Source organism: Lagopus muta, chromosome 1 (assembly GCF_023343835.1).
Source record: "Lagopus muta isolate bLagMut1 chromosome 1, bLagMut1 primary, whole genome shotgun sequence".
Classification (NCBI taxonomy): Eukaryota; Metazoa; Chordata; class Aves; order Galliformes; family Phasianidae; genus Lagopus; species Lagopus muta.
In genome coordinates this window covers 87,383,498-87,671,855 of record NC_064433.1, presented here as the reverse complement: position 1 = coordinate 87,671,855, position 288,358 = coordinate 87,383,498, and the positions used below count along the sequence as shown (strand labels likewise).

The 288,358-nt window shown below is 38.5% G+C and overlaps 4 protein-coding genes across 9 annotated transcripts; 2 read left to right on the top strand and 2 right to left on the bottom strand.

The window, feature by feature from the left end:
• The first annotated feature begins 87,016 nt into the window (after window positions 1-87,016).
• On the top strand, window positions 87,017-212,468 carry GUCA1C (guanylate cyclase activator 1C). 5 transcript variants are annotated; one of them, XR_007373283.1, is made up of 11 exons: window positions 87,017-87,128; window positions 139,293-139,411; window positions 139,600-141,088; window positions 142,957-143,039; window positions 145,532-146,335; window positions 147,806-147,880; window positions 151,172-151,221; window positions 153,035-153,146; window positions 154,591-154,752; window positions 156,786-156,854; window positions 156,954-158,736. XR_007373283.1 is itself a non-coding variant. In XM_048926436.1 (8 exons), exons 5-8 carry the CDS (start codon window positions 164,229-164,231, stop codon window positions 210,471-210,473), a joined length of 450 nt encoding a protein of 149 aa, XP_048782393.1. In that variant the 5' UTR covers window positions 156,653-156,854; window positions 156,954-158,519; window positions 159,328-159,611; window positions 161,011-161,139; window positions 164,206-164,228; the 3' UTR covers window positions 210,474-212,468. The 5 variants fall into 5 exon arrangements, 4 of the variants coding, with proteins under 4 accessions (XP_048782405.1, XP_048782393.1, XP_048782403.1 ...); XM_048926436.1 differs by lacking the exons at window positions 87,017-87,128; window positions 139,293-139,411; window positions 139,600-141,088; ... (4 more) ...; window positions 153,035-153,146; window positions 154,591-154,752 and adding exons at window positions 159,328-159,611; window positions 161,011-161,139; window positions 164,206-164,309; ... (1 more) ...; window positions 207,905-207,992; window positions 210,343-212,468 and having other exon boundaries at window positions 156,653-156,854; window positions 156,954-158,519; XM_048926446.1 differs by lacking the exons at window positions 87,017-87,128; window positions 139,293-139,411; window positions 139,600-141,088; ... (6 more) ...; window positions 156,786-156,854; window positions 156,954-158,736 and adding exons at window positions 159,232-159,611; window positions 161,011-161,139; window positions 164,206-164,309; ... (1 more) ...; window positions 207,905-207,992; window positions 210,343-212,468.
• On the bottom strand, window positions 99,306-108,575 carry C1H3orf85 (chromosome 1 C3orf85 homolog). The gene is made up of 4 exons (XM_048926455.1): window positions 108,445-108,575; window positions 101,820-101,968; window positions 101,514-101,599; window positions 99,306-99,702 (listed from the first exon to the last, which is right to left on the bottom strand). Exons 1-4 carry the CDS (start codon window positions 108,491-108,493, stop codon window positions 99,624-99,626), a joined length of 363 nt encoding a protein of 120 aa, XP_048782412.1. The 5' UTR covers window positions 108,494-108,575; the 3' UTR covers window positions 99,306-99,623.
• A 16,649-nt stretch (window positions 212,469-229,117) lies between the features above and the next one.
• Window positions 229,118-285,428, top strand: LOC125702534 (Holliday junction recognition protein). Its single transcript, XM_048965949.1, has 13 exons — window positions 229,118-229,249; window positions 230,702-230,768; window positions 232,002-232,054; window positions 232,953-232,980; window positions 237,698-237,771; window positions 238,817-238,915; window positions 239,638-239,686; window positions 240,359-241,953; window positions 242,485-242,548; window positions 243,736-243,823; window positions 245,272-246,148; window positions 284,422-284,515; window positions 284,846-285,428. The coding sequence occupies exons 1-11, from the start codon at window positions 229,172-229,174 to the stop codon at window positions 245,393-245,395; spliced, it is 2,319 nt and encodes a 772-aa protein (XP_048821906.1). The 5' UTR covers window positions 229,118-229,171; the 3' UTR covers window positions 245,396-246,148; window positions 284,422-284,515; window positions 284,846-285,428.
• Window positions 248,259-260,824, bottom strand: LOC125702738 (T-cell receptor-associated transmembrane adapter 1). Of its 2 annotated transcripts, XM_048966417.1 has the most exons (7): window positions 260,068-260,824; window positions 256,193-256,377; window positions 254,857-254,970; window positions 253,167-253,203; window positions 251,992-252,053; window positions 250,951-251,012; window positions 248,259-249,854 (listed from the first exon to the last, which is right to left on the bottom strand). In XM_048966417.1, exons 3-7 carry the CDS (start codon window positions 254,960-254,962, stop codon window positions 249,591-249,593), a joined length of 531 nt encoding a protein of 176 aa, XP_048822374.1. In that variant the 5' UTR covers window positions 254,963-254,970; window positions 256,193-256,377; window positions 260,068-260,824; the 3' UTR covers window positions 248,259-249,590. The 2 variants fall into 2 exon arrangements, with proteins under 2 accessions (XP_048822374.1, XP_048822365.1); XM_048966408.1 differs by lacking the exon at window positions 256,193-256,377 and having other exon boundaries at window positions 248,266-249,854; window positions 260,068-260,808.
• Window positions 285,429-288,358: the final 2,930 nt, after the last annotated feature.

The following is a 288,358-nucleotide window of genomic DNA, read 5'->3' as shown; positions in this document are numbered from 1 at the left end:
CCGAGGACATATATGTTTGTGAATTTGTTTCTGTGACATACAGTTTTAGGGTTTGCCTAGTTTGGGATTGTTGTGCAGGATGAGAAGTCAGAACTTAGTCTTGCCCTACTTACACATACATAGTAATGATGATAGTTATCCATTTATAAATACTTTAACTGATCACTTGGCACTTGATAATGCTGAGAATTAACGTCTTGTGTAGTATGATAAAACCCCTATATATTTATGCAAGCCTCAAGAGGTTTTAGTTAATTACTTAGGGGGAAAAAAAAAGTAAATTTAAACTTGGGAGTAATTAAATTCTCATCCACTGTGGTGAATTATCTTAGTCACTCTGTATAGAATGTAATCTCAGTTTATCTGCTTTTCATTGGAAAGCAGCATTGAAAAAGCACAATATAATCTTCTAATAAGACTTTTTCCATTGTCAATAAAAATAATTCATTGAAAATTATTTTAAAAGTGATTTACTGTAACGAGATCGTGAGAATAATTCCGAATTACAAATAATCACAACTGACAAAGCAAAAAATGATAGCAGTGCTAAAGAAGCATTTGTGGTCATTTCTTGCCCCTTCAGTATAGCTCTAAAGGAAAAAATGTGAAGGTTTGTTATCACTGGCAAACTTAAAACTAATTAACAAACTGATTGATTGTGTACCGTATTTAGTTGGAGCACTAAAGAAACATAATGCCTTGAAGACATGATTTTGTAATGCCTTTTAAAAGTCCTAAGCAAGCTTGCCACTTTAAAGACACAAATCAGTTAAAATTTTGTCAGAGCATGTTTTGTCCAGTTAAACTTTTCCTATCAGGAAACAAACATACAAAAGTACACTGATAAAACTTGCTTGCTGGATCCTTGTGCAAATGTTCTCCTTCTGCTGTTGAAGATTTTTAAAATACTTTTTCCTCTCATGAAAATAATGGATATAGAAGAAACATTCCGTATTGGAAATACACAGTTGTTAGTGTTCCTTTTGTCTTGGCATTCCAGTACAAATCTCTTGTCTACGGGGACCTGAGCTTGTTGTGAGTCCAGGGGCCAGCAGAGGAAGTTCCCTCTGAATTCTTGAAATTTAGGTGGTGCATAAATCATTTTCAGTGTCTTTAGGGGAAAGGCTGTTAACTTCTTTGAAAACTCTTCATCCTGTGTTATTATACTAAAGCTGTCAACGTTTTAAGTGTATGTGGGCTTTTTCTACACATGGAACAATGTCTTTCAGACAAATCTGGCTTTTTCACGTCTTTGAATTCCAAAAGCAAAGCTTTTGTAAAAACAAAAACAAAAAATATTGCTAGGAAAACACAGTTCTCTCTTGGTAGATAGGGAAAATATCAGAATATGTAGTAACATTTGTTCTGTGATAATATTTTACTGATAAAAGATGAATTTATTTGCTTTTTCAGAAGTGAGTACAAGAGTTGTTGATAGGTGTTGGTGACATTTGACCAGAAAAGGTCTAAAAAGATTTTTGTTTTAAATTTATATTTCTGCAGGTTTTTTTCTTTTTTGTTTTTTTTTTTTAAATTTTTATTTTAAAATTAGTACTTTGCTCTAATATCTGAGAATAGTCTAACGTTGAAGAACCAATATTCATGATAGGGAAATAGTATCATTTTGACTGAAAAAGGGCAACCCGCAGATGGAAATTTAAAAGCCTCATCGAGCTTAATATTAATTGTGAGGGATTGCTGGTCTAAGTACAAATGTTTATAGATTGTGTAAAACTCTGGTATCTACTAGGATTTGGAAGAACTTTTTCGTAAGTGTTTATCTATGTACACAGAAAACTGGTATGGGAATTGGAAGTAGCTGTGGTCAGGTGTGGAGAATTATGTATTTGTTATGAATGATTTCATGTGCGATAGTTTTCATTGAGAAATCATTTAGACTTATTAGCCTTTTAATGTAGTTTTACTTACTGGTATTAATATAGCAATACATTAATACGTTGAAATAGTGTGAGAATTGGGACTGGCTGTTACATCTGGAATGAACTGCCCAGGGAGGTGGTTGAGTCACCGAGCCTGGGGTTGTTCAAGGAAAGGCTGGATGTTGTGTTGAGGGACATGGTTTAGTGGGAGCTATTGGGAATAGGTGAACGGTTGGACTGGGTGATCTTTTAGGTCTTTTCCAACCTTGGTGATTCTGTGATTCTGTGATCTACAGCAAAAAACAGTTATTTCCTTGTTCCTAAGTTAATTTATTTGTGTAATAGCATTCTTACTGATTTGCTTGGTGTCTGTGAGCAAATCATGTACTATGAAAAGGTAACATTTCTCACTTAAAATTTTCAGTGTAATATCCATATAAAGATGGCAAGCAATGAGTATTCTCAGAGATGAACTCCGGTCTGCGTCATAGGACTGAACTCATCCTAAACCTTCCCTTCTTCTGATTTAGTGACTTTCCTTCATGAGCAGCTTTCCTCATAAAAATGCAGTAGTAACTTTTTTAAACAAATCCTTACCTCTCTCTCCAAAACAAAAACTTCATGAAAGTTACAAATACAGTTCTTCCTCTGGGATGAGATGAAAAATTTGACAAGGTATGTATGATAGATGATCTTCTAGCACACTGCTGATGGGTAACAGAAAGTCTTATAAAGAATTGGATTTTCTTCCAAAAAATCCCCAAACTGGCACCACTCCATTAACCTTGATGATAAAGTGGTATTTAAGCCTTTCCTTTCCCCCTCATCCCATCCATCAAAGTAACTTCTTTTAAAGTTCAAGTTCATAGTTTTACAGTACAGTATTAAAAGAATTTTTATCTTACCGTTATATGTGTATGGCTAAAAATGTTTGCCCATTCTTTTGTTAAAATTCAGAACCCAAGCAGGTAAATAAAGATCCATGTTAAAGGAGATTATTTACTTTTCTTTTAGCTCTTATTCATGTTTCACCTGCAGGTACTCTAGCAAATCCATTTGAGTAATTAGCATAAAATTATGCCAGTACTCACAAGGAAAGAACCATCTTTTTCTTTTGTTTGGCACAGTGCTTAGCTATGTGTTTGGTAGAGGTTAAAAATGAGCAGTTACAGATTCTCATTTTGTCCTCGCTGTTTCACAATAAAGTCTGTTGGATAGGATGCCACAATGAAAACTGGTGCTGACCTGATGAACATATTTAACCTTTCAAAAGTGTCCTCATGCTAAATCTGAAGTCAGAACTTGGGTACTGTCACCTAATCCTTTAGGCCATTGGCTACCTAGGGATAGCATGCACTGCCCCATAATTCCTAACTGTTTTCTTCCTTTGTTGTAATGCAAAATTCCAACTGAAAATATCATACATTTTTTTGTACTAAAGTTTAATTTAAAAGCATCCAGTGGCAAGTTTCGATCAAATGATGCTTATTTTCTGAAAAAGATAGTATTAATTCAAGTTTTTTCTCCCACAGAAGCTGACCAAGCTTTGTTTTCATCCTGAACAATTAGAATCTAGCGTGTGGCTTTTCATTTTTCATGTTTAAGTCAGTGCAATTCTTAATATGTCCAAGATTGTAGTCTTGAACTGGTTACAGAATGATTTGCTCATACGGAGGTGTCCATGGAGGCTAACTAGTCTAACTGTGAACAGATACAGTAATATGTTATATCAGTGATAGACTGGTGACCAGGGAGTTTCCCTTCTACACTGAATAATTAATTAAGCAAGAGGATGGAGACAGGCTAATCTTTTAATAATAGCCCTCTTAGGTTCTGTTACAGACAAATTCTATTAAGAGAGAGACGCTTCTGATAAGCATGAGCATAATCTAATCAGAAACTGAAGTTGCTCTCCTGTGTGGATCCTTGGATGACTCTTAACTACCACACAGCAAGGAGCTAACACATCTCCAAGATGTGCTAGGGGCGGTCCTGAGAATATGATGTTGAAACAGTGACTGCATTTTCTAAGTAGTATATTTCCTTATGATTACAGACTCACCAATTATGTCTTATTTTAATGTGTTTCTCTCACTTTATTCTTCCACTGCTTTTTCAGATCAGATCCCCAGCTTAACTGAATTCGATATAGCTTCACTTAAACCAGGGGAAATATGTCAATATACATTACATAAAGATACTGTCTTACATATTACCCCAAATAATATATGCCTTGCATGGTAATGTCAGATACCAATGTGAGACAGAATTTTAAATCGATGAGTATTCTTCTTGCTTGAACCACAGCTTAATTAGTGCTACTGGCAGTACCAATAGTTTACTGGGGTTTGGTCTCAGGTTCTAAGGAGAAAGACATAAAATTCTCACTTTTTCAAAGATATATCTTTGGAATTCACAGAAGTCCTCTTTCTTTTTATCCATGTTTTTCTCAATCATTTGCTATCTAAGTTTTCTTCTCTTAGTTATGGCCCTGGAAAATCATTTCCATATTTGTTGCACATTTGTAAATTCTTGCACGCTTCCAGATGCTGCTTAGAGTGTGTTTGAAATATACCTATTCACAGATCCCAGACAATTCACCTATGACACAGTATTGGCATCCAGCTGAATGTCCTGGCCCACCTACTGCTCTGAAGAAGGGCTCTGGAAGCATGGCAGAGCAGATGAACTCTTCTGCCCTGTGCACTGGCAGCGTAAGTGGGAGCAGCAGAGGACACAGGCAAACAGGCAGCTCAGTACCAACAAGAAGCAACGCTGAGAGAAAAGTAACAGGAGAGCTGCCAGCAGCACAGACTTGAAAGCAGAATACATTATGTTTCTACATGCCTTGCCTACTTCTGTCTCCTGCCTTCCCTTTTGCTGTCCTTCCACGCTGAAATTACAGTAACCGGTTTTCAGGGCAGACATTCACTGGCTAGACATTCCAGAAGAGCTGTGTTGTATGAATATAAAGCAAAAGCTTTCAAAACTTTTTCTTTTTTTCCAGTTCTTCCTCCTCCAACCTCCCAACTCCTTTTCTAAAGCTTGGCATACTGTTAATCCCTAAAATTATAACACCTTTTCCCCAGCCATGTCATGCTCCCTTTCTTGCATCTCTCATTTCTTCTGTGGTGCTACACTTAGCATGCAAATAAGTAGTTTTTTCTGTTTAAGACACTACATTATCTCCACTAGTTTATTAGGTCATCGCTTCTATAACAGCAGCTTTCGCTATTCACAGATGTTCAGTTCTAAGAAGGAAATATATTGATAGTATAAAGCGATTACTGTGTTTTTAAATCTTTTTTTATGGCAAGCAGTGTAATCTTGTGCATTATGTGCCTCTCTACCTACTTATGGATCAAATCTCCACTTCAGTCACTTCCATTCTTGTTTGTATTTCAGAAGCCTTAGCAATGTCCCAGGATCCCAGTACAGTATGTATACTGAGAGCACAAAGGTATCACTTTGAGGAAACAAACACAAGCATAGTAGAATTCCGAAAGCTTTATACTTTTGAATATTTTGCTATTTCTACTGTGGACTAACGGGAAGAATGCCAACCATTGGAAGCATTTATTAGAGTGTTTCATCTCTCAAGACTTCTATGGTTTTTTTTAATCCTAATATTGATGGAATGTGCTTCTTCATTATGTAGACTGGAATACTCTTTTTCCTTGACTGGAGATTTGTTGATGTTGTCCCTGCTGTACAGTGGTCTACAGCAAAATGTGTGCAGAAATTTGCAATACATCAATTGTTGCAATTACTCTTTCAGTTCAAGCACTGCAGTGCAAAAGTGCTGTTGAAGACAACTTATTATTTAAAAAATTCTGCCCCATATAAACATGTATATGTATATACATTGTAGTGCACATTTAGAAATGTATGTGTAAAAATAGTGTAAAAACAAGTCACTGGAATTTTCCTAGTGTACTTAGAATGAGACTCTGCATATAAATCAACTTGAACTTATGGGTAGCATCTAAAATAGTCCACCAGATTCAGTAGATGAGGAGTAAGAGTGCAGTAAACTGTAAATGGTCTTGAGAAATTTTAAGGAAATCAGACATAACTGCCCTGAAATGTAGAAAACTTTTTTCCTTGGAGGGCAAGCATAACTCATCGGGCAGTGCTAACAGTTTTATAGCATACTAAAAAGGAGATATCTCAGTGGCACAACATCAGACGTAGATGAGCACAATATCTTTGCTCTCTACCAGAATAAATCAATGAGAAATAAATAAATGTTGGGGGGGGGGGGGAAAAAAAAAAGGAAAAAAAAAAAAAAAGGACAGGAAATTTGCTTCCTGTGATGCAGATGCGTCTTTTTCACAGTAAAAGGGAAGAATTGGGACAAGAAATATAAGTGGAACATCCTATTGCCAAGCACATGTCTTTAATGTTTGTTGCATACAATTTTAAATCATTCATAGAGATGTCTGTGTTGTAGGACTAGAATGTTGGAAGGAATATTTCAGATGGAGCACTTTCTCTCTCCAGATGCATACCTAAGAGGGATTTTTATGAATTATGTGAGTTTATTTATTTTTGTTTTTAAATCTAATCTAAAGCAGCTATATTGCCTTATTGAAAGGGGACTGAGGTTTACCCTTAAGGCCAAAACAAAACACAAACAAGCCAAACCAAGCAAAACAATCAAATTTTCAGAAAATGCAGAGTTAACTTAAGGACTTCATCTGCTGTTTGCTAGAAGACAGGCTGAAGAAAACATCAAGTACTCAGTGTTTAATCAAAACTGTTTTAGATGTAGGACCTTAAGTTGGCACAGCTGTTTTGGAATTACACTATACACAGTCATCTATCTTTTTGTTTATCCTTTGTTGATTTCTAGGCATCTCCATCTGAATTTCTAATCAAACTCATGTAGATAATGAATATGTAACAGTCGGATGTCTTGTAGCAGTGATAATGGCTTGAAGATGTGACAGTAGCTACTACACTATCTGGAAAAACAAACAAACAAACCACACACATATAAATATACACAAAATCACCAGTTTGGGGACTGATCACATCACAGAAAAGCAGTAAAATTAAAACAGATGAAGAGCACCTGTGCCTCACCTCTGTTTTGCTGGAAATTTATGCCTCCCAGATCTGCTGGATAATTTTTGAGCCTTAACACATGCCTATTTCTTTTATCTGGTCCCATCCACACTTACTATCTCTGGCTTACAAGTCTGCCTCTTGCTATAAATATTTAAAGGGTAAAGACATTTTCTCTGACATTTTATTAATAATCACATAACCCTTATATATTGTCTTCAAGATACCAGAAAAAAACATGAATCCTCTTAGCTGTCAGCAGTGGTTGCATTTAAAGGAGGAAAATGCAGACAGAAAGGAAAAGGTGCGCTATCACTGGCCCAATGAATTGAATATCATTGATTCTTGGTTCACGCCTGTCCTTGGTTTGTTGCACACAGCTCAACTCAGTGACAGTGAAGAACTAGTTTTCTAAAAATAACCGGGTAGCCCGAAATATCAACACATAAAATGTGTTTGGGCTACATCCTTGCAGAGTGTAAAAGAGTTTGTTCTATTTATAGAATGAGATCTTGATCCTCTTCCAATTCTGTGTATAGGAAATTTAGATTGAATAAAAGCAGTTCTCCACAAACTTACGTTATAGTAAGCAACCCTCAAATCAGAAATGGTAAACCTGAAGCAGAAGAAAAGTTAAATCTAATATCTGTATTTAGTTCATTACAGTGCTTTTCTGACACCACTTTTTTCAATTTTTCAAGTATTTCTAATTTCAATGAAATTCTGAAGGTTGCAAAGAATGTTAGCAGTTCTTTAGTCTATCTTGTTGCTTTACTGACTACTGTTTTTTACAGAAAAGTATCTATTACTTTCTCTGCCTATCATCAAATGTTTGTAGAGCAAATTATAATTAAAATGTTTCCTGATTTCTTAAGAAGAGCAAATTGTTTAATATAAATGTAAGATTGAGGTTTATATTACCCAAGCTTTTACCTTATGCCTTGATGAGACTACAAGGTCTTTGAATATGTCTTTTTTTTTCTTTTTTCTTTTTTTTCCTTCTCAGAACAATACTTGCCTTACAACATAAAAATTTATATTTATTTGATTATGTTCAATTTGGCACAGCAGTTATCAGGGTATTTGTTTATGGCCATTCGTTGTATTTTTTTTTAATCTTCCTCTGCATCAACCTCAGTAATAGCTTGTTTGCCCAGCATAAAAATAACACTAAACTAACGATTTGTGGTGATGTCTAGTCTGAATGTAGGGCTAAATAATGCAGCCCTGTAACTGGTACTTTTGATTAATGCTTTTCTTGGCACTTGATTCTGCTGCAGTGAAAAGCACTGCAAGTAAGTGAGCACCATTCTGTTATCAGTGTATTTGAATGTCCAAGCATGGGATCTAGCATGCCTGGTTTCTTATAAAGAACTATGGAGTCTGGAAAGAAGAAACTGAACTTCAGCGAGACAGCATTTTGAGGAAGCCGGTGCTATTTTTCCTGTAGTGAAAGTTCCTGTTTAATCTGAAGACCAGTCAAGCGCAAGTAGCTACCAAAAACAAAAACAGCATCCATTCTATTTCAGTGAGTCATCCTCATGCAAAATGAAAGTACAATAAGCCCAGTTGCTTCTGACAGATTAAACAGCACAACTCAGTAGAAAATTCTTTACAGGCTTTGATCACTGACTGTATGGGAACTATTGAGTCACAGCCTGAACCACTGATTGATCACCCAAGGCAAGCACTGAGTCAGCCCTGGGAGCACAGGTGAAGGCAATTCAGCTGGGTGACCCAAAGGCTGGAGCCTGGCTGCACTTCTAGACCCCCATTTAAGGGCTGACTGCCACTGGGGAAGGATCTCTTTCTGGAGATTGCTCCCTCTGAAGTTTTTCTGCAAGTCTAGGACACGGATAAGCATTTTCATTTATTTTCAATTATCCGTGTCCACCGTGATAATCCCTCTAGTTATACAACCTGTAATATACCAGCCTAACCACGCCATTCTGCTAATTGTATATTTGTTTGTACAATCACCAACTAGCCAAAGCCCTGGAAACACATCTCTTCTTGGACATCACAGTACAATAGCACTCTTGTCAGACAGCATGTCCGATGTAAAAATAGGGAAAAAAATAAGCCTACAGAGAAGTTGTGAATACTTCTCGAATCTATTTCATTGCTCAGTCATCTGAAAAAGGTGACAATAAAGAAATGAACAATCTCACTAACACAGAAAGTCTCTGCGGATCCAATAACCTGAACACAGCACAGAGGTGAGGTGGGCACTCTATAATTTGTAACAGTGCACGTCCTAAACGTTTTGTTAAACTTGCAGATAGATAGCTATCCTAAAACCACAGCTTTTGACCATCTTCATGTGAATTATTCGTCACTGTGGTTATTTTCTGTTTATAACAAACGTGCACTCAGTAAAGTTACATGGCCATTTTTTTCATCATTTTTTTTCTTCATAAAAATGATATTGGTTAAGAGCAGCTAGATAACAGCAAATCAGCAGTCTCTCTGTCATTTTTTCTGATCAAGTTTGATGAAGTAGGAAAATGTTCAGAATGAAGATGAGGAAAACAATGCTAGCTACTGCAAGACATACAATTAGATGAAAATCCCCTTGGAATGGAATAATTATTTTCCTAAAACGTATGATGTTTCTCACTTTATGCAGAAAAACTTGCATTGCCAAGATGTGTAAATAATTGAACAAGCACTTATTGTTTGTTATGGAAAAAAAAAATACAATAACATCAAGGACCACAATTGCCATGCTACTGAATAGTTAATATCTCAGAGAGCAGTGCAACTTCTATATACTATGCTTTTGGCTGCACAGATACATTTGCTTTTCACAAAATTTTCCTTTCCCTTAAATTGCCTGGATTCAGTGTCTCACTACCATCACTTCAAAATATTTGTCTTCGTCTACTCAAATGCTTTCCTGTCTTCCTCAAAACAACAACAACAAAAAACACAAAAACCCATATTGTAGAAACTGTGTTCTTTTTATGAGAAGCCCTCTTGCCAAAAGCTGATGATGAGAAATAGTATAAGCACTTTTTTTTTTGTAGTGATGTAGGTGTGTGATTAATAGTCCCTCTTAATTCTGTCCAGATATCTTAAATTTCACATTGTGAAACAGATTGAAAAGTGTTATTTTTGCTGTTGGTGCATGAAGTTTGTTTTGTTTTTAGTTGATTTTACATATTAGATGTCACAAATAATCCTTTAGTTCCAATATATTCTTTTTTACATTAATTTGTGTTTAATGCTTCTGAGAAACACAGTAAATCTGCAGTGTTTTTGAGAGACTTGGAAATACTTTGAGGGAACAGACAATAGTCTACAACCATCACCCAGCTTCCCAAAACATCAGTTGTGATGGCTCTTGCCTTTGTAGGAGTAACATGTATTAACGCTGCTCAAGGTAGTTGGGCACCTTATGAATCCACAATAAATTGGATGAAAGAGACCAAATGTAAACTGATCTTTAGTGGATGCAGGTAAAAATCCTTTGTTTCAAATGCTTACTGAATAGGAACTGAGTCTTAGTCAGCATACAAGCTTGCAGCTAGTTTTTGCAGTTTGTTCTTATTTGTAAGTGCTTCCAAATGCTGCAGATCCATAATAACTTTCTCTGGTTTTACAAAGAATGGCATATACTTATTTTCTTTTGTGAATACTTTTTAAATGAGATTAATACGAGCTGTACAAAAAAATTTGCCACCTCCAATAGGGGTGCATGTGAATTAAGGGCTAAGAGAGTATTTTGTGTCTCCTGTGGAGCGTATTAACCCATCAAACTTCAATCAGACATTTCTTGAATTTAGAGGGATTTGAATCTCAAGAGTTTGATACGCAGTAATGTTGACAGATGCTATAATTACTTGCAATTTATTTTTCAATATTAATGTATTACAAATAACATTCATTCTGGAATGACCAGGCCAAGGGGCAACACTGTTACAGGAAAATCCACAATTAAATCATATGTTTTTTTACTGCCTATTGTTGCTTAATGAAACTTTCCATATAAAAGGCTAAATAAATACGATAAAATCTTAATCTAGTAGCTTTTAGGTTACAGTACTCCAGTAGTGAAGACTAAGAAAGAAAGGCTACCAGTACCTTTGTTGTAACAGTTCAATTAACAGGAGGTCTCAACTCTAGGGCTGATAACCCAAGATGCTTTAGAAAGTTATATGAGTTCCTTTACTTTAGATTGGCTTTGTTTTTGTATGACACTGTTTCTTCGAATCAGTGAAAGTTTCAGTGATAATGCTTATATGCTGTACTGAAAACTAACGCCAGTCTTAGTATTGATTTTCATTAAATGTGTAGCTGGGAGGTAGGTTAGCAATATGCTTTTGGAGAGATTTAAAATGCTCTAACTGTATCACCAGCTACACAAACAAAACTCTCAGAGATATTTGACCTCAGATAAAAATTTACAGTGTGTATTTATAGCTAGCAACAGAGTTAAATGGGCTTCAAAATGGATTCGTGTAGTCACGATAGCCTGCTTCTGAGCTTATCAATGCTGCAGGTGAGTTTGGTTGCTTGTTCCCAGATGTGAGCAATAGTTATGAACTTGTTAACTACAGAGCCAATCCACTCCTGCTCATAAACCAAGATGGTGAAGCTCAGGAGGCTCAGCAGATATCAGGTTCTCTGTTCATTTCTTTGTGCTAAGCAGATGTGTTTCTTAAGAGTCATACATGAAAATGAGGATCAGAAAATCAGAGCTTCTTGATACATTTTCCAATTATTGGCCCAGACTGCCTTTTAGAGATAAAGCAAAATTACTGCTTGTGTAAGGCTGAAACATTTTCTTCCTTATGTGTGAAATATGACTGGATTCATGATGAAGAAAAGATTTCAAGCTGAAAATGCAATTGCTTTTTTGCTGTTTCAGGATCACACCCAGAGCTTGAATCCATCTCATCTGAGGTACATCTGCTGAGGTTGCATTCTGCTTTCCTGTGCTTCCTGCCAGTTACCCTGAGTCAGCCAACAAACCTATGGTGGCATTCCACTGCCTGATTCTTCTATGTTTTTTTAGCCAGCCTAGAAACGCAAACACTTCTTTCCCAATTGAAGATCCCAGGAAGACAGCATACCCCAACATACAGAATACGTCTAGAACTACCACATGTATGCAAGTTGCTAGAAGTAGTAAGTCTGAAGTTTTGTTGAAAAGTAAGCTTTCTACTCATTTATTCAAGGTTTTTCTCAAGAGATTATAAGTTTTACTAAAGCAGAAGGAATATTGTGCCTCTGGGCTTGATCTTCATTTGTGCATGGCACAGAATCATAGAATGGCTTGGATTGAAAGAGGATGTTAAGGGTCACCTATTTATAGATCCCCTGCTGTAAGCAGGATTGTTAACAAATAATTAATCAGATACTTGATCAGGCTGCCCAACTAGCCTGGCCTTGAATGCCTTCAGGGATGGGAAATACACAACTTCCATGGGCAACCTGTGTCAATGCCTATTGCACTCTCAGTGAAAAATTTCACCTCCAAGTCTAATCTAAATCATCCTTATTTTAGTTTAAAACCATTCTTATTTGTCCTATCACTACCCACGTAAGCAGTTGATTTCCCTCCTGTTTATAAGCTCCCTCTAAATGTTGGAAGATACCTGGAGCCTTCTCCAGTCTGAACAAACAAAACTCCCTCAGCCTGTCTTCATAGGAGAGCTCCTGCAGCCCTCTGATCATCTTTGTGCCCATCCTCTGGACACTCTCCAAAAGCTCCACATTTTTCCTTTGTTGGAGGCCCCAGATGTGGATGCAATACTTCAGATGGGGCCTCATAAGAGCAGAGTAGAAGGGGACAATCACCTTGGTTGTCCTGCTGGTGTGGATTTCTTTCACAGTCCTCCTTATTAACTTGATGGTTGTTCTTCCCCATTTTTTTAATCCATAAAACCTGTAACACATCTCTTGGTCATTTATCACAGAATCACAGAATCACAGAATCACAGAATCACAGAATCACCCGGGTTGGAAGGGACCCCAAGGATCATGTAGTTCCAACCCCCCTGCCTAGCAGGGCCACCAACATACATATTCAGATCAGGTTGCCCAGGACCCCGTCCAACCTGGCCTTAAACACGTCCAAGGACGGGGCATCCACAACCTCCCTGGGCAGCCCGTTCCAGGGCCTAACCACTCTCCTAGTAAAGAACTTCCCCCTAACATCTAACCTAAATCTTCCCTCCTTCAACTTAAAACCATTTCCCCTAGTCCTGCTGTTGTCAGCCCTTTTGAAGAGTTTACTCCCCTCCTGGGTGTAGGTTCCCTTCAGGTATTGATAGGCTGCAATGAGGTCACCCCGCAGCCTTCTCTTCTCCAGGCTGAACAAGCCCAACTCCCTCAGCCTGTCCTCATAGGGGAGGTGCTCCAGCCCCTTGATCATCTTAGTCGCCCTCCTCTGGACCCTTTCCAAAATCTCCATGTCTTTCTTGTACTGAGGGCTCCACACCTGGACACAGTACTCCAGATGGGGCCTCACAAGAGCCGTGTAGAGAGGGACAATCACCTCCCTGTCCCTGCTGGCCACCCCTCTCCTGATGGAGCCCAGGATCCCATTTGCCTTTTGAGCTGCCAGAGCGCACTGCTGGCTCATATTCAGTCTCTCGTCCATCAGGACCCCCAGGTCCTTCTCTGCCGAGCTGCTCTCAAGGACCACTCCTCCCAGCCTGTACAGGTGCCTGGGGTTCTTCCGGCCCAAATGCAAAACCTTGCACTTTGCCGTGTTGAACCTCATCAGGTTCACCCGAGCCCAGCCCTCCAGCCTGTCGAGGTCCCTCTGAATGGCATCCCTTCCTTCCACCGTATCAACCGCACCACTCAGCTTGGTGTCGTCAGCAAACTTGCTGAGGGTGCACTCAATTCCCTCATCGATGTCATTAATAAAGATGTTAAAGAGCACCGGTCCCAAGACAGACCCTTGGGGGACACCACTTGTTACCAGCCTCCACCTGGACATAGAGCCATTGACCACCACCCTCTGTCTGCGGCCTTTCAACCAATTGCTTATCCATCGGGTCGTCCACCCATCAAATCCACTTCCCTCCAATTTGGAGATGAGGATGTGGTGGGGGACCATGTCAAAGGCCTTGCTCAGGTCCAGGTAAATGACATCGGTCGCCTTCCCTTCGTCCACCAATGCCGTCACTCCATCATAGAAGGCCACAAGATTAGTTAGGCATGACCTTCCTTTGGTGAAGCCGTGCTGGCTGTCTCGGATCACATGCTCATTCTTTATGTGACCGAGCATGTTGTCCAGGAGGATCTGTTCCATGATCTTCCCAGGCACGGAGGTGAGACTCACCGGCCTGTAGTTCCCCGGGTCCTCCCTGCTCCCCTTCTTGTATATGGGAGTGACGTGACCCTTCCTCCAGTCGTCCGGGACCTCACCTGACAGCCACGACTTCTCAAATATGATGGAGAGCGGCTCGGCAACCACCTCGGCCAGCTCCTTCAGGACCCTGGGATGCACGCCATCCGGCCCCATAGACTTGTATTCATTCAGTCTAAGGAGGCACTCTCGGACTTGCTCTGCCTTTACAGTGGGGAGGGATTTATCTCCTCGGTCCCCACATAGAGGTTTGGGGATGCAGGGTTCAGGGACGTGAAAAAGACTAGAATCCTGGCCACCAGTGAAGACCGAGGTGAAGAACTCATTCAGCACCTCGGCTTTCTCTTCATCTGTTGAAGCCAGTTCTCCTTTTAAATTTACCAAAGTAGGTACGCCCGTTTTGGCCTGTCTCTTCTGGGCAATGTACCTGTAGAAGGTTTTCTTATTGTTTTTCACGTCCCTTGCCAAGTTCAGTTCTGCCTGCGCCTTGGCTTCCCTGATCCCACGTCTGCAAGTTCGGACGGCATTCCTGTACTCTTCCCAGGTGACACAGCCTTGTTTCCAGAGCTTGTACACCCCTTTCTTCGCCCTCAGTTCTCTCAGCAGGTCCTTGCTGAGCCATGCCGGTTTCCTACCTCGCCTGCCCACTTTCTTATTCAGCGGAATGGAGACCTCTTGTGCTTCCAGGAGGGCCTCTTTGAAGAGCCGCCAGCTCTCCTCAACATCCATGTCTTTGAGGGCAGCGCGCCAGGGGATCTTGGCCAGCAATCCATTGAGTAGCTTGAAGTCTGCTCTTCTGAAGTTCAGTGTCCTGGTCCTGCTCTTTGCCAGGCCCACATCGCTTGAGATCACAAACTCAACCAGGGCGTGGTCGCTGGAGCCCAGGCAGCCTCCAACCTTGACGCCTTTGATGATCTCCTCAGCGTTGGTGAGCAGCAGGTCCAGCAACGCTTCGCCTCTGGTCGGTCTGTCCAATACCTGAACCAGAAAGCTATCATCAATGGATTCCAAGAGCCTTCTGGAGCTCTTGCAGCTCGCCGTGTGGTTTTCCCAGCAGATGTCCGGATGGTTGAAGTCCCCCACCAGGACAAGAGCCCGTGAGCCAGACATCTCACGCATCTGGAGCAAAAAAGCCTCGTCGACAGCCTCCCCTTGATCAGGTGGTCTGTAGTATACCCCTAACACCGGCTGACCTATATTTGTCCCATCTCTAATCCTAACCCACAGGCTCTCAACCTGTTCATGACTGCTTCTCGTAGGGAGCTCCTCACAGTTTATCCAATCTCTGACATAGAGAGCAACTCCCCCACCCCTCCTACCTCGCCTATCTCTCCTAAAGAGTCTATAGCCGTCGATGGCAGTATCCCAATTGTGGGAGTCATCCCACCATGTTTCTGTGATAGCAACAAGGTCATAACTTCCCGAGTGCATCACAGTTTCCAGTTCCTCCTGCTTGTTACTCAGGCTGCGTGCGTTGGTATAAAGGCACTTCAGCCGGGCTATCCGTCTCGCCACTTTTCCCTTTATAAGGGATCTAGGATCCCCTAGAACAGCAGCATCCCCAGCATCCCCCTGCCCTAGTCCTTCCCTATGCACTCTGCCGTCATTGCCCATGGAGTTTGGTATAAGCCCTCGAATGACCCGTTCAATTCCAGTAGCCCTTATTGTGTCCCCTTCCCCCTTCATTCCTAGTTTAAAGACCTGTCAATGAGTCCCGCTAATTCTTCAGCTAAGATCCTCTTACCCCTCAGGGACAGGCTGCATGCATCAGCAGCCATCATGCCAGGTGCAGTGTAAATTGCCCCATGGTCAAAAAAGCCGAAATTCTTGCGCCTGCACCAGCTCTTAAGCCATCTATTGAAGAGTTGGGTATTTTGGATCCTCCCTGTACCTTTCCCTGACACCACGGGCATAGAGGAAAAGACCACCTGCACCCCAGCTCCTTCAAGTATTCGCCCCATTCCCCTGAAGTCTTTCTTGATAGACCTCAGGCTTTCCTTATCAACTTCCTCGCCGCCAGCCTGAATTATTAAGAGTGGGTAATAATCTGAAGGCCGAATCAACCTAGGAATTTTCTTTGAAATGTCCCTGACCCGTGCTCCAGGAAGGCAGCACACCTCTCTGCGGGTAGGGTCGGGCCGGCATATATTTATTTACCCTTATCGTTGAGCACATGCTGCCATCATGGAGTCTGTGATGTAAACACAAGTATAACGCTCCCACCCCCCCTCTGAAAAAAACACAAAAAACAAAAAAAGAGTTCTGGATGGCTGGATGGGAACACATGAGGAAAAACAGTGCTGATGAGAGATGACTGCAGTGAAATGCTGACACAAGATACATTGATATTACAAGCCCTGGCATGTCCATTGTGCTTTGCAAACTGTGATATGCTGACCTAAGGGTCATGCACACAAAAAGCTAAACTGCTCATTTCAATCAAAGTAATGGAAATAGGCAAGCTACAGAAACATGGATACTGTCAAGCTGTCTTTCTAGCACAATCTGCATGTCAATAGACCAGGTTTACTTCCCATGGAAGTGCGACCTTCAGAAGTTATTACTATGTATATTTTGCAAATAATTCTTCATAGTACCAGGAGTTGTTTGGACTTGTCAGAAGATGAGAATTACATTTGTGCTTCCTGAGATTTGTTTACCTGACTGCACTCTGTAATGGGATAGAATAATTCTTGACTATTTTTTCCTACAAAAAAGTGTGAAGACAGCCTAAAAGTGGGAATTGTTTCATGGTTAAGACTTTCTTCTTGGAGGTATGAGAAAAAGACTCATACTTACGAATTATGCAAATAAATACCTGGAGATGGGGAAACTGATTCAACTGACTCCCCTAATTATTGGCTCTTCTTTTCAGCCCCTCCCATCTTTCTTTTTCTCTCTGGCCTTCCAAATGTAACTACAGTCTCTAAAATCATAACAGTCTGATTGAAACTGATACAGTCATGACTGAAAGTTTGGGAAAATAGGGTTATTTTCTTTCTCTCATTGTCTGAAATAAATTCTGGCCATGTCTATCAATTGCACACACATATGAAAGCTGATCTTATGTTGAGCATTTTCTTCTGCATCCCTAAAAAGATACAGGACATGCTATATGAAAATAGAATAAAACATGTTAAATCAGCCACAGTCCAGATTCATGGCCCTCATTTTAAATTGTGATAGGAAAATATGCCTTGTTTTGTCTAATGTCTTTCAGTAAATGAGCAAAATGTTACTAAGTAACAAAATCTAAATTCACAGATTACTAAGCTTGCTACTGCATGTCATCATAGAAATGTTTTGTGCATCTGACATGCTGGAGGGCTTTGTGTTGCTATAAGATATTTGATACAAGCATATCTACAGAAGCTACTCATTATTTTTAAGAAAAAGCTTAGGTTTATTAGTCAGCAATTGCAATTAAAATGTGTTCTTTGATAATGCCTTAATGTAATATTAAATAATTCATCCACAGAGAAGAAAAAGGAGAAGCTTTTGTTATAGCTACTTATTTAATGATTTGAACCACTTCTACTGGAGAGAATGTTATTGCAAAAAATATTTCATTTATAATATAACATCAATTTTTTGAGCATTATTGTGTTTGGCTGCTTTGAAGAATGAACTGATATATAGTTTATCTGGAACACATGAAAGAATGGCATCTCACAAGAGGAGCACTGTTAACAGGGACCAGATTCTTCTTTCTAGCAGTGAAGTGCTCAAAATTTTAATATACAGTTATGAAATTGGGAAAATATTATGCATATGTACTACATTGCCTGACGCATTTTGTCTTTGGCATCTCTTATTTGGGGCTTCTATATATTAATTATACGTATACTGCCAGCAAAATATATTAAAAAAAAAAACTTCATCTGTGCTGTGAAGGAGGAATCTGTGAGGGAATCTGATAACAGCAGTAATTTAAGAAACCAGATTGCTGTCCAAATTAGCAAACTAGATACATGAATCAGTTATAACAATATTGAATTGAGGATTTTCTCTGCTGCCCAGCAGATAATTCTAATTCTAAGGTCACCCTCTTGTTTATGAAAGTCTTTGTACTCTCTGATTATAGTGAAATATAAATTACAAGTTATTACGCATGTATGTAAATCTACCATGAAAGATTTTCCAATACTTGGTGTTAACATTACCCACCTTCTGATCTCCTTGCATGACCTAGCTGGCATTTCCAGGCAAACTAAGCCATACTAGGTGGGAAGCCACAGATATTCAATGTACTCTTCCTGAGCTGTGTGAGACACTTCTATGGATAAAGACTTTAGGGATCAGGAATTTCCTAAATGGGTATGATTGGACTGAATCAGTGCTATGAGTAATCCAGATTCAGAGTGGAATACAGCATTTTTGGTTGTTATTAATTCAAACCTCAGCAGGCCTCTGGATCAGACATAGTGTTTAATGCATGTTTTACAGCAACCACTTCTGTTAAGCTATTAATTGAACTATTTGTAGAATCTATGCAGAATAAAACTTGAGACCGATGATGAATGGTCTCATTGTACTAGGTTATTACGATCCTAAGTAATTTTGTTGGTTAGTACTTTTAATTTTACACCTGAAATCAAATAAAAGTGATGAATTGCAGAGAAATGAAAGAATTGGCACAATAGGTTATTATACTCCATGATTGGAGATAATGAATTGCAGCAGGAATTAAAGACAAATGTATATGAGTTAAACTAAATTTAATCTGCCTAAGTAGTGAAATAGATATTTCTGTCAGTCCTTAATGTTCTCAGGTTACCCAAAGGTAACACCAAATCTACAGTCCATGCATCTTTTAGCCAACAGCAAACAAGTGGCTTAATCCCATATATTTGATTCATAGCAAGTAAGTTGTCGTCATTGTGGGAAAGAGAAAAATCAAAACCACACCAAAATCTGCCAAACCTACTACAAGCAACCTTTTGTAAACCAGCATTTATATATTGCCTGCCTTCAAATACTCCTCAGACATAGTAAGTCCTCTTCAGAATGCAGAAATATCCTGAAGACCAACAGTTAGCATTTTTTAGGTCATTCAGAGCTTTGAAAGTAGGAGTTAATAAGCTAGCAGATATTTGACGTGGACGTTGTTCAGCCTAAACTGGATGTCACAATAAAAGGGATGTGTGTCCCCTTCCTGCCCTTTGCCTCTTCTTTTTGTCAGCAATGCATTAAGGTTTAAACCCGTGCTGTGAAAAATTCTTGATAAAGCTCAAATATCGATGGAACAGGACCAATCACAGAATTGCAAGGGTTGGAAGGGACTTCAAGAAATCTTTGAGTCCAACCCCCCTGCTAAAGCAGGTCCCTAAAATAGATCACACAGATAGGTGTTCAAGCAGGTCTTGAACATGGCTGTAAAAAGAGACTCCTCAAACACTCTGCGCAAGCTCTTATAGTGCTCCACCATCGGTGATACAGCAGTATCTGAAAAGATTGCACTGCATCTTTGCAATGTTTTATCACATTCTTGTCAGCAGCCATTTATAAGGAAAAAAAAAAAAAAAAGTAAGGAATTCTAGAAGCAGATAATTATTCGAAAAATTAGTTTCAAAAAGAATTTATTTTTATTTTATGCCAAGGGGGTTAATTTTGCTTCATGAAATAATAGCCGACACTTGTTGAATGGGAAATTTCCTTTCCTAAGCATGTAGGATGCCTCATTAATACTGGCCACCAACACTTTTCCCTGCATTCTGAAAAAGATGTAATAGTGAACTTATCTGTTGAAAATTCATGTTTTCTTATTCTCTAAACAGGCTTTGGAAGTAGAGCCATGTAATTGTTAGTGAGGAGTGAGGAGCCTGTTAGCTAGCTTTTCTTCAAACTGTTAGCACTTTACTTTGCAATTTCTTTTAACTATTAAAAATGGATTAAAAAACAAGCAAACAAACTCATACTGAATGAAATCATTCTAGGAGCTGTAAAAGTTTGAATTCTCAGTACAAAAGGGGATGTTGCTCATGCAGAGATTGTTGAATGTTAATAAGCTTGGCATGTCAGCTTGCTGCAGCTCTTTACAAGCCCAGTAATTCAGATAGTTCACCTTGAAGTTTGCATATAATTTTGCCATTCATTGTGTATGTACCTTCTCTTTTTAATGCTTGCATTCTATTAAAAACAGGAATGAGACTATCAAATTCAAACAGTAGCCTCATCAATACATGAACTCCTATTGGCAATAACTTTTTGGCCTTAGGTCACCGTTTGGCCTAAATTCAGTTACCAGATAAAATCTTATTTTCTTTTCTTTCTCCTACAACTCCCACTGTTGCCAACAGGCATTTCTTTTCCAGTAAACACTACTCACTATGCTTAGTGTATTTCAGCCTAGTTTTGGACTCTTCTTTCCTTCACAGCTCTTACAATAATACAGATGTATTGTTTCTTTTTTAATCTATTTCAACATGCAGACTGCTTTGTGCATCATTTTTCTCCCTCAGCTGAGCTTCTATGCACCTTGCCCATTTTTCGGGTGTTTTCTTGTTCTAACCTGGTGCCTCTATTTCTAACGAACAATTACCTCCTAATTTCTTGTGCTAGTATCCTGAAAAGTTTAGATCAATTACTGTGAAGTTGAGCCAAATGTTTAAGTAATCTTTGGGATTTTCTGTTGAGAGTAAAAAATGAATAAAAGGAAACTACACAGTATAAAGGATTGGTCACCCCTTCCTTCCCCTTATGGGCAGGATGTGACACACAGGAAATGCAGCAAAGGGCTACACTTAAACAGTAAAATGGTGTTGTACCCTCTTTCATTATTTTTCTCTACTGGATAAGGAATATGTATAGTATTTGGGAAAACAATTGGAAAATTGGAAAAGTAAGGGTCTCCTTATGAATATAAATTGAACTCCTGTAGGTGATATTTCTAGGGGCCCCAAATGAATAGCTTTCAAATTTCTTTCATCCCTTCTCATGCATTTTAATTCTGTGTATGAAGAAGCATAAAATACAAAACACTAGCAAACAACAAAATCAAGTGTTCAGACAATTAAATATTAATTTAATTGGTACTTAAAAACATCTCATGGGACTAAAATGTGTATATCTTAGTCTCAGGCTGGGATATGAGCATACATCTAAATAAGGTATAATATGTTTGAAATAGTGTTTCAAGAGTGCTAAAAGAAAAGATTGGAAAGCCAACACAAGGCAATTTTATCTTGTGCTGATATACCTAAACTCTTCTCTTTCTCCTTGTCCATGTCAAGCTGCCTTGCATGTAAATAGAAAAAATTTCACATGACACTTAAATAACAGCCTTAAATTTTGAAAAATGTGTTTATCTTGCTTCAAACCAGGTCTGAGGTATAAGCATATAAAAAGAATTTGAAGCAAATTAGTTCACCTAGCTAACTTCTGTCTTGAAAGTGTTTCGTCTCTATTTGCTCCTACTCAGAAGATTGCTGAGTGCAGAAGTGAAGATAAACGCCCTTTTCTTTACTTCTCAACAGAACACCTCAACCATGTCCAAGAGGGATTGCCTTTGGGAATGAAAGATGTGGCACAAAATGTCTATTCCATCTTTGTCTTTCCTACAGTCACCACTTAGTACAAATTTATAGTATGAAGACAGCTTTTCAGGTGAGAGTTGGATTGAAATCAATTTGCTTTACACAGCAACGTTGGACAGGCATCTGTCTAATGGTAACAATATTAGGTTTCTGTTTTGAACTTGTATTGATGTTGAACAATGTAATCTAACATTTTGTAACTCTACACCCACAGCCATGAAATTTAAGAACTGTAATGTGGTAAAGCCATATTGTGTTTCAAATTACTATCTGAGTGCATGTTCTTAACCAGCATCAGCCCAAGATCTATCAGAGGCTATTTAGCAGCCCTATCTTCAGTAGTTCTTCCGCTTTGGATGCTGAATTGGTATAGACTTTATCATCTCATCAGAACTAAGTTTTATATCCTGACTGCTATAGAACACACAGAAAGTAGCTAATCTGTGGCCACAGAAATATTGTGTGCATCAGGCAAAGTACTTCCAAAGACTTACGGATGCATTGATACCATTCTTTATGGCTGTGGAGAAGGCTACATTTGAGAAGGTCTTCTGTAATCATAAGTGAGCTATAAAATGAAAGAGAAGAAGAGATGACTTGGAAGGAGTCTTTATCTTCCAGAAGAGGCTTAAATTACTTAGCTAATCACTTGATTTAGAAGGAAGGGGGGGAGGGAATGAAAGAGAAGAGTGAAACCAGTGAGGTGGGTGAAAAAACTGTGTGCAACAAGATGGATTTTTCAGTAATTCTGGAAACATTTGGACTGCCGAGCAAATTATGATGTAAGGTTTGCATACATTTTTCAATGGCTGTGGGGAATTAAAAAGATTAAAATCCATTTAAAATGAAATATGATAAATTTAGGAGCAGGATTGTATGACATCCTTGTTTACAGTAGCAGGAGTCCAGATTTACTGACCTGGAAGTCTTATATCAGTTTCATGTTTCTAAACTAAACATCGTTAATACAGTCATCAAAAATAGAAGCCACATTTAACTACTTCCATCCAAACTGCTAGGAAAAATAAAAAGTATATACTATTTTGGTAGTGTGCCCAGAAACACGTGTATTAGGAGAGTGTGTTTGATCACAAAGTATTAGAGTATTATGCTACAATAGATACATAGCACTGAGCAGTCAGAAGAGCAGCTTACTTGCTAGAGTGGTGTATCTGATGCTACTCAGATACAAATGCCCTGATTGCCGTTGGAATAAAAGCTTTCAGGAAGCACAGATATGCACTCTTGTTTTCCAGAAGACAGAGGGAAATAATGTGCACATATTTGACATAATGGGAACAACAAATCCGTTTTGTTTTTGTTGTTGTTGTTTTGATAACTGCACATTTTTAGAGCTGAAGCAACTGGAAGGAAACCAGAGGAAAAAGTATGGTGTGATGCAGGTGCCAGACAGGAGAACTCAGTCCTGCGAGAAAGCTTCTTAGCTCAGGCTGTCTGTTATAAGCTCAGAGTTCCTAAAGTCCAATTCCTACACTAATACTTATTTTTTGAAGAGATACTTTCAGTAGCTTTGTGGGATGGACAGTGGATTTTTGGTCTGTTGTTCAACTCTTTACAAGAGTAGATAATGGCAGGACAAGGGGAAACGGTTTTTTAAGTTGAGGGAGGGATGATTTAGGTTGGATATCAGGGGCAAGTTCTTTACCAAGAGAGTGGTGAGGTGCTGGAACAGGCTGCTCAGAGAGGCTGTGGATGCCCCATCCCTAGAGGTGTTCAAGGCCAGGTTGGATGGGGCCCTGAGCAACCTGATCTAGTATTAAATGTGGAGGTTAGTTGCCCTGCTTGTGGCAGGGAGGTTGGAGATTCATGATCCTTGGGTCCCTTCCATCCTGGGTCATTCTATGATTCTGTGATTCTATCTTGTCTGGTGATGATATGCCTAACTACTAGCAGGTCACATTACTTGTTCTGCTGGCCACATCTGTAATTCATCACCACCTTGGCTATTGAAAGATTTTAAGAAGAGCACCACATTAAAAAAGAATTTAAATATTGCATATTGCATTGCGGTATGTTTTTGCACTTTCAGATTCAATAGCATATAAAAAAGTGACATGAGTAAATTCTGCTGACGTTTGTGTTAACAGAGTGATACATAACGAGGTCTTAGATGTATAATCTGATGAAGTAAAGCAATATGAAATCGTAAGGAAGGCTGAAAGGGATTTGTACTTTAATTGCTGAAAATCATAAATACTGATTTGTTCTTCAGATAAATATACCATTTATTCTACTTAAATAGGAAGAAGATACTCAGTGTCACATCACCTGATGAAATTAAGCTTTCATTCCCTGCCTAAATCTTCTGTCTGGTAAGAAAGCAAGTATATTATCATAGTAAATATATTATTTCTGAAAGGTCTCTGACATCGCTCCATAGGAACTCTCTGTCAGATAAAGTTCAAATTTGGATAATTTAGATAAGTAAATCTTTCGGGCAGAATAAAAAGGCATGATATTCTTTATTACACAAATAATACTTAACAATTTCTGCAATAATTTCAAGGCTTTGAATGCTTCAAAATATGGTTTGGGTTGCTTTAGATAAAGCTGATTGGACTACCACATTGTAATCATGGAATCACAGAATCATAGACTAGGAGTTGAAAGGGACCTCTGAAGATCGTTGAGCCCAACCTACTGCTCCAAGCAGGTTTCCTGCTGTAGGTTGAGCAGGAAAGCCTCCAGGAAGGTCTTGAATATCATCAGCATGAAGTGTCACTGAAAGCTAGTCACTGCTGGTATCACTCAGGATATGTGGATTCTGTGAATGTCCACAAGACTTGATTTACTCAGTAAGAACCCCCGGGCCCTCCACCTGCAATGCTATTTTGCACCTGGCCTACAGCACCTTTTCAGCTGAGTCAATCACCCAGTTCATGACTTCATGCTGGTGCATGGTCCCAGATATCTGCACTGCTTACATCCTTCCACCTTAACTTCATCACTACACTTCCCAAATTGACCCTCACCTGGACTCAATAACTTGCCTTGTCCAATGTTTACTAGGCTACCAAAGCACCCTGTCAGTGCCAACAGACTGATCCTGGTCAGAGATGGTGGTGTTGTGTCCTGCCCACATATATCTCCAAAGAGCCTGTGTTGGTCTTAACTTACTGTAATAATATTGTTTTAGCAGACTACTGATCTTCTCCATTGGCTTCACCCAGCTGTTTTATGAATTACTAACCAATTGGACATCTACAGCTAGTTACATTATCCTTAGACTTCCTTTTTAAAATAAATTCTAAAAAAAAACAAACAACCATTGCATATTTTCAGTTATCTCAATGAACAGATAACCATGCCTGAAAGGCATGAAATCTTTATTGTGCATTTTAATGTCTAAGGTGAACAGTTGTCTTTAAGAAGGCAAAAGAACGACACATAAGTATGTATTCATTGATCCCATCTAGTTTTCATAAAAAGTTTAATTAAAAAAAAAAAAAAAAGGGAGGAAAGTTAAAATGGTCATCCATATAGACACACATATATCTGTGCATGTTCACACACCAGAATGAATTGTTTAAAAAATGCTTCAATATATGGAAGCAGGATAATGGAAAGTTCATAATATTACTGGAGGAATTTGCATTTAATGTTCAGCTAGGCTGTGTGCTAGTATGTGTTAGTCAGCTTTCGAGAGTCAGGTGCTACAGTATATTTTGTAAGTGCTATTTATCTTCTGTTGCCTAACAACTGTATGGAGATCATTTGCACCAATTCAATAAAATCACAGAATCACAGAACCACAGAGCTCTCACATTCGTATTTAAAGGCTTTCTAAAGTCCTTAGTAAGTATAACTGATAGGTATGTTACCTGAATGTAAGCTGATATATGTGTCCTTCAGCGACTTTTAAGTTTTGCTTTACTCCATACAGAACACAGAAGTGACAAATATTTCAGAGTTTAAAAGTTGTAGCTGTATATTTTCAAGTCCTACAATACCTGAAGTATGTTAAGCTCAGAGACAGGGGCTCTATGTATGATGCAAAAGCTATGACTCAGAGATGAAAGATACAAATTTTAGTTCATTTACTAGAAAGAAGATCATGTTATTCAGTACTTTAAAATCTTTCTTTAAAATATAAGAAGAGTCTTTTTTGAAGTTCTTGTTTATAGCACAGCTGTTAATTCTCATTTATCTGTTGTGCTTCAATTTGTGTATCTGTCTTTCTCGTCATGTTGTGATTACTGAAGAATATTTTTTCTTTATTTTTCAAAGTTCTACAGGGCTGGCATTTATCAAGGGAAGACTTAACATAAATAATGGCACTAGGCCAAGTACAGCTGAGGTGTTTGCCAGCACAACTCCATTGAAGTCAAAGGGATTGCATCATGACTGAGTTTGGCCATTGACTCAGGTATGTAGGATGATATTTTGCAATTCGGCATCAGTTTTTTAAGGTAGTCAAGTCCAGTTTGCTTTTTTTTTTGGCTGAATATTTATTTGATGTATTTCAAATAAAGGAGATGAACTTCTGCTCAACAGAGCGAATGGGCTTTTTATTAGTGGAGTACTTTTGCACTTTCTATTTACTAAACTTGCTATGAGTGCTAAATAGCTCAGTTGCATGAAATGGTAAGTCAGTAGCACTGAGGCCCAGTGAACTGCTGCAAAGAAGCACTGCACTGAATATTTTACAGGCTTTGTGTTCTGATCTCGTCTTTAATATATTGCATTTTAAGGGATAAGTATGTGCCTGTTGCCTGCATTCAAACATTCTTTTGTACTATCCTTAGAAATCTACAAATGCATCTTTTTTCATTGTGCCTCCTTTGGTTCAACTCATTTGTCGTCGCAAGATTTATCAGAAGCAGTTAAATGAGATTTGGATATTAAATATGGGGAATACAAAAAAATGTTACTCTCATCCAGAACTGAGATTCTTATTGTGAAATACTTCTGAAATTCGTTAGAATGTCAAGGAAAGTGTAGTTCAGCCCTCGTTTTAACTGTTCATTGCTAGCTCATGATTTTCTCTCACATTTTTCAATAATAGTTATGTTCCTTAGTTAGGTATCAGAGTCACTAGTGAGATGAGAAACTCTCACCTGTGTTTAAAGGAAGTTGCCATACAGGTATGTCTCTGGATTTGATAAACGAATTGCTTGCAGAAACTGAAAACTAGTGAGCAAATGAGAAAGATCCCAGTGGCGGGTTTTTTTAAAAAGAATCCAATTTTATACCAGTGTTTAAGGCTTATTGGGAGGAGTGGAACAGCAGACAGTACTCAATTATGAAGCTGAGTTATGGTAGTCCGGTTTACCTTATTTCAGTCTCAAGTTATTGGAGAGCAACACTTAACTCTAAAAGAAGTGGTCCTGATTATACCACTGGAGAATTTGAAGGAAAAGTTTGAAAAAAAAATTTACCTCCTTCACATAAACAACAAAAAAATCCATAAGTATGCTTTTTAAAAGAGATGTCTTTAAATAAGAAATACTTGTATTCATTCTTTTAATAGTAAAACTCACTCAAATCTGTTCGATGAATATGATGGATATTGATTTTGACGGAAGAAAAACAAAAACAACAGCAAACAAACTATAGCATGCTGGGTTTTTTTGTTCTTTTTTTTAACTAAAGAGGAGTAGAAAAGTCATAAAATAAATGTGTCATCCCAAGCAGAGGCATAAGGCAAGCATTAAAGATTAGTCCTGGGGAACTTGTATTGCTGTACCTGTTCATGAATCAAGCAGCCTTCTTGCCATATATTTCCATGTTAAGAAAATATCCATGTATCAGCCCCCCGTGTTATTCTGTTTTGTAGACTGTATATCATACTAACATAAGCTCATAAAATCTCATACTGGTACCTGTCAATATTCTTTTTTTTTTTTCTAACCTATAGGCCTGGAGCTATGTACAATTTATTTCATTAACTACTGCTAGCCAAACAAATCAGATTATTGGAGAAATGCGAAGACATATTTAATTATGTCCTCCTTAGTGGCATGTTTCTCTGCAGACAGTCAGCGTGTAATATGTTCTTTATACTTGGCTGCCAGATCCTTAAAGATTATGTCCTAGTGACAGTAGAGACACCTTTTAACCATGATGATCACAGTCTTGGTGCTCTCAGGGGTGAAAAAATAGTACTAGAAAGATGACTCAGTAGTATGTTCTGCAGTGACAATTTTTTATTAAGCTTACCAAGTTAATTTCCAAGTAATATAAACATTTAAATGGAAAATTACCCTGTCTTTTTTAAAGGCAAGTTGAGGAAAATGAAATTTTATCAACTGTATATAAGATAAGTTATATAATTTATGGGAGTAAGCTTTCCAAACAGGATATACATCCCAGAGAGACAAGGTGGGTTTTTTTTTGTTTGTTTTTTTAACTAAAGCTGCTATTGCCAATCTACAAAACTAAATACATATTTTGCAGCCTATTGCCTCTTGAATACATTCAACTGAATTCTTGTCTGCCAAGTGTTTACTCAGAATACAGTGAGCATTTTTTTTTTTTTTTTTTGCCAAATTGGGCTCTGTCAAGCCTTCCTCCTACATTTAGCCAGCTACAAATCTGTTCCTTTCTAGTGAACCACTGTACCATCATATTTTCTTTGACTTATTAGAGCACTTCTTTCATTGCTTTGTAATGCGAATACTCAGTTCAACTGTTTTCCAAGGGGGACAAGAAGGCTATCACTGCTTTTGGTAGACAGAAAACTTGGAGAAGATGCGCAGGCTAATATTTTGCTTGCCTTCTGTTGCCCCTGTTCGTGTTAAATGGTTCATGAAAACATGTTCTTAAAATCTTTCTGGAGAAGAGGAAAGATTCATTCTGTTCTTCTTGTATGTGCTACCTTAGAGCAGCTTCCTGTTGGGCTGGCCAGCAACCTGTGTCTGTCATCTCCCTGGACAGTGAGGAATTATACTTGCAAATGGAATTCTCTTCTTTTGTAAAGATTTGAACACAGTGACATGCATGCTAATTCTCTCGTTGCTTCTCAGCCTTAGGCAAGATTAATTTCCTTGAATTATTTCAAAGGAACATTCCATACAGGGCATAACATTGAATTTGGTCACTCAGTGTCAAAATACTGAACACCTTTATTCAAAATTCCCTAGAGTGAGATTATAGGGTGCAACAGAAAACACATTCGGAGTGTCCTAGTATAAATGAGAAGACAATGTAGCACAGATAAATGCTGGAAAACAAAGCCCTCAACTAGATCAGAGCCCTACAACATGGTTTCATTGCAAGTGTGGATCAAGCATATATTTTGGAAGCATGAAGCAATCTGAAGTCCTGTGGTCATCCTTGCCTGTATTTGTAAGGTCCCTTCTTATCTAAGTGCCTAGCTACAAAACCAAAATGGTGAGAGTCTGGCCTTCAAGTCATGATCAGTTCCCAAGTCATTTTAAAAAAAAAAAAAAAAAAAAGTCTCGATCTACATTCCCAATATCTGCAGTGTGGCAACTATTTGCAAGAAATCTCAGAGTTTCTCTCAGCTCGGAGCATTTCAGTTTCATTTTTCCTGTTGAATGGTGGAACCTGGGGCCAAGACCTTCCCCAGCACATAGCTCCATTGCAGAAGTAGTCGGGCAACAGAGGTTTGGTTCTGTGATGCAGAATTTTCACCTAGAAAAATGAAAACCACTACCCTGGACACAGATTTACTGTGCTTGGGAAGGCTGCTGAATGCAAAAGTGTGAACTCTGGAAGGCCCAAGAGGAATCTGGCCATGCACTTTTACAATGCCACTGAGTTCAGACGGCTTTCTGAAGAGATGGTCTCATTCTCACTTCTACCAGTCACTCCCATTTCTTCCCATGTGCCAGCAGTAACAGTGGTCTGTTAGTAGTTCAAGGAGTTGAAGTAGCAAAAAAATTCACCCTACTAGAATTAAATGAAATTATTTTCTGCTTAATGTGGAGAAATTGTATGGGCAAAGTAAAATATCCTGTCTCAGTCAGAGGCACCAGAGGTTGAACCTCCTCAGCTGTATCATGAACCTGTCTGTTCAGTAATTTGATGTATGCTTTTTACGGAGGTCGTGGCTACCAGGTTCAGATATATTGGGTTCTCATTCTATATTCATTTTAAAGAATCCATTAAAAGAGGTAAGCTATGCATTTCTGTGGCTACTAGCAGTCAGTCTGGGTGTGGCAAGCAAGACAAGATTTTCTCAGCAATTTATAGATGAGTGCCTATACAAAAACTGGTTGTCATGTCTCTGCATCTTCCTCTCTCCTTATTTCTATTTCCTGTCTTTTCCTTAGTTTTTGCCCTTTGTCCTTGTGGGAAAGGTCAAACTCTGGAAAACGAGAAAGTAAAACTCTGAAAAACTCCCCATGATACTTCCAAGCAAGAAATCTACGTCTTGATGGATTAGTACTTCTGTTATAGGTTAGGCATGGTTTAATGGGAAAGCTATAATGAATGAGATTACAGATCGTTGATGTGCCTGCAACCATATGGAGTAATGGAATGCATTAGTTTCTGATGTTTAAAAGAAGAGTAATATATTGAGAATATCAAGATCCAAGTTTGTCTGGTTTCCCCCACTGTATCAGTTGGACTAATAGGATTTTTGCATATCCAACTAGACTCTCTGCGGTTTTGCACGCAGCTGCATCATAACTTTTTCAAGAGCTTCTAAAGGGAGACCTTGTTTATTGGGAAGCAGACAAATTTATGGATATGTGTATTTAGAGATATATTGTTCTGCTTCAAAGAACTTCTTTTATCTTTTAACTTTGAATCAAGAAAACACTTTTCACAAATAAACAATCCAATACTTGATTTCACAGTAATTCCAATTTAGCCTATTCTGGGAAAATACAGCCAGAGACATTCAGTTAAAACGAGGAAGGAAATATTACACACTCACATATCTAACTTTGTTTATACAGTAGGTGGGAGTCATCTCTGGCAGCTGAACTGTCTGAACGGCTGCAGCCTTCTGTGAAAATCAGAACTGATTTCTATCCCAAAACAGAAGAGAAGTTAATCAGTTTGTTGTTTTTTTTTTAATCACTTTTTCTTTTTAAGCAAAGCATTCCAAAAGGATGGGTTTTTTTGTTTGTTTGTTTTTGTTTGTTTGTTTGTTTTTAATCCTTTAGAAAAGGCTCAACAAGTTAATTAGAGAACACCGGAAAGGAAAATCATGTGCAAGATGCTTACTGCTGTTTGTCTGAAACAATGAAATCTCTTAAGCCACTGAAAGCCTAATCAGAGAATTACAAAGACCTTAAGGCCTTTCCCATGGTGGGAATATGGCTGTAGCGTCTCAGGCTGTGGCAGAACAATGCAGTCACCGGCTCAACTCCATTGGCTGCCCCAACCACCACATATGGAGATTTTGGCTGAGCTGTTTTGCAGATGCGGTCTGAAACACTGACACAGGTTTCAGCTACAGGTTTGTGAGCCTTGTGTCACACTAGTGGTATCAACAGCATACTGGTTTCCTTGTCTGTAACAATTTTTATCCCCTGGTCTCTGTACACTGCAAGACCATCTTTCCATTCATACATGAAATCAACACTGTGGGAGAGCTTTTTCCACTTCAATTTTATGCTTACGTGATGTATTGACATATGAATGTATGCAAGCAGTGACATATACTTAGAAAACACATACAAAAGTTGCTAGCAGATACGAAAGGCTGGTTTCGTTTTTTTTTCAGCATATAAACTGTAAGTTACATGGGAAATTACATCACTGTAGTATTTATTGCCAGAACACTTTACATCAGCTTTTGCTTGGAAACTGTTGTCCCCTAATATTTTTGGTTGGAAATTGTAGTCCCCTAATATTTTGGTTTTACTTTACAATTCCATCTCCCACAATTAAATGGTTCCAAGAAACTCCAATTCTGCAATTCAACTTTATTTAAGAACAGATACCCATCAGATATCAGATTTTCTTGGTGCCCTTACTTGTTCCTCACAGTGAGATGTCTACTGGCTGCTTAATGAGGTTTTGAATGACAATGAACAGCTTTGCTTCCAGAAGTAATGCCTGTAAGTATTTGCACTATTTGAATCAATATTAAGTAAATCAGGAAGTAACTTGGGCAGTGGGAATAGTCTCTGCACCTCTGTCCACCTCCCATCCCTCCAAACACACACACACTCTTCATTTTATCTGGGGACCTAGAGCAGGTAATAGAGGCTGCCTTGTTGTGACCTTGCCATGTGTAAGTCAGTCGGGGTGACCTCTGAACATGGGAAATGCAATTGTGGCTTTTACTCTGAGAGATAGTTACAGGTAATAGAAAAACAAAACAAAACAAAAATCAGTATTTTATTCTTAGCTTGAGCCAATAATAAGCTTGTGCCAAAAATTAAGCTTAATTTTTTCCCTTCCTGCTCCTTTGTTTCATTTCTTTTCATCTTCCCCCAGTGAATTTGTTCAAGATGAGGAATAGAACCTTAACAATGGATTTCACATCAGTTACTGAACACAGGCCAGTGTTGATGCCTTGCTTTGTGTTTTGCTTGCAACAGTTTTCAATGTTAAAACTGGAAACAAGTTTCTATGGATTATATTAACTCTGTAACTCCAGCAGCATCAAGAAAATGGGAGCAAACAAGAAACCCAACCATATTTATTCACTCAGAGATTCCCAGTTCACAGCCAGGTATTGTAAACTTGATTGAAACCCAAATATTTTGCCAAGGTTCTTAGTTCAGCCATGACCAACATTCCATATTTCTTGTCAGAGGTAAGAGGAACACATAAGATTTTCACATATTTATGAATAATTGAATAAGCTGAATAATTGCTTTCTTTCCTAGCCCAAGGAAGTGATTTCTCCAGTGTGCCTATGCCTGAGCTCTGCAGATGGAACATAGAGAAGGGTCAGCCAGGTCAGTGTTTTCTCGGTGAAAAAGCTGATATTCACTAAAATCTCAGATTATTTGGACCTGCATTGCTAGAAGGTTAAGATGGGTCTTCAGGGAAACATTCTTCCCACTGTGTTATAACCTGGGCAGTCAGAAATCAGTGCTGTGTGGTTATTTTGACTTGATAACTGTGGTCTGGGTTTTCAGAAAATCTGAAGACTGATGTGAAGTGTTTAAATGATGTTTTTGTTTTGAATGAGGGATAAAGACTTTGATTACAAGAAAATTTAATAGGAGCAAAAAAAAGAAACAGCATGACTACAGATTCAACCTGAGTAAGAGGTACTTAAAAAGTTATCAAGAAAAGTAGAAATAGACAAAAAGCATCTTTCTTTCCCCGACTATGCTAGTTGGTCTGGAGCCCTTTTGCTCATTTTGCTGGTCTTGTGAGGACTGTCTAGAGCAGTATAGGTGTAAACCTTTAGCAGCTGACTTAGAAAACAAATTTATGAGAGTCAGGAGAGAGTGAAAAAAGACGCTTCCTTATGCTTGGAAGACATTTGATTTACCAATGGACGAGCACATTACCCTTCTGAATGAATACCATTTTTGTTTTCCTGAAAGCGTGGAACAGAAGAAAATAAACCTTTTGTGTACTTCCCAGGATCAAACATCCCTCTGCATGAATGCCTACATATGCTTTGAAATGGTGTTTTTGTTTGATGGGGTGTAAATATACTCAGTTGAGTTGTGAATATGACATTGCTTTATAATGTGTTTTAAGTGCCTCTCACTATGAGTGCATGTTTTGTATCTGTATATATACCTACAAGTATCAAAATCCAGTTCTCCTGCTGTTGCAGTCAGTATCAGCTGGAGTTCTGTCATCTGCTTCAAAGGAAGAGAAGGCAAATTATTATATATTATGGGTTAGTGTTACTTCATGTGAGGTAAGATCTATGCAACAGTAGGCCCTCCTATGAAGGAAGATGTCTTTCCTAAATCACACATAATTAAAGGAATTTGAAAGAAACACTTTCTATGGTTATGGTCTTTTATACCCACAGCAGATCTTGATGTTTTTATTTTTGCTCTAATGTCATATTACAAAGGGACATGTAGGAAATAGCAGGTCACATTGGAAGAAATTTGCTGTGTAAATCTGAAAAGAGCCTTCAGCTATAACGGGGTTAACACTTCAGGATATAAGATGGAATATTTTTATAACATAGAATAGGTTTTACTATTTCTCTGTAATACAAACCAGAATAAAACCAAAACCAAAATATGTAAGGGAGGAGGAAGAGGGGGAGAAGTCAAATAAGTATGAGGTGAAAAAAAGAAGCATCAGGGAAGCAACAGTGAATGTAGAGGAAAAGTAACGTTTTGTATAGAAAAAAATAAATAAAATTCAGTAATAAATAGAATAAAGAGAGTAAAAATCAGCTCACCTTTAATGAGAATGCCTGATGTACATGTTAAATCAGAATGGAATGTGCAGAGAAGATCCAAGGACTGACTCAAAAGGTTAATACACATTCTTAAGATTTTTATTATTTTTCTTGTTGGTGTGGCATTGTCAGAATTTTGATCTGACTAGGCTTATTTTCTCTACTGTCTGTCTGAAAGAGTTGTATCACTGGTAGGAGGTTTTTATAGTCTGATTTTTGTTTTAGTGCTGACTTGATATCATTATCCTTGTAACGCCATTAAGAGCATGTCTGGTTTTTGGGAGCATCATATGACTCTGTGGAACAATGCAGTAAAGGCTACAGGAAGTTTAATACCAAGCAATGCAATCAATGGGAGTGAAGGAAATAGTCCTGTGGACTTTAATGCCTTGCTATAGGTCTACCAGAGCCAGGCAGGCAAGCTTGAGGGTTTCTTTGACCCTTTTCTGTGCCTCACTTTCTGTTAAATATTTCCCTTAAAACTAAAATTACTTCTAAATCCTTAGGTAGCAATGTAAGCTATTCTAAACGTAATTGAAGGCCACAGTCATCAGTAGTATAGAAAACACCCCTTGATGAGCGTTTGAAAAAACCCATAGCCTTTGTCTCTAGATTCACTCCAGTAAGGAGCTGTTAGAGTGGCGTCTGTTCTATCTGTTAACAGCCAGAGGCTGAGTGGTTCTTGAAAGACGCTTCTTGTAACCACTTAATATTAGGGGTAAGGTACTCAAAAATGTGTAGCAGATGGCTCGTAGCAGTGAAGTCAAGGAATCTATCCTCTAAGAGACAACTTTTTTATTCCTGTTCTTTTGCTGGTGATTTTTGTCATACTGAGCAAGACAGCAAATGCTAAGGCAGAATGAAATATGATGTCTTTCCCATTAACATTTCAAAATACACTTGAAAAGGTTTTTTTGTTTTGAAAATGAATTATTCAAGTTTATATTGTAAAAGGAAGGGGGATTTCCTCATTTGGATTAGGCATGGCAAGCATTAATGTTATTTTTTTATTTTTTCAATGCTGACTTTTTTGGAACCAGGAAGCAGTTGTGGCATTCCTAGAACCCACTGAATTATAATATAACATATATACTCACACTTGTATAAATGCATCTACCTGTAAGAAAAAAGGGGTATGAATATATGTAGAGGTACGAATTTGCTTGGGGAAAAAAAAAAAAAAGAAAAAACAAGTGTGATCTTCCTCAAGTCACGCTTCTCTTGTTTGGGAGATTGTGAAGACTTAGAGAGATCCTGAATTTACCAGGTGTGATAATCTTGCCTTGCTGCATATAAGTTCTGCTTGTGTCTGTGTCTCCTCTGACCTTTGATTAAAATGTTACTGGTGTTCAGATGGGAATAAAAGATGTGAAAAGTCAAGTGGATAAATTGGAGAGAGCTCCTGCACACCATAGCACATTAATACTGTCTCACTCAAATATCAAAAGCCAGTAACTATAAAGGCAGAACTGTGCAAACAGCTTTTCTGGTGGTATGATTCCAGTTCAGCTTAAAATTTCAGCTGAGAGTAACAGTTTTTTGTTCTGAGCTCTCTGGTGACGAAGAACAATTGCTCTGTGTGGAGACTGAACTTTCCACCTCATCTTAAAAGCTGTTGGTTCTTTAATGGATTGTGCCAAAAAATTCTGTCTTTCTAACAGACTTCTTGTAAATTCCAGAGTGCAAATAACGTTACTGTTTGCACAATTTTATGACTGATTATTAATATTAAGAAAACATTTTCATGCCTTCTCGTCTTTGTTAGTTTCCATATGAATGCCCAAGCGATTCCTTCAGTCTTCCTTCTGAAACTGAAGCCACAGTCCCCTCACTGTAGATGCAGTTTTAAATATCAGTCCTTGAGGTATCTAGAAAATGGACTACATCAAATAAAATGGCTGTTGTTGAAAAGCTGTGTCTTGGGCAATTCATCTACCACTACAGTGAAACTCATGTTAGCGGAGCTGTGCTGTAGTAATGATGCTGGCCCTTACGTTGTCTTGGAACATACCCAAACTGAGGTACTATTCAGGGGTGCTATCCTACTCTTGATGCAATGCTGTACGGAGCTAGGAGAAACTGATTCAGACATTTGTTGACATCTGCATCTTCCTAAATCAGAAACAAACTGAACAAAATTTAGCTAACTAGGCAATTCCATGGAGGATTCTGCAAAATAAAAGGCAAAGAAGAGGTAAATGTCATTTTACAATGACTTATTAAACTGCAATATATGACTTCACAGTGAAACAGAAAACCCAAGTGAGCCTTAAACAAGAACACAAAAACGTTAAGTTTAGGTCTGAAAGGCAGTACAAGTAAAATCCATATGGAATTAACATTGTTCTTTTACATTAATGCCAAAATGATTAAAACAAATGGGAACTTCATCACTCAAAGGAATTTGAAAACTGATCTCTCAGTGGAAAAAAACAAGCAAAAAAACTCCTTGATTTTTTTAGCAAAAATAGCATACAGGAACATAAGAAAGCTGTGTACCCTTCAAATGCACAGTCAGCATAGTAAAGGTAAATGGGTTAAGAGTGGCAAATGGATTTAAAAAGTGAAAAGCAAGCCAGATTTCAAACAGCCATTAACAGCTGTTGCACCACTGTCACAGTCAGCTCATCCATATGAATTTGCACACTATGACCAAGGAAACTGTGTACAGAGCTGAATATTGGCTTCAATACATTTGAAACAGTGGTAGCAACATTAAAATATTACAGGTTATGCACAAAGTGGATCCCAAAAATGTTCACAAAGAAACAGAACACCATATGCAAGTTTGTCCAAATCTATTGAACCAATAGGAGACTGAAGCTGGTAGTTGTTTGGGTAGTATCATTACTACACGTGCCATTGCCACTATGAGCCCAAGTCAAAACAGCAGCCCACGAAGTGATGATGTGAATTCCCCATCAAAGGAGAAGTTCAAGACACAGTCCTTAGTGGATAAAGTATATGCACTGTCTTTTGGGTTAGGAAAGGGGTGATCCTTCTGGATTTCTTGGAACCCAGACAAATCATCAACTCTGCTACATAGCAGTGCTAACCAAAATGAAGGCTCAAACTTCAGACTCAGGTCAGAGAAGGAGACAGTCTTTCTCTTGCAACATGATAACACCAGGCTCCAGATCAGTTGGAAGACTATGGAGCACATTGTTCCTCTTGGCTGGACTGTCCTACCACACTCATCCTGTAGTTTGGATTTGGCAACTTCTGACTTCACCTCTGTTCAGGCCAATGAAAGACGGACTGTGTGGACAACATTTTCTGAGTAATGATGCCGTTATTGTAGCTCTAAAACAGAGTGTGAAGGACAGCCAGCAGAGAGGGCTAGGAAGGAGTGGAATTGCTGGAGGGCAGCTCACCTGCAGGGCCAGGAGCACCTGGAGCTGTGCTTTGCTGTCTCTCAAATCCTGCCAGTCACCAGGGAGGAGGGCAGCATGCTGCCACTTTGGGAGAAGACAGGAAACTTCCTCCTACCTCAGCACTGGCTTAATCAGGAACAGAAAGACCATGAAATAGTTTTAAGAATTAGGTACTATTACTTGTTTATATGCATTGCTTGAATCTTACTGATTTGAAAAATTCCTGTTCTTGCATAACATTAATTGACACCTGAATAGGGGAGGAGAAATCTGATTAAGCAGCATATTTGCTAGGTGAAAATTTCACCTGCTTCCAAACGAGGCTGGTCTTATATATTGGGCATTTTCATTCATATTTAGCCCTTAATTTGTTAGTGAATTTCTGGCAGAATAGTGTCACTGGAGTCCTAAAAATACTTGGCAAGTTTAAGCTGATATAGCAAGCTAACAGGAGTGCTGGGCCCTGTGGCTCTGTACTATTACACTTACTTGAGTTACTTAGAAATTTAACAGGTTATAGTTGAGACATCTCATTGAGCCTTTGCCAAAGACTCTGCAGACTTCCTGCAGTGACCCTCACTGAGTGTATAAGGATTGGAACTTGTATCATGTCTTAGTTTAAACTGCTTTTTAGTTTTCTTCTGGCAATCACGTTTGTCCTGCTGGGTAAACTGAGGCATAAATCTAGGTAAACCTTTTATGGAAGAGGTGATTTTCTCCCTGTTAGAAAAGATTAGTTGAGAGTATGTGATGTTCTCCCAGCAAGTGTTGTTAAAGAATGATATCTGTACTTCACAGGAGGTGAAAAACACAGTTTCAGTTCACAGCTACCTGAATGCTTAAACTAAGTAAAGGGAAAATTACTCCAAGGCACCTTGGCACCTTTTTAGATGCTGCATTGGCACTTGCTGCAAAGTAAAGAGCAGCCCTGTCTTGCAGAGATGATGTTTTAGAGGAATGTATTTTTGTGTTCTGTTTTTGGTTTTGTTTGTTTGTGGGTTGTTTTGTTTTGTTTTGTTTTTTTTTAATGGTCAGAAAATATCATTTTCTGCCCTGGTTTTGGATTTTCTACCTACCCACCAACAGCCATCCTGCCATCCATCCTGGCTGTTTCATGTAGAAAGTTCACATTTTCAAAAATGTTTGGTTATCTAGCTTGAAGTATCTTTCCAAGTGGCCTACATTTTAGGGCACTTTTGGAAACACAGACCTTTTCAGACTGGCACACCCCATTTGACTACAAGATGCCAGTGCTAACTGATGTGGAACTGTTTACTAATTCTGCTCCATCCCTGTCCCTCTAGACACTGGCACCCTTTTCAGTTTTAGAGGGCCCTCCTATTTCTGTGTTGCACCAACCAAGGTAGTGAATTGAAGCATTCTGCAGTACAGGTTGTATAAAAGTTCTAGAATCATCTAGGTTCTCCAACCATTGACCTTGATCTGTCAAGTCCCATCACTAAACCATGCCCCTTCGCACCACATCTACATGTCAATACTGTCAGTGATGGGGACTCACCACTTCCCTGAGCAACCCATTTCTGTGCTTGGCCACTTGAAGAAATTCTTCCTATGTCCAGTCTAAACCTCCCTGGTTGCAATCTGAAACTGTTAAGTGAAATTCTGTTCTGCTTCAAAAGTAAGAGCAGCTTGAGAGCAAAAATAACTTTGGAAGAAAAAGAAACAGGTAAGACCACAGTAGATGTGTGTCCTGTCTGCCCCGGTGGTCAATGCTACTGTTACCTCTGCTTCCCTGTCTTACCTTCTGCCTGCCATTAATGCCTGCTCTGCAAAAAGATCTAAGAAAATGTATAAAGTTAATGAGTATATATATATTTTTTCTTTTGCTAACCCAACAACAAACAAAGGTACTGAATTCACTACCGTTTGTTAGCTGGCACTGAGTGGGTTTGGACTTGTGGCCCTACATCTTCATCTGCACACTTGAAAGCATGTTTCAGAAGCAACTGGCATTGAAATGTAAGAGAAAGAAGCTGCAGAACAAACAGCAAGGTAAGTTTAATTATCTCACATAGTACTTCTGCAGTGCTAATACATTAATGTGTGGTGTTAGTATCTTAAATTCACCAGCAGATGAAAATTCAGGTTTTGCTCCTTTCATTTATTCTATGTTTTTATATTTGTTATGTTTGCTTTTAATTCATTGTTTCACAATGAGAAATACTGCAATGATTATGGGACTGTATATTTAATAAATAAGCATCATAAATATTAAATGAAAAGATATAGCCTCCTATGAGATTTTATTTTTTGTTCTTTATTAGTAATGCTAGCTGAAGTGTAGCCATTAAGATATATATACAGGTACATAGGTTGCTCTGAAAGTAATGCCTCCTATTTATTTCCATGGAAACTAGAACAGATACAAAGAGCACAATAACACTATTTGACAGAGCAAATTCTCAGCTACAAAATATTATTTTTCATCATAGTCACTACCATTAGCTATGTATTTATGCCAGCAATGAACAGGTGTCTGCATGCTTTGCTATTAGAAACCTGCAGGAGGGAAGGTGACCAACTGTCACTGTCACACTGCTCAAACACTCCACCATGCTCACATCCACTGTTTGGTCTTCAGAAACATTCAGAAAGTACTGATACATGTCAGTGAGTGCCATTTTTTTTTGTATGGAGGGATTCACTGACATACTTTTGCTTCATAAGCAGTTCTATGTCAGATGCCATTTTGTCAGACTGCCCCTCTGCTGCCATCTATTGCATGGTAGCAAAATGTAAAGGGATATTGGTGGGAAGTTTCAGCCTCTACTGCTATACCACCAACATCCTCTTCTGACACTGTGGGCCAACATGATAAAACTGGAGGCATTACTTTTGGAGTTGCCCTCATATCTAATGCATATGTTGAGTAGGAAACAGGTGTGTCTGACAGAACTCTGAAAAGCACTTGGCATTTGACTAATTGCTTGCATTACTGTGGATGGCAAAGATTTTACTTTCATGGGAGCAGATTTTAGCTGCTGTTAGGTGCTAATTTAATCATTTAATACAGAACGGAACCAATTTCACTGTGGCTGTTCCCAAATGCATCAAAATGGCTTGCCTTTAGGACATTTCCAGTCCCTGATCTCCTTGCTAAGAGCACCAATTTCTGCCAGAACGTTGCATGACTGACTGTTCATTTGAAACTGCTTTGAATTCACACATGTTGATTCACTACTTTAAAGAGCCTTACTCATGTAAGCACTGTACTGTACATAAACATAGAGCTCTTATTCTGAAGAGCTCCCAGGCTGAGCAGATGCGATAGTAGCAAATGGAGATGACAGAGTGAAATGCTGGAGTTATGTGACAAAGAAGAGAAGTGGGGTGGCAGTGATTTATGAAGACAACCAATGAAAATGTACACCTGTCAAATTACTTTTTATGTATCATGAAAAACCTATGGTTGCGTACCTGATTGATGTCCCTTGTGGACTGTTTTTTCAGAAGATTAATGGCAAAGGAGTTGTGTCAGTAAGGAAAAACTAAGGGGGGACAGATAAGGAAAGGTAAATGCATGGGGGTTTGCATGGCAGATAAGTTGAACACCATCAACTGAGGGGAGAAAAATCAGGGGCAGTGCATCAAAGCAAGAAAAGGAACAGTCACACAAAACTCCTGAATGAAGGGAATGGCACTGTAATACCTGATGCACTGAATATGGTCAGAATGATTGTTACTCAGTTATCTTTCTATGCAGCCTTCTCTTAAGATATTTCATAGAATCATTGAATCAGAATCACAGAATGTCTTGTATTCTTGAGGGACCTCAAGGATCATCAAGCTCCAGTCCCCCTGCAGTGGGCAGGGTTGCCACCAACTAGGATCAGGCTGCCCAGGGACCCATCCAACTGGCCTTGGTTGCCTCCAGGAATGGGGCATCCACAGCTTCTCTGGGCAGCCTGTGCCAGCACCTCACAGCCCTCTGGTAAAGAATTTTTTCCTAATATCTGATCTAAATCTCCCCTTTTTTATTTTAAAGTCATTTCCCCTTGTTTTTTCACTATCAGTCCACGTAAAAAGTTAGTCCCCCTCCTGCTTATCAGCTCCCCTCAAGTATTGGAAGGTCTTCTCCAGGCTGAACAAACCTAGCTCCCTCAACCATTCTTCATAGGAGAGGTGTTCCAGCCCTCTGATCATATTTGTGGGTCCTTCTTTGGACCCACTCCAGCAGCACCGCATCCTTACTGTGCTGGGGACCCCAGGCCTGGACACAGTACTCCAGATGGGGATTCATAGAGGCAGAGGAGAGAGGGTCATTACCTTCTCTCTCCCTGCTGGCCATCCCTCTTTTGATACACCCCGGGTACTGTTGCCCTTCTGGGCTGCAAACGCACACTGCTGGATCATGTCCAGCTTTTTATCCCCCAGGACCCCCAAGTTCTTCTCTGCAAAGCTGCTCTCAATGAGTTGTTCTCCCAGTTTGTATACATACTTGGGATTGCTCTGACCCAAGTCCCACACTTTGCACTTGGCTTTGTTGAATCTCATTAGGTTCCCATGCGCTCACTTTTTGAGTCTGTCCTGGTCCCTCTTCTGTTGTGTCAACTGCATCATTCAGCTTGGTCTTATCAGCAAACATGCTGAGGGTACACTCAAGCCAATGGTTTATGTTGTTGATAAAGATGTTGAAGAGCACTGGCAGCAAGATGGACCCCTGGGGGAAATCATTTATGACCAGCTTCTACTAAGACATAAAGGCTGATTTCTAGTTTCTACTAGGATAAAATTTATTCTCTGGTTATATGATTCTCTAAAGTGGCTGGATGGATAATACAGCTGAAATTGTGAAAATGTTCCTAAAAAGTTCTGCTTGTGATTGTTTTTGCCGCAGAAAATGAGCAGTTCCTGAAATTCCTTTGCTAATATCTAGGTAAAGAAGTGAACCAGTGTTGTCTGACAGCCCTTTGCTCTCTGTGATTATGTTACTGATACCACTGACACACACAAATGATGCCCCATCCAAGCACAGTGACTAAGGAGCCAAACATGAGCAGGCACCCATCAAACAAGAAACTTCTACCTCTAGCCTTAGGAAATGATGTATTAGGAAATGAAAATGTGCTGTATGGCTCATGGCTCCCAGACCTTGCCTGGATATTAAGAGCTAGTCATTTAGAGAGTTTCAGATTTGCCTGCTCTTTGTTTTGCTGATATAATCTTTTCTCCTTGAGTACCTTTACATTTCTTGCTTTAACTTTCGTATTCCCAAGACCCCTTCCTTAAGCAAAAAAAATGACTTGTTACCATTAGACAAATGGGAAATTAAGGCATAAAAAGACCTCAGACTTTGCTCAGACTCATACAGGAAATCTGCACCTGAGTATTGCATTGAAAATACATCTCTGTAAGTGCAGTGACCTGATACAGAATGCAGTTTAATTTAAGGACTTCAGTATAGAGTAGTTTCTTGGAATTAAATCTACAAATTGCTACTGGACTCTTCACAAGTACTGTAAAGCTAGTTTTTTGGACTCGGGTAGGCCAGAATAGTAGAAGTAATAATTCTGTGCATTTGGGTTAGCTTAGACAATAGTTTCAGTTCATCTTTGCTTTTACTACGCATTACTATACTGATGGCCATGGGAAATGAGATTTAAAGTTTTTAATGCATTCCTTCCAAGCACTGTATGCAATGTTCTGCCTTAAATGCTGCTTTCACATCACAATTTCTAAGTAAAGTCTCATTCTATTTTGAGGAGTTTTTTCTATCTTCTTTCTAGTTCTAAACCATATCTATTGCAGTGTTTTAAACACTGGTCATGACTGACATGATAGTGCAAGCTGGTAGATAACAAATAGTGGAGTCCCCAGGTGTAACACTGAGACTGAGTTATTTTTGTCCTTTCAGTGCTCTTCTTCAAAACAAAAACTGATCTATTTCATTAAAGAAACATTTTAAAGGCACAGAGTCTCCTGCAGTGGATATATATTCACCCTCACTTGATGGATGAGGAAAACAAACTGAGATCTTAGAAACTGTTCTTAAACAGAGCATGCTGTTATGCATTTTGAAGGGAGAGAAGAGTTTGGTATGATTAACTAAAACTTATGTTTCACTAATTTTTAATCTCTTCAATTTCTACAGCTTATACTTTCTTTTCTCTTTTGTAATGACAATGTCTAAGCTTTAGAAATGGAAAATAAGATATATATGATTTGAAGGGGAAAAAAAAACACAACAAAAAGCCCCACAACCAAACAAAAAAGTTATTTTATGTAGTTATTAGAAATATGGTCCCTTTACTATGAGAGTTTCATTTTGATGAAGTCTATTTATCAAAAACTTCCTGATCAGCTCTCCTTTCTCTTCCTTCCAGTATGCATTTAGTTAGACCTGAACTTATTTCTCAGACCACAAATTTTCCTTGCTACTTCTTTAATTTAATACAGTCTTTCAGCAAAATAAACTCCCACAGAGGGGAAGAAACTGTTGAAACTGTAGTGTGAGATTGGAAATTCTCACAGTTTATCAGATGAGATACTAGTGTATCTCTCTGACTCAGGGGAGCATTTTGTGGAAGTGACTTTGAATCTGTTCGTTTTTTTCTGAATTTAATAAAACACTTAGCCAAGGATTACACACTGCAAAAAACAGTCCCAATACGACCAGACTAACCATCCTGAATGTGAAAGAAGAGACTGAGGTGGACCTGAATGTACAGCAGCCAATATCCAGATTCATTGAAAGTAGAAACTTCTCCCATCACTGCAGCACTAGTCCTTGGGAAGAGCCATTACTCTACTGAAAACCCATCAATACTGCGCAAAATCACTCTGAAAAAAAAATCAGAACAAAGCCTGCTATTACAAATTAAATTTTAATAGGTCCTTCAATTTTTCAAGCAAACCAGACCAAGCTTTTGCCCTTTTATAATAGCAGCAACTCCAATTATCAGCACTGTAATTAAAGGCATTTCAGAGGCCCAAACTGCGCTCACACAGTAGATTACCTCAACCCTTTACTTAATGGACTTGGAGTAAAATGACTTCCTAAGGTACTTCTCCCTCCCAACATGAATGAACTCTGCTCTCTATCAAAGTGGTATTTACAGTGTTTATTAATGGTTTATTATCAGGTATGCCCACATATGTTGGAGTTACAAGGTTAATATCCATTTTCAGGTGAGGAGAGGGAAAAAAGGTAAGCTGTATCTATGCCTTTCTTAACAGCTGATTACAGATAACGCAAAAGTTTGTCACAGTGAAAGTTGTTCACTGAGACACATCTCATTAGAGAAATGGAGACCCTCATAACTGCCTGCAGAGGTTAGACTGTATGTTCTTGGTAGTATGACTGGAAAAAAACTGGCATAGGGTAGAAAGATTAGATTATTTCACTGCTGGGAAAAGAGTTGTACATAATGGAGGAAGAGCTTCTATTTCCCACTTGTGTTTGTAGATTTCTTGGGAATATTTTTTAAAAAAAATCTTGACTCATTCCTTTGGATTCTCTACTCTGTGTCAAAATTAGCTTTGATTAAGAAAAGTGGTTCTAGCAAGCAACAGGATTTCCTATTGTATTGTTTTCCCTCAAATGTCATATTTAAATACTGCCGTATGATTATTCAGATCATATTTTCAGGAATAACAAGTTGTCTTGTGTCATCTTCTGCTTTCTTATCCAGTTCTCTCCCAAAATCCTACCGTCATCTCATGTGTTCTCTTCTTACAAAAAGCTGTCATGCTTCTAGCTTTACCAGTATCTCAGCAAACAGTGCTAACAACCCGGTTGGTGATGGGCTTGATACAAACATTTCTGGATTACCAAATCTGGAAGAGATTTTTCAGTGTTAAAGCAGTAGCAGTCAGAGAATTTCAGGAAAAGCTTGAGTAATGCTGTTTAAGATTCACTTCTGTACTGATTTAGGAGGTTATTTTATTTTCTTTGTACTGGCAGTCAAAGAGAAATCTTTACTATAGAAAAAAAAAACCACTCATCTGACAGGTCTAGAGTATGCAACACAAGAAGAGGAAGACCTGGAATCCCTCTGATAAAGATGTCTCACAGATGCGTGTGTCGGTGTAGTTAGCTTGACAGATTCACTTAGCAGCCAATACTGTTTAAAGAGGAATCTTTATCTGATTCAAAGCAGTGCTTAAAAGCAGTAAGAAGCATCTTCCAGCTATTTAGGAGAATGGCTACAGTACAGTTAATGGGAAAGTTTGGCATTTTAAGAACATACAAGGAGTCAAGAGAGAAATGGTTTTAATTCTTCCCAAGTCATATTGATTCTTACATCGTGTTTTGTTTGGATTGATCTGTTTGGAATGAAGGTTTGGCACTAAAAACAATTTATAATGTCAAAGAGTTGCTGAAAAAAAAGAGAGAGAAAATGCACATAGAGAAAACTGTCATCAGTACTGAAAAACATTGTATTTCTTCTTTATATTTGCTAGAGTTTGTTTGCTTCCTTTTGTTTTTATAGATTGGTTATCTGTATCTGTTTGGAAAAGCGTGTAGCATTTGCCTGCTGGAAGTACTGAGAAGCAATGGGGAAAGATGCCCAGTTGCCATCACCAAGTGAGGATTTTGTGGCAGCTGCTGAAAGATCACTTTAATCCAGATGCAGAGAAAGTGACTTATTCCTTTTATTAGAGAAATAAACCCTCCATCTGTTTCACTCGTGACCTACAGCAATCTGACAGGGCTGGTATGGTGAACTCTGCTACAGAGAGCTACAGTGGTTTCTTCTGAAAGGTTGTCTCTTTGGCAACACTGGATTTATACTGCCAAGTTACTGGGGTTTGAAGGCTGTGGTGGTTGCCTTGATATTTCTCTCTGAACCACCAGGGCAAAGAGATTAGATTTAGTCCTTTGCAAAGGATTTTCTTCTCTCTCTTTCTTTCTCAACACACAAACCCTTGCAATGTGTGATGCTTTTTTAATGTGTCTACGTAAATAGAGCTCATTGCTGTTAACCTTCTGACATTTCTGAAACGGTCATTAAATCTTTGTGTATATCTGCTTGCAAGTGTGACTAAGCGTGGCCTTGGCCTTTCTCCTGAGACCTGTCTTCTGGCTTTGAATTGAGCAAGGTACACACCACAGAAGGATTACGAGAGAAATTCCTTCATGCAGCTGTGCCTGAAGAACTGTGCAAGTGAAACAGATAGCAAAAGTAAATTACCTGTCAGGAATGCAACAGGACAATCAAGGGCAGAAACTGGAACATGGGAAGTTCCTTATGAAAGTGAGGAAAAATTATTTACTGTCAGAGTGATGTAGCACTGGCACAGGCTGCCCAGAGAGGTGGTGAAGTCTCCTCCCATGGAGATATTCAAGACCCGTATGGATGCTTTCTTGTGCAACCTACTGTAGAGAAGTGCTTTAGCAGGAGTCAGACTAGATGATCTCCGGAGGTGCCTTCCAACCCCTGTGATTTTGTGATTCTGTGATTGATTCTGCAGTACCACCAGCAGGCTGTAGATAGGCCTGTAGATAGGACACTTGCAGCCTTGTTGCACGACTATTTGAAAAGCAATAATCTGTGGCTCACTGAATTAGCTGTTCCACAGCTCAGCCTTTTCTTTCCTTGACTTCAATTTGAGCGTGCAAGCAGACCTTTCCAGAAGAGCTGCTGCTGCCCAGCAGACCCTAGTGATTGTATTTAATCACTTGGCTATGCCATTGTTTGCACCAGAATCTGTCTGCAGTGTCAGATTAGGAAAATAAACTGATGAAAGGTGGGAAAACAAATCTTCATTTCACAGGCTGTCAAGATCCCCTAATTTCTCTTTATTACTCAGACCATATGGTAACTAGATTATTTTATTATCCCAGGGCAACCGTCAAAAATGGTAAGGAGTAAAAAACTAACTTTGGTTTTGTTATTTTTTTTTGGAAAGGGAGATGAGATTTATTCATTAATAAGTTCATGTTTTTATTGGTATTGTATGCTTCCCATCAGAATGATCAGACTTGCTTGTAAAACCAGCTTTCTTAAAAGGAAAACTCTCCCCAGAAAATTGCAATGGTCTATTCATTACGATTTATTATTCTCATTCAGCTTTCAATAGTTGGGGAGAGTTGAAAATCCGTCAATCTCCTTCAGCAGAGTGCAGAGATAGCGATCGGAGGCAGTGGTGTGTGTGCTCCCTCTAGTGAGCTCTGCCCAAGGAGATGCGCTTTCACTTTGGCTGCTGTCCTTGGGGAGTTCCCAGTGATTCATTCATTGTGCTTTCTTTCCACAGGTAGAACTCAGGCTCTTTGTCCTGCAGAGTGGAGAGTTAGGTACACACTGACCTCTCAGAAATGGGGGCCCTGACGGATGAAAAACATAACATGAGCCAGCAATGTGCTCTTGCAGTTCGGAAAGCAAATGGTATCCAGGGCTCCATCAGAAGAGGGGTGGCAGCAGGGACAGTGATGTGATTGTCCCTCTCTAGTTTGCTCTTGTGAGGCACCATCCGGAGTACTGCGTCCAAGTGTGGAGCCCCCAGTACAAAAAAGACAGAGAGCTGTTGGAGAGGGTCCAGAGGAGAGCCACAAAGACGATGAAGGGGCTGGAGCACCTCCCCTACAAAGCCAGGCTAACGGAGCTGGGCTTCTTCAGCCTGGAGAAAAGAAGGCTGTGGGGTGACCTCAGTGCAGCTTTTCATTACCTAAAGGGAGCCTACAAAAAGGAGGGGAAGCAACTCTTTACAAGGGTAGATAATGGCAGGACAAGGGGAAATGGTTTTAAGTTGAAGGAGAGAAGATTTAGGTTGGATGTCAGGGGGAAGTTCTTTACTGTGAGAGTGGTGAGGTGCTGGAACAGGCTGCCCAGAGAGATTGTGGGTGCCCTGTCCCTGGAGGTGCTCAAGGCCAGGTTGCATAAGACCCTGGGCAGCCTGGTCTAGTATTAAATGCAGAGGTTGGTGGCTCTGTCTATGGCAGGGAGGTTGGAGATTCGTGATCCTTGAGGTCCCTTTCAACCCTGGCCATTCTGTGATTCTGTGATGATGTCAGATTCTCTTCTGGTTCTGCCACTTTGCTGTTCAGATCAGTTGGGCTCTAACTTTGTATACACTGTTTCTGAAAATCCCTTTCAATTTACTTATGCAACTCTTTCAATCTTCCTTCAATAAAGAGCAAGTTTAAGACCAGGAGGAGCAATCCAACATTCGATCTAATGTGCTGTGAAGCACTTAAGGATGTTCAAGCAGAAGGATCTTAGGTAGAAAATAGCATCCTGCATGTAACCAGATGCTGGTGGAGCTCACTGCACTGTCAGCACAGCCATAAACTGCGATGGCAGATTGTTCACATGTAACCTGTGGCCTTCTTTGATCATTTGGATCATATTGACTCTACAGTAATATTTGCTTTATATATTAATTAATACTGATGGGAGAGAAAATGGAGAAGAGCATATAAAATCAAACTTCTACTCCGCATTTCCTTTTTTTTTTTTGGTATTGTAATGATTAACATATCCTCTCATGGAGAGCCTTACACATACAGTGTAAGAGTTCAAATGAAAGCAATAAAACCAGCATGGAACTCTCTCATTGCGATGAGTGAGAAGAGTGAAAAATGAAAAGGAAAAACACACGTTAGTTTTGTCCTAACTTATTCTCCAGCCTTAAAAACATGAGAAACAAAAGCAGAGGTTCAGACTATTTAAAAGCAATGTGTGATTATCTGCAATGCTAACAGAGTTTGCATTTGCAATGGAAGTGCAAGGATTCTGCAGAAATTATTTCTCAGGTAGACAAAAAAATGCCCTCTGGTTGTTCTCATAGCAAATGTCACTCTTGTATAGGATAACACTAGAAATGCAGGCATAAGAGGAAAAGGAGTGAAATGTTTGCTTGGAATGTTTTATGAGCGCCTCTGGGGAAATCTGGATTTGGATAATTACATTATGAGTTAAGTCAGGGACCCAGAACACAACTTTTATTTAAAACATATTAGTGATGAAGCTGTTTCATAATGCACACAAACCCTCAATGCATCTTGAGCTGTGAGCTGGAGGCAAATCAATAGATTGCACTGCCTTCCCTTTTGGCTTCTGTAAAGGGCAAAAAACATGTTGCCTACAGGGGAGAAAAATAGTCTTGCCAGCTCAGCATCAGCCTATTCAGCTTCTCTTCCAACTGTGGTGAATGGAAAAGAGTTGACCTCTAGGCACAAATTACCCATTCACCATGGCACAATAGCAATATGCAAAGATGTGCTAATATGCCATTTTTAGCAATTTACAAAAAAAGAAGAAAAAAAGATTTTTTATGCAGAACATAACACATTCCTTTTAACATGGAAGTTTTATACTAGATTCCTCTTAATATATATAATAGGTTTTACAAAGCCTATATACAGTCCTGTTTAGAAGCTATTGAGTAGTTTTGTTATGGGTGTATTTTCATATTTTTTGCTGGAGACCAGACAGAACCTTTAATTGTTACTGAGATGTCACAAGTTATTTGATGTTAAGAGAAAAACATATGTCAAGTTTTATTAGTAAACAACACTCATTGTTTCTTTACATAAATTCTGCTGCTATATATGACTTAATATAGAATCAACCATTCAGTAAACCTTCAAGTCTTCTGTGTTATCTGTTATCTTAATCAGAAATCATTTTCAAATAAGGAGAATGTAAAAAGTAAACTAAAACTCAGCAGGCAAAACTTTTTCTGATTTCAGTAGACATTTCATTTATTTATTATATAATTGACTCTAAGAAAAGGAATTTTTTTACCATATTCACTGGCAGAAAGTTTCACAAAACAAAGTTTTGTGTTCCTCTTCCAGAAATCTTTACTAAAAGGCAAAAGATATATATGAATGGAATTCAAGTAGAGTATAAAGATATCATGATTCATCCAGCTGACAGTACTGTGGCAGAAAAAAACTAGGCTTATCCATGGATACCAAATGTTCTCCAGAAGAACTCCCTCCTTCCCCACCCCCTTTTGGCCATACAAGAACTAATTGTGGTGTCAGCTGCCACAGGAATGCAAGGCATGTATCTGGTCTATCAAAAGAATAGTAACTGCTGTCAGCAGCATTCCTGCTCTCCAGCCACAATTGATGGCACAGTGAGCAGTTTACACAATCTTTATTCTCATTACAACAGGGGGAAGAAGCTATTTAATTTGTTTCTAAAAGCATATGTAAAATATATATGCAACTAAATTTACTTCTTGGAAGAAATACAGTATTAGTGTTTGCCCACTGCTGGCCACATTCTCTAGGCATCCTAGAAACTAAAGATAATTTGGGTCGCAACTCCTTTTTACTAAGGGTATCTAGAATTTTCTTCTGAGAAATGGAAATTCTGACCTACTAAGTGGAAGATGATTACTGTGTTTGGAGTAGCTGTATTTTCTCTGCTCCCCATCTGAAATGCCCCTCTGGGAAGTGTAGTAAGCCAAGCTTACATTGCTACTGTATTATATCTCAATTCTCATATCAACACTTGCATTAACTTGTAAGAGATATGTGTGCATGGAGGGCTACCAAAACTGGGCCCTAAAGTTTCAGTTGAGCTGCAAATCATCAGAGTGATAAAAAATTCACTTCTAGAGTTCAGGTGCTCTATTTGGCTCTATTTAAAAGAAAATGTATGCCATTGTGGAATAGAGTTCCTGTTTCTGCCTTTCTGTTTCATGCAAGTTGACAATGTCTGTACTAATGGAAATAAGACAGTTATAACACAAAGTCTGTTAGGCATGAAGAAATCAGTCCGTGCTATTCTATGTGGTTATTCTTGACATGCTGTTATTTAAAAATAAAATGAAATATGTAATTCTTCTTGTTCAGGAAGGCCACAGAGCTGAATTGTAGCGTCTTGTGCAGTTGGCTTAAAATGCAAGAACATCCTTGTTACCTTCTCAACTTGCTAAATCTGGTTCAAGGAGGCAGCAGAGGTAACCAAAAATTTAATTTTTATGAAGGACAGCAGATTTTTTTTCGAACTGCCAGGTCTTATTTAACTATAATGTACAAGTAAATGTACTCAGACCTATAGATGAGACAATTGAGTGCAAATATAGCTCCTCACAGAATAGCTTGCAAGAACATATCTTTTTATTTTTCTTTCCCCTTCACTGACTTAGATCACTGAAGATATCTGTATGTAACTCAAGAGCTACAGAAATGCTTCATATAGTTGAACTGCCAGGAATTTAAATTTTAGAAAGTAGTTTAGGCTTTCATTTTGCTTAAATTTTTATGCTTTGTGTAATTTAAAAACACGACAGACTTCATTCTGTGAATGTAGTTCAGAGGCAGACAAGACTACAGAAATCCTTTCTTACCTCTGCTAGAGCTTGTTTTCTTCAGTCGCCTATATTTTTTTGTTTCAGGGCGAAAAAGATTTGGGTGGTGACAAGGTAATAATTTTTACTCCAATGTATTTTGACAACAAATATCATAAAACACTGAGGTCATGGACAGAATTTACTTGGCCAATTTTAAAATGGCAGCCCTGAGATTAAGCGTCTTGAAGTTCAAAGAGTGACCATTGAGTTGCATGGGAATGGAACTGATGTTCAGATAAATTGGTGTATATGTCTTCTACCCAATTACTTTGTCAGTATTTGCTCAAATCTCACAGTGGCATGAACTTAGTGGAATAGCACTCTTTCTGATCTACTTTTTCATAAGTTGCTTTGTGAAGGCACACACGTATACATGTATATCATATGAAGATAGCAGTCTTACTGTAAAAAAGAGAGAGGGAATAAGAAAGAAAATGAAAGGAAAAAAAATTAAAAAAAAAAGAAGAAACCAAGAGATAATATAAAACAACAACAAAGCAACAAAACCATGAACTCTGTTCCATTGAAAACATTCTGTAATTTTATTGCTTAGATGACAGGTGCAGGTTACACGCATAACAGTCAAGAAACAAAGCTGGTAAATAAACACATTCTGGCTGTTAAGCATTATGTAGCTGTTGGCACCATCCTGGGGACACTTAACAAAATGTAAAGTAGTAACAGTTGACTCATTTTGTCACTTTAGTGAGAAAAAGCATCAGCAGACAAGGTTTAGTGAAAATCTTGAACATAAAATCAGGTACATTTTAAGGATTGCTTCTATTCCACGTCAGTTACAGTTTTTTTAGCACAAGTTTCAATTTATGATAAAAAAAAGACAGAGTCTTTATAGCATAACCATGTCCCTGAACAGGCATTTTAGATAGGGTTATTGAGACTAAAAAGCATTATATTTCCTTGTATATTACATTACTTAAGGTGTGTTTTATGAATTGTTTTATTTTGCAATAACATTATTTGTAGAGAGATTTTCATTGTTCTTCATTTCAGACCATGTTGCCTCCTAATGCAGTATGAGGTAAAACATTCTTGAGTTTTGATTTTCCTAGGTTTGTGTCAAAATATTAAGCAATAACTCAAAATATGTTATTGTTTTTTAAAAACTTATTTGTGTGGATAGAGTTAAAACTAAAAGTAAGTTAACTTCTAAAATGGGTGTTACCATCCTGGGCAACTGTGAAATAATGTCTGAAATGCTGAGTGCGATCCAAGCCCAGGGATGCTGAACTGTGAGTAGAACAGAGTTTCTGAAAATGTTCAGACAAAACTTCTTCCCTTTGAAAGAAAAAACTGAAAAGTTAGACTTGTTAATTTAGCAAAATGATGGCTGCAAGAAGATAAAATATTGATGGTAATACTTGAAGGTGAGAGGAAGAAGAACCATCTAGCCCAAAAAGCAGTGTAGCTATGAGAATAAATTGGAATAAATTGTCCATGAATATATTTGGGATAAAATTAAGCAAATTTCTAACAAGTTGCAGAGCAGTGGGGTCATAAGTCTTTGACCTTTACTTGATCAGTGCAGCAGGGGATTTTGATGAGGCTACATAAAATTGCAAGAGCTGGGGATTGCTTTACTCCTATGCTCCTGTAAACAAGATTAAGACCATCTGTGGATTTATTTCAAATTCAAGAATTTTTAATTTGATTTGCATTCACTGCTTTAAATTGGGTTAAGATCTGAAAGAAACTCGGTAAGGAGGAGTGTTAGAGCAGTAAAGATAAGCCACATCACACTCGATGATTCTGTTGCTGGACAGACTGAGTTATCTTACGTCAGCAGAGCTAGGTGCTGTCTACCGGGACTGGTGAGTCTGACTTGTCACATCCAGGCTGTTGCCCCAGCACTGGTGTCATGATGATGTCCCATTATAATAATTCTTTCTCTTTTTTAGTTGAGAATACTTTAAGCTTAATCTCAAAGTAAATTAGCTGGACTTTAATTTTTTGTTTTGTTATTATTTGAATGCACACAGCTTGTTCTATGGCATGCTATCCCTGACTGAGCTCTCAGTTGCTTCAACATAAGTATATGAATGCTTTGTTCTCTTGTTCCCAGTGAAAAGCTACAAGTGTGAGTTCTTGGTAAAGGCAGTAATGTCAATTCAAATATTCTCTGACCTATTCTTTTTTATACTTGGAAGAACTTTTTCAAATTTCTGTTTCTATCCCTCCTAGCCTGTCTACCTCCTTTTCTTTAGTGGAGATGAAGAGACTGTGATGAAAAAGGCTTTTCTGTTTTGTTTTTTACCCTGGTAGCTTAAGTAGTTGTGCTCATGTACAACACATCAGATAGTCTGGCTGGGACAGTGAAGAAGAGCTAGAACTAGAACTGGACAAAGCAAGGGGGATCTTCTCGATACAGATTTCATTTAGAGAACTGTTTGTGTAACTATATTAGCTATGTGGTGTTTATGCCCATGTTATATAAGACTTCTTAGTACCTGACAGATAGTCAGGTACTGCCTATGTGCTGCCTAAAAGGTTAGAAATCGGGCTTGTTTCCCAAATTCACAGATAGGATTGTATTATAAGCTGGCTTAGCAAAAAGGATCAGTATATTAGTTTAAGGACCAATATATTCACTTAGCAAAATGAATCAATGAGTGCTAGTTCTAAAATTTTTCAGTTAAGCTTTGCTTGATGTGTGAACAGCTCTGTTTTTTCTCAACAATCCTGCTTCACAGGAGCACAGGAGTCACAATAGGCTACTTTTATCTTTGCGTCCACCAGGTGCAAAGACTTTTCCTGCAATTTCACATATATTGTTTTGGGATATAGTATACTAATACAGAAAGTTGCTCATTATGGCATAACAAGCAATGGAAATTTGCCAAACTGGGGAAAAACAGCTAAAGTTCAGCCAAAAGTCACTGTGATGAAGCTGATGATGGAGAAATGAGGACAAAGTAAGTGATCTAAGACCACCATAGGCTCCTACCATGCATACCCAGAAGGACATTAACATATATTAATGAGTTCTTGGAAAAGAATGAATGTGAATGCCAATGTATTGCATATGTATGTCTTAACTGTTTAAATGTAGAACTTCAACTCTGAATGCGCGTGCTTGATTTGTCAAGCTGCCCAGTACAAAGTGCCACTTTACAACACCACATTGGATTTAGAGAGCTTTCTTCCTGGATTTTGTATGACAGCTGTATCAGGAACTTGTTAGAAACACAGAAACTACATCTAATGAGAATATACATTTAATAAAAATGACCTGGGAGCAGGAGACTTCTGGCATGCAAGGCATTTTCTCTCGGACCTGGCATTTTTCATGTGCTAGGAATGGGCTGCATGGTGTCACACAGATTTCCCTCTGAAAACTAAGGAAAGTCTTTCAACTTGTTTGTGTTGATGTCTTTGGAAGATTCCAGAAGAAAATAGACCTGATCCCCATTTTGAGACAACATTTTCATTGCTTTTCAGCAGCACTTCTAGGTGACTGGATACAGTAGGCCTTGAGCACAGTGTCTGTACAAACCAGACATTTGGGCAGTTTCATTTGTGCTGGCCAATTACCTCCTGTACGAGGACAGGATAAGAGAACTGGGGCTGTTCAGACTGAAGAGAAGACTCCCAGAAGACTTGATAGTGGCCTTTTAGTATCTAAAGTGGGGGGCTGTAAGAAAGAAGGGAACAAATTCTTTATCTGGATCTGCTGTGATAGGACAAGGGAAAATGACTTCAAAATAAAGGGGGAGAATTTAGCTTAGACATAAGAAAGAAATTTTTTACAATGAAGGTGGTGAGGCACTGGAACAGGTTGTCCAGAGATGTTGGATGCCCTGTACCTGGAGACATTCAAGGTCAGGCTGGATGGAGCTCTGAGTAACCTAGCTGAGCTGTGGATGTCCCTGTTCATTGCCAGGCAGTTGGAATAGATGACCTTCAAAGGTCCCCTTCAACTCAAAAGATTCTATGATTCTATGATTCAGTGTGATTGGTATCCTCATCGCCCTGCTTTGTGAACTTTGCCACAGTGCTTGCTGAGGTAGAGCCAGAGTTTCAGCTAAGACAGAATTGTTTTCTTCAGAGTCTCTGGTATGATGCTATGTTCTGGAGGAAAACAATGTTGACAGCACACCGAGTCTGGTTTGATTTGGTGTTTGTCTGCTAGTCTGAAGATCTGTTCACTTTTTAGGTCTAAAAAATGTATCACAGAATCGTAGGGGTTGGAAGGGTCCTCCAGAGATCATCGAGTCCAATTCCCTGCCAAAGCAGGTTCCCTACACCAGGTCGCACAAGTAGGTGTCCAGGTGGGTCTTGAATATCTCCAGAGAAGGAGACTCCACAACCTCCCTGGGCAGCCTGTTCCAGTGCTTAGTCTTTTTGTAAAGCTACTCAAGATGCAGTACATGTTTCCCTTTGGTTTTTGTAATCAAATTTTAATAAATCTGTAAGTGTGCAGTGCGTGGTAAGTTTGTGTTCCAGCTGTTGTAAGGGTTAAATAATCATCAGACCCTTGTTTTGGTATGGAGTTAATCAAGGAGACAGTTTACCAGCCTATAAGAGGCACATCATGTTAGGATAAACCTTGTCTGGATCTTTCTGAATTGTAGCGGCTCAGTTCATCTCAGAAAGAAGGTGGGAGGGGAAGCAGGAAGGACAGGCTTGTGAGTGATGCTGCATGATGGCCACAAGTGAAAGACAGAGGCCACAGTGCCATAACTCCGACTCCCATGGTGCTTCTGGTCTTGTAAAAAGCAAAATAAATTTATATCCAATTCTCTGTATCCTTCCCTGTAAGTGGTTAAGTTAAACAAAGCACATTCAGTGCTGCTGTTTCAGGAGAACAAGCTCCCGAAACTTTCTTGGACTCACATGAGGATTAATTAGTTAATAGTTACAGAAAGAAAATAAATAAATAAATAAATAAAGCTTTGAGTATGAAAAGAACTAAAAGTATTGTTTATGAAAGGAGCTTAACCGAGCTCCTGCTGGTTGAGTTAAGAGAGGGAAGGGGAGAAGAAAAGAAAAAGTGTTTGAGTGATGTAGAGATTTAGCTGTGCAGGGACCATGGGGCTCCATGCTGGCTGGAGTGGGTGCTGCACTGTGACAGGTGCTACAAGGATGCTGGCTGTCAGGCCAAGCCTACTCCAGCTCGTGGACAGCAGGCACAGGGCAGCCTGAGCTTGTTTAAAATAAAATCCTGTTTTATCTCAGCTAGGCCTTGTCTACAGTGTGCTTGCTTGTCACATAATTTTAATGTTTTCTTTGCTCTCTTCAGGTTGTACTTTTAAACAAAAAAAACTAAACACTAATTTGAAGTGGAGGGAGATGAATATTTCTGTAGTAATTGCCATCAGACACAGTGTTGAATTCTGTTTTTCTTTGCTCCTGGAAGGAAGAAGGATGAGCAGGAGTGAGCAGTAGTCTGTTCAGATGACTCACCTCCCATGGAGAGATGATGTACCAAGGAACCTCAGGCCAGGCTGTTTGTCAGTATTATACTGCAAGGTAAGACTTGATTTTCCAATGTATTGCTCTGAAGATTTTAGTGGAAGCGTAAATACAGAGAGTCCATTGCAGGCAGTAATCTTTTTTCTGTGCACGGCAAAATAAGGGACAATACATTAGAGAAGTACTGTGCTATCACTGACATGGAAGAATGCAGGAAGAGATGGTGGAGGCACATTTGTCAAAAGGGATAGGATGACAGAAATGGAGGAAGACGAGGCCTCCTTGCAGTCTCTTTTCCTCATACTACTGAGAAATGAAGTATGGAAAATTATCAGGAGTTTGTATCCAGGCATGTGACAGAGTGAAGTCCAGTCCCACCCTCATCCTGTAGAAAAAGGCACTGGGTATGGCTAACACACACAGCAGACGTTCCTTCACTAACGAGCTAGGATGGGGCAAATTTGTGCTTTTGGTCCATGAATAGTTTCTGTACCCCAAATCACTATGTCTGTGTTTTCTTCCACTTAAAGAAACACTGAAGTTATTAACAATTACTCTGAGTACCTGGGAGTGCATACCAAAGTGACAAGAAGATAACAGAAACATTTCATGAAGAGCCTCCGTAAGATGTCTGAGAAATTAATAGTTTGATTAAAACAGGATGAGGACCAATGATCAGGATCTAATTACATTCAGTCTGGGTGAGGGAAAAAGATGCTAACAGCACTACAAATTCTCAGTGCTACCAAGGCAATCTTGCATGCACCGCAGGAAAAAATGTGAACAGAAATCATGTAAAGGAAGATATCAGAAAGAAATCATAAATAAAAATATTACTTATTTTAGAGGAAGGGTCCAAAAATGTGAGTATTCTACCTTGAAGAAATAAAGCTGCTTTGCTGAAAACCTTGCCTTGGTTTGGTAATACAATGGAGGTGAGAATTAAGAATTTAAGAACAGTACATAAAAATATAGAAAAGGAAATAAGTAGCAATAAGTAGTTATTGATCTGAAGTTATGAAACAAAGAAGTGATAAAAAAATTTTTGCAAGGCTGAGATAAGTATGATTTTTTTTTGTTGGATATTTAAATACATTAGGAATCATAGTAGTTGTACATGTCTATCTCACAGAGGGAAATAATAAAAATAATTGTGCTGAAAAAGCAGATGGATTTAATAAATATTTCTATTCTCTGATAGACTTGTATTGCTTAAGGGTGAAAGTGTGTTTTCTAAGTCATTAGTAACTTTGAATACTACTTAATACTCTGCAGGCTCTCAGAGTTTGCTGCCAGGTACCCTAAAGGCATTGGCTGAGAAGTTCTCTCCCCTTTTGGATCTAATTTATGTTTAAAATTTGGATTATTGAGATCTCCAGAAGGGTTGTTATAAAGCTCTTAAAGTTTTCAGAAAGAGTTAGAGATAAAAATCCTGGGAGGGTGTAACACAGTCAGTAAAAGCCAGAGCACAATTATGTCTGACAGCCAGTATGGCCACATTGTCTTCTCAGATATCTCCACTTTTTCACTCTTCAACCATAAAAAGACAGTAAATATATAGAATTAAACACGATTTAGAGGAGCCTACCTTAAACAAAAGGACTGATTGAGGCCACTCAGACCATGGAGCTTTGTCCCCATAATTGGAGGCAGATGGAGTTCTGATGCTTGGTGAGGTGTCACAAGCCTGTCCAAAGCATGTCAGGCAAGACATGCAAGCCTCAGCCATATCTCACTTCAGCACATCATGAGAAATTTCATTAGGTGAAAATGCCTAGATGTTTCCTGGTAAATGCATCATGCACTTCACAACAGAGAAAGGCAAAAGCTATCCTAGAAATGTATCTGTTAGCCTCACACCTGGAGCAGTAGTCCTTTGTATTTTCAGTGGAGAGGAGGCCATATTAGATAGGTAAATATTTGACAACTTTTGAAACATATAGTACAGTGAGGATTAATCACTGAAGGAAGATACTCTTAAGGGGAGACTATGCAGAAGTCAACACTGAATTCATTACCATTTAATATTTTCAGCAATGAATGTTAAATTCCTGCTCCATATACAGGCATAGTGGAGATGTGTTCTGCCAAAGACTGAAGAAGAGGCAGTCCTTCAGAGAGACAAGGAATACTAAGCAGCAGTCTAATGAAAGGCATTTTAATGTAAGAAGAAAAAAAAATGATTTTTCTAGAAACTTAATGTAAACAGAATAGGGGAAAAGAAAAAACTCTGAAGAAGAGAATAGAGGTGGCATTTGATCAGTGTCAAGGCCTATATAATGGAAGAAAGGTTAATCTGCATCCTGGATATACAGGAGATAAGAATGTGTGGAATCAAAAAGGTAATTTTCTGTGTAAGTACTGCGCAGTCAGAATTTCAAAATTGTATTCATTTAATATTTTTTTGAAAGAGTATTTAAAACTATAGAGCCTGAGAAAGAAAGCAATGCTAATTACTCAAGGGGAAGAGAAAAAGCTGTATGAGACAATTGCAGATCAAGTATTGCTTTATACTATTGCTTTATACTACAGCAGTCTGAGAACAGACTTCATTACTGTATAAATACTCTAAATAAGGAAAAAAATGGATAAAAAAGAGAAGAGAAAGACACAACAAGTACTAATAGCTGGAAACTCAATGAGATAAGCTCAAAATAAATATTAGGGAGGCATTTTTTATTATTATATTTGTTTAGCTGTTACTGACCACAGGGAAAGGGAATACACATCAAAGGCAAGGATAACACTTCTTCAAGTTGAGAGCCACTGTATACTAGGGTGAAAGTCTCAGAGAGAGGGGGAGGTGCAATTTTTTTTTTTGTATCAAATGAGAAAATAAATCCAGACTCATTCCTCAGGATCTGAGAGGCAGAATTACAAGTACTGCCTAGCATTTCTGTTTCTAAAAACTAACCTAAATGTCAGTACTTCTATGTGAAAGTCTTAGAGGACTGCAGAGTTGATTATTGCAGTGTAATTCTCCAACTTTCATGCTCAGAGGCAAAATTATCTGGTAGTGGATAGGAGGAGTTGCATCCAGTCCTAGAATGGCCCCTGTGGTTGCTTTTTGCTTTCCTCTGCTTCTAGATGTAGTTCAGATACTTATATCTGCAGTGGTTAAACATCCTGTGACTTGTCTTCAGCTGTCACATTTCAGATCCTTCCAAAAGACACACATCATGTGCTACTTATAATTTTTGTTCAGCTTGTTAGTTGTTTAAGTGTAGCTTAATGGTTTGCCAGATGCTCTTCACTCAGAGAAATGCTTTGCTTGCACTCCTCCATCTGTGTCTCTCTCCTTTTGAATCTGCTTTCTACAGCAGACTTCCTCAGACAGATCAAATTGCTTAGTGGTCTTGATGCGACCTTCTTTGTCCACTTTACACAGTTTAATTGCTGTTTCAACATGTTGTAGGGTGAGGAATGTGATCCCTAGTGGAGTCACCTCAGCACTGGTTGCTGCATGGATAACCTTGTAGGCTCTTAGCAGCTTTGAGAATATGGATGAAATACAACCACAGCCTACCCTTTGAAGGAGGAGTCTTTTAGCTTTCAAGTATGTGGACAGTATCAGCTGTCAGAGGTATTGATTTCGTTTAACTTTTTTTTCCTTATGACAGTATTGTGATATGCTAAACATGCCATTTGCAAAGCATTTCTTTTCCTTCAGCCTTTAATCATTTTAATGGTTTTCTCCATACACTTTCCTAACCAGAGAGAAAAATCTTGTCTTCATGGATTGTGCTCCTTAAGGAAAAGCAGTGCTGCTTCTTGCTTATAAAGGTTCAGATCTCTTCTAGAATTGCTTAAGTTCATCTCCTCTGTGTGAATTTCTTGGGGAGTGAATAAGGAATGGGAGACAGAAAGGATGTTTTAGGCAGCTGTTCAGCAACCTATGAAATAATCTGAGGTCTTAGCCCCACAGGTGTTCATGTCAGGAACTATTCATCACTATTTGTAACCTTTCTGGCTTTACAAGCAAAGAGGATAGGAGGTGACAGTGCAGAGAGAGGAAGCCATCTATTATCCTTTGCTTGGTTTCTCCAGTTCATGCCCAAACATATTGGGAAAGAATATTGTGAAATTTGTGTGTAAGTAGGGAGCTAGCGCTCTCTTGCCTCACGCTGCCCTTTGAAGGGGACTTTCAGATCAGTTACTGCAGATCCTTTCATAGGAGCTGTAGATTTCATTTCCAAAAATTCTCCGTTTCAAAATTCTTCATAGGAACTTTTTCATCATAGATGACAATAAAACAAATATAAAAAGAGCTCATACGTTGGATTTTGCATTAAAATTTAATGCTAGCTCAATACTAGACTATGTATTAAAGTAATCTCATTAATTTGACTTGGTAGATGATTTCAGCAGATACAGCTTTTATATCTGCATCAAGCTTAGTGAACTTAAACTTAAGTAGTAAATTTGCAAAGTAGTATTTGTTAAACTATATAAAAAAAAAAAAAATCAAGTGTCAGTTGTAATATCCAGTACAAGTCTGCTTACTGTGGGCAGGTGAGTATGGTAGTCATTTCCCACCAACTGACTCTTCAGGCTGAACAGTTGGTTGTGTTTTGTTCACATGGAAACTCGATCCCTTTTTCAAAGCTTTGCCAATGTGTTCAGCTACATAAAGAATGAATCGCTGTCAGAAAACATCACCACCTATGTGACTGGAATCAGGAAGCATGTGTATAGATATATATATATAGATATATCAGTACTTAGTGTATATGGTTTTACAAGAGCTATTTTCTGTGTATACTGGCTGCAGTTGGACACCGTGAGTTTGCTGCCCCATCTTGCTGCAGGTCCTGTTAGGGACTTTCATTCTTTGTCTTCTGTTTCAAAAGGAGGATGTTATGCCTGAAGACAACATGGACCTCAGTAAGTCCAGACTCACAGTATCTTTGAAAGACGGAAGAGATCGGCTTGTCAGGGTATAAACACAGAGGATGCTGCTCTTGAAGGACAAATATGGGTTAAGTTCTGGAAGAAGTCCAGATAATTTCTGAGTGGCAGTGTGCCAGGACTGGCAGCAGTCCTAATCCAAGGCTGTTACGTTTTATGATAAACAAGAAAGCTCAGAAAGGAAGGTAGGATTAAAATGCGATAATCTCTAATAAAAAGACTTTAAGCCCTCCTCTCATTCCATTCTCAGATGGAAGTATGAGCATCAAGGAGAACTGATGGTGAGTTTTGAATGATTTTACATTAAATTTTACTTTCCTGTTTCTCACAACTTACTCCTAGTTACTTAAATGCTCTACAGAAAAATGCATTCTGGGAACCAGCCATATTAGTTAAATTTGACAGTTTGCAACTCAAATCTTAAGTAAAAATGGTACTTGCTCCAAATTAACTCACATGAAAAAAAAGACTAGGTAATTTTCCATGTAAAAAAGTCGCCCTGTTCAAGAGAAGTGAAATTCTTTTATTTTGTTCTCATAAGCTGACTTAATCTTTCTTGAAGAAAATTTGACTGTACCCTAGTGATTGAGAGTGTTGCTGTAATCTTTCATGATGGTGACATTTGTGGTTCTTGCCCAGCATACAACACTACAGGTTGCCATGGTGTTACTCTAACAGGTATTTTACTGGACTGGCTAAAGTCTATGGAGCTTGGGGGGAAGAGAAGGAATTGGTCTATTCTGTTTCTCAGAAGGTGAAATTAGGATAATCTCCTTCCTTCTTATGTCCTTCAAGTATGGGTGCTGGTTCTCCAGTGCAGCAGCTGTTCAGTGCCAGCGCAAACCCAACATATTTTACTGGTAGGCGCTTTGATAAAGAGGTGGAAAGGAAAAGTGAGAGGAACTCAGTGTATCTCTAGCACTTCCTTCTCCAGCCTCTTGAAATAGAAGAGCCATGCGTTGGAGTTTTTCATTAAAAAATTGTGTTTTTTCCCCTCAGTTTGTCTTCCACTTGTTTTCTTTAGTTAAGAGGAGTCAAGTCAGGATAGGAATTAAAAAATTTCTGATCACTGCATTAATTTCTGGCTGCAGGTAAGTGAAAGTTGAGCCTTGTAAAAAGGCCAATCTGTGAAAATAATCAATTGCTTTTCCACAGTTAATATGATTTCCTATGGCCTTGCAAAATCAAGGATTTACTTCTGAACATAATTTCTGACCTGATAGACCTTTCATTTTATGCATCAGTGTGCAATGATCATTTGGTCATAACAATTAAGCTGGGGATCATCTCCATCAATCTTCATAATAATCTTCTATTATATTTCAACAAATTAAATGAGAAATAGAACAGGCTTAGTCTTGAACTAGAACTGGGCAAGTGCCTTTTAGAATTTTAAATTTCACAGTATGTCCTAATAACTGTTAACTGCCTATAAATACATGTTTAAAATGAGTGTTTAAAAGCAGAATGCACTTGTTTCAGCTGGAAAAAAAAAAAAAAAAGAAATAAATAGCGAGGGAAAAAGTCCATATAATGGTGCCAAGAAAAAATTGAAGTGTTGAAATTTTTCTATCAAAGAATTAGAAAAGACAATTTAATTTAATACTCTGTAGAGGTCTGAGTCTTTACCTACCCTGTTATAAATTTTATCATGGGTGTGAGAAATGATGACAACCCAGGCAATACAGATATAGCACAAACATGAAGAGACAGTCTTTCTCTGAGGATTGATAACATTACAGCTACAATCACATTTTCTATAACTTCAGTCAAACTGCCTCAAGACTACATGGAATCAGTAAAACATTCCTAAGTTAAGCAAAAGGCTCATCTGTATTACTTAACAAAATTAACCAAAACTGAACTTCCATGTTCTACTGTTCTTAATTAAGGTTCTTCTTTGTCTATTAGGAATTTCTTAGATAGCTTGTGATGTTCACTGTGGAATGACTAAGAGATTTTACATGTGCTGGTAAGAGATTTTCTCCTAGTATTATCAAGGATCGTTAGAAGTTTTTAGGCCCTGAAATATGAAACCTACTGAAGCTCCCGTGAACGTGGATATCCTGTCCTTAGCAGTGGAGTAATTATATTCAAAATGCCACATCAGGCATTGAAGCTATTAAAATTCAGAACAGTGTTTTTGGTATAAACACATATTTATAAGTAAGAAATTGCCTTTTGAAAAGAAATGCCCATAAAATTCAGGAAAGTTGTTCATTAATCTGTGTTCTACAAGAAAGCAATTGATAAATATTTTCAGCTTCACTTCCCATTGCATCACTTAATGTACTTACACTTGGTTGCTCACCATTAAGTTTTGTAGGAGTGTGACACTTGATTAGGCTCTTGTTTTGCTCACATGGTTACAAGGAGGTAGCAAACACTGAGACTTGTGGAGGGTTAAAGTGTCTGCTTGTCACTTTTAATTTCTCATATTTTGTGTCAAGAAGTTGGTATCTTTGCACCTTGTCATGCAACAGTGGAGATAAGAACCAACTAAAATTGATTCCTCTTCACACTGAACAAATAACTTGGCTCTATTAGGGGCAGTAAAATTAACTTTTAGAGAGGTTTAAGGACTGTGGGTTTCTAAGCTGGAATCAGAGCTAAGTTGGAACCTTCCTTCCCCCTTCCCTATTAAATCTTGGATGGAAGTTCCATAAAGATGATATTCAGGTTATTAACTAGAGCTATTATGACCTTTGGCATCAAACTTGGGCTGTTGGGTAGACGTGGTGCAGCCCATAGCTCTTGGACTATGGCTTCCAGAGCACATTGTGAGTGAGGGTTTTGTGTCTCTCTGGTTTTGGTGAAGGCTGACAACAGGAAAATAGAGAGAAAGGAAGTAATCGAGGTAGAATGACTCTGGGATACTGATCGTCACTATACTTGGTATACTTGGTATACTTGGTATAGAGTAAAGAAAGGTCTAAGATTAGACTATTGTACTGGGTTTAGCTCCAGACTATGTGTCTCTTTACCCTGAGACTTAGTGAGTGGCATGTATCTTGCCACTGGCTCCTGGAAATGGCAGAGTCTTAAGTTGAAGCCACTGGTGGAAGCAAATTAAACCATGACAGTGAGCTCTGGTCTTCTATGAATGAAAAGTAGACACTGCTCCAGACTGATGAGGCAGGAACAGGCTCAGTTACTACTGTAGCTGATTCCAGAAGAATTCATCTGGAAAAGACTTGAGTGTTAAATCATTGTCAGCATAGCGGCATTTTAGTAACAAGACAATAAAAACGTTCCTTAATAGTTTTCCTGTTTCATTTCCTGAAAGAGTTCTGTAGTGATTCATATGCATATACTTTCAGAAGATTTTCTCCATTTAACAACCGTGTTCCACTTCACTCAAAGATTTATAGCAACAGAAATATTAATTGCAAATTTATAGCCTTTTGCTATAAATTTGGTGGGGAGAGTAACTTCTCAAAAACATTATCACCAGATGAAATGCCATGTTCAAGGTCTCAGATTTGAAGCTGTGCTTCAAAATTTTAATTAGTTTCCACATTTTCCATTTGTTCTGAGAGAGATCACAAGAATCTGCAAGCATTTATTTAAACCCCATGGACCAAAACCTGCTTTCATCCTCTCGGTGGCTGTGGTTATATTTTGCTTGCAGCATGACTGCATCTTTTTGTCCATAGGTGCAATAGGCTTTTAAAAACACCAGGGGCATTTTCCATCCACCACCTTGCCTAAGGTCTTGACTGCAGATTCCCAGCCTAAGGAGCTGAGGGAAAATTAGAAAGGAAGGAATTTGTTGTAAAAGCAAACAGCCATCTAGAAAAGATCACGCTGAGAGTGTCCATCAGCCTATATAGTTAGCTATTACAGTGCTCATCTTAGAAATTGCTCTAGAATAAAAATCTGCTTAATAGCTGAACGTATTTGCACAGTGATCAATATTTTTTGAGTTGATCTTCAACAAATTGAGATGAGATGAGTTTTTGAAGCTGCAAAGTGCAAAGTTTTCTTTTCCAGCCTTAGGAATTTTCTTTCTCCCGGCAGTACTCCCAGGTGTTGGAATTGTTATAGTTGTTTGTGAATACAACAATAATTTATAAGAAAAAATAATAACAAAAATAATTTATAAAAGCTGAAGAGTTGAAGAATCCTTCAACTAAATAATTCTGTGAGAGGTTAATTTTGCCAGACTAGTTGATTATTTATGCCCGTCTTTAATCTTGGTGGATGTGGTTTTTTTAAAAACATTTTTCCCCATTTTTTCTTTTATATAGAAGAGATGCATTCTCTTTGGATATTTCTCATAAAATGTAAATATTTACCAAATCTTCAAACTTTTCCCCAGTATTATTTATGATTTTTTCTTTATCTTGAAATGTATTTAATCCATGATCAGGCACCTCTTGCTGTTATTAAAATTATACCTTACTGTTCTCAATGATTTTTCCTGTTGTGACTCCACTGAGTTTTTAAATTGTTGTACATGTTTCTCCTACCTTTTAATCTCTTCCTCAGTGTTTCCTTTCTTTAATTTTCTCTCTATCTCTGTAACTAAGTCTCCTCTTCAGTAGGATGCTTTATATTGTTGACACTTTTTTTTTTTTCCTCACATATACAATGGTGTTTTTGGAGATTCCTGGTAATAAATGAATATTTCCAAGTTCAGAGCTCTTGAAATTTTCCAATAGTTCTGCTATCTAAGTTCAGATATAAATGGCTTCCTAAAGTTTTCCCTAACATATATATTATAGTTGATTGTGTATTCTGAGTACAGAATGTTGGTATATGCTCATTGTGATTTTTATCATGACCAATTTTAGTTACTGCTTGAACCTTTTTTTGTCCACTAAGTTGAAATTCAATTTTAAATCATCTTACGTTAAACAATGTAGAAATTTCTGTTCTTTTTGTTCTTTCTCTGTTTTTAAAGCCTAAAGCATAAAGTTCTAGCTTTATGAGACGTGTTACCAAAATCCTGTTTCTACAAGTTTCAATTGGAAGTTCCAGGATTAATTTTCTTAGTTCCCTACTGTGATATTTGTACCTGGGATAAAACCCTCTCATCTCTTAACTTTATTTTAATCAGCTACAATTTTAATCTTTGGGAATCTTAAATGTATTAATCTGATTCAAATTAAACTGGTAACTCTTAAGTATTGTGCATCCCAGCAAGCAAAGTCCTATTGGAAAAATGGAGATACCGCATGCCAACTTTGTAATATGTATTGTTAGTTTGTTTTTATGTGTGTGGTCTCTGTGGAAACACATCGTCTTAATGATAACCATTTCTCTGCATGATGTACAAATTTTAAGCAAGCTATGGTAAATGCAGTAATGAAAGTTGTGATGCCAGGTACATAGATTGCCAGGCAAATTCCAATTCAATTATCTCTCCACTGTAGCATGAGAAGTCAGAACGTCAAGCCTTTGTATTGCACCTAGAAGAGCCTGACAAATACTGATTTTTTTTCTAATTTTTTATTTTTTTTCAAAAGAGAGTCTTCACAACTTTTATTACATTCCACTGGAGTTAAATAACGGAGAGACAACGTACTTGAAAATTAATATATGTGTGTTGATACTGTTTGCACTTGGGAATATCTGGAGAAAAGTTCCTTTCACTCTGAAGCCTATCTGACAAGCAGGTGAGTATCTCATAGATGGGTGTGTGGCCTCAGCTTTCAGCATGACACAGAACTCTAAGGTAGTTCTGGCCCTCTTATTAAAAAAAAAAAACAAAAAAAAACAAAAAACGTATTTCCAGCTTAACTCCTTTGCTGTGTTAAGATTAATTTGCTTTGCATTTCTGAGAATGAAGCCTAATAGGGACAAGGGCCCCCTGTTTTCTTCAAAACAATAGATTCAAGTAAATTAGAGCTGCAAACAAGCACATCAGGGCATCAGCAATCCCAGATGAATATGGGCAACCCAGAGGCTGGAATCTATTTCCTTGACATGTTTCAGCAACCAGCAGAAGGCTTATGGGGTGACATGCCAAAGGGCAGCAGAGGGAATGTTGCATAGTAGGAGGGCTACTCTGAGAGTGGAGCCTCCTATTTTGCTATGTTGGCCCATGACATCAGAAGCGGTGGTGGTGGTATTGTAGAGATTGAACCTTTCCATTAATATTCCCTTACACGTTGTTGCCCTATGACTGATGGCAGCAGAGGGGCAGTCTGACAGAATGGTGTCTGGCACGGAAGTGCGTATAAAGCAAAGGTGTGCCACTGAATTTCTCCATGTGGAAAAAATTGCACTCGTTGACTTTCATTGATGTTAGCTGAATATTTCCGGAATCCAGACAGTGGATGTGAGCACAGTGAAGCTGTGGGTGGTGCATTTCACCGGCAGCGACAGTGATGTGAATGACAGCCACATTCCAGATGGCCACACAGATTTTTATGGGCATGGCATGCAGGCTCTTGTTCATCATTGGCAAAACTGCATAGCTAATGGCAGTGCCTATGCTGAAAACAGTGTTTTATAGCTGAGAATTTGCTCTATCCAATAGTTGTCTTTAGTATAGTGTTCTTCGTATCTGTTCTGGTTTGCATGGAAATAAATTGGAAACATTACTTTCAGAGCAACCTTCATATATGTGGATATATATGCATATATACATAAACACATACACTACAAAGGCATGTTTCTTTGTGCTTAAAATTGCTGCATATAGTATGTTATGGTTGTAACATACATTTTCTTGTGAGTGGATTGCTTCTTTCCTGTCTTCACTTTTTCCTTGCCTGGATGAGGTTTTGAAGGTTGCTTCCCGGGCTAGACAGCCCTCTGCCCTTTGTACTACCCAAACTAGACAAGGCTGCATATCACTTTTGCCCTCGACTTATGTTAATTGTCCCTAGGTATTAAATGAATGCTTAGAAACAATTTTTCTTGGTTTCTTCTCACAGCAGTCAGATCCTCACATCCTTCAGAGGTGGCTGGGTGCATGAAAGGTCACTGTGCATTACAGAATGCCAGCTAAATTAAGGTATTTTCATTTGTGTTTTAATGAAGGGCATCAGCATATATCCATGTTATTTACACAACTGTTTTTACACAATTGTCTTTGCCCTCCGTCAAAGACAAGGTTGAAATAAAAGCAGTGTATAGCTTTGGCTTGTTTGTTCTCCCAGCGCTAGAAAAGCTCTCAGAGAGTGAGGGCAGCTTTAAAAGAGAGCACAAGGATGTTTGCCTTTGAGACACATAGTGACCAGTGTCTGTAAGCTTTCTGCTCCTAGATGATGAGCACAGCCCTTCGTATTCTTGTTGGATGCAAAACTTTAGAAGTCTATAGAACAAGCTGAGAAGGAGTATGAAATTAACTTGATGAAGAAGTAAATTCTATTTTGCAGACTAAAACAAAATTTACGGAATTATTCTCTTATTTGCTATTTTTCTTTTATTTGTAAGTGTTCACTGATTTTGAAGGAGCAAAAATATTGTAAAGTGTCAAGAGAGGTGTGACAACTGAAACTACCAAGATTATTAGCCAAGCTTTATGGAGTAATTTTTATGATTGATTAGTTGCAATATTATAAAAAGTAAGAATCAATGTTCTGAAACAAATATGTGGACTTTACAAGCTATCTGGCTATTTTTGCACTTAATTTGTTCCATATTTTTTATCCATTTTCATCAATCTTGCTTCTATTTCTCCTGGCCTAACAAACTAGTCCTACTTATGGACAAAGTACTTGAGACTACAGATCCCATTCACCACCACGGGCTGACTATGGCACCCAAATGGGATGGTATTCTCAGTTTGTGGCCCATATGTATCCTCCATATCTTCGGCACTTTGTTCTCAGCTAGCACTGACCTAGGATATTTCAGACAGATCTTGGCTTTTTTGCTGAGTCTAGCCAAGGAGGAGCCTGAATGAATTCTTGTTCATCCTTGGTTTCCAAGATGAGATTCAATTTTATTAACACCAAATGCTACTTAGACTGTCTTAAGACATCTAAGTAAAGAGCAACGCATTTACTGATGTGAGCAGAACTTAAAGAAGACCCACGTTCATATGAATAAGCAGCTGGAACTTCCATAAGGTATGCTATGTCTAGACAATAGCTCAGCTTTCAGTCTAAGGGCAGTCTGTTGGAGAGTGCTCTCTAATATGACAAAGCTATCGTTCTTTTACTCTAATATGAAGCTGCTCAGAGACAACAAATTAATATGACACTCTTCTTATGCCTTTTCGGATAAAGAGACGTTCAGACACAAACAAAGGTAAGTATTTTTCATATTGATTCATTATTTAGGACTTCACTTCTACATGTAGATCCACTTTGCTATTCAGTTTAACAGGGTCTCATCATGCCTCATACTTTATTTAATTTGGTATGCTTTGTTTATTATGTTTTCTTAGCCTGCTAACTTCAGAAATGTTTAAAAAACAGACATGGTTGTGTTGATTGAGCTACAACCATCTAAAGATAAACCAAGAACAGATGTGTACATTGAGATATCATCTATTATTTAATTGGATAGTATAACTGGAAACAGTAGCCGAATTTTCAAGCATGTTAGCCTCCCTCAGATTTGAAACCGAATTAGAAGACCTCAGAGTTAAAAACAAAATGAAAGCAATAAAGCAATTATTCAGATATGTATTAGCAAAACTATCTCTGAAAGAGAAGGTAGCTCATATATGTGGAATAAAGAAAGGTGATAAGGCAGTTAGCTCCCAAGGGGACAGGAAGAAAAAAAAAATAGCCTCTGGAACATGCAAAGGTCAGTGAAGGAAAAAGAAAATTACATTGTTCCATGAAATCAATACCTCTGTTGACTAACCTGTTTTTAGTGATCAGCAGAGTTTAAAGTGTTAGCTCCAATCTCGTTTTTGGAATAGATTTTGGAGATTTTTAAAGATCAAGACTGAAAGATCAGAGGAGGCATGATCTGATACAAAATATGCTTTGTATAGGATGGGAATTCTATGTTCGTATTAAGAATCTATATAAGAAATTAATCTCTTGATGGGTATGATTCAGAGTTTCTATTCCTCTGGGGTTCCATGCTGAGTCTCATAGGATGAACTTTTGAGATTGGAAAGGATTGGTCAGATGTATGTTTGCGTTAATGTGCGCTATGATACATAGTGTAATGTATCTTGTTGAACAGGATTTCCTCTTGCTGTGTTTATTGACAGCTCCTTCTCATCTGTGAGAAAGCTGTACCTCAGTGCTATTGCTAGTGTGTTGAAGTCTATGCTTAGCTTTTATTGGCTCTTGTCTGAAATTCCCATGTGTTTTTCTGAAAAGCTGAGATGATCTACTATATTGTGGCAGTATATTACAAGTGGGCAGGAGTGTCCCTGAGCACATACTGCTGCTCCAGACATAAAACACGTTGGCTTGCTCTCCCTGCTCTGGAAGTAACCTTTTAGTAAGAATAGGAACTATCTGACCTCCTGAAATCATTTCACAGCAACTGTATGCAACAAACCTCGTGGTTTTTTGCTCTTCTAGATTTCCTGCTCACCTTGTGTCCATTTTTGTTGCCTCACAGTAATCTTGACTCTTAGAGCCTGGAGAAATTTTTAATAACTGGTACCTTCTTGTTGCTTAGGTGTGTCCTGGGATCCTCTCCCGTCTAGAAGCCCCATCTTATGGTGGCAGCCCTGTTGCCAGCCCACTATTTCTGGCTCCGAATATGAAATGAACAATGGGAGAAACAGAGACATAGCACAAGCTGATGATATTGTGTTTGGATGCTGGCCAGTGGAAGATCTGGATACCTTTTCCTCACCAGCACTCATTTAGGATTGAGATGTCATGAAAGTGCTCACCCTAAGTTACTATCTTCCCTTGAAGAACATCCAGCACTGGGTGTTTCAGAGAGTTGTGTAAAACACTGAGGGTCAATATTTCCGTGTGATTCAGCTACTGCTGTGCAGGACAGGTATTATACAGAAACAGCAGTCAAGGAGTAGTGGTAGGGTATTTACCCAAGCATTGGTGAAATGAGGCTACTTAAGTAAATAAAAGGTTGTTTTACTACTACAGCAACCTTTGGAGCATCTATTGCAATTTTCACATCAAATAGGGTACAGTTAGGCCTGACATTATCCTTCCTTTAAAGATTCTACCTGAGCTGATGATTGGGAACTGTTGGAGACAATTTTATTAAACCTTCTCAAAAGTGTTACGTTGCTTTGGATGTTTTGATTTTACTCCTATTTTCATTTATTGCAAATGAATACTATTCTTGGTCTATTCTTGTGCCACAGATATAATTATTTAGTCAATTTGTATTCATACGTAAAAGACTGTGATATTTTAATTTAACACTATTACTGTGTATTGTCAGTCATAACTGAGGCTGTTACAGATATACTACAACATTACAAACATTTTCAGTGAGGCTCTTACAGTTCTGTTCTTTGGGAATCTGACCTTACAATAGGAATGCCACACATGGAACATTTCTTGTTCTTTGAGGTTGGATTTTTGTGATCATACCCAATTATTCTTCCATTACTGCATAACCACTATTATTAGTTAGATTGAAACCACAAAATTATTTTTTGAAATATTTTCTACAATTTTGAAACTATGGAGAAGTTAGTAATGAGCTAATCACTTTGGCACACATATGCAGGTTAATAATTCAACAGTTCATTAGTTATGCCCACATTAATAGAATTTCTTTTCTTTCATGCAACAAAAAATGCATGCTGTGGCCAACTTAATACCATTATATTCATTCTTGTCCTTCTATTTGTACGTTTATTCTTTGAGTGACTTGAAATTGAATCTTTGTGCTACTTTAATAAAACTCAAGTACATCTTTTTCTATTTTGTAAATTAAGAAATAAAAAATCAGTCAGTTCCCAAACATGGGTTCATGCCAGATCTACTCTCTGAAGGAATTCTTCCCTTTTCAGGTTACTGAATGTGCATGGGTTATCTCTGTACCTCAGTTTTGGAGAAAACACCTACAAGCAATCTCCTTAATTCTTCTTACAGAGTTTTCCCAGGAACTGTTGAAAGTCTGCAGTTTCCTCTGTCTTTCTTCACTCAGACTTGGAACTACAGAGGAAGTGTGATATTAAGCTCAGTTTGTTTTGCTTTGGTTTTCTTAAATCACTGAATTTCACAACTAAATTTGTTTTGCAAGCTAAGCATAAAAAAGTGTGGCTGAACTATTAAAACAAGTCCAAACTTAATGTTCAACCAGAAGCAAAATGTTTCATTCTGCATTAAGGTTTTAAGATTTGTATTTATGTTGTTATCAAAATACATACACATTTGCCTCAACAACAAAATTGAAAAATATTATTTCTAAATGCGAAGTTATAAACCGTAGCACTTCATTCAAAATATCAACATTTTAATTTTTTTTTTTCCGCAGTTATAATTTCCAGAAGACGTGCTTTGAACTTCAGTTATAGTCATGAAATGTTCTAATCTGTTCCCAACTGCATAATATGGAATAACTTATTTAACAAAACTATTTTGCTCAGCTCAAATGACATGAGCCTGGAGAATCTTTTTCTTTGGCTCAATCTGAACCCAGAAAGGGAATTCCTTTGCTTCTTTTGATACCAGTGATGAAAAAATGCAATGGTCATAATGTATACCTCTGTGTTGGAAGGACAATGGCCAATTTCTTCAGGCATGTAGACATATCATAGTAACTTCCTAAAACCAGGTGCTACTATCAACTTATTTATTATATTCTGGCCTTGAATTTTTTTTGTTTTAATTTTCTGAAATTGACAGGTTCTCAGCTCCAGAATGGAGTAAGTATTTAAAGAAGAGACTGTAGCTCAGGCTTAAATTTTCTGTGCTTTCCTACCTCTGTCTTCATTCTGATTTTCTGCTTCAAAGGTAAGCCACTTTCACAATTCCTTCACAAAGTATTCTGTATGTGCCTTATTCTCCAGCATTCTTAGGAATTTTCCAGCATTTTCAGGAACTTACTAACTAACTTACTTGCCATTTATGTAACTTTTAGGTGAACACTTGGTAGCAATTAAGAATCCTGGTGAACAAAGCAAAGAAATTCAAATCTGCAGTGTTTTTGAGACAGTGAGACGTCTGCAGGCAAGACAACTTGCTATTATTCAGACTGATTACTAAGCTGTCCTTGCTCACCAAACATAGATAGGGAACTGAACTAAAAAATAATTATTTAGGCATTTCATGTGTAAATTTAATTTGGTCAGCTCAGTGTCTAGCATCAATGCTAGAACTAAATTAATCTTTTCACATAGGCAGCTCCATTGAGATAAATTGAAATTGTATTAGTCAGGGGCAAGATCATAAAATCCTGGTCTACCTCGTTGCTTAATTGGTTTTATAAATACTTATTTCTACAAAATGAAGACAGTGTCATCAGAGATCTTAGTCCTTTTTTGCTGTTATGAAGTAGTAATCCAGGCTTATTTCTCAGAACAACTCTTTTTTTTCCACCTCCCTTCTCATGCACCCTTACTTTTTCAACTCAGGGCTCTCAAGTGGATCATTATAAATGAGTATGGACTTTAAAAGAAGAAATGTATGTGGGTGTAATTGTTTCTCAGAAGCTGAGAGCGTGCTGGTTAGTAACAACATTTGTGTCATTTCTACTCGGTACACATCTACATCTGTGACAAATTTTCTGCCAAGCTTATGTTATTTTTATTTTAATGTTGCACATATCATCCATCATTTCAGTATTCCTTGCCTGACCAAAGTTTTCAGTAGTAGAGCTGAAAGAGTTAACCTGCTAGGTTTCAGGCCTGAATTTACTAAAGGCAAAAATGGGTTAAGGATTAAAATTGTTTCCTGGACATTCCTTCTTATAGTCATTGCACGAGATCCATTAATTATAATATTTGGTAGAGCACTACTAGAATACTTGTTGTTTGTACTTCTCTCTATTCACAGCAAGACAATGGTCAGATATGTGCATATGAATAGAAACAAATGAATTTATAAAGGGGGAAATATTTCCTGACAAAACTGGAAGCCTTATATGGTAGGTGGGTAAAGGGGACTACTAGATATCATTTGGCTTTTAATGGATGCTGTTGAATCCTGAGTTTAGCAAGGCTTTTGATACTGCCTCCTGTTATATCCTGATAAAAAAGCTGATAAAGTGCAGACTAGATTAATGGCTAGTGAGGTGGACCAAAAACTTCCTGAGTTGCTGAAAGGTCTGAAGGGGCAGTAGCACAAAGTCTGATTGGTGGCCAGTCACTGCTGGTGTATCACAGGATCAACAGTGGATCCAATATTGTTTAATATCTTCGCTAATAACCTGAATGATGAATTAATGTGTCAGAGCATCTGTTATATGAAGACAGGCTGAGAGAGCTGGGACTGTTCAGTCTGGAAAAGAAAAAGCTCAGAGGATCGCATCAGTGTGTACAAACTCTTGATATTATGAAGATACAGCTAAAGAAAACCATAACAGAGGATTCCATGTAGAAAAAACAGTGCTGTCAAAAGACAACTATTGAGAAAACTTTGATGATCTTAAATTTCTTTGTATCCCCTTCATTAAAACAATGGTCAGCAGAGAAAATTGGAGCATCACAACAACCTTGTCAGATTTACACAGGTGTAGAGAGTATGCATGCAATGTCACGTTCAGCAGCTAAGGTAGAAACGCGTGCAACTTCAAGGCCATCTTCAGGTCACAAAAGTGGAATCATGGTGATTTACAAAAATAAATAAATAAACAAAAGTTCTAGCAAAAGTTCTTGAACTCAACAAAACAAAACACCAGACTCATCTTCATGCTAAACTCAGAAAGATTTCAAGGCTCACCTCCATGTGAATTGAAATCTCAGTTATAGCTGACTCTCTGGCTTGTGTCTGTTTTGTAGAAAAATGCCTCTAGCAGAAGACAATTTTGCTGTACTCCTAAATCAAAACAAACTAGGAAACACATTTCTTTTTGTATCAGTGTCTAACAAAACACGACATGAGTGAGTGCATGACATTATTTTGCAAGCTGGTACTTGCAGTCAGTCAGACTACGGAACAATCACCTTTGTGATAAAACTGTGCTTTCTCTTTCTCTTACAGTTTTTTCAGTTTTAATGAAGATTAAGTGTGACAAAGCTACATGGAGTAATGGAAGTACCAGAAAGAAATTGCTTTTTGAAAATGAAAAGCTTTTTAAAAAGTCACAATTGGACTGAGAGAGCCATGAGTGCATTTTCTACTGTAACGCTTTGGCATTACTCTATGGTGCCTTCTGCTATCAGCAGGGAAAGAAGAATTGCAGTTGACATCTACACCTGGCATTTGTCTCCATTAATGCTTAGTGCAGGGACTGTGTTCACTTAGCTTCGTCTCCACCTGTCAGATACTTTGCTCTCTAGGAGGAAAGAGAACAGAGAGAAACCAAGCAGATTTCAGATTTCCTAATGTGAATCAGTTTTCTTATGAAAGCTGTAGGCAAGGGTCACCCAAAAAAACCCCACAACATTATGGCCTTGTTTGTCACATCTTGTTCAGGTCTGCTCTTCATCCATTCATCTGTCTCCTGCACAAAATTCTTCTGCCTGGCTTTTTATTTCAGGAGCTAGGAAACAATTTTCAAATTTGGTGGATCCTTTTTTTAGGTTTAAAGAGAACATGGAAATCCTGTGGCATACATGTGCTTTGAAATGGAGAACATATCCCCATGTCACTGGTGCAGAAAGTAAAACATGGCTGAAAGCCACAGTATTAGTTACCAGAAAAATCACTCCTTGGAGGAGACATAATGAAGCCATAAAGCTGAAAGGTGGCCCCTTATGAGTGTTGTTTCACACTCACAGGAACAGTCCTGTGGACTGCTGGCAGTGAACCTCCTGTCAACATGGTTGGACACAACATTTCCTTCTAACCCAGAGTATCCTTAGGGACCATCCATGGTTTGATTATGCTCAGGATCTGTGTTCTGAAATCTGGTGTCTTTTTTCTTTCACTGAAATGGGTGTAACTCAAGAACGAAAAGCAAGGCTATTACCCCAGCTAGCCTTTAAAGTTGTTCACGTGAGAGGTTATTCATATCATTCTCTTGTTAAGTGCACAGACTGTATGTCTATTTACATTAGTTCCCAGGAGTACTTCTCAGCTTCTTTGTGTGGATGCACACTATGCAGAAACCAATTTCAGTAGTTTTGGGACAGTCATCCCCACAATTCGACAGAAACCTGGGCCCAGTCCTTCAAAGGGCATGATCTGGTCCCCATGTGTGGCTGAAACATGATTGTCCAATGAAAGATGATAGTTCACTTTTACAGAAGGGCCAGTTAAAATATCTTTGAAATAAAAGGCAGAATGCAGTGAAAGAAATAATAAGACTCAAGTCTGTCCCAACACTGTTACTAAGTAGGAAGGCAAGAGAGTTGTTATAGCAACAAACGGAGGTATTTTATAACAAGTGCAAGCACCTGAACCTTGGAAAGCTAATGTAACTGTAACTGAGAAGGACTAAATGGTACCTTTCAGGCTTTTGTCTGCCTGCTGTGCTTACATTTCAAGCTGACCAAAGCTGAGTGCTGTATTACTATAGTTATGGTCCCAACTTTGTTGAGGAGCAAGCATCTATCAGCCCAGCCCGGGACTGCTTTAATCAGGCCACATGGCTCTTGGAGTTTTTCACACAACGTTTGGATCACACGTGGACCAAGCCTGCATCTGCCTAAAAGACACAGTGCAGGTGTACTGCGACTGAGTTTTCTTTTGGGAAATAGTTCCCTGTAGTCTTGCTGTCAGTAGCAGAGCTCTGAAGATCAGACTGATCTGAAGCAGAGTGGCAGCTGTTATTTGTCTCCATGCCATCTCTCTCCCCTGGCTCAGGGCAAGCCTAACCCGCTTGTTAATAAATAAATATGAGCACCCCCCAAGCCCAGATTTGTGTTAGCTTTCCTGCCCCTAGCACAACTAAAATAGTAGTTATACAAGGGTAGGAGTTTTTCTATCAGCCAGGGGAAAGGATTAGAATCAGTCACAAATAAGGCTTAGATGAATACACGTACCGCTAGAAGCCAATCAGCTTTTTGACCTCAGGTTCATATTTCTGTAAACATGTATCTTGGCAACACATCATTCAGTTTTCAATACGATGCAATGCAAGCCCTTTCTCATTTATCTCAGCTGTCTTGTTGTATTATGTTACAAATGATTGCTGTTAATTCTGTGCTTAATTGCGCTTAGCATAATTTATTCGCCATCCAGTGATTTTAACTGTTGGACATAACAAAATATGGTTCTTTTCTCTTCTGCTTTCTTCTGCTTCTCATCTGTGGATGCTAAAAGCAGCTGGACCTGTTCCACGCGAATGGAAATAATTATGGGCATGTACACCAAATTCATTAATCTCAAGAAGGCATCTTGCATAGAGCTATTCCTGGAGTATTCTTCATGATTTGTCTTCCTCTCTCCCGCCCCTTGAAAATTGTTTCTTTCTCATTTTCTTTCACAGTCATGCTTTCTGTGAGCCTACCTCCGTCCTCTTATTAATAGGAATTGGAAGCAGAATGCATTTCAACTAAAATTGGTGACAATGACATGTTCCTTAAACCGAAGCGCCTGTCCCAGATGTTCTGGAGGAAAGCAAGTCCTTCAGGCACAGTGGGAGCACTGGGACTTCTTACCAGAATGGCATCTGAAAAGAGAGTAATTTTGTTCTGCATCAGTGCCCTTTACTTTTTTAATTCATTTATCCTAGGTTTCAGATAGTCAGGAACTGTACATTTTGTTTTTGAAGTTTATACTCTAAAAATCTAAAAAATGTTTCTTCTGCTATACTTTTTATTTTGTTCATTTTATTTTTGTTCATTTTATTTTGTATTTATTTTTAGCTTTTTAGCCCTCGTGAACAATTTGTCTGTCCTTTAAACAGCCTATCTATAAAGTCTTGCCCTTAGAGTCACTGTCTCCTGAAAGAGTGTCATAGAATCATAGAATTGCTCAGGTTGGAATAGACTCTCAAGATCATCAAGTCCAATCACAACCTAACCATACTACCCTAACTCTAACAACCCTCTGCTAAATTGTGTCCCTGTGCACTACATTCAAGCGGTTTTTTAAACACATCCAGGGATGGTGACTCAACCACTTCCCTGGGGAGCCTGTTCCTCTGCTTAATAACCTTGGTGTAAAGACATTTTTTCCTGATATCCAACCTAAACTTAACCTGTTGCAACTTGAGGCCATTTCCCCTCGTCCTGTCACCTGTCACCAGTGAGAAGGGACTAACCCCGCTGTTGCTGTAAGCACATTTCAGGTATTGGAAGAGAGCAATAAGATCTCCCCTCATCCTCCTTTTCCCCAGACTGAACAGCCCCAGTTCCTTCAATCTCTCCTCATAGGGCATATTCTCCAAGCCCTTCACCAGCCTTGTTACCCTTCTTTGGACCTGCATCTGTTCAGATCTGAATCTCCAAAGTTCCTAGATTCCTTCAGGAGGAGCCTATATGTAAAGCTAAGCACAGAATAGCATGCTGGAAAAAGGCAGTAACTATGAAGTGTGCCACACTGTTTTCAAAGAGGACAGCAGCTATGCAGCTGGAATGTCAACAGATCTCTCCTTGTACATATTTCAGCGGGCTGGTGCTCCACTGTTTCAAGTCTGAGCACAGGGACTTGTGTGCATAACCCTGTGGTATGATTAATGAATTTCCCAAGCTCCACAGATAAAAATTGTTCCTCCATCTCAAAATCAAAGCCAATAAGACCTGTATCATTTCCTTTTAAATACAACCTAGTTTGATCATATCTGAGATTATTTCTGGCTAATCCATATTCAGTATGTGTTACTTCTATTTCTTATTTATCACAAATACACTATTCCATGTGAAAAATGAGGCCAGCATTTGATCAGCGTTAATGGAAGCCTTTGAGGATCTCTCAGCTATTGTTCATCGTTATCCGCTAGAAGAATAATGATGTAGTAAAAAGTGCATGCATTGTATCTAATGTGATTAGTCTCTTAATGCTGGGGATGCAGGAAGAATGCAGCAGGTAAAATAAAGCTGTGGGTAAATACATTAAGAGTCTAGAGTGCAAGTCTAGACTGAAATACAAAATAAACAAAAAAAAAAAACAACTATATATATATAAATATATATAATTATATATATAAAATCAGCACTTTCTCAGTTGTAGATTGGGGATTTTATGTATATATGGTACTAATTTTCCTTAGTGAAAAATGCAGTGAGACTGCACAATGGAGATGAAGTTTCAGAAGAAGGAATATGAGATAGTTGGGTATTATAGATTAGTTACAATTGAATTATTGGGGGGAAAATTAACTCCATCCCAGCTAGACCCGATATAATACATCAGTTATGTTTTGTAAAGGAACACTCCATGCAGCAATCTGAATTATAAAAGCTAAAGGGTGGTAGAAAATCAAGAATGTATTTATTTCATCATGCACTGTAGGCCCATCTGCACCACCAAAAAACACAGCCAAGTAAGAAGAAGTCAGCTAAGAGCTGAGTTATATCTGATACTCAGCATCTAAGTGAGATTTCTTGCTTAATCTGAATTCTGAGTTCTTGCCATTTTTCTGTGAAAGGTTTGATGGAAGAATATAGAGCCTTCTGTTCACCGCTGTGAATGGGCTTCAGAGCTACCAGCTGAACCTCATTACGTTGTCAGTGCTTTCATATGTGTTCCCAAGGACAGGATTTCATGATCTAGGAGGTTTATTTTGGGTCCTTATCAATCACAAAAAGACTTTGATCTACTACCTGCATATGCAGATTCACATCTTCTGTTTCCCAGAGGAGAATTCTTGTATTTGCAAATCATCACTCCAGCGGGGACTGACTGGAAAATTCTCAACTACTTTTAGTCATTATAAATTGCTGCTAAGAGTTGTTTACTGAGTCTTGTTGATTTTATTTTCCTGGAATTGTTCCAGTATTAGCACTCTTGATAAAGAATTATCAGTCCATAAAAGAATGTTCAGTTAAAAAAGAGCTAGGCACAATAGCAGACATAGCCTGGGAAATCAGGAAGCTTTAGGTTTGGTAGACAGGGACTTCTCTCTCTATTCTATACAAACTGCTGAAGATTGACCCAGATATCTGAATATAGTCTATTCTGAGGTGCAGATACATGTAATGCTCAACCCTGTTACACCACGCATCAAACGAAAAGCTGTGAAAAGTTAGAAACTCTCTACAACTCAAAAAATATTTGAGAATGAAAATTCAGCTGCTCTAAAATCCTACCACTGATTGCAGCTTGTTACTGCAATATTCTTTTAATTTGAAAAACTTGTTTATGAATTGAGCAGTTTTAGAGAGTTCTGGCCCTTACAGTACAATGCTGGGACCAGCTTACACTCCGCCTTTAAAAAAAAAAAAAAAACAACAACAAAAAATCCCTACAAAATTTAGGAGTTTTGTTTTCAATGTTATATGTTATTCTGGTATTTCTGATGATTATGTTTAGAGCTCATTGCAAAACGATAAATAACTTTCATACTAACATTTGAGTTCTTCATTCAGTGTTCTGTATTTTCACTATAATCTGAAGAGTAGGTCTGACCCATGAAAGAGTTGCGTTGGCGTTAGTTTCTAAATCACACCTGAGAGTGGCAAGTTGGACGTGCACATAGGCTCACACCAGGAATTTGGGCAACAGTCTATCTTCTGAATTATGCCTGGAAAAAGTAATTTTCTTGTAAAATATCCATTCTCCCCTTATCTGTGATGCCTCTGGTTATATCGTAATTGAGAAAAAAAATCAGCTACTGAAGTAGAAAGACACATTAATTTAATTGCTGTTCTTACAGATTTCCATATCAGCTAAGTGTAATCTGAATTATTTTTATAGCACTGTATTTTTTTTCAAATATCCTTTCTGGTTCACTAGATTTTTCCAAGGTGAAAATGTGAGCAGTTTTCTGTTATAGTCCCCCACCTAGGAGGAAGATTTAAGATCAAATGCATCGGCAGTTTGTTCTTGCTGTCATTGAGATTATATTTTCTTCCCCCTTCCTGAGTATCTTAATGCCTCTTTCTGTTCCCTACTACAAATCTGCTCATGAACCACCCTAACAAAATTAAAGCTTCCAGGCTTTCTAGCAACAGGAGTCTTCTAAACAAGGAAGACTGTGCCTCAAACTGGTCCTGTGTTATCAGCAAAAAGCTTCCTATCTGATAAGAGAGACTTTTGCACAATTCGGGTTATTTATAGAACTATTCAGGTTATATAGAATTTTGCACTAAATCCCAAACAGAATGGTGAAGCCATTTTGCGTGTTAACAAAGGCAAGTAGCTGTCCATGTGAAGAGAACATATTTTACATTGGTTCTTTAGTGACTTTAGACTTCACAGCTTGATAGTATAGAACTTTTTACCATCCTAATTAAGATTCTAAGGGGAAAACATGTAGATCTTTATTTAGTATTCTGAAGAAATGGTAACTCCTAAAAGGTATCAGCTAGATGCATGAACCTCTCTAGGGAAGAAGGAGAGCTAAGGAAGCATGACGATAAATTAATGTGTACAAACGCTGGACTAGAATAGTTAAATCTAATGAAAGTGTTGTTGATATGATAGACACTGTTTTAATTTGGCTCCGGTTGCAGATGATATTTCCAGTATTTGAGCTCTTTGTGGTTGTCTTCTGTGGAGTTTTAAATGTATAATTAATGTAGCACAGAAATATGCACTAGCCATATTATTAAAATTTATCATGGCATTAACTTTTGAAAATGAATAACAAGTTGATGCTAAAGCTGTAAAATTGAGTTTTCTTTGAGGAGATGCACCATATAAAGCATTGAAATTTATCTTGATATTATTTTACTAGAGCTTTTTAATTATTATGGCAGATAAGCAGAACTGGACATTATCTTAACAAAACATTTGTATTGGTAATGTCATACAATTTGCAAAGATAGCTACAGAATATTCCGTCCCTAATAAGAGTTTAGTTTAAGCTTATATGCAAAAGCCAGTCTTAAGTAGTGCAAAAGGTTCCCTATTCTCTTCCAGTGAGCTCCCAAGTCATTTTTATCAACTGAATTGTAGTTTATTTCCTTAGAAATATGGTCAAAGGAAACGTATCAAATCCCTCCAAGTACACCAGTAATAACAAGTTCTGAATGCTTGCGTGATAGCTGCAAAATTCACCATCTTTTTTCCTTTAATATAGTCTTGCTGTTTACAGAATGAAAGACAATATCATTTTGTAATCCAAAACTTGGCTTTCAATTATTTATTAGATTTTTATTTTGGTCTAGATACATAATATGAAAGCCAGCAATTTATTTTGAAGTGAAACATTGATACTTTGCTTCTTAGTAGGATGTTTGTGGCTGTAACAAAAAGTGAAAAAGGTAGAAAGAAATTACACATCATACATTCTAGCTTACCCATCTTCTTCAACAAACTAGAATGTCAGGTACTAACACTGTATTTTAGTTAAAAGTAGTGACAAGATCCTTGTAATGCTACAGAACTCACTGGAGCCCTGCGTGCACTGTTCCTGGTTTGGAACTTCAAATTTCAATTGGAACTTCAGTTTGGAACTTCAAATAAAATGAAGACTTCAAATTTCAGGCAGGAGTGATTTTTCAGTGAAGAAACTGACCAAATAATTATATTTTTTAATATCTTATATTCTGTAAACTTCTGCAGTTTATCTGCAGGAGACCCAACTCTGTATTCAGAACACACATAAAAAAGACAATGAAGAAATTCAGGGATTGTAGCAACGCCACAAAAATAGCCCATTCAGTTTGTAATGAGATTTTTAAAGAACTGCTGAAAAGATTTCAAATATCTATATTGGCCACAAACAAGTTTTTGTCCTTGAATTATCTAGACTTCATTCAATTCAGGTCAGTTCAATGTTTGCATTATAATCTCATAGCATTCAGAATCCGAAACAGAAAAGGATCTTCAAGATCTATTGTAGTCCCTCTTCTTTGCTGGTTAAGGCAATGCTGTTCCTGAAATTATATTTTGCTATTGTTTGCCTGGCCCCGCACTACCCAGCTGGTGTTGAAAACAGAGCAGCTACAAGAAGTGAACCACACACAAGAGCAGAAGGATGCTTGAGATATTGGAAGCTGATAGTCATACCAAAATACAATGGAAGAGTCTTAAAGGACATAAGGGTGACTCCAACCATTAAGTGCAGAATTGTCAGTAAGGATGAGCGCTTGTGCCTTCCATGCATAAAAATATTGGCACCTGATGTGACAGCCATGTTTCTAACTTGAAGATGCTGCAGTTGGGTGGCATGAGGAATAAATGATTCTTTTCTTGATGCCAATACAAAAGTGAAAGGATTTAGACAATTTTTTTTTTTTTTTTTCTTTTAGGATTTGGAACTATTAGTATTAGACTCTATCCAGACAGAATATGCTTTTAAACAGAAACTTTTACATTTTTCTTTTTATGTTCTGAATAAAGAGTAGCACTTCATCAGAAACAGAAGTTAGGAATTATATCACCACCAACAGAATAATGGAAAAAATGGATTTATGCAACTGAAGATGCCATTATTCACTATTGTGATGCAATTATTAACAATTTAATATATGTGAGGATAATTTTGCATGTTTTAGAGAAAACTAACAAGATATGTGGCTTTTTCAAACATTTATTTTAAAAAGCCATTTGTACATCTCTTTCCAGTCTTCCTTGTAGGTTCTGTGTAAGTGTAGTGGGCACAGAAACAATGTGAATACCAATGTGAAAACAGAACATTTAAGGGGGAAATACATATTTTAAAAAATGGAAGACACAGTTTTTGGTGTTATTAGATTTTTCCATGAGGTATGACCGAAACAGGTAGGTTAGTTTCTGGTGAGAATGTCTTTAGCTGGAAATCACTTTTTTTCAGTTTGTTTTTAATATTATTATTCTATAGTAGTTGGTTTTCAAGTATTAGAAGCACCTCCCAGATTGTCCTCCAAACTTTTAAAATCACAATTCCTTCAATGGAACATTGAGTATTGGCATCACCCTCAAGCAAGCATGCTTCTTTACAGCACTAACCTGTCTTTAAAGTCTTTCTCTCTTTGATTTATACATCCTTTATCATCCTTTCTGCTGTTAATCAAGTGCCACTGGTAAATCTTTTAGTCCTTCAATAAGCGCTAGAAGAGGGAAAAGCATTGAAACACTATCTAAAGCAGTATTGAGGACATGTGAGGCAGCACCTCTTGAATTGAGCAGGGCAGTCGATGGTTGAGAGCTACTGTCTCTCATTAAAGCCTTAGGAAAAGCTCTCCTGAGCTGAAAGCCTTGTTTGCAACCAGAGCCATTACTGACTGCAAACTGCACGTAGTGGTTTATCGTGCTTCAAGTTGCTCTGTGCCAATCCTGCTGAAGTAATTGCCCTTGTGCTTACGCACAGCATATGTGAGGCACTGCCGCTTCTTTTGAGCTTTTATTATCTGGAGACTCTTGGGTGCACGTTTGCTGAGTTTCTTTGTTTTGCTTTTCTTGACAGAGAACAAATAGGAGAGGATTAATACCAGCCTGTTCACTCTCTGTGCAACTCCACATGGCTGAATTTCTCACTGTTTATGAAAAGTTGCCAGAGATGAACTGGTGCTGTCATCCATCTCCTCTAGTATGCCATGGAGAAGAGAAAGAAGCCTGTACACAGGCAGGACAGCCATGGCATACACCTCCATGATGTTGTCCTTCTGGAAAAGGGGATGGGGCAGTATGTGCCTAGTATGTTGCAAGGTATGTGCCTACACCCTAGAAAAATGACCATAACACAGAGGTGTTGCTACAGACTCGACACACAGTATTATGAAAGGGCCACTATGAAGATGCCAACCATAACTTGTATGCAGAGCAACGATGTTTGTTAATGTGGAAAAGAAACAAATAGCCTGTTCTCCTGCCACAACACCAAGCCCTTCTGCAACTAGCGTTAGAAAATTTGCTGGGAGATTCTCAAGCCAAGCTGGTGGATTTCTCTGCTGTGTGTGGCTGGATGTTTTCTGCAAGCCAAATTCTGCCCTAATTGATGCCTCCTGTACAAACACACATGGCAGTGGGATTCGGGTGGGACTGATTTCCTCTTCGTGTTTCCTTAGGGCAATGGGTGGGCAAGCAGCAACAGCCCCCTTCCCACTGCAATGTGGCCTCAGTTAACTGGCAATCTGGATAAAAAAGTAAGGGAGGAATTTCTTGTCATGGCAGTTTGCTACCATGATGGTTAACAGGGAGCAGATCTACACAGTAAAAATAACAAAATTAAAGCAGCTCTTCAGTAATTTGAATCATTTTTTTTTTTTTTTCTCTTTATCTTACTCCAAAGAATGCCTCATGGGGGAAAGCGTAAAAGTACTAAGTGTATGTAAGTTTTTGAGCTGGAATTCTCTGGTTGCAGTTAGATGTATAAGCCAAACCTGAAAAGAAGCCATTTAAAAAATAAATTTTCTAGGAAATACTAAACAAATGTAGAGTGGCCTTAGTCAGAGCAACAGTTTAGATGTTATTCATATCCTCAAACACCTGATGCTTCCTGGAGTTTTCTTGTGTTTCAGTCAGGCCTGTTCTCCAGCAAATTTTAGTGTGAGGGACCAAAACAATGAGCTACCTATAATGAGCACCCCTGGCTTTGTATGAAAGCATGCTTCATGGTTTGTCTCCTCCAGCATCTGAAAAGTGGCACAGACTCGTTAGCATTCTGGAGCTCTTCATTCAGTATTAATTACTAAGTTTTTTGTGTGTTCCAATGTGTTCTTTGCAGGGGATTACAAATCAAGATCAGGTGATGGTTCATCCCTGTTTTCCTTTTTCTGCTTTTGAATAACATGCTCAACAGTTATTCAGCTGTGTCAAAACATCTTCCTAACTTGTTCAAAGCCAGCAGTACCTTGCACCAAGTGTGGCTTTACTTTCTTTACCTGTAGCTTCATTACAAAGATATGCCTAAAGGCATGTTGCTGAAGCCATATCCCTGCAAGTCGTGGTTCAGGGAAATTCATCTTCCTGACTGTGGGGGGTTTGCAGCTATTCCTGCAAAGAGCTCCAAGAGCTGGGGAGCTGAGCTGAGGACTGGATAGGAGCTTGGGGGTGAAATGACCTTCCAGAAGAAACAAAGCACTGTGAAGTTAAGTCTGGAATGACCTGACTGAATTGAGTGAGTAATCTGAGTTCTCTGTGTCTTCTTCCACTGTTGTTTGAGGCTATCATTCTGTGAAGCGCTATGAGGAGGACTTGCTGTTTCTCTGGCATATAAATGGGATTTGTTGGGGGAATTATGTATCAAGTTTCTTCTTGTGGCAGTGAAGTGGGGGGAAGGAGTTTGTGGGATTTTTCTCTTTGATTGATTGAGCCCTTCAAAACATAGCATGGGCTGATTTATTTCTCTGAGCAGATTTCACTGGTATTCTATTTATCTGCAGAAAAACTGCAGCTGAAGCTACCATACATATAAGAAAAGCTTTTCTATTTTAAGCACCTGCCTATCAGGTGTCTTATCATAAACTCATTTAATGTAGGGAGATCACTAAATGACACTTCTTCATCACAATCAAATGGGATTTGGACAAAGGATATTGACATAAGACTCATTGTGTCTGCCTTTATCCCTAAATTGTAGTGGATACTACCTCTTTCTAGATGTGAGTTAAGGAAATGCAGTCTTGCCCTCAAATATGAAATGGTTTCTAGAAGGAATACCTTAAAGCTTAGATAACAGCCACTCTTTCTTTTGTATGCCATAAATTTGCATATCAACAGAAGGAAGCTGTTAAAACGACTCTTTCCAAATAGAGATACAGATCTATGTTGCTTTTATCCCTTTAAAAAAAATAAAAAAGGGTTGGTAAGACCAATTAGGTTATCAACTAAATGTAGTAAAGAACGCCTTCTCCACCGGAGGCATTTGCTTTTGATAATCTGATAGCTGTATACAAATAGCACTTAAATTGTAGAAGAAATATCATAATTTTCTATACAGGATGGGGAATGTAAACTGCAGTCTTAGGTAATGAGCCAATATTTGTTAATTGAATTTTACCTGTGCACGATATATTCAAACTGTTTTGTGCATGTGTTAGGTAAAAGACTAGATGTGGGTGAGTTGCTGAGAATTCACGTAAGAAACAGAACCAATACAGTGTTGCTCTCTTCTTCAAACTCAGTTAAAAGCAGCTACCATCCTTTAGAAACTTTTTAAAAGCAGAGAATGGCAAGATTTCAGTTTGCATGTTCTTACACATTTCCTTCTCTTGGCTTGCAAATGAGTTGCCAGTCATCATAGAATATGCTTTGGCAGCACCCTTCTGACACTTCTGTGTGGGAGGTGTAAAAAGAAACGAGGAGTTTGCTCTCTGCCGTAGCCACTCTCTCAAGAAGCGATTTTGAGGTGGAGCTGCCTTCTGTGAACTAAGTGTTGGAGCTTGTCAGGTTTCTGAAGGAGGATATTGCTGAAGTTATCAAACAGTACAACCCTAGGGTAGCAGCAGAGCCTTAGGGTGGCTTTTCACTCTCCTCTCCTCTCCTCTCCTCTCCTCTCCTCTCCGGTTGCAGGGCACAGGGAGACTGCAAACACACTGCCACTACTTTAGAAAACAAACACCTTGATCATCCTAAGCTTGCACAATGTCTTTTCCCATTCCATTCTGGGGTAGCAAGAAAGAAAAAACCCATAACTCTGCCTGAGTTCCATCGGCAGATGGAGCCTCAGTGCAGAATGACACCACTTTCTCTTTGCTTCCTTCCTACCAAGAAAGCAGCACCCATGGTCAAGTGCATAACCCCCAGAGCACAACCTAAGCCCTTTTTGGATAAAGTTGGGAGTCTCCTTTGTGATCTCTTTTCAGCAGACTTGCTTCCTTCCATTAATCCCACTGAGGGTAGAGAGCAGCACAGTGATGCCCTGTAATCATTGCCAGTGTAATTGTAAGCACACTGCTGGATGACCGAATTGCTTAGCTTTTCCTGTGTTCACCTTGAGTGGGAAAAAAAGAAAAAACAAACCACCAAAATGACCTAAAATAAAAATCCACAAACACAAAACAAACAAAAATCCCAGAAACTAATGTGAGTCATAAGAGGCAGGAGGAAAGAAGGCTTTCAGAGGGGCAGTGTGCAAGCCAATTACCAGTTTCCTGGAAAACAGTGCCCTGCGTGTGAGAACTTTAAACTGTGAAGGCTTTAAAGGGCACGGGCACAGCCCTGCTGTCAAAGAGCTGTTGAACTGTGGCGGACTTCCGCCAGGCTGCAGTCAAAAGAAACTCCTAGTCTTGCTCTGAGCTGGTGTGAAATTAAAAGCCAAAGGCCACAGCTGTTTCACTAGCTTAAAAAAGAATGAGTGAAGGGGAATTCAAATGCAAGAGGGCTTGATATTGATGTCCCTGTCAGGATGAAAAAGGCATTACTCCAAAATCTAGCCATTTTAGAGGAGGCAGATTTTTCCAAGCCTTTTAATTTGGTCGTTTCTCCTTTTTTTTTTTTTTTTTCTTTTAGTTTTGTCATAGTCAAATAGACTTACTAGAAGATTACCAGCACAACAATAGACATATTATTTAAGGCAGTTTTTTGGAGCATTTTGTAAGTGTGGTATGTTTTGTTTTTATTTTTACTTTGGAAACAACACAAGCTAGCCATTGCTTTAAGGAAATTGAAGCAATTTTAACTTGGATCTGTCTTCCATTTTACTGTGGAATCAAAGGTGAGAGTTTGAAGAACAACATGTGTCTTCAGGCTCCTGAGCTTCAGCTGAATCAACAAGTAGAAAAGGCTTACCTTTGGCAATCTGCCACCTTCCCGCAATGGTAAAGTAATACATGTTTGTTTCATTTATTCCATAGCGCTATCCCAGATGGTCACACATAAGGACTAAGATGTTCTCCTGCTTTGCTAATATGATAACACCTGAAACTCATTCTTCTCATAGTTCAACAACAACTGCTGTTTATCTAGTTTTATTGAGATGAAATTTTGGTCAAGTAAAAACAAGCAGGTGTATGTAGTAACATGGAAGACAAGGAAGCAAGAAATAGTTCATTCTTCTCAGCCTTGAGCCCATATGCTAGAGAAGTTATCAAACTTTTACTCTGCTGGTAGATGAAACTCCTTTTATAGCATTACTTCTACCTGAACAACACCTTCTGTGATCACCTGAGCTTTCTAGCTTTAACATCTCAGAGCCATTTTTTTGACTTAGCTATCTTTTTTCTTTTCTTTTCTTTTTTAAGGCTCTTCTCATCTGACCATTTGATCTCCTCCCTCTTTGCTCTCAAGGGGTTTCTGAACTTTCCCTAGCTGTGGGTACTCCTTCCAGAGATGCCTGTCCCGAGGCTGTAAGATCTTCCCCTCTACAGTGTCCTATTTTCTTCCTTCCAATTCCCAGAAGAAAGGAATTTCCTATGATGCAGGTCCTCTTCTACCTCCCCCTTTGCACCCCACCCTTCCCCTGGATTCCTTCCCACCTTTGTATTTCTCTTTCAGTGAGAAATGTCTTGGATTTCACCTGCTAGCTAGCAATAATTTTCTGTGCAAACCAAACCAAAGTGACCTCTAAACAAAAGGACTTGGTTACAAAATCCAAAATAGTAAACACAAGGACAGATCTGAGAAAATACAGTTCTGAGAAAAGGAAAATGTTGCAAATCTACTGACAGTTCCTTGAGTTACCAAAAAGTAATGCCTCCAACTCAGGAGAGCTGTCTTCCCAGACACATCAGCATTAATCTTTCAATATGAAATGTCACTATATGCTGATTTTTCTGCTGATTATTGGTTCAATAAGTCACAAGGGCACTTGTCCAGACCTCTAAACTGAAAAGGTACATGAAGCTCATTACAAACTCTTGACATTGGGCACAATGGTAATTTAGGCTTCTGAGAGGATTAACTTGGGCTGTAGGAAAGGTATTAGAATTGAGACTGAGGTTTTAGTGGATGAAATGCAGTTGAATATCTTTCCAAACTGATGTTGTTTAATAAGAAATAACTCCTGAGTCTTACAGCATAGTTTTTAAAACTCATGGCTCCTTTGGGTAGGAACCCTGTATCTCTCAGTTACACACTACACAGAGTAAGAAGTCGGTTGTGTAGTTAATGCAAATGGAGCTTCATAGAGAAAAACAAAACTGTCCAGAAGCCATTGTAGGCTTGAGAATCACTGGTGGTAGCAGGCTATTTTACAAGGACATTTTACTGAGTCATTTTGCAAATTTAATTTTAGTTTGTTTTGCTGGAACCAGATGTTCACCAAAGAGAATAGAGCATTGTTTAGATATTTGCAGAGATTTAATCTGTACAGAGCTAGGCTTGCTGAGTACACTGGTGTTTGCTGGAATAGTCTCTGTGGGAAGATACTGCTGTGGCCCTGCTCTCATGTGCGCAGAAATCGCCTCCCACACTTCCTACCTGCTCTTTAAATTTAGATAAGAGATACAGAGGCTCTAGAAATAATGTCAGTTTCAAACCACTCTCTTGGTCTTTGGAATGATCGTTTTGCACTATTAATACAACTTCATGGTCTTTTGAATAATGTTATGTGCTTTGAAAAGTGTTCAAAGAAAGTATTTCCATATAAGTGGGCTAAGGGTGGCTGCTGAGGACTTCTGCTGAAAAGTGGCTCTAACGGAACACTGCGGGTAATTTGAGTGGTCATATATGCTTGTGTAAGTTTAAATTCAAGTAGTCTGCTTTCATTCTCACTTTCAGTGAACTTTTAGTTCAAAAGGCATGAGTACGCAAGAATGAATGCTTGTAAACTGCAAATTTTAATTGTTTTTTAGCTGCTTGATGCAGTGAATAGGAGTTGTGCTCAGCTGGAGTTGTGTTCATTCCACTTAGAAGTAAAGACAGTGCTATACGATAGGCAGTAAAATTCACAGCTAAACACTTGATGGTAAAATATGATTCCATATTTTCTAAAAGTTTATATAATAAATGTGTGTGTGTATGTGTGTATATGTAAGCCACACTAAATTATCTTAAATTTGATTTCTCTGAAGTTTTTCAAATCTTATTCATTGACATTGGGCCCAGGACAAGAGATGAAAGTGAAAAGATGAAAATCTCAGGCTGTGAGTACACTGCCAGCCTATCTTTCTATTATAATGATATTTTTGTTCTGTTTTTGCAGTCCTTGCGTGGATTAATCTCTCTCTGTTGCTTCTACTGATGAAGTATCCATGTAACTGCTGTTAATCACCTCTGGAGGAACTGATTAGGCTTGCATATCAGTTTTGTGGGCATCCATACATACTGAATAATACTTGGATCTCATTGCTATCTTGTAATTCCATGACAATTTCCAACCTATTTTTGGAAAATCATGTGAACTACTATGCTGTCTTAACAAGAAACTTTCGTGCTGCTGAGAAACTTCCATAATGTGTGTTATCTATTGTTTAGTAATCACTGAATGATCACTTCCATCTAACGTGCTTCGTATGTGATTTTAAGCAACAAAAAGAAAAAAAAAAAATGGGTGTAGGGCTGTTCTGAAAGCAATGCCTGCAGTTTTACCATGTTGGCCCATGACTTCAGAGGTGGATGTTGGTGCTATGGCAGTAGAGGTAGACCCTTCCCAACAGTATTCCCTTACGTTTAGTTGTCATGCAACAGGTGGCAGCAGAGGGGCAGTGTGACAGAATGCTATCTGACATGGAAGTGTGTATGAAGCAAAGACGTGTCAGTGAATTCTTCCATGCAGAAAAAATAGCATCCATAGATATTCATCAATGCTTGCTGAGCATTTCTGAAGGCCGAACAGTGGATGTGAGCACAGTGAGGTAGTGGATGGTGTATTTCAGCAGCGGTGACAGTGGGTCACCTCCACTGGTACAGATTTTGATATTCATCATGGGCAAAAGTACGTGACTAAGGGTGGTGCCTATGTTTGAAAACAGTATTTTGTAGCTGAGAATTTGCTGTATTAAATAGTATTATTGTGATCTTTGTATCAGATGTGATTTCCACGGAAATAGGAGACATTACTTTTGGAGCACGTTTTGTTATATATAGCCTCTTCTCAAGGATTCTTTCAACTGCAGTGTTGTGCAGTCACAAGTTAATAACAGTTCTGTCACAAGATAATGAGACAGGAATGGTTATAATCAGCTATTTTCATTGGATCTGATGATTGGTAGTGTTGTTATGCAGAGTATGATCTTGTACTAGAAATATATGGAATTCATGTCTGTACTCTTCAGTGCCATCCTGATGCTGCAAGTCTTGCAAAAGATGACGTATCACTCATATCAGGGTCAAAGTACAAGTTTAATCCTTTGCCAGACAACTTATTGGCATAGATGAGCTGCTTTCAGTCACTTCTCAGAACCAAAACTGACAATTTCAAAGTGTTTCTCCCAGAGATCCCCTTCCAGGCTAATAGTGGCAGCAGCTTTAAGCTGACAGATTTCAGAGTAGATCATTTCAACTTGAAAAAGACTCAGATAAAACTTGGCTGGCCCAAGCTATTGCAATGAGTTTCAGAGACAAATGTAGTTATCTGTTCCTGGTTCTCCTGAGAGTCATCATTTCTTCTAATCAACCAGCTGCAAGGCAGATGAAGCAGCATTTTTGAGTTTAATCTCTGCTTACTCATTAGGTCTTATTCAAGAAGCTGGTCTTAAGAGGGTGTGCTGGCTTCTTCATGATGCGTACTGGATGACCCTTCACTTCTAGGCATGCAATGATAAGTGTGAATTTAGACCTCAAATGTAAGGCTCTGCCCATCTCAAAAATTCTATTTTCCTTCCTCGCTATGTTACTGTTGGTCCCATCAGCAATGTAGATTCAAATCATTCACTGCAGGAAAGAGGGAGAAGGCAGACTAGGGATACTCTGAATATCTTCCTTTCCTTGTTTCAAAGCAGCGGATCCTAATAACAAAGTCCATTCTTTCAAGGAAAGGAACTTTTTCATGATTTTCTTAGTAATTGATGCTGTATATGCAGTTCTTGACACAGCTGACCTTGACAGATCAAGGCAGCCTGAACGTTTTAGAGAGGCACAGAGTAACCTGTGGTTGCTAAAAACAGTACCTGTGGATGTATCTTGGCAAGATCTAATCCTGTGGCAATTACTGAGGGAATGAAAATAGACCTTAGCCTGGGGCAGAGGGAATGAGAAAGAGTAAGGAACTGTGTAACCATTAATAATGAAAAGAGAGATTATTATCTTACTTGTAGAAAAGTGATTTCTGTAGTCCACAAAGCCTAGTGGTTCTGGTTGAATTGTCTCTGTGCTTTGAAGAAGATAATTGTCCCAAGTGACGTGTGAGTAAAAGTATGTTTCCTTTTTTTATTTTCCCCCTTAGTTTAACTGTGATAAATGTTTACAAAGATTTTTCCTCCTTTCTTGTAATCACTATTAAAAGTCAAAAGCACAAGTCTGTACATATAGCTTTGTTATAATGCATGTTTTCTATTGCGAAAACCATCCTGCTTCCATTCTGTGGGGTAGCGTGGGGGGAGGTATCAGGATCAAACTATCAGAAAGCTCATGATAGATCTGTCAGCACACAGATTCCTATCTGAACTCCTCATCCAAGGTAATGCTACAAAATAGTGGAGCAAAAACAGTAAGAATTAGTGGCGCTTCATAGTGTTCTGTGCAAGGTTCATCCAATTCATAATTGATATTGTTGCCTGAAAGGCAGATTCACTGTGCAATGTACAGTAAAACCATCTCACACTCAAGATGTTGATTTATTGCAAAGTTTGGGTTATAGGTAGCCTACAAAGCTAGCAAACCCCTGAATTTTCATGGTACTGTATTATACATATTTTTATCACTTGACCACTACCCCAACCTACCTCCAGCCTACAACTGATCAGTTAAAGATAGGGCTCATCCCCTTACTTGCAGGCTAGCTAGACATGCTAATCAGTTGCTTAGCAGTTTAGAAAACTGCCTGTTTTCTAAAGATACTAGTTTCTTCCAAGACAAGTTACGTTGTTGCATTGTGATTAAGAATTCTTCTACTGAATCGCATTAGCAGTTTCAGTGATGACCACCCAGATCTAGATAAAAATACGCATATGCTATATCTAAAGATACATATACAAAAGCTTGTACAAAGGTTAGATCTTATCTAACAACAATTTCACATGGAAAATTTATTTAAAATTCATTCTTCTAATAACTGTTTCATCACTTATTTTGCAGTGGTGAGCAGCCACCACCAAGCACCTCAGTTGTTTTGTTGTTTTTTTTAGCTTATGGATATTTTCTTGTCCTTGAACAGCTCTACCTGCATTTTGAGAATTCCAGGCAGTCTGCTTTCTCATGGTACAGTTAGGATTTGGATTTATGGTAATAGTATTGACAGCAATTGTAGAGGTTTTTTTTAAGCCTTCCCTGAACTAGCTCCCTGCTGCACAGTAGCTTTCAGTCACAACCAGGACATAGTTGAGTTACTCTGACAGGATCTCACATGCTTATTCAGTCCTATAAGGAGACAGTGACTGGCATGAAATCACTTCAGCAGTGGTCATGTAGCTGGGAGAAAGTGGCTGAACAAGAAGTGTCACTCCAAGCTGACTAGCCAACAATGCCAGGTAGGTTAAAAAGGCTGAAGTGCTGGCTCTTGTCCTTCCTGCCTTCCTGTGCCTGGCCTGACAATGACTTTAGGAAAGTTTGCTCCCCATGGCAGATGAGGGGTAACTTCACATTACTGTGATCAGTGAGTGCTTGTTTCACCTCTAAGGTAGCCAGCCACAGCTGGCTGCTGAGTCTGTCTGTTGCTGTTATAGAGCAGGGAAAGTAGACTCCACAGGTATAATAACCATATGGTGTGTTTGAACAGCTGTAAGGACAGAAAGGTAATTGCTGATGCTTGTGGCTTTTTTAAGGTGATAATCACAGGCAGAGAATGCTTACCTCTTTTCCTGACTGAACTTATCAATGGATAATTTTCAGTATTTATGTTCTAGCTACTCATCTCATTGCTTCCTACAAATGACTCAAAACAGTAATAACTTCTTTTCCACTCTATAGAGTGGTTATGCACCTGCCTCGGGTGGGTGGTTTGTATATTCAGTCAGCCAACATAAAATCACTTTGAACACCACTCACTTTTGCTGGCACTGAAAATTACAGCAGCAGGTATAGATTAGGTAAATACTTTGCCTCAGCTGTTTTGGTTTAAATTAAGACAACAGATCAAGTGCAAAGTGAGTACATAAAAGCAGCATGATACAAGCTCAAAAGTCCTTTGCATTAGAACTGTTTGAGGCCAGGTTCAATCATAAGAATTACCATAGCAATGAAGTAGCGTGTAGAACAGCCACTGAAAACCAGACCCCGCTCCTTCTGTTTGTAGAAACCATTTCTACTCCTAAAACCAACAATTTTCTCATTACCTCTATATACTGTTACTTGTTTGTTCTGCTGAGCTTAAAGAAAACAGTGTTTTTCTGTACTTATCACTCCTTCAGCATTTGTAAGTTAGGCTACAGACAGGTTGCTTGGGTTGTGCAACTCACCCTGTTTGCTTTAAATGGTCTTCTGGTTGAAATGTCTTGAATCTTTTAAAGAAAGGCCAGGTAGTATTAATCTTTTATTATTATTACTGGAGAGAATTTCCGTCACGTCATGCAATGTCATGTCATACAATCTTAATTCTTCCACCTGGTTCTCCAACGAAGCAAGGCTCCTGCAGTCATGTTGTCTTGTTATTGCATGTGTTTATGTCCCATATCTAACCACAATAACTTCTCAACCTGTGTGCTGCTTTTATTTCAACTTGACAGACTGGCAGAGATCACAAAGGTAGTTTGTTATGGCTAGGGTAGGTAGAATTAGGGATCCGAGTACCTGAGAGAGTAGGTATGTACTCTGAGAAAGGGGCTACAGCATAGCTCTTACCTGACATGGCTCTTCAGTACCTCTACAGGACAGATACCCATAAGCACCTCAGGTGGGCAAAACCTTCTGCTGGAGGTAGTATTCAAGCATGAGGCACCCAGTCATCCTGATTTCTGTACTTCCACTGATCATAGAAAAATATCACGCTGGCATCCCTCAGAAATGAATCAAGCTCAAAAAGCTCAAGACCACCTGGCAGAAATTATCCTGCATCCATCCAACTAATGTCTATACAAAGACAGGTCCGAATGCAGTTTTTTCACAGGCAGATCCTGTGCCCTAAGGCTTGTATTTCCACGCCCATAGTCAGCAGAGCTGCACTTGAAATTCTCTTTTAGGAACGTCGTTTGGATTTGCCATCAATAAGAAATTGTATGTGTATCTGTGCTGTGTGGAAATAGCAAAGAGAGAAAAACTGTAGGTGGCAACATGAAGATGTGGCAAGAGGTAGTTAAGAAGGGTTTGAATTTGCATATGCTGAAAAACTACATGAAGCTAATAGAAAGGAAGCAAACTCAGACAATACTTTTTTTTCCCTAATTCTTAATAAAAAGCAGAAGGATTTTCATATCCAGTGTCTATGAAAACCATTTGCTCATTGTCATGAGTGGCATGTATTTTGATAACACAAAATAAGCACCTCATATTCCACTGCTACTCATGCGTGCACAATTCTTCCCATTTAATTCAGCAAGACTAATTATCTGAATTAGTGACATTAGCTTGAAGCTACAGCTTTGCAGATTGCAGCTCTGGCTTTCAGAACAACTTCTTTAAAGGAATTAGTCATGTCTAAGTACAACAGAAACGTCAGATTGCATCCCCTGGCTTTGTTTGACATTTCGGTCAGAAAGCCAGCCTTATGCAAGACTGTCTTCGTGGCACTAGACTTAAGGCAGTGGATAGTCTAATTTTATTGCTCTGACAACCATAAAATGGCTCATAAAGATCAGGCAGTTAACTCACCATCTGACAGTGAATGAGGAAAGATGCACTGTGTTTTACCTTCCGTCTCACTGGTGGACTTTGTTGCCCGCGCTCCGGGGATGTCTGTTGCCCATTTCAAAATCACCTCCTGAGCTAACCTTGATTTTGGTTTAACTCACCGTGTAAGGCATGAATACAATTCTCAAGCACATCCCAAACCTCTGCCTTGGCAGCAACAACGATTAGAAAGGCAGAGCTGAAAACAACAACTCTTTGGTTTGCTGCACAAGTGGCTTGAAGTGGTACACAATGGCTGCCTGTGAGACCAGCAAAGTATGCAGCCAGAGGGGGCAGATCCTGTTGGTTGGGTGGGTTTTTTTGTTTGTTTTTACTGATTTTGGGTTTTTTGCTTTTTTTTTTTTAACCTTGTATTTTTGCTACAAACTGAAAAGCTTCAGACTCTCACAGAAATGCTGAGGAAAACAATAGGACGTTGAGGATGTGCAACACTGACCCAAGGTCAGTGGAGGACAGGAAGCAGAAGGGCATGGCTATGGATCCGCATATAACTAGTGCAGTCTCCCAGTCTGTGCATCATTTGTTGCCTCTTATCTTCAAATGAACACTTCATAATTAAGTGGCATGACTGAAGATGAGAAATTCTACATGGCATATACTGAACTTGCCCCCTCATTTATCTCTTTCAAGTGTTTAATGAATTTTCCATTTCAGCTAATGAATACTGGCAATTTCAGGCCCATTGTCCTATGCAGGGAAATTAATAATGGCTTAAGGATAGTTTTGTACCTAGTAATGTGATAGAGAATGCTGGAAAGTCAGAATACGCGTTCCTTTTTAGAATATTCAGCATTATCTTCACATTCATTCCAATCAGCATTTAGTCATTCTAGCAAAGAATCTCAGATCCACAATACACAGAACATGCTCTCTATGGGGAAAATTGCCTGCATTCCTACTCTGCCCTTCAGGTTGCTATGCATCCCTAGAAGTTCCTCACTTTCTGTGCAGAAATTTGGACCACAGTTGAAAGGTTCTGATATATTAATAACATCAAAAGAAATGTGGCTGCCCAATCCTTTCTCCAAATATATTCTAAAATAAGTTGGCTTAATGGACACGAATGGGGAAACTTAAGCACACAAAGCGTTTTTTTGTCATCACTCTTTTTATTAAGAAAAGAGCTGTGAATAAACATTTTCACCATATTCTACTCCCACAAGGCATGGAAAAGCAGCTTATGCTGGCAGGTTTAGTTTCAGTCATTTTTGGCATTCAAGTACAGAACTTAAAGTGCAAGAAGAAAAGTATACACAAGAGAAATGCATACTAAAACTTCTATTTGACCACAGTACTTGAAGAACTGGAAATACACTTGAATTGTAGGAAGTATATTCTTCCTCTTAGCCAAACCTGGAGCAAATATATTCAACTCCCTATCCAGCCTCAGTGACTGATTTCCATTTTTTTAATTTCCTTTCAGAAATGCAGTTAAAGTGAAATATTGAGAAATAAAGATGTGGTTTTCTATTACAAAATATATATATATAGTTTAACAAAAAAAAAAAACAAAACCTTTACATGAAAACAACCTTCTTAGTTTTTTTTTCTTCTTGATTTTGTTTGTTTTAACCTAATTGGTAAAACCTAATAGCTGCTAAGTCTTCATGTCTCTATTCAATTTACCTGACTTACATCCCATTACTACTACTTCTCCACACAAAATATGTGGCACTAAGAAAGACTGTGTGTGTGATTTGTGGTGCTTAGACTGTGGTATGAGAGAAAGTAATTTGTGGCAAATAGATAACACTCCAAATCCTAATATTGCCAGACACGAGATGTGTAGGATTTAATTGTTTGTCCTACTCTGTTGTTGGAGGTGCGTCCCAGATTGCTGTAGCATTTCCATGTAAGATCTGATGTTGTCACTAGAAAAGATGGAATAAAATGGCTTTAGTAAACAAGTCTGCAGAATTATTTCAAGATCCTGTCAGCAGCTCTGGTCTTCAGATTTGCAACATTTGTTTTGGAAGTGTGGCCCCTGAAACAGATTTCTGCATATGGTTTATAGGCTTGCTTTTTTGGTTACCTCAGAAATGCAAATAATCATAAGCAATGAGGTCAGAAATCATTGTTTTGCTATCCAAAAATATTTTTTGAAACTTCTGGCTATGTTTTTTTTCTACAGTATGCCTTCATAAAAGTTCCGGATGTTAATTTCTGCCACGCTAGCATTGTGAACTTGATTTCAGTCCAGGACTTATCCAATCTCCCTCTGAAATCATAAATGTGCTTCAGTAGGAGTGTCTACAAATGTGTTTCTGTAAACTAGTTATAATCTTGTCATATGGCAATCATGAGGATTATCACTCTGGAGGAATAATTCATCTTGCAGCATGCCTGACAGCTGTCAGGATCACAGCCTTCAGACACATGGATTGGGCAACTTATAATTAGAGATAGTTAGATATTTTCTGTCTGAATAATTTTTCCTCATGGAAAAGACAGGTTTGGGCATTTTGTTTTGTTTTGTTTTCCCAAGAAGACTAAGTAAAGTGACTTCAGGTAATTCCACACATCATGAGACAAATGCACTGCCATCCCAGCACATTGCTACCCATATCATTTTTGGAAGTTGTGAGAGAATATCCTGATGCTTCTTCTCATTTGCCCAAGTATGTCAGCTGAATGCTTGACAAGGAAAGTGTGACTTGTAGCTGTTTTTTCCACTTTGCATCTTCTCCAGCCTTCAGGTGGAACAGTCTTATAAAGGTCAATCAGAGACTCTCCAAATCAAGTTTTGTCTTATAAAAAGTGCTTTTCAGAAAAACCCTTCTTTTAAAATGAACATTTTCACCCATTTTCAAAATGAAAGCTAATTTTAAAACAAATCATATTCAATTTAAAGTACATTAAGTTTACCTGTTTTCCTATTGGTGGGTACAGGTAGACTAATTAAATGGCTATTTTTTATCTACTATTTTAAGCACTGAAACTTGAAGTTGCATGTGATGACTTCTACCCACTCCTGTCCTTTCCTAAGGAAGGAACTATCTTGGTATGAAAAATTTGTAATGGGAATAATGTGTGTGCTCTGCAATGTGCTTATTAAATGTAGTCATCTGGGATTTTGATCCTAAATTGGACAAAATGATGTCCCAAAAAATGTGTATGTTCTAGCACAGTCATAAATAATTCCTCAATGATGATCTAAGTCACTTTATTTCATGTAGTTGTAAGCTGATGTATAAATGCTGCTTTTGCCAACTGCTATGTCTCATTCTTTGTTTAGTTCAGCCAAGCTTTTATTTTGCATTGAATACAGTTTTGTTACTGAAATAAATGCATTGTTGTTGTTTTTTAATCCTTTTTCTTTTCAGGAATTGCTTTCCATCTTCTTTGTAAATCAACTATGAAGGCTACATTGCTGCAATTTAGATTTTGTGGACTTTTTGAAAAAGAGACATTTTTCCTCATGACTTCACTAAATTCCTTCAAAGTGTTCCTAAGCAGGAGCTTACCACAGTAAAATGACTTCATTTAAATAACCATAGAACTGAGACAGTGAAGACAAATCTTTAATTTTCCAGGATGCCTCTTATAAACACAAACAAATGGTATTATAATTATGCCACTAAGATACAACTGCTAGCATTCTTGTATCTGACAGTTTCACTTACTCAGGTACACACATGCATTGTGAGTCTGTGAAATACTCTGTTGAGAAGCCCCATCATACCTGGCAATTGAAGAATCAAAGGAATAAGATCCCAAATCCATGTAGTACTGTGCTGTGTCTCTCAGAGCTATCCATGATTCACTAATCTGTAGTAGATCAAACAGAAAAAGAGCATTCAGAGCTTTGATACTGAATGAATACCACATGTGACTATGGAGAAACCTTGCTTGCTCTGATAACAAGATAAGTTTCCTCTCTTGCCCCCAGAGGGTTCCTGTTTTCTGCCAGTCCCAGACCTACACTTCAGGATTTGCTTGCTTTTTTTTTTTTTTCTTTTTCAGTAGGTGAAGAAGGTGGAAGAAATACCTGCTCAGCCACCAAGTATCCCCACGTATTCTGGCTGCTGCTTGGGTCCCAGTAGCTGTGAGAATATGGTATTTGTCGTTTAAGTCGTATAAACTGATTTGCTGATTCTTCTGTCAGAAAAGGAATTCCAAGAGCACCTGAAATGGTAACTGAGCAATATGTGTAACATTAGAAAAATATTTTTAGAATGTGCACTTTAAAAACAAACAAACAAACCAACCCACATATTTTGTACTCCATAAAAATTTATTTGGAAAGATGAAAAGAAGCCCAAGATAGTCTTACTATAGAGCTTCAGAAAGTTTTCTTTGGTTTGGTATGTTTTTTAAGCCTGAAATTAATACAACACCTTCTATAAATTATTGTCTTTTGTCAAATCCAAGTAGATACATTTGCAATCAAACTACAGTACTACTTTATCTTTAATAGAAGACTTCTTGACAGGAAAAAAAAAAAAAAAAGATTGGTGTTGCATAGGTCTCAGGCGTACTAAGAAACCTAAGGTTCAAGAAAATGCACCTAAACTTACCTATGAATTTAACTATGTTCCTGGTTTAATTGTATTTATTCTCATTTGCAGTGGTATAGAAATTACATGCATAGAAATGATTTTGTAAGGAAAGGATACTGTACATCTAATTACCATACTTCTTTACACTGCTTTTAAGGTCATCCCTGATGCAGAATTTGTTGTAGGTTTTTTTAAAATGACAATTTTGCCAAAGGAAAAAGGGCTGAAATCCTCATTAATTTCATATGAAAGGCCTTGGTACAGGAAATGACTTTTCTGAGAGTCTCCAGTTTCTGAGACTGAAATTCATTTGGGGTTAAACTGCTCTGAAATAGCACTTCAGTCTGAAACTTATAATTTTTAATGAGCTGCTAATTAAGTTTAAACACTGATAAGTCAGCTGAACTGAGGCCGGAATCTGTAAACAACTGAGCTGCAACTTGGCTGAATGGGTTTAAGTGGACCCCTGAGGATGCCCTGCACACAGTCAGTACAGATGGGCCAGGAACTTGAACTCACGTATGTAGCATCTTACAGCAGGGGTTCTGCAGGGCAAACTGCTGCCTCGCTGACCACTCTTCAGAGTCCTTATTCATGATTTCCTAGGAGGAAATCTGAAAACATCAAACATTTGCTTTCATGCACTACGCTCAGTAGAATCAGATCCTTCGCTATTACTGCCAGCTTTGCTGGCCACCACGAAATATGGTCATTCTTCAGCTTTTCAAATAGAAAATGCTTATAGGAAACAGCATTGTAAGGCATGATGTTTGCTATTTCTTTTCATAGCCAAAAACATGCTTGTTAAAAAAAAAGCTTGGCCTCGGAAAGAAAAATTATTTTTCTTTCATTTGTCCATTAAGCTTCTACAGGACTGTTCCAGAGCTGTGCAAGATAAAACTATTCTCATGCCAAATTTCTTTAGTTCTCTGGCAACTTACTATTATCCAGTAGAAAATCTATGAGTTGTTAACTTTCCTTTAGTGAATTTGGGAGTTCTTTTAGTATTAAATATTTGGTAAAGTCATGATTATGTTTCTGGACTGAGATAACTGAACTGGGATTGACGATTGGCTCTGTAGCAGGCTGCACTTTTGTTTAAATATATATATAGTTAGTAAGGGCCATTAAACATTCAATTTTATCACCACTCTGAGCTTTGGCCTTCTGGCTTCGTGGTGAGCTACAAAAAATGATCATTCAGCAACTCAGGGTTTTTGTGTTTCCTTTCCCCACTGCCACCATCTTCACCATGAGTGAGCTTGTAGCTGCACTGGTGGGACAGTGAGGTATTGCCTTGGCTCCTCAGGTGTGGAGTGCTGTGTTTTAAGGGTATTAACTTTCCATTCTTGACACACTGTCTCCTGTGATGGCACCTGTATCCAGTGAGGAATGTTTGTGTTCTGGCAGAGCTGTGAGAGCAAGGTCTGAACGATCGCATGCATAGGGACATCTGCTCTGATGCCGCCAGATCTACAAGTAGCTCCTCTGAATGAAGTATATAGACTTCAGCAAATAACATCTGCCTTGCCTCAGTTTAAGTTTCTTAAACTGGGTGTAATTTTTTGCCACCTTTTGAATGCCTTATTAAATGTTTGTAAATGAATTTGGTGTTCGAGTTTAATAAAAGAGTATTCCTGAAGGACTTTAGATTGCCACACATGCAACACATCTTGCAGAAGAGTAGCTCGGAAACCAGGTGAACATTGCTGCAGAGCACTTGGCATGAAGCTAGAGGGAGTTAGGAGCAGGTGGGTAAGAGTTAATGAAATTGCTCACATGGCATAAAATTGAGCTGAAAAACAGGAAAAAATTCAAATTGTAGAGAGACAAAGTTAACCTACTGCTAAGAACTGTGAGACACATTGTACATTAATGTTTTCATTCAGTACTCTTATCCCTCTTTTTTCTTATAAAAATGTTATTTGAAAAGCATTTTTAAGGATTAATGGTCCAAAGGGAAAACAGAAGGAATGCGTGCAGAAGTGAACTGTTGCAAGGACTGTATCAGCTGATAGCAGCTAGAGTAGCTCCTTTCATCATCTCTGGAGATTCACTCAACATTCTTATATGAAACACAAATAATAATAGAAAAAAAAATGGGCTGTTTTTTGCAAGCAGATGCTTAACTTGTGTAATTACTGCCTTCAGCAGATAGTTTTGTCTGTCCCTACACCTCAAAAGACTGTCCAGTGGGAACAACGACTAGCAGCCATTACTGCTATGATGTTTTCTGAAAATCTCTTTTTGGATTAGGGTGAACTGGTATAATGCCAAACCTGAGACAGCAGAAATAGTGGTAAACTTTTGTCATGCCTGTCGAAACAGCAAACACAAATTGGAATGTCAACAGCACTGTATGGAAATGGTATATCAAATAGCTATGAATGCCAAGATAATAACATTGAAAAATATTGCAGTATAGCAAGAAAATTATACGTAAAATATAAAATCAACCTGAATGTATCATAAATTATTCTGAATTAAAATCTCTTAACACCAGGCTTAAACAGAAATTGAACTCTACTGTGCAAGAAGACACTTTTTGAAAGGAAGATACTCAGCTAGATGCAACTGCAGAATCTTCCTAGAACAATGCTATCTTTGACCAGGTGAATGCATCATGATCCACGTCACCACACAGAGAAAATCTGAGTATGGGATTAAATTTTGGCACCTTTGCCTATTTAGGTACCCATTTAATTGATTTTTATTTCTCTTTTTGAAAGCTGAGAAGTAGGAGCCATTGTGTGCTTAGCAGTCTTTGGAGAGAGAAGGCAAGCCATCATTTACATGATGATAGAGCTGAATGATAAAATGACACACCTGTACACTTGTTTCAGGATAGGATATTCTTCCCCTTACCCAGGCACTCTTTAATCAAATCAGCAGTGCTGTGTAAGGGGTGAGAAGCGATGCCATGGCTTGGGACCATGATCTGTTACTGGTGTACATCTACCACAGGGAAAAGTGGTCTGTATCTGGTTTGCTGTGATATGTACAAAAAAAGACAATTCCTTAGCAACACTCCAATCATTCTCTGCAGACATTTTCATATAAACTGGAGCTATTTGTTTCTCTCTCATTTCTGAAGAGTATTTCAAGTTTCTGACAACTTGAAAACCTGTTGCTGAAGTTATTTATATCAACGGAACTTAAATGTTGAATGTCAGTAACTGCTCTGACTCCCTTACTTTTAGCTTAGTAATTCTTATTATCAGCTTTGGTGATTGTCTGGTCAAAATGTCAGCTCACAGGATAAGGCTGATGGTGTTATCAGCACTTAAAGCCAACACCTGAGCAGAACTAAGCATCAGCCTTGGATACTTCAACCTTGCTGACGTTGTTGATGCTGACGTGTTGGGAACTTTGAAAAGGTAAATCTAACACTGCAACTCAGGTGCATGTCTTAAAGTTAGGAATGGGCCAGAATGGACCCTCATGCTTCAGCTGTCTAAATTCAGAACTGACTCACAAAGTCATACTCCAGGACTTGGCCTTGGGCTGTTCAGTTCTGTTTGAGCTTTTTGGTCTTTCTTAGATAACCTTCCAATCATATGTAAAGCATCTTTAAATCTTAAAAGATTCTTATTTACTCTTTCTGAGATATTTTACATTTTTTATCAATTTATTTGCAACACCTAAGGACTCAGCATACCACAGCGCAACAGTATAAGCACTAAAAGTAAAGCATGGAAGCGGCAGGTTTGTTTCCACATAAGTACTTCTTTAGGTTGTGTGATGCTGTGGAAATTGAAGTGTTGTTGTCTGTCAGTACTTCACATGAATGGATGGCTGCAGGAGTAGCTTTTTGGATTCTGCAGGCCATCTTCGTTGCCTTTTCCAGTCAAAAAGCACAGCTAAGCTCAAATCTACTGTTTGAATATTGCTTTTACAAATGGTGAAAAAAATGTGTGCATGCACATGGGCTATGTATCCTGAAGTGTTTGGAAAGGAGCGGTCCTTTAAATTAGATTTTCTAATACTTGTCAACTAAACAGAATAAAGTCACCAATTGTTAAATGCTTTGACACTGTGCACATCCTTGTAGGCTGTAAAATTTTGGTCTCTATTTTTAAAGTACTGTAGTGTTTATTCTTTGACAGTTCTTAATTTTACAGCACAGAACTTGAACTGGAAGGGAGAGCTCAGTCATGAAGAATCATTAGAGATACCTCATTCCCTCATCAGCAAAGGCAGTCAAGATACAGACACAATGCAGAATTATGTGTTGAACGTACTGTCGGTATGACGCCAACAGGTTCACACTGGGATCAGGAATGTTTTTAGGTATGGTAAAATAGGTGAATTTGGCAAAATTACTGGATAATTCTAGGGAAGGAATTATTAGCCCTGCAACAAAGGGTTGAAAAATAGAGGTCCTGCTCAGCAGATCTTGGTGGAAAGTCCTTCCTAAATCCACACGTGGCTATCAGTTCAACTTTGAGTGAATGAACAGGACATGCCAGTCAGGTATCTGAGACCATTTGGCAATGATCCCGGTGCCAGCACATCACTTCCCATGCTCCATCCATTGCTGCTGCATTATGCAGAGATTAGAGAAAGAGGGCCAGCAAACAGCACTGCAAGCCTGTTCCCAGAGGTGTGGAGGTGGTCTAATATTGAGTGATTTACAGTGGCTGAGCTGAGGGTGTGATGAAATGTCAGTTTGTCATCAGTGAGCTTTGCAGATTCTGTTTTAATTCACCACCACCTTTTCCACTGCTGAAAGGATTCACATTTAATGAAAAGCTGAACTGTTTGTTGCCAGTGATCAATAAAAACTTTTAAGAGCTCGTTAGAAATCAGCAGTAAGTAGTTCTCACTTTTTAAAAAAAGAACCCAGGAAGGAGAGCAAGCAAGGCTGTTGTGAAAGACGGACACAAAAGGGAGCAAAGATAAGAGTCTTCCACATGAAGGGTAGCAGGGTGCTGTCCTCCCTATTTAATTCCAAGTGGAACTTCCATGGGAAGGAGGTCAGGTTCGAGCAGATAGACAAGTACTCAGGAGTAGTCCAAGCTCAGATGCACAGCACGTCAGGAAGTGCAGATAAGGGGAGAGGAAGGTATCTGATTTGCACTCTAACATGCAGTAGAAAGACGCAGGCTTCTTCTACCTCCCTTCCCTTTCTGCAAAGCCTCTTTGCAGTGTAATCTTAGAGAAGGAAGAGAGTTTGGCTCCAATTCACAGAACATACTTGTATTTGTGGTTAAATATTTGTCAATACTTTGCCTTTTTTGCCTTAGTTCTTAAGGTTCTTCAAGTATGCAGATCAGGCTTTTAATGCATGCATGGATGGAGCATCTTTCCATGATGCAGGCAATCACACAAGAAGTCTATAGTCACTTAATGCCTGCCTACTTTGTTCTAATTTAGTGAGGAATAAGTAAGTGGGCATGGATTGTAGGGACTGTTGCAGTGTGTGCTTGTTTGAGAAAAGCATTCTTTCAGCCTTGCTGGTGCTGCAGCCTTGCTCCATCCATTTTCATACTGTTTCAAATTTTACAGAGTGATTCTTGATTTTAGGTGTTGTAAAGGCCCAGTAATCAGAAAACATGAGAGCTTAAAATAAATAAATAAATAGATAGATAGATAGATAAATAAATAAAAGGCAGATCCCCTTAAGCAATTTTGAATCAGACATCCCAAGACATCATGAAATCACTTATGAAACAGATGTGTGCTAACTGTGTTTTCTTGTGAGCAATAAATGATAATGATGAGAGCAGAACGATATTTAGGAAAGATTCCAGGAGAGAAAGGGAAAAAAAACAAAACAAAACCAAAACTCTCTTAAAAATTTTAGCAGATCAGAAAACATCCTGCAAGATTCTCTCTCAGTTGGGAAAGCGTCCTCAACTCGTAACATCTGAAAGGCTCAGTGGCAAGAGATTCTGAAGTAATCATAAAGAGCAGAATCAAGACTATATTTCACAAACTTTGCTATGCAGTCTTATGATCACCCACTCTCCCATATGTCCCTGCTGCTGTGATTTCCCATTAATTATCTCCCATCAGGACTGTTCTGGTGATATCATGGTTGTTTTTTTTTTGCCAGCTGTATATTTAACAAGCCAGAAAGGACTGATATGAGACAGGGTGCCGTGCACTTACCTGTAAGCAGCACAGCAGACACCAAAATTTGAAACATTTTCAGAGACATCGCAGATCATCCAGAAAGTGCTTGCTTCATAAAGCAGAGGTAGTTTTACAGTTTTATACTTTGTTATCTTTGAGTTTATAAATCATTTACCAGATACCTGTGAACCACTGGTGCAGGCAGAGGGCAGGGTACAGTGCTTAGTTCAGATTTGTCTTATGTGCCTCTGTTTGTACACTTTGGACTTTGCAAACTGAGCCTCTAATGAGACATAATGACTCATTATTGTGTGGATACATTAACTTCTGCATAGGCTTTATAATGCAAAATAGCACATCGGGCTCGTTCTGTGCAGTGAACACAGCAGGTGTCTTAAGAGTCAGTCTTCTGCATGATTGTTTTCCCCTTACTGCAGTAATGGACATGAGCATTTCATTGTCAGATGTGAATATGAATGGTGGGAAATGGTGTTTGAATCTACCTGTTCTGAGAACGCTGCCTAATTATGCAGTATATTTAAGCTGTATAATATTTGCATTGAGAATAAAAACATGAGAAAACTGTCTGAGAAAGGACTAAAATAAGAAAAGGATAGAGGGACCTGCTGCCCTGAACTGGGCTAAATCATACAGTCTCCTGTTGTCCTCTTCTAACGCTGGGAAACTATAGAGCATGGAACACTGAGTTCATGATGTCTTACTTTTCTCACCACTCCAGTTTAATTTTGCTTTTTTGTATGCAACTATCAATAACAGTTGTTTTATTGCAGAGCACTTTATCTTAATGAGCTCACCAATGCCAGTGACAACAGACAAGAGAAAAACTGAGCTCTATCGCATATTTGGATGTGATGATCTGCAGTTCAGCAATGCAGACATGAAGACCTTTGTGCACATCAGAGAGTTGGACCTTGCTGACGTTACAGGTCAGGGACCAGATTCCACAGTGATGGACAACAGTATTTTGTCCTTACACTTGCAGTAGAGCCATTCATTCCAGACTCCAATAGGAGCAAAAGTTTGCTGGGAAGCAAAATGTTATTTGGATATGTACATATGTACTTTACCCTGAAAGTAATGCCTTCTACTTACTTCCATGGAAACTAGAACAGATACCAATACTACAATACTACTTCTTAATTGTGCAAGTTCTCAGCTACAAAAAAGTGTCTTTCGACATTGGCACCACCATTTGTCGATTCACACAGATGAGCTGATTGAGATGTTCTTCATTTCATGTTGTGTGACTGATATGAATAATGAATATAGTGAATAATGCTGTTGCCACTGTTGAAACATGCCACCTTTCACTTCACTGTGCTCAGACCCTCTGTTTGGTCTCCAGAAACATTCAGTGTCAGTGAATGTCAGTGGATGCCATTTTTCCGCATGGAGGAATTCATTGACACACCTTTAGTCCATCTGTACTTCCATGTCAGATGCTGTTTTGTCAGACTGCCGCTATGCTGCCATCTGTTGCACTGCAGCAATATGTAAGGAGATGTTATTCAATCTCCATACCATCACCACCTTCCTTTGATGTCGTGGGTCAAAATAATAAAATAGGAGGCATTACTTTCAGAGCAGTCCTCATATTTACAGACTCTCATTGGTTTTGTTATTACACAAGAGTGGGCTGAATGAACGGCTGGCTATTGAACAGCAAGCCTAACAGTGGAAATACTAACTTTGCACTAAACCAATTCTCACAGCTATAGTGAAGCTGTTCTTAAACAAACAACCAAAAAAGTCAATTTTGCATAAAGGCAGGTGTTCTGCACCCTGGAGTCTTGTTAACAGCAACAAACATTCATTATCCAAATTTATGATGTTGAGATCAGCCTTCTGCACCTTCCTCACGCTTGAACTACTAAACTAAGTGCTAAAAGAGATTTTCTTTCTTTTTCTCCTCTTCCTTCCTTCCTTCCTTCCTTCCTTCCTTCCTTCCTTCCTTCCTTCCTTCCTTCCTTCCTTCCTTCCTTCCTTCCTTCCTTCCTTCCTTCCTTCCTTCCTTCCTTCCTTCCTTCCTTCCTTCCTTCCTTCCTTCCTTCCTTCCTTCCTTCCTTCCTTCCTCCCCTCCCCTCCCCTCCCCTCCCCTCCCCTCCCCTCCCCTCCCCTCCCCTCCCCTCCCCTCCCCTCCCCTTCTTTCTCTCTCTCTCTCTCTCTCTCTCTCTTTCTTTCTCCTTCTTCTGTCTTTTTCCTTCTTTCTTTTGTTCTTTCTCTATTGTGGTCATCATTAGAAGTGTAAGAATGAGAATGAGTTTGTCAATGGTTGAAATGGGTGTCTCTGACAGAGGGACTCTCAGCAACTATAGATCCACAAGAAATATGATTCAAAGAAGCCTGCTATAGCTATCCTTTTAACTTGCATCATCTTTTCCAATCTGTCCCACAACTCTGTTTTACACAGACCTGCATTTCTGTTACAGTTTGCCTCCCACAGGTTTTTTTTCCCCTTCATTATACATATTCTAGTATAATATATGAAAGAAAATGTTGGCCTGTGATTTCATATTCATTGCTGTTCCCTGTTCCTTAATATACAATCTCCTACTAGAGGGGGAAAATGCCAGTGATACAGCCTAGATCCAAGGAGATGACAGCAGCCACTAAGACTTCATGCTACGCGAGTACAGTTCAGAGAGTGATATGGACTGGTCACATAGACACAAGGTATCTTCTGCTCTAATTATTTTTGGATGCAAGAGGATGAGATGAGAGGTGGTTTGCTTGTTTTCTAAGAGCAGGAGGAGTTCTTAAAAAAAAATGATAAAATAGACAGAGACCGTGGATCACAAATGGTCCTGAGTGTTGTAAGTCCAGGCTCTCATTCTTGTTTCATTCTTGTGCTTGCAGTTTCCACCATAAGATCTGTAATGTGTGCTGGAGAATCCTAATTGCCCATATCTTTTATGGATAAAACTCTGACTCTTACAGGGAAAGACTTCCTGAAAGGCACAGGAAGTCCTCCAGTGAGATCATGTGTTAGGGGTAATACCACACCAAAACACAACATTTATGCTGCTACAGACCAGGCCAGTTGCCTGCTAGTCTAGGAGATGATAGAAGATTTGGGAAGTAGCAAGTCTCCTCAGTTGTATAAATCCATGACACAAAATACCCTTTCTACTTTTCACTCTTTCATCCCCTATCCTTGTACCCTCTCTTCCATGACTGATTTTGTCCTTGCTCTTGTCCTACACTTTATTTTTTCCAGCCTGCCTAACTCTGTCTTCTTTCCTCAGGATTGGTCTTCTCTCTTGTCGCTTGCTCTGCTGTTTTGTATCGAATGATACTATGGCCATAAAACTTAACTTCTTTAGACTGAATAATTTATTAGTGTTTCACACGAAGAGTGATTTCCCAGTTTTACTTAACTTTTTTCCTCCCTTATGTATCCTCCTTCTCGTATCCACGAGGCGTGAAGCTGTCAGGATCACCACATCCCAGCCTCTTCCCACAGTCCTGCTGTTGTCCAGTCTCACCAGCTCTCAGAACAGTCAGTGTTCTTCATGAAACCCTGCAATACCAAACAAACAAACAAAAAGTCCACGTACTATATTTTACCCAAGAGCTAGGGGTTGCATATGCCCAGCTGGCTCACGTTCAAAAACTTTTAGAAGACAGATGTTCTTTGAGAACGTTATATAGGCAATCTGGTTATCACTTAAGGGAAGAAAAAAAAAAAAAAGAAAAAAGAAGAAAAAAAAAAAAAGAAAAATGTGTTCATTGAATGTAGAATTTTAGTTGTTAATCACTAACAGATATGCAGGCTGTAATTTTTTTTTTGAAGATTTATAACTTGGCCCAATGGCTAAAATTTTCATATGGAAGAATGAATCATCGTACCATTTTCATATGATGCCCTCCCTCTCTTGTCAAATTTCTGCTCCCTACTTAAAAGCATGAAGAGCTTTAAAGGAGTTGTCATCTGAATATTCAGTGCAAGTCTAACTTTCTCCCTACACATCCTTGTCTCATTTGCAGAAATAGCTAGATATTGGTTGAAATGCATCCAAAAAATTCAGCCTGAGACAGACACCTGACATGTTTAAAATAAGATCAAACCAAATGGTAAAAGTTTTATTGAGCTACAGGGAATTGAAAGTAGGATTATGTAAACTGACATGTTAGGCTATCAAAATTGAACCAGCCTTATCAATAAGTTGTAAGGTAGGCTTCAAACAGCAGAACTCAAAGTTAGGAAAAAAATCAGAGCATTCTTCCTTTTATATTGTATAATCTTACATAAATTTTAGGAGAAGGATGTGCCATGATTTTTTTTTCTTCCAATGAAAAGTTAAAAAAATTTTAAAAAAAGACAACTGAAGCATAGATTACTTTATGTGGATAATTTCAGGAGAAAAAAGGAAAAATATGAAATTATGCTGGGTCTGTTTTAAAAAGTAAATAGACAAGATTGTTGGCCACTGGCTGTATAGTGTTGCACGTATGTTCTTAGACCAATAGAGGATCTGTAAAATGGCTAACTTTCAAGAATATCAGAAACATAGAGTTGAATATCTTAAAACAAATGAGAAGTAAGCAGGTAGAAAACTAGTCTATAAAGATTGGGTTAGGGAATGAAAAGAAGGATATAGGAAAATCACACGTGCTTTTTCTTTTATGGCACTTACTTCACATTTGTACTTTTGTCTTAGAACAAGTAGCTTAATTCTTCTGGCCTAATTTTGCCATCTAAATATGATGCTTATCTCTCAGACTTTGTTAACTGCTGTGTAATTGCTGAAAAAATTTGTCATCTTGTGGTGGATTTAATACTAAATTCCTCATTTGTTTCAGTTCATCAAACATTTATTAGTTCAGTCGGTACATCTCTAAGATATACTTTACTGAAGTGTATCTGCCTACACCAGTGTTCAGCACTGCTTTTGAAAACATCTGTTGTGTTGCGTGGTATCTTCTTGGATTTGAGATGAGAAAAGTGTGAGGTAATTTTTAAAAGAAAATAAAACATGACAGTCTTATCTTGAAACAGAGTAGTGAAAACATGCACAAAAATCTGTATGTCATTGTGGGATGCTCTACTTTAAGGACTGGAAACAAGATGTGTATTAGCAATTTAAAGAGCTTGAGATCCTCTTTTTCCTTGATTTGTGGTTGTATTTGGTATTCTCCACCTCATTTGGACAGGTAGATGGAGCAAGGGTGCAGTGCAAAGGCAAATTAAGGGAAGGTGTTACCTTCCAGAGTGCGTGCATTAGGAGCACAGCATAATACCCATCATGCTGTGTTAAATTTGAATTACTGTTTCCACCTTATACTTGCTGTGTGACCAGCAACTTTGTCCTTAATGATTTGAAGCCAGAGGTAATAGTTTGTGTTTAATGTTACTTGATAGATTCTCAATACCTTAGTTTTGTAACTAGTTATAAAATTCACAGTGGAACTAGGGGATGTGTTGAATTCTGCGCCTGACAGTTATTTGGGAAAAATTTCTTCTGTTGTTTTTTGTCTCACAGCTACATAATTCTGCTGTTTTTTGCTTGTTAGATGGGTAGAGATGCTGAAGATGGGACTCTTTGCAGTGTAGGTGCTGCTATCAGCTCAACACATAAATAGTCATTGAAAGGAGTTTGGGAAATGACTGGGGATTTTCAGTGTTTTCGATCAGTTGCTGATTTCTTGCTGCATTATTTCAGTTTCTGTTCTTTATATTCTGCCGTGTTTCCTCTGAATAGCACAACTCTTGGAAGACATCTGACATCAGCATGGCACTTGGATTGTTCACACACATGAGCCAGGGGCAGCACTCTGTTTCCGACTGCTGCAGGCAGTGCAGAGAGGATCCCCTCCAAAATCACCATCAGCATGCTAGAATTGCTCAGTGCATCCTCTTTGACTACCCTGCCTCCACAAAACTGTCCTCCTGACATGAATTCATTATCCCCTACTTTTCCAAGGTGACAGTGCGATGGTAATTTATATAAATCTGTGTGCTGTGGAATTGAAATAAGAGCTACAGGGAGGTCTAATTTGAGCAAGTTAACAGGTCTTTTATTAGCCACTACTTCAAATGCCTGGAATGTTTTGAAGTAAACCTGCTGGCATATGGAGAGGTATTTAGCACAGCAAGACTGTGTGTTTTACACCTTTTTGGCTTGGAGATGAGCTTTAGTTTAGGTTTTTATTCCAACCAGAGCTCTTGATGTGCCCTTGCTCACCCATGTAGAACGGCACCACCAGTCCAGTCCTGCTGTTCTTGTGCTTGAATATTTTTGATCTTTTCACATTTATGACTGTGAAGTGCAGGAGCACAGCCCTCTTCACAGAAGAAGGAATGAAGACTTTACACTGCCATATTTTCCTAGAATAGTACTATGTAAAACTCTTCTTCCTTGATACTCACCTTGCTTGTTCCAGGAGCAGACTGGGTCCTGAGCTCATCCTCTGCACCCTGAGGCTGGTGTCCGCAGAGGAGTATATTCCAGGGAAGTTCTGGTTGTGCAGAAAAAATAGGTGGGAGCAGGAGAAGGAGTCATCTGTTGAGTGAGTGACCATGAGACAGAATTTGAGAGCATCTGGTGGTACCCATCACCTTTTGGGGCTGGGCCACCTCACCAAGTACCATCAGAATTCAGGCGCTTTCTGGGAGTGTCACTTGTTAGGGTAGTTGTCTGTGCTTTGGTGTTTGGGCAGCACAGCTATGTCTGAAGCAGGAGGAAATCCCCACATTAGTTTGCCCCCCCTTTGGTTGGGTTCTCAGGTATACTCTGCTGTCAGCAGGCTTGCTCCCTCTGCGACCCAAACATTCTCATCAAGTCTTTCTATTGAGTCTCAGTCCCATAGGCCCAAATGTTCTAGTCTTAATACATGGCAGGTAGCCAGCAAAACCAGGGACTGCAGTTTTCTTTTTTATCAGTGACAAGTTTAAGAAGGGATGCCAAAATGCAGGGCAGTAGCCTGGAAAGTTAGATAATCACTGCTTTGAGTGGTCACCTCAGTTGTAAAAGGACCTTGACCTTCACAAAACTGTAGTGTCTAAGAAATGCACCTCTCGATGCTAAGATTATGATAACTGAACTTTTCATGTCCTCAGAGTGTTTACAGTGTTTTACTGTGTTTTCGACAACTTTATATTATGTCTGATTTTTGTATCTGGTTGGTGTCCTGTTTTCATGGAATAATGAGTGTCTTCAGTGCAGTGAAGTTAGAGGTGCTACAAGCATCTGGATGCTCTAAGTTGTCATTATATTTGTAACCACTGAATTCAACTGCAGGTCCAAGGGTGTAACTGAGGAGCTAGCTCAGCTCCTCTGATAACTCTGGCATTGGTTTCCTCTCTTCACCTACATGTGACTGCCCCAGTGTAAGGGAAAATATGTTGGCATAAGACTGCACAAGAAGCTGGAGCAATGTGAAAAATTTCTAAGAGATTGTCAGTACTTCATTTTCTGAAACCTTGCCTCCTATTGTATAAAAGGATCTGCTGTCTTCTTTTGTTTTTTTTTTCTTCTGCTTTTTCTTTTTTTTTTAAACATCACATTTCTACTTTAAAGTCCCCTATGGTAGTATAACCTGCAGGTCTTGTGGCAGCCAGAAATTGTCACAGCATTCCAGAGGGGTTGCTGCTCTCTGATCTTGCTGTGATGTAGATATTAGCTGACAGCTCTTGGGGTTGCTCTAATCTATCACTCTTGTGTGTGTGAGAGCAATCGCAGCTTGCAGAGCAAAAAAATAAATACAGTGTTCCTCTTGATGAAGTATAAGGCCACATCCAGAATCTTCCATTTGTTTTTCTTGCCTTTTTGCCAGAGGCAATGTGGCAAATTTGGTGGGTGCAACTTGGGAAACTTAAAGCAGTTTGAAATGCAGAATCCTTTAAGTTCCCTTTCTTCCAGAATTTAATCTATGTTCTTGCCAACCCTGCATGGATTTAAAGCAGTGCTTATGAAGCAAGGCTGATCTAGTCAGAGCAGAACCTGGTGACTCTGTTTCCTCTACCACGGATGGAGAGTGTGTGCATACCATTTCTCAATTAAACCAATAAAACTGCTGGTAGCATCTTGTGCTGTCATCCCCTTCCTACTTATGTAGTGCAGCAATTCTAATGTCTATAAACAAACACGTTTCAACTTGTGGTAAAGTCGATTTTTATTACCTCTTCTTAAAAGCTGAATAACATACAGCCAAAAGAAATGAACTTGACATATAGGACTGAGCTTCTAACTGTAGCCTGAAATCTCATAGTCCTGTCATAAAACCTTACAGTTAGTGTCCAGATGAGAAATACGAAAAATTCTACAACGGGAGCAATCTGTGGAGCATTTTTAGTGCTCTGACAGACTGCAGTGGGAATTAACCATTATTGCTGTGACTTATGCCACAGGTGTATTTAACACATTCAAGTTCAATCCTTGTTCTGTGAAGTCCATCTGTTCATCTGGCGTCGATCCTCTTGTCACCTGCTGCTGCTGAATGTGGGACGAATTGATCCTTATGTACACTTGGAAGATAAGACCTGGTTTTAAATCTCATTACAGTGGTGAGACACAGATAGAGGCACGAGTAAAGGAGATGCACAGGTATAAAACCAGGCTTGATCTCAGTAATTACAAAAATACATCTGCTTAGCTCCAGCTTTTCATTGTTCCACTGTATTATCACCACTATTTATTTATTTATTTTACTAGATTTAAAAAATATACAATAGCTTTATTAATTTAGTGGCAAACAGCCCTGATAATTACAATGTCGTTTAAAATGTTGGAAATAAATGTACCAAATACATATGAAGAAAAGATTAAAAAGTAATGAAGGAAGGGGTGTAGATGTCTTGATCAGCATTTTGCTGCTTAGAAGTCCTTAACAGAACCCTTCATAATTATGTATGTGTTACAGTTGAATCATCAGACAACACTGCTTTCATCTGTTCCCATATGCCTGAATCTGAGGTACTGCTCATGTTCATTAGCACTGCACATTTATTTGATTTACTACTGCTATATGCTTCTATTTCTTAGGAAGAGACCCATTTGTTTCAGCTCTACTCATGGTTTCAGAGCAAGCGCTGAGATGTTTGATGATATCTGGTAAATATTATGCTTTTAAGAAAAAAATGGCTTTCATTTCTGTGGAATAATCAGTGACTGAATGAGCAAGCTATTCTCTCCCAGCTATCTGGTAAAAGCTTTGACAAACTTTATCCACTTTCTTTAAAAGTGGAAATGGTTTATCTAGCACAATCTGAATGGAGCAGAACGAAGAGGGGTTTTTTTTGTTTGTTTTTAGTTTTTTTTTCCAATTTTTATTATTGTTTGCTTATGAGAAAAAGTGTTCTGTTGAGCCAAAATTACATTATTGGGTACCTTTCCCTACTGCAACAATGACTGATGTATAGAAAACACTGGAAACATTCACTGTGTCTCAAAGCTTAGAAAAGTAAATGCCAAACTGGTACAGTGATTTGTGTGATTGCTTGGTAGAAATAAAGCAATTAACAGCGCTAAAACTGGTAGGCTATCTAAACGTGAGTTGCCATGATGAAGACATAGGTTGAAGTCTCTGAGCCTCGTGTCTTGATCTCTATGCTCCTCTTTATTGTAAGATTCTTTCTCATGTTAATCAGTGAACCATAGCCTAGATCTAATGCTTCTAAATGTAAAAAACTTGTAACATGCAACTGGCATGCTACTTTTGGGAAAAAAAAAAAAGAAAAAAAAAAAAAGGCATTTTCCTTTAAGAGTAATCTGTTTAAACTGATTGTTCCATGAAAAAAAAAAAAAAAGATAATAATAATCCACCAGCCATTTCAACTAGTGTGCAGAAGACCCAGTTTTTAGTGGCTAGTTGATGTTGATTAAACTTGTCCTGTTAGCCCAGTTACTCCAAGAAGCAGTCTTGGCTGACAGTGCATTTACCCTCTCCTATGAACAAAGAGTATATGCCTGTAAAACTTTTATTTTGCATGCAGATTTCTTGTATTGCATTTTGTTTTTTTTAGTATGCTATGAACTAACTTTAAAAAAACTATCAAGAATAAAAGAGAAATCACATTGTGGACAACTTGTTAGCTAAAGTTACTTCACAATGTAAAGCCATGCTAGTTCAGTAGTTGTACACAGGAAAATAATTTTTAAATATAATTACTTTTAAGTAAAGGAAAAAAACAGCAGATAGTAGTTCCCAGTTTAATTCTAGACTTTTTTTTTTAATCAAAGAGCAAGTTACTATTCCTAAGACAAAAAGAAATGAGGGCTAGAAAGTTATTCTTTATAATTCAAGAGTTATTAAAGCACACCTGGATGCAAGACTGGAATAGCAGATCAAGCGAAATAGAAAAGGTATTTTTGTTTTACATTTTGTAGCACAATATCTTTGCTTAAACAGGATTCTGGGAAGAAATTTCTTGCCAAAGTTTCCAGAAAGTCATGAAGTAAAATGTGCCATAAAAACACAGCGTAACAGGAATTATATGTTGACAATGCATTAATTCATCGATGCGCTTCGTGAGCTCAGAGACATAAGGATATAAAATTTATCATCATGTCTGTTAAATCCTCCCTGGTAGGCTGGAGATGGGAGGGAAGGAAGGATAATTTCAGTCGTACTTGTAAGTTAAAGGGTAATGTAATACTTAAGTCATTCTCTGCTTTGCAAGAAAGTAATGTTCTTTGAATTGCCCATTGGCAAGCTATGTCTTGACATTTATAGGTGAGATTATTGAAGTGTAGCATGAAGCAATTAAAGAGAGATTCCTGCTGTGCCTTGCCTCTTGTCATTGAGAAGGCAACAGAAAACACCTGGGCTTGTCTGTGTCTGGTCTATTTGCTGCCAAATATTTGTAATGCCCTGTAAAATGCTTCCACTGTCCCTTGTGCCCTCAGTCTCTGTGGTTTGATGGTGGTATATGAAGATCCACTTAACCATTTCATTAGAGAATCATATAGAAAGGGGTAACTATGATGAGGAGTCAATCTTTGTGAAATCAAACACTAAATTCTCTTACCAAACCCCCATAGTTGACGACGTGGAATTCCATCCACATCAGGCATTAATAAAAACAAGTAATTAAATGACAAAGCATCAGCCTCAAAGGCACTCTCAAATGTCAGTTCATTCCTGGGTTTTGATGCTGTAAACACCTCCCAGCAAATTCCCTTGGCAAGTGCTGCATGTCACTGATGTACGCCCAGTGAAATACTCATGTTGATATGAAAACAGAGATTGTAAAAACTGCATATCAACATCTATGAATGCCTAATGGCTACTTTATTATTTCTTAACCATCCCTGAGGTATTTAAGCTTTCTGACCTTCTCCTTGCATCAGTAGCACTCTTAGCTTCATTTCTTGTGAAATATTCAGTAGCTTGCATTCTGAAGCTTTCCACCTCTTAATCCTCTTATTGTCTCTCTTGATATCAACCTCAGCTGCTGACATGACAGCTTTTTCCAATATGTATGTGAACTAAATGGTTTGGATAAAAGCCAAGGAACATTGTGCCTCTTGGTGAATTGTAGTAAACAGATACTGCATTAAGACCTTACTATCAAGAGGGAGGGGGGAAAAAAAAAGAAAAAAAAAAAGGTCTAGCAAGCTATTGCCTGAAAGACAACTTAATTCAACAAAGCCTATGAAGGACACACAGGGCTCACTGCTCTCGGCCAGTCCCATTTGCTGTGGGGCAGACAGCATTTCTGAGCTTTCCACAAATGGATATAATTGACTTTGAAGTCTTCCACAGAGTGGCCTTACTTCACTCCTGTAGATGGCTTGTGAAAGTGAAAACCAAAGCCTTTTTGGTTTGCTTTTGACTTTTTTTTTTTAACCTATCCATCTGATTGCCCTCCAAGCAGCCTGCTGAGATTCTTGAATACTACAAGGGCTGCAGACGGGGAAAGCTACGTTCCCAGCAACCTGGTGACTTGGGGCACAGCAGCACTGGGTTGGTGTTGCTACAGTTCTTGAGGTAATGCCCTATGGCATTTGTCCATATGTTTGCAGGAAGGAGAGAGGTTCTGCCCCTGCAGCAGTGCAATACACCAAGAAAGGCCAAGAGAGAAATACTAAACTAATGCAGCCCCAGAACTTCCCAAAAAAGGCTTTGGATAGGTTTAACGTTGCATAAGTTTTCTTCAATTACACTTTGATTTGGTTTAGGATTTTTTTTGGGGGTTGGGGGGAGGCAGAGTTTGAGATTGTGCAAGTAAGAAGGATTCACTTTTCAACCTAAAGGTCCTGTCAGAAACCTTGTGGTGGCTATCTTCAGAGACTCATAAGGAACCAAACTCGACATATTTGCTGATAAGCACAGTAAGCCCAGTGTTAGAGGAAGTGATACTAATTGCCCTCCACAAAACACATGCAGAGTATATGGGGATGTGACCAGCTCTGTTTAACACTCCTGCCTGTGCACTGTCTCGGGATTTGAAAGCTCAGCTTTGGAAATGTCAGGTGATGACATTTTCATTTCCCTTTGAAAAGTATCCCATAATCAAATGGATCTCACCATTCAGAAGGCTTTTTTTTTCTTTTTTTCTTTTTCCTGCCCTAAGCTGTCTTTATGCTTCAAATAGAAGTCATGCAAAACTATGTTTTGCATTTAGGTGGATAAATCTATTGCTAGGCATTACCAACACCATCCTAACATACTATCAGTTCAGCTTGCTTTCTGTATGAGAACTGTTGAGTCATGGCCTGAATCTTTGACCACCTGAGGCAAGCACTGAGTCAGCCCTGGGAGCACAGGTGAAGGCAATTCAGCTTTGTGACCAGAAGGGGTGGAGCCTGGCTGCACCTCTCCTAGACCCCATTTAAGGGATGACTGCCTTTCTGGAAGGTTTTCTTTCCGGAGATTCCTCTGCTTGGAGTTTTTTCTGTGAGCCTAGTTCATGGGTGAGTATTTTCATTTATTTTCAATTATCCCTTTCCAGTGTTGTAATATTTCTTGCTCTGTAATCTATAGATACCAGCCTAACCACACCACTCTGTGTATTTGTTGATTGTACACTTTCAGAAAAGGGTTTTCATTTTTTCCAGTAAGTTGTTTTCAGCTGAATTTTCTATTTTCTGCCATTGGTATGAGTATCTGATGCACGAGCTACTCCATCTCAAACTTGTCCTGGCCATTCATCTTGCAAGGATTTGGAGTTCAGCAAGTTTAATTCCCCTATCACCACTAGTTTCTGACAATAAAAATCCAGAATTTTTTGAAATTCTTTTTACTCTTGTACATTCTGGGTTTCATAATTATTTATTAACTATATGGAATAGTTCAGTTGGTAGGATCTGGCAAAGATCATGTAGTCCAAAACTGCCTGACCACTTCAGGGCTAGCTAAACGTTAAAGTGTGTAACTGAGAGCATCATCCAAATGCCTCTGACAGCCGTGGGATTATGTAGGAGATGTTTTAACATAAATCTTTTCCTGGTGCTGTGAAGTTTCAGAAGTATTAGCTTGTGCTCCTCCCTACTTCCTCCATGTGTGCTATTTGCTGTGCTTGCTGCCAGAAACATCAGATGCAGCTTTGAGTGGAGGCCAGTATTTGCACAGCCCTCATCAGGTTTGAAAGGAGGGGTGCCATGACGAGTTTCCTCTGTGCAGCTTAAATGAAATATGTCCATATGCAGAACACAGCTGCAATAAACAACTAAAAGCTGAAGTTAAAATTACACATCAGAACATTTTTTATAGTTCTGTTCAGTGGAGGTGAAGGGAAACTTTTAACTAAAATGCTGAACTCAATATTATTATTATTTTGCTTTTTTAAAAAAAAATCCCAATGGGTAGCTGTCAGATACAAAGAAAATTTCTACTGCTTCTCTGGACAATAGATGTGGCGACCTCTGCAAAGTAGCTGTGTAAGTGCTGAACTGTATGGTTAATGGAAATATTCTGGAAATTAATGTAATGCCTTACATATAGAGCCATTGATTATAAAACACAATCAATAAACAGCACTAGCATATTATGAGAAGAAAAAAATTAACATAAGATTGGGGAAGGTTGCTTTTTATTGTTTCAAAGATGACTTTGCATTTTTATAAGAGCAAAATATGAAATTGATCTTTAGAAAAGCTTCTCTGGCTTGCTTTAAGCAGTAGCACCACCACATGTCTGGAAGCAGCCAGAGGTCCACAGCACAGTAGTAACTCTTAATTCTGTGATTAGAAAATACAGTGTAAAAAACTGTTTCAAGGAAAATTTCTGATAGTTTTAGGCCACGGCTCTCCTTCACTGCTACACTGCCTTCTCTCTGGAGTTTTGTTACCTCATACTGCACATCTTGCTGCATTGTCCTTTACATTTATCCCTGCATGTTGGGATATTATGGCAGAAGGTGAAGCCCCTGAAATTACCATCTCGCCAATATGCTGAAAACTAATTTCCACTTTAAATACCACACATGTAAGAATCAAGTCTGAGACTCACTCTCATGGACAGTCACTCAAGACAAGCTTTCACTTAAGTTACAGGCATTGAGAAATCAATAGAGCAGTAGGGATTACTTGCTGCTCTGAATTCTTAAACTCCTTTTGCAGTGCAGTTACTGCCTTGGAAAGCTGACCTACAGCAATGGAAAGTCAAAAATAATATTGGCAAATGTGAATGACCTTTTGTTTTGAAAATAATGAGGGAAGAAACTTGTGAGGAATGCAAATTCATTTTTCTGAATTTTCTAAATTAATTAAAACATGATTTAAGCGTAAGTTAATGTGCACTCTTTATTATTTAAGTGTGGCTGGCACCTAAATTCTCAGTATTGCAGTTAATCCAGGTAAGGAATAATCCTTAAAGGTCAGTTATCAGGATAAGTCCATTTATCTTCTAAATCTAATATTTTAATAAAATTTATATCAATACCATTTGCTCATGAGAAATGTATCAACATGTAATCATATCACTACACTTCTACGCGGACAGTTTCCCAAAAACTCTTTCTTACAAATGATTGTCAGGGTGGTAATTTTCATTGGTGTGAAGACTGTGTGTTAAAAAATTTTTGCATAACTGAGGCATTGTGTTTTGCAACTTGACATACGGATAATATTAAAGTTTACTGCTGTGACAATGCTGGACTTCATTGCTCATTACTCTCAGGCGAAGAAACTACATGCTGTTGTAGTGGGGGAGTCCTTAGCCATCTTGGTTATTATCTTGTCCTCTTACATTCTCTTACAATTTTCTTTTTTATTGACTTTTTTAAAAAGAAATTCAAATACTTGTCATTTGATGTCCTGGCTGTTTCCCACTGCTACAAAGAGGAGAATGCAAAGTCTGTATCCTGGTATCTTTAAGTTGTTTCCTAAAGAGGTTTGTGAGGTACTCTTGCGAGCCAGCTTTTCATATTTAAGTCTTTGAAAGACACTGAGAAGGAGGATTTTCCCTGGGAAAAGAGCTCTTTACCTACAGCAACTACCAGCACGTGGCAGATCTGCTGGCTTTGTATTAGAAAACAGCATCCATGGGGCATGCAACTGTAGTGTTTTTGTGATAGCGCACAGAAGCAGAGTGATTTCAGACATAGTAGTCCTGGTGGATGAAAAATGTAACATGAACCAGCAGTGTGCTCTTGCAGTTCGGAAAGCAAATGGAATCCAGGGCTCCATCAGAAGAGGGGTGGCAGCAGGGATGGGGATGTGATTGTCCCTCCCTAGTCTGCTCTTGTGAGGCCCCCTCTGGAGTACTGTGTCCAAGTCTGGAGCCCCCAGTACAAGAAAGACAGGGAGCAGTTGGAGATGGTCCAGAGGAGAGCCAGAAAGACCATCAAGAGGCTGGAGCACCTCCCCTATGAAGCCAGGCTGAGGGAGCAGGGCTTGTTCAGCCTAGAGAAAAGAAGGCTGTGGGGTGACCTCAGTGCAGCTTTTCAGTACCTAAAGGGAGCCTACAAAAAGGAGGGAAATCAACTCTTTACAAGGGTAGATAATGGCAGGACAAGGGGAAATGATTTTAAGTTGAAGGAGCAAAAATTTAGATTGGATGTCAGGGGAACCAGAGAGGTTCTGGGTGCTCTGTCCCTGGAGGTATTCAAGGCCAGGTTGGATGGGGCCCTGGGCAGCCTGGTCTAGTATTAGATGTGGAGGTTGGAGGTCTGCACGTGTCAGGGGGTTGGAACTTGATGATCTTTGAGGTCCTTTTCAACCCAAGCCATTCTATGATTCTATGGCCAGTTGGCTATTGCACTTATACAAGCCACTTTCCTTTATTGTTTTTCTCCTTATGTTGGAAAAAGGAAAACTGAACTTAAATCCTCTAAATACTGAAGATCAACATATTTATGTTCCTGAAATACCCAGAACATTATAGAATCATAGAATCGCTCAGGTTGGAAAAGACTTGAAGATCATCAAGTCCAACTACAACCTAACCATATTATCCTAACTAACAACCCTCTGTCCCTGAGCACCACATCCAAAAGGTTTTTAAAAACATCCAGGGATGGTGACTTAACCACCTCCCTGGGGAGCCTATTCCGGTGCTTCACAACACTTTCTGTAAGGAAGTTTTTCCTATTATTCCAAACGGGATTCAAATACTAACTAATTTGTATATGAAGATTGATATTTACTATTTGATATAGGTAGAATGTGAATCAGGCCACTGAAATTTGGCCATTTGTCTTTGCAGTCTGCTTCTGGCAGTGATTAGAGAAAATGAGGGGGCAGGGAGAGGTGTGTATGAGAGCGGGACCAGGTGTGGTAAACTGTGGGAAAATGTGTCAAGTTCCAAGTAAGATGAATGATAATGTGTGCTTCATGTAACTGCCTTCTTCTGAACTATCATGAATAACAGGAGTACAAAGAAAAATAGCGTACATTTCTGAAACTACATATTCTGCAATTATGTTATCTAATGAATATCATATATATAATGATAATAATATAATGATAAATATATTATATATAATCTACAGGTACAGCTCAGTAAATGAACACCCTATTTGTTTTTCAAGGAGACAAATGATTTTGTTTATTCCTGAAGGTTTTCTAAGTAGACATGAGACTCAGAGGTGATTTGATGCTATGACAGACAGATAACAGTCCAAGGGTTTGCTTTGAAATCATAGGGTCATAACAAATTCATTTAATAACAAGTTTTTAATAACAAGTTCCAAAATCTGGATGGAGTAAAATTATATAACTGTGAGCACTGGGAAGGTAATGGGTTATCTAACTCACTGTCTAAACAACAGTTGTTTTTAATATTTCAGATGAACCTCCTAAATTATTTTTTTTTTTCCTGGTTATTGCTGATAAATATTTCTGAAATATTTATTTTTTAATCATTCTGCTTGCTGTTGTTTCAGAGGTTTTCAGAAAAATGTTGACAGTTTTCATTCATATTTGTGCTTCACATGAATATGGAACCATAGAATTGCCAAGGTCAGAAAAGCCCTCCAAGATCATCTAGTCAAACTGTCAACCTCCACCACTATTTTCCCACTAAAACATGCCCTTAGTACAACATCAAAATGTTTTTTGAGTACCTCCAGAGATGGTGACTTAGTTTCTATCTGATTTAGTTGGGAAAACTAGACAAATTTCCCAGTGTGTAAATGCTGCAGGACAACACTGGGTCAAAAATGTTTGTTCCTTTCTCTGCAAACTTTGCTTGTCCTCAAATTGTCATGAGTATAAAAGCACTAGTACTGCAAATTTAACTTGAACATGTTAAAATAGGGGCATCAGATCTGCTTCTGTCTTTTTAAAGTAACAACCTTGACAACAAGCCATTTGATAGTAATCAGCTCTTTCGTTACCTTATTATTTTCAAATTGGAAAAGATTTCATATTATTCACTAAGATGATGCAGTGACATAAGCACTTTTAAATGTTTTGTGAGAAAGGAAGTCCTAATGATGTAGTTTGTTTTTCTTTGTCACACAAGCAGGTTGGGTAAAGCTTTGACTTAAGCATCTCTTCAATCTACTGAAATTTAGAATTTGTGGATGTATAATTGAGTGATATTTCTAAATCAGTTATTTATGTTGTTCTTGATATTAAATGTATAAAAGCATACCTGAGAAAACTGCAAACTGTCTCTATGGCTGTGAAGTGTATTCTTAGTTCAGAAACTACCACCTGTGCTTTCAAAGCTTACTCTTTTGAAGGAGGGTGAGTTTGTTATGTGGAGGGACTGGCTAACATCTGAATGGTAAGGAGATACCCCATTGACAGCCATTCCTTGTGGGGCCTGATGCCCCATAGTGAACTACAGATCCTACCAGAGCCTTCCATGTTTTCCGCTAGTCTCTAAACAGACTGAGGGGTGCTGAGAAGCCACGTGTAGTCCTCCTCTCTGGGGTGAATGCAGCAGCTCCACAGAGCAGGGATTGAATAACAGATTTCTTGTGCAAGCTAAAACAACTTTTCTAGAGAAATGACTCATTGTTTTTACTCATTAGGGGGTGGAAAGCTGATTCACTACAGCAAGCCTTGTACAGTTGGCAGGGTAAGCAACAAGGGGATGAAAAATATGGAAAAAATAGTGGAGCAGAAAGAATTAGTATCAAAAGGAGAGGAAAGAGGGAGCAGAACAATAAGAACTGTTGTAATAAAGCATGTAATTCATAAGCCTTCCAAACAGTCCCTGAACAACTAGTAAAGCAGCAAGTAATAAGCAGAATGGCCAGTAAAAGAAGAAGTTTTCACACTGGTGCATTTAAAGGGCTCTTAATAGTGGCCACCAACAACTCATGTACTGTTTCTCATCCCCAGGCTTCTAGTAAGAAACCCAAGAAATATTCATTATTTGCTCTCTCTCTGCTCTAAATGTGGCTTTCTATCTGCAGAGGAGAAATGTGATCCTGTCTTGACAACAAAAAAGGGTGAGCATCTTCATGCTGAAAGTGTGCGTGTATATGTGTATGTATATATAAAACTAAAATTAAAATAATTTTAAAAAAAAACCTTTCCAGGTATGTTGAGGGATAAAAAAACACAACTGAAAATACACGAATGTCATACTTCTGCAGGACAGAAGCAAGGCATGGGAAGCTGTGACTCCAGAGGAACTGCTTCTCCTTAATTGTTTCTGTTTCTGGCCTGCTGCATTCCCCATGGGAGTTCATGGGCATCAGTTTCCCATATGCTTTTTACATGTTTGTGTGTTGCCTCTGCTAACTCTGCATCTTCAAATGAGGACAGTGGACAGTAGCAAGTCTGATCTAGGGTCCCCTTGAGATTTCTTTTCAGTAGTGCTTCTAATAACAGCTCACGATGACTGTGTTGACTATCAAAGCTAAGAAATGTTGTATGAGTTCTGTTCGTAAGTGATCTTGTTCTAAATGCATGCTATCATTCTCTTATCATAGAATAGAACATCAAGTTGGAAGGGCTCCACAAGGACCACCAAGTCTAACCCCTGGCTCCATGCAGGATGACCCAAAATTCAAACCATATGTCTGAGAGCAGTGTCCAATGCTCCTTGAACTCTGGTACTTGGGGCCATGCCCACTGTCCTGGGAAGCCTGGAATACCCACTGCCCCGTCACCCACTGGTGAAGAACCTTTTCTAACTCCCAACCTGAATTTAGAATGGTGCACATTACTTTTTATGGAAAAGTAAATTGTCTTTCTCAGTTGTTTAGTGATTTCTCCTTGAGCTTGTGAAGCAGTGCAGCTCTCTCAGGTATGCCAGATCTCCTTATCTTACATAATTACTGCTCTATTTTGAGAATTTGGCAGTCAAGGCAAAATAGCATTTGAGTACCTCATAAATTCTAGTAGAACCTTTCAGAACAGCGACCCTGGGAGCAACTCAGTACTATCAGCTGATATTTAGTCATGCACTTCATTTCTTTCTGATAGTCATTCAATAACTAAGTTGCAGAGAGAACAGATTTAAATCTCGTTTTTAAGGCTGACAGATTATACAACAAAATAAACAGGACATTCCACTATAGGTTCACAGCTGACTTCCATGTTAGCTGAGTGTTCGGCAACTTTTGCTACATTTTTCAGTAGCAGAATTGTGGTGACAACATGCATTTCAGAACTATTGATCCCAGGTATTGATAACTAGTTGTTATCAGATCATTTCTAGAACTTCAATTTCCCTAAGAAAAATTCATTGCAATCATCACTTTTCTTATCCTTTACTTCGTAAGGCTAATTACCTTGGGGGTTATTACTTCATTTAAGATTTCTCAAAGAAAGTGAAAGTTAAGGGGTAAGAATATTGGATAAGAACAATGCAGGGAATGCCTTTCATTATTTCAGGTTGTTGTCCTAATGTGTTTGCGATGACCAAGCACAAGAGAACCTATCATTGGGTATGAAGTTTCGATGTGTTTTGGAGGCATCAGTCACTTTGAAATAACTTTGAGATACTGGAAGCTAAACTGATGCAACTATTTGGTGCCATCTATGGTGTAAGCAGGAAGTGTGCAGAGCTTTAATGGTGATAATTTTGTAATGACCTTAAAATGTCATTTTGAGTATCCATGTTAATATGGAATAACAGTTAAATATCATTTGGGATCAAAAATCATAAATCACTATTATGGGCTATTACAGAAGAAATCAGCCAGATCTGCTATATTTTGAGAGGGATATATGTATATGCTTTTATGTCACAGAATCACAGAATTGTAGGGGTTGGAAGGGACCTCCAGAGATCATCTAGTCCAACACCCCTGCCAAAGCAGGTAATGTCCCTCACCTTTGCAGTGAGGTTTTTTTTTTTATGTTACTGTTTAACACATGATTCAAGAACCCTCTTTTTTAGCTTGTCTTAAACAACAGATGTAATTTTCCATTTTCTTCATAATTCTAATTTTACAAATACTTTGAAGTTATGCATCATTTCCTGTAGTTCCTCCGCTTCTGTCTTCTCTTGAATTAGCATACAATAGTATTCTTATAATGATGGTCCAGAGATCTCAAAGAGGCAAGATCTGGAAAGAGAGATCAAAGTACATCCCTCCACCTCTACCTCTTGCAGCAGGTCCATTAAATATGCATGGCACCATAGGCAGTATGGTCAAACTGGGAGTTCAAAATATGAGCTTATTTCCATATATTTGTTTGAGGTGATACTGCAGAAAATAATAGCCCTCTTTTGTGTTTGTTTGAAAAAATAAATATTTCTCTTTAGAAACTTATTTTTATTTACTACTTGAAACATAAGAGCCTAGAAGTATCCGTGGGGATGTATGAAACAGATGCTTTGAATGCTTTGGGTTTCAGGGTGTGTTTTTTTTCTTTTTGTTTTTATTTTATTTAGTTGTTGCTTTTTTAATTCAACTTTTTTTTTTTTTTCTGATGTGTGTCTTCATTATAGATCTATAAGAATTGTTTGTGGTTTTTGGAAATCATCATTACTTCGTTGCAATTCAGTGATGCTTCAGAAGAAAGTTTGAGCATGATTCTTTTTGGCTTATGTTTTGGGGTTGTTTTTGTTTGTTTGGGGAGGGGAGTGGCTTTTTTTTTTCTTCTTTTTTTTACATTTAGCCAGAGTGTCAGAGATGTCTGTAAATCCTACTACTGAATTTTTAGAAGGAATGCCTTAGAAATCTTCATCCTACAGGGTACTTGAATGGTGTAAATAGAACAGGGTTTTCTGGTAGTTGAGAAAAGTATAGAGGGGAAAAACAAAGGTTATGAACAAGAAATCCTAAAGAAAAACTGATAGTCAGTGGTGTTCCCTATAGAGCGCTCTGTACTTCTAATTTCCCATGCTTCTGTGCAGAATTCAGCAAGACCTGGTTAGTACAAAGCACAGCAATGGGTTCGGAACTTCTGGTCCTAGAGCAGACTCAGCAAATGGGGGAAGGAAGTACAGTTTGCAAAACTACACTCAGCTTTCCCTGTTTTGAGGTCACCACAAATAGGACATGAATGTTCTTTTGTTTGGCATTCAGGAGTATTTCCAAAATATTTTTTCTATTTTAGGTAATGGTCCAACTTCAGCAATGCTATACATTGCACTAGTGAGACCATAGGAGAAGAGTCTTTCTCCTTATCCCAGCTAAATTTCTTCTCTTTATTCTGAGATCCCCACAGTTTTTCCTCTTCTTCGGTCTAAGCAAGAGATTTGGCAGGAAACACGACAAGACCATTTGTGAAGATGTTTCTTATGTTCTCTTTTTGTAGACAGTGGGAGAGAAACATGACACTCTTTGTCCTCTGTGGTGTGAGTCTTCCAAAGGCTTAGACCAAAAATTCTGAAAGGGGAAAAAAAAAAAAAAAAGACCTAATACAGCAGCATTAGTAATGCAGGGAAGTATGATGACCTCCATCTGTCCCAGCATCTCAAGCTCCGTTCTCCTTGTTTTTAGCCATGACTCCTGTCCTGCAGGAAAGCAACTCTTGTTCTTGGTTTGGTAAATCTGCCAGGTGGCCTTGGGCCTGCACCCACACCTCACTAAATACAACTGCCTGGTGAATTTTCATCCTGCATGCCCACAGTGTTCAGTTATAAATCTTTCTAGTAAAGTATAAGGAGTTCTGTCAGATTCAAGTATTGTGAAAATGCTCAAGATGAAGCTTATTTGCAAGAATCTAACAAGCTTACTCCAAAGAAAATGTACAAAACACTCCGATTTTTCACAAAGCATGCAGAAGGCATCCAGGATGCTTTAGTTTTATAGCTCTGGGATGGTTGCGTGTTCTTTGTTCATAATGCACTTAATATTTGACATACAAAAGAGTTTGTAATTTGTGGCCTAAAATAAACCTATTAACATGCAAAGTATTTCCATCTTCCAAAATGACGGTCACTGGAAGACTGTGCAGGCAATATTGCATTTTGACCCACTGATGAGAGTGTTCTTTCAAGCTGAGAAGGCAGAGGCCTTTTCTTTCTTTTCTAATCTCAGGTGAACAGATTTGCATTATTGTTACACCCTTAGATGTTTTAATTTTCAAACCACTGCACTTGAAAGCTTAAATGACCTTTTTGTGATGGTGAGAAATTGACTTAGATGGCAGAATGACATAATTTAAGCAAAGTTCAAACCACATTGGCAGGCAAGTGTACTTAAATGTAATCATCTGTGACAAAAAGAAAACAACAAAACAACTTGGCAGTCACGGCAACCTAAGGCAGCAAACTTGGTACAGAATACAATCAGGTACTTTTTTTCTTGAGTGTCTCCAAAGTGTATTTTAAAAGTCATAATATAGGATTGTAAGTCATTTATGCGGCTCTCTTTTTATGGTTCCTTAATCTTTTAACATGTCGTTTACACAGAATTGCTTCTAAAGTAAATCTTTCCATGCCTGACTCGTGCACAAATTCCCATTCATGTTGGAACCTGATCCAGCTCTCTCAAATATTGGCAGAGGGACTCCTACCAAGTGTGCAAGCTGACGCTATCAATTATTCAGCAACTAAGCTGTAAACAGAGTGTCTTTATGGAAGGATTGATCATTGTCTCAGTCTGTAACATGGGTGCTAACACATAAATGAATGCTGTGTTGTTGTAGGGCTCTGGTAAAGCACCAGCTCGATAAAATAAAGAATTGCAGAATTCACATGACCCATGTCTTGGGTTTCCTGGGCATTCAGTCTGTGCCAGATAGGTCTGGCAAACAGAGAAAGTTACCTGTGGGTTCCAGCAGGTAGATGTTGGTGACACAACTTCCTGTTAGGGTAAGAATTTCAAGCAAGTACTTAGAAAGTCTCAGTCCCAGCCCTCTTAAGCTCTTGGTATTGAAGAATTACATCTCTTGTCACGCTGTTCCCTGCTTCATGCTTCTTCCATGGCAACACTTAGTTGTTATTTTAATTTGGTCCATCTTTCAGTGATTTTATCAGATTTAAGCTCACTGCTGTTTAGTTTTCTCATCCTATATCCTCTGTGGCTGTGGAATTCAAAAGCAGATTTTTTTCAGAAGTGCTTAACCTTGACCATATTTCTGTCCTCTCCAGTTTTAATAGTGTTTGGCATCACCGTGCTCTTGAAAATCTTTCCAAGCTTGTTGTTTAAAATCTGCTTATTCATTGCAGGATGAGATGCAGATTGGACCTGTCATGTGTGCAGCAGAATGTCATCAATGACTCGCAGCTAGTTTGAAACAAGTGTGATTTTTAGAGAAGTCTTTGTAGTAGTTGCTTTATAAACTCAGCAAAACATCAAGTCTGAGGAAAGGACTGAGGCTCTACTGCATGTCTTGGGTGTTAACCTCAACTTTCCTTAAAACAAAATTGTAATCAAAAACAGCTGTGACTGCTCAGGCTTCTGAAATCATGGATAAAACTCATGGCTTTCCTATTTTTGTCTTAGGTTTTCTCCCTGGCTGCCTTATCCTGCTACAAGTAATTCTTGCTCTAAGTCTTTATTTTCATATCATGCTGGGACTGACTGAGAGGTCTCCTAAGGAGTGTGCATTTTCTTTAGATATCTATGTTAAGATGTTTGGGTTCAGACAATTATTTTCTTCCCTGCACTATTATCATTTCTCCCACTTCTTTTTCTAATTGTGGTAACTGCTCATTTGTGATAAACTGTTCAACGATAATAAAGTAGCTGTTCCCACTAGGCAAATTTTCCAATTTGAGCTATAAACAATTTGTTCAATCGCTACAGGTGTTTAAGCAAATTCATTAACTCTCTACCTATTTGAATTTTGTAAACATTTATGCTGAAATAGATACACGCAGTCAGCTGCTGAGCCCAGTAGTAGCATGACAAGAACTTGAAAGGTATGCTCGGTAGGAGGAGAGATGTCAACACGTGGGAGATATCTTGCACAGTGCTGAGCATGAGGTATAAGGAGATGCTAATGAGTGCTGATTTGAGGAAAGAAAATATTGATGAGTTGTGATACTAGCATAGGGAAATCTTTAGCTTCTGTCCTGAGGAGCTGCTTTTTGTTTCTTGAAGTGTCAGGGTGTCTGCCTGTTAAGCAGCGTCAAGAAAAGAGTCATTGCATGTTTGCTGTTACAAATTGGAAAGTGCTTTTGGTTAGAAACAGGAACGTGAGCTTCTGTTTCTCCAATAAAAAGTGTGTGTTAACTGGTACCTTTTAAATGACCTCTGAAAGCCACTTGTCAATCTTGAGTGTTCAAACCAGAGAGCCTGCAGGGCACAGTGCTGCTGCCGTGCAATTGTGACGGATGCTGCTTTGTGATCCTTTAGCAGCACCATCCAATGCCACCCACGCTTCAGGTGCTAAGTAAATGCTGAAGTTATTTCTGAGGGTCCAAACCACTTCATTCCTTCTTTAGAAGAAAAACTGTCTATTCTGTTGTTCTAAACATGTGTTTTAGTGACAATATTCCCTTTCTCCATCACTTTCCATGTCTCATCTCTAGAATAACATTCATTCGTTTGCATGTCCCTTCTTTATATTTGATCACTTTTAAATATTAAGCCCATTATCTTGGCTCATAGTCATATTTAATGGACTTTTCTGTGATTTGTTCCATTTTAGTACCAATTGCCTGTTCTGCTTTTGAACATATTTATTCTTCCTCATTTTTCCAGTGAAATCAGAATCTCTTCAGATTCCACAATGTGCTCCCACATTCTTATGTTTATTACAACTTCAGAAAGTGATCCTAGAATGAAATTAAGTCTAGCCCACTCTACATAATACCTCTCTCACCTGAGGGATGAGAGTTTAGTTCAGTTCTGTTTGTTGGCTTCTTTTTTGTTCTCTCTACTGATGCATGCCATTTTAAATGCTTTTTATTTATCTGGGGGAGGTGACTGTAAGGCAAAGAAAGATCATCTGGATAGATTTTTGGTAGCGCTGTCTTTAGTTCATAACTTGTCTCTGAAACTTTTTTAGTAATGGAAATGGAACAAAGAATTCGTGTAGTTACACCTTTTTGTGCTGGGCAATTTCATGCTCTTGAAATTAGGAAGGAAAGAAATCATTTGTCTTGCTCTTCTGCTATGAATCAGTTGTTGATTTATAACCTCTCTCTTCTGCAAACCGTGCAGCTGGGGCAACTGCTGTTGTTTGGGATGAGTAGAATTAGAACATTCATAATTTGACACTCCTGGGCCCCAGAGATTCTAGGGAAACCTGTTCTGCTTCTCAGCTCCCATCAGTCTTCTCTCTCCAGATGTCGGCTGTCTTCCTCAGATAGCCTCCTGCATGGAAAAGTATCTTCTGGATTGCTACTACATCTCTTTTTTTTCTTCATTCACCATGCTCATAACAATCAAATTATGAAAATGGATTATTTATGCTACAAATCTTCAATTTACATTTCTTGTCTCTTCATCCACTCTTGCTTATTTCAGGATTGGCTCCTTATCAACTACTTTCCTTCACTGCCTGCTGATTTAGGATTCAAGTCTCCACTTCAGTCTGTGTTTGTCAAGAAAACTCATTTATACAGAACAGCAGAAGGCAAAATGCACTACATGCAGGACCAAGATACACACAACTGAGTCTGCCCTTCAAGGAGTCTGACTCCAAATTCCCTACTCACTGATTTAAATGCTTTCTTTTTAGCCATCATCTTTCAGCCTTTAAATTGGTGAACTGCAGCCTGGAAACATTAGACATGTTTTCAAGTTCCAGTTATTATTAGTGTCGTTTCTTGTTTGGTTTATACTCTATGCGGCTTCTTTATTTCATTTCTTTTTACTTTTGTTTTGACATTTTGGGTTCTGTGTGTTTGCCAATGCTCTGTGGCTGTTTGGGCTCTGGTAATACTCCTGACTAAAAGTCTCATCATTTGTTTGTTGTACCTGTCATACTGTTGAACGCTCCATTCCTTCAGGTGCAATATTTAGTTTTACTGGCTCTTGAATCACATAGCACTGTCTCTGCTCATTGCAAAAATCTTTCAGGTGGCATGAAAGATTAATGCTATCTGTACTGCTTTTTTCCTGTCCTGCAGTGTTGCCACAGTCTTTTGTACTTTTCTTTGTAAGTTATTGATGAAGTTTTCTTTTGGCATCTGTCAGTTATTTCTCCTTTGTTACCATGATCCAAATGTGTAGGAAGTACTTGGCTGTTCTGCTGTTGTCTTAAAGGTTTCTGCAACAGCCAGAATTTCTGGCTGGCAGCCACTTTTAGTACCAAAAGGCATATATCTGTGAGTAGCATTCTTCAAAATAGTGTATTTGATTTGCACTTACTGCCAGAGAATGAAGACAGAGAGTCTGCTGAAACTACGGCTATATGTTTACATTTTTTAACAAGATGATGTTTGTTTTTCTGCATTGATCAACTTCTCATGTAGTTTTTGTTATACAGAATAAAAAAGGCACTAATGGTTTACAAAATCCCTGTTTACTTCATGATTTTAGAACACATGCAACATCTGCAGCAAGCTCCTTCTGAAATAAAGGCTACACATACAAACCTGGCTTTTGTGCTAGCCAAAGAGTAAGTAAAGATAGAAATGACACCATCACAACTTAAGTGAGTTTCCAAACCAGGCTGCTGCTTCTAATGGGACAAGTTGATAGCCCCCCACTTCCTTAAGGTGGCTTATGGTATTGGACAAGAGGTGATCTTGAGCAAGACAACAAGGGCAGGTCAGATGGCTGTGTCAGAATGTAATAAAACAAAAGATCTATTTCAGAGTCTGCATAGATCCTCAGTTGCTCCGGTTTGTTACAGTGGCTAATTATACCCCTTCTCATCCTTTCTTCTTGGTTCAGTAGGTGGAGCTGTAACATCTGTTTAATTTATCCTTTCTTCAAAATGTACCACCACGGGTGCACTGAGTAGTTAAACTTGGGTTTCCCAGCACTGCACGTATTTATCCAGTTTATGTAAGTCAGCATTTTGCATCAGTTTGAAGTTGCGCATGGTAAGGAACCTTGAGATCTGTGCTCAATCTGCTAGTTTGGGAAAGCAGCCGGTAGCTCTGTTTCTAATAGGAAATCTTCAGTTCTTGGATGGCTGTTTTCTACCACTCGAATGTGTTTAGGCTTAATTTTTTGAATTTGTGACTTTGGGGAAAATATATAATCTCTGCTATATTTTTTCATATTTTACCAGTTTCCATTTCAAAACAGACTCTTGAGAGCAATCAGAAATTCATGAAATCATCCCATTAATCATTTTCAGTTTTGGAATTGCTGCAAATCCACTGTCAATTGTTAGTTTTCTTGTTCACAGGTAGCTTGCACTTCATATGTCAATGTAAGCTTTCTAGGTAAATGAACACTATTACATAAATGGACATTTCTGGTAACATTTGTGAAATGGCTCTTAAAATTCAGCACTAGTAGAAACAACAACGAAAAAGAAACAAAGTGTGATAATGAGACTAATTCACTCTTCAAAAGTTATAGCATCATTTGAGCATTGTCCCATCTTCTTAAATCATTCTTAATTCTAAGAACCCTTTCCCATTTCAATTTTCTCTGAAAAGCTCTCTGTGTAATCAGTGAGAATATCCAAATTAGCTTTAAAGATCACAAAACTGCTACTCCTTTTTAGAGGAAGAGCTGTCTTGTAGTGATCTCTTGTATGCAAAATTATCTTAATGGTGTCTTCTTTCATCTAAGTATTCTCCCTTGAGCAGTTTGAGTGCTTTCTGATTCTCTCTGGTTGCAGCTAAGCATTGAAAGCTGGTGTCAGAAACATCACAGATTTAGGCTTTGTCTCCTTTCAGCTCCAAGAGCTTCTTTGATAGGGAGCCAGTGATATCATTTCACAACACAGGACGTAAACCAGCAGTTCCCAACCTTTTTCTTTTCAATTTTTCAGAGGAGTATTTGATGACCATGACTTTCTCCTTTTCTGTTGCTGCTCATGAATATCCCGTGATGCAACAGTCGGGCTGTTGCAGTGAGTATCTGTAGCCTCTGCTCCTCCATCACTGCCTGCTCCTTTGGCGTATGGTACTTCCCAGGAACAGGGGAATGTTTAATAGAGCAGGTCAGAGGAATGGAAAGAAGAGGGTTCTTTTAGCATTCATGCCTCCCTTGGTTAACCTCTGTTGTCAACTCAACTTTAATATGCCCAGCTCAACTTTAATATAGCTTGTGTTCTGCTCAGCACTTTACCTTGTATATTGGCTGCATCTCTTGGCTAACTTGTGTATTAGCTAGAAACAACCAATATAAACAAGGATGAGAGAAGAGACGGTCATTTATAAAATACCTGCTTTTCCTTATTAGTTGTTGTACAAGTTTTTCCAGGACCTCTAACAACCTGCAGTTATATATTTATTTTTAGCATGAAATATAGCTGTCTCGTTCAGAAAATGTTATTACCAGCACTAGTGTTATCCAAGAAATTTTATTTGTCTAATCAGCTGTGATGTCAGGTTGAGTTAAGAAATCCATTTGTATGAATCAAAGAGCAGCCTGTGGTGGTGGTGCACTTGTTCACAATGCTTGTTAGGTTCGCACACTAGGTAGCTTGGATCCAGGCTATGCAGATTATGATTCCCTTCTCTCATGAAATTCAAAAAGCCATGAACAGTACTTTTGAAAATGGTATCTCTATGTTGAGAAGAAATTTCTGGTTTCTATATTGGCTTCAGATGACAGATCATGTTTTCAGAACATGTGTTCAGCAATGTTGCTAGCTAGTGCTGAGCATTGCTCAGGTGGTGCTCTGTCAGAAGGTAAATGAGTGATAACTGTAGGAGTACATTGTATGACCCTTCATGTATTAAGAAACGCTGTCTGCTTCTGTTTCAATGGATGTATAAAATTCACCCTTCATCTTGATCATCATTAGAAAAGGCAAAAAAAAAAAAAAAAAAAAAAACCAAACACCTCCTTTCCCAAATACCAATGTACTGATGGCAAATGCTATATACCATAAAATTATAGCCAAGAAGCTAAATTTCTAAGTTTTCTAGAGCAGAGAATTGTGAAACTCTCATTCTGAGACTAAATAAATTACATTTTACTAATTACCTGGCCATCAACCATGTCGTCATCTGTATAACTCCAAGTCTGCCATCCCATTCCATGCACTTCCCATTTGGTTTTGTCAAAAAGTTTCAGCAATCAGCACGTTGCTGTGAAGTTTGGGTTTGTATAACAAGTATTTTCAGACTGTTGTAGGTTACGTTATTCTCTATTCTTCCTATGTGTCTATATCTGCAATCAAATTTTATTTTCTCATTAAAAGGGACTTATCGTGAGCCATCTTGTTGTGTGAATGGGGGGATATGCTGCTCAGCCCAATAAATCTCTGAACAATTTTTGCTGTTGTTGTGTGAATGACTGTGATTCTGAGCCTGAGCCCTCCCAGAGCTGATGCTCCAAGCTCCTCCAGCCCTGAGATGCCTGGAGGTGGAAAAGCACTCAGCATCTCACAGATACCAAACTAATGATTTTTAAATCTAACGTTGCCGAGTTGTCATGGCAATTATCAAATGAATATTCGTATTTCCTGTAAGGCTGTGTTTTATAATGCTCTAAGCTACACTTTATGCAGGCTGTCTAGGCAAACAAGCTGTAAAAGAAGTTAAGTGCCAATTAAAGTGCTGGCAAGAATGCTACTTGCATGAACTCCATGAGGCACTGTAGCATGCATAATCTCGCTTAAAAAAATTCTGAAATGTTGCCTTTCACTTGCAATATGATATAGCAACACCTGGTTTATAGGACCCGGGGTATTCCTATGGAAGATCAACAATGACATACTTTTGGATAAGTACCCAGTTTTTTTTTCATGTAATTGTTCCAAACAATGTTAAAAACAAACTGCATGAAAGGTTTTTGAAATGCATCCTGCTGGTAGTATTAGACAATAGAGAAAATCAACTGAACAGTTTGCTCTTAATTACATATTTGCTGTTAGGAAGTACTTAGCAGCTTCGGTATTGAATTCTATTAGTCCTCCAAGATCAGGTTGTAAGCAGAGTATATGATTATATTTCCCTAAGTTTACATATACTGCATTTTTTTTTAATATTTCTTTATGTTTAAATCAGCTGTACTGTGGAAAGAACAAATAAATGTTTTTTCTTCTTTACTTATTTGCACAGTCTTCTTTCTCTTTCCATGAACACAGGCAAATTCTGTCTAGTTTCTCCAGGGGGTGATAACAGCAAGGCTCCTTCCCTCTGGAAGCATATACAGTTTTGCTGGAGTAATAAAAACACTGAAGAGGAGAACCAGCAGCAGGCGCAGGTAAGTAAATTGCTAGCCATTGAACCTAAATTACTTTCTAAATTATTATTTTGACAGTGTGCACATTTTGTAGTGTTGGAAGGAACCTGTAGTCTTTAACTATGTTCCACTGTTTGCATTATTTCTAGTTGTCAAATCCAGTGATTTTGTTGTTTTTTTTTTTGTTTTTTTTTTTCCTCATCTCACAGGACTGACTTTGATTTCATTTTCTTACCTCTGTGGAAAGCAAAGCAGTAAAATCTTTCAAGAGCCCTGCGTCTGGGTATCCTGCTGCTGCCTTCAGCCCCATCTCCTGAGCAGCAGAAGTGGTGGCTTCGCAGCCTTTTCAAGTTGTTCAGATTCTGTTTCCAGCGTGCAATGTTATTTAGAAGCGTGAAGACAGCTCTGAGAAAAGAAACAGTTTTGCATCAACATGGGGCACAGCTCATATTCTCTTTTACATGAGCTTGTAACTAGCTCTGTTTTACCTGATGTAAATGTAAATTGATTTTCCTCCTTGTTCCCGTGATGAAGTATCTTCAAGCTGTGCTACTGAACGGTCAAGAAACACAGAATGAATGTGTTAGGAGCTTGAAGAAGAAGGAAAAGTTGCAAAATATGAAAAGAAAGGTTCCCTTATGGACAGAAAGAAAAGTGCTGTAGGATGGATGCATGCAATACATACCTGTAATCAGTTTCTAAAACACAGTATCTTTACTGGAAATGTTAGAGGAAAATAACCCATTCCTGGGAAATGAAACCAAACTCATGTCAAAGCAGATGTTCTGAAGCATGTAGTTGAGCAAACTTAGGACAGGAAGGGTGCTGCACAGGAGGCTGCCATCAGTCTGTAAATGGTGTGTTTCTCTAGAGGAATATTCCACTGTTCCAAGCCAGCTAGTATTTTCCTGTGCTGATTTCTGCATGTAGCATTCTGTTGTTTCATTGCAGTTTTCTGTTAAAAACAGTTGGGCTCATAACCCTTCCTCATGGGAATGTTGTTATCCACTTGGTGTATTCCTTTGGAAAGAGGGAAAGAAATGCAGAATTTGGATTGTTATTGTTGGCCAGATTGCCTTCAGAGCTGATTTGGGATATCACTGGGAATACTTCCAGAGAAAACCAGTATTCTGCTCTATTCCATAGGTACTCTCTATAATTTTATCTCCTCAGCACAGTGTGGCTCTGTGATCTTTGAAACAATACTGGAAATTAAAGCTACCTCAGTTATCTATTTTGAAAAGTCTTCTCTTCAAGCAAAGTGGCTTGTCCATCATCATGATTGCAGTAGGAAATACTTCTGCAGCTCATATTCACCACATCAGCTGCCAGTGTTCAACAGTCCCTGACTTTCTGATGTCAGAAAGGAGGAGTTTATAAATGGATTGTGCTATTATTTTGTCTTTCACATTTACAGCAGTTCAATGACAATGATTGAATTCCAACCAAACACAGTCTGACAATTGCTATGAGACTGGAAGTATGGTAAGTATAAAAAATATAAAGAAAAGTAGCAGTATGTTCAGTTTTCAGCCAATGAACAATTAAATATAGCCAAAGAACCTCTCTGAAATATCTGGAAGAAACAGAAAGAACAGAAATCAGGATGGATTTTTTATTTATAGCAGTGGCCACATGAACAGAACATGTGGAAAAACAAGAACCAAAGAAGGAGAAAAGGAGCCATGATGGTAAAAGGTATTCTTTTTTTCATCACCTTAAACACAGAGTTGGTACTCTTGTTTGTGTTATTTCACATCGCAGCTTTTGCCCCTGCATGCTCAGGGCTGGGCTCACAGATCTGTTACCCTCCTGGACTCTGAAGGTTTTTCCCTGTCTCTTGCCAGTGGTGTGTTTCAGGTTCTTGCCTTGCTCGCTGCTTTGAGTTCCATCTGGTTTTGCTCTGGTTTCTCTGGCACAGTGGGTGTGATGGGTGTGCCTTTAGAAGTAATGAGGCCAGCTTGTGAGAAGCAGGCTTGCATCCACACAATGTAGTCTGGTCCAGTGTTGGAATAATATAGCAATATGCAAGCCTTTACTGCTTGGCATAGCTGGACAGGGCTTGTTCAGTGCTTGTTTTTTATGATTTGTTTTCTTTTCTCCTGTCTGGATGTCATTGTTAATCCATCAGCAAAGTAGAAGACGAGCACAGGGAGAGGACACAGGTCATAAACAGCACCAGGGGCAATTTCTGGAGTCTTTTTGCATGCTGAGAATAAATAGTAACCAGATAGTTGAGGCTCTTGCTGTGCAGCTGTCCCTTTGTCTGGGAATGGATGTGGGAACAAAATCAGTAAATGCCCCGACACCGCTTAAGGAGCATATTTTGTGTAGATGGATATTAGCAATTCAAAAGCTAAATTGAGATCTAAACAAGGTCATTTGCTTGTCAGACTATTTTTGACATAGGCAGTGTTTAATTCAAGAAGCAGAAGGGCTGGGATAAACAAATGCAGTCCTAAATGGGCAGCTGGCTGCAGAGTGGTTTTGAAGCAGATTCATCCTAAAGGGCAGCCTGCTTGTACCCTCACCCAGATCAGAAAGGCAAAGGCCAATCCTTTCCATGGTGTTTTAGTAGTGGGGAACTCAAGCCGTTTCTGCTCCACTAGCAAGGAAAGATAAAAGGAAAAGCGAATACAAGAGATGTTAATTTAAAATACAACATGCATATATGTGTATGCAAATTAGATGAGACCCTTGGTGTGTCCAAGTTAAAGCAATGTTTTAAAAACTGTAATCTGCTTTTTGTAGAATTCCTTAATTCCAGTGTGTATTACAAAATATATGCAGCGTGAATAAAACCTGAGCTTCCTTATAATTCAGTAGTGAAAGTAATAAACAATCTTAGTATGAATTTCTTATAAATAAAACATGATAGCCTGTTTTGTTTAGGGTCTTTAAGTCCTCAGTTCTGTGCTGGTAGCTGGAATAATTAGGTTTTGAAAGTAGGGACTTTTTTCAGTATAAACATGAGCTTGTCACTTTGAAAGAGGAACTGTCCTCCATTTTGGAGATTTTTTTTCATAGTTTGGACCTCTGATATGATCCAATACTGCTTCTTTCCCTCTAGTTTCCTCATCCTACACTAACCAGTGTGCTTTGGGGAGTGGTTTTTGACTGCCTCTGGAGAGCTGCCATTGTTTTTGTAATTTATTTTGGGTTTGCTTGATAACACTCCCTTTTCTACCGTGGGCAGGGTGGTGTTCCAATACTTTAAAGAAAATACTTTAAAGAAGCATCAAATAGATCAGGTCTGAACTGATCTCCCCTCTCTCTCTATAAAACTCCCCTATCTCTCTGTAAAAAGCTTTTTGACCAATTCCCTCCTGAAATACCATGGAAGCAGTGTTTGACAGATTTGTGTAGCTATAAAAGCTCTGAATTGCTGTTATTACACAGATCTCTGGAAATATATTGATAGGCTTAAGTCTCCATATTTCTGATTCCACCTGCTAAACACAGCCTCAGTCTATCTCTGTCTAAATACCTTTCTCTTTGTTGCCTGATTCATCTGTTAATTTGACTCTGGAAGGTAAAATAAATAAATAATGTTGCTTTTTCCTCAGCTCTAGCTGGCAAGGAAGAGTAGAAGGAATAAAATACTTCCAGTGTCCACTGTATGAATGCTACTCATAAAAGCTCAAGTGGGGTATGTGCTCTCTTTATTCATTTTTCAAAATGGGGAGTCATCCAAGCATGAGCTGAAGCAGACAGTCTCCTGGATAATAGGAGCCATTGGTTTGATTTTGAATAGTATTTTACACAACTTTCTCTCTTTCTCTGTGTTTCTTGTTGCTAAAGTATTTAACTTAAAAGCGCTTAGACATGGATGGACAACTTGCTCAAATTTGGGAACTTTGGGACTTTGAACTTTGTCTTTGGGGACAAAAATGAATCCAACATTCAAGGAGTCCTCTGGTGACTTAATCACAGCTCTGAACATTGTTTAAGAGATGAGATGTCTGGGCCAAGCACATGTTGTAATGTCTGCAGCAGTAACATGAGGTGGAGAACAACGTGCTGCTCACCCCCTTAGTCTACCAGTGCCTATAGGTGTGATGATACTGGTTTTTTTGTTTGCTGCTTAGTCATTCAGAAAGCTAGTGATAGCTGCTGACTCACCTGGATGGTGTAAAAGGTAATTTGGCTCTGGTAAATCATGAAATTAAGAAGTCCGTGACTGTACATATTCTTGGAGGCACATAGCTCTCCTGGTCAGATGTGAGGCTGCACATGAGAATGTTTCAAGAGAAGAAAGACTGGATCAGGGCATGGATCTTTTCATTCTTTTGCTGTCATGAGAGTGATGATGCCAGAGGAGAGAATCCTTGCTTTCCCACAAGTGTATGGAGCCCTTGGGGCCCTAACACTGAAGGTTTTGGGAATAAGAGGGAATCGTACAGATTGAATTTTTAGTCAGAAGGAATGTAATATTGTTCATTTCTCTTAACTTAGGAGTCTCTTGAAGTAATACTTATACATTTGCTAACATACTTTACACCTTGATTGCTCTTTATTCATTGTACATCTAAATTTCCTTTACACAGTGAATTCTACGGAAGCTGGATGCTTTCTTTTTGTTCTTTTTGTACCTTTAAATGTGGCTTTGCCCAGCTGAGTCTGCATTTCTTCAACTGACCATGTTCAAGCTGTTATAGTGCTGGGGCCTCCAGGCTGTGCTCCATCTCATTGTCCCACGTGTGCGCTTCTCCAGACCACATCCTGTGTCTGTATTTATTAAGGCCTCTTGTACCATAACATACCTTTTATGGAGAAGCTCTCCATAAAACTGTGCTTATATCATACAAACATGAGAAGGAAAAAAAAAGAAAGAAAAAAAAAAAAAAACAACATTAGGTATAACCACCAGTTATAAGAAAAATTGTTATTATAGCTAAGTTAGGAATTTGCAGGCATGTCAAGAGAAACTGAGACAGAGTGAGCTTGACAAGCTGTACTCCTGAATCCCTGGAAACTCAGCAGGACACCTGTGGGCCTGTACTAGCAATGTCAGGACAGTGTTTACTGGGCTGCAGCACTACATTGTACCAGCTACGAAGTGGTGTATGTTGTCTTCCTTTGTGAAGTGATTCCAGTTAGCAGCATCACTCTTGGAAACGTTTTGGAACTGCTTCATATGGTTTTTCATATGTCAAGTCATTTCTATGGCATCATATTTTCTTTCCTAGTAGGATTTGTGGTCCCAGTTCCTGACTTTTTAATGAGAGGGCTGCCAGCAGGATTCAGTCATCCCTGCTGTAGATTGGCAATCATCTCTTACACTTCGTGTCACGGCCCTTCGTCTGTCCTGACTGCTATCTATTCTGGGATCAGGCAGTACCTTGGGGTATATGATAAAAAGCAGGCTCATTTGTGATGGGCTATGCTGAAGGTTAGCTTAGGTTTTCAAAGGCAGCAATTGCCTGAAGCCCTCTTACTATGTTAAATTAATACACATCAAGGAAAAATGCAGTTAGGCACAGAATGCAGAAGAAGCAAAGAAATGTGGCACAAAATTAAACATCAGGTCCCATGCCTACCATAATGTAATCACTTTGATTTGCCTTTTCTGGGTTCACTCCTTGTTCTGTGATTTACATGGAGAGTTCAGAGATATTCCTCCAGTGTAAAAACCAAACAGCCTAGGGGAATTTGGTCTTGTGCAAAAAATCCCTGTACCCAGAGGAACAGTAACCTTCCAATTAATCATTTGAATCTTTTTGATGTAGTGAAAGATTTGGCACTGAGTTAACACCTTCAGTGCTGCTACAGTAATCAATCACACTGAGCAAAAGTACGTATAGAAAGCAAAGGTTGAATGTCTTCTATGTGTGTTTGTGTTTTGCTCTATTATTGTGCAATTATATAATTATATATGTATAGAGAGTTGTAGAGAGTAGCATTGTAGAGAGTAGTTGTAGGGAGTAAAATACTTAGCATCTTTTTGTGAACTACAGCTGGCAACTATTTCCCCAGTATATTTCATTATCTCCGTCTCACGGCAGTAGATGTTTCTGCTCACCTCTGGCAAGCTCACACCAAACATTGGTGATATAATTCTACTGGACCCAGTCTAATAGTGAAAATAGCTTTTGAGTAACCATGCTTTTCCCAACAAGTTTGTGGTTTCAATTTCACCAGATTCTTCAGCTAGCAAGAGTATGTCTGACTGAGAGCCTGGCAGCAAGTGGGTCTCAACAAAATACTGATTCTGTGTGGGAAACATTGGAGAAATCCATGGACATTTGGATGCAAAACTGTGTTGGGGAACCATACGCCAGTACCATTCTACTCCAAAAAGTAACTCTGTGAAAGAAATTGCACCCTGTTTCCAATTGATCCACATACCTGACAGGGAAGAGCTGTTGTCTCCAGGTAGGCAGCTGTGCTCAGGCAGACTTGTCGGTGTATGAATTTAGCACAGTCTTTATGAAGGTGTTTTTTAACCTGCCCTTAGTGCAATTAACAACAGGCCTTCTTTGTGGATCTGGTAAGCATTGCTAGCATACATCCAGGGCCTTTCTCTGAGAGCTGCATGCTTCCTAAAGCTATCATCTAAAGTTAGTAATACCTATTTTGTCATTCAGTGTTAACAGAAATGATATAGAGTACATTCAGAGAAGGAGCTATTGTATAAGATAAAGCCTCTCTTATAGTCACTCTGGAGAATAATCCCCTATGAGAACAGTTCCTTATTTTAAATTGTTAAAGATAGCTTCTTGCTAGGGAATGCAAGATGCTGATAACACATTATATTCCTCTCTTGCTGCTTCTTTCTCTTGTATTGATTGGTCCTATGCTGGAGGTATGATAGACCATGGGGCTCATCTTATACTCCTCTGGGTGCTTTGAAGAAATGACTACATTTGTCAAATAACAAAAAAGAATCACCTGAGACAGTCAATTGAGACACATCAAAAGCAACGTGAAAACCTGCAGTCCCAGGTCAGCTGTTACTTGAAGACTACGCAGCTTCCTTTTGAGTCATTTCTCATTTGTCTTTGTATAAAGTTCTGTTGAGAGAAGTCTGCATTTGAGAACTACTCATGGGTATTTCTGTTTGTTTGTTTGTTTGTTTGTTTTGGGGGGGGGAATGGAGGGGCTCCTTTCCTTCTTATCACCTGGGGAAAAAAAGAAAAAAAATAACACGATTAAAGGGATTGGGTACTTGTTGTATGGCAGCTATGGGGCTTGCCTTGACTAGTTAAAGATTCTTTGCTTGAAATTCCTTTATAAGTAATAAAAAAATCAAAGCAACTAAAGTCTCAGAATTGGTCTTTACAGGCAAGTTTTTCCTAAATGCTCTTAAAAACTATATCCCGTCATCCACTGAAATAGTGATCAGGAGTGCAAGGGTAAGTCAGTCTTTCAGGATCTTGAGTCTAAACCCAAAATATGGTTTCCAAGGAGAAATCCTGCAACAGTAATTATTATTAGATTATAATTAGATCGAGGGGCAGGGGCTAAAGAAATATCTGCTGGTAAGAAAAATTTGCATTACAAAACTGTAATTCTGCACTTCTTTGGATGACAATTTTTTTTTTTTTTTTGTTAGAATTGAGCTTCTAATAGTGTGAACAAGGACATCTGCTTGTTTCTGCCATATTTTTGGAACAGAAAATTACTATTTGGTCAAGTTATCACTTAATGATATATAATATTCTTTTCATCCTGATTTCCAATTCTGTCTTGTCCTGTGTGAAAAAGAAATCATAAGACCTTCCATAAATATATTTAATGGCTAATTTCCATCCTAACAATTGTAATTTTCCTTATTAAGTAGCTTTGCAGTAGTAGTAGTTCTAAAAATTACTTGGCACGTTCATTTTAGATCATCTAATCCCATCTTTCTTTCACATCATGCCCTTCTTCAAATTATTCTACTGTTTTCCAAGAAAGGGCTTGATAGAGTTGTTATTAATGATCAGAAATTAACACACAATGCCTCACGTGTTGTAATTTCTATCCCTTGCTCTGTAGTCATAAAAGAAAGGAAATGGTTTCATTATTTATTTGTTCTTATATTGTTACAGATATGTTAAACTATTTTCTGTAATTCTCATAGAACCAATTTTCTACATCATAATTTGCGTAAAATGCAGTGGACATGATTAGCAGTTGTGTAGTTTACTCTCAGGCTGAGTAGTGTGGCAGCCCACACACCCTGTTACCTCATCCCCAGCCTAGGCTGCCACCCCAAGGGAAACACTGGGGCACAAGAGAGCTGTCTATAGGAATCTCCTTCTGAAAGCTAGACCCCTTCTACCTGAGAGTACCCAGAGTGGCAAGTACATCCTTTTCAATAGCCTTATTCTATTGCTCAGGTGTCTTCCTGCTTTATCACTTTGGGCATGTGTAGTAATTGAAGACAATGAAATTTTTATGGGATTTCTAAAATATCTGCTTTCTTTCCAGCTCTGTGATGAAGTGAGAATTAAGCAGCATGCCATCCTGCCACCGCTTCCTCACCATTGGCAGGCGTTTCGCATGGTAGGGCTTGATGTGTTCTCATAGTCATTTTCTATCCCTTCTCTATTTCCTCTGTTAAATGTCGCTTCAGAAGACAAGCTTTCTCTTCTAAATCACAGTGTCTCTGTTTTACTGTTATATGCAGCTTAGGCTGGTCCTGGTTCTTCCTTTTTGTCTGTCTGCAGTTTCACAGTCAGTGTTTTATAGCTCTGTAATAGCAGCTGTTTATCTGTTGCTTCGTTGGATTTTCTATTTCAATCACTACATTTTGGGGAATCTGGTTTTGTCTGGGGTTTCACTAGTGTGTTCTGGGCAGTATCTTTTTAGTTCACTAAGGATTTCTGCCACAGTTTCTTCACGAATCAGATGCTTGGACACGTATCATCTCTTGCAAAAGCCACCAGGCTGCAGAAGGATGGTCAGCAGTTATGTAGACTTTTTTTCAAATCTGTTTTTAAAAGCAAAACTGAAATAACTTTAACTGAAGAAAAGCAAATCATGCACATCTCTTGCAATGTCCTTTGTATGTTTTGTAATAATCTTCCCTTCATCTCATCCAGTAATTTTGATCCCTTTATGTTTCTTCTCTGGATGTTTACAAACAAGTTCCTTAACATGAAACATTGAAGGTTTATATTTCTCTCTCTTCTAGAATAAATTTTCTCCCTATAAAACTGAAAATTGACCAGAAATTACCACCAAATTAACTTACAAATTAAGTTATTTGTGATTCAGCATTTCTCATTTAATGTGACACACATAATTTCTCTTCTTAATATGATTTCCTTAGTATTTCTTTTAGGAATGTTGTTTTTCAGCAACTTAAAAAGTAGGATTGCCTATGTCTTCATCTAGTTTTCTTTGGTTATTCCGACTTTATTTATGCTTTTTTATCTTCTTTACATTTTCTTAGTCTTGGTAGTTAGTTGCCTGAAAACATAACTTATGTTCTATTTAGCCCAATATTTGCAGATCTTACTTAAACCTGCTCCATTTTATCCTAAGCTGTTATTTTTCCCAAAAGGAATACAAGACAAAGATTTGCAAAAATCTAGAGTTTAAAACATAGAGAATTAGCTTACTGTTCATAAATGCACAAAAAAAAAAAATCATTAGTGACCATGCAAAAGCTATCACAGAAATACTGAAATTTTACTTTGAACTTGAATTGAATACCCGTGTGTGACTGAACGACTTGCTTTCTCTTCTTGTAAAATCTCTCATTTGTCTAAACTATTGACTTTTCATCTGTAGATGATCTCCATGAAGCTCCAAAAACTGCCCCTGTAGAAAGGCCACAGGCATTAGGAGTCGTTTCTCCCCAACTGAAAAGCTTCCAGCCATGAGGCTTTTCCTTTTGTACTTCAGACACTTTTTCTTATCCTCTATTCTATTGTACCTTCTGTTTCTTTGATTGAAATCCCTTGCCAAATGCTTTTGAAAATCTAAATATATCTTCTAAATTTTCCTTTTATCTTGGTAGCAATACATTCAAAGGACACTTGCAGGTAAGATGAATGTCCAAACAAGTATGCAGTAACACTTCAGTGGAATTTAGAAAAATGTACATGTTATTGTGGTAGCTTTACAGATTTATTTATACTATTTATACTGCTGTATTTTCAAATGAAGTATAGAATAGTAGAATGGCTTAGGTTGGAAGGCACATAAAAGCTCTTCCAGCTCCAATCCAGGCTGCCCCCCACCAGCTCAGGCTGCCCGGGGCCATATCCAACCTGGCCTTGAGTGCCTCCAGGGATGGGGCACCACAACTTCGCTGGGCAGCCTGTGCCAAGGCCTCACCACTCTCCGAGTAAATAATTTTTTCTGAGTATCTAACTTAAATCTCCCCTCTTTTAATTTAAAACCATTCTTCCTTGTCCTATCACTGCCAAACAGTGTAAAAAGTTGGTTTCCTTCCTGCTTATAAGCTTCTTTAAAGTCTTGGAAGGCCACAAAGATGTTTTCCTGGAGGATTCTCTTCTACAGGCTGATCATTACTCTCACTGGAGTTAGTTTGTTCAAAATTTTCTCTCAAACTCCATAGAATCTTTCAAGGATTTTGGATAATTTTTGCACATAAGTTGCCTAGCAAAAAATAATAAATGAATTCCTGACATTTTGTGACAGCACAATGCAGTAAAAAGATGCATGATATGTATTTTTCAAGTGAAGAACAGAGAGAGAGAAAGAATAGCACATCACTGAACTGATACTAACGTTTTGCAGGTTGAGGAAGAATAAGTGTTTTCATATTTTTGAGAATTTGCATTTGTTTTCATACATAAGCTTACCAATTATGGAGTTTATTAAAATTTCATATAGAAAATATTCATCTGCAAGTAGCTGAAAGCTGTTATGGAATTATTACATATGGCTTGTCCTTTTCTCCCTTCAGCACTTACTTCTGTGCACAGAATACAAGTCAAGATAGACTGAGCCACTTTATGAGCTTAGGTGCAGTGATTCAGTTTCATTTATGAATTCAGTATAGCTGTTCATTCCATCAGGAAGATCCCAACACAATTCTATGCTGAATGACCACCTTTATAAAACTTATAATTCCTTGTGTTAAGATTATTATGCATTATAATTTGTTCATAAAGCATACTTCATATGTGTTGGAAATGTATGTTAAGTAGCTTTTAAAGAAATACAAGGTGAGATGTAATTTGGATCATGAAATAGTGTTTTCTATAATAATTTGTTATGCAGGCTGCTCGTATTTAAAATTGACTGACTTGCTATTCCCCTATTTTAAATATTCTTTAATTTTCTTTAAGAAATATAAATTTGCATTCTGCTCATCATTCAGTCTTCTGAAGAGTCTGGTTAATACCAATCCTCAGAATTTTTGAAAATTAAAAAATTAAGGGTCACTTCACGCTCCCTGAGTTTCTTAAAACCAGAAAATACAGATGTTTCAGGTGTTAAGTAATGTCCATTAATACTCTCCTGAATTATTAACAAATGGTAAAAATGACCTGTATGCAGCCTGCATAGTTGCCCCTATGTAGATGCTGGGGGATCTCTTATGCTGTGACATGAATGTGCCCAGGATTCATTATCTTAGAAATGGAATAAATGTCCACAGGTGAGGTGATTTTTTTCTCTACAGACTCATCAGGGTAGTCAGAAGTCATTTAGAAAGGGGCTTTGCAGCTCATTTCTGTAGTTTCTTTGTGTCCCTGCATCACAGGCCATACTGAATCTGAACATTACCTTAAAATGTCAGGCGCTAGCCTTTTGAGCAGTCATCCAGTGAGCCTTTACTGTTTAATGACAGCCTAAATTTAAGCATCTTTTTCACAGAGACCTTGTTTGTTAGGACCACGGGAGGCAGGAAAGCCCACGGAACAAATGTGAGTATTGTATTATTAACTTTCCTGCTTTCTGACAAACACAGAAAAGACTGTGATAAGAGTAACAAATAGTCTGTGCACACAGACTTTTTTTGGCTTTGCATCATACAAAATAGAAGTTTGCCCCAGAAAAAAAAGTCACATTTCATTTTATGGAGGAGGTCTACATGCTTGAAAGCCCGTTTACAGTTAGTGAGGAACTAGGAAAGGTCGAACTTTTCAGTTCTTGAGTTACACTGTAAAGAATCAAACACAGGTGATTCTTAAATGGACTAACCAAAGCAGGAGAAGCACTGGAAGCTTCCTTTCCTTAAGGAAAAAGAGAACAAACACAAAAGAGTGCAAACTGCTTTTGAGTCATGACTTCTGCCATTTCTGTGCCTGGATATCTGTAGGAAAATTACAAGAGCTGAATTCAAGAAGCAGGCTTTAAAAGGATGTATTTCAGCAGAGACCTCCATCCCAGAAGAAAACTAGATCAAACAAATTACAAACAAGTTCTCTCATCTTTTTGGACCACATGGAGCATTCCAATTTCCCTCCCTGTCATTTCCTCCTTACATTAGCTCCGTGTTTGCGTTTATTTCATACAGCAACACTTGCTCAAGGAAAGGTTTGTTACATAGCGAAAGCTGATGTGAGGAGATACCATGTACTGAATCTTAGGATCATTGAATCATTAAGGTTGGAAAAGACCTCCCAGATCATACAGTCTAACTGTTAAACAACCAATGTTGCCCACATCTTGCCACTAAAAGAACAGGTTTCTCAAGGCAGGTGTTGTTATCAGTATTTTTAAAAAGGTTCTTGTTTTACAAAACTTGGCCAAAATGCAGTTAAGGTGTATGTATTAAATTATTTTGGGTTTTCATTTCTGACTGATAATTAATAACATGGGAAACTTCCAGGTTCTGAAACAGTCTTTAAATAAGTAAGGAATCAAAGACTTTTTGCTGAGAGATCTGCATTTGTGTGCACGCTGAAACACAAGCTTTCCCGTTGTCATTTGTCAGCCAGAGGCATGGAACAGGTAACGCGGTGAAAAAATCTGTTCTGTTAAATACTACACAGGCAAGGCTCAAAAACGAGAATAAGAGCAGCCTAAGGCGTGGCAAGACAGATACAAAAATGTTTGTGCACCGTAAATGGCAGTTGATTGTACAGGAAGGATCAACACATTTAATGTTAAGCTGATTTGGCTGGGTTATAATGAATAAACAACAGTATTGCCTAGCGTTACAATGGGTGCCAACTTCCCTGGAACAATCTTCAAGTCTATCAGCAGGAAGTATATATGCTTTCCACTGTTGTTATATGCCTGTTTTCATGTAGCTCTCTCTTTGATTCGCATTTACTAGATGCCAAAATTCAAATGTATGTTTTCTGGTGGCTTGAATAATATCTAACATCTTTCTCTCAGGCATGCAGAAGTTAGTGTGTCTATTAAAAGTCATACTCATAAGACCTTCAGGCTGCTTTTTTTTTTTTTAATTGTTAATATTCTGAACAAATTTTACTGCATCTCACTTAACAGTGAAATACAGTTCTTTGTGTATATAGATGCTAACTATATATTTTAATATTTTCACTTTGAAAATGGTGCAGCAGTTCAGGGAAAGATGATGGTCTATTTGACTGCCTTTGATGCTGACTGTGAAATACCAGGTTCAGGAGCATGTGTTTGGTATATACACTGCAGTTAGCAAGCTCTTTGGAAAGGACATTTAGAAGATGAGCCATGAGTATTTCCAGTCATCTTATAGCTTGTGAATGATAATGAAGCTCACCTTCCCCGTTGGTAATTTCATTACAGTGATCAGATCAACTCAGAATTGATGCTTCTTAGACTTGGCAATTGCATCTTACACTGTGATACTGCAGGTCATTCATGTGACAAGAGGACTAATCACATTGCTCCTGTGAAGGTTTGTTCATATCTATGGTGGTTTTTTTTTTCATTAGAATAGCTCCTAAGCCATTTTTCAGACAGTTTGCTCGCAGTACTTTGCTACAGGTTATTATTCTAAACAAGAAAGCAGCTTCTCTTGAATTACATTGTTCTCTCATTCCCTCAAGCATCAAAAAGACAGAACCATTTTTATTCCAGATGAAAATTCCACCCCCATGTATATCATCAAACATTAAAGAAAATACGGAACTAAATAAATGGTTTTGCTTTGGACAGAGATCAGGCCTCTAGCACTTCAGATTTTGTTTCCAAAAGAAAAAAATCAGAATGATAACATACGTACAATTGTGAAAATAACACTGTGCTGTTATGGCTCGCATAATTCAACCTGCCTGATGTTTCTGTGTTGTGCTAAAAGAAATAGAATGTCATAAAGCATTAAATAAAACCTCATGCTAATAGAAGTCTAAATTGTAAGAAACGATGTGAGTAATACATGCAGTTAATCTGACAGGAATAAAAACGTATTGGTACTGTCAGTCTTCATGCTCCAGGATGTACATTGATCATTCATAAAGGTCAGAAAAAAATCATCCCCTCACAGCCCATTCTTCCTCCTTTCACTTCAAGTTTGTTGAATGTGAGCATATTGATTGTTTGCATCCTGGTTTATTTGCTTTTTCTCATTGTTGAATCCTGCTAGAGATTAAATGAAATATTGGTTTAACTTGATAAAATAATTCCTGGCCATGTTTGCAGCAAGCAGTAGTGAGTAATTTTGTGGCTACCTGTGAGCTGATTAGCATTGTATTTGTTTTCTGAACTCCAGCAAAAGCGGTATGTTAGATCTCAGTCTTTGGAAACTGTAACCTGTCTTTAAGCTAAGTGCTATTATCAGGATAAAGGGTTGTCAGCCAATAAACTGATAACTGAAAACTTTTTTTTTTTTTTTTTTTTTTTTTTTTTTTTTTTTTACAAAACTGCAAGCAGAATGTTGCAAAAGCAAATGGTGCCTCGAAGATAGAGACCACTTTATGGAAGACAGAATTAGAAACCAAGGTGCTTGAACATTGAGCTATGTTCCCCAGAAATGCCAGCTGACAATGCACCTTGTAATTGCTATATGAAAGCAGTAATTCATAGGACAATTTAATGGTATCTTTGTGCTGTTGAATGGACAGCAATCCCTCTCCATAGTCCTACAAATCCATGGCACAAGCACAGTCCAGAAGAGTACACAGAACATCCATTCCAAGCTCCGGATACATACTGTATGACATACACTTGCATCTGAAATATCACATAAAAAACTCGGGACCTTTTGCAAAAAGAACATAGTTTTCAGCATGACATAGAAGACAACATCTCAGGGAATGATTTCAGACCAGAAGGGATTCAACATACATGTTGTTGAGCTAAAAAATGTCTCCAACCTATCTGTTTTCTATTGAATTTTGCAGGTATCTCTTTCCAGTCTAGAGGAAAATACTGCTCTGTGAACCATACATGTTGTTACAATTGAAGTGAAAGTCAGCAGACCATTTGAGAGGAATTTCTGAGGAATTTTTATAAATTATCGAAACTTATATGGGGAAAAATTCATTTCAAAACCAATCATGGAGGTAATCCTAAATCTTCTGCAGTACTGTGCTACCATTGAGGAATGAAAGCAGCTGTGTATAAGTAGCACAAAAGGACAAGAGGGAATGGCTTCAAGTAGTGCCAGGGGAGATTCCGGTTGGATATTCATAAAAAGAGTTGTCAGGCACTGGAACAGCCTGAGGAGGTGGTGGAGTCACTGGAGGTGTTCAGAAAATGTGTAGGTATGGCACTTGGGGTCATGGTTTAGCAGGCAGTATTGGTGGTGGGTGAACAGTTAAGCTACATGATCTTAGAGGTATTTTCCGACCTTTATGATTTTATGATTTAAAATATGAATTTAAGTTTCTTTTAAATTATGATACAAGACCTTGATGTAGTAGGATAAGTACTGTGAATGGTCTTTAGCATGGATGGGCTTTAAATGTCTTGAAGACAGTAATACGCTTAACAGGGTGACTGAGCACTCTAAATCTCTGGCTTAGGATATTATTTGCCTTAATTACTTGTGGATCAGCTGTCTAAAGCCCTGGATTGTTCTTGAAAACATTGTGTTGGTGATGCAGTGAAAGTCAACCTATAAACCTGCTAGATAACTTCAATTAATACTTCCTTTCAGTCAATTATATTAACACAATCAACTTACAATAATATTAAAATCTCTAAATAGCAACTTTGTATTTCCTTCTTTTTCTTTCCATCTTCAGAGGAAATTAAAAAAAAAAAAAAAAAAAAAAAAAAAAGAAAAAAAATCCCACTCATAAAATATATAGGAGGTGAAGATATCTATTATATATTTGCTTTTATAAATAAAATGCTTTGATAGCCAAAGGCTGATTTTTGAAATTATAAAGAAACACAGGAAAAGTCACTTCCTGAAAACAGTGTGAATTGAACACTCTAGAATCAAAAAGATTAAATCATAAAAGGAAGATAAATTTTAAAAAAAAGGCTTAGGAGGTATTAGATATTTAATATGAATTTCTTGCAGTGTTTCACTGCAGCAAAGAATGACCCTTTTAGAATACAAAGGGTTATATACACATATTAAAAAAAAAGCTATACGTAATTGAAGAAAAGAAATCTCTGCCAATCTGTGAGATATCTGGTGAAGAAAGAGAAGCAGTTTCATATTAAGGAGCAGTTTTTATAATTGCAGTATGGATAGATAGCAGGCTTGCATTAAGAATTAGCAGCCAATTTAAGAGGAGAATTTTTGTGAAGAATGGATTGAGAGTAAAATAATTTCTTTCCATTAAACTAACTGTCTGTAAAGTTTTGAGTGTTTATAACTCACAACTGTTTCTCATAAGGGACAGAAATCTGATGCTGAGCAAATCCCTAAAGTGTGTGTCATTAATCAGAGATTGAAACTAATCCATTTTGGGGTCTTCTTACAGGAAGCTGTTTAGGCAGCAGTTCTTATCAAGATGAACTGTAACTGTTGCTTTTACTTACATTGTATTCCATGCCCTGCAAATAAGGTCCTCACTATATGCAAATACTGTCGTTTTTGGGAGGCAGAACGTGTGGCAGAACCGTTATATAAGTTCATATTGTCTAGCCTGAGATTACAGATCTTGCCAAGTTGTGTTGCAAATGAAATTGACTTATTGCTGTCTTTTCTTTGTAACACAGGGTCTGTGCTGCTGAAGTGTTCACAAAAGCTGGGTCCATACACACTACTTCTCACTGCTTTCATTTTGTGAGAGCATATTCTCATGTTACACTGAAATATTTATTTTACTGACTAAGAATTAACCATAATATGAGTTCTCCTCTTCCATATCATTTGATTCTAATCTGTCTGATTAATGCCTACGTAACATTCTGACTTTCCTATAAATTATGAGTGGTTATAAACTCCCTACAAGCGATAATGCTTTTTTTTTTCCTCAGGTTACTATGATACTCATTTTGAAACATTACCTTTTCAAAATTACTGCATAATTCAGACATACTACTTGCTATTATGGTTATTTTATTCTGATTTCTTGTACTTCTTTTTGTTTGCCTTCACTGACAAACTTTGAGTTCAAATGCCTTATCATTTCAGGGCTAACCGAAAGTTAAAGAACATTACTGAGGACATAGCCTAAATGCCTCTAGAACATTGGCATGCAAGGTGAGGAGTAAGGACATCAGCCATCTCACTAGGAAGCCTGAAAGGTGACAGCTTCTTTTAGTGCCACCATCCTCACTGTCACCTTTTGTTCTTTTGTAGGCATTGTGGCAGCATCAGGCATTTCTTTTCTTGCACGCTGGAGGAGAGGGTGAAGCAGCATCTTGAGGAGTCCAGCAGCTTGTCTGGAGCTGTGTCTCGCTGTCTGCAAGAGTAAAGAATCCTTTTAGTGACCTCCCCTGTTCTAAAACATCAGTGGTCCCACACTGTTACCTCCTGGCTTTCCTCAGCCACAGTCAATGACAAGCATGCAGCACTCCCATGGAGCCAGCTGTATTTTCAACCATCATATGCTCCCCCTGGCAGAAATGCCCTTGGGGCTTCCTCAGGCTGTGCTAAAGGGAGCAAATCCCTCCTCAGCAGTCTTGGCTGAGCGACAGGCTGGTCTCTGCAGTAATTCAAGGAACGTTCTTGCTGGAAAGCATACAGCTTTTTCTCTAGAACAGCGTGGGGTTTTTTTTAGCCGTAGCTGTAGAAACTTACTGTGCAGATTGATGTGGATACATGTGGAGGTACCAGGCACCTACAGATATGATAAAGCGTATATAGTTTAAATGCTACCTCTTTTTGGCAGAGCTAGGAAAGGGAGAGAGTTTTATAAGCTGCAAGAGACAGGGCAAGTACATATTCTCCTGAAGTCTCCCGTCCCAGGCACCCCATTCCTTCCCACATGAAGTCTGGAACCAGACAGGAGAGGAAAGCAATCGCAGTGCTCTGCATGCTCCTTGCTCAGTAGCTGTAGTTGTTATGAGGCAGACTTTAAAAAGCTGCTTGATGGTCTGCAGCGTAAAAAGTCCAAGTTCGCAATCTCTGAAATTCATAATTGAACTAATTCCTACAGAGAAAGAGTTGAGTTTGATTTGCTGTTTGAAATATTTGACTTGGAGATCAGTGCAAGTTTGGAGAGGATGGGTAGAACTGACATTGCAATTAACCTGACTTTCTTTCAGCTCACCATGTTTCCAACTTGAATGTGCTAATCAAGTTCTAACTACCTGTGTATCTCAAATATTTGAGGTTTGTCTTTCAGTGTTTTCGTTGGATCCTTCTGAAAAGTCTGAGTACTTAGGCAGTTTGATACAAGGAATGCCTGAGCTACAGTGCCATTCTTGTAAGCATACTTATACATTTTTTAAAGGAAACAAGGGCCTGGTCTACAGGCTGTTCTGATCAATATTGGTGTGCAGGAAATTACTGTAAATGTTTTCATGGTTAAGCTAAAGCAACAATGTTCTTGCAAATCATTTAAAATGTGCTTACAGCTTAAATAAGGACATCTAGTCTGTTGCCTTATTGCTTATTGCATTGAACTGCTCCTGTTTAAGGACCCAGTCCAAACCCTACTGAAGTGCAAAGGGATCCTGTGTTTGGATTTGCCTGGGTTTTGTAGAAACAAGATTCTTTGTTACAGCAGGGTCCATTTCTCTATGGAACAGAATTTTTTCAGAGGCTGATGCTATGGTTAAGTTATCACATGGAGGAAGATGTCAGGGTATTCTCTCTTCCCTTCCATATGATGAGCTGGAATGAGGCCATTTTCAGTGTGTCCAGGAAGATCTGGATCTCAAAGGAGTGGAGCAACCCACATCAGAACAAGTGATCTCTAAGGTCAGAACAAATGCATACAGCAGCTCAGGTCTAAAGCTTATACTGTGCCTGAGCACAAGGGTTTGGATTTTGGATGGTTCTCTGTGGAGCTGGGTGTTGGATTTGATGATCCTCATGGGGCCCTTCCAACCCAAGATGTTTTATGATTCTATATGTTTTAAACATACATATTTCTGACTCTTATAACTTGCTCAAAGAACAGCTAGATGATCACAGCTAACAGTCCACTTCCAGATATCAGTGAAAAATTAGATGAGCTGATCACTACTACTTCGTGTACATGTAATTACTTTTTAATTACGCTGTTCCATGCTATAAAATGAACATAAGATTTAAATGCTTTGTTTTCCTTAGTAGCTTCTCTTGCCCCAAAGCTGGAAGTCTGCAACCTGTTTCTGTTCATCTTTAACCCCACCTTCTAAGCTTAACTGTCTGCACACAATCTTTCTCTTTTATGTTTCAAGACATGACAGAATAGAAGAAGGCAGTAATTTTCATTACTACTATACTCAATATCTTTGTATATAAAAACTAGCCTGGTTCCTCTCAAGTTGCTAGATATCTGCAATTCTACACATACTGAAATTCAGCTATTTACTCTGCCGAATGGAATAATGTAGGATAGGCTTGATGGATGGTTCGTAGAACAGACATTATTCCTGTTTCAGGTCTAGCTGAAATGTCTGATAACTCTGCTTTACACCATGCTCACTTTTATGTGTTCAGACAGATAGTTCATTATTTTTAACACTTCTCATGATGTCTGAATGGTGACAACAATTGCTACAGTATTGCTTTCTCTTTGTAGGATTGTGATGCTAAGAACTGGAGTAAGTTACATCTGTCTTGATCAATACTTTCCTTGGGATGCATGATGTCACTTCCTTTTCTCGTCTCTTCAGTCACCTGTGGGCCTTGTCATTCGCTCTGTCAACATACATCAGGGAAAAGGCAATGCTAAGGTTCATCTAAACAGTCATGAGAACTTACTATAGCCACAAGTCAAACGAGTACTTAAGCTTGCTGTTCCTTCTGCTGTTTTTCTCAAATGCTACAGACAACAACATCAATCTGGACTTCAGGGACTCACTGGTTTGTTCTCTTCTATATTTTTGCTTGTTTTGGTGCCTGCTTTAACTTAGAAGCTTGTCTGTCTCCTTCTGTGTGCTAATCTTTCCTGACTCTCCATGCCTTGCTTCTGCATTTCTAAACCTGAGATTAGCTTTTTGTGGCTGGTCTGATTTGATTGTAAGTGACAATTAGCCTGATTTTATTGCAAAGTACATTGCAGTAATGCATACGAACCTATCATAGAAACATCTTTCCAGGGTATCCGTGCTGATAAGAGACAGTGCACGTGAATGGAAGAAAATCAATCCCAGTCAGTCTGTGAAAATCCTCTACTATTTTCAGATGGCAATTCCTATCTCCTCAGTAATAAAAAGAACTGTGACTGGCTCTATTACAAATCCCACTTCTAAAATTTATGACAGTTCTCAAAGCATACTCTAAGATTAAGCTCAGTATGATAAACCTAATGTCCAAAAGCTAGTGTGAAATTACCCACTCACTTTTCAGTAGGCAATAAAACAGGGCAGTTGAAGCAGTTATGGGCCATACATAAATGACAGGAAATTGTAGGATAGTGTGAACCTATACCTCTAGTCAAACAGTGAATTCAGTTTCTGTCTTCAATCTAGAGCCTGTATCTATCTGTTTTCTCTGCAAGATCAGTTTTGCTCCTGCTTCTTCTTGTTGGACTTTCCATGTAGAAGGGCAGAGAGGTTGGTGAGCTACTGCTGTGCGTTGTCGGATGGGGGGTTAGGATCTTTTTGCTCTTCCAGCTCTACCAGCCATTCTTAAGAGGATTCTTCTGCTCAAGCACTTTTTTTTAAGCACCTACATATATGCATACAAAGTTATTTAGTCATTCTCAGGAAATGAACATATTTGAGATAATTAAGATAAATACCTCACAGTAAGTTCACTCTCTTTCACCAGTTTTGGTTAAATGCCTTATGTGCATGCATATATTTGTTTTCTATATTGTGGTGGGTTAAACTTTGGTAAGTAACTGAGTATCCACTAACCAATCCCTCACACCCCCACACTCACTTCCCATGAGATGGAAAAGAGAATTGGAAGAGCTAAGGAGAAAAATGTGTGGGTCAAGATAAAGACTGTTTCATAATCTGTTTCATGTTTCAATAATGATGAGCTAGTGCCTGAAACTGTTTTGGACTGAAGTTGCAAACAACTAGCAAGGTAATGTTTATAGCTTAGCTGCTCCCTCCTGGACCCATTAACATCTGTGGAATTTTTTCTGGTGAAAACAAAAGAAAAGTAGGTGAAAATAAAAGAAAAGTAGGACCTGAATTGAACTTGATGAACGAACAGTATTTAACTCCTCTTAGTAATATCCATTTCAATATGAGATGTGTAGTTTAAAATGTAGAAAAAATTATTCTAAGTGACATTTTATAAATTTCAGATCGAATGCTGTAAGTTAAGACTGAAGACTTCGGTGTGAAGAGAGTTAAGAGATGGCCTTACTTGATAACAGGGAGAAAAATGCTCTTCTGAGCTTCAATCTGCATTCATGAGATCTTACTGCTTTTGAGTGAGTTTTTTGACAAAACTATTTACATAGCAGGACTCAAACCTTATTTTGCAAGTATTTCATGTGGAACAGCAATGAACCAATCTGAATTTCATCTGCCTATTAGAAGTTTTTTCACCCGAAAGAAATATTATGCTGAAGAGCCTTTTGTTCTGCTTGCACTCTATGGAGAGCAAAATGACACTCCTGTGTAGTTGCTAATATATATATTTTTAATTGTGACTACTGTTACTGAAGGCAGGCATGTTTAAAAGTTATTTTTACATAACAATTTCAAATAATTTAGCTGATGTTCTTGGTCAAGTCTTATAGCCTCATGATTATGATGCAGAAACACGTATTTGCTTGATGGGTATGGTGCTGCAGATGAAACAGGAAGCAACTTGCCAGACATGTTGGTACTTGGAATACCTGCAGCTATTGGCACAAAACATAACCTGTTTTGCATAGTGTGGACTGTGCTGTATAAAAGAGAGAGAGACAGAGCTGTGGATAATGATACCCTCAGGTTTCAGTGATGACATTTCACTGGAGAATGATGTCTGATGTCTTGGATTTATGTTCTATTTTTGGTGATTCCATAACTACTAAATGTACTTAATTGACCTTATATACAGACTAGAAAAAAACAAACAAAAAGCCAACAAACTGATTTCCAGAGCTGTTTAAGACTAGGCACTCATTTCTATCACCAGGCACGCTGGTAAATTGGGAGCATCTTCAGTATGACATTTAATTTACGAAACGTAAAATTAGGGTATTAGTATTATCTGAGGACTACATGATCAGAAATAACCTGCTGAGAAATTATTTCCCACCTCCTCATCCCACAATCATCTATGTCATTCATTTCTGTTCATAAGCTGATCAAGATCCATTTGTTAGTGCAGCAGCCTCTCCTTTCACTAAGAGAAATAGAAATGCTTGCTTGCTAGCAGCCTTTTCCTCAATTTGAGTGTGAGCTTAAAACTAAGTCTTATTTATTAAACTTTGCTTACTATACCCATTGAAACTACTCTTTTAAACATTTAAATCATAATTCTACTTGATTCTTGTTGTGGTTTAACCTGGCCAGTGGCTCAACACCACACAGTAATTTGCTCACTCCTCCCCTTTCCAGTGGGATGGGAAAGAGAATCAGGAAAAAAAAAAATAGATCATGGGTTGACATAAAAGTATTTACTAAGATAGAGAAAAGGAAAAGGATCACAGTGATGAATATATATATCTTTATATATATGAATGTATATAACAAGTGATGCACAAACAATTTCTGACCAGCTGCCAACTGATGCCCAGCTAGTGCCCCCCAAGAAGTGGAAGAGATCAAGATGAACTCCTCTTTAAAATTCCTTCCTCATGATGTCCTATGGTATGAAATATCCCTTTGGCCAGTTTAAGTTGGCTGTCCTAATCCTGTTCTGGAAATGAGCGACTTATTTACATTTCTCTTTATTTCCTGTTATTTTATTCATTAATATATGGATAACACAGTCAATCTGACATTCTTGTTGAAAACAGTTTCAATTATTTTGAGAAATAAAACCAGTGATTAATTACTTATTACATGAACAGTTATGATTTTTCCTTTCAAGACCCTCTGCTGCAAACAGTTCTCCCAATATGGTAAAGGTAAGGACTTGCTCAAGATTTCAGATCACTTAAACATATTAACTTAGCTTCAGTTGTGCTTTTTAGCGTGCAGTTAGGCCAATATAATTCCTACTTCATGTTGCTGTAGGAAAATATATTAAATAAGTTGTTTAACTCCAGCATGCCAAACACAACATGTAGTCTTGCAAAGCATGGAGCCACATCTGCTCTTACAAATTTATTGTCGTAAGACTCTCGAGGCTGGAGCTGTTGGATGCCTAACCCTGGGCTTGTCAGGATGGTTGCATGCAGTGTAACATTCAGCCAACTGTCTTGGCTTTGTTGAATGAAGGAGTTTAAAAACTTGTAGATACCTGCCATACAGAGGTAAGATAAATGGAAAAAAAAAAACATCAGTAAGATTAATGTGGGTATCAAAATATTGCTATATCAGAATAAGGTGGTATCAGGACAAATATATTTTCTGCAGTAGTTCAATCATTTATCTTTATATAGTATGCTGGTCTGTTGCTGAGTGGTGTATTAATTTCTGCAGTTTATAGTATATGTTGAAAATGTGGGAATTGTTGCTTTTGCCATGTTCTCCTCATAAAAACTCATTGAAAGGAAGCCCAGTGAATAAAGCTTGATTTTTAGTAGAATTCTCAAAGTCTTTTAATTTTTGTGGAGGAGATGAGTCAAAAAAAAAAAAAAAAAAAAAAAAGGCTTTTCAGTACCCAAATATTAGATACCTTACTGTGAAATATCCAACACTTTAACAAATTGCAAAAGCATCATACAGGCTCATTCTTAAATGATTTAATCTGCTTCTTTTCTTCCTTATTTCTTTGCAAAGGTACCTATTCATCTATTACTTTTTTGATTTTGGGCTTGTAAAGTCAATTAAGCTCTAGGGTTTCAATCCACCAAGCAATTCTTATTTGCTCCTAAATAAGATTTAGAATACTCATTCATTTGTCTTCCTGGTATAAAATTACCTATCTCCTGTTGGATGCAGGAATGTTTTCTGTTCAGCCCTGTCTGATATTATTGGGCTCCAATTGACAAACAGGTAATTTAATCAATATTTTTTCTGGCTTACACTATGCATATCACCCGGTGACCTACACAGTCAACCTGTCAGGGAGACTGCTTTCCCAAGCAACCTACTTTCCTGATCCCAATCAAAAGACTGTGAGTACCCAAGGTGCCTTCCCCTCAGTTATTTCAATTTCTTCCAGTCCTTTTGGAGGATGTTCAACACCTCTTCCCATGAGGCATTAGTACTGTCGTAGTTTGGCAGGGCCAAATTACAACTGCCATGCAAAAATAAGGACAGTATGATCTGATCTCCCTGGTTTCAAGTTTTATTTGATGTTTACAGTGACAGCTTTAAGATGTTAACTGAATAAAGGCAATGGGAAGTTATATCCAACTTTCCCTAAGTTGATTTTGTGCTCTGTTTATTTGTAGCACTTATTTGAGCACACTTTTAGATGGGATGCAGTGACAGCATTCATGGAATCTTGCCTGTGCATGTGGAGGAGGATGCTGGAAACAACAACCTCTCATTTAAGGTAAGCTTTTCTATGGTGAGCATCTGAGCAACCGTGCTGTACTTATCTTGTGTGCTAGTAGATTTGGATCTTGAATTCCTTGAGACATGCCCTGATTTCAGTCACTGGTTCAAATCTTCCATAAAAATACAAACAAAGCTTAAACACTGTGCAGAATATTCAGAACATAAGGAACACCTGACAAAATTTTCACCTGTGTAGGATATGCCTTACGGTTTCATTCTTAAGCAGAGCTTCTCAGATGGTGTGTAGTTAATCTAGAGAGTGCTCTTCTAAGGCTAGGCTTGAGCAAGAGTTGCAGCTTTGAGGACTTGGTTCCTCTCTGTTCTCACTGGGGAAATGCTATTCAGCTGCATAAGCAGTCATTTTAATAAGGCGGAGAATTGAGAGATTTCTTCCTTCACAAGTTCAATTCCCATTTTATGACATTATATAACTAATCCTGGTTTCAGCACTTCAGCAGGATGAAACTGGCAGGTATTTGCCTCCTTTCTTGTCACAGCACTGAAGTGTAATGCTGGATTTAGCAGGGTGAAGCAAGGATTTTCATCTCTTACTACCACTTCCGTTTCTCTGTGTAGCCACTCATAGCTGCACCCTGCAGGTGTTCAGGGCTGTTTTCCAAAAAAGTGCTCCTTCTTCTGGACAGTGAATTGAATAAAGCGCCAAGCTGTACGTACCTTGGATGAGGGAGGAAATCTTAGATTTAGCACTGAACTTGGCAGTCAGGAAACTACATAAACTGAGTACCTAAAGATTTTGGCAGATGATGATTTGAAGGAGGAATGAGAATTTGAAAACATCTCTGCACCTTTACACTTTGAATTAAAACTAGATGCACTGTAGCTGTAGTTCTATGTAAACTCTCTTGACAAGTACTTTTTCACCTTTTACTGCATTTTAGATTTGGTTCATCATGCCCTGTGTTCTACACAGAGCGTAAAACTGAATTACTTGTGGATCGGCTTCTGAGGCTGCAGTAAAAGGCACAGTTATATGCCAAATTCTGAAGATATTTTTTAGACCAATTGTCTCCTGAAGAAAAAAAAAAAAAAAAAAAGTAATGTGCTAAGCAATTGAGAGAGTTACAGAAGTATGGAAATATGCCTCTTACTTTAGTCATTGAAACTGTGAGGCATTTGGTCAAACTTAAAATGAACATACTCCCAAAGTAATTTTCTGCTCTTCAGGAACAGCTACCTGATAAAGCATAGGATTAGACAGGCAAAACTTAATCAGGTTTCTTATTCAAGAACAAACAGCTTGTGAAGTGAAGATGTGGAGCCATGAAGAAGCTATCTGTTAGCAGAAAGGTGATATTTCTTTTTGAGTGAGTAGAGGTGCTGTCAATTTCTGAGAGAAGAATAATTCCGAAATTAAAGAAATCTTGAAATCACTCAAAAAGCTTTTAATAACTTGAACAGAGGAAAAACTGCTACTATGTGCTTCTTTGTTATTATTTGGTTCAGCAGATACAGTTTGGAAAAGTTTATGAACATGCTATAACTGAACTGCCAGGTTTTAGTTCATGCATTAAACAGTTTCTTCAAACGTGTTATAAAAATGACACCACAGCTTTAACGTTATCATGTTTCTAAAACTGGGTAATTGTCCAATAAAATTGCCAGAAGTACCAGTAGTTTCTTAAGGTGACTTTTTTGTCGTCATGGAGAAACGCATTAAACTCAGCCTTTCAACACTTTATGTGGGAAAGTATATCTGTCTTGATATCAGAACAGGCATCTGAAATGCCATCAGTGCCAGCCTTTACAGTCAGAATTTTTTGCAAATTAAGTTTGTAAGAAACTAGCTTCCCTTATTCTGTGAGTTGCACAATAACTGAATATGCAAGCACATAAGCTTGTAGTACTGTTGCCAGATGTTATAAGCATCTGTCTGTGATCTGGGTGCACTTCATTTATTGAATAGTATCCATAACTCGACTTGCATTAATCCTAGGGCATCTAATAATACAAGGACAGTTATTAAGCAATGTAAACTAGGCAGTATGGGTATTCTTTCTGAAACATCCACTTCTTTCCTCCTTTACTGCTTCTTTCCTCAAATCTTTATCCTGTTGCTCCTCTGCTCTACATAGTGAGCTCCCAGCTACCATGCATGCAGCTAGTTATATGAGTATATATGCTGTACATTGCCTAGGGGAAGATCTTTCTTCTATACCTCTTCCAAAGGCAGAGTAAACAGACTGGGAGGAAACTGAGATATTAAGTGACTAAATCAGGTATCTGTATGTGCTGTTTCTGATCCCAGCATATTTTTACTGCAGCTCTGCAGCTTCTTAATTGACATACATGGAAGCATTTTTCTAAAATGTGGCCTTCTTCTACCAGGAATGTAAGTTTAATAAAAAAAAAATTCTGTCTTGTTGGCACTGTGTGGAAGACACATTGATGGCACTAGATAGCACAGGCACAAGGTGAAGACACACTGAATAGCACTGAAAGAGTTGGCCTTTGGTCTAGCTTTTTAATTTTAAACACAGAAAATTATACACGATTGCTGCCAGATGGTTTAGTGTCATCTTATACAGCTGGCTGAAAAACAGAAATAATTCTCATAAAATTGAGACATTTCTGCTACTTAACATTGTACTAAATTGGAAACTGCCCACTAAGTAAATTTTCTGCTAGCTTTTGGAATGGAATGGCATGCACTGAAGTCTTTCAAATGCAGTTTGCATGCAGGATTTCAGTCTTCCTCCATAAGTTTTTTTGTGTTTTTTTTTTTTTTTTTTTTTTTCCCCTTACTGAGCTAAAAGTAGTTAAAGCTTTCCCCTCCATAGGGCGTGACTAGGTCATGCAGACCTCATGGTCAGCCTGAGGAAGGGAGTGCAGACACCAAGTAACAACGAGGACAGAAATGTGAGAAACTGTCCTGTGAACACAAATGTCCAAGAAGTTGGAGGGGAAAGAGGTGCCCCAGCTGACAGAGAAGTTCCACTGCAGCTTAAGGAGGACAGCATTTGTTTCCCTGCAGCCTCCTCTCCTTTTCCACTTTATGGCTCATGGTAGAGAAGGTGGGCATGCCCTAAAGGAGAAGTAGCCCATGGGGAACCCACACTGGTGCACGTTTCTCTTGAGGGACTGCAACCCACTGAGAGGACTGCCAGTGGGGCAGGGGAAAGTGTGAAGAGGAAGCAGCTGCAAAGAGGAGTCATTGTGGTGTCAGCCTCTTCCCCCAAGTAACTAGCAATAGAATGAGAGGGAATGGCCTTAAGTTGTGCTAGGGGAGGTTCAGGTTGGATATTAGGAAAGCATTCTTCTCAGAAAGAGCTGTGAGGCAGTGGCACAGGCTGCCCAAAGAGGTGGTGGAATTGCCATTCCTGGAGGCGTTCAAGAACTGTGTGTTTGTGGCACCGAGGGACATGGTTAGTGGGTGTGGTGGCAATGGGTTGGTGGTTGGGCTGGGTGATCATAGAAGTCTTTTCCAACCTTAATGATTCTATGATTTTTTGCCTGCAACGTTCCTCCTGTGCTTTGTGGAGCAGGAGGAGGAGGAGTGGGGAATCAATGGAAGACTTGAAGTTGAACCTGGGAAAACGAGTGATAGGGGAAGACATTTTTCTTTGGTTCTGTCTTTGTTCTCAACATCCTATTTCATTCTAATTGGCAGTAATTTATATTAATTTTCAACAAGTGAGTTTTGTTTTGCTTGTGGCAATAACTGGTAAGTGATCTCTCTGTGGTTGTCTAGACACATGAGCTGTTTCATCTTATTTTGTCCCCATCCTGTTGAGGACAGGCAGTGAGAGAGCAGCTGGCTGTGAGCTCCCTCCCCCAGTAAATATATGCCTTTGAAATATCTCCTGGTAATCCTAGTTTGGTGGATATGTACTCAGCTTGATTAGTTTTACTAGTTCAGATTACGTGTGCTTTGTGCCCAGTTGCTGTGTTTTCCTGTGGACAAATATTTGCCCACCTTCTAAAACTTCACAGATCTGTGATGAACTCAGAAGACACCACTGCAGGACCATTCAGGGAAGCTGCAGTTCAGTCTGCCCATTTGTAAGCTGCTTTTCTCTGGCTTCTAAATATTGCTAATTCAATTTAGAGAGGGAACAGCTTCCAAGTAGCTTTAAGGTGAAAGTTAATGATGAGATATCTTCATGCAAAGTTCAAATTGCTTGCCTATCAAGGCACAGAGATTTGTTTTGTGGGACCTTTTTATGTTTTGTACTATACTGTCTTGCAGCGCCAGGGAAGTTTATACTACTATCCGAGGGCAGGTTTATGAGTTGCCCTGGCATTTTTTTCTCCAGTACTACAGAATAATTATTTTTAAATACTTCAATATCCCCTTTAAGGCATAGGAGGATAACTCAGCTGTGAAAATGCAGTTATTCTCCAGATGATTGTAAAGAATTAGATTGCTCTTCTAGGCTTCTATATCCTCCTGAATTAATTGGTGTTTGATAATACTGCTTTCTCCTTTTCTGTCTTTCTTCTCTGTTTCCTGTTTGGCTGTTGTTTCTTTTACAAATTTCTCTCGACTCTCTTCGTGCACATACAGTATTTCTCTCCTGAATCTAATCCTTTTTCCTTATTTATATGAATAACCATTATTTATTTATCATTTCTCCCAAACCATTAAATAAGTCAGAATTATGCTATGTACAGGTAAAATAAAAATACTATATGCAATTAACTAACATTCCAAGATGATGTGGTATTGTATATGTATAATTATTCTTTGTGGATGCTAATTGAGAAGGAATAGAGCATTTTTTGATTTATATTCTTGAATTTAATAACATAAGTACATATAATACTCCAGAGTATTCTTAAATTATGTGGAGGAGACAAAGGGTTATGCCTAATCAGAAAACCTAAGCTCAGCTTTAACTTTTGGTTATTGCCATAAAATACTGTGGCAATCTTTGAGTAAAACTTAAGCTTCAGGAGCTCTGCCTTCTGTCTTAGATGAACTAGGTCAGCGTGATGCTTTATATGAACTTTTGGAGAACAAATTAAAATTTGGTTTTCCAGGCTCATGCAAGCAGCACTTTCTGACAGAAATAATCTATATGTTTCATTGTGATATGTTTTACAAGGATGAGATGTGATTTAATAAGTAAATGAACTTAGAAGAGACATAAATTTCTCCCCCTTTCTATCATGTATTTGCGTGGAAAATAGTTTGGTAACATTTTAATACTTGCTGTTATGTCTTGAATGTATGATTTGTAATACAGGAGAATTTTTTACTGACATCCTGTGTCTTCCTGTAAGCTTGTATCACTTCAGTAGATATCGGTAGTCTCTAAGAAAATAGAAGTTCCAAATTATTAAGGGAATTTCTAAAAATGACATCTTTTAGGTTGAAAATCATCTGAGGTCTTTATTTCCACCTATACACCATGGTTCAGAGGAACCTACTTGATTTCACAAACTGAAAATGTGACCTCCACTTTAGTACTTTTCATGAAATTAAATCCATGTTTCCCTTCTTTCTTTTCAAATTTGTATTGCAAGCCTGAATCCAGTTTTTCAGAGATCAGAGTGCCAGTGGTTTTCTCTTAACAGTCAACACTAATATGCTGACATATTACATGATGATGAATATAGTTTAAAAAATGAAAAGTAGAAATCTGTAATGCATCAGCAATTTTGTCTGGAAACATTAATCTTTACTTTCTGAACGCTACCAGATTTCCTGTCTTTATTTTAATTGCATGCATTGATTATGCACTTACATTCCTTTTCTAAAAGCACCAAAGTTGTGCTTTCCCACTCACAGTGTGCAACTTCTTAGTGAAATGTAGATTTTCAGATATGTATTTCCATCCATTTTTCAGAGTGAAATGCAGAGGAGTTCTCTTTGTCAATACAGTGGGGAAAAAAAAAACAAACAACAAAAAACACTTGAATAAATGCTGTACTTACTGGTATTTTTTCATATCTTAAAATTTGTTGAGGATTGCAATGGTTCGGAACTAACTTTAAGACTGTAATGATGTGAGACAACTTTGCAGCACATTTATTGCTGCATAGCACAGTGGTGATGAAATTCCTCTAGAGAAATATAAAATATAAAATGCCAAAATATTTTCTCATGTCTTTCCTTTAAATTAAATTTCATGCTGTTTTTACTTTCCTGAATTGACTCTCGGGGTGTAATGCCAAATGCTGATCGTAAGATAAAATTGTATCAATTTCTTCTTTATTTTCTTTGTCCTATCCTATTAAGAGGTCTTATTTTCAACTATCTGGGATCCTTCAGACAAAAAGAGACAAGAAAACAAAACTTCCCAGCCTTTTCAGTCTGACACAATAATGAAAAAGCTGACATTTGACTGGCACAAATTCTGAGAAAATTTTTTGGATAGGTTATAAAGTTCTTGTAATCGCTTTAGTCCATTGTGCTGTTGACAATACATGAAACATGGATGTATGTTACTAGATGTTCCTTCCTTTGATATGGATTGTTAGCCATGATGGGTTGCTATTTAACAATTCTCTGCATTTGAATGTATATTTTAAGTAGTTCTCAGTAGAAATTTAATTTAGAATAGAACAGAGTAGTTCAGTTGAAAGGAATCTACAGAGATCATTGAGTCCAACTGCCTGACTTCTTCAAGGATAACCAAAAGTTAAAAGACGTTAATGAGGGCATCATCCAAATGCATCTTGAACACTGACAAACGTGGGACATCAACCACCTCTCTAGGGCACCCAGTGCCTATCTGACCTCCCCTGGCTAAACTCTGTGCCATTCCCACCCTGCCATCAGTTCCCAGAAGCAGAGCCAGGCACCACCCTCTGCATCCTCTCCTCAGAGCCCTGCAGAGGGCAGTGAGGTCACTTCTCAACCTTCTCTTCTCCAGATGGAGCAATCTGAGTGCCTGCAGCCTCTCCTCTCAAGACATGCCTTCCAGCCCTAGTACAAGCTCTGTTGCACTCCTCTGGACAAATTTAAGTATCTTGACACCTTTTTTTTTTTTTTTTTTTTTTTTTTTTTAATACTACGGAGTCCAGAACACAATATTCAAGGTGAGTATGCGCCAACATCAAATACAGTGGGAGAATTGCCTTTTTTGACTGACTGTACTGTTTTTAATGAATCTTAAAAGGCAGTTTGCCTTCTTGGCTGCCAGGTCCACACTGGTGGATCTTGTTGAACCTGCTGTCACCCCAGGTCCCTTTTTGCTAAGCTGCTCCACAGCCGTTCATCTCCTAGTCTGTGTCTGTGTCCCTGGACAGCATTGCCCAACCCCAGGTGCAACAATTGTATTTACCCTTGCTGAAGTTCACACTACTGATAATTGTTTCACCAAGATCCCTCTGCAAGGCCTCTCCACTCTTGAGCACCTGCCCGTTTTGTATTGCTGAGGAACTTGCTAAGGTTGCATTGAACTTCTGCATTCAAATAAGGTATACAGGTTTGCTTTCAGCCAGGATACAAAACAAAACAGCGCCCTTGAAGAATTTCATTCAGTTAAAAAAAAAAAAGTGAAAATAATGTTGTCCTTTACTTGCAGCATCCGCACAGCAGAGTATGTTCATAAACCACAGCAAAACTGTAAATTGCAAAAGCAGTTGTTTCAGAAATACTTAGTAGCCTGAGGGAAAAGATGGCAGAGTTACTCAACTGCCTTCACAGAGTAAATGCATTCCATTTCAAATATTTCTAGTTAGTAAGCAAAGGAAAAAAAAAAAAAAAAAAAAAGTGGTGTGTGCTGGGCTTCTAAAGTTGGTTGAATGTCTGTGTACAAGTAGACATGGATCATTTGTAGCCTGGGGGACCTTGCCCTGGTATCCTGCTCCAGTTTCCCACTGAGTCTCTCTGTGCCCAAGCACTCAGAAGGAACACGATGTTTTGTGTGCTGTGAATCCCTTCTCACAGAGCACTAATCTCGATGTTTAGATAATCACAGACTCTGCCCCTGCAAAGAGTGACAGATTAAATGCAATTAGTGCTGTCAAATCAAGTTGCGATTTATTTATTAAATGAAAGATTTGTTCTCAGGGATAGTGGTATTGAGCATATTACATATGTTCAGTTTTCATTCGTACAATCATTTTTTAAGCATTAATTAAGGGCATTAATTAAACAATATTTGGTATGCTTTTAAAAGACTAATAACGTTTATTATTTGTTCTGCCTCTTTTTTTTTTTGCCCATGAAGTGATGGGAATTGGATGAGTTTAGTTGTTTTCTGCATTGTTGTGTTTTGTTGTGGGTTTTTTTGAAAGATAAAGTGGTATCAGTGTTGTATAAGAGTTCCAGAAGGATAATGATGTCACCTCAGTTCTTTATGTAAAGGGCTTTAGTAGAATTAGAATATTAGTTGAGTAATCTCACAAACCATTTAGAGACAGTTTACAAAATTAATTTCAAGAGGTATCTATTAATGTTTACACTGATAACTAGCTAATAAAATAATTACATATAAGTAAAATAATTATAGGTTAATTGCTATCTAGTCATCTTTTTGGTCTGTACTGTCACAACTCTTCTGATTTTGTTCTCTTTCTAGCTGGTATCAGTGACACTCAGTTTTGTCTCTGTATGTATGTCTTTGATAGCAGTCAAATTCCTCCATGTGGTTTGCTTTGGCCATTTACAGAACAGACATAGGACTTAGCACAGTAATAAGTCAGAAATTTACACGCTTATTAGTGTAAATTCAGAATTGTGTAATTTCACATAGGAGCACACTGAAAAAAAATGATGGGAAGATAAAAATGAAAGCTATAAGGAAAAAAATAACTGACATCAATGCTTTTATGATAAACATACAAATTAGACATAAGCTGGGATTGCCTGTCTTGCAGCCAGACATCCATCTAGGATAGAACCTTCTTCAGAAACATGTTATTTTTTTTCCAAAATCATTGCTCGCCATTCTTTCAGCCTGAACACCAGCTGGATAAAGATAAGGCAATTAAATGTTTTCTGGTCCATGTCTAGAATATAAAAATAGCTGTACTTGCTAGTCAGTTCAGAAGTACTTCTGGTAATGACCAGGAGGATATTCCTGATGAACAGATTCTCCTCAGTCACCCTGTTTCTTGAAGCCCATGGCTGCTCAGTCCTATAACAAAGTCAATAAATGGGTTCCATGGACTTTTCTTTCACATAGTTGTCTAATTGCCATTTGAACCCATAGCATTTTGTGGCAAGTGAAATTGTTATACTTTGTTCCACAGTAGAACTGTGCAAACGTTTGGGCTTTTGAGAGTGATCCTTTGCTAATTTTTTTTTCAAGAATTTTTCAAATAATTCTAGATAGGCTGCATTAAGCTCAAAGGAAAATAAGATATTTCAGTTCAGTGACCTGCAGGTTTTTTGGTTACAGGTAAGTTTGTTGTCACTGTAGCAATGGTATCTGCTAAAAAATTCGAAATGACTCTGTTTTTCTACATCCTTCAAGTGCAAGTTTCTTGTTCCTGTGAATTGCAGAAATTGGGGATGCATATATATGTATGTATGTATGTATGTATGTATAACTCTTTGAGAGATTTACTGAAAATTTTCTGTGAGGATTATAATGAGGTTAGAGTTTACTTTCTTGAAGCTTCTCTATGAGGGATCTCGTGATGTCTGTCATGATGTCATGTGTTTCACTGTCTGCAATTTTAGTTTTCAAATGCTTCATTGTATTTTCTCCTATATTTCATTGCATCATGCATAAAAAACTCAAGATTAACGAGGCACTTTATCAGAGATGCAACGGCATTTATTTTACAAATGGTATTAGTAATCTTGAATCTCTCCAATACATCATGAAGGTCTAAGTGCAGGGTGTACTCTGGCACAGTGCTGAGAGGTTACAGTTGACCTGTTTTGTTTTTTTTCTATCTGTGTTCAGGGAAAGCTAAGCATATGGGACATATTTGATACAAGCACTACTCCAGCAATAGCTTTCAGTGCACAACTGTTGATGTTGAGGTCTTTCAAATGAGGAGACCTTGGGAATTAAATTCTGATTTTCAACCTGATGTGTATAAGCTCAGCTTCTTCTTTCCAGGTTGTGTACTTCTTTTATGGCATCCAATTCATTTTTTTCCATCCTTTCTTGTAAGGTTATACATTCTCTAAGTTCTGTCAGTGTCTTTGCTCTCTGTTTCCTTTCTTCTTCTGATTGCTTTTCTCTCTATTACATATACCTATAGGTCTACAGGACCTACCTCAGAATTCTGCATCATTACACTTCTGGACTTTGCTTGTTGGGTTGTACATATGAGGAAGTACAATAACCTGGCTGTGCACAAGTAGAATGAGTCTGAGAAAATTGTGTTTTAACTAGAGAAGTCTGTTTTCCTCAGTGTGGAAACAAGGATAGTATTAAATTGCTAAAAAACGTTGCCAACATAACCCTTCTATTCTGTATGTACATAATCACTATAAATCACCAGTAAAGCTATTCCAACACAACATGGCCTACAAGAACTCTTTTAAAACCATCTTCTCCTACTTGCATTCAATTCTTATTGCGTGTTTTTTGTTTTTTTTTTCCTGGACTATTGCACTGCTGTTTCTAGTTTTCTGGCCATTTTGTTTTATTCCTTTTTTAAATTATGTCCTTTGCTAATGAGCATGCCTTGTTTGTTCAGATGCTTATTATATTAAATGTTAAAGTTCAATATTTCATTCTTTTTCTTATTTCTCAAATACCTTATTTAGCAGAGCTTGATAATTATTTTGAAGAGTTACTTAAAATGTGAATTTCTGTCATTTTAACTTTTGGTTCTGTAAGAACAAACACAACAGATTTAGTAGATTCTTCCATGCCATATGTTTTCAAGGACTGAATTGGTTTAGTTTGATACTTACATTTATGCTGTCAGTTTTTAGAATTGTGTTTGAAAATGAAAATGTACAAGAATGACTGTAGAATCTTTTATTCAAGCCTTATATTGGGAGGAAGAAAAGTCATGTATAATTTCTGGAAGTTGAAAACTTTGTTGTTTTTGTTTTACTTTGAATGTGCCTGTTATTTTTGCAGAAATGGAAGTCTGAATTATATTTGAGCTTTAAAATGCTTCTTCTTTTTGTTGCATAAGAAATTTAGTAGGTATGCACTTGAAAAATTCTATGTTGGCATTTTCAGTTTATGGAAATCTTAGATTTGATGACAGAGAAAAGATTGAAGGCTGCTACTTCAAGCTACCTTTTCTTTGCCATTTTATCTTACATTAGTGTATCTCAAATCTTTATTTGCATAAAGACTTAAACAGAACTCAGTATACCAGATGACCAAGTGAGCGTGTATGAAGGCATGCAGACTACTCTTAACTTTGTTTTCCTCAAAACATACAGAGGCAGCTTGGCCCAAGTTCAATCATGCCACCCAACCAGTACGCCACAGCTTGTCCCTTGTGTTGCCTGAAAACTGGGTTTGGTGGCTGACCAAAGTAGCATTTAATTTCTTAGCAGTTTTGAAATCAAATTTGTTAAAGATTTGCCTCTGGTAACTGTTGGGTTGGCTGTTCACAGCTACGCCAGCCTGACTCTTTTCCCCAATGAAAATTGAGCTCATGCAGCCACACATAACTTCATAGGGAGCTGGACTGTGTTCTCCTGCAAGCATATCTCTATGCAAAAAAAGCAGCCTTACGCTCTCTCTACTGCAGGTCACCTTTCTCCATCTCTACTCTATCAGTCTGCTTTCTTATACAAACCAATGCTTATGAGACCAGGCAGTGTAAAGTTTAAATAATGTTATCTCCATTAATTTTATTAGTATTCAACTTTATGACAGGCTTTTGTCTGGAGCAGTGGCAGTGGGGGAAATGATTTTTATGCTTAGCATACAAGAACTTTCAGTTTCTTCAGGTTATCCAAGTCAAATTATCTTACAGTTTTGGCATTTAAGGTAAAAACTTATACTTGGTCTGAGGTATATACTGTAGTGTTAAAAATGAAAAGTCAGTTGCTATAAGACAGCTGTCCAAAAAGTACCCAAAATATTATCCAAATATTGTAATAAGAATAGAAGAACTATCTGGGGAAGCTTTACTTAAGGGTAGTATTTGAAAATCACCACAGCATAATTTATATGCTTTCTATTACATAAAGACCTTTCAGCTCTTACAGATGCATTATCAGATCTCACAGCAGGACTTGGTCAACACTGTTGTCCTCTCGTATACTCGGTATATGGTCATTTGTGCTCTTATCCCAGGAAAAGGAAGAATGAGAAGAGAAACTGAGTGCAACCCATACAATCTTTAGGTTACTAGATGTTCTAGTTTCTATCAAGACTCCACAAGTTACTGTTAAGAGTTCTTTATCTACTCTCAAAATCCCTCTGTGTTGCTTACTTGATGTTAGGCACGTCACATAGCTTAAGCACTACAGTTTCCAACAGCATAATGTGTCCTCATGTCCTCCCGAGGCTATGCAGACTGACTGTGCACAAAGACTGTGATCAGCTAATAAAACCATGATGCTCTGAAACTGGGCGCTGGTAATCTTGCTAGGGTGCTATATTTACTTAGCCTATATTGGTAGCACTCTGTAAGAGGTTTAAAGTAGCTCTCAGATTCAGAGCTGGTGTTTGAATGATTGTTGTTGGGAAGCAAGAGTGAACGTTTGGATGAATAAATACTGAAAAAGGTTACTTGGTATGTTTGATGCTATGGGTGCTTCTGGGTCAGCCGATGACATTAATGCCATGGAAATTCACCACTGGTATACAAAATTTATGAAGGAGTGCCCATCTGGGCAACTTTGTTTGCATGAATTTAAGCACGTCTTGGATCTGCATGGACTTACTCCAGAAGCTAACAGCTACGTTGAACAAGTATTTCACACCTTTGACATGAATCAGGTAAGAATTCATTTTTAATTTCACGATTTTCTTATGCTGTACCACTTGATGCATTCAGCAGTATGTCTTACAGTGCTGGTAGTGCTGGCTATTCAGAGGTAATGGAAGTCAATCTGAAGATTCAACGGAAAACTACCGACAAATAAATGTGAATGTCTGGCAGATAATTTTGAATGCTTTGTTCCAAGTACTTTAGGAAGTATTACTTTTCAGAAAGGGTGGTCAGGCACTGGAATGGACTGCCCAGGAAGGTGGTGCAGTCACTGAGCCTGGGGGTGTTCAAGGAAAGGCTGGATGTTGTGTTGAGGGACATGGTTTAGTGGGAGCTATTGGGAATAGGTGAACGGTTGGACTGCATGATCTTTTAGGTCTTTTCAAACCTTGGTGATTCTATGATTCTATACAAGTATATTTTGGAAATAGCATATGTGTTATTATGTGCTGAATAACTTCTCACCATTGAAAGATGGATTTCTATTGTTTTACATGTATTTCTGTGATTTGGAGTTTATTTACATTAGTTTACTTGAAAAATATTTTTAGAGCACTAAGTCTTAGACTGGATCACTCAGTGTTACTGCTTTAAGAATGTGCAACAGAGATGCAATGGGGTTTCTTCCATCACCAGATAAAATGTTTCTATGCTCTTTTTGAGCACCTTATAATGGCTTAGACTGGTATCAGCCTATTTACCTTTTCCAAAGACACATTTGTCTAGTTTTAATCCCTCTTCCCAATTTTAACATCCCAAGTGAACCCAAGGGCTTCTAGCAGCTGTTGGTTGTGCTGTCATAATTTGTTCTTCCAACTCAAAGTTCATTGGATTCCTTCTAGCCGTGAGACCCATACGGAAAACTGTGCCTTGTTATTCCTTTCTGAGCCAAAGTGTCACTTTATTAAATACTACAAAAGAAGTGGAGAGTCATCTGTAACCCCTACAGAAGTGTTTGTCCTTGACTAAAATTACATTTAGGCTGAATTGTCAATAGTAAAACAACAATCAAAGTCAGCTTACAGCTGAAAGAAAGGATGAGCCCATTATGGTGTGAAAACTGATTACTACATAAATAAGTAAAAGCATTATTGTATCAGAAAATTGAGCCCTGACCTTCAGTTACTTTTCAGAAAACCAGAATGTGAAATAAACAGTTCTTCAAATCAGGTTTCTGTGAAGAAGATAGCATACCAGTGCAAGACCAACTAGAGGCATCAGGAAACTGGCCTCTTGGTGTGGAAAAACTGAGTGAGAGATGGTGAGAAGAAGAAAGCATCTTTTGGAATAGTTTTGCTCCAACAGATATGCTCATAAGAACTTGTCACCTCTGTTGACATTGGCCCTTATCTTTGAAAATACCCATTCTACTCAGTAAATGGTGAAACCAGTACAGGCAGTAAGTTAGGTCACAAAACTTAAAGGTACAGTTGCTCTTTACCACCTCATTTCATTCAGTTTCTCTGAATATTTGTAGCCCTTGAATTACTAAATATGATTGAAATTGTAACAGTTTTCTTCACTTGTTTATAATACTCATGGTATTGAGAATGTAATTATAAAGGATGATTGTTGTTTTTTACATACTTCAAGTATTAAAATCCAACAAATTATAGTTATGGAGAATAACTTTCCATGTCTAGGGTGATTCCATAAGAAACAAGTATTTTGGCCAAAGCAGCTAGCCACTCAGTATAAGGACAAGCCCATTTCCAGAGGAAGGCCAGAAAAACAATCCAAGGGATGGTACAGCTTCCCTTTGACAGCAGGCTGAGAGAGCTGGGCTGCTCAGCCTGGAGAAGAGAAGGCTATGGGGAGACCTAGTAGCAGCCTTTCAGTATCCATAGAGGTGTTATAAGAAAGAAGGGGACAGACTCCAATCTATGAAGGGGACAGCTTTTTAAAAGTAGGGATGTCTTTTAATTGATTGGTTGTTTTTTACAATTATGGATCACAGAATTTCCTTTACCATCCAAGTAGCTTAGCACCCAAGGAGTAGATTGCTCAAGTTAACTGGTGAATGTTAAGTTCCTTAAACTTGTCACATTATACACACATTGAAGTTTTATTGTTACCTGTTCCCATCTAGCAGTCTCTAATCCCCCATTCTTGTCAATCTATAGCTTTTTACTCACTTGGCATACTTCAATGAAATTTCAAAGAGTAGAAATTTCAACAAATTCCATCCTAAAGTTGTTTTAAAATTGGCAGCTGGGTAGCAGGGTCAACCCACAGTAATTGCCCTACTCATACAGAATTCTGCTTTTATTTGTTGTTCATAGCAGCAGCTGGCAGGAAAAATAATCAGGCAGTTATTTTCTTTTGCCTGGTGAAAATACAGAGTGGAGCTGATGCACCAGGGTTAAGAGATATAGCAGGAGTAGACAATCAACATAAATGTAGGCTTTTTTTTGCTGTTCCCAGAAGAGCTTGTTTAATTAATGTTCCATGTTAGACAGAAAAAGATGTTTCAATATTTTATCTATTTGGAAGTCTTCCCCCCATTTTGATGAAATTAAACAACAATTTGGCCTTTAGAGCTTCATGAAATCCCCTATAAAACTGCATATGCTAAGCTCTTAACTTCATTATTTAATAATAAGCTCCAGCTAAAGATCTGATCTTCATTTCCAGTTCTGCAAGATGTTTTAACAGTCTGCCATTAGCTACTGTAATCTGAGGCATAGATTTTATTGTATATTTTCTTAATTGAGCTGTTGCAGCAGAAAGGCAAGGAAAGGTTTCTCAGAAGGCAGGGTTGTCAGCACACATTTACAATAGCCGTATACCTGAGATTGTGCCATCTTTATCTTTTTGCAGTCGGGAATGTTACTAAAAATGTGACATCTACTCCCAGATAAAAGGCTGTCAAATTTTTCTCCTTAAGCAATCCATTTATGTAATGTAGTAGCTTAAGGAAATGCATTAACTGAACTCCAGTGTTTTCCAACAGTATAGCTACAAAAGATTCAGATGCATGCGACATCTAGATGAGCTGCAACTTAGTCTTAGTCTTCTCTTACGTAAAGTCTTGTGAGCATCTCAATGGAAACCCTTTATATAAGGGTAAAATCCCCCTGGAGTGCATCAAGCCCAGCGCTGCCAGCTGGGCAAAGGAAAGGGTTGTCCTGCTGTGTTCTGTGCTGTACTGCCTCACTCCCAGCACTGGGTGTAGCATTGGGTGCCACAATGTGAGAAAGACAAAGAGGGCTGCAAAAGTGGAGAAGGGTCCAGAGGGCAAAGTATATGAGGAATAGCTGAGGTCTCTGGGTGTGTTCAGAGCAGAGCAGAGGAGCTGAGGGGAGACCTGATGGCAGCTGCAGCTCCTCACAGGGAGCGGAACGGCAGTGCTGAGCTCTGCTCTGCGTGACAGCGATGGGGGGTTAAGGACACGGCCTGCACCAGAGGGCGGTGGGCATGGTCCCAAGTGCTGGAGTTCGAGGGAGATTTGGACACTGCTTTCAGACTGAGTTTGGATTTTGGTTGGTGCTGGGTGGAGCCCGGAGTTGAACTGGGTAATCTTGGTGGGGCCCTTCTAGCTTGGGTAATTCTATGTTTCTATGAGGAGCTTTCTATCCATGTGCCAGCATTTCATGAGCTTCTCTTCTGGAATTCACACTGGATCTGTTTCGTTTGATGTGATATCCGATGTAATGAATGTTTCCTGTGAAGTCATTCTACAATCTTCAGCCAATTTATATGAAACAGTGACCTGCTGGCATACCAGCCACGTGAAGAGTAATTCATAGGGGATTTTTATGGTTTGCAGTGAGCTTTCTCAGAAATGGTATCCTCATGCTGTTTTTGATCATTCTGACCATATTGATGCTTCCCTAACAGGAGTATGACTTATGTGCTATACAGTCAAAATGCATTTGTCTTCTGGATTCTGGTCTTAATGCAAAAATCCAGCTTAAGACTCCCTTCCTTGCTGAGCCAAAGGATCTTATTACAAAATGACTCAGCTCTTTGCACCTTAGGAGAACCAAGGCTCTCTGCCCTCCTCTTCAGTGGAAAATCAGCCTACCTCATTTGGTCAGCAGAAACTGTTTACTTCTTAATAGAATAAAGAAGTATGTATTTTGTCAGTTTGTGAAAGAAATTTCTTATAAATCAAAATTCTCAAGTGTCATAGCATTTAGAAATGCCAAAAGTTATTCATTATTGTTCAGACTGTCTTGCCTACTGTGATGCAATTGTACTTCAAAGTTGCAAACTGCAGGGATGGTTTGTTTGTTTCTTCTAAAATCTATATGTTACTTTTTCTTCTGCCAGAGGACCAGATTTTGTTTATTGCCATGATGGCAAAAATCACTTGCCAGATCTTTGATGTTATTTAATGCAAAAACAAATTTGCAATCTAATATCTTGCTGTATGTGTTTGGCATTTAAGAACTGAGATTCCAAGCAAATAATGGACATCAGTGTACTGCAAACTTCTCTCTGAACCCGAAATTGCTGGAGGTAGTTTTATCAACTTCCACTTTCTGATACATGCTTTAAATACTCTAGTTTGCATCACTGCATTATCTGAGATTGTGTGAACAGAACATGAGTGTTAAATGCATTACGCAAATGAAGCAATTTGATTACACTTCTGTTATTTCTGCTGTTTCAGGATTTTATAGATATATAAGGGCATATTCCTAGTTCTTTTTACCTCAAGATGATGTGGTAAGTATTTAACTCATTCTTGGGTTAGATAGGATCTAAGTCAAATTCAAAGCACGTACTTGAATTGGAGAGTCATGAAGAGTCTGCTTTCAATTAAAATGTTCCTCTCCTAAATTTCACTAGCACTGATTTATGTACTTTCATTCTCATGTGTGAATTTCACCACTTCTCTTACTGAAATAACCTGATATCTCTTGTAAGAGATTTTCAGAACATTTGTTTCTAATGCCGTTGCTATCTTCCAGTATGTTCTGTATGGTCTTTCAGTTGGATAAACACGTTCTAGCATACACTACAGTCCCAATATATATTATTAGTATTTTGCAGGATTTGTTTTTCTCCTTGTTTTCCAAAGGGCTGAAAGAGAAGCCATCCAAACAAAGCACATGGCAGCACCATTTAGCTGCTTGTGAAGCATTCAAAAGTTATCACAGCCAGAGCATTTTTAGTGCAAAGTATTGAAAGCTTTGCAAGAGTACCAAGGCTGGAAACCTGAAGCAGGTTTGTACACAACACAAGCAAAAATCTCATGTCTTCAAGACAGATGCAAGTTGAGCCCTGAGAACTAACTCACTGAGGTGTCAAGGTAGCTCTGGCAAGGGAGAAGTATATGCTTATTGACAAATCCGTCTGGTTCAGACGGATCACAGCGGATGATCCTATGGAGTTTCTATTTTTATCTAATCTAGATCTGCAGGGATCTTTGAGAGGTTTATGGTAGTTTTGCAGCTCCTAGATTGTGGTTCAATTCTAGCTGGCAACAAGCCAGAGCACACAGGAGCATTGTGCAAGTATTCACAGTGTGGTGTGGATGAAGAAGAAGAGTGGACGATGTTACAGGTGCCAAAGAATCAGCTGATGATTTTGCAGCAACAGAAAACAGTCAGTGGTTTAAGAGCTTTATGAACGACTGACCTTCTGAATTACTTGCTCTCCATGAATTTAAGACAACACATGGTTTCTGTGATACAAACCTTCGGACAAACTGATATCTTGAGCAAGTGTTTCACATTTTTTACATGGACCAGGTAAGAAACTTTCTTGGACTATTTTCATCATGAAATGCAGATATTAGTATGCACAGTAGAAGACTTTGGCCTAGTGATAACAAATAAGAAGAGACAGATAACCAGGATTCTTTTTCTCATTAATTTCCAGTAGCTCTGAAACACTGCTTAAATGGAGAAAACTTGATTTGTTGGATTCTTTCTTATGTCACTGAGGTTATTTAAGAGAAGAGCTCTTCAAAAATCTACCAAATAATATTTGATTCCTTGCAAGTAGGACTGGCCTAGAGTCTTGAAAGCATCAAATTCCCCAATTTCACTGTTGAAATGTTGTGTGAATATTTCTTTTTCATTCTTTTTTTAAAAAATTATTTTCCCCACTGTTTCCAAAGTGAAATCTCTTCAGGCTTATTCAGCTGCATATTTGGATCATTACAGTGAATCTTATTTTTTTTCTTTATTCTATTATCTAATATTATCTGTTTTTATTCTCATTTGGAAAGTTTGTGGAACAATAGTATGGAATATTTATTTCCTGGGGAAACAACAAAGAAACAAACAAATAACCAAGAAGGAATGTGCAAGTCTGATCAAGGGAGGAAGATAAACTTGAATAATTCCATAAATCAGAATTTCCAAGATGATGTTATTTCTTGTAGAAAAGACATTGAAAGAATTGAGATGTGTGGTGAAATAAAGCAGAATAAAAAATAGGATTAGACAAGAATAAAGCTGATACCAGTCTTCTAGGAGGGGAAATAAGAAAACAGTTAAATATATATATATATATTTAATACATATATCAAAAGAACAAAAACAAGGTACACATTTAAAGAGAGAGAAATAACTGTTTGAAGAGTGGGAAGAATAAATAATGTCTGATCTCTTCTTAGTGTATTAATTCAAACCCTTGTGAAACAGAAATGCAGGTTGCAGAGAAGAAGTATTGAAAACATAGTTAAAATCTTAGTGACAGACTCATTCTTCACCAGAAACAGAGCTGACACCAGAACAAAAAAAAACCAAACCATGTGGGAATAAATGTGGTAGATTCCCAAGCTGCAGTAAGAGGAAAAAGAAGAGAACAGGAATGGCATGTTAGGGTCTCACGCTACAGAGCTCACTTTTCCCCCAGGCTTAGGAGAGCACTTGGACAGGAAGTGCTCATCACTAATTTGCAACTGCTTTTTAGCAGTAGAAAAACTACTGCATTGCTAACTGCAGCCACTAGGAGATGCAAGCTAGGCTTGGGTAAGGCTTAAGGCAACAAGGAGAGCATCTCTGATAAAAGCAACGGTACCTAATTAGAGAAGACAACCTCTCCTTTTAATTAAATGTTTACTGATGTCTCTCTCTATTGGCTATATTTTCTCTCTTCTGAAATGCTTAAAAATGCTTAACTCAGTGGATTTTTTCTTTTTTTTTTTTTTTTTTTTTTTTTTTTTTTTTTTTTTTTTTGCTGGTGGGGGAAGAAAATTAAGGATGCTTTAATAGATGAAGTTCTTCCAAATAGCTGTGCTGCGTAGGCAGATAAAAAGAAGCAGCAATGATTTAGAGTTGTTTAAAGAGCTATATGTAACATTATTAACCAGAAAAAATCAATTTGTCTAAGCCAAAATCCTTTATGAAAACAGCCTGTGGCATCAAAATATAATTGGGGTTGGAGTTAATTCAGATATATAACCCTTAATACAAAGATTTTTGGAACTCTTGAAAGAAGAATTTATTAACCTAAATTGAAAATGATTTTTTTTTTTAATAAACTAATGGCAGTTACAGGTAATTGGAAACTGATATTAAATTAAATTTAATTTTTTTCCAATATCAAGTATTTGATTGGTTTTCCTCAGATTATCACCATATGACTGTTTGAGGGATTTGTGGGATCTTTTTGTTTCTTCCATTTGGAATCAGGACAATTCACACTGCTTTTCTATCTTCAATCAGAGCTTACCAGTCCTAATAGCAGTTCCTTGATGCCCTCGCAACAAGGCACAGCCCAAGCCCAAGTTTTTCCTTGTGTCTAATCTAAACCTCCTCTGATACAACTTGCGGCCAAGGGGTAATGGCCGCAAGTTGTATCAGAGGAGGTTTAGATTAGCCATAAGGAAGAACTTTTTCTCTCAGAGAGTGGTCAGGCACTGGAATGGCTGCCCAGGGAGGTGGTGGAGTCGCTGAACCTGGCAGTGTTCAAGAGGCGTCTGGATGACGTGCTGCGTGATGTGGTTTAGTGCTTGTGGTGGCAATGGTGATGAGGAGACAGTTGGACTAGATGATCTTGTAGGTCGTTTCCAACCTTGTGATTCTATGATTCTAAGCTCTTGCCAGTTCAGGAAAATCATTAAATTTGCAGTAGACTCAAAAAGAAACTCTTCCTGAACCTGTATGCAGATCTACCTTACAAGGATACCTCTATTGGCAACTAGAAACTTTAATGAAAATAAACAGCTTCATAAGGGGCCTCTTATTGTGTTAAGTGCAAATTGGAAGTCTACATAAAGTGCCAGAGTAGAATCATAGAATATCCTGAGATGAAAGGCACCCATGAGAATAGTTGAGTCCAACTCTTGGCCCCACACAGGACCACTCAAAATCCTGTATCCAAGTCACTTTAAAGACAACTGGCCTGAAAAATGGTGCCCTTGGGAATCCTGCTGGTGACTGGCTACCAGCCTGATGTAACCTCTTATCTTTCAAATGAAAACAGCTGCACTACAAATGGTTCTGCACTAAGTATGTTATATCATTATGCACGGTCTGCTGATTATTTATAGACCTTGGTGTGCTGTAGTGTGTAGCTAACCAGATCAGCAGAATTGTATCTCTTAAGTGTGTAATTTAATGACAAAAAAAGCCTAGGCTAGACTACACACAAAGTAAGCACAATTGCTTATCTCATCAGCTGTGCATGTATCATTGTGCTATTCTTACAATCTCCATGTCAGGAATAACCGTAGATATTGTAATAGTAGTATACAAAGGGATCAAACACAAAAGGCTTCTGTAGATGTACTTTTAAATGGTCACTGCCTTCTGTTTTAAACACAATCCCAAGAAATTCATTGTATGTAGGCATATAATAGAAGGCAGAGAATGAACTTTGTTAACTGACAAAATTGTACTGCTGCTTGATTGGCGTTTTCATTTAAAGAATAATCAAGTAACTACACCTATCCCTACACACTTTGATGCATACACCATAGTTTGAAACCATAGGAAACAGTGAAAACCCTTCTTTTCCTGCTCCTGATGCCAGAGTTAGCAGGAATTTAGCGAATCCTCTCCTTCCTGAAAGAGAGATTGGAGCTTATGTCCTGCTAGAAACCTGCTTCACCAGCAAAGCTTTCTTGTTTAAGAAGGAGGTGAGCAAGGGATGAGAAGTAGCTATATGCATGTGCGAAGATGGCAGTGATGGTGGAAGGTGACAGGATGGAAAAAGGGAAATATGCTCCTAACTCAGACGGCTAGACAGGGATATGAGAAATTTTGCAATGTGGCTTTCCGTGGTGCTTTGTAGGTAGCTCCCCTTTACAACCGAAACAAGCAGTGACAGATGCCTTGTGACGATAAACAGCAGCTGCAGGTGTCTATAGGCTCTCAGTAACAGTACAACATCATCTGATAGCAGCAAAGCACAAGAAGGAAAAGGAATGCAAGAAGAAAAAGAGAGGCAAAGTCCAGCAGCAAAGCCAAATCATGCGGGAGAGAGAAATGGCACTTTTCAGAACAAATGGCAGGTAAGAATTGTTGAGGAAGGAAAAGCATTGGTAAGAGCCTGAATGGATTAAAAAATCAAGACGACAAAAAAGTGAATAGGCAAAGGTGACACAACTTTTAGATAACAATGTGATTTTTATTCAAGTGCATTTAATGCTTGGTAATTGCTACTTCAAGCACTAACGGCTGTCTTTTTTTTTTTTTCTTACACTTCATATAGGTAGTATTCAGTTGAATATATCACAGACTGAAGATGTGTGACCTTGTTTCACAACACAGGGATTTAGCATCTGCTCTTTACAATTGCAATCGCCACCACTTTCGTAATACCCAAGTGAGAAAGAATGTCTTTATTGTTTTTCTGCCATTTTTCTTATCAAGGTTGTTCCTGATCATCCTGTTGTGAAGAGAAGAAGAAAAAAGAGGAGCAACCACTATTTTTAACCTATGTCAAAGGAGCTACTTTTTTTTTTTTTTTTTTTTTAATAATTTGTAAAGAAATCAAATAGCATCATCCCTTTCAAAACTGATGAGATTTAATACAATTTTCAGAGCAGGATTCATGAATCTACTTTTATCTTGTTGTATCATATTTGCCTACAGAGAGAATTTTGCTTTACCTACAGAGTGTATTTTCTGTGTGCCTTGTGTTCTTTCAGCTTTGCAGCAGTCTGTTCTGGAACCAGTAATCTTTATTATAGGACTGTCATTTTCAGTGCAAATGCATGGTCTCCCTCTTACTGGTATGTACTTCTTTCTTAAATCGTAAAACATTGTACAAGCTCCAGAAAGTTTCTTGCCATCTCCAGTGTAGATTTTAATAGATATTGAAATTTTATTTTTATAATTTAGCGTCAGTTCATTTTGACACAGATTGCTTATTTGAAATTGCTTCACTGGGCTTCCCTCATATATATATACATGGTGGACTCTATACCCATTGTTTTAGTGCTTTTGAGATGGCTTTGCTATATTAGTTTCTTCAGTTCAATTCCTTGTTGTTATGACATTTTTCCTTTTTTTCTTTTTTTCTTTGTTTATAAAAGTAGAAATGTTCCATTGCCATTGGCTTCAGGAATAGGCAATTTCTGTAGAACTTCTACTATCTCAGCACACACTTTGTGAGTTTATTAAGTGCTGTCAAACTATGCAGCAGGCTATAAATTTTTGCCTTTTTGTGCTCCATAAAACTCACTTTTTTTTTCTTTTTTTTTTTTTTTGTCAGGTGTAATATTAGCTATTATATACTGCTTCAGTCCCTCACTCGGGGTGAAGGATGCTGTGAGAGTGAATTATAAATCAGATCTCTCTTTCTTCAGGCATTTTTGCTGTCTTTTACAAATATTTTAGTTATTGTTATTAAATGAAAACAGGTAATCCTGAAAACAAATATTAAAGTAAACTTGGAATGATTTTAAAGTAACATTTCCTTACACACTTTTTATGAGAAAGTGCAAAATCTGACAAAAGTCTGATTTCTAAGGCCCTATCTTTAAGTCAATGCAGAATTCTTTCTCACGTGCCTCAGACATCATGGATATGCTTTCCTTAGACTTGTTTTGGTGTGGAAGGGTGAGAAATATGGGAGGGAGTGGAGAGGGATCAACTGATGTGGGCAGCTCCCAAGTTCTTTTTGCCTAAGTGGGATCCAGGTTTTGGAGAAGGTGACGTGAAGAGATGCCATTGATGTGAAGAAAGCTGCCATTGAATGAGAGAAGAGATGTAAGGAGAAGGACAGTGTTTAACTAATCTCATTTCATGAAGTTAGCAGCCTAAATCAAATCCCTGGTTCTGTCTTTCTGTGGTGTTTGACACAGTGGTTGGCTACTGCTTTAAGTGCAGGTTATGATGACTGAGGAAGAAAAAATGAGATTTTTGTCACTGTGCATAACCAAAAGGTTTGTCTGCTTATTTCCCTTCACCTCTCTTGTCCTTGCTTCCTTTTTCTTCCTCACCACTGCCCCACCTTACACTCATCTGCAGACAGGCAGTGGATATAAGCTATGATGTAAGCTAGGACGCTCTTCCTTCTGCAGAGAAGACCTTTTTTGTGGCATGGATGGGATCGTATTATGTCCCCTCCTTTTTTTGCCTCAGCTCAGAGACTCCAGCTCCAATATATGGTCTAAGTCCTGTATGGACTCTCCTGCTCTCTCTTATTAGTGTTCATTCAGTCTGGGGCCCTTCCCTGCACCCCCTGGCCCCACAAACTCAGCAGACCTGGATGCATCCCCACAGTCCATCCTTGGCATCATGAAGAAGCTCTAGGAATCAGAGCTGGTCTCTGGTGAAATGACTGCATTACCACCACCTAGTTTGTTGTATATGCTCTGCCTACTGAACCAACTTTGGCTGAAGTCGGGACAATGTTTGTCTTCCTGCTCAGTCTTCATAAGTTCTTGAGCACTTTTGAGGAGTGCGCAGCTTTCTTACCCATATACCTTACTATACAGTATATGATATTGAACTTCACAGTGTTCCTGTGGAGAGAGCTTTAGCAAAACCCACGAAGATCAAGTGGAATCTCTTTAAAAATAGGCCCAGTCCCATGAAATATTGATTGCTCTCTGGTCTCTTTCGGTTGGAGGGGCGTTGCTGTTTTTCAGCATCTCACAGGACTGTGCTCTTTAACTTCACCATGTGATTGCAAATGAAAAGAATGAGTGGGAGTGCCTTGTTCCTATGTCTCTAACATCCTATAGTTTTACACTACTATTTGTAGCTCCAGTAATGCCCCTGAGCTGCTCATCTCCCTATATAGAAGCTAATCAGTAGAGAAGTATTATTGATACCCAGTCCCTTCCCTGATCTTACAGAGGAAGAAATAATTCAGTTCCTGTAAAAAGCTGTACAGAAAGCTATAAAACAAAAAGCAGGACTACAGCACAGACCTACAACAAGGGACCTTTTAGTTAATCAGCAGATTGAGCTGATTCTTGTTGAAGAAATTCACGTAAAATATTCCTCTTTTGTTCAAGATCTATCACTATGCTGATGACCAGAAAATTATATTTTACTTGGAAATCATGCTTTGATGGAGCAAATATGGTGCAATTGCACACAGGTGCAAGAAATCACTAGCATATCCATGGTAAGAAGTGCTTGAAGGAAGAGTCCAAAAGATTGTGTTTAGAAAGCCTTTTAATATTCCTACAGTGAAGATGTAACAGTGAGTTGCCCACTTGGTGTCTCAACTTTTTCATCCTTATTTATGGCATAAATTATAACTATTTCTTGCAGCTAGTCCAGGATTAGACTTTTATGTGTTGCTAATTGTTCTTAGCCAACCACTTTGAGAATCTCCCAATTTTTCTAATGTGTATATTTGTAGTTAGTGGGAGTTTGGATTTTCACGAACCATTATTTGAGTCTGGTCATCTAAACTTCTACTTTAACCACATTATGAAATCCCATCTTGTTTAGGACCAGGCATTAAAGGTAATCTCACATGGGTTCAAAGAGTCACTAAGTAAAAAGAGAAGCTTAGCTGTAAGAGGTTTACTGCGGCCCTTTAAATGCAGTTACTTGCCTGAGTTCTGGTGATGTGCAAGACTCTGAACCTGGGAGACACAATTGTCAATAGAGTAAAAGAGACATCTGCTTAATAATATGGGTGCCAATGAATCTTTACCAGGTGATGGCCCTATCCCAGAGATGCACCATTATTACAGCAAATTTATGAGAGAGTGCCCATCCGGGCAACTTAGCCTGCATGAATTCAAGAAACTCCTTGATCTGCAAGGGCTGGATCCACAGGGAGATCTATACATTAAACGAGTGTTTGATATCTTTGATCTGAACCAGGTAAATCTTCTTTTCTTTTTTAATCGTAAACTATTGCTTGTGAGTTGTAGCCTTCAGGCTTTTCTTTGTGCTCTGTTCAAAAAACTGCTTTTGTGGACAGGGTTGCTGCTGTGGTGCACCAGAGGCCAAGAGGTGGGACCGTCCTTTGTGGACTTTGAGTAGAACTCTTGCTAGTACTTTTCCAGGAACGCTTTAAAAATGTCAAGAAGCAATTCTAAAGATGAGATGTAATTTGAGGTTCACTGGTGATTCTTCTATCCACTGCTTATCCAATGCTTGTATGTGAGTATATAAAAATATTCATACGATCAAATACAAAGTTAATGAACTCCTTTTTCACAACAATATTAGACAAAAGGGAAAATATGATCTCTACTTAGCCAGTGAAGCGCATCACAGAAAAACAAATTTGCCCGAAGTACTGTATTGAGTATATGGCAAAGAGGAAAATGTAATTAAGATAAGGAGATAATACACAGCGTGCAAATTACAAGACTTGATAGACTGAATGAGGAGGTAAAGCAAATTCTCTTGGCTATAATTCCAATTTACTCTTCCAGCTACTGCAATAAGTGCTTGTGATTGCAGTTTGCTCTCCCTAATGTAGCTGCCTGTTAGGGAACAGGCAATGTCAAAACTCTGTCCATCTAGTATTTGTTGTAGCACCTTTCATGAGGTGTAGGTGACCTTAGACTATGTGGTTGTGAAGGAAGAAGGTAAAAGATATCATAAACTGCCTGACTGGCAGACAAGTGTGGGGCATTTTTTGGTCTGTCTTGAGGATTGCTTTATGCTGGTAGGTTCTCACCACAGTGCTGCAGTGTATCTACCAACACATGCTCTGCAGATTTTTCAGACCTTAAGATTCTGGATTGATGTAGAAGTGTGAAGAGTGAAATAAATGTGGGTTTCAGAGGGAGAATTTGCTCACATTTAGTTGCCAGGGCAATGGCTGGACACAAAATGGCAACACCCTGCTAATGGTCAGTTCTCTGTATGGTGTTTCAGAGTTTTGTCACCCTGCTCTGCAGACACTCATCACTCATACATGAAGCAGTAAGGCTGCCAGACAGTGAAGTAACTTTTCCCATAAGAATTAGTGAGCAGATGCAAACAGGTACTTAATAAATGTGTTTTAAACATAAAGGGACAGTACATATCGCATGGCAGAAGGAGGCAGGAGGAGCCATGCTGGGACCGTTAGCTGCAGGACATGCTGTCTTTTTAACATAGCTTCTTGGATCTCTGTCCTGAAAGATCTCAACTGCTTCATCTGTGTGAGGAACTTGCCTCTTTTACTGGGAACATTCTTGTTACTTCTTTCTAAACTTTACCTGTCACTGTCTTTATCCTCATCTTCATCCACTGAAACAAGATAAGTCATGGGGAAAGGATGGAAAAATAGGATACTGGCCAGGAATTCAGTATCTCAGAAAAATTGCTTTGCTACCCATCAAATTACTAACCTTTGCACTTTTCAGAAATATGTCCTTGTGAGACAGCAGAGTATGGCTGTACAGCCAATACAAGAGAGTATTTTCTGCTACTTTTTTTTTTTTTTTTTCCCCTCTGTTTCTGTTCTGTAATGCTAGGAGTTAGAGATGTAGGAATTATAACCTGAGCCTATGTCAACAGATTTGCTGTATTTTTATTTCTGTGCAAGTATAATGATTGCCTTTCTGTTACAGCCTGAATTTCTGATTTTTTTTTCTAATATTATAACAGTACTCTTTTTTTCAAGACTGATAACCACTATTTTTAAGGCATAGTTTTAGACATAACAAATATCAATCAAATACTTTTCAAGTATATGTCTATGATGGTTTTTATGTGGAGAAGCTGGGAAATAAAGCAGCCTCTTAGAGCAGGAGAAAGGAATGCTTTATTGATAAAGTAAAATAAGTGGATCTTCTCATTCCACATATTCACTTTTTGTCCTTTACCTTTTATACAGCTTTTTTCATCTATAGAGGATTCTGGTGGAAAAATATGCTTTCATCTTGAAAAGTGCTTTTAGTTAAGAACAGATATGTGAAGAGTGAGTGGTCAATGGAAAGCTTACTGGCAGTATTGCACTGGGGTCTCTTGAATAGCAACTACAATTCTACAAATAAGGGGTCATTAACTTTCTACAGTATTATGTAGAACATTTAGACACTGCACAGTATTAAACAGATGATAATTTTTCATCTGCAAACCACCGAAGTTAATGCATGTGAATAGTTGCATGAACAATACATATAGATTCAGAAATAATTTGATTATTTGGGCTTTTGCCCACATTCAGTTTCACTCAGAACTACAGAAATTTCTCAAGTTTGTATTCAAAATTTGATTTCCTAGGCTTTTCACTCTTGTCTGGTTGTTTTTTTCTAATATAGGGGTTGTTATCACAGTGAGCACTGGAGTATATAAAGTTTCTTGATATAAATATTTTCCTTTTTCTTTCCTTCTATATATCAGAGCTGTTTAGCTAGGCAAACTTGAACTTTCTCTCATATTTCGCCTGACATTTATAGATACATGACCTGTTTTTTTCCCTTGTCTAACTTTTTGTGGCCAGACAATATCATGGTTTGCAAGTGGAGCTTTTATGATTTAAAACAGTCATGACTTCTGTTGCTGAAGCTATTATATCATCTGTGGCCTGCTTTAAAGAAACTCATTTTGGAAAACTTAAGTCATTTAATCAAGTCCTACGTTGTCAGGAGAAAATATTTATTTCTCACTTCTATTTCAGGCTTCTGTTTTCATACAAATAGGAATCTCCTCAGAAAGCTGTGTTAAAGTGTTAGGCCTGAGGTTAATCTACACTTCCAATTATAGCAGCCTAATGCTTCTTGAGATAAGTTGGGGTCATCCATGCTTGGGGTATTCCATTGTGAATATGATGGTCAAACGCTCTTAAAAAGTCCATAGTCATTCTTATCTGTTTCCTATATGCTCAGTTTGAAACTTCTAGCAAGCAAAGTGTGGAATATTAGTCTCATAGGAAGCCAGTGAGATTTGTGTGGAAAAAAAATAAAGTTTGCATTTTTGCATTGCATTTCACCTCCTGGCTAGCCTTAGTCCTTCAAGTTTTGGTGTGTTACAGACATCTTTCTCCTTTTTAGGATTTTAATTTAAACAAAAAGTTGCCAGTAAACAGGAAAATTGTATTGCGGTAGCACAGTAGTTGTTTTTTCACAGCTCACATGTTAATACTTGTAAGCATTATTTATATCACGGCATTGGCAGTATAATAAATGGTGAGTTTATCTTTTGTCACAGCTTACCAATGGAAGTCTTCCAAAATAATGTTTTCTTTAAAATGTAAGTGCAAAAAAAGTTCATTTTTAAATGACATAGTTAATTATGCCATTTATGGAAAAAATGATCACGGTCTTCATTCTCAAGCTATTTGTAATAAAAATTGAAAAATCTACAACCAAAGACAAGTAGCAAATAAAAATAAGCTAAAGTGCTTATTTTACTCTCTCTGCATCTCAGTTCAGGCATAACTGTCAGGCAGCCCTGGTTTATGTAGCCTAGTGATGAATTTTAGAGAGGAAACAGTTATGCTTATTTAAAGTACTTAAGTAGTTGGCAAATATATTGCTGTATACTTGGTTTTCTGTGAGAATATATAACAGATTTCAGAGATTTCTGTATAATTCAAAATGATGTTACATCAGTGTTAAAGAAGAAAATATGCCTAGAAAAGAATTGTCTGCTATATTGATATTTCAGTGAAAGTGTTACTTTCTCTTGACCAGAATTATGGAGTAAAATCTGTAGTCATCACTGGTACTACTTAAAACTTATTCTAAACAGCCTTCTCACTTTAAATAAAAAAAGAACAGAGCATTGTCATCCACTTCTTATAATTTGAAGAAAGATGTGGAACTTCTAAATTTAATGATCAAATATTGCAAGAATTGATTGATTGGGTTCTTGTAACCTGTGAAGGACATTTATACAGCCATTTATTATACGAAACAATATACAGAAAATGGGATGCTGCTATGTTAGTTCTCTTGTTGCTTATTTTGGCATAAATTATCTTGTTCCTTTGCAAAAAGAAATCATCAAATCATTGAATATCCTGGGTGGAAAGGGATCCATAAGGATCATGGAGTCCAGCTCCTGGCTCCGCAAAGGGCCATCCAAAATTCAAGCCCTCTGTCTGAGAGCAGATTATTTGATGTAGAACAGATAATAAGGAATGCAAAAATGTGTTACTTCAGTGGAACTTAGTTATGTGTCAAATGATGTATGTAGCAATGAAAACTAAATATAAAACCTTTTTATTTTCCTCCAAAGAAGAAAAGTTTCTTTTCACCCCTTCTACTTTGCACAGTGCTGACAAGTGTTGGGAGGCAGATTGCTATTTCTCATTTTCTCATCCTAGCTCCTTCCCTACTGTACTTCTGTGCCTTTATTATTTTGATTTTCAGAGATTTTCAGGTAGACTTTTCATTGTCTGAATTTGTGGTCTAACTATAAATAGATGTTATCTTCTTGGGCTATGTTGGCATGAATTGGATTAGGCAAGTTTCTATTCTTGGATATCATAGCAGAAGGAAATGCAAGTAATTTGAACATGAAATTCTGTGTGAAAGAAGAAGTGCAGCTCATATTCTCAGAAAAACATACAAAGAAATATTTAATATTTTTCATATGTTTTGGTGATTAATATAACTAAATGACTTTGGGTTATTTTGTTTCTCCACTTTTCCCAATTCCTAATCATAATAAGAAACAGAAAAATATTTTCACTGATATGAAAATGTTGTTTTTTTGTTTTTTTTTTAACATGACCCAAATATGCAAGGGTTACATATCACTACACAACAGCTGCCTTCCATGTTCCTGTGAAAGCATAAAAAAACTCATAAAGAGTTGCTGGTGAGCAATACTTCAAACACTACCTGAAACCTACACATTAACTGTTCCCATCCCCAATGAATTTAATTAGAATTACTCAGGGTGTTTTTGCCAACTCTCCTTTGCTTGAAACTTTGTTTTCCAGTTGAGCTTCATTTCCTGCACTGTCTTCATCTAAATGTTCCTAGGGTAACCAAGGATTTGCCTATACTGTTGCATCCTCATCTGTGGAGACATTACCAAAATTGATTCACATTAGATGTGATAGTTAGTTGGCAATGGATGATAACCATAGTAATATTTTCTCAGACTTCTTTTGTTTGTTTGTTTAAATTCTAAGTCTTCAAATATTTGCACAAATTTAAGTTCAGCTGCATGCATAATTTTAGGGATCTCTTCAGGCTGAAAAAACTCTCAGGGCAAATACTTTTGTCCTAGTTTACTCTAACCAACCAGCTTAACCAAAGATGTAAGGCTGCAGCAGCAACAAATGCATTACACACTACAGCAAGTGGTCAAGAGCCATGTAGGCATGTAGGCTGGTACTGTTCTTGGAAAGACACACTACATTTCATACTATTTATCTTTTCTACTTAAGATTCTTGTGTTGCACATGGATAGTGCTATCGCTTTGTTCAGAGTAATATGATTCTTGCTTTTTCTGGTTTTGAATCCTTCTTCATTCTCACAATTGCCTCTAATTAAGTTTGCACAACAGGAAATACTTTAAAAAACACTTTTTGCAACAATCATAGCTGTCACATTGTAGAGTCTGCAATAAAACCTGTGTGTCAATCAGTTAATTAGCTTCTAAACAAAGGGCTAGATTAAAATAAGAACAGAGATATATATTAGCAAGAAATAGTCTTTCTGTCAGAAGCAACACGTCTACAGCACTTACTTCAAAGTCTGCAGCTCTTACTTCTTGAAATATTTTAGCTTTTTGGAGTTGACATGTAAGTGTAAATATCCTTTTCGCATTAGTTTTGGACACAGTGCAATGAAAGCAACAAAACCAATAAAGCAGGACAGTTTGCTATGCCTTAATCTTGGAGTAATGTTGCATAAGTTTATTTCAAACATAAAGTAACTAGTCTGATTACTGTAAGTAAGTATGAGATTATAGTTCGCTGTGTTCAGAGTAGTGCAGTTATATTATTTTTGTCACTGTGCTTAAGTGCCATTTAAAGATACTGTACCCTTATTAAAAAAATTCATAGAATAGAAACAATGCTCTATAACTATTTAGTCTGGTTCCGCTAAACGCTACTCATTTATAGTCTGTCTTAAAGAATGTCTTTGTTCTACTTCTTAACTACCTCTAGAATTTTTTTAAAATCCAGTTTTATATTGATTGTGAAAAAGCTGTAGTATTCTTTCACTTTCTAAGAACTTTCAGACAATCTTTGGTACAATTTTGCAACCCTAATTTTGTTTTCTAGTGCTTTGTCACAGGACTTACTGCTGTAATAGTACTAACTTATGCTGTGATAGTGTGACATTACCAGCTTAAAGACTATTTTATCACTATTAGTAGAACTGCCCCTTGCTTAATGTCATTATTTTTGAATTCTTAAATGGAGATTTGTTGGTATGAGTTCTGGTCTAAAAGTTTTAGGTCAGAGTAATTTCCTGGCAAAGGCACTGCACCATCAACCATGGAAAAGCTGGTTCTTTAAGTGGAATCTTAAAATGAGGTCAGCGTCCAGTTCCCATTGGAGCACCTGAGATTCATGGGTTAAGTCAGCCCAGCCAGTAGGTCCTTTACAAAAGGAAATTATAAGGAAAGGTTTAGAGCTGTCTTCTCTGCAGCTACTCAGTGACCAAAATCATGCACAAAACTGAAGCAATTACACTTCTGTAACAATGTATGTAGGGCTTCTCTGAAATTTTCATTTAAGTATAAACAAATTAGAATGTACTCTACAGTCATTACTGAGTATATTACTACCATTACCAGCTAACACTGTAATTTTGTCACATTATATGAGCAGGCAATGAAGATTAACTTTGCACACTTAATCATAATTACTTTTAAACACTGTTTGTTATTATATAGATAAAGAGAACAGTAATTTTAATGGGAAAGAGTTCATTAATCTCTGTGGTTTTGTTTTTTTGTTTTTTTTTTTTTAAGAAATATTAAGTTTTCTTCAAAAGGACAGCCGTCATTTATTTCTATTTATTGCCTTATTATTTATGAGTAGATAAAATGAAGGCTACTCCTAGTTTACATTTTGTTCTTTTTCCCCTTTATTGTTTAAGCATTGCTTAAGCCCGAAAGTATGCGCAGTTGTGATTAACATATTTGTTGGTGAAAACAATGTCAGTGATCTGAGCTTTGGGAATAAGAATTGCAGAAAAAGTGCAACAGAAATCAGATGATCTGTTTTAACCAACCTGGTTATAAACCCAATTAGTGACACTAAATGTACCTTCTTCTTGCATACAACCTTTGAGACTTTAATTCCTAAAATGTGATGCAGGAGCACCTGTGATTATTTGCCAAAGAGTGCGTCTTTGCCACTAAAAAAAAGAGTATCCTTGCCCCTAGAATGCATCTATGTCCTTGGAGTTCTTTTTCTATAGGTTTGTCAAAAAAGAAGTTTGCTTGAACTGTCAGCAAGAAATTTGCTGAAAAATAGAAGGCTTTGTGGTTATGGTTGTGTTTTTTAGTTTACTCTGTCTTACCTACAGCTTTGTTATATATCGAGGAAGTTGCTCCTAAAAGCACAAGCAAAGGCTCAACATGAGGGGTGGAGAAAGCTGAATCATGCAAGAGATGATGGCAGAGGGCTACATCATTTGAGCACAAAATTTTCTTCTGCACAGCTCTCCTAGACACTGTTTTATCATGCTGTAAGCCTTGGTGACATCCTTGTCTCCCTCCTTGCTCAATAACCTTGAAAGAAAATAGTAAGTGATTGCAAGGGGTTGGGCAGATGGCGGGGGAAGGAGAGATTTAAAAAATATGTAATCGTTGGTCACCTTAGCATTTTGGATTTCCACAAATTTTGCCAGCAATCCTGAAAGCCTGGTATTTTCGAAGCCACCAAGCTTAGAAAATGGTCGTCTTCATCTGGACAAGGCAGAACTTTGCATAACAGTTTGGTCAATATAACCTGGCCCCTTTATGTAACAGAGAGTATGCACCTATCACAAAACCACGTAATGATTTGCCCCTCCTAATTTCCTGCTTCTTCCTTCATCCTTACCTAACAGCCTTTGCATGTCAAGAGTTTCCCCTCTGTCACTGTGACATATGTTAGCTTTGTTTACTTAGGAATCTGATGATTCCAGCCATAGCCTGGCAGAGATCTAGAGTCCTCTTCAGGCCCCAAACTCCAACATCAGACTCAGGGACGTGTTGAAATTGGGGAAGATTAAATGGAGCAAAATAAATCCACCTTTACTTTTCTGAGAATGGAGAAATCAGTACTATGAAATGGAGGAGCATACGGGATTAGCTATAAATTTCACACAATTTATTCTGAGCTGTTGTAATCTGCTCTTTGACCTGTGCCAATATATACTTAAGTGCTTCCCTCTGCATTATCAGGCTTAAGTAATAGTCTAAGAGGGGAGGGAGGGTAATAGTATAAGGCGTGGGGAGGGTAGGTGGCTTAACATTCTAAGCCCTGGGCTTGAAATACCTGAACAGTCTATATTTGCATTCTTGCTAATCCAGATGAAGTCTGTTGAGCTATTTTCCTGCTGTTGGGTTGAGTTCTGTGCAGTTTAGAGATTTTTCAGTGGCAAAATTGAAAAAAGACCCCAATTTGTTTTGTATGTTATTATATGAGTCCTCAGTACTCTTAAGTAAGATGATGAATTTACAATTAGTAAGAGTTTTACAGGAATAGAAACCATGCTTTTCTGTATGTGTAACTATTGTGTGCCGCAAGAGATGGCTGGCTAACTCAGCAGCAATCTCAGTAGGGCTGCATCAACGCTACCAGAAATCGATGTTTGAGAGCTACACAGCCAAAATGCCCAGATCTGGCTGTTCTAGCCCACCCTTGAGTAACTGGACTGTTTTGCATTGGCTGTGTATTCACAGTTTCCAAGTCAATTATTTTTAATCTGCATTCAAATAATTTGAAGCTGTGAGAGTTTTTTTTTAAGGATCTGTGAAGATTAGCAACACTATTCTAGGAATCAAAGCATAATGGCCTTTTCAGTCTTACAGGGTTTGAGTACTAATTCTTGTTGCATAAGGCTGCCATTCTTTTACTGTCCTGCTTTTCCTTTGCAGGCTGTCCTGACTGAATAAAAGTCAGCAGACTCAATTGTACATAAGCCAACATTCTGAACAAAAAACATCTCATAAAAAGCTAATATTAAATTACTGTAGTCTTAGCAGACCCCGTAACTAATGAACCACCCCATTTTTCTACACCATTTTGCCTTTGTCTAGCTGTACGTAAATCTTAATGTGTTCGGCACAAAGGAAGATGTCACCTGTCATTTGCTACTTTCTAGCTAGGTTTTCAAAACAGTTATTCTCAAGCATGTAGAGAACACATAATAAACAAACAAAAAAAAACAAAACAGTTTTTTGATGGTAAATCCTCAGACCTTGCCACCATTCCTTTGAGTATGTGGGCTGTATTATTGTGATTAGCCTGATCTAGACTAACTTCTGCTTAAAACCAATTTAGTTGTAAGTTCTTAACATGAATATTTTTCTCCAGACTTTCCCAGCTCCAGCTCACGTATCTTCTAACCTCACCAATATTGGGGAACTGAGCTTGGACTCCTAAGGCTTTACTTGCTTGCTTTTGGTCCTCTTTCTCTGATCCTAACATCTCTGAACAGCCTTTGGTTGATCAGGAGTTGGGCAGTGCCAGAAGCTTCCGCTAGCAGAATCAAGGCACTCAGACTGTCATTTTTGCCTGTGTGGAAACTTGTTCTGAAATTAGCCTGATGCCTGCATGCCTACAGGTGTTCTAAAATGAAAGGGACAAATTCTGCTGTGTATAATCACTGAAACATGATGGGATGATTTACATAACTGGCACAGCATCATTGAGGGCTATAAGCTTTTAGAAGGGATGGTGAGATTGGAGAGCTGGGGGAGTTGCCCTTTATGCTTAAGTGTGGATAGACTGTGAGGAGCTCCCTCTGAGAAACAGTCAGGTAGAAAGTATGTGGGTTAAAATTAGGGATGAGACCAATAAGGGACATCTGGTGTTTGGGCTCTACTCCAGGCCACCTGATCAAGATGAACCTGTTGATGAGGCCTTCCTGCATCAGCTACAAGAAATTTCATGCTCACAGACTCTTATTCTGTCAGGGGGATGAGGGATTTCAATCACCCATATATCCACTGGCAAGACAATGCGGCAAGCTGTAAACAATCCAGGAGACTCCAGGAGTTCGTTGATAATTTTCTAGTTCAAGTATTGGACAGCCTGACCAGATGTGAACTGTTGCTGGACTTGCTCACCAATGTGGAGAAGATTGTTAAAGATATTAAGATTGGAAGCAGCCTGGGCTGCAGTGACCATGGCCTTGCTGAGTTTGTGATCTTGAGGAACGTGGGCCTGGCAAAGAGCAAACTTCCAGTTGTTTAAGGAATTGTTGGATGCAATCTCTCGGGAAGTTGTTCTTATAGACAAAGGAGTGGAACAAAGCTGACTACGTTTTAAGGATGCCTTTCTGAGAGTACAGGGGCTCTAAATCACTCAGAATAAGAAAGCAGGCAGGTGAGGCAGGAAACTGGCATGGATAGGCAAGGATCTGCTGTTCAAACTGAGGGAAAAGAAGGGCCAGTGCAGGCAACAGAAGCAAGGGCAAGTCACCTGGGAAGAATACTGGAATGTGTCTGGATTTGCCGAGATAGGATTAGGAAAGCCAAAGGAGACAGAAATAGACTTGGTGAAGGATGTTTAAAAACAACAGGAAGGAGTTCTATAGGTGCATAGCTTTTGGAGAGGGTCCAGATGAGGTCATGAAGATGATCCAAAGGCTGGAGCACCTCTCCTATGAAGTCAGTCTAAAGGAACTGGGCCTGTTCAGCCTGGAAAAGAGAAGGCTGAGAGGAGACCTCATTGAGGCCTTCCAAAATTTAAAGGGAGCTTACAAACAGAAGGGAAATCAACTTTTTATATGGGTAGATAGCAATAGGACAAGGAGTAATGGTTTTAAACTAAAGGTTGGGAGATTTAGATTAGATCTCATGAGGAAGTTTTTTACTGTGAGAGTGGTGAGGTTCCTGAATAGGCTGTCCAGAGAGGCTGTGGATTCCCCATCCCTGGAGTTATTTAAGGATGGGTTGGATGGGGCCGTCAGCACTCTGATATAGTACATGATCTAGCAGCTGGCAGCCCTGCCTGTGGTAGGGGTGTTGGAACTTGACGATCCTTGAGGTCCCTTCCAACACAATCCATTCTACAATTCATTCTGTGATTCTATGATAATCAGTGAAATCTCCACCATGCTGTTTTATAAATGCCTGCTTGACATCAGTTGATGGCTGTAATTAACTTAGAAAATCCAAAGGCTTGGTGTCCAAGGCATGTCCTTCAGGTGTGAGGTTCATCTTGGAAGCATGGGCTTGTTCAGAGGGTGCAGAGTGCTATCCAGGTCTTGGAAAGTGTTTGAGAAGAGAGGGAGAACTCATCCCTGTAGGGGCTGGAGGTGAATGTGCAGAGTCCTGCTGGGGAGTTGCTAGCCCAGATTGCTTTCCTGGATAGGGCAGGGCAAGGCCAGGATGGCCATTTTGCAGGCAGGGCCTGCACTTCTACATGGGGCCTGGGGGCAGGGAGAGCAGAGCCTGAGGATTTGTGTCATGTAATCCAAAAATACTCCTTCCAATTTAGGAGTCTGCTTTTGGGCTTGTTTTGTGAATCAAACCTTGTTACAAAGGACTTCAAAAACACTTGTCAATGAGATCTAAGTAACTTAAACACAGCATCCAAAGGAGCTGCCGTGCACGATAGTCATGTGGTCTGATCTGACTTTAACCTTCTAGTTCACTTGATCAAGCTGTTAAAGACTAAAAATTTAGTTAGTTATTTTTCTTAAGCCAAGGAGTAAGTCTGGAGGTCTTACTCAGGAGCAAATAAAAGAAGTGTAGGGGGCATTTTTGGTGGCTCTCCAGCCTGTTTCTCAGCACTGCTCTTGGGAGGTTTTCTCCTATTTTGGAAAGGAGATTTTACTCCTTTACCTTTATCCTGAGAGCATATCTTGTGAGTTTAACCCAGCAGTCTTCATGTGTGCAGGTGGGGAAGTGAGTATGAATTCACCATTACTCCAGACACCTGTGGTATTGAGGGCAACACACTACCACCAAAGTACAAAGGGGCGATCAACTCACACACACCTCCATCCTGGTGTCCTAAAATGGCAAAACAGCAGGCTTCACCAATACTAACTATTTTAAATAAAAAAATATTGTGAATTAGCCTTTTGGAATAGCACAATAAAAGACAGAAGTAAAGTATTTTTATCTTCCACTAATAAACAGCTCTGTTTATTCTTTTAAACTTTTTATTATTATTTATTATTTTTATGGTAGCCCTTTTCTAGAGATTGAGTGACTTCCTAATAAGCAACAGATACATTAGCATGTCTACTGGACAGCATGAGGCTTTAGAGAGCCCAGAGACATGTGAGGACATAGATAACGTGTATTTGTTACAGAGCAGCAGATGGGTAAATCAGCACTGCAGTATTCTTTTAATAACATCATAATACATTTATTGTGCTATTTATTGTACTCGTAGAGCTACAGGATGATCTTCATAGGTTACTGTTATGATTTTTCCATTATTTAATGCACTATTCGGAGGCTCCTGTATGCTACTATAAAAAGCATAATATTTCTTTTTATCTGAGAAAACTCTGGATGTCTAACAAGATTTCTACAGCTTTCAGATCACGCAAGTATTTTCTTTTCTACCTACCATGTATGTTTTTTGTAGATAAAGGAGAAATGGCACATTTCTTATCAGTGCCACTGTGCAGTGCTTCTGGTTCCATACTGTACAGATAAAGTTGGGCTTCTTAGTATTTCTATTCCTGGTGTTTTTGAGGTTAGCATGGTGTTCACAGTCTTTGTATGCCTACAACTCCATGTGACTGGGGCTTCTCTAAAAACCACGTTGTCTCAGATATATTTCAGAAGTATTTTGGTTTGTTTATTTGTTAGGTTTGGTCAGACCCAGAGAATTGAAAGACATAAAAGAAAACAAACAAAATACTGTTTTCCAAAACTCAAAAGAAATGTAAGGGAGAAAAAAAGAAAATGAGCCTGGCCATGAATATCTATCAAGCCTAAAATTAATCTGTAATTTAACTGAATAGTATGAAATTCTATAAAGGGACAGCAATGTGATCACATTCTTAGAAGAGCTATAAAATCCAGGGTTGGAAATATAATCAGTAAAGTAGAAGGAGCCCTCAGTAAAGTATCTGATACAGTATTGCTTTGAAATAGTATTTCCAAAATTGGAATCCAATTTTGTGTTCCAGAAAAAAACATAAATTTTGTGGTACATACTGTGTCATTTTTTTGCTAAAGCATCTCTTTACCAAACAGATGGACTTAAACTTGCTTGAAAACTACATGCAGGTATTGTTAAATTTCATTTTAATGCAATCTGTGGTTGAGAAATACCTTTGTCTTTAGTGAATTTGCTGTAATTAAAATTAAATACAGCAATAATGACAGAAACTGCGCAGAGAGTCTGTGAAGCAACGTTCAGCCTGCAAAAGTTATGCATGTGCAATATCTATCTACATACACATTGACTCGGGTGTATTTGAAACTTGAGTACTACAGTGCCAAAACACCTTGCATAGAAACCAAAACAAGCACTACATGGCAATGGGCCACAACACACTTTTACAAAGCTTCTTTTCTTTTAGTTTAGTGCAGTCTAGAGGACAGACCAATGCCTGCTGATTGCAAAACCTCAGAAGGCAAGATGTGTGTTGATATAAGGCAATAAAAATAAGTAACATGTTCAACCTACTGGATATTCATCCAATCTCTCAGCCACAAGCCATCTAAAGCTGATGACAGTCTTTCCAAGGTTTTCCAAGTGGTTGGATTCTGACCAATATAAAGATCACAAGATTAAATTTACCAGCTGCTAATTCTTTTTATATCCACATGGCAAGCAGTTGGAGCTAGTAGTCTCCAAATTCAGCAACTGTTTCTTCCACCCTCACCAGATTTTTACAGAAACAGAGGAATCGTCACAGTAGCGTAGACCACTTGACCATGGAGTCCCATCCTTGACAAGTTTCCTTCAGTAACATCAGAGAAGGAAGCAAAATGTATGGAATTAAATCCATCTGAAATGCTTCTTCCCTATGATTACCCCCCATGCTCACTATTCAGAAACTTGTTTATGACTTGAAGGCTTTATTTCCCATGTGAAATTTATTGGTCAGAGAAACCTGATGCTTATATGAATAAACTACAGTATCTATCACTCATGCTGGGTTATTGTTTACCATATACAATATTTATTGCATGATCTCTCAGATTAATAACTCCTGGAGCAGCTCTGTTGCAGTGGAAAACATCCACATTTCTGCAGTACCCATGTGAACATAAGCAGCTCCATAGAAAGCATCTCAACAGTATGAAGTTGGATATCCAAGACTCCCCTTTTTCTTATGTGGAAGTCTACCACAAACCTGTTTTTCCTTCTTCTCAAAAATGTCAAAAACAACTGCTGTGATTTGCTTCCCCCACAGCTTTCTATGGAGAACAAAACTGCCTGTGCTAACACTCCTTCCTATAGTGCTTCCAGTTGAGCTCATCCTTTCTAAATGCCAGGGGAAATTTCTATGCTAAGGTGCTTTATAAATCAGTTTGTATTACAGTGAATTCAATGACCTGTTTCTGTGAATGCCAGAATGAGCAAAAAGCCAATATTGTTAAACAGGTTTTTTTGTTTTTTTTTTCTCTCCTAGGATGGATTTATAGACTTCTTGGAGTTCATAGCGGCAATAAATCTGGTTATACGAGGAAAAATTGACCAAAAATTGAAATGGTATTTTAAGCTATATGATGCTGATGGAAACGGATGTATTGACAAAAAAGAACTGTTGAGCATATTCGCGGTAAGCAAATTATGACCAATAGCAATTGCATCTGGCATAGCGTGTTGTCTCTGAAACGATGGTTCCACATGTGTTGTATTTTACTAGTTGCAAAGCCAAAATTGCTCTAGCTAGCGACACTCTGGTTACCAGCTTCTTGCTTACTGAAGTAAACAGTAGTGTTTTACTTTAAACCATAGGTCTACAGCTGTGTGCTGCTTTAGTGAAAGTGAAAAACTGTAGAAACAGTAAAAACATTGTTCTGATAAACTGTATCGTGAGGCAGGGTAGAATTGAAGTAGCATAACAAATAAAACAGATGGTTACAAGGGTTTGTGCCAGTTTGTTGTGGAAAAATGGCTTCTCCAATTGAACTTCATGCGGGAAACAATATAGGTGTCATCAAAACATTTCCATGTTTTAATTCTTTTTGAAAGGCTTTTAGATTTGTTTACTGTAAATGCCATTACTCTTCTTTTTAAATTAAATTGGAAAAAAATAATTTGTCATTAAATCGTGAACAGACATTTTTATTCAAATATTGTAGAAATTTTTGCAGAAAAATAGGTCAATTTCAAGCCTATGAAAACAAAGCAGGGTAATTTTTTTCTGTAAAATGTTATCCATATTTTTCAACTTGTTCTAGTGAATGACTCTTTTGCACTTCAGTAGCTGCTTTCATCTGAAAAGTATTATAGGGTTCCTTGCAAATATGAAGATCAAGGTTCTGCTGCAGGGAACATAAAATCTAAATAGTTATTTAAAGTGATAATAAACAAGGAACTTACTTTTGCCAAATTCTGTCTTACTCCTGGTGCCTGGCTAGGCACTTTCAAGAGCTACTGACCCAAATAAAAGGAGCCAGAGCCAGATTAGCCATGTGACCAAACAGAAGAAATTGATGCATCCCTTTATGAAGAACAGTGTTCTAAGGGCAGGAGAGTCTGCACAGCACAGCCCAGATTTCTTCTCTTTTAATGTCATCTTTCTAGTGTAGATATTCTCAACCATTTTTCACTTGAAGGCACTGATGCAACTGCCTTTGTCTTGTGCTTTATCTGAAAAGAGAATTAAAATCATTTTAATGTAAAGATTCTTTTTTTTTTGCTTAACTTGTTTTAAAACCGTTCAAGCTTCCAGGTGTTTGCTTCTCTTCTGGAGTTAAGGAACTTAAACCTACACAAGTAATTCTGCTTAGGTTAGATTAAAATAGATGGGCACTAAACAGAAATAAAAATGCAGGCTCACAGCCGCTAAGAGCTTTGCTTATACCAAGCATGAGTAAACAAAGGCTTATACAAAAAGATATGTCAGATCTGAGACTGTAATTTAGACCAAAGAAGTCCAGTTAAAACTTCGTTGGTCCCTACAGCTATACGAACTGTGGACCAGCAGATCATTATAAGCCATCAAAATTCTGCCCAGACCACCTTGCACCCTGTCAGTGCTCTTTTAACTGCCTAGTTAATTTATTTTATTATTTAGAGGGGTTCTATGGTAGTCAGTGATTCAACCACATCAGGAATGACTGCTTTACTCTCAGTGCTACAACAAAATTAACTATGACAGAGGTACAGCCTTATGAAGGCTGCACTGGGGTCAGACTTATATCAAGGAGTATCTGAAGTATGAATGAGTAATACAAACAAGATTATGTACCTATTTTTTGTAAAATTCTTGCCATTTCTGGGGACTCCATACAAAGTATGGTAGACATTGATGGTCAGGAATTCCATATCAGTTTTGAACTTATTTAACATACATTTTAATTAAACATGATGATTTCTAAAATAATGTCAGGAATACCAAAAGAAATGACTGGTGTATTTGTTCTATACAGTACAGTTCATCTCAAAATGATTTTAAAATTTTAAAAAATGTCTATAGTGTGTCCGTTATAGAAAATACATGTGTGTTTACATATATATTTTTATCTATTTTCCCTGTCACTTAATAAATAATTATTATATTTATTTTGAGTTTGGCTCTGTCAGTATGTGCTTGTTGCATCTGGACTGCCATTTATTAACATATAAGCTTCTATTTTATTGACCAGAATAATCAACATTATGCAAAAATGATTGCCTCAGTGAATGGGACAGAATTTTGCAGTATTCATTTGTATCTTTATTCTTGGATACCTTTGCCATAGAAAAAGTAGAGAAGAGACTTCTTTTTTAAATTTCTTTGGAGGACAACTGAATTCTGCCAACTTCTGGGATTGCCACTCTAACTTTATTAGTGATTAGTAAGTTAAACATGTTTTAATAAAAGATAAACTTTGGCTTTCTCATCAAGTGCTTTCAGCTGTGAAAAATAATACTATATTTAAATCACACAGATCATAGGGCACTCCCTGAACACAGAGATCTCTCTAGGGTAAAAAAAAAAAGTGCTGGTGTGGATTGAATAAGTGCATTGAACAACAGAGGTGTCACACGCTTTCAGAAGACCTTCAGAGATATGTAAATGCAGTCTCTAATCTTCAGGCTGTGTGATGTTAATTAAATTTCCAATCCTCATTACTGAAGATTTACTTGAAATAGCAATTTATTTAGTGTTTTTGAAGGGCTGTTGAACTAAAGAGCTGCATTCCAATTACTGCAGTTGCCAGTGTATTGTTTTCATGACTTGAAGGAAAAAAGTCTGAAAGAACTTTCTGCATTTCTGTCTCCAGGCTATCCAGGCTATTAATGGACAGACCAACATGACTGCTGAAGAATTCACTAACATGATATTTCAGAAGATAGATGTGAACAATGATGGTAAGAATCTAGGTTTTCTTGGTATTGGCAGTGTTTACCCTGCCATGAGGGAGTGCAGGATCAGAAAGGGAGCTGAGCATACAACCGAAGAACTGAAAATCTGAATGTATATTCTCTCAAATGTACAGTGAAATGTAAATCAACTGCCTCTATTAACTTAGCACAGGAATTGTGCCTAGTAGTAGCTAAAACGTGAAGGTCTTGCACTGTTCATCCAAAATGCCAGTCCTCTGGCTACTCAGCAAAACCAATGTGATTAAAAATCTGCCTAAATGTGTGTCTTAACTTGCCTAAACGAAGAAAACCAAGATGCAAGGTTGCACATGCCATGTTCAAAAGTTTGGACAGCATACTTGGTGTCTCTTTGGAATCTGAATGTTAACATATGCTAAGACACATGCTATTGTTTCTTCTCAAGAGAGCTAGATTAAGCCAATTGGACTTGCAGTTTGAAAGTAAAGATCTAACTCACTGCTTTGGAGTTGTTTTTAACATAAGATGTGTCATGTGAATATGTTCCCTCCTATTTCTAACCATGAAAATCCTCCTTCAACTGGGATCTACTGAAATCGGTACCAAATTAGGAACATCAGAAAAGCATTGCTGAGCAAGATCAGAAACAGGCAGGATTTTCGGTTTTTATATTGTTGTTCATTATTTGAAGGTCTTACTTTGTGTATTAAAGTTTCTTTTTAAGAAAGCTGTTTGCAATATATAATTAGAACATAAATAATGCTCTTGTGATGCATATGAATGATTGGTAAAGCATTTTTGCCTACCTACTGGAACCATTGTTTGGGTGAAGGCAAATAATAGACTTCAAACAACAAAGTCGTATTCTAGAATCTAACCTCAATACTATGTTTATTTTTACTTTGGCCTCTGTGTTGATATTTGTTCACTGCAAGTAATAGTTGTATCTGTGCTAGACAATTAGCTGAAAAAGTAATTTGTGTGTCTTAATTTTAACAGTGAGATGTGAGAACATGAATTATTCAGAATCTTCTTCATAATGCCCCTATTTCAAGCTGCTTTCCATAGCTAGTTATTTTTGAATGGCTGCAAAGCAGCAGGATTAAACCAACCTGAGGAATAAGACAAAAATTTCCAAGTTTATCTTAAACTATGCCATCATCTTTTAGCTGCTTATTAAATATACATCTATATAAAATAAAAATAAAATGTAAATCAACAAATAAGTTGTGATCTCCTTCATCACATTAAAATACAAGAAATAATCTCATGGCTGCGGGGAGCAATTCCTAAAACAAATCTCCTGATGGTTTTCCAATTTATTTTCATTATGTGAAGGAAATCTGAGGCTTAAGACAGTCCCAGAGAGCCTGGGCCTGCCAGCATAACTTCTCACCCGTAACTGCAGTACTCTTTATACAATTGCATTCTGGTATTGTTACTTTGAAATAGCAGATACTCCTCTTGCTGCAGCCTAAGTGCCAGGACTTGCATCAGAACATGTCCTTTCACTGTAATAGTGTGCATATGAACCTGCTTACAATGCAGACAGTACCACATAACTGAACAGGCACTAAGTCATCCAGCTGTTTTCTCTTCTTCTGGCCTCTTGTAATTTATTATTTCAGTAAGAAATCATTCATTTTTATGATTTGAATTAAAACTTTAAACATTCCCAGAGGGAAAAATCAGTGTTCCTTTTAAACCAAGCTCTGTTTCCCCTCTCAGAGAAAAACAGCATCACTGGAATAACTTCTTAACGGAGAACTGTGTACACTCAAGTGTACCTTGCCAGCAGACACATGCCTTGGACTGACCTTTGTGGTTTTGTAGTTGTCTTGAAACTTCCAAAGTACTACCCAATTCTAGCATGAACCCCCCCAAAAAATCACTTTCTAAAAGAAATCTAAAAAAACAAGACCATTTTAGTTGCTTAGAATAATTTCTCTAAGCAAACCACTTAATAGATTTTTTACTACATCTTATCCTGGCTCTAGATAATCCTAATAGTTAACATAGAGGCCATGCCTTGTAATCCGCAGCAAATCATTCCCTAGTCTCTGGTAAAGCCACCTATAAGATAAACTCCAGTTACCTTAGTAAGAATAGGTCTATGAAGCTAAATTCAGTCTAAGCACTACAGTTGGCTTAGACTTCTGCGATAGCAGTCTTTGATCTGTTTTAGCGGAGGAAGGTGAGTGAATTCTGGAGTTTGCAAAATAGGAATGTATTAGAAAATATTCTTCCTGTATTTGCATACCAGCAGGGAAGAATAGAGATATATTTTTGAGGGATGCAACTCAGCCTGAATGGCCTTGTGCTGCATTGAGAATGATTGTTACATTCCTTGGTTCCTAAAGAGCTGATTTCCTTTTAGGGGAACTGACTTTAGAAGAGTTTATCACTGGTGTGGAGAAAGACGAAGATCTAATGGAATTGATTACGAAAAGTTTTGACCTTTCCAATGTAATCAAAGTCATACAGAACGGCAGGCGGCACAGCATCTGAAGGATTCAGTGATGGATGTCGCATCTGTGTCGTCAACTCAGGGAAGATAATATTTCTTACATTCAGAGAGCTTGATGTTGTGAAAACCAGCCCAGACAGTACTGACCCACCAACTCTAAGAAAAATTCTCCCTCGGAATTTTCACTCTTGATTCCACATCTTTCCATTTCTTTATTCTGTCTCTCACTAATGACCTTGGCATCTACAGAACACAAACTTTTGCCCATGTGTAATAGAAAAGATATTTGATGCAGTACAAATAATTTGTTTGGTTTCTACGAACACCTCAGGGTAATCAATAAAACAGTGACGATATTGTAAAAAGCAGCCTTTCTGGAAGACATGGAATTAATACATTTATTATTTCAAGTGTAGGTTCATTAACCTACTATTTTAGTGTGGTGATAGGTAGGATTGGCTTCTATCTGGGTCCATTAAAAATAGAGCCTAGTTTGCATTAACTTAACATTTGCTCTAATCAGCACTCAAAATAAGAGCAGATTCTTGAGGAAATACCTCAGTCAGCTCAGTATTCCAGAGATGTGCATCCTCTTGATTTTATTACATCTTTGAATTAGAATAATGTGATGCTTTAATGCTTTTGGCAAGGTTCAGCTACTGTTCTTTCAAATTAACCTTTAGAGAAGCACTGGAATTACATTTTGTTTACTTTGTAGAGTAAAATTAGAATTTCAAAGAATGGTTAAAACAAATGATTTTCTAGGCACTGGAACAAACATCATCTGGTTTCCAGAGATTTGTGTCCATTCACTTATATGTTTTTCTTTGCAAAACAATTCCTTTTCACTGGGCTCTTTGCCATGGCAGCATGAGACAAAAGGTAAGAAGTATCATGACTAGTTCATACTGGTGGGACTGCTGGCTTCTGCCAAACAGACTTTAATAGCTGCATTCTTCCTGCCTTTCCTTGACAGGGAGTACAAATTATGGTATGTCTGTCCTGCCCAGATACTTGGGCGAAAGCTTTTAGCCATTTAGTCTCTTTGAGACTTCTACCTTCTTTCAAACTGGGTTGCAATCATCTCTGAATGTGGTATTTGTAGTTGTTAGGAGTGTAGAGAAGAGATTTGTAGATGGCATGATCACAGATGCCTCATTTTCTTAGTAAACAGTTTTAAACAACTCAACCTTTCTTTTTAATAGACAAGAGTAATTCGGTGTTCTGAAATGTAATTGTATGGGTTGTCTAAAAAGTGAAAATTTCTAGTTTGGTTCTGGTTCTGTTGGGATAGACTCTTTCTCAAGTTTGCAACAAGATGTATCAAATCACTACAGTTATAAGTACTCCTTGGCTGGCAGTGCTACGACACTAATACTAAATGCTCTCAGAATCATCAACTTAAGACAAAATAATTAGTGCATGGATTGATGCAGGTTGAAATAAACAGTTACTAAATTTCCATATGAAAAAGCTTTCCATCTAAATTCACTACAAATCCATGTCCCTTTGCACAAGAAATATGCTCCATCATCTGCAATTATCTTAGGTTCTAGTTTGATCAATAAAATATACTAAAAGTATGCAGCAAGCATCACTTGACATTATAAACAGTTCTGACATTATAATTCTGACATTTGAATCTTGTGTATCTTTTTCAAAAAAAAAAAAAAAAAGAAGAATGATCTATGAGATTTCTGGTGAGTGTGAACTTTAAGTTCTTGTATTTATTCATTGTTGACATGTTGATATCTCAGTGTCATTATTAGTTTTCTTACACGTAGGCTTCAAAAAATCACTTTTCTTAATATCCTTCTTTTACATTTAGATTCTATGAGGGTGGTGTTCTTCAAAACAGGCTTTAAAATATTTTAAATACAGTTGTCCAGTATAAGCAATTTGAGTGCATGGTTAACAGCTCTGTTTTGGATTCTTGCTTTTAAACTAATGACTACTGACTTTGAAACTGACTATGGTCTATGTATGCTGGATCTTTTTTTTTTTCTTTTTTTAATAAATGGATTTTTAAAAGAATATCTGAATTTACCCTTTTTTTTGTGTGTGTGTAAATGTAATTACATGAAGTGAATTACCAATTCAAGAAGAGTGTTGTTTTGTATTAAAATTATCATTTGCAAGGAAATTCTTATTCTTTTGTTGTTGTTCTTAATCTAAATTTTAAAGGGGCATGTGACATTCTCACCTTCCATACTTCAATATAAAATAATTTAGAAGAAATCTGTATAATTAAGGAAAAATGTATTTTGTTTAGTATAGCATATCATATTTCAAAAAATATTCACATACAGTAACTCCACATGTATTTGAGGGTCCTTGTAAGATTCCATCTAAATTTTTATTACTTAATTAACATGAAGTTCAACTAGCTGCTTTAGTATTATTTGATACACAGGTGCTGAAGATAAATCACAGAATCATTGGGGTTGGAAGGAAGCTCTAGAGACCATCTAGTTCAACAGTCCATGTTAAAGCAGTTCCCCTTAGCAGGTCACACAGGAAGCATCCAGTTTGGTTTTGAATATCTCCAGAGAAGCGGGTTCCACAGCCTCCCTGGGCAGCCTGTGCCAGTGCTCTGTCACCCTAACAGTAAATAATTTTTTCTTCACATACATATGGAGCTTCTCAACTTCTGTTCCAGATTCTTGTTCTGTCACTGGGCACTGGTGAAAAGATCTTAGTCCCATCCACTTGACTGTCATCTTTTAGATATTTACAATCATTCATAAGATACCCCTCAGTCTTCTCTTCTCCAGGCTGAACAGTCCCAGGTTTCTCAGGATTTTCTCATCAGAGAGATGTTCCAGGCTCCTCATAAGCTTTGTTGCCTTCCGCTGGACTCTCTACAGTAGTCCCTGACTTTTTTGAACTGATGAGCCCAGAACTGGATACAGATGTGGCCTCACAAGGGCAGAGTAGAGGGGTAGGATAATCTCCCTCAACCTGCTGGCAGTGCTCTTTTTAACGCATCCCAGGATACTATTGGCCTTCTTGGCCACAAGGACATACAACTAGCTCATGGCCAATGTGTTATCCACCAAGACACCCAGGCCCTTCTCCACAGAGCTCCTTTCCAGCAGGTTAGCCCCTAACCAGTACTAACGCATGCATTAAGCCTCCCCAGACATAGGACTGTACACTTGCCTTTGTTGAGCCTCATCAAGTTCTTCTCTGCCTAATTGTGCATCCTGTCCAGGTCTCACTGAATTGCAGTTTTCTGGTGTGTTAGTCACTCCTCCCAGCTTGGTATCATCAGCATGCTTGCAGAGGGTGGTCTCTATCCCTTCACGGCAAAGTGCAAGGTTTTGCATTTGGGCCGGAAGAACCCCAGGCACCTGTACAGGCTGGGAGGAGTGGTCCTTGAGAGCAGCTCGGCAGAGAAGGACCTGGGGGTCCTGATGGACGAGAGACTGAATATGAGCCAGCAGTGCGCTCTGGCAGCTCAAAAGGCAAATGGGATCCTGGGCTCCATCAGGAGAGGGGTGGCCAGCAGGGACAGGGAGGTGATTGTCCCTCTCTACACGGCTCTTGTGAGGCCCCATCTGGAGTACTGTGTCCAGGTGTGGAGCCCTCAGTACAAGAAAGACATAGAGATTTTGGAAAGGGTCCAGAGGAGGGCGACTAAGATGATCAAGGGGCTGGAGCACCTCCCCTATGAGGACAGGCTGAGGGAGTTGGGCTTGTTCAGCCTGGAGAAGAGAAGGCTGCGGGGTGACCTCATTGCAGCCTATCAATACCTGAAGGGAACCTACACCCAGGAGGGGAGTAAACTCTTCAAAAGGGCTGACAACAGCAGGACTAGGGGAAATGGTTTTAAGTTGAAGGAGGGAAGATTTAGGTTAGATGTTAGGGGGAAGTTCTTTACTAGGAGAGTGGTTAGGCCCTGGAACGGGCTGCCCAGGGAGGTTGTGGATGCCCCGTCCTTGGACGTGTTTAAGGCCAGGTTGGACGGGGTCCTGGGCAACCTGATCTGAATATGTATGTTGGTGGCCCTGCTAGGCAGGGGGGTTGGAACTACATGATCCTTGGGGTCCCTTCCAACCCGGGTGATTCTGTGATTCTGTGATTCTGTGGCTGATGAAGATGGATGCGTACCTGTGCGACCTGCTGTAGGGAACCTGCTTTGGCAGGGGGGTTGGACTCGATGATCTCTGAAGGTCCCTTCCAACCCCTACAATTCTGTGATACTGTGATTCTGTGATATTGAACATGGCCAGACCCAGAACCCACCCCAAGGGAACACCGCTACAGAAACAAAGAAACAAAAAAACCACAGCATTTGCTCTCCAGGAAGTGTCTTTATCAACAAGACTGATGCAGATGCCAGCTGTGAGAGTCTGGAGAAGCTGGTGCCTCTATCATCATCACAGGGGGTTAGGTGTTAGTTAGGATAGATGTGCACTGAGAATGACTTTTTGTGACCATACTCACGTTCAAAAGAATTACAGGTTTCAAATTCACTCTGTGCAGCTGGGCGAGTTTAGCCAATCAACAGGGTAATTGGTAGTTTCTCTTCTATTATAATCTCTTTTACTGTTAAGAAATCCTTTTGACTTTATGCTCTTTTAGTTGCATCCAAACAGTGAAAGGCAATTAGTGTGACAGTCCCCTTCTTCAAACAACTCATAATTGTCTTAACATTATCTTCTTTTCTCTTCTGGTAGCTCAATATGCTAGGAAAGAAAATAAGCACTTTTTCTTCTGAGAATCTGGGAATTCAAAGCCACGAGAAAATTGCCTTGTAGTTACAAAATTGCTTAAGCATTAACAGGCATGACAAAACCTTAGGCCATAGCTGAGCATCCCTGACAAAGTGGCAGGAAAGCTTGCTGTGCTGTGGGAAAGATGTCATAGCTGCATTTACTTTTTTGACCTTATGTAAGATTAGCCATAACATACAGAGCATAACAGCTAAATATTCAGCAAAATGATCAAACCTCAGGTTCCCTTTGTGCTAGGACATACATCCACTTACTTGATGAAACTGGCTCAAGATCTACAGCATGGCTTGTAGGTCTTTTCCAACCTTGGTGATTCTATGAATCTATGAATCTATGGAACGATTTCTAAAAGTCTCACAGTGTAACAGAAACCGCTGAAGAAATTAAGGAGAAATTTTTTAATGTGATTTTTAAAGCTTCAGCTAAAACAGTGAAACATTAAAAAAAAAATGTAGCGCTATACTTTTTTACATGCCTTTGTAAGAAAGCTGTGGGAGAAAACACTTCAAGTGCATGGTTTTAAACATGGTAAAATGTAGCTGACTTGAGTTTGGCTGGAAGACAGACTTTTCTCCAATCCCTGCCCATGCTGTTTCCATCACTGGCATTTCTACACTAATAATGAGGCTTTGGTGAACACTTGCTTTGTTCTCCAGTGCTGACAATTTCTGTCTTAAGGATTAGGAAAAGAGATGCTATTAAGCTGATACATGCAGCAAGCAAGAGCCCCTGTACTCCTACGGTCTGACTGGGACAGCCATAGAATGGCCTGGGTTGAAAAGGACCTCAAAGATCGTCTAGTTCAACCCCCCTGCCACAGGCAGGAAAACAAAGAAGAATTTAAGACTGCTATGTACAGAATTGTTGCATTGTAATGAAATACTAGCTTTTGAGTTGTTAAATCATGAAGTTCTACTGCTTTTCATAGGGCCAGAACTCCTTTTCTAATTTAAAGCAGTACTGCTCACAAAAACTCTACATGGAGCCACCACTGCATCCCACACAGACCAGTGGAGAGGCAGGGAGAGCAGAAGAGAGGAAGGCACAGAACATCCAAAAAGACCAGGGTGAAAAACAAGCAGAGGAGGAAAGCTGAAGAGGGAGAGAAGGTGGAGGACATGAAAGAGATGTCAGCTGTTATAACCTCTGCCCCATACGGAACATGCTCTAGAGCAGGCATGCCCAATCTGTGGCCCATGGACAACATGCAGCTTGGGACAACTAATGATGCAGCATCGTTAGTTCATAAACTTTTACCATTATGTGATTTTTAGTAATATTTTTCACAAGTCAGTTGTACACAGTCCTAGTGCAAACTACAGAGGGAACAGAACACTGTGGAGAAGATAGCAAAATACTAACTCTCAGGCCTGTCATATTCAATCTCATTGTAATCCATGAATGAGACACATTTCAAATGCAGTGATTGCCAATGGTAACATTTCATTTTTCGAATCAAAAGGAAAACTTATGCCAGAACTTGAAGATGAAAAATAGCTCACAGATTTAGCACTTTTGATGGATTTGATCATTCATTTAAATGAGTTAAACAGGCATCTTCAAGGTGAAAAATCAGCTTGTCTGTGCTGTCTGTGCTGTTTCAACTTATCTGTGCACTGCCTTCACAAAACAAGGCCAAATATCCCACCAGTTTTATGTTTTTGTTGTCCTCTTTTTTTATGTTTTAATAAGAAATATATTTTTACAAAGAAGTTTTGTTACTTACATATATAAACTACTTTATGTATTTTATATGCAAGCCAAGACAATTCCTCTTCATTCATATGGCCCAGGCAAGGCAAAAGGTTGGACACCCATGCTATAGAGAAAAAGCCAAATACCAAAGTAAGAAAAAGGATAAGAGAAAAAGGCTGTAAAACTATGCTCAGTGCAACCTTAAACAGAAGGTACATAGCATTTCATCTGAGATTCGGCATTCCTTGCTGCTCTAATAGAATTTTTCCATCAATGCACCATTCAAAGAAGAACCTAAAATAGGCCATACATTCTGCCCCATACATACCAATCTCCTGCTAAAAGTGCAAACCAAAATTGCCTTCTGAGATTCAGAAAGAATCGGAATGGTAACGTCACAAATATGGAACTGAAACAGTGATGATTTGCAGTTTTTTCTACCCAAGCTCTAATTAAGTACTAATTACACTTAATTTCTCAAATACCAGGGCAATTAACCACTCAAGATGTCTTCTGCTTATCTTTTTTCACTCCTCTCCAAATCATGTTAATTAGTTGTCCAAGTTATCAGTGTGCCAACAGGTGTATTTGTTTAGCACAGAACAGAATTCTCCATTTTGTGAGAAACCGTTTATTTAGGAAACATTAATTCCTTCTCTCAGGTCACTGAACACCCTCTGAATGGCAAGGATACATAAACATTACTTTTCACAGCTGAGACTGAGCAACAGATCCAAGGAGAAAATATTTGGTATTCCATTCTCCTATCCCATGTGATCTAGTTTTCTGGCTTTTTGAATATGTGTAGTGATTACAGATCTCTTAAACTTTACCTTTCTTGGAAAACACTAAGCACACTTGAATGATAAATGAATGTGAACTTATGGACCCTTTGCAGTCCCATGCAAGTTGACAATCCCATTGACTGCAAATCTGAACAGAATTTCTTCACACTAACATCTAAAGAATATATTAAACTCTTGATATATTCAGAATCTTATTGGTCTTTTATGCAATACAGTATTTCCTGCAAGGAAATAAATACTCTGAGAAGAATTTGAAAGAAGGAACATATTAGCACCATGATCATCTTCCTGTTTAAAATAACAACAATGAAATATTCATGGAAAGGACTGACATAGTTTTGAGCGTATCAAAAGAAACTAAACTGCTATTCAGCTTCAGGCATGACTTTTTGGTCTTAGCATTTGTCCACTTGTTCCTTCCATCTCTGTCTCCACGTCAAATCAATAAAAATTATGTCTGGGAGCTTCTTTGTGTGCGTGTGTATTGGCAGCATACCTCTGGCACACAGCTGTAATGGTTGCAGACGATATGGGAAGGATTGGTGAATTTCCTCTTTATTTAAATTACAAATTCCTGACAGTCTGTTTCTATTCTGCAGGATTTCAAAACCCCTCAAATTTATAGCACATTCACTTTAAAGAGCTGCTAATGTTTAGTGGAAAAGAAATCAAACATTTGTAATTAAATAAGTAGTTTTTTTTTAATTATTATTTGTTCTTGCTTTGCTTCTTTACCATAATAAAGGTGCTTATACCAAAAGAGGGTCTTGACCTAGCTTTTAATTAGGCCCACGTTCCCTCTGTCGTGTTCACCAGCTCAGCCTATGTGGCAATGCTATACAGTAATTAGCTTCTGGTGACAATCATAATCATTCAGTGATCTTCTAATTAATGAAATAACTTCTGACAGTACACATCAAAGCTCACAAAATACAAATCATAGTTTACAGCCAGAACCACCTACCTATTATTCTAAACAAAGTTTTTCTTGTTTACCAAGGAAATTTAGTCTTTTCTCTAGGACTACAAAGTGACCAGGGAAAACAAATCCCATAAAAAAAACCATGGTTTTCAATGATCAGTCACTTTTTTTTCAAAGTATTTAATCTGGTGAGAGTCCCAAGTTTTGAACTGACTTTCCCAAGACATCCAGTGGAAAGAGGAAGCACTTCTAGAGGTGCATCAGAATTACTGTCAAATGAGGTTGATAGGAATAAATGGACAAAATAAGGGTGTAATGCTCCACCAAAAAAAAAAGAAAAAAAAAAAAAAAAAAAAAAAGAGCTATTTACTAATCTGCCAGTGTTAGTAAATGCCTCTGGAGAACACAATTACAAACCTTAACTTGATATTTTCTGGTGGTTTTTCACTGTTCTAGAAAACAGTTTTGTGTCCATTCATCTGCTCTGCCTCTTGTCCCAAAAAGCGCCAGACCCAAAGAGACAGGAGGAAGGGAACAGATAAAAATGACTTTCCAGCATCTCAGGATTAGCACTGTGCTAGAAGAAACTATTTCCTCATAGATCTGCTACTCCTGCTACTTATTTTGATTTCTGTTTTGCATCGATGTTCAAGGCACCCTAAGAAAATGAACTTTCCTGTTTACTGCCGAGAGATAATAAAGCATCTTTTCATACATATCTGAAACAGACACGTCTGAAAGCACGAGCCGCAATGCAAGGAAGCCTTGTGACAGTATTTCTGTGGCGGGGCTCTGCTTATCCGATTGAAAGCAGTGCCTCACATATTGGAATAATCTGCAGTAAAAATTGCCACAGATGGTGTTAGTCAGTATTTGCAGAGTTTATGAGATTAGTATTTGGCTACAGATTTATCTCCACATGTTTCTGTGATACTGAAAAGAGCACAAAGTTAGAGGAGACTGAGTGAACATGAACGTTTCTTAAAGAACCCTGTTACAGTCAGAAAGATTAGTGCAGTGGAAAGGCAATACAGGAATGGAATGGCAAAAGGACAAACAGGAAAGGAATGCACACCCATCTCTGAGGATCTAGGCTTGTGGGGAAAAACTCCACAAGGGAGGAATCTCCAACCAGAGAGCCTTCTCCAGTGTCAGTCAGCCATTATATGGAGTCTAAGAGAGGCACAGCCAGTCTCCACCCCTTCCAGTCACACAGCTGAATTGCCTTCACCTGTGCTCCCAGGGCTGACCGTCCTTTCCCCAGATGATAAGTCAGTGGTTCAGGCTGTGGCTTAATAGTTCCCATACACTCCACTCCTTCATGGTGTGAACCATAGATTAAGCTAGATGGAGGGTGAGCCTTCCCTAATACAGGGGTCCAATACACCATCGCATTTGTAAAATGAGTCCCTTGTTTGCTCTTGATGACTTGCGGTGTCCTGTAGGCAGATGTCAGCTTAGTAAGTGCCTTGATGCTGTGTGCCTGGTTCATTCTTGGCTGTGCGTGAGGAAGGGGCTGGGCTGTACAGATCTTGCATGTTGTTTTGTGAGTCAACACAGATTAATGATCCTTTAAGGAACTAAGAGATACCTCTAGATCAGCTACTTTTGTCCTTATAGGCTACTTCAACTTGTCAGATGTTAACTGGGAACACCACACAACTAATAGAAGTGGATCCAGGAAATTTCTAAAAGACCTTGATAATAACTTCCTGGTGCAGGTAGTAAGGGGGCCAACCAGTAAAGATATCTACAAGATTTGTTACTTGTAAATAGAGAGGGTCAGACTCACCCTCTCTGTTAGGGGCTGGCTGACAGGTCAGACAAAAAGATAGTAGCCCTCAAGATGGTAGCCTGTGACTAATGGGGTCCCCTGGGGCTCCATTTTAGGGCCAATTCTCTTTAACGTTTGCATCAATGGCTTGGATGCAGGACTTAAAGGTGTATTAAGTAAGTTTATGGATATAATTAAACTGGGAAGGGAGCAGCCCCATGGAAAGGGATCTGGGGGTTCCGGCTGGTAGCAAGTTGAGTTGAGTCAGCAGTGTGCCCTGGCAGCCAAAGGGGCCAACAAACATGGTGGTGCATCAGACTCAGCACTGCCAGCCAGGTGACAGAAGGTACCTAGCTTAGCTACTGCATCAAAACCCTTTACAACACAGCAGTATGCTCAGGGGCTCCAAGATCTGTACAGGGAGTTTCAATGCCCTGTCCATCACTACCTTCCTTGCTAGTGTTACAACTTCAGCTGTTGGGAAGCTGCTAAGCTGCTGCTGCCTCTGCTGTGCTCGTACCTCCCATTGTGCTCTTAAACCACATAATGCCTCTGTATCCAGGCACTGCAATGGCACTTGCCATTTTGAAAACAACCTTACACTCTCTGTATACTGTAATTCTCTCAGGTAGCTATAAATGTTTATGAGCAATTTTTTAAGAAGGATGCAGACACTTCCTTCTAGTGAAGCTAATCTTTTCTAGCTGAGGAACAGCAATAATTTCATCTGGTAAGTGATTAGGCATATGTTGTTGAATCATGCAGACCAAATATTTATTTTTGACCAGTCCAAAAATACCTTGCTGGCTCACACTGGGTTGCCCAGTTCTTTGTTGAATGTTTGCAAATGAGAAACAAATTCAAAAAAAAAAAATCACAGCTTGTTTATGCATAATTTGTATGCTCACAGTCGAAAGGGCTATGTATCTCAGCTAAATCATTTGCAGTGAATAATTCTACTGTTTGGTACAGATGCAGAGCAATGAAACTTACAGAACATTATGGAAATACATCTTCCGTCCTTGAGAGATGTGAGAATTTTAATTCCTGGCACTGAAGACAGGCTTGAATGAGAATATGATTAAACTTTTATAACTGCTTGGTGTTTTCTTGGCTCAATCAATATTCTTTTCAATAGGCCCTTGGCCTGTTTCTGAAGCACTGCCAGTATTTGGTTTTCAGCAAATGTGGCTTTATTTTTCATTCCTGCTGATGTGATCAACACAGTGACATTGATGACAGTGAGTATTGTGTTCAAACATTTTCAAACAATTCAATCTGCTCATGCAGGGCAGAAGGTAGGTAGCCATGCTGGTTGTATTTTACTGACCTCTACCACAGATGAGTATGTTCTGATATCACCTTCAATGCATCTGAGTGTGATCATTCATCTCTGCAAGCCAGTTCCAATTGGGTCATGCAAAACTGTCATTTCCTTTCCTTCAAAGGAGGATTCAAAGGGATGTGACAGATAGTCGTGCATTCTTCAGGAGGGCTGGCATAGTGGAGACAAACCCAAAGACTTCTATGCTGATGAGTGTGAAAGAACTCAAAGGAACTACCTACAAGTATTTAGATGTCAGTACTGTCGAGCAGTATCTTGTGCTGGCTAGACTAGAATAGTGCGTGCCTGCAGCCTACTGACTGATCTGCCAATGTCACATGCATAACCATGGGCAAATCACTTAGCTCTTTGACTCAGGCTTTTTGACTATTAAGCAAGAATAATAATTCTTACTATATGTTGTGAAATAACTTGAAATCTATGCAGTAGAGGCATAATGTGACTGTTGACTAGTGGCATTAATTCAGCAAATTGGTGACACTCAGATCTTTGCCAATCCAGGCAGGAGGTACTTCTACAAGATGCTGGATAATAAAAAGTTTGGAGAAATTGAGTAAAGTAGTGAAAGGGGCAAGAAACACTTATTCCTCTTAAAGGACATTCTCGTTTTTTTATTTTATTGTACAATATTATTAGCTCTGATTCCTGAGCTTTGTGCCCTGATTTTTTTCAGTGATAAAAAGTGACTTCTGTTCTCATTTCTCCATTTCCACATTTGATGAAAAGAAGACTAACCATTTCAAGGTAAGTACTTGTTGCTCTATTCTTAGACAGTAGTTGAACTTCACACCTACCTTTATAAATGAGTTTACAGACACAAGTATTTCAGCCAACAGAATGCTTTAGAAGTAACCAGGTAGTGTGAGTTGAGTCCTGCCAGCAGCCAAGCACCTTCAGGGCCACTTGTTCACTTCAGAGGGACAGGGGAGAAAATAGGAAGGGAAAATGCAAGAAACATGGAGTCAAGATAAAGACAGTTGAGCAGGTGAAGGAAAAGTTGGGGTGGGGGGTGGGCACCAGCAAAACAAGAGATGCAAAGTGATGCAAAGACAATAACTCTCTTCCTCCCACAAGCAAAGAGATACCCCACTAGTCTCAAAACAATGGCTACTCTGGAAAAGCCCTCACCTTCTTCCTCTACCTCAGTTTTTACTGCTGAATATCCTGTTATATAACATAGAATATCCCTTCAGACAATTTGGGTCACCTGTCCCTCTGTGTTTCCTCCCAGCTTCTTGCCTGCCCCCAGCCTACTCTCATTTGTAAGAGGGGCAGAGTGGGGAAAAAAAGAGAAAGCCTTGACACAGTGCAAGTACTGTTAACCATAGCCAAACTATTAATGTCTTGCTAACACTGTTTTAGTCACAAACCCAGAATCCAGCACTGTAGAGGCTTCTATGAGGAAAGTGAATTCCATCCCAGACAGACCCAGCACATCAGGAAAGAGACGAAAATAGTCAGAAGCTGCTAAAGCCAGAAGCCCCAGAGTGATTAGGCTGAAGCCAAATAAATTACTCCCCCACAAAAATAAACATATTCTCAAACAACAGAAGACAGCATACAGCCTTCAGAGAATGATCAAAACAGCAAGGGCAGGCATAGATCTTCATTTCCCATCCAGCAGGCCTGCATGCATTTTGGAGGAGCCTCCACCCAGTACTGTGGGAACACAGCAAAGTGGTTTTTGTTTCAATGGGCAAGATTTTTCATGGCTTTCTGACAGTCAATTGCCATGAGTTTATTTTGGATAGAGTTGTGAGTAAGGGGGAGTAAAATACTGTGTTTGCCTTCCCTGCTCTCTCAGAGGTAAGACATGGCTCCTCACAGGGCACTGCACCTGCCCTCTGCAGACAGAGGTACGCTGTGATTTCCTAGGATGCTTACACTGCCTCTCATGCTGGCAGACAGCTCTTTTCCAAGCCTACAGCTATTCCTGGCTCCACCACTCTGTGGTTTTCCACAGCCTCTGAATGCCTGACTACATTCACTGACTTCACACAAGCTGAGCTCTGCAAGGCTTTTTGGAAAAGAACAGTTATTTTATGTCTTCATACTTCCCTGTACAAAGAGAGCACCACGTTATCCTAAAGAAATATACTAGAGGGAGAAGAGTTTACCCTTTAAATAGTCAGTGTGCTGTTTTGGCTGTATCTAAAGATCAATGCTTACAGAGAATAGATGTGTAAATCGCTTTTACTGTAGTTCTTCAGAAATGATTTACTACTCCAGATGCCTAAATAGTAAAAGATATTGACTGACTGGAGAGAGTTCAGAGCGGAATAGTAAAAATGATCACTTAGCACAAATGTTTTGATTTATTAAAATAAAAGAGAAAGATTAAAAGGATAAAATACAGCTTGAAGCTGAGCTAACTGATGAGCTAGTGAGAATACAGTCCTTCAGAAATATATATCACTGATGTAAACACCATGAATAAAACAATTACATATGGCAGAGCACCACAGGGTAAGCAATGGCACATTTGAAACAGTCCTACAAATTATTCTTCTATAATTCAAACAAATTAAAGGGGAGTTGAGGTTAAATCATCTGTCAACCATTTCTGTGCAGACCTACTCAATAGAATTGCAGAAGAGGTTGAGTTTGGACACAAAACAGGATGAGCTTCTAGCACTACAGAGAGGCCAAAGATATTTTTTCATGAAATGCTTGGCTTTCTGCAACATATTAAACAGCAATATTCTCTTTTATAGCAAGAAAAATAAAAAGGACAGCAATGTTTATTTAATCATAAGATTAAATGGATGCTGGCAGTCTTCACACTGTAGGAAATTTCCTGCTGATATCAGCATGCCTTTTACCTGTAGCAGAGAAAGAGTGAGAACCTATTTATAACAGCAAAGCCTCAGAAGTCTGGGTGCATACTGTGACTGCAGGACAGGACATTTTCACGTCTCTGCCAGTACTGTTCCAGATCCATGCCTCCTCATGGTGCACAGCACAATTAAAACTTTACAGTCCAGTCTCCCCCACTCAAATGTATACTGCAAGCCACTTCCCAATATTCATGATTTTGCAACGATATGTTTAGCATCCTTACTGGAATAGAACTTAAGACAAGGATGGTGTTATGCCAAGTGCTGTGTAAATGAAAGACAAATGGGTAGTCCCTATTAATTTATAGTCTCAGTTATTAAGCAAGGCTAACAAGCAGAAGACATGAGAAAATACAGAGGAGCACTAAGAAAACATTTTCCATTTCCTGGACAGCTGCTCTATCTCTTAGAGAAGTTTTAACACACAAAGTTTTAGCATTATTGCTTTTCATTTGGTCCTTTCTTTTGCTTGTTTGCAGTTTAATACACTATCTTACTTTGCAGTCTGTATAAACACCTCCTTCGGGCAAAAGCATTACCTAACATTTGTCAGCTGTGATTCTCAAGGTCATTTTTTGCTACCATCTTATAAAATAAACTAGTTACAACTTTTTGCACTCAACTGCTGAATGCCCACTCACATTTTCTGACCTGAATGGTAAAAAAAAGAAAAGTTCTTTGCCATTGAGTGTTTTTGTCATTCTTGTGGTGTCACACGGATTCAAAGAAATTATCTGGAAGAATCTGGATACACTGGCTGAATGATCTTCTATCAGCAACTGAAATAAAAAGAACTTCCTCTATTTTCTTAGGTTAGCAATTACCTCAATAAATTGGGGCTATTTTTACTATTTTTCATATAAAATTGCATATTAATAAATTACAAGACACAAGAACTCTAAAATGAGTGGCTCCCAAGAAAATTTCAGAAGAAACTAATTAATCTCATCTTCTGCATGTACTGTATTTCAACCTTTAATTATCAACGCATGGCAATGTCAGCACAAAACCTCACAATGAATGACATCACAACCCTAGACTCTAAAATGAAGAATCAATGACTTTAAGATATGCTTTATTTTTCCACATGGATAATAATGAACTGAACGAAACTGGGAGGAACTATCAATCTGTCTGAGAGTAGGAAGGCCCTACAGTGGAATTTGGACAGGCTGGATCACTGGACTGAGGCAAATGGAATGAAGTTCACTAAGAACAAGTGCCAAGTCCTGCACTTTGGTTACAATGTGACCGTGTCTGGGGGCAGTGTGCCTGGGAAGACTTTACAAGGGAAAGGGACCTGGCATTGTTGTCTGAACTTGAGCCACAGGAGTGGTCAAATGGCTAAGGGAGACTTGAGCTCTTATTTACTACGTGTCATATGAAGTTTGTTCTGAGTACACATATATATGGAGAGAGAGAGAGAGACTTATCTGTCTATTTTTAAACTTCTAGTAATATTCTGACTTATCCAAATATATGACTATGCTGGAAATATTGTAGAATTTACTTTTCCAGTATCCAGGACAGTAAAAGTAATAATACTCCTCTTTTACCCAGGGGGAAGGAAAGATTAGAAGCACTTGCGACTGTGGTTTTGGCGACTTAATTTGAGATGCATAGATTTGAGTTTATTCCTAGTAGGTACTTTTTAAAAAAAATCTGACAAAGTTTATATAAACTTTTACACAGTCCAATTGTAGCTTCAGTCAAAGGGAACAGTAACAAATCCACCCCTAGGGGGATATCTGGCAAATAAAGAATATAGTTAGGTGATCTCCAGAATGATTTTGAGTGATAGTGGTAAGTGTTGGGGTACAATCTTGCTTGTTAGCTTCAAATCACCATACTTGTCCTTTCTCTTCATGCTGCCCCCAATCAGTGTGACTGGATTACTCACCACACAGATGGTTTAACCACTGAGCACAGAATTTCATGCAGCAATGACACAAAAACTGCATCTTGCTGATTCCAGAAAAAGGGCAAAGCCCTACTGCAGAACTTGTGAGCTGTGGAAACTTCTCCACCATGAAACAGTAATAATGCAGAAAATTGATGTTTCTGTAGTTCTGGCATTTCAAAAAGAAATTTATTGCAACGGAGCTCACAAATAGTAAGTAGATAAATATAAATCAACTGTAGATTATAAGCCATTATGAAAAATGCATCTATGTCTTTGCATTGGCAAAATGGCAAACATTTTTTTAAAGGACAGTTCCAGGGCACTTGATGTGCTGAGAGCACATTTTTATTTTTAATCTTTATTTATAGAAAATAAATGGCTGCTTGAAGAGTACTGGACAGGAATGGGATGGCATCCAACAACTCCATAATGGTGGGAAGTTTACACTTTCAGTGATGCCAATGACAAGCCCTCCTCTGTGACCTAAGGGCCATGACCCTATGGACTGGCTGGAGAAAGGCTGGCAATGGCAGGATTTGCAGTGGGCATATGGCAACCAGTTCTCCAGAATTCAGTTCTCTGGCTGCTGCTGCCGAATCAAGCAGAAAGGTGAATATTCTGTGTGGCTTTCTCTACAACCCGTACCCGCACTGTTCCCTTACAATGAGGCACTGCTGCCCTGGGAAGTCCTGAAAAAAGCTGGCTGAACAAAAAAATCTTCTTTTACAAGAAATGGCACTTAACGTGTTTAAATATGAGGAACATCTGAGGTCCCTGGGTTAGTTCAGACCAGAGCAGAGTAGCTGAGGGGACATCTCATGGTGGCTTGCAGCCCCTCATGAGGGGAGTGAAGGGGCAGCGCTGAGCTCTGCTCAGTGTGACAGCAACAGGGCCCAAGGGAACGGCTTGGACCTGTGTCAGGGGAGGGGCAGCTGGGGGTTAGGGACAGGTTCTGCACCAGAGGATGGTCCGGCCCTGGAACAGGCTCCCAGGGCAGTGGGTACAGTCATTCACCAAACTAAGTGGTTGTTAAAGGAAGGGGAATGTCATCCAAAGGGAATTGGACAAGCTACAAATGTGGCCCATTTGAACCTTATGAGGTTCAGTAGATCCAAGCATGCAGGGTGCTGCACCTTCCTCAGGGCAGTGTACAGAACTGGAAAGGAACTCATTGAGAGCAGCCCTGCAGAGAAAGACTTGGGGGTTCTGGTTGACAAAAAAGCTGGGCATGGGCCAGCAGCACGTGCTTGTGGCTGAGAGGTCCAACTGCACCAAAAGAGGGGTGGCCAGCAGAGTGAGGGAGGAGATTGTTCCCCTCTGCTCAGCCCTTGTGAGGCTCCATCTGGAGTACTGTGTCCAGATCTGGTACCCACAGCACAAGAAAGATGTAGAGCTATGTAAGTGGATCCAGAGGAGGGCCACAGAGATGATCAGAGGGCTTGAGCACCTCCCCTGTGAAAACAGGCTGAGGGAGCTGGGCTTGTTCAGCCTGGAAAATAGAAGATTCAGAAGAGACCTCTTTGCAGCCTTCCAGCACTTCAAGGGAGCTTATAAACAAGATGGAACCTGACTTCTTACATGATCTGATAATGATACAATGAAGGGGGATGGTTTTTAACTAAAAGAGGGGAGACTGAGGTTGGATATTAGGAGGTTATTCTTTATTCAAAGGGCAGAGAAGCCCTGGCACAGGCTGCCAAGAGAAGCCGTGGATGCCCCATCCCTGCAAGCACTTGGGGCCAGGTTGGATGGGCCCTGGGCAGCCTGAGCTGCTGGGTGGCAGTCCTGCCCAGGGCACAAAGTTGGAACTTGGTGGTGCCAACCATCTAAGTCATTGTATGTCTCTATGATTCTGTGATCCTTGTGAATCCTTAACAACTCAGGATGTTCTATGACTCTAAAAATTGTCTCTTCACCACATCACACTGTGAAGTGATAGTTTGGCCTAGCTTAGAAGTTACCGGCTACACTTGCTGATGTGAGCAGGTGCAGGGGGAAGTTCTTTACTATGAGTGGCGAGGTGCTGGAACAGGCTTCCCAGAGAGGCTGTGGATGCCCCATCCCTTTAGGTTTGAGGCCAGGTTAGAAGGGGGCCTGGGCAGCCTGGTCTAGTATTAAGTGTGGAGGTTGGTGGCCCTGCCTATAGCAGGGGGCTTGGAGATTCATGATCCTTGAGGTCCCTTCCAACTCGGGCCATTCCGTGATTCTGTGCGATTCTGTGATAGGAATACTATCAACAAGCTTATGGAGGTCACTCCTGCTCACCTGAACACCATAATTGCATCTCTACAGTTACGGGTACAAGATTTGACTACGGGCACAAGAAGATAGTGAATTCCATCCGTCCATAAACAAGCGGCGCTCGGAACGACGCGGAAACAGCTGCCTACGGAATTGGCCGTGGTCAATGGCAGCTCGCGCTACGGGACTGCCTCTATGTAGAACGCCGTTTTCTCGCAGCGCTCAAGCTTCCGGCCCGGCGCGAGCCCCGTGTCTAATGGGAGGGTTTTGAATCGGACTGACTGCCCGAGTAACCAATCAGAGAGAAAAGAGTCGTGCACAGCGCACTGTGAATGGCTGCTGTGTCTGGACTGACGTGAGCGGCACCCAATAGAAGGTAGGAAGCGGGGAGGGACGCGCGCAGTTTGAATCGGTGTGGGAGGGGCAGAGGCCGTCGGTGGCGGCAGCGGGGCGTGAGGGGCTGCGCTGCTTCGCGTCATGGCATTGGATCTGGACGAGTGGTTGCGACGGAGCAAAACCCGCTTCCAGACGTCTATCCTCGGCATCTTGGAACGGGTGAGAACCGAGCTGAGCGGTGTGTGCGTCCCGGCTGGCGGCCGGCCTGCCTGCCAGGCCGCGTTGCTGTGGCGGTGGGTGAGGCCCCACGGGTCGTGCTGCTGGCGGGGGGGGGCGGCGGGTTCCTCGTGGGCGTCGCTGCACTCTCGCGAACTCTGACAGCTTCCCTCAGGAGGCTTCACCTCACAGCCATTTAGTGATAAAGATGCGGGGTGCAGGCATGCGTGTGTTTATGCCGAGCGGTCAGCGGTCACGCAGCTGCTCTGGTTCACGTTCTGGGGATGGTGCTGGGTGCTGGCCTTAAAGTCGAGGCGGCTTCTGCCCCGCTGTCTTCACCTGGCCTTAGGCTGGATGTTGTCATAGGTCGTGAGCTGCACATCTGTGCTTGGTAGCTAATTCCAGGCGACTCCTTGTAACGTTTTCCGCTTTAAGAACTCTTTGAATCCCCGCTTTCCCCGTTTCTGGCTTATATTTTGAAATTAAATGGCTCATGTTAAAATGTGTTTGTTTTTTTTTTTTCTTGGAATAGTGTTTCCAGATGCTGGCTTCTAACTTCCACCAATAAAACAACACACCGAGAGTTTCAGTCGAAGCAAAATTATGTAAATTATGTGAAATTATGTAAACTACGTTTAAAATTCCATCTAAAATTGTTTTTAATTATTTACCTATATTTAGGGGAGAAGAAATCATTGAGAGCAGCCCTGCAGAGAAAGACTTGGGGGTCCCAATTGGTGAAAAGCTGGATATGAGCCAGCAGTGTGCTCTTGTAGTCCAAAGGCCAACAGTATCCTGGGCTGCATCAGCAGAGCAGTGGCCAGCAAGGAGAGGGAGGGGATTGTTCACCCCCTGCTTTGCCCTTGTGAGGCCCCATCTGGAGTACTGTGCCCAGGCCTGGGACCTCCAGCACAAAAAAGATTTGGAGGTGATGGAGACAATCCAGAGCACTAAGGTCTCTGATCAGATCAGCCTCTGATCAGAGGGCTGAAGCATCTCTCCTATGAAGAAATGCTGAGACAACTGGAGTTGTTTAGCTTAGAGAAGAGAAGGCTCTGGGGAAATCTCATTGAGGCCTTCCAGTATTTAAAGGGAGATTATAAACAGGAGGGAAGTCAAGTTTTTTACATGAGTAGGTAATGATAGGACAACATGATAGGTTAGGTTTTAACCTAAAGGAAGGGAGATTTAGGTTAGATATTAGGGGAAAATGTCCAACTTTGAGAGTGGTGAGGTGCTGAATGAAATTGCTCAAAGAGGTTGAGGATGCCCTATCCCTTTAGGTGTTTGAGGCCAACTTGGATGGGGCCCTGTGCAGCCTGGTCTGGTGATTGATCTAATTGTCCCTGCCTGTGGCAGTGGGATTGGAGCTAGATGATCTTTGATGTCCCTTCCAACTCAAGTCACTTTATGATTCAGTGTCTTATGCTAATATTTAATTATGCTTTTATTTAGTATAATTATCCTTTTGAGGATGACTTCGTTGTTTCCATGGAAACCCTCACTTATGACACACCTGATGGTAAGAACTTCTTTCAGCTTCAATATTATATTTACATGCTGTGCATTTACACATAATGAAGTTTGCTGTAGCTGTTGGCAGTTACAAACAAATTCTGGCTCTTGTCCATTCAGGAACTGCATTTTGTCTGTGAACTTTGCTATGAGTGTAGGAGTAACAGGAGGAATGGCTTACATGCACTTTTTCAGGTCCTTGCATGCTCTATTTTAGACAACAGGAAAACAGCAGTTAATATTTGAGTGACTTGTAATGCTGGAACCAAAATGCTGAAGGCTAGAACAAAGTAGTAGAGGCAGTAGCAGGAAGCTGATAGGCATGATTGGGTTCTGTAATTTCGGCTCTGCTTAGTATTCTTAAGGCTGCTCTGAGTTAAACATTTCTAGTGTGTCAGTTGTCAGGGTAGAACAGATAAGTAGTGTCTTTTTCACTGAATGTTCATGTACTTAGCATAAATCTATATCATGTTATGCCATGTCATATGTTGCAGTGTTTCGTTATAACTGTTAATCTGTTATAGAGTGGCTAATACTTACGGAGAGGGAAAAACCTATAATTTAGTAGCATGGTTACTGAGAGGTGAAACACTGCAGGTTTTGTCCGTACTGAATTGTGGATTATAACGTGTAATTGACAGGTTAGTTCTTGTAGAGAACAGTGTAGGCATGAAGTGCTACCACAGCTTCAAGCTCACTGTAATGGATGCACTGAGTGCTCACCAAAGCTGGGGGCAGAGTGAAGACTGGGTGTACATACAGCACTGTAGTATTCAGTCTTTGATTTGGTTACAGTTTTAATTCAGTAGCTTCTAGGCACATGGTCTGTCATTATGGATTTCAGTACATTAAGACTTTAGTATGGCTCTAAACATCCTCAAGTTCCATGCAGTCTGCATGAACTAAATAAAAGTTATTTACTGAAACAAACTAATGTGCTTTTTCATTACATGCTTCATAGTGGATGGTTTGTTAATGTTCTTTGGTTTTAGCTCACTGTTGTTAGACTAATGGGGTGGGGATTTTTGTTGTTTTTTTTATTTTATTTTATTTTTAAACCGACTTCTCAATTTTAACTTGAAATTACATTGTTCTCTTGTTTTGTTTTCCTATTAAATTTTGTTTCAGCCATTGTGCTGAAGATTGTTCAGATTTGATTCTCTTGTTACTACCACTCAATACAGATAAATAGTTTTATAAGAAATGCTGTGTTTGCATTAACGTTTCTTGTGATTTCTAGGACCAAAGCAATGGGGAGATCTATCAGTCAAGGAGCTTAGAAAACTATTGAAGGTACCTAATAATATAGTCAATATTTCTGTATCTCTTTCCTATGTATCTATAGCAATAGATTCTAATTTTGTTGTGTCATTTAATACATGCAAGAGGCATCAATCAATGATATCAATAACTACTTTAAAGTAGGTTTTTAGGATGGATTGGTTAAGAATATCACATGAGAGGGATGGAAGTAGATGTTTATATACTATTAGTAAAGCTGGAAAAGTGTTTTCTATTTATAGTGTTGTGGGCATGCTTTCTGTATATTTTTATTCTAAGTAGAGATGTTGTACATACAGTCACTTCTTACTCTGTTTTCTGAACTGCTTCATAAGAACATAAAAGAGGTTTGTCAAAAGCTCAGTGTTTCTCACTAAATATAAAGAGCCACCTTGCTGCCATGCTTTCTATGTTACCTGTTTAAAAAAAAAAAAAAGGCAAAGCTGTGTAGTGTGCCTTATTACCTAACACAGAAACTGTTCTGAACCCCATAGTGCAAGGAGAAGAGGGTGAAATTCAGTCTTGGAGCTTAAGAGTAGATTTAATGGAGAAAGAAATGTGGCTGTATTTCTCTTTTATGTGTATCACCTACTAAACATTGCAACAAGGGAGTGTCTGCCCAACTTTTCAGACTTAATCCATTAAGAGCTGTAAGAAGAATTCTATTTTAGCTCCTCTTGTGCCAAGGTAACTGTAGTATATGTTCTTATCGTGATTTTAACAGTAATAGTATGAAAGATCAGACATCTTTTACTGTGTATTTGTGGCTTTGCTGGAAAGGCCTTGCAGAAGCTGAGGGAAATTGGTTATTTAGGAAGTGCCTCCTTGTAAGAAAATGAAGACTTCAGTTGAAGCTACTTTACTATTCTAAGATTCTTCTGACATTTCTTTTTCCTGTTTCTAATTGCAGCATCATGTAAGAAGTCAAAGGACTGCAGGTAGAGTGCTTAAAATACAAACAGTGTTAAGTTCTACAAAGTCGAGACTCTTTTGGATAAGTTGGCCTGTTGACCAAAAACCCATACTAATGCTTATGTTCATAAGGATTCTGAAGCCTAGATAAAACATTTAAAATGAGTAAATAAATTCTGATTGACATTGCTATCATCACAACTTGATTAAAATAATGTCTCTTATCAGTTACACAGACAGGCTTTTATTGTATTGTTTAGCCTTTGTCAGATGTTCATTGAATCTACAAATCCTACCCTGAGTTAGGTGTCCATGTGGAGGAATTTGGAGTTTGCTAGCTTTTTGAAAGGAACAACGCAAGTAGACATAGTCAGAAATATGTTAAAAGAAACTCACTGAGTTGCATGATGAGTGATCCAAAATTTAGCAGATTATTCTGTGAGCTGAATGAATTAGGCTGCCTGCTGAAAATGTAGATATTTCTTTATGGATCAATCATAGAATCACCAAGGTTGGAAAAGACCCACAAGATCACCCAGTCCAACCATCCATCCGTCACCAATAGTTCTCACTAAACCACGTCTCGCCTCATCACAACGTCAAAATGATCAAGTACCACAAAGGAATTTAAATCAAGATTGCACATGTTCTGTTGCTACTTAGTCTTCTGGTGTTCTACTTCCCCCTTCACATGTGGTCTTAAAAGGAGCTGCATGTTCCAATAAAGTAAAAGATTTTTTTTGACAGGGGGATGTTATGGTGTATATAGTACAGAAACTTCTATGCTGGATATGTGAAGAGAAAACAAAAGCCAATGTCTCTCTTTCTCTTCTCGTAATTCTACCAAAAATGTGTCTGTACAAAGTTCAGGTATATACCTTGAATCATTCTACAAAATTAAAATGTTGATCTAGGAAGCAAGATTAATTGTGGTATAATTTGAATACTTAAAGTATTTACACGAGTCAGTAATGTCTGTGTGCTTCAGTTAGATCTGAGATGTAATAAAATATAAATCCCTCGTGATATTTGATATCAGTTTATCTGGAAACAAATACAGAAAAAGCAAGAGCAGTAAATTCTGCACTGAGCAGAAGCTTCTTTAATCTCCATCTTGAGTAGGGAAAGCATGTTTGCTAAGTGCATGTGTCATTTTCAGTCTTTAAGTCTGCATGAGTCTGTCTCGTCCACCCAGTCAGGAAAAGTCATGCTACAGCTTTAGTATCAGCATTGTCTTATATTTGAAGATAAAGATGCTCTCTTTTGGGAAAGATCACATTTCTGTTACTTGTGCAGTAAGAACGTTAGGCAATAACTTTTATATGTATGGTATATAAACTTCATTGTAGCTTGTGGATACTTTTTTAAATCTAATGAGGTGACAAGAGATTTAATGCATGGGTTTGTTTTTTTTTTTTACAACTATATCAAAGCAGTTTTCAGTAATTTTATTAACAACAATATCTGGCATAAAGGCTAATTATGAAATAATCTTATGCAGAAGTAAGATTTGTGTGAAGATAACTGCTCCCCTATGTGTGGATTTTATTTAATTGGTCAGTTCAAGTGTTAGTGTTCTTGTAGTTAACATAGAATAATACAGAAACTGAAATGTGAAAAGAGGAAATGTTGCTCCATGAGTTTTACCGAAATATGGAATGTCTTATACTCTATATTTTTTCTCCTTATGAAATAAATGGGGGAAAATAATAAAAGATTGCTGATGGACCTATCTGTAAATGAAGGCAGGCATAGCAGTTCTGGAAGGTTCCCTTGCAAGAAAAACAAAACGACAAAAAAAACCCCAAAACATTATGAACATGCTGTAGAGTTTTCATGGAATTGCAGAATATCCCTAGCTGGAAAGGAACCTTAAGAATCACTGTCTCCAACTCCCAGCTCCACACAGGACCATCCAAAATTCAAACCCGGTGTCTGTGAGTGCTGTCCATACAGTTCTTGAACTCTGTGAGCTTGAGAGGTACTGCTAGTACTACTAAAGCATTAAACATATGCACAAGCAGAGGTGACTGACTGTCACCACCACAGAAATGTACAACCCAGCACCTCAGTGTGCTCACATGCACTGTTTGGTCTCCAGAAATGTTCAACAAGCGTCAGTGAACGTCACAAGTAGCTGACATTTGTTCTGCGTGATGGAATTCAGTTCCACACCTTTGCTTCATACACATTCCCATGTCAGATGCCATTGTGTCAGACTGCCCCACTGCTGCCATCTGTCACACGACGACAACATGTAACAGAAGGTTCAATCTGCTGCCATACCACCACCATCTGCTTCTGAAGTCGTGGGCTAACGTAATAACATAGGAGGCATTACTTTTGGAGAAGCCTACTACTTTAGTTTTGCATTACACAAGATCTTTTTGATTCTTTTTGATATAAAACTTGTAGTTTTGCGTGAATTAAAGCATGAATGTTCAATACACAGCATTTAATGATTGAAATAGTGGTTGCATTAATATCATCAGTGTTTTTTTAAATACATTGGTGTATGTACATTAGTTTCTTCATATAAAAACTACACTGAAATTTGCCCTCCTATTACTTGAGCAGAATATAAGTTATATATTGAATGGTAAAACAGACTTTTTCTGCACATTTGGAAAATGCGACTTCTTTTTTTTCTCAACCTATGCAATACAATATAGGAAAGAAGTTTCAGAGGATTTTGTAGTCTTGATTCTCTGAAATTTCCTTTGTCTTTTGCACTCATGGGATAAATGAGTGCATGTAGTTAAGACTCTGGTATCTTCATAGAATGTGATTATGCACTCTTTCTCCTATGGGTGTACTAGAAAAAGAGTGAAGAGGCTTATAGCAACCTCAATGAGTCCCCAGCTCTATTCAAATACAGTGCAACCTAGAAATCAGCTTCTTAGAAGTCGGGGATTTGGATTCCTTCCTTAAAAGTTGAATTTGTTGTTTTTTGTTTGCTTGTTTTTTTAATATATAGAAGATCAGGAATGGGTCAGGATAACTGTTAAGGAAAAAGGACATCTTTAGTTGCTTTAGCTAAACTTTTTTTGATTCGTTTTTCTTTTTGTCCATCTGTAGTATTCATACAGGATGCTTCACCCTTCTAAGTGAAGGCAGTTGTTTCTTCCAGTTATTAGACACTTTTTTTTTTCCTAAAAGTATATGAAGGATGGTACAGAAAAGCAATTCTCACCTGCACTTATAAGTACTGTTCTATAGTTAGTAGGGAAAATAATTAGGACCTACCTTCTTTGGTTTCTTATGGCAAATGAATTTTCATTGTTCTTTACCTATTCATTTGAGGAACAAAAGTGTTAATTTTATTTCCATCTTGGCTCTTAAAAACATCTTAAAGTTCTCTGAAGAAGATGGATGCTTTGTTTTCTTCCATTCTGTGCTGTGCCACACTTCTATACTAATAATTAATGTTCCAGGGATTTGCAGTCGTGTTCGAAGAAACTTTGATAATCTGGCTGGTGTACATTTCAATTCTAATAAAATAATTGTACTCAAGTTAGATAGATTGCAGAAGCCAACCCTCTGATTGATCAGCAGTTTTACAAGAGGATGCAAAATTTTGTGGTCTCCTCCAAAAAAAAAAACCTGCTTCTGGTCATGTTATTCTTTATCCTAACTCTATGGTGGCAGCAGCCCGCAGAGCTTTAGGTGATGACTGCAGTGACAGGGAACAAAAAAGGAACGTGGTGTTATCTGGGAAAAGTTTTCATTTTGATTTAGTGATTTAAGAACAGTATGAAAGATGTCAGGGAAGTTCTTCACGGAGAGAGCAGTGAGGTGCTGGAATCTCACTGGAGGCTGCCCAAAGAGGCTGTGGATGTTCCATCCCTGGAGGTGCTTAAGACCAGGTTTGATGAGGCCCTGGGCCTGGTCTAGTATCAGATCTGGAGGTTGGTGGCCCTGCCTGTAGCACGTGGTTGGAACTTGATGATCCTTGGGGTCCCTTCCAACCCTAGCCATTCAATGATTCTGTGAAAGCACAGTGGTTAGGTCAGTTTCATAAGAAAGAATTTTTTCACTCACTTTCCCTTTCAGGGGTTTTCTCCTCTCCCAGAATTGAAGGTGATAACGGAACAAATATAACAGTCAAAGAAGCCAATAAATTGGGGCTTACAATGCAGTCAAGTGTTATATTTGTCATGAAAGGCTGAGGCTTTAGCCAGTGATGATTTGAACTATCTGGCTACCTCTAGCAAAATCATTTGGAGAATTACTTGTAGAGTATCCAAAAATTGAGTTGGAAAATTTGCATTTGTTTTTTAATATTCTCAAGTCTCACTTAGCAATTCTAAGGCTGTCTTAATAGTAAGAAGTGAGAAAAGCATGCCACAAGAAAGCGACAATATTTATTTCCTTACTGTGTTTGCTGGGATAATTAGAAATGTAGCAGGAAGGAAGTGGGAATAGTATATGAATATGCCATCAGAGCAATGCTTTGAAGATATTCTACCTTCTGAAATTGCTAACATATGTCTTGAAGAACTGGCTGCAGACAAGTTATCTTCACTCTTGTCTGTCTTCTCACAAGTTATTTATAAGCCTATAAATCACGTTTTTCAATTGGACTTGAAATGGAAATGTAATACACATGGAAAGCTTTATAGTAGGAAACAATTTTCTGCAATGAAACCTCTTTAGTCAGTGTTACACAGCATTTGTTTAAAACATTTCCATGAAACTTGATTTTTGATTTTGAGAAAAACTAAGTTTCATTTACTGTTTAAGATCAAACTGCAAGTGAAGAAAGTGATGCTGAGATAGTGTCAGTGAGAAGAAGATTTGAAGACATTCACTTCCAGGTAAAAATTTCTGGTGTCTAATGCAATAGAATAATTTTGTGTTTAGTAGAAATAATTGAATTACTTCTATAGCTTGTATTTGCCTGAAGAGTGAGTGGACTGTCAGCAGATGACTCTGCATTGTGCATCTTAATGCATGTTTATAGTCAGTAGAGCAAATTAGAAGTTTGTCTCATTCTCCATGAGATTATTTATTGAAATAGTTATGATGTTTGAGTAATAGTACACCAGAGAAAACCATATGCTGTACAGAACAGGCAAATCTGATAATAGCTCTTGTAGCAAAAAGAATAACCAGATGAATCACAAAGTAAAAACACCTTTTAAATATAATTGTTCTTTTTGATAGTCTAGTATAAAGTGAGAATATGATTTTAAAGAAGTAAACCTGAAATAATGACTAGTGTAACAAATGCAGAATAGAATCTAATGGTTTTTTTTTTTTGCCAAAGCTATGCTACAAGTATCAGGACTACCCAAACTAGTTATGAAGTAAAGTACAACGTGCATCTTGTGTGTGAAGCCATTCCAAGCCTGTGTTCTACTTGCTCAGATACAATTGCCAGAAAGTTATTTACTTTTCTATTTTGTTTAGCAAAAGTTCTAGACATTTGACTTGTTATTTTCACTAATTAAAAACACCTGTCATTTATCACCAAGTCGCTCTGTAACTTATCAGTGGAACTGTTTTGCTGGTTTTTATGGGGCTTTTAGGAAATTGGCTGGTTGGTTTGTTTTTTGTTGCTTTTTTGTTTTGTTGTTGGGTGGGGTTTGAGTTGTTTTGTTTTTTTTTCAGTCGGTAGGTTCCTTGGATCAAAAAACTAGCTACTTATCTCTGTTTTGACATACAGTTCCTTCTTGAGACTTTTTTTTGTTTAAAATAAATATACATTAAAACATACATTAATAAAATAACTTTCACGGTCATTGGAAATCCTCGTCTGAATTGGAGTTGGAAGTACAACTAAGTAATGAATTTGTGCTTTCCTGTGTCAATGACTTCTTTGTATTTAAATCCTTATTCTTTTTTTTTTTTTCCCTTAAGAATCTGGATGTAGATGATGTGAAAATGCAAGAGAAAGTACAGGTTCAAGTAGATGTGATAGTACAAGATAATGAAAGAAAAATTCCCAAATGGATTATGGTAACGTATTTCTCCTCTGTTAAAAGTTATTTGCTAATTAGAAAAACACTGATTCTGTAGCTATGTGTAGCACAATGAATCTTAATATAACTTCTCTGCAGCTTGCTGCCTGTGTAAATATCACAGTATCTCAAATCTTTGATGGCAATCATTATAAGAAACTTAGCAGACAATATCCAAATACTTCTTTGAATTCTATTCCTACTGTTCTTCACACTGATGTGTGAATTGGTTTTCACTTCAGTAGATCTTATGAAAAGCCTCAGTTTGAGGTTTTTAGGGGAAAAAGAACTAAGATTTTGAATTTAATTTATTTACAGTACATGTTCCAGCATCCATTTCTTACCATATATGCCAGAGATATGTAGATTATCCATATAAATTTATATAACTTCAGAATTTCTATGTGGACATGTGTGTGTGTTAACATATGGATATATATATATCCACTTTTAAATTTTCAAATCTGGGAAAAAAGACTGAAATATACTATGTAATGTAGAAGCTGCAAAGATTATAATAACTTCCCTGAACTCTTAAGAAATCTTACTGAAGTCTTAAACTAGGTTTTTTCCTCCTTTTATAATTTGAGTGTATAGGACCTAGTATATTGAGGGGAGAGCAGGAGGAGTCAAACAAAATGTTGGTGTTACTTTTAACATGCAAAAAATTCAGGATAAATTTAGGATTCATGTGTCTTTTTTGCTTTGTTCATTTTTCAGGTAGAGCCTTCATCAAGTCATTTCACTTCACCAGTACGAGAACTGAAAGGTACAACTATATCATCTGGGTGTGGGTCAAATATGTTGGTTATTAAATATTACAGACTTCAACAGAAGTATGTTCAATTTAATGAAAGCATGACTATTTTGTTACTGCTCATATTTGATTCAAGGATTGGCTTTGGATGTGCTGGTAGTCAAAGCAGTATTTAACCAGTAACATGTCTATAGACTTGATCCTGGAAACTTTAGATAGAATTTTGGTGTAAATGTTTCAAGCCTGAAGGCTACAAGAAGCATGATTCTTATCATGCTTTACCTCAAGGGAAGCTGCATTGGTACTGGTTAAACACAAAGATTTCAAGAAATACAGAAATACGTTAACATCTGTAGGATGAAGCTGTGCCTTCTGGTCAGAAATTAGAGAGCAAAGCAGTCTGCCTCTACAATAAATGCATTTTCTGTCTATATATTAAGCTACTTTAAAGTTGTTTGGTTTTTTTTTTTTCTTTCCCCAATGCATTTCATTTCTGTCTTCTAAAATCTGTTAAGTCAATGTCATTAAGCAAATTTTTTTAATTTCTCCTAACTAATGGTATATTAATAATTCATTTAACTTGGCAAAAAAGCTCAGTGATATAGGAGATATCTGTACCACATGCAATATTTTAAGTTATGTTACTAAAATGTCTTAATTGTTGTTTTTTTCTCTTTTGAATAGGCAACCAAAGCAATGTTTGCAGAAAGAAAGTAGAATTGGCAAATGAATGTTCTTTTTCCAGCCCCTACCAGTTACAATTTTCTGGCGTTCCTATGTTACCAGATACAATAACTGTACCCAGGCATCAATCTTGTCAAGAAATGAGTGAAACTTGCTATAATAGTATATTGGAAGAATATCAGTCTGCAGATGAAAGTTGTTCCTGGAGTAATGTAACACTTGCAGACTTGTATCCTAAAATGGTAGAGGTGCTGACAAAGCTTATTACAAGGGAAACTCGGAAAAAAACATTTAAATACATGTTTGGACACTATAGGAACAAAAGAGGGCATGCTAGAAGACCAAAGCTCAGTATCACTGTAGAAAAAATAAGAAAATTCAGACCACTCAAATTGAAGAAAGCACTACCCAGCATATGCAGCAGTAGTACAGACATCCAGAATCAAACTTTCGGAACTAAACTAAATCAGAATAGCGGACCTTGTGATGATCAGTGTTTTATTAATAACTCATCTGGTCTGGTACCATTTTCAGACAGTGACACAAACGACATGGAAATGGACTGCTCTGATTCAAGTTTAGATTATCATTTGGTATTTGGAAAGGACCAAAAACTTTCTGAACGGAATGCTAATGCTTTGGCTAGAATGGGAAAGACTTTTCTAGCAGAAGATCAATTACAGACTACTGTCTCGTTGTACAGTTCAAAATATAGCAAAAGTGGAAACTTGAGAAACTTGACTTACAAACATTCTTTGGAACCACCGTTCAGAACATCTTCTGCCAGTTCAGGATTGGTGGCACTTCATCTGGCAAAAGAAAGTAAAGCTCAAAAAAATGACTTTCTTTCTGACGATACATCAGGTTTTTGCTCATCTACTTGTAGTATTGTTAAGAACAGTAATACTTTTACACCCACCAAAGACTATTATCTTGCATCAGATACATTGCTCATAAATCCTGAAATAAAAATTTCTGAGAGGCAGAATTCTTTGCAACGCAGACACTCATTTTCCTCATTGTCTATGAAGCAGAGTCCTTCAGAGACACCCCAAAAATACGAAGATGCCTTTGAGAAACTCTACTACAAACTGCTTTCCAGAGGAAGCCAAAAGCCTTTGACATTGACAAGACCACTTTCAAACTCACAGAAGCTTGAAGAGAAAGGAGGAATAATGAAGAATACATTCAGTGATTCTGTGAGATCCAATATACAGTATAACATCGCATTTGAGAAGATTTATCAGCAGTTGTCTAGTGAGGTGGTTCCAAAAATTCCTGGTTTCCAAAGAGCTTCAAATTTAAGGAAATATGAAGGAATACAGATGTCAGAAACTGTAAATGCTCTTGTTAACTCACCTGTTCGATCTTTATATGCAATTCCCAGAGTTAAGAGACTAGGAAATTTTCAAAATGATCTTCTTTCTTCACCAGTAAAGCGACTGAAAAATATGCCTGAACGTTTTTTTTCAACAAAATGTCAGCAGATTTCTCACAAGAAATATGGTGATCTTCAGACAGTTGGCATGGATTCTGCTAGGCTACACAATGGCAGTAATACCAGATTTTTTAACAGTCACAACTGTCATCATCAGGTACTTAAAGATCTTGTGAAAATGACTGTTTTGCTGCTACTTGGAGAAACACTTAAATTGACCAGTGCTGAAAGGACTTCAGACTAGTGACAGCACACTTCCAGCACTATTTGTTTGGTTTGGTAATTTTGTGAACTTGAGGAGATTTGTTTGCACAGCAATATTTGTTGTGCAAACCTCAAGTTGTGTTAAGTCTCCTGTGGGGAACCTCACTGCTTGGTAACTTTGAAAGTTGTTTTAAAATCCTTACTAAAAGATTTTCTCATGTTTTTAGTACACCATGTCACTGGTTAAGATCATTTCAGTGACCTTGCTGATTAACATTTTGTCCTTCTGAAATGATTGTATTTTATTTACTACATACATGGATAAAATGGAATTAAGTTTTATTGAGCGCTGCTGGAATTACCAAGCTTGTTTTAAATCAAGACCTTATTGCCAAGCTCCTTGTTGCTTCTTCTAAGGCAAATAGTAAAAAAATAACTGGAGTTTTTTTTCCACTGACGCAGTAGGTTGATGCTTTCTTTTCAGGACTCTGGGTTTCACGCTTCTCCAGATAAAACTTTTCTTGTTATTCCCGATGTTTCATTGAAAGGTTAGTTTCAGAGGCTATATGAATTACTGCTTTAGCAATCGCTTCTTTAAAGAGTATATCTATGGATTTCCTCTGTAAACACGTATTTCTAGGTGACGGCTCTTCTTCCTCAGTAATATTTGGATATGTTTCAGTTTTACTTCAGTAAGTAAGGAATCTAAGTAGAAATCAGGGTTTCCTGATTTGCATGTTAACAGCAGTTTAAGAAGTTTCCTACTAAAGTATTGCTTATTATTTAGTGGTTTTCTCTTTTATTATATTGGTGGTTGTTTTTACTTTTCAGAAAATTGATAGCTTTTTAATAACCACTTGAATAACCAAATGCTTTTATTTAGATTCTTCAGCTGCACAAAAATCTGCACTTGCATTGTTGCATGGCTGTTGTTACTTGTGTAGGTGAATTTAATTACTGATCTGAAGAAGGCAACTTTTGGTGATTCAGAACAATAGAATTTTATTCTGAAAGGCTGTATTAGTTTAAGATTCTAGATACTAATTTTATAGTTTTCTTCTAATAATCTGATTTTGATTATGGCATGTTTATAACATAACCTGAACTCTTTTTTCCTAGCTTAGTAAAAATCACCAATATTTATTTTCTATACTTTGTTTTTATTGATCTCTGGTCATCAAATAACTAATCAAAGTGTAAGGAAAAATGTTGTGGAAGACTTCATGAAATATTATCAACTACAAAACAAAGGGAAAATGGTAAAAGAAATGCATTTGCTTGCATCAGTTTTGGGGTTGTTTTGTTTTGTTTTGTTTGTTTGCATTGTTGCATTTTCATTACTGATACATAAGTTTTACAAAGATTTTGAATATTCCCATCTGTCTTATTTTACTTTCCTCAAATTTTAACTCACACTTTATCCATTCCTTTTTTTTTTTCCTTTTTTTTTTTTCCTGGAATCATCTCTTTCTCCTGCTTTTATTACTAATGGTCTTGATAAGCTAGTTTTTCAAAATGCTTATTCTTGAGTGTATTTGAGACTTACAAGTATGGGGTATAGCATGTTTTTGAAAATGAATTTTGCCACAACCTTTTTCATTAGAATATTTCCGTATGGAAATTTGCTGATTGAAGTGTATATATATATGATTGAAGTATTTTAACCATGTATTATAGTGTTTGTGTTACTCTGCATAGTTCTTGTCCTTTTCATAATATTATTTTTCATCACCAGAATTGGAGAATACAGATGTCCACTCTAGTTGGCCTAGGACAATGCCACATTACAGTAGCCCTGGAAATGCACTGAAATGCCCCCAAAAGTAAGTTTCTTTGGAGAAAAGAAATGTCAGAAATTCTTGCTGTTCTACTTTTATGTTAATGGTATGGAGGTTGTTGCTTAAATCAGTACTTCTAAAATGAAAATGGGCATGGATTCTCGAGAGAGCTCAAATTAAGCCAACCTGTAGGCTTGAACACAAGGAGGCAAGTGTCTGTGGAAAAAACTAGCCAGAAGCCAACATAGATGGTTAATGAAAACAAGATTGCCTATTTGAACAGCTACTCTAGTAGCTCATTTTGTGTTCATTATAGGGGGTACTTCTTATTTCAGCCATGATTAACTACAGAATATTTTTGACTCAGGCTGTGTACTTGAGCTGGCAAGTCTTCTCAGATCCTTAACTTCTGGAAAGTTCAGTGTATTATCATTCAAATCGACTGTCACTATTAGCGATAACTGTTTTCTCTGGGACAAGAAAACTTCTTTCAGCGCCCTGATTACTGGCCTATAACATCTACTTTTCACAGTAAATATGACTTTTGAAGGTTTCTCAAGTTTCTTATCTCCTGGGTTTTTAATTACAAGCCAATTTAATAGGCACATAATTAAAAAGCATTAGAAGTTCTCTAATAGTTTTGCTTTATTTTATAAAATAATTTTTAAATGTTTTGCCAGAAGATCCCACTTGGCACCACAAAATTTGTTACCTTTCTGGTCTCAAAGCCAGTAAATACTTTCGCTATGCTTCAGATCATCCAACAGCTGATAAAACATTTTTCTGACAATATGCAAATTAAAATTTCAAAGGAAGCCTGAATGTACTTTTAAGCTATTGGTATGGAGAACATAATCAGAAAGGCAGTTCATTATTTAGCAATTAGTAATTGTTCAGAAGAAGAAAAAGGTTTTTCTTTTCTTATTGCATGCATGCAAATAGAGAAGTTTCAGAAAGCAGAGGAAATGAGAATGTCAAAGTGCTTTCTTGCAGAGCCATCTGCATTGGAATCTATTTTTTCATTCATTAATTGTGCAACTGCATGTTTGCTGATTTGTAGCTAAACGAACTGTAAAGTGGCAAGATTCCTTAGGCCTGTGGTGTGAGATTCTTAGCCTTCTGTACTTGTAAGAAACATCCCAGGAGTGAAACTTTAATGGCGTTGTAGCCAGTTGTGGAAAGGAAAGGACTGCCTTTATCTAGAAATTGATTATGAAAAAGACATTTCTGAAAAAATGTGAATGCTTTCCTATAACTACATTGCTACACTTATTCATCAGTGTAAGCCAAATTCATTTAAAATAGATATTAAAAAGTTACCCCTTCAGCTGAACACACATAGGAAGGCTGCAAGGAGTCCCACTGCTGTTCGTAGTCAAGGTGTTCAGATATCTCACTTTAGTGATTTGTTTGTTTCATTTTGTTCATTAAGTAGTCAGCAATTACAGTATTTTTGTGTAACTTTCTTTATTCTAAACTATTATTTCGTACAGGGTATCCAGAAAACTAAGCTACACAGATGGGAAGGACCGAAATCGTAGCAATCCCTTAGACAACATCCTGATCAAAACTCACCAAGGAGCCTTTGTGGCATACAGAGAAAATAACGTTTTATAGTTTTTATTTGTGGTCTGTTTGTTCTCAAAAATCACAAATGTATTAATACCACTTAAGTATTTTAAGGAAGAGATCCTTAGTAGATAGGAACGTTACTGTAATACACAATTAATGCTGATTTATTCTTCCCTGTAACATTAATCTTCAGGAACTAACCCAGCGTTCTTCATACAGTGCCCTTCATGATTGTAGGGCTTCATCAGGTGTTGCTAGGAACCAGGTTTCCTTTGTATAAATTTATTTGAATTTTATATTTAGCAGTATTTTTAATATTAGAATGTGATTTTTGTTATCTTTTTATCTGCTGATAAACTTTTATGATTCAATTTTGATTTTAATCTTGATTCTTAATCTACTAGTACTAAGACCGTAACAAACTCAGTGTCTGCTGAATTCTGCTCCATCCCTGTTGTACAAACATGTCAATACAAAATACCTGAAATAAACTAGGTTGTTATGTTCTTCTCTGTCCTATCAAAATTCTACCTGACATACCGTATATTCTCAATAAATACATGTCCTGAAGAAATACCTGCTTGCAGTGGAAATGCTGAGTTGTGGCTTGAAAAAGTAATGGAGAACCTGGAAAGAAGGCAGGGCAAAGACAGGGAAGCTCAGGTGCATGCAGTGCACCCATGTAAGCAGAAGGGGGTGGATCCTGGTTCCACCCCTTCCCAGACCTCTTTTAGGGATTGGCAGTGGAGGAAAGGTTGTCCTACCTGGAGATCCTTGTGTCCCTGAGGCCTTCTGAAGGTAAGCAGTTTTTTTTTGTTTATTTTTTTGCCCACAGCTGTTGCATTTGTGCAAGTCCTCCCTTGCTGCAGCCTGGGATCTTGTTGCTCTGCTGTCATTGCGGTGCTTTCTATTGCATTACACTGCTTTAAAAATTTTATTTCAGGAATAAATTCTCAGGAAAGGTTTACCTATCTACAACAAATACATGAGAAAGATTTGGCAGGGTCCCAAGGGTTTTTCTTCCTGTGTTCTTTCTTAGCAAGGAGACAGTTTTAGTGGTATCAGATCAAGTATGCTCTATTTTAACTGTATTGCTCCATGTCAACTTTCCAAACTTCAGAAAAGGATAAATTTATTTGACTGAACTTCATTTTGGGGCATGTGCTCTTTGGTTTGGTTTTGATGTCGTTTTTCTTGTTTGTTCCTGCTTTTACACTGTTGCAGCACTTATAATCAAGCCTTTGGTGATTTTAAGTGCTGTTGAATGGAATAAGGAAACAGCTTCAGTAAGGCCTACACTAGCATAAAAAGACAGTCTTCAGTGGGTGATTTCCGCAATGTGCATGCGCATGCAATGTATCTTACCTCATTCCAGTGTTATGTTTTCTTCAACAATTTAAGATTGTCTTTTAGAAATGTTTTAGTAGGTCACTTTTATTCTGGCTCTGAGTATAGATGAACATTAGGAAACATACTTTATGAACTACATTCTTCTTGGATTTGTTAAGGTAATTATTTCCCGTTATTTCTTGAGAAAGTACTTAGAGAGTATGAAGTTCCATGTTATCTGTTCTAAATGTAAACTGTAATTAGCTTTTTGGATGTATCTGGATATGTCTTTTGAACAGCAACAGAATACAAGTTTATCCAGGTATGAAAGCAAATTTATTTAAAGAACAGAAATAGTTCATTCATCTATGGAAATTACTTGGAATCATAGCATAGTTCTTGAAAAACTTTAGGTGTTGGAAGATAAGCTTATCCCAGTACCATTATTTTGTGTGTGTGTCAGCAATGGCAAATAGGAGTTATGTAATTATTTTGGAGTTTGATCGACCAACATCCAATTTATCTGTATTCTAGAAAGTATGATATCACCAAGAGTCTGTTGCGATTGCTGGAGGATGTCTGGCATAGACCTGTGAAAATTCAGTGGTGCTACTTAATACTCTGCTTTTGTCTCTGTTCTTCCCTTCAAAGTCTTCTGCTTCTGCCACCATATAATATGCTTCTCCAACATGCTTTTAAGTGCTAAGCTTTCTGTGAGAAAGTTTTACATTGCTTCCCTCTGCTTCAAAATATATATAACACTATAAATACAGGTTCTGTTACTGAGACTATACCTAACGTCTCCTTTTCTTATTTTGTTATAATTATGAGGGTAGCTCTGAAAGTAGTACTTCCTATTTTATTATGTTAGAGGCAGATGTTGGTGGCAGTACAGGTATCCTGCCAATATTCTCTTATATTTTGTTGTCACACGACAGGTGGCAGCAGAGGGGCCATATGACAAAATGGCATGTGACATGGAAGTGCATATGAAGTAAAGGTGTGTAATTGAATTCCTCCATGTGAAAAACATTGCTCCCGTTGACTTTCATCAACTCTTACTGAATGTTTCTGGAACCAAACAGCAGATGTGAACACAATGAGGCTGTGGGTGGTGTGTTTCAGCAGTGGTGACAGCAGCAGTTGATCACCTCCACTAATGCAGATTTTTGTGAGGGCAACATGGAGGCTCTTGTTTGTTGCTGGTGAAAATACATGGCTGATGGTGGTTGCTATACCAAAAAACTTTTGTAGCTGGGAATTTGCTCTATCAAGTAGCATTGTTGTGCTCTTTGTGTCTGTTGTAGTTTCCATGGAAATAAATAGGAGGCATTATTTTGGATTGACCTATGTGTATTGATTTGATTTCAGCTCAAGACAGCTCATAGTACTGCTGAACAGCGTGGTCTGTAGGGGTTTGCTTTTTTCCTTTTGGTCTAGAAGAGGAGTTAAGACATAGCTTGTTCAAAGAGGTTTGTTAACTAAAATAAACATGGACCAGACTTCTTTAACTCTTTTTTTTTTTTTTTTTTTTTTTTTTTTGTTCCCTTCATAGATATGTTGCATCTATGGACTAGCTCTTTGTACTGTAGGTGGTTTGGTTCTTGTAACTGGTTTAGAGCTATTGTCTCCTTCAGAACCTTAGACACTGGCACTCTGAATGCCTTTTAGCATTTCAAGGTGCATGGCACAATGCTCTGCATGGGTGTATTTATTTACTTGCTGTTGGGATTTTTTTTTGTTTTTTGTTTTGGTTTGGTTTTAAAGACAGAACTGTCCAAAACCTAGAGAGTAGGCATAGCACATCAACATGTGTTACTGTTTCCTTCTGCTACTTACTGACTCCCAGAATGTGCCACGTAAAAATAAATCCCCACTCTATAAAAGCTTACCTTCTGATGAGTTGAAAGTGTAAAGATGAATGTGCACATAGAATGTAAATTACGTGGGGAAATAAGTAGTTCTTTCTACTTTTGTGAAGAAGTTTATTGACAAAGGTACTAGGAATTTAAATATAAAATAGAAAATTATAAAAATTCTCTGGCAAAGACTGATGGTTAAAAATCATTTGCCAGTATCCTTACTTATTCTTGAGTACAAAAAAAGTCGTGTTATACAAAAAAAGTGTTACGTTAGTAGAGGAGTGAAGATTGGAGATATACGCCGATATTGCTCACAAAAGGAAAGTGAGGATATATAACAGGCTGCATGAAGCCCAAGACCACTAGTAATTAGTCTCACTCCCCACCCCTTCCCATCATGGCAGTGGCTCTTCCCAACCAAGCAGTCCAAGCTGGTCCTTAGCGCACCCCATCATTCAGCAGCAACCAAAACATTGGCCCAAGAGTTTCTTTTCTCTTAGTGCAGCCCAGGCAAGGTGAAAGGTTGGACACCCATGCTGTAGACTGTTCACCATGGGAAAATACACAATCTTGAATGCAGACCTATTTTTAATTGAGAAAGCATCTGAACGCTTAAGTGTGCACATGTGAAACGCCATTTCTTTTCAAAAGCACTGTTAAAACCTATGTAGAAGAGTAGTCATACTCTGTGAGAGCTCTACAGGCAACTTAGTGCATCTTCTAGGACTGTATGAAGTTCGATGGTTATTTTTAAACAAAGTATTCATTTTTACTTTACCATGTAGAAGCTGGTATCTCTGTGTTCACAGCTCCCTTTCACAATGTATTCAGAAGGAAAGTCCCTTTAAAAGGGCAGCATGAGCCTACAGCTATTTTTTGCTTAATCCATAGATGTGTTTTGAAGATGATTTGGAATGTTTTACTTAGCTGCTTCACACCATTGTTTGTAATTTAAGTTTGGCAGGGTACTGTCTCTAATCATTCACTCTTCCTCCAGAATTAATAAAGCAGATCTCACTTTGATTTCATACTTCGTTCATGAAGCCACTTCAAATGTTCTCTCCATTTGTCCTATGAATCAAACCCATTAATCTTATGGGATCGTCATGAATGGCTTCTATGTTTGCTGTATTTTCAGCAGCCAGTTGCTCACTGTTAAGGTAAATGCAAGCTTTGGAAGCTGTAATGGTGGATTTAGATGATCTTTCTTCTTCATCCTCTAATGGAGGGTCTTTCTTTCTCCTTGGTTTTCTGCGTTTTCCCTTGGTGCTGTGATCAAGTGAGGCGTAACACATCTGATCAACTGATTCCACCTGGAAGGAAGTTTACTTTATAATTAACATTCAGTAGTTGTGTCTGCTTTAAAATTATGTCTGATGCTTTGAACATGTCTACCTGATAATCACAGTAGGGGCTGAGGTTTACCCGAACTAGCTGTAAATTACATTATTAGAAGTACAAATGATTAAGTTACAATAGCACAGAAAACAGACTAATGTAACTTAATGCTAATTAAGTTATGTTATATCCTTACAGTTGTGTAAGGCTCATACCCTTAAAATTGTGGCAGAGAGGAAGCCCTCTTCCAGGTAACATTTCAAAGATTCTCTGTGGGAAATAAGAGCAGTTTATGTAATAGTTCCAGGTTCTTTGAGATGCAGGGCATTGCTTGATCTGTTTTTCTTCACTCAAATTGATTTATTGGAATCCCATTATTAGCAACAATACTTTTCATAGACTTTGTGCAGAAAAAAAGTAGTAACGGGTGACTTTTCTGCATATGTTATCTGATTTCTAGTGTAAAATACATGTTTTGTTTCCACTGCTTCTCTGTGTTTTTCAAACCAAATTGTTGAGCACTATTGGCACTGGAATTTTCTGTGAAGTTTATGAAAACAAATCTTTAAATAAAAGGGGAGAGACTGGGAATGATTCCTTATGAAATACCTAGAAAGCAACTCCAAAACTGATTTTGGGAATGCTTCAATTATAGACAGATTTCAATTGAAACTTGTATGCTTTTAGATTTTCAAGTAACAAGAAAATACAAATCAATAGAAAATTGGTTGTCTTTAACAAGTTAAGGAATATAGATTTTTATACTGGGCAGGAGAGAATCAGTCAAATTTGTGATTATCATGTGATGCATGTCTAACTGAGCCTGATTTGCATGCCACATGGATGGAAATGATCTGTTTGTAATCTTTCTCCTCCCTTACTAATCACCCAGATTGAACAAAAATTCAAATGTGCTTAAATTCTCTGATAAACTGAGACACTGAAGTATGGTAATTTTTGTGATGTGCAGCAGGAATATTTTTGATACTTATTGTCATGGAATAAATGCAAGAACTCTGTGGCAGACCACATCACTGTGATTCAGAAATCCAAAATTAAAAGTGAAGATACCTGTTGTGGTTCATTAACTGGCCTTTGAGGCTGGGACTTCATCTGCTCGTAACAACATTCCTCTGTAATGTACCAAAGCAGAAAAGTATTTCTGTTACTAAGACACACTACTCAGAATTAAAAGATCCAATTAACAAATCCTCTGTTACAGAAGTACCTCCTCACCCCCCCCAGTTTACTACGTTAGAAGTTTCACTTGTTTGGTAGTGACACAGATATTGCTTCTGTCTTCCTCTGCTTATAGAGAGGCAATCAGCTAAGACATTCTGACGCAGACACTCTGAAGCAAAAAATATTCTGTCCATGTGGGTGGATGGGAAGTTTCTCATTCCCTAACTGGACGTTATTTGGAGCTGTTGGAACATCTTCGATTAAGAGTAACTTGACACACCTATCTATTTGTAAGTACAAACAACTTTTCAGCTTCAGAGCCATGCAGACACTAGTAGGCTTTGAGTGTTATACCATCCACCGGTCCATATCCAGCTGCAGTTATGATTTTATTGTCTCTAATATGGTATGGATGATGATTCTTCACTTTGGCCCAGTGAAGCAGTCTGCCCACCCTCCAGCCACCGTGGGCTGTGCTTCAGCATTTCTGTTAACATCTTTCATTTGTGAATGGACAGCACTGAGAGCAGGTATGTGCTACTATTTGCTAGCTTGTCTGGGGGCAATGACTTTGGACAGAAGGCAATTTGTGTCTTAGATTGCTTGGAAGTGTGTGTGCTAAGTGTGTTATTTAAATGGGTGCAGCTTTACATATAGTAAAGCTGTTGGTTTCAGAGTATTTGACTGAACAGTACTGTTTGGGTAGTTTTTAAAAAAAAAAAAAGTCAAATTCTATACATGACCTCATCTTACAAATAGTGCAGTATGTAATTCGATGTAGGCAATAAGTAGGTATGAGTAAAGCATTTTTTTTTAAAGGGAAAGATTCTCAAGGCTGCTGAGAAACACAGAATGTGTTGGCCAGTCTGCTTTTAATTCTGCATTTCTTATAGACACTGAAGAGACAAGTGTTCTTAAAATGAAACTTACCTAAAATATCTTGACTGAGATTGCCATAAACTGGGTCATCTCCTCTGTAGCAGTCATTATAGCTAGAAAAGGCATAGAAAGATAATTTTAAATTGTTTCATAAACTTTATTTAGGACCCCACTATTCTACTTTTACCTTACCATTTTACATACACATAGCAGAAGACTGTATGTGACCTAAAAACCAAGGAGATGGTAACACCAACTTCACAGAAGGAAGTGTCCTTTCTTCTCCCATATTCTAAACTAAAACTGAATTGAAATTGAACTGAAATTCTTATGTCGATGCACCTAAACAAGATGAAAGCAAAGTTTCACTTTGAGTTTTTAATGGCATTCTGTGTTTTGCTACCTGGTGTTGTTTGTAAATGTTTTCAAACATGTTTGTAAAAATGAGGATTGTTGAGAGGTTCACTGTCTGATCCTGCTGCATCCCTATCCTGTGCCTTGTCAAGGATAAAGTATGAAATATGCTACTTTATTTCAGTAGTGTTTCTCAGCTGAGCAGGCAATAACAAACAAAGCAGAGGGACTTCCAGTTTCCAGGGTGTATGTTAATGAGGATTGATTTTGGAGAGAGGGCAGCAGCTTTTGTGGTTTTGATTCAAGGGCCTGATATATTTGAGTTGAGATGAAATTCCTTCCATCTCTGTTTTCCACAGTAACTTTAATATGGAGTAAATTCAACCAACTTGGTGACAGATGGGGAGCTGTCCAGCATCTGGAATCAATGCAAACTGCTTTATTGCTTTGGAATGCAATGTGTAAAAGAAATGCAAATACAAATTATTGTTCCACAAGAATGAAATAACAGATCATAATTCCTCATTGTTTTCTGAGTGTTCTCTTTACTATAGATTCATTGATTCCAAGTAGTAAATAGTGCCTTAACACAATATATCATGCTTCCTTCAGTATTGAAGGTTACCATATCAGCATGCAGTTTTTTATTCTTCATGAAATGTCTGGAGGGCATCTCCTGCATGAAAATTTTTCCCCTGCCTTTTCTTTTCTTTTTGTTTCTTTTTCTTTTTTTTCTTTTAAACAATCATTCTGATCTCCAGGCAGGCCACGTAAGATATTGGAGGGGTGGCACAGAAGAAAATTCAAAGACATCTATCACCATTTATTGCTTATTTTACTTTTCTCAGAAAAGGATTACTTATACAGCTCACCTTTCAGTGTCGTCTTCATTGTCTTTATACGTTTTAGCTGGAAAAAAAAAAATTAAAAAGTGAAAAGATAATGAAATGTGCTCCTTAAGAACAATTCAGATAATTGTCTTAATTGACATGCTTTTGACTTCACTGTAGAGAGTGAAATTGAAAGCTGTGGCATCTAAGCACTTTCAGTTGTCCCGTTTCACTCAATTACTTTTGAATAATAATTTTAAAAGCTTGTGTTATGTTTCTGTGCTATGCTACAGACTCTGTGTTAGTTTACAAGAAGGTCTTCAATCTCTATTTTGTTAAGCATCAAATACAGTCCCTTCTCCCAGAAGTGTACTGTAACACATGGGATTAATTTCTTGTTCCCTCCTCTTTCTGCTTCTAACTCTTCTTTTTTTTTCCCCCTCTGCCTAAGGAGGCACATCATGTGTTTATATTAGAAAATGAAAGGTTCGTTTGTTTTACTGGCAGTTCAGAGTTGCTCCTGTCTCTGAAAGAGAGAGATCTGCAGATGAAGAAACTGAGGCAGAAAGATTTATTGCTAGAGCTTGATTAATAACTCAGGAATGCATGACTTTCTATCTTGTTCTCCAGAACTCCAGAATCTGCCATGGTAAAACTCTGATAGCATGAATACTGTAGCATCAGCCAATCTGACTGCAACCTTGCTCAAGGTTAGTTTTGTAAATGGCTGTGATTTTTCATCACACAAATGTCTGCCTAGTAACACTAAAAGACAAAAAACAAAAAGGCAGTGCCCTCCTCCCTCTCCCAGAACACTCCAGGCTCTCTTTTAATAGCCTGTCAGCTATTCATCGTGAATTCTGCTTATAGGTGTAAGCCTCCTGCTTACCTAAATTATCTATGCATGTGAATATGTTTCAAGTGGTTCAGTCTACCTGTGTTTGCCTGCCCATCTATATGCATGCAGCACAAGGAACAGATTTCCCAGTGTAAAGTCACTTTTCCTGAATGGGAATGGTGAGAATTGTACAGCTGATTGGTAGTACTGCCTTAGGCAGTTATGTGAAAAATCTTAGTTAATTTTAACAAAAACAGAGCATGACTGTAGTCATCCTCTAACATAAATAAAACAAATTAGTTCCATAGACTAAACACATTACTATTATTATTGACACATTGGATTAAGCACTAGAATCCCATGATGAAAAGCAATTTTTTGTTCCAAATAAAGTGAGTACAGAATTTTTATATCTGAAATTCAAATAAGCTTTTAGGAATTTGAAGAGGATACAATTTTCTTAAATGTATTTTGTATTACTTCAGCTACTCAAAATCACTTTTAAATTAAAGTACATATGTTAAATCAGTTGCATCAAAAAATGTTCTACAAAAGGGGAGTTATTCATCTTAAAAATACACTTTTAAAAATAAAACATTAGCCAGAAATAAATTCTTCACCATATACACATGCTGTTGGTTTATCTTCAGAGGATGAATTTGAGTAGCTGCTTTTAGTAGCGGATTAGGCAGCTAGTGATCATCCTGTAATGTTATCTGACTCTCCTAAATAATTGAACAGTTTCATCCTCACAACTGGAATCATTCTAGTCAAAAGATAACTGTAAGATTCAGAGAAGTAGTTTGTTGGTTTGACACCTGTCAAAATCAGTAGCATTCTCTGCAGATATTTTTAAGCTCTTAAATTCCATCCCTTACAGAGAGTCTTGCTTACCTTCTTGTTTCTTTTTCATATAGTGTGAAATATTCAGTATCAATGAAAAAATGAGAGCCAAACTTAGAAAGGCCAAAACTCCCCAGACAGAATAGTGGCAGTCCATTCCTGTAACTGAAAGAAAATTGTTTTACAATGCATGTCATCTAAAAATCACGCTGTATTTTTGTGGCTTGTTGATTATTTTTTTTTTCCCCCTCCTTTACCTCAAGCTTCTGTATTTTTTTTTCACGCTACAAGTATAGCTGGAAGAGCTAAACAATTAATATCCAAACCAGCTGCTTAATAATAAAAAACCTGTAAATTTTAACAGATGCTGTTTCACAGCAAATCAAAGATTGAGATACTGGTTTGCCTGTAAAATGCAGTAAAAATCAGAAATTGACATGGAAAAAAACCCTCATTTTAATGAATAGCTTTGAAATTTTTCTAATTTTCAGTAAGTTTTTGCTAAATGTTAAGAGTTTATGAATGAAATTCAGAAAATGAATTCGGATAGAACTACACTGGGAATTTCTCTCTGTGCAGCAGATTTCAAAGATTGGCTGTGTGTTTTCTTGCATCTCCTATTAAAGCCACTTATCTTTACTCATATCCTTGCTCTCCTTCCTGAGAAAGCAAATGGTGTAGTAGCTAAGGATGAGCAGAAACTGGGAGCTGGACACCCCATGGACAACTGCAGAGAAAACCCTGAGCAGCTCCTGAAGTACCTATACCAGGTGGTTCTGTTTCACTGAGCTCCCCTTGCGCTAAAATTGCCTCTTGCTGAAGTCCTGTTACAGACACAAAAAGGAACCCATACTCAATAAATCTTATCTAGTGATTCATCAATTAACGTAGCTCCTGTGAATTTTCCATCACAAAGCTTTCTGATGACAATAGACTAATTGTCATGGTCTGATGGCCAAAATGATCAGCATTGCTGCAAATGGCCTGTGAAACCTTTCCCTGACAGCAGACATATTAGCCAAGCAAAATGGTGAAACGAGCGTGAATCTAAATTCTTCACATTTCCTAGAGGCATGTTTCACGTTCTTTTAGATTTGGAGTACTTAATAAATAATGAATTCCAGTAATGGCACACAAAAAAGTATAGCAGAAGCAGAGCAGTCAATGGAGAGGTTAGATGTACCGTCAGAGTGAGATTTAAGCATGTCCATAATATTCCCATTTGTTTTTGATGTAGCTGGATTCCATTAGGGTTTAAGTTTTTATTTACTTCTTAAAGGAAAGCTGATGTAAAGGAGTATGCATTCCCATCTTGTAGGCGAGGGCAATGTATTGGTCCTGCTAAAAATAGAAGGGATTGCTCTTTGGCTCACTGGCTCCAGCTCACCTTAGGAAGTGTCCCTTCTGGTTTTTTCCCTAATTACGCTGGTGTTGCAGGAGATCTTTTAGTTTTGTTTTATTCCAATCCACAGATGTTCTTACAACGATGAAGTAAGATAAATAATCCCATGTGGTGCAAAATCATGAGTCGCATTGGCTAAGGTGCAGCTTTTCTTCCTGCTCAGAACTCTTCTTAATAGAACAAAACAGAACAAATAAGCTGTACCTCTCTGGCAGATTGGTAGCTTTTCTTCATACGATCCTTCCAGTGGCCATTTACCCTTCCTTTTAAATTAAATATTCAATTTTCCCTGCTTTCTTTTCTGCTACTGTAGTTCTCTCAAGGGAACTTGAGGGCTCTCCATGACTGCATTAACACTTTTCCTGTTGAGAAACACTTTCTTACAGTGAGATACAGACATTTAAGACAAGACACTGCACTGAAGCAGCTACGTATTCCCATTTTCCAGAGGAAGAATTAAAAGGGATGTCTCACCTTGAGAAGATGCTATTACCTCAAAAACAACCAGTGCTTCAAACCTTTTACAATAGGTCTACAAAATTTGCATTCTCTGCAACCTGCCCAAAACTACCAGTAGTCCAGATTGCATGTCAACACCAGGATCCTTATGGCTAATGCAGTGCCTAAATATTTCCTCCTTCTTCCCTTCTATCTTTTGTTATATGATTGCCTTTCATTTTTTCTTATGCTCATTTCTTATTGCTTTTCCTAATAATCATTGTTCAATGAGGAAAAGCAATACTGTGGCCTGAGAGATTCCCTTCTCATGTATCTGTGACAGAAACTACTATTCTGTGATTCATTAGAATAAAAAGAGGAAGTAGATCCCTAACGTAGAGCTTGGACCTGAGCTCTCAACTTCTTGATGATGGGTTGATGGTTGAAATAGATTACTTTAGTGATCCTTTCCAGTGTTTATAGATTCTATGATCCTTGCTATTGAAGGCTACACTTCATTTCTCTGTTTCAGGAATTCTGATTTTCCCTGGTGTTTCCAGGGTAGGAGAATTCTTAATTGAATTGAACAAGAGAATTAAATTTTAGAGGACAAGCAGGGTGTTTTTCACAGTTTACTTCTGAGTTAAATTGGAATTACTGACTGGAAAAAAAAATAAAGGTTGGCAAAATGTTATTTCTCTAGGATTTCAAAGTATTAAAGCAAAAAAAAAGGCCTGAAGTATGAATTTCTAATAAATCATACCAATTTTTTTAAATTTACAAACTTTACCTTTCTAATATGTAGTTTATAAAAATACATGGGGAGAGATAGAAACAAAAGTATAATTTGTTCCTAGCTGAACATCACTTAGATTATTTTAAAATTAATTTCCCAAAATTCTGATTCCATCTGCTTGTATTTCAGTATAATGGATACTAACATGTAAGTGACTTAAGTGTCTTCTCTTGGAATTTTTTTCTGTCTTGCAATATGATCTATTTGTTTGCCAGACAACACTACTTTAGAAACAAAATCAGTTCTCAGTTACCCATGGAAGCATACCAAAGACCTTGATCTCTCACACAAGCATGCTCCTCTGTGTGGCCTGTGCTTTTCCAGTGTCAGTCTGAAGCTAATTCTACTTTCCGGGGGGGGGAGTATACTACACTTAATCTTCACAAAAACATCAATAATTTGAACACCTAATACAATAATCTCTACATTCTGGAAGCATTCTTTTTCTGCTGTTCTTTCATTTCTAGTACAGAAATAGGATCAAACTTGGAGGTGTATCTGTATATGTATATTTACGCTGCTTTAAGCATACTGTATTCAGTTAATAAACGCAGGCACAGAAAAGCCTTTCTAAGTATGTTGTTAATTGTAGTTTATTTAATTTTTAGGTCTCTTGGCTGCTTTTTCTACCAACAGATACAAGACGTGGAAATAAATAAGCATTTGTTGGCTTGTTTTTAGGTTGTTTTTTGTTTGTTTGTTTGTTTACAGTCTATTCTGCTGTAATTAGAATGGGGATTAAAGGCAAAACAGAAAAAGTTTACCCTCAGCGAGTGATCTGATGATACCAATATGAGCTGTGCAGTTGACCCAAGAGAAGGAAGAGGTGTCATCCAGAGGGTCCTGGATGGGCTTGAAAAGTGGGCCCATGAGAATCTAATGAGATTCAACACTGCCAAATGCAAGGCATTGCACCTGAGCTCAGGCGATCCCAGGCAGACTGGGAGAAGAACTTGGGGGTCCTGGTGCATGAAAAGCTGGACTTGAGCCAGCAGTGAGCACTTTAAGCCTGGAAGGCCAACTATATCCTGGGCTGCATCAAAAGAGGGGTGGCCAGCAGAGTGAGGGAGGTAATTTTGCCCCTCTACTCTGCCCCCGTGAGGCTTCAGCTGGAGTACTGTGTCCAGGTCTGGGTCTCCCAGTACAGGAAGGATGTGGAGCTGTTGCAGCAGATCCAGAGTAGGACCATGAAGATGATCAGAGGGCTAGAGCACCTCTCTTATGAAGAACAGCTGAAGGTGCTGGGCTTGTTTGGCTTAGAGAAGAGAAGGCTCCAGGGGAATCTCGATGCAGCCTTCTGGTCCTTAGAAAGAGTGCTTATAAACAAGGTAAAGATTGAGTTTTTGCCTCGGCAGAAGCTGATAGGGCAAATAGGCATGATTTTAAACTAGAAGGAAGTTTAGATATTAGGAGGAAATTTTTCACTCACAATATAGTGAGGCAGTGGCAGGCTGTCCAGAGAAACTACGAATGCCCCCTTCCTGTGGAGGCATTCAAGGCCAAGTTTGATGGGGCCCTGGAGAGCCTGAGCTGGTGGGTGGCAACCCTGCCCATGGCTGGGAGTTGGAACTGGATGAGCTTTAAGGTCCTTTCCAACCCAAGCCATTCTATGACAAAAGCCAAAAACAAAATAATCTTTCTAGGATTAATTTCTGCAATTCTGCAATTATTGCAACTTGAAGGAATGAGCATGATCATCCTTTCCTAATTATGTACTTATATTTTGGTGAAAGGAACCAGATTCCACAGTGTGGGGCTAGAAATAAGTATTATTTTCCTAACAGTATATGAATATGTAGCAGAAAATAGTAAGCTCTGTTCTGTCATTTTCTAATGTACTTTATTTAGTATATATGTACATATTCTAATGTACTTTCATCAGAAAGGAACATAGAATTCTTTTACTACACTTTCCCATTGAAGAGAAACAAGATAGGGAATATAGATAATTGTCAAGCAGGAGTTGCTTAACAACATGTCATCTATAGTATCAATTCATAAACCTGCTTGTGTGAATGACTACTTGATCGCTATGAAGTTTTAGAAGATAAGCTGGAGCATAAAATGGTTTGTTTCTCCTTGTTTCTTTCTGTAAAGTTTTCAACAATGAGACAAAATTAATTTTTCCTCTCTCCAATTAAATGATGAGATAAATAATATTCTGTACTAATGACCTCTTCTAAAAAGAAACTTATTAAGAGTCTGATGAATGTTAAATTAACATTAATAATGCTTCCATCTGTGTGAGCTTTTAAGACAGGATTAATTCACCGGAAAGGATTCCTTAAGCTGCAATTAATTAGTGCACAACTAATTGCTTTATAAGATATCAACTTCGTACTTCAGAAGGGAAGAAGTGCACCACCATAAAATAAGAAATCCTCAGTTTAGTAAATGTTTTAGGCACAAAAATGATGCCAATGCTTAGCCTTCATCAACAAGCCTTTATGCTTTTGTCCGCTTTGCTGAAGATTAATGAAGGTTTGAGCAAGTGATGGTGACTCGTCCTCACCGTTATATTATTATTAATAATTTGACTTCAGAATAGTGGACTGGTAGTCAACCAAAGTATGTTTCTATCATTCTGTTGTTTTCAAATGTGTAGTACAAAAAGAACAAGACTTACCTGGTTATGTTGATTGTAAGAATGCCCCGCACCTCTTTATCCAACAGGAAATCAACTTATGTTACGTTGGTAGACCTTGGATGCTGTTTTATATCAGACTTAGGAGCACAAATCTGTCCCTGGAGTTGCCGTCAATCTCAAAGGGCTCTAGTCTTCTCTTCACCAGCTTTCTTACAAACAGGAAATGTAGCTCAGGCTTTTACAACTTCACTAGCAAACTGACAGTCTCCTTGATCATACGATTCTGAGAGGGAATAAAAAAATGTATATGTGTGCTTGCATGTAATATCCACCCATGTTGCCACAGAAGAGTATGTATAGGATTATTTGTTCAATTCATATGATACAAGCATACTTTTGTAGAAACCACACTGTCAGGTGTCTTGTTTTGCTTTTATGTTGAATTTCACAGAAGTATTTGGGTGCCTGTTAAACTCAATTACAGGAATGTTTTCCATAGAAATGCTTATCTGACTCTTTCTACTTTGAGGTTTCTAAACCAAGCCTGAAAAGTTTTTTGCTGAGAGAGCCTACAGTTTTGTAAAAAGTAAAAGATGCAGTGGCATGATGTAGAAATTATACCATTGACAGCTTTTCTCCCACCGTTCTTTCAGGTCTATGAATCTGGGCCCATGATCAACAGCAAGTTGTGGATAGAGAGTAAATCATGAATGTTTGTTTTTAAATTTAACGAAACATGCCTGTGTTTGGCTACAGAAGCCATTTTATTCTCAGAATTGCAGTTGCTTCTTCCAGAGGAAGCCAGCTTGTACAGAACTGTTTTAAGAGACTTTCTTTTAAATTCTGAGAGTTTGTGTGGTTTTGGTTTTTGCTTTTTTTTTTTTTTTTCTTTTTTTTTTTTTTTTTTTTTTTTTTTTTTAAGAGTAGTTGATCTTATTTCCAATTATGCATAACGTAGAAGTGAGAAGTGTTACTTAAGAAAAAAGGTGAATCACCTGTCTGTGCTTATCTTTTTAGAATACGTGTATTTAAACTGTCCTTAGTTAGTATAATCTAAGGAACAATGCAAAGCCATCCTCTTTGGGAAAGGCTCTTATAGGAGGAAATGTCCTTGGCTGTATATGTTTATTTGGGATACTATTACTTTTAGATATATTTTTTCTATTAACTGGCTTAGATTAATGCTTAAGAAATAATTTACTGGTTTAGCATTCTTTGCAGGTGCAGATTAGTCTTAATATGATATACTATTTCATTTGAGTCCAAAGGCAAGAACAGCTCTTAACTACTCAGAGCTTTATCAGAATGAAGCATGTTAATAATGAGAAATTATTCTAGAAATAATGAGCATTATTTTTGAGGTTGTAATTATCTTGATGAAAAGTTGAATGAAAAATAACATTTTAAACTGGTCATAGTTTTGGTGTCTCCTAGCTACTAAATTCAGACATCCTACTCAAATATGGGTAGCATCAAAATTAAATATAGATATTATCTCAATATTAAATGAAAAAGCACATGTACATCACATTTCATTGAAAAATGGGATTTAGGATGAGAGCTCCTCTCAGTAAGTGATGCATGCTATCATCTGTAGTCTAAACTGAAGTTTTTAACATAGAAAAGATACAGTTCTGTGAAATGCTAATTGCAACTGATATGTTTGAAAGTAAAAGGTTTGTCATGCATTTAGGGAAGGAGAAGGACTCAACCAGCTGGATTTAACAATTCCATGTTGTAGGCTCAGTCGAACAGAAGAGTCTCGAAGCCACGTGATGGGAATACGAACCTCAAAATGAGGTCTCTAGTGAAGGAAAAGAAGGATCTTGAGTTGAGTGAGAAGATGGAAAATAGATAGTGGGGAAATACATATTGTGTTAATTGAGACAGCTATTTAGTTTCTCAGCCGAGAGCGTGAGAAGTAAATCTGAGATCTGCAGAGGATTCATAATGAATTGCTTGTTAGCCTGAACAAGAAGATTATAAGGAATAAATTCCTTTGGAGATAATTATGGACACAATGGATAGGTGAATAGTGAGAATGCAGCAGGGGATTTCTGTAGGCCTGGAGTAGCACATTAAAAAAAATCTGTTCTCCAAGAGCAAATCATTGCTTCTACAGCCAAAGATGCTGCTGAACAACAAAGTCTGTTGGATTAGGCATGAGTTTGATAAGCTCTTCTGAGCAGCCTGCAACACACCGCAAGTCCTCCTCAATAGCAAGAAACGTTTCACTGCAGGCTCTGAAATCTACAGTGAATATTTCTTCTTAATTCTCTTTCCTGTCTGTTACAGCTGCGCTAAGTTAAAAACCAGCAACCTCCTTAAAATGCGGTTATTCAGGACAGTAAAGGCAAGGACAAATTGTGCCTAATTTTAGAAAAGCATAACAAAGCAGTGCCGCGTGTACTGTGTACAAAGCTGCTTCCTCTGGTTTTGAAGTCCCTGAGCTAAGCTGCTGGGTGCATATTCTGGAGAGGTATATTTCACTGCTGAAATACCTATGTGGTCATTGGCAAACTTATGCTGCTGGTGTCTCCAGGATATGAATAGTGTCAAATGGACTTCTGATTCGGTTGGGAGTGGTTCTTGTTACATAAGTTCTCCAAAAAGCTAAACAGTACTATTAAATATCTGTGTGCATAGGCATGTATGAAGGAGTAAGTCTGTGCTCAGCTGGAGTCAGATTAACAGTACAGTTTGGCAGAGGACTTGGATGGTCACGTGAAGCTGACTGAGAGATCACTTGACAAAATAAAAAAGAGCTTATGAAGTGGTATTTTCGTGGCTGTTTTGGGGAGAGGAAGTAGAAGAATCCTAAAGCAGGTATGAAAGGCAACTTGGTGTTCAGAAGAGAGAAGATGGGTCTTAAATTGATTCTTATCTGAATCTAAGCTTGGTATTAGCGATATTGATATTGATGTTAGGAATAAAACACACAAAAAATAGAGTAAGTAGTGTGTTACAGATCTGTATTTTTTTCCTTGAAAATCTGCTGTGCTGTCTACATAATGGAATAGTTATTGGTTCTGGTAGTTCTTTTATGTTAAGTACTCATTCTAGATAATTGTAGCTTGCACTTACCGTGAAGTTCTTTAAACTTGTATGATCTGCAACCGTGGCACATATGGAACTGAAAGGTTTCTGCACATTTCTGAGGAGGAAGATAAGTAGCAGCAGCTAACCATGTGGTAGCCGTCTATGATGGCTGCTCTGAAAGCACTGACTCCTTTGTTACTATCTCGGCCCACAAAATCAAAGACAGGTGTTGGAGGTGTGGCAGTAGATATTAAACTTTCCCACGAATATTCCCTTAAATGTTGTTGCTGTGTGACAGATGGCAGCAGAGGGGCAGTCTGACAGAATGGCATCTGACATGGGAGTGCGTATGAAGCAAAGGTGTGTCACTGAATTCTTCCATGTGGTAAAAACGGCACCCATTGACATTCATCAGTGCTCTTCTGAATGTTTCTGGAGACCAAACAATGAATGTGATAACAGTGAGGCAGTGGGTGGTGTGTTTCAGCAGAGACAACAGCGATGTGAAAGACAAGACATATTCTACACAGCCATGCGCAGCTGTCACACCACAAAATGAAGTGCATCGTCTATCAGCTCATCCACACAAATCAGCCAGTGGTGATTGTTGAAAAATATGTTTCCATAGCTGACAATTTGCTCTATCAAGTAGTGTTATTGTGCTTTTTGTACCCATTGTAGTTTCCATTGAAATAAATAGAACTTTCAGAGTGACCTTCATATATCCACTTTCTATGATGAGCTATCTGGCCACTGCTGCAGGGCATGGGGCTCAGACAGTGGCTGATTAAGGAAAAATTGCTAAGACCCAGAGGAGGTCAGCTGTCTTGCAGAAGCGAGGCTATTACTGGAACTTAAATGTTTAAAGTGTTTTTCTGGTTCTGGATGTCCTCTAGCAGGATGGAACTTTTACTGTGGCTGCAATCCATAACAGCTTCCAGCACTCTGACAAGCCTGGAACTTTCTTTGTGTGACTGAAAATCTCTAGGGAAAAGTGTTTTCAGTCTTATTGACCTGAAAGTCCTTTAAGAGTTTGCACTTCCCTTTTCCTTTTTGTCATGAAATCAAAAGGCCCTCCTTATTTTCAAGTGAGAAAGTCTTTGCTATCCCCAATTCTGGGGACCACCTGATCCGTTTCATAGAAAATGAGCACTAAAACAGAATATAACATTTTTCAAATGTAGCTGGAGAGGCAGTTGGCACAGGGTTCCAATACATTTGACTTCATATATTTACATCTCTTATTTACTTATGAACTCATTTAGTTCAGTACATTTTTGTGATACATTCATGCTGTCAGCAAGTGGTACTTTTTGAAGGCCTCAGAATGCACATTTATTCTAACTTGCTGAAAGTGAAATAAAGTGCACAACTGACAGTAGCTGCAGGCCTCACACGCTTACTTTCTCTACCACTACTCAAATTACAGGCTTTCTTTTAAAAACGTGCTGTGGTTTAACCCAGCAGGTAGCTCAGCACCACCCAGTTGTTAGCTCACCCCCTCCCAGTGGCATGAACTCATGGGTTGAGATACAAACTGTTTCATAAGACAGAAAAAGTAGAGGAAAAAATATAATAGTGATAATGCATACATATATGTGTTTATGCCATATATGTATATATACCCAACGTGTATATATACAAAACAGGTGGTGTGCTAGTGATTGCTCACCATCAACTGACTGATGCCCAGCCATTCCCAAATAGCAGCTATTTACCTCTTCAGCTCCCTGCTGTTTTTCAAGTTTCTCCACATGATGTCACGTAGTATGAAATATCCTTTTAGCCAGTTTAGGCCAGCTCTCCTAGTTCTGTCCCCTCCCAGCTCCCTGTGCCCCCCAGACCCTTTGCTGGCAGGACAGTATGAAGAACAGAGGAACTGGAAAGTCCTTGGCTGTGCTCAACAACAGCTAAAACATCAGTGTGTTATCAACAGTGTTTTTCTCCTATGGCCAAAACATAGCATCATACCAGACGCTCTGAAGGGAAAAAACAAAAGCTTTGTCCTAAGATAAAGTTGGAACAAAATGATGTCACTTTTTGGTGGTAAGTGGTGTCGTGGAAAACCCCTCTGCAAAGGGTGAAAGATACTGGTTGTAGTAAAAGTCTTGAAAAATGTAGATAAAGGTCATTTACATCTTGTAGGCTTCTGTTTGAAGTGGGGCTGCCATAAATCATCTCTGATTTTTTAGGGAAGGCAAATAACCATAGCAGAAATGCTTTGAGGGGAGCTCATGCTAAAGTGTCATGTACGGTGTCTCTAATCTCATGAACACATCAAGGAAGTAGAAACATTCTTTAAACCTTAGTGTGTAGCTCTTTGCTTAGATTGCAGGTGCAGACCTGGTGCACCATCGGTTGTAACCAGAAATGAGCAGAAACGCTGGCATAAAGCTGCTGCCAGAAGAGAGCCAACCTCAAATGCTGCAAAGAGTGATTTTGACTAATGCAGTGGATCCTTGCACTTAGGCTAAAATTAATTGGTGTCTTTTTTGCGTTGTAGACAACGTTGTGAATTTTGTGTTTTATCTTAAACCACTGCTAAGCACAATGCTATCTCATTAATTGCCCTGAAATTATGGCTCCTATTACAAGCAGTATCGTGGGTTTCCTGTGGGGAAACCACAGGTTATTTTTGCCTGAATGCTACAAAACCTTATTATCAAAGACACTGAAGAGGGATAGCAAGAGAAAACTTCTCTTATCTTGGTAATTCTGCGCTGTCAAAATTTCCACTGAAAGCTAACACTGCACACTTGTGCAGCTTTGGGTGGGGTTTTTTGTGTTGCATAATGTGAAATTGCTGAGCAGTTTCTGCACAGCACAAATCAAACCGACTGTTCAGGTCCCTTCATCCCAAACCTGCAGAAGCGCATCTTTTTCACTGAACTCAGTGGATTTTATTTTCTGCTCAGAAAGCTGCTGTATTCTGAGAGAGACGTAATCTCTGACAGGGTTTCTTTCAAGAGCCATGAGGAAAATGAATTTCCTAGTAAAGTTGATATAATCCACTTATTTGGATTTTTGTAATTCCCCTTTGGCACACAACCTGTGTTATCAAGGAAGGGTTTGTGTTGACTGTTACCTGGTGTAGGGAACCTGCTTTGGCAGGGGGGTTGGACTCGATGATCTCTGGAGGTCTCTTCCAACCCCTACAACTCTGTGATTCTGTGATTCTGTTACCTGGGCTTTGGCCTAATCCCTCTTCTAGACACAGAAAAACTTCTGAGCTCTTCAAGAGCTGCCAGAGACCCATGGCAGACTGTTCTGTTGGGGTATTGTTAGCAGTCAGACACCCCTGGCCGTATGTCTGCTCCCACCTTCCTTTGTCATAGAATCACTGAGGTTAGAAAAGACCTCTAAGATCATCCAGTCCAACTATCCACCTAACACCAATATTTCCCACCTAAACCATATCCCTCAGTACAACATCTGAAGCAATTAAGTGCCCTTGTTTTCTGCTCTACCATCCCCCCTCCTTCATATCCTCGAGGTACTCAGCTCCCCCACTGTGACACACTTGCTGAAGGGGCAATAGGAGTACCACGGCACTAGGAGTCAATAGACACGTTCTTGGGTGTGAGCCTGCAAAGTCAGAGACAGTAAGAAGGAAAATAATATCAATTCATGTGCATGCTTCAGTCAGCTCTGTGGTTGCACGCACTTGCTGATAAGCCCAGGCATCTCTGCAACGCAGCTGATTACCAGTGAGATCTCATGGATCTGACCCGTGTGCACGTGCACTGAGATAAAGACTTGGAGTAATGACTATGTAGACAGCTCTTGAAAAGCAGTCAGTGATGCATTACAGTGGTGAATTTGACCTGAATCATTCAACTACTAAACCTTTTGGATTAATAGTGTTGTGGTTCCATCCCTCTATTCAAATAAATATCTGGTAAGCAGATAAAATTTCTTGTCTCGCCCCATATACAGCTGTTAAAAAAAGTTGTTTTCTTACTACTTCCTGCTCAGCAGTGAGTTTGGGTACAGGAAGGAAAGCGTGTTCTAGTTTCCTTGTAGTAAAAACTGTCAGCAATTAGCATTTGTTAAGAAGCATACAGGTGCATAGAAAATGGCTGCCTTGTGCCACAGAGCATTGCAAGGCTGTGGAGTGATTCTCCTCTACTCACACACACGTTTTGATATTTCTCAGAGGACAGAAAAAGTATTATATATTTTTAAGGAGTTGGTTGTGGACTTTTTTTGGAGTTTTGGGTTAAAGTCTCTGAACGCAGTAGCCAGGACGTGGACTTGAATGGCTGTCCCTATGTGTTGGCTGAAAAATGAGGTTATGGGCTCATCATGGAGGCCTTATTTTGTCATGAGCAAAGGTTGTGTCTTTGGGAGAAGCAAGCTTTCCCAACAAGTGCCACACATTTCACTGAGATCCCTGACCAAGGAGGTAACATCCTTCCAGAAGTACAGCACTGTTGGGATACTGATCGGCTCTAGGCGAGCTCTGCTCTGGCCAGTTCAGATTTGTAACCCAGCAGGGTGATCCTTTGATTTCAGCTTTGGTTTTGTTTCTCATCTAGGGTACTACATCGTTCTATTCACATCTGGTGCTTAATGACTTTTATTTTCAGTCTATTTAACTAGTTAAGTGCTTTTCTCTCTTTTGAAAATGTGCTGCTTATAAATATTTCTGCATCTTTTTCCTATTCCTATAGTAGATGCTTGGGAAAAATTTGATGCAAAAAATTATTGCCATGTGGATCAGACAGTGCTTTTTTTGTAGTACTGTCTGGAGACGCAAAAAATATTTGCATGAATGGCTCTTCTCCTTCTGTAATCTGAAAGCTAAAATAGCGAAGTGTTTAAAGGTGGAAACTGTATGATTTGATTGCTGTTTAGATACTTGTGTTCAAATGCTGATCTAATTGATAAATTAAAGCCACACACCCTTCTACACCACTGCTGATGTATGTGGGGTATTTGTATTTGGGTTTTGATGTATTTGGGTTCAGCTCTCTCTGTGTTTGACCAGGAGTACAGGCATTGTGAATGGGTGGGGAACAAATTATGCCAAAGCAGCCGGCAGTGCCATCCCTCTGTGTGAGCACTGCAGGAACAGATGGCACTTCAGTCTTTAAAACTGCTTAAGTTGTAGCAGAAAGTTTTCTGCAACCAAATAGTTTGGTGGAACAAGCCTTTAGGCCATGCTCTGCAGCTGCTGGAAAGGTAAGCTTTCCTTAAGGCAGTTCAGGAGCTGGACAACATTCCCTAAGATGTGAAGAGACAGGTGGAGAGAGCCAGCCATTTTCCAGCCTCGCCTGAACCTCCCTCACACGATGCTGCCATGTTGTTAGGTACTACAAGGGCTGAAGAAGTATGCTGAGGCTGATTATGTGCTGTGCCCACACCTCAGTGGAAAACCAGAATGTAGTAATATCACTGAAGCTTAAAAATGAAGTAAGACAAGGAAGGGAAAGGAGTTACAATTTGGTCTCTGAGACTTCAGTACAGGAGTAAGAGCATGCTTAAAACTGTTCATCGTTGCTGTGAGCCATAGCATCATGGATAAAGCATCGGTTTTATACCTCACTCTATCCTTTAATCAAAGTGAATCCATGTTTTAGGAGTATGACATCAGGCTAAAATGGAGAGGATATGTTATTGTTTATAATCCTTGGAAGCAGTGGTGTGTTGTAGCTGGACAGTCACACCTTGTGTACTGCAGCTACTTGGAATAGTTGTGGTGAATGCTGATCGTTCTGGTTAGCAGCTTTCTCCTATATTCTCAATGATCTTTAAGGTCTTTTCCAGACTGAGTGATTCTATGCTTCTACCATAGCCACTGAGGGTCACTGTGTAAGGCAGAGATGACAGTTCTGACTTCCTTGGCAAGCGGCTTTCCTGGTAACAAGACTAAGGAGGGCAAAGAAAAGATGGAATTATTTAATAAAAAAAAAAAACAAAAAACTGTTAACTTTCAGAGTACATAAGAGTTTGCCCAGATAATTCTTTTGAATGAACACATTGATGGCACGTGAACCAGAATGTCCATCCATACAGTACAGGCTAAGGAAGTTGTTTTTAAGACACTGTTGATTGTTTGTTTGTTTAATTGACACAGAAGAAACTCTGAGGCCATTTGTCTCCTGCAGAAGTTTTCTATCTCCCCAGTTAAGCATATATAATTCACACACTTAACACTGTGTGTGACTCAATGCTAACTTTTTTGCTGCCATCCTATAATGGAATCTTGTGTTTTAATGTTCTCATTCGTTCAGATTAAGCAGTGCTGAATTCCAGAGGGAAGCTATAAAGAAATGAGTCTGTGCTAAAATGCTTCTTAAGGCTTTGTAGAAAAGGCTTCATACAGGGCTGTGTATTCTTTAAACATACCAAAATGCTTCATAAACTGAAGTCTTTGTAAAAATGCTTTGTATCATAAGCAACGGGATCATACATGCAGCATTGAACTGCAGTCAGTTCTGATTTAGAATACATCTGTAAGGCTGCAGCAGCCCTGTTCATGTCCGAGATGCTGTTAGATGAGGAGCACAGGCTGGATTCTCCTGATGGAGTGCAATAGCACACAATTTCCTCCATACGCTGGATTAATTTTTTCTCCTTTTGCAAACTAACTAAAATTCTGTAGGCAGCCAAATTCTTGGCTCTGTATTTCTCCTGAGTTTCACTGTATTTGCAAGTTGAGACCTCAAATGACTTGCTGAGAGTGCTAATTCACATCTAATTTAAGCACAGGAGAAATTTGGTGATTGCATGCAGTTACAGCTAAATGTGTCCAGGTTTCCAGGAAGGGGCACTGTATCAGTATTTCTAACTTTTTTTGAGCAAGGGACTTTCTGCCCTACCCAGCAGGCTTGTGTTTTATAACACAAGTAGTGCAGCAGCTCAGTAACGCTACTGCATGTTCTTGGGAGCCTGATAACACGTACAGTACTGCCTTTGATGTCAGTGTTTTTGTAGTAGTACTGATGAGTTGAATGGTTCGATTTTAGACTTGGAGCAGCAAGGGAGAGGAGCAGAGAACTATCGGAATGACATTAACTGATGTGTGCCTCGCAGTGCTTCCACTATTGTCCCTTTATATCTGCTTTGCTGACTTGAGATCCTGGGTCAGAGGCGAGCAAGGGACTCCTGACCCGGGCTGCACAGGCAGCAGCCTGCTGTTGGCAGCACCAGCAGGAGGAACAGAGGCTTCTCAGAACACAAGCCCCAGGCAGCATGGCACTGATGTCACCTTTTAGGAGATGAAGAGGAGGGCATTCAAATCCTTAAACATTGTGAAACGCTTGTCAAGTACTGAGACAATGGGCTGATGGTTGAACTGAGTGATCTTAGTGGTCTTTCCAACCTTAATGATTCTATAATCCTATATCACCAAGGTGGTTAACACTTTCTTAGAACACACGAGTCTCTCAGTAGTCAGAGAGGCCCTGTGATGCTCTGTGGCCATGCTCAGGGCTGTGTTTGCAGAGCAGCCACGTTCCCTCTCCCCCACAAACACACCATGGCTGCCGCTAATTGGCAGCTGCCTTGCTGCAGCCCCGAGATGGAGATGCTTGCTATCCCGGAGGGGGATCAATAACTGGTGCCTGCCTACTAGTGTCTGAGTTCTGATAAACAGAAGGACTTTTCTGCTATCTTAACCCAAACTACAATTTAATTAGAGGATTTTAAAGCAGTCGATGCATCCATCTGTCCTGCGTGAACACTTTCTTGTGATGATAAGCTCAGCAGCCAGAACTTCAGATCCTTTCAGCAGACACCTGTGTTAATTTAGAGAGCTCTTCAAGTACTGCTTCCCTTTTGCAGCGCTCAGTTTTGTTTTGTTCTCATCTCTGTGCTTTCAGTGCTGAACAAGCACGGTGTAGTCAGCAGGAGATGGGAGTCTTTTCGCAGCACCAGTGGATTTTCCTCATCCCTTTTTGTCTTCCTTTTTTTCCTCCCATCCACGTTCAAAGGGGGGCTTAGCTTGAGAGAGCAGACCAAGGAGTAAAAACAAGCCCGTAGAGATGTACAGGAAATGTCAGGTCAAGATATGTAGTTCAGTATACCACAGCAGTGCAGCGTTTTTTTAGGTAACCCAAAAAATCTTTTTTCTATACCTTAAAACACCTATCATAAGCAAAGATTCAGCCAGCAGAAAAGTGCTGGGGTTTGCGTTCGTTCATTAGGATGACAGGCAAAAAATGAGAGCAGACTGAGTGCCAAAGCTGTATCTGCACGCCATATTTAGTGCTATCTGGAGGTGAATATTCTCACTCAAAAAGAAATTGTGAAAGTACAGACAGAGGGATTGAGTTCCGGAGTCTCTGTGCATGCTTTTCAGCAACACGTTTTGAAGATGAATTTCTTTGTTCTCAAGAAGTTCCCCGGGTTATCGGTGCTTGAGCTTAACAATGAGCCTGTTATATCCAGAGTTGAGTGGGAGCTTGGGCCTCGTTGGAGAGGGCAACAGGGGGTACTGCAGGGAAAAGAGGGACAATTTAAGATGAAGAAGTGGTAAGAAATAGAGAAAGGGATATAGGAGATATGAGACATCAAGTAGAACTGAAATCATTTTGCTAAAGGACAGATAACAGAAGTTCTTGTGACATGTGCCAAGCGTTCAGCCTTGGATAGTGAAGCTAATGAGTCCTTCCCAAAACCCTGGTGGGGTCTGCTGCAAGACTAGTACTGTGTCCTGGCATGGGGACTGTGCCTGTGGGACCAGGGCACTGGAAACAGGCAATGGCCGGGTAAGACTCGTCCATTTATCTGGAAAAATCTGTGAAAGGTTTGAAGAATAAGAAAGAACACCATGTCCAGATACTTGCTTCTCTCCCTCACCTGCTGTAGGGAAGTATCACACCTCCTAGTGAGGCGCACAAGTGCAAAGGACTGACAACTAACACAGAAACACAGATAATTCCTGAGTTTAAAAATGGTTTTTAAAAAGCTGTGGAGGAACCAATTCTTCTTTCCCTGTGGCACATTGTGCGTTAGTTCCCTGGCAAGGATGAAGGAATTCAGCCTCAGGCCTCTGGAGAACAGCACCCCTACCAAGTTTCCTATGGAACTAAGAAGGCATTAAATGTAGAACAAATCTCCTTGTTATCTTTGTTTTCTGGCAGCAAAGCTAACTTGAAAAGCACCACCTTTTCTTTTTTTTTTTTTTTTGCCTCCTCAGTTCTGCCAGCCTCAGTGCTTGTGGTTTGTGGGCTTGCTGTTATTGTCACGGGCCGGATGCGTTCAGTGCTAGGAGTTCATTCCTTTTCATAAATCCAGGTCATTTCATCAAACACACTGACTGCAGAGCAACGTTTAGTGCCTGACACAGTAAGAAGACATGAAAAAATGAGTGTCTGTTGTAGAAATCTATAGACTTAAAAGGCAGCTAGGAAAGGACAAAGAGTCCTGCACTGCACTGCATCATTTATAGCACTTTTATGTAAGTGTGCCAACTCGCTTCATTTATATGTATCTGTATACTTGGACTTATTGTCCATTATCCCAGAACTTTGCTTCTGTATTGTCATGCCCCTGATGCTATTTAAAAGCTGTGTGATATTCCCTCACCTTCATGAGTTACCCTGGAACAAACAAATGTGCAATACTCCCTTTCCAGAGGACGAGGGCAATGTGTGCTGAGCCATGGAGGTTAGGACAGCTGGTTCTGCTGCTGGCTGCACCATGCATTCCTCTGCTCTGGGGATCAGAAAAGAGAATCAGGGGCTGGAAAGGACCTCTAGGTCACCCCTAGTCTGACCCTGTGCAAAATAAATTCCCTATAGCTGGTTGCACAGGGAAGTGTCCAGATGGATCCTGAATGTCTTCAGAGAAAGAAACTCCACAACTCCTCTGGGCAGCCTGTGCCAGTGCTCCATCACCATCAGGCTGGTATTCCTGTGGGGATCCCAGGACATATTTTCACTCAGAATTTCTATCTGACTGTGGCTGTTTGGGATATACAGGATTCTGGTAGCCTTATGGAAAAAGTGATGATACAGAACGACCTAGGGTGGTTTTGCTGTGCCTGTGATTTGTGAAACTTACATGCTGACCTGAAACACTGTACATGTGCTGTGTTTGGGCTTTGTCAGATCCAATGTCACTGCTGCACAGCCCATTCCTTCCAAAGCAACTGTGGGTAGGAGTATGGTGAGATGCCTTCTGTGACACTTCCAAAGGAAGGTTCATGTTAGTATTTACTGAGTGATAGCCTTCCAGAGGGGTACAGAAATCCTGCACGTTCTCTGGCTTTCCCGTGAGAGATTGATCTAAAGTTCCTGGTTGAACCCACTGAGAGCTAATATGACTATTGCCTATCCATTCTGGGGGGAAGAAGGTCTGACAGTTTAAAGAAATGAAGAGGGACCTACGGAAAAAAAAGCACTTAGAGATTTCTCCCCAGGACATGCATACACTGTTTCTCAGAAGCAGCTTGCAATACCTCATATGAAGAGCACCACCTACTGATGCAAAAGAAAATCATCTATGTGCATACAAAGTAATTTTTTTTTTCCTTTTTCTTCCCCTTAGTCAAACTGCTGCCAGTTTTCTGAAGGCAGGCTTTAATCTGGATTTTAGTTGTCAGTTGCAATATGTTTTCACTATTGCCTGCCCTTGCTAATGGTGCAACAGATATGGTGTGTTTTACCAGTACGTGGTTTGCCCTGCTCTTCAGCAATCCCAGCAAAGAAAGGGCGTAGGTAGCGCCCTTGATGTGTATGGATGTACCTGCTGAATATATCAGCTGCCTGCCTAATCCTTATCGTCATGGTAGTTTGTTTCCTTATCAGCTTAGAAAAGCCTGTCAAGCTTCCACAGACTGCCAGGGGCCCTTTGCAGTGCCAGCTCCACTCAGCCTTCTGGCTGAAAGCAGAGTGGGCTGCAGCCTTACCCAACAGTTCTGTGTGCTCCATGCTGGAAACACCCTGTAGACCATGCTGACATGGTTTGTTGTGCAGGGGAGCAGGTCATGAGGGTTATATCAGCTCTCAGACAGACAGCACTGTGGTCACCTTAGAATTTAGCATTGCATAAAAATGAGGAAAGTGTTTCTGGAGTACTCATCGCCTCTATGGCTGTCGGTCAGCCCCACTGTTGTGGAGGGGTATCAGAGTTTCCTTTTTTGGATCTCTATCTCTGACTGATTCTCTACTATATGGGCCTCTTGCTCAGTGCCATAGTGGGCATGAAATTGAATCATTCCAAATCCACGATTACTGAATTAAAAGCATTCTTATGAGTACCCTTTCTTGAGGGAAAAGTGTGGGTACATCACCTTCTGTCTTAGAAACAAACAAGCAAGCGAAAAACCAAAAACTTATATTTTAAAGATGTTAGATCCTTCCTTCATCTTTCCAATTTAGAAGCTTGTTTCAAGTGAGTTCTGAGAGGAACAGCAAGACCTTCCAACCTGTGTCTCCTGCGTTGTGATCTCTCTGTCCTCTTATTGCCAGACAACGTGCAAACAAGGAACATTGCTTCCTAAGGTACAGAAATACACAGCTGCCTCTTTTGCTGCACACCAGCACCACTTAGTGCTGAGATGTGCCAGAGGTCATTAATGGAAAAATAAGTTTATACATCATGGTGTTCAGCTTCTAAGTGAAGCCCAACATTTGTAAAGAGTTGAGTCATATGTTAGGTTATGGGATCTCCAGCCTACTTTTTCTCCATTTTTGCTTTCTCTTTTCTTTTTTTTCCCCTTAGTTTATACAGTTTGCAGCAGAAATTCCTAGCGTAGCAGTACAGCTGTGAAGTTCTTTGCACAGGTTTTGCACTGGAAATTATGATAAGGCTCATTTTTTGTCCATCTCTTGCCAGCCATCAGCTGGTAACTTCCAAAGTTACAGATTTGACAAATATTGAAGTTACAAAATGCAGAATTCTGGATGCTCTCCTTCTCTAAGTTTCTGTGAACTCTAATTGATGCGCACAGCCTGAATAAAGTCAGGAGGTAAGCAGGGAAGAGAAAAAAAAACCCTCTAGAAGTTAACTTCTAGATAGCTAAATGCTACATGCTTGTGATTTTTCCCCTTGGTGATTTAGTCATGGGGATTTTCTTCTTGCAAACCCTGTTTTCCAGAATAAGAACAATCTTTGGGATTCAATTTAATATGCATGATATAGAGAGAGTTTGTGCTTACTTCTTGTCACAACCCAATCAGATCAGGGCTGATGAGGGTTTGAAACTCCCTCAGCCTAAATTAAGGTGAAATGACACCAATCAGCTGAATGTTTATTTGTATCTCACTATGATGCTTAGCACAAAACTAGGTGTATATATGAATTTACATATCTATAACTTATTGGCAATAAGCTATGATTATATGACTTATATTCCTATATAACTTGAAAAGACAAGAGAAAGCGAGAGAGAGAGAAAAGAGATGAGGGGTCAGGAAAAGAGAGATTGGGAAAAGAAAAAATTGGATAGGCAGGGGAGGAAAATCCAGATCATTGCTCTTGGTTCCAGTTTAGTCTCTGATCCAGTAATATTTGGGCGAAAATACAAAAAGTGCAAAGGAGGATGTTTCACATATGTATCTGCTGTTTTCTTCCAAGGTGGGTGTAGGTGGGAGTCAGCTTTTGTGCATGCAGGGAACGAGGATGTGTAGCATTGACCCATCCCTCCAACTGAGCCGGGGGTTGTGGAAATCCTGTTGCTTATCACATTGGTCACGTAGGCACGTCTTGCAACTGAGAACTTGAAGGGGGTCCAATTATTCTGCATCCTTTTTGGCAAGCATTTTTGGTTCCCTAATTCCCAGCTTCAAACTAAGCACACAATTTCCATTCCTTCCTCGCCACTAAGCAATGCAGCAATGGTTGAGACTGAAGCATTTTTAGAGATTTTCCAGAGGACATTAGGAAAAACTTCTCTGAGAGAGTGGTCAGGCACTGAAATGTGCTGCCCAGAGAGGCGGTGGAGTCACTGTCCCTGGAGGTGTTCAAGAAGTGTTTAAATGTTGTATTCAGGGACATAGTTTAGTGGGAAATACTGGTGATAGGTGAGTGGTTGGACTAGATGATCTTAGAGGTCTTTTCCAACCCTGGTGATTCTAAGATTCTATGACTTTATAACGAAGCAAAAAGGAAGAGTTTGGAAACATTTTGTTTCTCTTTCCCTTTTAGAATTTGTGATGCTATCAAATCTAATTTTCTTAAACTGGGAGCAGGTCCACTCCTTGGCATTGTGATTGTCGGAACAGCCTCTGAGAGGAAGCCTTTGAGACCAAGGCACTGGAAGGAGGCTCAGAACAATTAGTGTTTAGCATCAGACTGTGGTGCAGGCTTACCCAGCATCATGCAGCAATTTTTTCCTCTCAGTTTGGCATTTACACAGTGCTGTTATGAAAGGCAATATACACCTTCTTCTGTTGGAGTAAACTGCCTAGGAAGCTCACAGTTACAGATGGAAACAGTGTTGGCTCCAAGAGTTTTCCACTGCAAGTTCACTTGAAATAAAATCGAAACCTTTCGTTAAAAACCTTTCGTTTGGGTTGGTTGGTTGGTTTGTTTTAATCAAATAATTCTTGAAAATCGTTTCAGCATCATTTTGCGATGTTTCTTCCCTTAGCAGCTGTAGATAAACAGTTCTTTGCAGAATTTCATTTTAAATGGTTGACTTTTTTCCCCTTTGGGATTGGTGCTTTTTGAAAACTTGAGCTTCTTCAAAGGTCAGCATGTATTGTAAGTAACAACTGGTCGGACTATTATGCCTGTAGAGTGCTTAGCACAATAGAAACCTTCATTTCAGTGGCACCCTCTGGCTGATACTGCAGCAGTTGCGTAAGCAAAGGGATGGGCAGAAAGGAAATCAAATGCTTTTCTGAGTTTATTTTGAAAACAAGTATTTATTGCTTCGAGTGGGAGTGCAGGGGAAATTGAGAAAGTTAAGCTGGACTGAGAAAGTTAAACAAGGACTGAACAGACAGGAGGCTATGAAATGAAAATAGCACATAAATATAAGGAAAGTAGTAAAGTGTGTGTCAAGGAGCAGTAATTTAGGGCAACAAAAGACATGTAGCCGAACACTGAATAGCACCAAAGTTAACTGGATGAAAGGACAATTCTATTAAAAAACAACAGAATCTAAAGAGAGGGAACTGTATCAGTGTTGAAATGAGGTGTGAAGAGATACAGGGAAAGAGAAGTATGGTAAACCCAATAGGAAATGGGGTCGGGTGGGGGAAGCAGAAGTAGAACTGTTTCAGTAGGCTTAGGTGAGTTCTCCAGGAGCTCTTAGGAGAGCTCCAGGATCATATCCTTTCCTTATCTCTAGCAAGTAACTAGCATGTGTGGTAGAAATAGCTGGCTAGCCCATGCTGAGACTTGCTGAAGACTTCAGTGAGCTGGGATCAGTTGCTTCCCCCCTGGTCAAAATGCTTTCTGACTCTGCCTGGTCATATTTCCCAACAAGCCTCAGAATGTACTGGTAGAAGACACTTTTCTCGGGGCATAAAATAATGGGACTGGTAACCAACTTCCCAAGATGTGTTCTGGGGCTCCCAGTGAATGAGAACAGCGTCAGCAGTCAGAAAGGGATTTGTGAGGCCAGATCTTGTGCAACCTATTGAAAGCGGCTTGGCAATATAGAGGATTTAGATAATGGTTAAGTAGATAAATGCCAAAGGTACAAGGAAAGGCCATTGGCCTTTCAAGATATCCAACCCTTGTTCACAGTGCTACTGCACAGTGAGTAATCTAGGATCATGTTGCTGGCTGCCTGACCAGCTGATAAGCCCATTTAAACCATCACAATTCTAGCTGATATGATTCACCTTATGGTCTTCAAATCTTCATTCAATCCTGTATCCCTTATTTCACCTCTATTAGACACAAATGAGGCTAAAGGAGACTATTTAAGTTTCCTGCACAAATTAAAGGCTAGCTAACCGTGCTGTGCAGAGTGCTTGTAATGCTAACTGAGCTGTCCTTTTGATACTGAAAGCTGTAGCAGCTGGAGATGTAGCATCCTGGAAAATTAATTTCCTTCTGACAGAATGGTGCCTATGGGGTCAAGCCTCACATTAAGACCTCTTAGCCACTCGCTTGCACCTTAGTCTTTCTCCTTGTAATTACTAAGAATAATTTAGGCCAGGGAGGAGAGGAAGCAGTCAGCTTCCTTGTGAGGGTCAGGAACAAAACAACTGTGAGGGCTCCGAGTAAAGCAAGCTCAGACTCATTACCAGGAGCTGCATAAATTTAGGAAATTGCCTACTGGGTACATAAACTAATGGTTGGAGGAAATACTGGCAATATCAATACAGAGAAGGGTTACCATGGTAATTCTAGGCTTAAGAAAGGACCCAATTCAAAAGACTTTCACTAAGGGAGGCTGTGAGAAAAACATGCGAGTCCCACTCTCCGTAACCACCAGTGTCATTTTAAATGACACTTTGTGATGAAGAACTAAACTCACTTGTGGTGAAGGGAGCAGGCTTCAGGGCAGCTGGTTTCCTTCTTGGTACTCAGCCTTGCAAAATCAGTGTCCCCATATAACAGGGAATTTCTTCATGGCTGTGAATGTGATCGAACAGATGGAGATTTTACTTGGAGCCCAAAAGAACTTAAAAAATTGAAGTGCTTAGGGTGTTACGTTATACTTGCAGTGGTAAAGATATATCTTAACTGGAGTTAGATTTTATTGCAACTAAGTTATTGCATCTAAAATCTGGGCAAGGGTGCTGAAGTCCCTGGGATGCAGGAAATAGGAGTGCTGTTTGAAAAACTAGATTTGTACAGAATTGGCCATCAATATGACATTGTTTATATGTGTATATGCATATATTGTTTATACATTACATATATGCATATATACATACCTATGTGTGCACACACACGCATCTCTTTGCAGCTTAATCCTCCCAAAATAACTCAGTTGTTTACATGCATAACTTCTGTACTATTTAAGTAAAATCTAGTCATTGTTACAATTTATTGCTTTTTCTGCTCAGTAGCCTCCTTTCTCTGAAGGTAGCATCTTAGAGGAAGGGCTGTGTTTATCTGTGGTTGCAAACTGAAAGACACATGGTAGGTAGAGCTCAAAATAAACTGAAAATAGATCGTTTGTGATCAATTGTGATCATCTGTCCCTCCAGCAGGGACAGAGACTTGGGTCTCATGGAGATCATAAACAACATCTGTAAGTCTATTTTCAAGTTATCTTATTTAGGGAAAGCATTAAGCCCAGGAACCTTTAGTCTTCCTAGCAGAACATCTACTTAACCTATAAACTATACCTTCTTTTCTCCTCTCCTCGTGTTTAGGCTTTTCTTTAGTAATGAAAATACTAGCGTCCAAAGTTGTTCACTTAAGGTGAGGTGGCTCTCTTTTCCTTTTTCCTTTTTCCTTCTCCTTCTCCTTTTCCCTTTTCCTTTCCATCACTTAAAATACAAATGCTTTGGAATAGAGTTGGTTTGGAAAGTGTGAAAGAGATTGTAATGGATTCAGAGGGGAGAGTGCTGTGTTTGGTGGGTGCTGTCAGTGAGACAATCCCTGCTTCAGTAATGGGATGGAAAGGCTGATTTGAAGCCATTCTGAGTAGTTTTGCATCAAAAGGGAATCTGTTCCTTGATTTTGACCATTACAAGTCAATAAGAAGCATTCTCACTTGTATATTTTAGGATTTGAGGTGGAGTTGGAGCTTTCCAACTATTTTCCTGAAAATGCCTTAAAAAGCTATTTCCTGTTTTGATGCCACACTGGAATAAGAGTGCTAAAAAGAGAAAGCTGAGTCAGAGAGAAACTAGAGGCAATGTATGGCCAAACAGATTCAAGTAGAGTGGTTTATAGTGACGTGTAAGATCTGAAGTATGTTCATTTCCCTATTGGCAAAATCAGAGTGGCATTGCAAAACAGTTTTTCACACCGAAGTTTTACAATACAATGCAATTTGAATTACAAAATGTGCTTCTTTAGCATTTAGGAAACAAAGACAGAGAGAATGCAGCATAATGTCTGACATGAACATTTCTTTGTTCACATTGTCAGGACTTTGGGAAAGCAATAGGACAAGAATGGGGAAAAAAGTCATATGAAAAGAGGGGGCCTGCACCGAGAATTTGGGTTAATTCATCAAATCCCTCTTTGTTTACAACTGGACTCCTTCATACATTCAATCAAATCTTCCTTATTTTTTCACCTACTGGAGAGCTGCGTATAAAAGACATTCGAACACATTTTAGATTTAAATAATATATTTAAAAAAAAAATACCTATTTAGTAATGTGTGACTTGTTTTCTTTAGCTGAAAATGCTGTTTTTCAGGTGCACCGGAAGGGCTTAGAAACACTTGGTGAAGACTCTTTGCATCATTACTTTCTTTTCCCAGAATGTTTTAGGCCAAATAAGGAACTTATAGTTCATCAGAAGAGCTGTTGCAGATGCTGTGCCTCAGAATTTGTGGGGTCTTATGTTGGCTATGGCATGAGAAAGGAATTGTTCAGGAAATTAAGCTCTGTGTGTCCATTTGCAAAAAAACATTGCCAAAATTTGATTAGGCGAGATTATAAGCCAAAAATGCCTTAATTAGCATCATGCTACTTTCATGTTAAGGATTAGGATTTTCTTTAGGAAACATGCAGACTAAAACTGTCAGTGGAAACCAGAGTGGTTCTCACTATAAGGAAACCTTGTCTCATGATGCAGGTTTTATAAATGACTTCGTCAATCTCAGAGATGCTTGAATTTCAGATTATGAAGCCCCTGTGAGTACAGACCCATTACTCTGAATGGAGAGGCCATAAAAACATCAGTACCTCTGACATAAAACTGATGTATTATGTAATAATGTTTCAAGTAGAACTTGGAACTTCATTTATCAGCAATGTCCTTAGTTGGATATTGCACAGGTTACAAATGAAACCCTGAATGTTTCACTCACATGACACATACTAATAAAATGCAATAATGGGGAGGCTGAGGGAGATGGATAAAGGGATAATGACTCTTTCAAGCCAACTGATCCCAAAGACTGGGGGAGGAGGATGGATGGGAATGTCTTCAATGATTCTGAACATCTTCCTACAGATAGCAAATTAAGCTGCTTGCTGTGGGAGCTGCCAAAGTAAGTAGGCAGGTTTCTTACCAAACACTCAGCTTGCATAATTCAGCTCATTCTAGCAGCTTGGGCATTCCACTAGCTGCTGGTTTTGATCTTTACATTTGCCCGCATATAAATCAAAATTACGGCTGGGAAAGTGAGAAGAAAAAACCTAACAAAATGCACCTGTGGACAGAGGGTTAAAATGGTTCAGAAAATTTTAAGGAGGATAAATTCAAAGCTTAAATTAAAACCAGCGAATAGATGTAAGAGCTGCTCTTTCTCTGTCATGGTAATCCCTGTGAATATTAATAGACTTAATGAACTAGTGAGTGAAGAGTTAAACCTTCTCAACCAAAGCCTAGAGCCAAAGCTCCTCTGGCCAAGCACCTGCAGTTTGGTTTCACCACTCTAAAGCTCTTGGGTTACTATCTGCAGCACAGGATTAATGCTGTCTCCTGATGGCACTGGTGGTGTCATGTGTGGTTTACAAGTGCAGCGTGCCAGGCTCTTGTTCACTGCTAGCGAAATGCACAGCTAATGGTGGTGATGATGTTGAAAAAATACTGTTTTGTAGCTGAGGATTTGCTCTACAAAATAGTGTGATTGTGCTTTTCATATCTGTTGTAGTTTCCATGGAAATAAATAGCAGCCATTGCTTTGAAGTGACCTATATAGTTCATTAATTAAGTCTAAATGTAAACTCTTGCTTTTATAATTAAGACTGGTGTATTCCCTTAAAGGGAAACAAGGTTTATTTCTTACTCCTCTCTAAACAGTACAGTTCTTCAAGAAATTGAACTAAAAAATATTAATCTGAAAGATTTAAGGAATAACAGATGTAAACTTTCATTATATAATAATTAATTACAGATGTCATGCTTCCATTTTCTCGTTCACTTCTTATTTATTTGTAAGGTTTGGTAGATCACTTTAATGGCCTTCATTTTTCAATCAACTGCTTCAATTACCTTGCTCCTTTATGGGTGTCTGCAAGTTTGTCGTGGATGACTAGGGAAAAGTGTTGCAGAAGGTTCTGCTTGAAAAACAAGCTGGTGGAATGGAACTAAACCTCCATCATAGATTAAAAGCACCTTGTACATGAAATTTGGAAAACAGCTTGTAACTATAACTCCAGCTGTTAAAGCAGAATGAAATTAATTCCTTAGAAATAATGCACTTGGTGAGTATTTAAAATGTACAGAAACAGCCTTCCTTCCAGGGAATGGATTGTAGTATAGAGGCATTTGATGTAGTACAAGAATCCTGCTCTTGGAGCCTCATGATCAGGTTAGAATGTGTTTTATTCTCAGTGTTACAGGAGGTGAAGGGGTAGTAAATTGATTTTTTATGAGATTTTAAACAAGGTATGGCCTGTCATAGGAGTAAGGACGCAGTATGCAATCCTACTGTAGAACTTTCTTGTGATGCCTCATTAGCTTTTGAACTGCTAAGTTAAAATTTTAATTACTGAAGTGCTGTGTCTGAAGGTTGCTAATATTTGATGTTCCATCAGCTTATAAACGTTTGCTGTGAATTCTAATTCTGATGTGTCACTTCTAAAGTGGCGTTTATCCATAGCCAGCAAAACCAAAAGCCAGTAGCTCTTGTATACACACTACTTTTGGCTCTAGAGGCTAAAGGCTTGGTTCATCTAGCCTGTTTTGCTGACTGTTGCTTGAGCCAATGTTAGTGTAGGATGCAAAAACTAAACACTGCTGACTCAGTTTGAGCAAATCCTGAATAACCATTGTTACTTCAGTCTTGCTAACTATATCACACAGCTTCAGTGGTCAGCAGTGAAGGCCTTCTGTATGATATGGTCTGCACTGGATCATTCCATCAATATGGAGAGAGTAGTGAAGGGAAATTCTTACCTACCTAGTTCTCTGCATTCTCAGAAAGGAAAATTTTCTACATCAGATGTTAGAAATCCTTTTCACAGGCTAAATTTTTTTATTTAGTGGAGAAGTTAACTAGTATGAATACTTTAATGTATCATTGTGTTGATTATCTTCTATGTGAAGAAAAATGTTTAAAAGTTCACTTCTTGGCTAGAATGCTTTTCTTCTGTGGAAGAAAACATGCCTTGAACCAAGCACCTCTTGCATCTCACCACTTTGTTACATCTTAATTCCTGTTTTCTCCCCACTAACCTGAAGATACTTCTGATTACTTTACCAAATGGCCTTTGGCAAACCATTCTTATGCCCAGGAAAATATGACAGAGGAAATTGGCAGCTGAAGTGATAAGTCATGCAAAAGTAAAATACATTTGCTGAAACTATACTCACATTTCAGGGAAAAGGTTTGAGTGTTCCTATGGTAAATTATCAGTTTCAGTTCTCTTTTTCCAAAATGTCTAAACTGAAGGAAGAAGGGCAAATGGAAAAATAAGAGACAAAGGGCAGTGGTGGATGGAATTGCTAAGTGTTGCTTTTGCTAAGGTCATCTTTTCCCAGCCTGCTTTGCTGAAACACAAAGTGTGAAACACGAATTGGTCTTTAGAGCCTTTCTCCAGCATATGTGCTTCTTTGCCTGGGACTCCTGGTGGCCACCTCCACCAGTACAGGAGCCAGTCTCTGAGGCTCTCCAGCTTGAGGGCAACCAGAATCCCTTGTTAATGATATAGGACAGTCAAGCCACCTCTGGCTGGAAGGAAAGTGTAGGAATAGGACAGGCTGGGATGTCTGGATTTTTTGGGGGGTATCTCTGCAAAATTTGCAGAGTGTCTTTATACTTTCCATCTTTAAATTCTATCTAGCCTCTTCTCCTCCAGCTATTGACTTTCTATACTCCCACTAAAGCCCAGAAGAGAAGAGGAAAAGGTAGTGTGGTAGCAATAGGGGTCCCTCAGGGCACAGGAGGGGATGGCAAAGGTAAAATTGTAGGAGAGCTTGAACCAGATGATTTTCTCCTATTTACTAGTCTAACTGCAAAATCTTTGGACTGACATCACCCTGCAGCTGCATACAAAAGAGTATCTTGGCTCTCTCTGAGATTCAGAAGACCATGTGTAGTAGTTGTGTCCATAAAAATGGCTCTGCAAGTAATTGCACATGTGGACATACTTCATACCACCAAGGTGGTTGTAATTATGATTTTTGCCTTGTGATTTAAGCCATGACAAGTACATAAACGATGTTCTAGGCTGTAGCTGTGGAGGTCATTTTGATATGTATTGAATCTCCTGGATCTAGTGGTAAGCTGTTCATGGGCAATGGTCTCTCTCCAGCAGTAGAGAAACAAGTGCTTGAGCCTGGCCACTTCAAGGTCATTCTTTTAGCCCTGCATCCTTTCTGTGAGAGAATCCTGAAATCTGGTTGTTGTTTTTCTTTTCTCAGTCACCTCCTATTTCTGTTGGTACTTCACTGGAAGATTCTCCAACAGCCTGGACAAGTTTCTACCCATTGTGGCATTGTTCACCATTTTAAAGCTGTGAGTAACAGAAAATGAAAGGGGGTGTTTGTATATATATTTAAATCAATAGTGAAATGAATTTTGCTTGTTAAGTTCACATAGATTTAACACTTCTTTATTAATGTTATTGAACCTGGAAACTCTTATTAAAAAAATGACTGAGACTTGTTTTGTCAAGTAGATTGTTTCTCTCTATTTTGGTTTGTTAGAGATTAGAAAGACAGTTAAAAAAAAAAAAAAAAAAGTGAAGGTTGAAGTTAGAAACAATAGCATCAAGTTACATGCAAAAGCAATTTTCATCTGAGATTCTTGTTGCAAAATGTTATGTTCCACTCTCTCTAAACACAGGTTCGTTATACAAGGATTGCTCTGAAAAAAAATGCCTCCTATTTTTTCTTGGTCCACAATGTCAAAGGCAACTGTCAGCAGTAGAGGTGGAACCTTCCCGCCAACATTGCCTTACATGTTGTTGGTGTGCGACAGATGGCAGCAGAGGGGCAGTCTGACAAAATAGCATCTGACATGGAAGTGTGGAAGAAGCAAAGGTGTGCCACTGAATTCCTCCATACAGGAAAATATTGTACCCCTTGACATTCAGTAATGCTTGCTGAATGTTTCTGGAGACCAAACAGTGGATATGAGTACAGTGAAGAGGTGGGTGGTGTGTTTCAGCAGTGGTGACAGTGAGTCACTTCCACTGGCACAGGAATTTATGAGTGCATCATGCAGGCATTTATTCATCTCTGGCAAAAATGTACAGCTAATGGTGGTCAGTACATGGAAAAAGGCTGTTTTGTTGCTGAGGATTTTCTCTATGAAGTGGTGTTATTGTGCTCTTTGTATCTGCTGTAGTTTCCATGGAAATAAATAGGAAGCATGACTTTCAGAGCAACCTTTATATGTTCCCTAGTGATAAAATGTGCAATATAGAGTCTGAAATTTAAAATTGGTTAACTTCCTGGTGTAAAGTGTTACACTTTACAGCCTGTAAATGCTCTAAGTGAAAATAAATCCTGTGTGATGTGATATGATCTTGCAGCATATGTGTATTCTAGTCTCAGTTCAGCAAGGCACTTAGTTTTGCAGATGTTTTGTCTTGCATGCATATTGTCAGCTCAGCAGGAGTATTTGGTATTTGCCTAGTTAAATGTAAGGATGTGTTTGAGTGCTCTACTAGATGAGATTTGGAACAGTACTCTCTTATCAAATCCTGCTTACTGTGAAGAATGCAGCAGGCTCCACAAGGCAGAGACACCCTAGTCACACTGGAAAGCACAGACTTACACAACAGAAACTCCAAAGTTATAACCACACCTTCGTTTAGGAGTTGGTGAAGTTTATCTATACATCTACTCTTGACTTGCCAATTATTACTCTTCACTGCAAATTATTTTTTTTGTTCTAAAATGTAATCTTCTTCTTCAAAAAAAATAGGTGAAATAGTTTTCAGAGAAAACATTTTTTTTAATCAACTGCTATATTCTCTCTTTCATCTTTAAGATGCTTAGCTTTGATATCTTTTCTATTATTGAATCTGTGAAAAACCAAAAAGTCTTTTCAGACAGCCTATTATTATTTAAGTTTAAATATATACCACAACACACAGTAGATGAGGGGACTGTAATGAACAGCAGTAGAGTAATGGAATAAGCCCATGGACATAACTTATCTGTAGGTAAATAATTTTCAGCCAACCTCTAGCCTTAGGGAAATTGTGTTTCATTTAGACGTTGAATGAGCTTGCTGCGTCAGCAAATCCATCTGTCAGATACTGCAATTTATTCCTGTCCAAAGCTGAACTCCATTATGGGCTGCAGGCAATGAAAATTGCTGATCAAAATTTGTGTTTTTAAAATGTTTGTACTGGTGTGATAAACAGCAGTGAGCTATAGCTGATGCTTCTTGGTGTGAGGAAACACACATGATATAATGGCGTTGGTTCAAGTTCTTTATGAACTTGAACTTTCTGTCTCAATTGCAATGCACTAAACAATTCTACACTTCCTGTTGAAACAAAAACTGTGTGATCTAGTGTATAGCCAAATACAGTGCTCTGAGGGTTTGCTTGTTCTGGTTTTTTCTTTCTTCAAAAGCTCAGCCAACAAGGACATCTCTCATTTCTTTCCAGGTTTTAGCAATACAGAAGAGTCACCTGTTTATAAGCAGTGCCCACATGATGTGACTATTGGCATCACTGCAGTAAGAATGCTGTATATTCATACAGAAAACACTTGGGAGGGAGGAAGATAGCCTATATTAGTGTATTAACCATATGGAAAACCTTCCAGCTCAGGGCACCACACACAACCTTCTGCCACCAGTGCAAGCTAAGGAGGGAAGAACTCCAATGCAAATCATCTAAATCTCATTAATCAAATAATCTAAATCTCATCCCCAAGACCATTTACTTGTTGGAAGCAATTCTGTCTTGAATTGGAATTACAGCGGATTGAGAACAAAAAATGAAGTGCTCACAGAAGGTAAGAGATACTGTTTTCAATTTCATTAGTGAATATACATTGTTCCTCTTTGACCTTTTGTTCTCCTTGGAAAAGAAATTTGGAATCTGAGTTGTAAATATGTTGCCTCGTGAACAGTGTTGAGGGATATTTTAATTTTGCAGCCCATCTCTGAGCTGGAATTATGAGACTTCTGAGGGACTCTTTGATTTGCTTCTGTATGCTTTGGAAGTAATTTTAATATTTGTTGTCAGACTAAGTCCCAAAGCAGGGAATAAAGGGTCCAAATGGTGCTATGTTATTGAAGGAAGATATTTACTTAAATGCTTGACTTGTCTATGCTGAACTGAGCTCAAGGAATTAGGAATTAAACTCTTTCAGGCTTACCTAGGGGTCTAAAATGAAACATGTAGCACAAAGTGCTGAATTTCACATGAGAACCCTTTTCTCATATGAAGAGCTACATGCTACTTTCAGTGACATTGAGTTCTTTTTTCAACAAATGTGTATGCATGAAACACAAACAAAAGTTTAGTTCTGCTTCTGACTGGCCATGGGAGCCCAATGGTTTAGGCCTTCCATTGCAAAAGCAAAAATATGGACCACTCCAAGACACACCTGCTTGTCCTTTTAAGCTCATGTCCCAGTGTTGGCCTGCATTATTTTTTGTTACATACTTGAAGATACAGTCTTTATCCTTTAAAAAGCAAGGGTAAGATGTGGAAAGATGTTAAGAACCCTTAATGTATGTCTTCTACACTACTGTTGTCCTTTGTTCTATCTGAAGTGTTTTTTCTTTCTGAGGTGACTGTTTATACAGATACACAGCTAAAAATTGGCAGCCTTGTAGGGTACATAAAAAGTAAATGGTGCGCTTCAGATCATGTAGCACCAGCTCTTCTCTACAAATCTGGCCAACTATGAAGCCATTCTGGGCAATAGCAGAAAGGTTTGGAGTACATGGGGAATATACATTTTTTTCAAGCTGGCAGATCAGGATTGCGTATAAAATGTTTCTCTAATAACTGACATAAAGAAGAAGTCTTTTAAATGTAGTCATTGTGCCTTGAGTGTGCCTGAGAAATTTCCATGACGTAGCTGTGTCTGCTTTTCAAATTACTGTTGTGTGTGGACAGTAGATGGTCTTGTGTAACATCTGAAAGGAATGCTTTTATCAGCCGACCTAGAACCACTTAGCTTTTGTGGTTTGTTTTTACTTAAGGCTTTTCTTTTGTCTCAAAGCACATGGTAGTAATACAGAAATGTGCTCAAGACTTCGAGTTATTCTGACCTTAGTGATCTAGCTGAAGTTATGCATTGAAGCCCAAGTGCAGAGAATATATTCCGTGGCTGAGTAAGTTCACTGAGGACAAAGACCTTATGAAAGGTCTCTCGTCTGTGT

Excerpts from the sequence above, each read along its gene's own strand:
- C1H3orf85 (XM_048926455.1), bottom strand. The coding sequence starts at position 108,493 with ATGTCTCTGAAAATGTTTCAAATTTTGGTGTCTGCTGTGCTGCTTACA. Across the intron at positions 101,969-108,444 it reads GTCTGCTGTGCTGCTTACAG|TTACCATTTCAGGTGCTCTT; the intron begins GTAAGTGCACGG and ends CATATTGCTCAG. Across the intron at positions 99,703-101,513 it reads TTTGATTCTTCAATTGCCAG|TGACAACATCAGATCTTACA; the intron begins GTATGATGGGGC and ends CATCTTTTCTAG.
- GUCA1C (XM_048926429.1), top strand. The coding sequence starts at position 176,914 with ATGGGTGCTTCTGGGTCAGCCGATGACATTAATGCCATGGAAATTCAC. Across the intron at positions 205,249-207,904 it reads AACTGTTGAGCATATTCGCG|GCTATCCAGGCTATTAATGG; the intron begins GTAAGCAAATTA and ends TTCTGTCTCCAG. Across the intron at positions 207,993-210,342 it reads GATAGATGTGAACAATGATG|GGGAACTGACTTTAGAAGAG; the intron begins GTAAGAATCTAG and ends ATTTCCTTTTAG.
- LOC125702534 (XM_048965949.1), top strand. The coding sequence starts at position 229,172 with ATGGCATTGGATCTGGACGAGTGGTTGCGACGGAGCAAAACCCGCTTC. Across the intron at positions 232,981-237,697 it reads AAGAAGTCAAAGGACTGCAG|ATCAAACTGCAAGTGAAGAA; the intron begins GTAGAGTGCTTA and ends TTACTGTTTAAG. Across the intron at positions 238,916-239,637 it reads AAATTCCCAAATGGATTATG|GTAGAGCCTTCATCAAGTCA; the intron begins GTAACGTATTTC and ends TTCATTTTTCAG.
- LOC125702738 (XM_048966417.1), bottom strand. The coding sequence starts at position 254,962 with ATGGACTGCCACTATTCTGTCTGGGGAGTTTTGGCCTTTCTAAGTTTG. Across the intron at positions 252,054-253,166 it reads AATGAAGACGACACTGAAAG|CTATAATGACTGCTACAGAG; the intron begins GTGAGCTGTATA and ends TGCCTTTTCTAG. Across the intron at positions 249,855-250,950 it reads CAGTTAATGAACCACAACAG|GTGGAATCAGTTGATCAGAT; the intron begins GTATCTTCACTT and ends ACTTCCTTCCAG.